Source organism: Chlorocebus sabaeus, chromosome 16 (genome assembly GCF_047675955.1).
Source record: "Chlorocebus sabaeus isolate Y175 chromosome 16, mChlSab1.0.hap1, whole genome shotgun sequence".
Lineage (NCBI taxonomy): Eukaryota > Metazoa > Chordata > Mammalia > Primates > Cercopithecidae > Chlorocebus > Chlorocebus sabaeus.
This window is the reverse complement of record NC_132919.1, coordinates 51,250,363-51,532,129: the sequence shown is the minus strand read 5'-3', so window position 1 is coordinate 51,532,129 and position 281,767 is coordinate 51,250,363. Positions and strand designations below refer to the sequence as shown.

At 50.2% G+C, this 281,767-nt stretch overlaps 5 protein-coding genes and 1 non-coding gene across 29 annotated transcripts; 3 read left to right on the top strand and 3 right to left on the bottom strand.

Annotated features, from left to right (window-relative positions):
* Window positions 1-26,341: 26,341 nt before the first annotated feature.
* GRB2 (growth factor receptor bound protein 2) lies at window positions 26,342-109,538 on the bottom strand. Of its 3 annotated transcripts, XM_073005039.1 has the most exons (7): window positions 109,345-109,507; window positions 105,231-105,358; window positions 96,640-96,854; window positions 39,052-39,149; window positions 34,056-34,178; window positions 29,921-30,089; window positions 26,342-28,811 (listed from the first exon to the last, which is right to left on the bottom strand). In XM_073005039.1, the coding sequence occupies exons 3-7, from the start codon at window positions 96,715-96,717 to the stop codon at window positions 28,626-28,628; spliced, it is 654 nt and encodes a 217-aa protein (XP_072861140.1). In that variant the 5' UTR covers window positions 96,718-96,854; window positions 105,231-105,358; window positions 109,345-109,507; the 3' UTR covers window positions 26,342-28,625. The 3 variants fall into 3 exon arrangements, with proteins under 3 accessions (XP_072861140.1, XP_008009961.1, XP_072861141.1); XM_008011770.3 differs by lacking the exon at window positions 105,231-105,358 and having other exon boundaries at window positions 109,345-109,538; XM_073005040.1 differs by lacking the exons at window positions 105,231-105,358; window positions 109,345-109,507 and adding an exon at window positions 104,825-104,988.
* Window positions 109,539-112,574: 3,036 nt separating this feature from the next.
* On the bottom strand, window positions 112,575-112,676 carry LOC119622274 (U6 spliceosomal RNA). Its single transcript, XR_005238935.1, has one exon. It is a non-coding gene; the product is annotated as a U6 spliceosomal RNA (small nuclear RNA).
* A 39,533-nt stretch (window positions 112,677-152,209) lies between these two features.
* On the top strand, window positions 152,210-198,117 carry TMEM94 (transmembrane protein 94). 10 transcript variants are annotated; one of them, XM_008011751.3, is made up of 32 exons: window positions 152,210-152,335; window positions 169,184-169,313; window positions 182,731-182,850; window positions 183,158-183,285; window positions 183,573-183,709; window positions 185,225-185,427; window positions 186,063-186,214; window positions 186,570-186,672; window positions 186,873-186,959; window positions 187,855-187,971; window positions 188,323-188,379; window positions 188,670-188,774; window positions 188,968-189,120; window positions 189,355-189,564; window positions 190,140-190,455; window positions 190,584-190,757; window positions 191,153-191,255; window positions 191,361-191,578; window positions 192,320-192,501; window positions 192,590-192,728; window positions 192,987-193,102; window positions 193,256-193,355; window positions 193,683-193,791; window positions 193,999-194,188; window positions 194,436-194,513; window positions 194,816-194,901; window positions 195,473-195,554; window positions 195,871-196,019; window positions 196,140-196,234; window positions 196,325-196,418; window positions 196,595-196,765; window positions 196,945-198,117. In XM_008011751.3, exons 2-32 carry the CDS (start codon window positions 169,290-169,292, stop codon window positions 197,015-197,017), a joined length of 4,071 nt encoding a protein of 1,356 aa, XP_008009942.1. In that variant the 5' UTR covers window positions 152,210-152,335; window positions 169,184-169,289; the 3' UTR covers window positions 197,018-198,117. The 10 variants fall into 10 exon arrangements, with proteins under 10 accessions (XP_008009942.1, XP_037849760.1, XP_072861138.1 ...); XM_037993832.2 differs by having other exon boundaries at window positions 188,968-189,132; XM_037993831.2 differs by lacking the exons at window positions 152,210-152,335; window positions 169,184-169,313 and adding an exon at window positions 173,708-173,939 and having other exon boundaries at window positions 192,323-192,501.
* Window positions 197,922-213,928, bottom strand: CASKIN2 (CASK interacting protein 2). 2 transcript variants are annotated; one of them, XM_008011754.3, is made up of 20 exons: window positions 213,802-213,928; window positions 212,144-212,662; window positions 206,352-206,403; window positions 205,478-205,575; window positions 204,880-205,025; window positions 204,695-204,790; window positions 204,479-204,609; window positions 204,201-204,309; window positions 203,717-203,825; window positions 203,451-203,545; window positions 202,711-202,972; window positions 202,470-202,591; window positions 202,321-202,381; window positions 202,116-202,207; window positions 201,841-201,951; window positions 201,648-201,749; window positions 201,378-201,516; window positions 199,768-201,243; window positions 199,459-199,681; window positions 197,922-198,836 (listed from the first exon to the last, which is right to left on the bottom strand). In XM_008011754.3, exons 2-20 carry the CDS (start codon window positions 212,235-212,237, stop codon window positions 198,746-198,748), a joined length of 3,609 nt encoding a protein of 1,202 aa, XP_008009945.3. In that variant the 5' UTR covers window positions 212,238-212,662; window positions 213,802-213,928; the 3' UTR covers window positions 197,922-198,745. The 2 variants fall into 2 exon arrangements, with proteins under 2 accessions (XP_008009945.3, XP_037849761.2); XM_037993833.2 differs by lacking the exon at window positions 213,802-213,928 and adding an exon at window positions 211,754-211,851 and having other exon boundaries at window positions 212,144-212,215.
* A 149-nt stretch (window positions 213,929-214,077) lies between these two features.
* TSEN54 (tRNA splicing endonuclease subunit 54) lies at window positions 214,078-223,782 on the top strand. 4 transcript variants are annotated; one of them, XM_008011756.3, is made up of 11 exons: window positions 214,078-214,539; window positions 215,148-215,312; window positions 215,474-215,537; window positions 215,620-215,703; window positions 216,016-216,114; window positions 217,435-217,487; window positions 220,442-220,543; window positions 220,745-221,561; window positions 222,338-222,398; window positions 222,708-222,824; window positions 223,310-223,782. In XM_008011756.3, the coding sequence occupies exons 1-11, from the start codon at window positions 214,307-214,309 to the stop codon at window positions 223,378-223,380; spliced, it is 1,866 nt and encodes a 621-aa protein (XP_008009947.1). In that variant the 5' UTR covers window positions 214,078-214,306; the 3' UTR covers window positions 223,381-223,782. The 4 variants fall into 4 exon arrangements, with proteins under 4 accessions (XP_008009947.1, XP_008009948.1, XP_008009951.1 ...); XM_008011757.3 differs by having other exon boundaries at window positions 214,097-214,539; window positions 220,745-221,373; XM_008011760.3 differs by lacking the exon at window positions 214,078-214,539 and adding an exon at window positions 214,906-215,031 and having other exon boundaries at window positions 220,745-221,373.
* A 947-nt stretch (window positions 223,783-224,729) lies between these two features.
* On the top strand, window positions 224,730-275,987 carry LLGL2 (LLGL scribble cell polarity complex component 2). 9 transcript variants are annotated; one of them, XM_037993838.2, is made up of 26 exons: window positions 224,731-224,868; window positions 243,341-243,445; window positions 256,524-256,621; window positions 258,613-258,694; window positions 258,974-259,089; window positions 259,516-259,674; window positions 263,250-263,412; window positions 263,567-263,699; window positions 263,991-264,045; window positions 264,897-265,051; window positions 269,345-269,562; window positions 269,646-269,713; window positions 269,853-270,006; window positions 270,096-270,200; window positions 270,849-271,141; window positions 271,233-271,383; window positions 271,722-271,872; window positions 272,434-272,550; window positions 272,663-272,829; window positions 273,808-274,072; window positions 274,275-274,425; window positions 274,739-274,767; window positions 274,990-275,037; window positions 275,232-275,274; window positions 275,388-275,446; window positions 275,652-275,987. In XM_037993838.2, exons 2-26 carry the CDS (start codon window positions 243,371-243,373, stop codon window positions 275,654-275,656), a joined length of 3,060 nt encoding a protein of 1,019 aa, XP_037849766.1. In that variant the 5' UTR covers window positions 224,731-224,868; window positions 243,341-243,370; the 3' UTR covers window positions 275,657-275,987. The 9 variants fall into 9 exon arrangements, with proteins under 9 accessions (XP_072861135.1, XP_037849766.1, XP_008009959.1 ...); XM_008011768.3 differs by having other exon boundaries at window positions 275,649-275,987; XM_073005034.1 differs by lacking the exon at window positions 275,232-275,274 and adding an exon at window positions 240,665-240,807 and having other exon boundaries at window positions 224,730-224,868; window positions 275,388-275,987.
* Window positions 275,988-281,767: the final 5,780 nt, after the last annotated feature.

Below are 281,767 nucleotides of genomic sequence, written 5' to 3'. Positions count from 1 at the left end.
TGGGCTGCAGTTCCTTCATCTGTACAGATGGAGCTGGACTACAGGGTAGGTCAAGCCTTGCTGCTTCTGCACCTCCACAGTTCTAAAATATAAACTGCATTTTTTTTTTTTTTTGAGACGGAGTTTCGCTCTGTTGCCTGGAGTGCAATGGTGCAATCTTGGCTCGCTGCAACCTCCGCCTCCCAGGTTCAAACAATTCTCCTGCCTCAGCCTCCCGAGTAGCTGGGATTACAGGTGCACACCACTATGCCTGGCTAATTTTTGTATTTTTAGTAGACACGGGGTTTCACCATGTTGGTGAAACATGGCTGGTCTGGAACTCCTGACCTCAGGTGATCTGCCCATCTTGGCCTCCCAAAGTGCTAGGATTACAGGTGTGAACCACCGCACCCAGCCATAATCTGCCTTTTTAGTAAACATCCCAAGAGGTTCTCTGTTTCAGCTGATACAAGAATCACTGTATGCTTGTTTTATTTTTTTGTTATTTATTTATTTATTTATTTATTTATTTATTTATTTATTTATTTTTGAGATGGAGTCTCGCTTTATCGCCCAGGCTGGAGTGCAGTGGTGCGATTTCAGCTCACTGCAAGCTCCGCCTCCCGGGTTCACGCCATTCTCCTGCCTCAGCCTCCCGAGTAGCTGGGACTACAGGTGCCCACCACCACGCCCGGCTAGTTTTTTGTATTTTTTAGTAGAGACGGGGTTTCACCGGGTTAGCGAGGATGGTCTCGATTTCCTGACCTTGTGATCCGCCCGTCTCGGCCTCCCAAAGTGCTGGGATTACAGGCTTGAGCCACCGTGCCCGGCCTGTTTTTTATTTTTTGTTTGAGATGGGGTTCCACTCTGTTGCTCAGACTGCAATGCAGTGGCTCGATCTCGGCTCACTGCAAGCTCTACCTCCCAGGCTCAAGCAGTCCTCCCACCTCAGCCTCCTGAGTAGCTGGGACCACAGGTGTGTGCCACAATGCCCAGCTAATTTTCTGTATTTTTGTAGAGATGGAGTTTTGCCATGTCACCCGGGCTGATCTTAAACTCCTGGGCTCAAGCAATCTGTTTGGGTCAGCTTCCCAAAGTGTTGAGATTACAGGAGTGAGCCACTGTGCCTGGCCAAATGTTTATTTTAAAATGTGGATTACCTCCTACCTAGGGACACTTATCCTGATCAAGCAGGTCTGGGGTGGGGCCTGGGAATAAGCATTTTGGTTGGTGGCCCACACTTTCAGGGACCAGACTGAACTGGAGATATCTCAGCTGATGATGCCAGGATGCCCTTGCTTCCTTCTACCTTCTTTTCACTCAGGATGAGATGAAGGGCCTCTTTTTTCTTTTCTTCTTTTTTTTTTAATGGAGATGGAGTCTCACTATGTTGTCCAGGCTGGTCTCGAGCTCCTGGTTTTAAGCAATCACCTCGCTTCAGCCTCCCAAAGTGCTGGGATCAAGGGTTTGAGTCACCATATGACTGGACTTAAAAAAACAACAACAAAAAAAAAAAACAACTCATCAAATATTGAGGGGCTGTTTTGACCAGACACTGGTTTCAGATGCTGGAGATTAAGCAGTGAACCAATCAGAATTCTTGCCCTCTTGGATCTGACTTTCTTTCACTCAGCAATATGCAGCTAAGGTTTTTCCACAATTTCTCCTGGCCTGATAGTGTGTTGCTTTTTGGTGCTGAATAACGTCTCATTGTGTGGATCCAGCACACAGTTTGCTTATCCATTCATCTATTAAAGGATATCTTTTTTTTTTTTTTTTTTTTTTTGAGATGGAGTCTCTCTGTGTCCCCCAGGCTAGAGTGCAGTGGCACGATCTCAGCTCACTGCAACTTCTGCCTCCCGGGTGCAAGCGATTCTCCTGCCTCAGCCTCCCAAGTAGCTGGGACTACAGGCATGTGCCACCATGCCCGGCTAATTTTTCGTATTTTTAGTAGAGACGGGATTTCACCTTGTTAGCCAGGATGGTCTCGATCTCTTGACCTCGTGATCCTCCCGCCTCGGCCTCCCAAAGTGCTGGGATTACAGGTGTGAGCCACCCCGCCTGGCCTTAAAGGATATCTTAGCTGGGCACGGTGGCTCATGCCTGTAATTCTAGCACTTTGGGAGCTGAGGAGGGCAGATCACGAGGTCAGGAGTTCGACACCAGCCTGGCCAACATAGTGAAACCCCTGTCTCTACTAAAAATACAAAACATTAGCTGGGCATGGTGGTGGGCACCTGTAATCCCAACTGCTCAGGAAGCTAAGGCAGGAGAATTGCTTGAACCTGGAGGCAGAAGTTGCAGTGAACCGAGATCGTGCCATTGCACTCCAGCACAGGCGACAGTGCGAGACTCTGTCTTAAAACAAAAAAACAAAAAAAAGAACATCTTAGTTGCTTCTGAGCTTTAGCATTTATGAATAAAGTTGCTGTAAGCCTTCATGTGCAGGTTTTTGTATGAATATAAGTCTCTGTCATTTTATTTTATTTATTTTTAAATGAGATGGGGTGTGCCCAGGCTGGTCTCCAACTCCTCACCTCAAGCAATCCACCCACCTTGGCCTTCCAAAGTGCTGAGATTACAGGCGTGAGCCACCATGCCTGGCCTCCATTTTATTTTTTAAAACTTAAGAGAGTTACAGGGCTGAGGAAATAATGAGAAGGCAACCACTGCTGGAGTATTCTGGAGGAAGTCCTGATAGGCTGCCGGCCCCAAAGATAGGGGCACCTCGGCAACGGTTCCTTTTTTTTTGTTCTTTCAGATTTACTCAGCAAATGACTCAAACACCAGGAAACCAAAATTAAAAAAAAAAAAAAGAAAGAAAGGATTCACTGTCCAGTAACTTTCAACAGCTGATTTCTTATGCATTTCGACTTTCTTCTGTCGCTCTTCTGAGGGGAGTCAAACATCAAGAGGCTACAGGGGCCCGGGTGCAGTGGTTCATGCCTGTAATCCCAGCACTTCAAGAGGCCGAGGTGGGTGGACCATCTGATCTCAGGAGTTTGAGACCAGCCTGGCCAACGTGGTGAAACCCTGTCTCTACTACTAATAAAAAATTAGCTGGGTGCGGTGGCTCACGCCTCTAATCCCAGCACTTTGGGAGGCCGAGGCAGGCGGATCACCTGAGGTCAGGAGTTTGAAACCAGCCTTGCCAACATGGTGAAACCCCGCCTCTACTAAAACTATAAAAATTAGATGGGCTGCCTGTAATCCCAGCTACTCAGGAGACTGGGGCACAAGAATTGCTTAAACCCGGGAGGTGGAGGTTGCAGTGAGCCGAGATCATGCCACTGCACTCCAGCCTGGGTGACACGGTGAGACTCTGTCTCAAAAAAAAAAAAAGGCCAGGCGTGGTGGCTCACGCCTGTAATCCCAGCACTTTGGGAGGCCGAGGCGGGCGAATCACGAAGTCAGGAGATTAACCGAGACCATCTGGCTAACACAGTGAAATCCCGTCTCTACTAAAAATACAAAAAATTAGCCGGGCATGGTGGTGGGTGGGCGCCTGTAGTCCCAGCTACTTGGGAGGCTGAGGCAGGAGAATGGCGTGAACCCGGGAGGTGCATCTTGCAGTGAGCCGAGATTGTGCCACTGCACTCCAGTCTGGGCGACAGAGTGAGACTCTGTCTCAAACAAACAAACAAACAAAAAAAGCCAGGCGCGGTGGCTCACGCCTGTAATCCCAACACTTTGGGAGGCCAAGGCGGGAGGATCACCTGAGGTCCCGAGTTTGAGACCAGCCTGACCAACATGGAGAAACCCCGTCTCTACTAAAAATACAAAATTAGCCGGGCCTGATGGCGCATGCCTGTAAGCCCAGCTACTTTGGTTCTCTGACCAGATCATCAGCTGTTGTGGGTGACCATGCCTCCTCACTCATCACCTATTTCTGAGCTTCTGTGAGAAAATTTTCTGGCCGGGTGCGGTGGCTCATGCACGTAATCATAACACTTTGGGAGGCTGAGGCGGGTGGATCACCTGAGGTCAGGAGTTCAAGACCAGCCTGGCCAACACGTTGAAACCCCGTCTCTACTAAAAACACAACAAAAATTAGCCAGGCGTGGTGGAGGGCACCTGTAATCCCAGCTACTCGGGAGGGTGAGGCAGGAGAATCGCTTGAACCTGGGAGGCGGAGGTTGCAGTGAGCCGAGATCACGCCACTGCACTCCAGCCTGGGCAGCAAAAGCAAAACTCCATCTCAAAAAAAAAAAAAAAAGAACTTTTGCTGTGTCTGTGGGAAGCCCATCTTCACCCTGCCTGCCATCAAATGCACACAGGGAACAGAGTGCAGCCCCGTCACGAAGGTAGAGGTGTCTGTGTGTGGAAGGGTTGGCATGTCCCACATCAACCACAAACCATTTCTTCTTTTATTATTTATTTATTTATTTATTTATTTATTTATTTATTTATTGAAACAGAGTCTCACTCTGTAGCCCAGGCTGGAGTGCAGTGGCAGCGATTTTAGCCCACTGCAACCTCTGTCTCCAACGTTTCAGCAGTTCTCCTGCCTCAGCCTCCTGAGTAGCTGGGATTACAGGCACGTGCCACCACGCCCAGCTAATTTTTTATTACTAGTAGAGATGGGGTGTCACCATGTTGGGCAGGCTGGTCTCGAACTCCTAACCTCAGGTGATCTGGCTTCCTCGGCCTCCCAAAGTGCTGGGATTCCAGGCATGAACCACCGCGCCCAGCCACAGACCATGTCTTCTTCCCCGACAACTTACAATTCCTGACTCAAGGATGACTATCTCTCCCAGCACTTTGGAAGGCCGAAGCAGGAGGTTTACTTGAGCCCAGGAGTTCAAGACCAGCCTGGGCAATGTAGTGAGACTTTGTTTCTACTAAAAAAAAAAAAAAAAAAAAAGCTAGATGTGTAGCACGCGCCTGTAGTCCCAGCTACTCGGGAGGCTGAGGCAGGAGAATAGCGTGAACCCGGGAGGCGGAGCTTGCAGTGAGCCAAGATCGCGCCACTGCACTCCAGCCTGGGTGACAGAGCGAGACTCTGTCTCAAAAAAAAAAAAAAAAAAAGATGATGACTACTTTTGGGAGCTCCAAATCTAAGCAGCAGGCTATGAGAAAATGGGTCTAAAGCCTCCTCAAATCCATAGCAAATCAGGCAGGGTGGCCATGTCAGTACTCCCAAGACAGAAACAGATTTTCTCCTGTCCCAGTATTGATACATTTCCTTCCACTGTGCTTTTGCTGTAAGTGATGTGTTTTTGTTTTTAACACAATTATAATCCTACTGTACATGTAAGATTATGTACTTTTACTTAACATTGTACTATGATGATGTTTTCCATGTTTTTTAAGTTTTTCATAAACTATAATTTTTGTTGGTTGTATCATGATCTTTTTCTTCTTTTATGAGATGGGGTCTTGCTCTGTTGCCCAGTGGCACGGTCATGATTCATCACAGCCTTGACCGCCCAGACTCATGCAATTTTTCTCCCACTTCAGCTTCCTGAGTAACTGGGACCTCAGGTGTGTCCCACCATGCCCGGCTAATTTTTATTTTATTATTTGTAGAGATGAGGTTTTCCTATGTTGTCCAGGCCAGTCTCCAACTCCTGGGATCAAGCAGTCCTCCCGTCTTAGCCTTCCAAACTGCTTGGATTACAGGCGTGAGCCACTGCACCTGGCTCAGAATGATTTTTAAAGTGTATTTATATTAAGATATAATTCACATAACATAAAAAACATCACAAAACGGTATGTTTACAAATATACAGCTCCGTGGGGTCTGTTTAGTGTGTTGTGCAATCCTCACCACTATCCAATTCCAGAACTTTTTTTTTGTTTGTTTGTTTGAGACGGAGTTTTGCTCTTGTCGCCCAGGCTGGAGTGCAGTAACACAATCTTGGCTCACTGCAACCTCTGCCTCCCAGGTTCAAGCGATTCTCCTGCCTCAGCCTCCCGAGGGTGGGGAGGGATTACAGGCTCCCGCTACCATGTGAAGCTAATTTTCGGATTTTTGGTAAAGACAGGGTTTCGCGCCTGTTGGCCAGCTGGTCTCCAATTCCTGACCTCAAGTGATCCACCCACCTCGGCCTCCCCAAGTGCTGGGATTACAGGCGTGAGCCACCGCGCCTGACCAGCACCATCTTATTAATACATTCCCACCAGCAAGGTCTGCGGTTCCAGTTCCTCGCCATCCCCGCTAACACTCGGTGTTTTCTCTTTGGTGGACACTTATGTGCTTCTGCATGAGCGTTTCTCCCTCCTTTCCCCACGCCTCAGCTCTGGAGTCACCGTCTCTCTGAAGTCTCTCCTGACCCCATCCAAGTCTGTGTCCCTTCTGCTCCCCACCCCCTGCTGCCTTGTGGGATGGATTACTGCTCAGTATCTGCCACAGCATCTCCAGCTCCCTGAGGGCTGGTGTTTGGTAACTTTCTTATGCATCTCTGTCTCCAGCATCTGGGCCTGTGTTTGAAGCCTGGGTAGACACTAGAGTGCAGGGATGAGGGAAGTGATTTCCCCCTTCCACATCCTCATCTGCCTCCACCCCATGAAAGTATTTATAAACAGGGAATCATGCAAGTGGAGAACTACATACGTAGCAGGGTTGGGTAAAGGAAGATGGGAGTTGTCCACAGACGTCTTTTCTTTGCTCCCCTGTGTGGTGGGGGTTCTGAAGATGTCACGGACTGTGGGGATTGGCTGCTTGGTAGACAGGCATGAATGATGATCAGGACTAGATTCAGCTGCCCTGAAAGTGACAGAGCCCTATAACAACAGTGGCTTGAATTTATCAAAGTCCAGAGTAAGCTGACCAGGGCTGGTTCAGCCACTGTCTCCATCAACCTCCCAGGAGCACCTCTCCCCCTTCCAGCCCCCCATGCCACAACCCCTAGGGCACAAGTACCTAACCCAGTATGGGTCCATGGCCTGTAAGGAGCTGGGCCCCATAGCAGGAGATGATGGTGGGCGAGCAAGCATTACCGCCTCCTGTCAGATCAGCAGTGGCATTAGATTCTCATAGGAGCATGAATGCTACGTGAACTGCGTATACGAGGGATCTAGGTTGCATGCTCCTTATGAGAATCTAATACCTGATGATCTGAGGTGGAGCAGTTTCATCCCAAAACCATTCTCCCTCCACCACGGGAAATTGTTTTCCATGAAACCGGAAACTAGTGGTGCCAAAAAGGTTGGGGACCGCTGCCCTAGGGTGTGGCCCTCAGTGTCAGCAGCCAGAGCTCCAGACATCACATGGGTAGTGAAGCAACAGGATGGAGACAGGATTGCAAGAGAAAGGGGTTCCAGGAAGGTTATCTGGGGCTGCCATGTGAAAATTCTGCTTGGATCCTATTGGCCAGAGCTGAGTCACATGGCTGCACCTAAATGTCAGCAGCTGGGACAGGTGGCCTTTATTCTGGGTAGTCATAGGCAAGGTAAAAATTGGGTATTCTCTGGCTGGGCACGGTGGCTCACGCCTGTAATCCCAGCACTTTGGGAGGCCGAGGTGGGTGGATCACTTGAGGTCAGGAGTTCGAGACTACCTTGGCCAATACGGTGAAACCCCATCTCTACTAAAAATACAAAAATTGGCCAGGCGTGGCAGTGGGTGCCTGTAATCCCAGCTACCTGGGAGGTTGAGGCAAGAGAATTGCTTGAACCTGGGAGGCAGAGGTTGCAGTGAGCCAACATTGTGCCACTGCACTCCAGCCTGGGTGAAAGAGTAAGACCTTGTCAAAAATAATAATAATAATTGGGCATTTTCCTATTATGGAAGAGGAGAGGGGAAGGTGGCAGATAGCATGTCCGCCCAGATGGATAGATGAAGAGAAACATCTACTGAGGAAGTATACGATTCCACTGGCATTAGGCTGGATATTTTATTTTATTTTATTTTATTTTGTTTTTCGAGATGGAGTTTCGCTCTTGTCGCCCAGGCTGGATTGCAATGATGCGATTCAGGTCACTGCAACCTCCACCTCCTGGATTCAAGTGATTCTCCTGCCTCAGCCTCCTGAGTAGCTGGGATTACAAGCAAGGGACACCAGGCCTGGCTAATTTTTTGTATTTTTAGTAGAGATGGGGTTTCACCATGTTGGTCAGGCTGGTCTCAAACTCCTGACCTCAAGTGATCAACCTGCCTCAGCCTCTCAAAGTCCTGGGATTACAGGCTTGAGCCACCGTGCCCGTCCAGGCTGGGTATTATATACATTAGTCACGTCTCCCAAAAACCCTAGGAGGCCAACATCATATTCCGTCATACTGCTGAGGAGACAAGCTCAGGGGCATCAGGCACCTTGCCCAAGGTCACATAACTAGCAGGATCTGAAGCTGGGACCAAGAACCCGGGTCTGTGGGATTTCGTTATGCACCGCCCCAAATTCATACTTTGAGGCCCTAACCCCACAATGCAATGGTGTTATCAGTTTGCTCTCATACTGCTATGAAATACCTGAGACTTGGTAGTTTATAAGGGAAAGAGGTTTATTTGGCTCATGGTTCTGCAGGCTGTACAGGGAGCGTGGCTGGGGAGGCCTCAGAAAACTTACAATCATGGCGGAAGGTGATGGGGAAAGGACATCTTACATGGCTGGAGCAGGAGAAAGAGAGCAAAGGGAAAGGTGCTATATGCTTTCTTTTTTTTTTTTTTTTTTTTGACAGGGTCTCTGTTGCTCAGGCTGGAGTGTGGTGGCATGATGTTGGATCACTGCAACCTCTGCCTCCCAAGCTCAAGCGATACTCCGACCTCAGCCTCCCCAGTAGCTGGGATTACAGGCGCCTGCCATCACGCCTGGCTAATTTTTGTATTTTTAGCAGAGATGGGGTTTCACCATGTTGGCCAGGCTGGTCTCAAACTCCTGACCTCAAGTAATCTCCCCACCCGGCCTCCCAAGGTGCTGGCCCAGCTGCCCTGTGTTTTCGTTTGAGATCATGCTCCTCATCCATCTGTACTTTGAGTTCTACAGCTGAGGGGGAGAGGTCTTCTCCCGATGGATTACTTTTCTCAGACTGCAAAAGTGTTTGGAAGAGCGTCCTCATGGTCAGAAGGCATTTGAAAAACAGCTTATATTCCTTACTCAGAACGAAATAGTTTTTGTTTGTTTTTTTTGAGACGGAGTCTCACGGTGTCACCCAGGCTGGAGTGCAGTGGTGCGATCTCAGCTCACTGCAACCTTTGACTCCCGGGTTCAAGCAATTCTCCAGTCTCAGCCTCCTGAGTAGCTGGGACTACAGGTGCCTGCCACCACGCCCAGCTAAATTTTCATATTTCTAGTAGAGATGAAGTTTCTACATGTTGGCCAGGCTGGTCTTGAACTCCAGACCTTAAGTGATACACCCACCTCGGCCTCCCAAAGTGCTGGGATTACCGATGTGAGCCACTGCGCCCAGCCCATTTACTCCTTTAATGAACTTTCATCTTCACTAGTGGTCTCAGGACAAGCAGAGCAGGCAGTGGAAGAGCCTTGGAGCTCACCTGGCCATGGGCTTAAATGTGTCATTTAGACATGACTGTGAGGCCAGGCATGGTGGCTTTCACCTGTAGTCCTAGCACTTTGGGAGGCTGAGGCAGGAGAATTGCTTGAGGCCAAGAGTTGAAGACAAACCTGGCCTGTAACATAGCAAGACCCTGTCTCTAAAAAAATTAAAAAAAAAAAAAAAAAGAATTTTGTCTGGGTGAGATCGAATGCCAAACCACTGCACACAGACAGGTAATTCAGTAGGGAAGTGAGCTCAACATTTGTACAGAGAAATCAATACCTTCCCATAGAAAAATGACAGCTAGTTAGAAAACGGGAGGCCGGGCATATTGGCTCCCGCCTATAATCCCAGCACTTTGGGAGGCTGAGGTGGGCAGATCACTTGAGCTCAGGAATTAAAGACCAGCCTGAGCAACATGGCGAAACCCCATCTCTACAAAAAGTACAAAAATTCTGTGGGCATGGTGGTACTTGCCTATAGTCCCAGCTACTCAGGAGGCTGAGGCAGGAGGACTGCTTGAACCCAAAGGGTTGAGGCTGGGATAAGCTGCGTTTACACCACTGTACTCCAGTCTGGGTAACAAAAAGAGACCATGTCTCGATAAATAAATAGACATAAATTTAAAAATAAAAATAAATAAATTAGCTGGGCGCAGTGGCACATATCTGTAGTCCTAGCTACATGGGAGGCTGAGGTGGGAGAATCACTTGAGCCCAGGAGGTCGAGGTTTCAGTGAGCCATGATCGCACCACTGCACCCCAGCCTGGGTGACAGAGCAAGACCTTATTTAAAAAAAAAAAAAGATGGAAGAAGATAAGGGTCTGCTTTAAAATATCTTTAAAATATCAACAAAGATGATAAAATATCTGGGAACAAATGTCACAAGAAACATGCAAAATCTCCATAAGGAAAAAGTTCCCAAAGGACATGAAACTGGAAAGACATGCCAAGTCCTCGGATAGGGAGACTCAACAACATAAAACGCCAGTTCTTCTTAGTTTACAAATTTAACATGATCCAAATAAAAACACCAAGAGCCTTTTTTCTGGAAGGAAACAAGCTGATGCTAAAGTTTACATTGAAAATATAAACAAGGCCGGGTGTGGTGGCTCATGCCTGTAATCCCAGCACTTTGGGAGGCCGAGGTAAGCGGATCACGACGTAGTCAGGAGTTCAAGACCAGCTTGGCCAACATGGTGAAACCCCATCTGTCTCTCTCTCTCTTCTTTTTTTTTTTTTTTTTTTTTTTTTTTGGTGACAGAGTCTTGCTCTGTTGCCCAGGCTGGAGTGCAGTGGCATGATCTCAGCTCACTGCAAGCTCTGCCTCCTGGGTTCACACCATTCTCCTGCCTCAGCCTCCCAAGTAGCTGGGACTACAGGTGCCCGCCACCACGCCTGGCTAATTTTTTGTATTTTTAGTAGAGACGGGGTTTCACTGTGTTAACCAGGATGGCCTCGATCTCCTGACTTTGTGATCCGCGCACTTCAGCCTCCCAAAGTGCTGGGATTATAGGCGTGAGCCAACGCGCCTGGCGTTTTTTTTTTGAGATAGAGTCTTGCTTTGTTGCCCAGGCCGGAGTGCAATGGCGTAATCTCAGCTCACTGCACTCTCTGCCTCCTGGGTTCCAGCGATTCTCCTCCCTCAGCCTCCTGAGTAGCTGGGACTACAGGCGTGTGCCATCACATCCAGCTAATTTTTGTATTTTTAGTAGAGACAGAGTTTCACCATACTGGCCACGCTGGAACTCCTGACCTCAACTGATCTGCCCGACTTGGCCTCCCAAAGTGCTGAGATTATAGGTGTGAGCCACCATGCCGACTGGGGAAACCCCGTCTGTATGAAAATACAAAAAGTAGCCAGGTGTGGTAGCCAGTGCCTGTAATCCCAGCTACTCGGGAGGCTGAGGCAGGAGAATGGCTTGAATTCAGGAGGCAGAGGTTGCAGTGAGCTGAGATCACGCCATTGCACCCTAGCCTGGGCGACAGCGAGATTCCGTCTCCAAAAAATAAAAATAAAAAAGGAAAATAAAAGAAAAGAAAATATAAACAAGAAGAGCCAGGACATTCTGAGAAGAGCCATGGAAAAAGAATGGCCGATCTGACATCAGAATCTTAGTGTGCGGCACTAGCCCACAGACAGACTGCAGAGTAACAGAGGCCCAGAAACAGGAGCCCAGTATACAGAACACACGGACACTCAGTATACAGAACGTACCCTCTCGCAGGGGGCTGCCAACGGACCTGTGAGTAAATACTATCCAGACAAGCATGTAGCCATCTGGAAAAATGGAGAGCTGAATCCATCTCTCACACCGATATCAGGATACCTTTAAACAAGTCAAAGATTTACACAGGCCAGGCGCAGCGGCTCACGCCTGTAATCCCAGCACTTTGGAGGGTCAAGGGGAGATCGTTTGAGCTCAGGAGTTGGAGACCAGTCTGGGCAACATGGTGAAACCTCATTGCTATTAAAAACACAAAAACTTAGCCGGACATGGTGGTGCGCATCTGTGGTCCCAGCTACTTGGGAGGCTGAGGTGGTAGGACTGGTTGAGACCAGGAGGTGGAGGTTGCAGTGAGCCGAGGTCATGCCACTGCACTCCAGCCTGGGTGACAGAGTGAGACTCCATCTCAAAACAAAAAAAGACCAGGCACAGTGGCTCACACCTGTAATCCCAGCACTTTGGGAGGCCTAGGTGGGTGGATCACCAGAGGTCAGGAGTTCAAGACCAGCCTGGCCAACATGAGGAAACCATCTCTACTAAAAAATACAAAAATCAGCCAGGTGTGGTGGCTCATGAGTGTAGTCCCAGCTACTTGGGAGGGTGAGGCAAGAGAATCACTTGAACCCGGGAGGCGGAGGTTGCAGTGAGCCAAGATTGTGCCATTGCCCTTCCAGTCTGAGCAACAAAGCGAGACCCGTCTCAAAAAAAATAAAAAATAAAAAATAAAAGAAAATACAGCTGGGTGCGGTTGTAATCCCAACACTTTGGGAGGCTGAGGTGAGAGATCACTTGGAGCCTAGGAGTTTGAGACCAGCCTGAGTAACATAGTGAGACCTCATCTCTACAAAAATATAAAAATTACCTGGGTGTGGTGGTGTGTTCCTGGAGTCAGCTACTTGGGAGGCTGAGGTGGGAGGATGGCTTGAGCCTGGGAAGTTGAGGTTACAGGAGCTGCAGCTGTGTCACTACACTCCAGCCTGGGTGACAGAGTGAGAGCCTGTCTCAAAAAAACCCGCAAAACCAAAAAACAAAAATGTATGAATTCTTTTGCCCTCAGTAAGAACAGAATAAGAATCATGGATGGGCCCAGGGCTGACCAGAAGCTGCCTAAACTCAAAATGATTTACCAGGTGTGGGCACTAGCATAGATTAACCCACCTTGCGCTAGTTACTTAATACACCTTTTCCTGTGTAATCTTATAACCTACACTCAGCCTAAATTCTTTTTCTTTTTTTTGAGATGGAGTCTTGCTCTGTCATCCACGCTGGAGTGCAGTGGTGCAACCTCAGCTCACTGCAACCTCCGCCTTCTGGGTTCAAGTGATTCTCCTGCCTCAGCCTCCCAGATAGCTGGGATTACTACACGTTACACCACACCCGGCTAATGTGTGTGTGTGTGTTTTAACAGGGAGTTTCTGTCACCCAGACTAGAGTGCAATGGCGCAATCTCGGCTCACTGCAACCTCCACCTCCCAGGTTCAAGCAATTCTCCTGCCTCAGCCTCCCAAATAGCTGGGATTACAGGCACCTGCCACCACGCCTGGCTAATTTTTGTATTTTTAGTAGAGACGGGGTTTCACCATGTTGGCCAGGCTGGTCTTGAACTCCTGATCTCAAGTGATCCGCCTGCCTCGGCCTCCCAAAGTGCTGGGATTACAGGTATGAACCACCGCTCCCGGACAATTTTTGTGTTTTTAGTAGAGTCGGGGTTTTACCATGTTGAACAGGCTGGTCTTGAACTCCTGACCTCAAGTGATCCACCCACCTAGGCCTCCCAAAGTGCTGGGATTACAGAATTGAGCCACTGTGCCCATAGGAAGATGGAGGAAGGGAGGATGGAGAAAGGGGGGGATGGAGAAAGGGGGGATGGAGGAAGGGGGGATGGAGGAAGGGGGAATGGAGGAAGGGGGTATGGAGGAAGAGGGGATGGAGGAAGAGGGGATGGAGGAAGGGAGGATGGAGGAAGGGGACGGAGGAAGAGGGGATGGAGGAAGAGGGGATGGAGGAAGGGAGGATGGAGGAAGAGGGGATGGAGGAAGGGGGGATGGAGGAAGGGGGGATGGAGGAAGGGGGGATGGAGGAAGGGGGGATGGAAGAAGGAGGCAGGCAGTTGGGATTTCGAGACTGCAGGGGAGTAAAAGCCCCCTGGGAGCTGGTCAGGAAGGGGTTCTCAGCAGATGTGGGGTCTGTAGAGCCAGTTCTCATGACGGTCTGGGGATAAGCAGAGAGCAGAGAGGAGGGGCTGAAGGTTAGAAAAGAGAGGACAGTGGCCGGGGCAGAGGTGGCCTGTGAGTAAATACTATCCAGACAATCATGTAGCCATCTGGAGAAAAGGAGAGCTGAATCCATCTCTCACACCGCTATCAGGATACCTTTAAACGAATCAAAGATTTACACAGGCCAGGCACAGTGGCTCACGCCTGTAATCCCAGCACTTTGGAGGGCCAAGGCCGGGGGATCGCTTTAAGGGAGGAGACCACCCCTCATATCACCTTATGCCCAATTTCTGCCTCCAAAGAAAGAAGTAAAAACTAAAAGGGAGAAATGAAATCCACAGGCAGACAGCCCAGCGCCACACCCTGCGCCTGGTAGGTAAAGATCGACCCCTGACCTGATTGGTAATGTTATCAATAGATTACAGACATTGTATAGCAATGCACTGTGAAAATCCCTATCCTGTTTCGTTCCGATCTAATTACCGGTGCATGCATCCCCCAGTCATGTACCCGCTGCTTGCTCAATCAATCACGACCCTCTCACATGCACCCCCTTAGAGTTGTGAGCCCTTAAAAGGGACAGGAATTGCTCACTTGGGGAGCTCAGCTCTTGAGACAGGAGTCTTGCTGATGTCCCCGGCCGAATAAACCCCTTCCTTCTGTAACTCGGTGTCTGAGGAGTTTTATCTGCTGCTCGTCCTGCTACAGCTTGAGTTGAGGAGTTGGAGCCCAGCCTGGGCAACATGGTGAAACCCCAGCGCTACTAAAAGTACAAAAATTTAGCTGGACATGGTGGTGCACATCTGTGGTCCCAGCTACTTGGGAGGCTGGGGTGGTAGGATTGGTTGAGCCCAGGTCTTGCCTGCCATCTGGGAGAAAGGTAGATGCTGAACGAAGGCAAAGACTCAGAAGGGATTTGGTTGGCCAAAGGCTTGAAGAATTGGACCAGGTGCAGACTGTATGAGCTCTTGAATGCCAGGATCCTAATCAGCAACTGTCACGATGCACTTAATCGTTGCAGTTGCAAAACACCTGTGTATATAATCATGTTGGATCCTCAGAGCAACCTAGTGACATTTTCGTTGGTTTGATTTTTAAACAGATGAAGGAAGGGGGTGAGAGGTTAAGGGCCCTGGTCATGGCCAGGCGCCATGGCTCACGCCAGTAATCCCAGCACTTTGGGAGACCGAGGCGGGTGGGTCACTTGAGGCCAAGAGTTCAAGACCAGCCTGGGCAACACAGCAAAACCCCATTTCTATTAAAAATACAAACAACTAGCCAGACACGGTGGAACGTGCCTGTAATCCACTTGGGAAGCCGAGGTAGGAGAATCGCTTGAACCCGGGAGGTGGAGGTTGCAGTGAGCCGGGATTGCATCACTGTACTCCAGCTTGGGCTACAGTCTTGCTCTGTTTCTTTTTTCTCTTTTCTTTTTTTTTTCTTTTTTTTGAGACGGGGTCTTGCTCTGTCCCCCAGGTTGGAGTGCAGTGGCGTGATCTTAGCTCACTGCAAGCTCTGCCTCCTGGGTTCACACCATTCTCTTACCTCAGCCTCCCGAGTAGCTGGGACCACAGGCGCCCGCCACCATGCTCAGCGAATTTTTTGTATTATTAGTAGAGACGGGGATTCACTGTGTTAGCTAGGATGGTCTTGATCTCCTGACTTTGTGATCCGCCCACCTCGGCCTCCCAAAGTGCTGGGATTACAGGAGTGAGCCACTGTGCCCAGGCGAGTCTTGCTCTGTTTCAAAAAGAAAGAAAGAAAAGAAAGAAAAAAGGGGGCCCTAGTCATACAGCGAGGAATAAAGGCCCTGGCCTCAGGCTTGCAATCTCATGCTCTTTGTCTTGCATCGCACTGCTCCTGAGGGGCAGGAGCCTGGACTTTGCCCTCTTTGGACAGGCTGGGGAAAGAGGCAGGGTGGAGAGACAGGAGGAGGTTTTGTGGCAGTGGGGAGAGGGGGACAAGGGGCTGGGACCAGGATGGTACCAGGGAGTGTTTTCCCGCAGCCTGTCCCTGGAGCCCCACCGCGTCCCTGGTCCTGTGGGCTCTTGGCTCACCTCCTGCCGCTCTGCTCTGGCCTCTCTCCTCTGTGCTTCCTGCCTTCCCCTCACCTGGCCCTCAGGGCTGTGCTTCCTAATGGGGACTGGAGTATGTGAGGCCTCACCTGTGGCCATGGTTTCAGGGCCACCTCCACGCTGACAATCCCTGGATCTGGATCCCCTGTCAGATCTGTCTCCTGAGCTCCAGGTGAACACACCCTGCTTTCTAGATGTTTGTCCTCAGGCACCTCAAATCCAACCCTCCAGCCTTTCTCCCCGCCTCACCCCACCCTGCCCATCTTCCCCTAGTTCCCCATCTCAACAAACAAAAGCCACAAATCCCCCCACTGCCCTGCAGCCATCTGGACCTGCCTTTCCCTCCACCCCAGGTCTTCCCAGCTCCTCCTCCTAAATACAGCTCAATGCCACTGGCTTATATGGCCCTCTGCCACTCCCTTCACTGGGACAACCGCAGCAGATTCTTTTCTTTTTTTTTTTTTAGACGGAGTCTCGCTCTGTCTCCCAGGTTGGAGTGCAGTGGTGTGATCTCAGCCCACTGCAACCTCCGCCTCCCGGGTTCAAGCGATTCTCCTGTCTCAGCCTCCCGAGCAACTGGGATTACAGGCACCTGCCACCATGCTTGGCTACTTTTTGTATTTTTAGTAGAGACGGGGTTTCACCATATTGGCCCGGCTGGTCTCGAACTCCTGACTTCCGGTGACCCACCCACTTTGGCCTCCCAAAGTGCTGGGATTACAGGCGTGAGCCACTTCACCTGGCCAACAGCAGCAGTTTCTTACAATCCAACACAATCGTGTGTGCTCCTCTGCTTAAAACCCCTCCAGGATATGGCTGCATAAAGCCTTGTACATCAGCCGGGCGCCGCGGCTCACGCCTGTAATCCCAGCACTTTGGGAGGCGGAGGCGGATGGATCATGAGGTCGAGAGATTGAGACCATCCTGGCTAACACGGTGAAACCTAGTCTCCACCAAAAATACAAAAAAATTAGCTGGGCATGGTGGCGGGCACCTGTAGTCCCAGCTACTTGGGAGGCTGAGGCAGGAGAATGATGTGAACCCGGGAGGCGGGGCTTGCAGTGAGCTGAGATTGTGCCACTGCACTCCAGCCTGAGGGACAGAGCGAGACGCCATCTCAAAAAAAACAAAAAACAACCTTGTACCTCAATGTTCATAGTCACGTTATTCACAACAGCCAAACAGAAACATCCCCAATACCTGTCAATTGGTGAATGGATCAACAAAATGTGGTATATCAGGGTAATGGAAAATTATGATTCCATCATAAGAAGGAGTGAAGTACCAGCTGATCCATGCTGCCATGTGGATGAGCCTTGAAGACATAATACTAAATAAAAGAAGCCACATCCATAAGCCACATATTGGGATTCTGTTGAAATGAAATGTCCCGAATAGGAAAATCCACAGAGACAGAAAGTAAACGGTGGTTGCCGGGATCTGGGAGAGGTTGGGGGATAGATAATAGGGCATGATTGCTAAAGGGTATATGATTTTGCCGGGTGCGGTGGCTCAAGCCTGTAATCCCAGCACTTTGGGAGGCCGAGACGGGTGGATCACGAGGTCAGGAGATCGAGACCATCCTGGCGAACACGGTGAAACCCCGTCTCTACTAAAAAATACAAAAAAACTAGCCGGGCGAGGTGGCGGGCGCCTGTAGTCCCAGCTACTCGGGAGGCTGAGGCAGGAGAATGGCGTAAACCCGGGAGGCAGAGCTTGCAGTGAGCTGAGATCCGGCCAGTGCACTCCAGCCTGGGCAACAGAGCCAGACTCCATCTCAAAAAAAAAAAAAAAAAAAAGGTATATGATTTCTTTCCTTTTTTTTTTTTGAGATAGGGTCTCACTTGTCATCCAAGCTTGAGTGCAGTGGTGCAACTGGGGCTCACTGCAGCCTCCACCTCCCAGGCAAAGGTGATTCTCCCACCTCAGCCTCCCAAAGTGCTGGGATTACACGCCTGGCTAATTTTTGTATTTCTTGTAGGGGTGAGGTTTTGTCATGTTGCCCAGGCTGGGGTATATGGTTTCTTTTGGGGTATGACAGTGTTCTAAAATGGATTGTGGTGGCTGGCACAGTAGATCATGTCTGTAAAACCCAGTAGTTTAGGAGGCCGAGATGGGAGGATCGCTTGAGGACAGGAGTTTGAGACCAGCCTGAGCGACATAGTGAGACCCCGTCTCTACTAAAAAACATAAAATAAAATGGATTGTGGTGATGATTGCATAACTGTGAATACTAAAACACATTGAATAATATACTTCAGATGGGTCACTTACATGTTACATTGATTATGTCTCCACAAACCTTTTTTTTTTTCTTTTTTTTTGAGACAAAGTCTTGCTCTGTCACCCAGGCTGGAGTGCAGTGATGCCATCTCGGCTTGCTGCAACCTCTGCCTCCTGGGTTCAAGTGATTCTCCTGCTTCAGCCCCCTGTGTAGCTGGAATCATAGGCATGGGCCACCATGCCTGGATAATTTTTGTATTTTTAGTAGAGACTGGGTTTTACCAGGTTGGCCAGGCTGGTCGTGAACTCCTGACCTCAAGTGATCTGCCCCCATCGGCCTCCAAAAATGCTGGGATTACAGGCATGAGTCACCATGCCCAGCCTAAAATCTTTAAAATTTTTAAGATTTGCTAGGCGTGGTGATACCACCTATAGTCCCAGCTCCTTGGGAGGCTGAGGTGGGAGGAGGGCTTAAGCCCAGGAGTTTGAGGCTGCAATAAGCTATGATCACACCACTGTACTGCAGGCTGGGCCATGGAGCAAGACTCTGTCTCTTTAAAAAAAAAAAAAAAAGGCTGGGCACGGTGGCTCATGCCTGTAATCCCAGCACTTTGGGAGGCCGAGGTGAGTGGATTACCTGAGGTCGGGAGTTCAAGACCAGCCTGACCAACATGGAGAAACCCCGTCTCTACTAAAAATACAAAATTAGCCGAGTGTGGTGGTGCACGCCTGTAATCCCAGTAACTCAGGAGGCTGAGGCAGAAGAATCACTTGAACCCCAGGAAGCGGAGGTTGCAGCGAGCCGAGATCGCGCCACTGTACTCCAGCCCAGGCAACAAAAGTGAAACTCTATCTTAAAAAAAAAAAAAAAAAAAAAAAAAAGGCTGGGCATGGTAGCTCATGCCTGTAATCCCAACACTTTGGGAGGCCAAGGTGGGCAGATCACTTGAGGTCAGGAGTTCGAGAACAGCCTGGCCAAATTGGTGGAACCCCATCTCTACTAAAAACACAAAAATTAGGCTGGGCACGGTGGCTCACTCCTGTAATCCCAGCACTTTGGGAGGCCGAGGCAGGTGGATCACGAGGTCAAGAGTTTAAGATCAGCCTGCCCAGCATGGTGAAACCCCATCTCTACTAAAAATACAAAAAAAATTAGCTGGGCATGGTGGTGCGCCTGTTGTCCCAGCTACTCGGGAGGTTGAGGCACAGAATTGCTTGAACCCAGCAGGCGGAAGTTACAGTGAGTCGAGATTGTGCCACTGCACTCCAGCTTGGGCGACAGAGGGAGATTCCATCTCAAAAAAAAAAAAAAAAAATTAGTCAGGTCATGGTGGCGGGTGCCTGTAGTCCTGTTTACTCAAGAGGCTGAGGCAGGAGAATTGCTTGAACCCAGGAGGCGGAGGTTGGAGTGAGCAGAGATTGTGCCACTGCACTCTAGAGTGAGACTCTGTCTCAGGAAAAAAAAAAAAAAAAAGGCCAAGCGTGATGGCTCATGCCTTTAATCCCAACACTTTGGGAGGCTGAGGCGGGAGGATCCCTTGAGTGCAGGAATTCAAGACTAGCCTGGGCAATATAGTGAGACCCCATCTCTATGAAATTTTTTTAAAAAATTAGTTGGGCATGGTGGTGTGCACGTGCCAGCTACTCAGCAGGTTGAGGTGGGAGGATCACTTGAGCCCAGGAGTTCAAGGCAGCAGTGAGCTATGATCATGCCACTGCACTCCAGCCTGGGACAAAGCGAGACCTCGTCTCAAAAAAAAAAGAAAAAAAAAAAAGGGCATAAGAGAGAAATTGGCTTATCCTATGCAGCTAGGTCTGGAGAGTGGGGTTCATGCAGAAGAGCCAGCACCGCCTGTGAGGAGATGGTGTGGGTGCTGGTCTTATGAGAGCTGCCACTGCTGCTTCCTTCTATTTTAGATGGCGAGCAATTCTACTTCCTTTTCCAAAACCTCATATTTTTCTTTCTTTCTTTCTCTTTTTTTTTTTTTTTGAGATGGAGTTTCGCTCTTGTTGCCCAGGCTGGAGTGCAATGGCGCAATCTTGGCTCACCGCAACCTCCGCCTCTTGGGTTCAAGCGGTTCTCCTGCCTCAGCCTCCTGAGTAGCTGGGACTACAGGCATTTGCCACCATTCCTAGCTAATTTTTTTTTTTTTTTTTTTTTTTTTTTTTGAGACAGAGTCTCACTCTGTCGCGCAGGCTGGAGTGCAGTGGCGGGATCTCAACTCACTCAAACTCTGCCTCCCGGGTTCATGCCATTCTCCTGCCTCAGCCTCCCGAGTAGCTGGGACTACAGGCAACCGCCACCACACCCAGCTAATTTTTTTTGTATTTTTAGTAGAGACAGGGTTTCATCATGTTAGCCAGGATGGTCTTGATCTCCTGACCTTGTGATCCACCCACCTCGGCCTCCCAAAGTGCTAGGATTACAGGCATGAGCCATCACGCCCAGCCAAAACCTCATATATTTCACTGGGCCTCTCAAGTTTCTCCCCAGGTCCTATCCCCAGTGTCGTCCCTGGATAGGCAGTGTGGCTGCTGTAACAGACACCGCTCCTCCCCCCACTTTGGTGGTGCAACACAGCTGATTTTTGTTTTGTTTTTCTGAGACAAAGTCTTGGTCTCTCTCTGCTGCCCAGGCTGGAGTGCAGTGGCAGAATCACGGCTCACTGTAGCCTCGACCTTCCAGACTCAAGCAATCCTCCTGCCTCAGCCTCCTGAGTAGCTGGGACTACAGGAGCACACCGTGTCGGTCTAATTTTTTGTAGAGACAGGGTCTCACTATATTGCCAGGCTGTTCTCAATCTCCTGGGCTAAAGTGATCCTCCTGCCTCGGCCTCCCAAAGCGCTGGGATTACAGGAGCCACCATGCCCCACCCTAGACATGTTCCAAATCTAACAGGTGCTCTGGGTCTTCTGCCGGCTCTCCTGCATCCACCCATAGGCAAGAGAAACAACAAAGTGGGGAGGCCACAAGGCCCAAACATACCACACACGTCAGGACTGGAGCGCATGGCTGCTTGGAACAGAAATGAGGTTGGGCACATGGTCCAGACAACTGGGAGAGAGCCAGGTGAGGTCACTGGGCAGGCTCCACCACAGAGCCTGACTTCACTCAGCTAACATGACCCCAGCCTCTTCCAGGCTATCCGGATTCTGGTCTCCGCTGCAAGTTAGGTGTTCCTAAAACTCATCTTTCATCATACCGCTCATCTATAAGAGCTACAGAAGCAGCCAGGCGCGTGGCTCACGCCTGTAATCCCAGAACTTTGGGAGGCCGAGGCGGGTGGATCACCTGAGGTCGGAGTTTGAGACCAGCCTGGCCAACATGGTGAAGCCCCATCTCTACTAAAAATACAAAAATTAGCTGGGCGTGGTGGCACACACCTGTAATCCCAGCTACTGGGGAGGCTGAGGAAGGAGAATTGCTTGAGCCCAGGAGGCAGAGGTTTCAGTGAGCTGAGATTGTGTCACAGTAATCCAGTCTGGGTGAGAGTGAGACTGTTTTTTTAAAAAAAAAAAGCTACCGAAGTCTCCTGTGTCAACAGGCAGAATGGGCATCACTCAGCCTGCATTCAAGGCCCCCACAAACCCCACCTGGGCTCTTTCTTCCTCACTGCAGGAGGCCACTCAGGCTCCCTCGAGCCATCTCCAGGCAGGTGCTTGCTCCCACCACCACCACCACCACCACCACCACCACGCCTCTACTAGACCACCTGCCCTGGTGTCTATTAGTCCTATTAGTCACTGTCCAAACTCATTTCACCCAATCCCCAGGGCAAGTCCCATCTGCCTCCAAGTCTCCCTTTGAGCCTGTGCTGTCTACATTTCCTCTTTGAAAGTCTCTCTCACGCAAGGGCTTGCATAATACAAGAATCAGAACTGAAGAGTGCGTCTGTGTCAAGGACAGAAGGCTCCTGTGGGGCAGTTTCCGGTTTCAGGATGACTCAGAGCAGCAATGCCACCATGCAGCAATGGAAAGGGGTGGCTGATGGTGTGGGAAGACACGGGGGCCCTCCTCAGCCTCCAGTTAAAGGGGAGAGAAGTGCCTCCAATTCCACACGCCCCAGGAATGACGTTCACCGACAATCCCCATAGGTGTGGGCAACACATCTGTAACAGAGTAAATGAAAAAGAGTACACCCCTCGCCCCTTGCTTGCCTAGCACAGCACAGGATGAGCGGTGGGGTTACAGCAGGAGGCAAATGTCCACCCTTTCACCCCAGGCTCGGGCCCTTCCACAGGCCTGCAGCACGAGGCGAGCTCTCAGGACCTGGCAGCTGCTATTTTGGAGGCCAACACTGCTGTCACCACAACTCATACCCAAAGAATGGCTGCAAAAGCCGTGCTTTCTCAACCCGAATCCAGGAATGTTAAAAAAGAAGGCTGGGGCAGGGCCCATTGACTCACGCCTGTAATCCCAGCACTTTGGAGGCCGAGGTGGGCAGATCACAAGGTCAGGAGATCAAGACCATCCTGGCCAACATGGTGAAACCCCATCTCTACTAAAGATATAAAAATTAGCTGGGTGTGGTGGCGGGTGCCTGTAGTTCCAGCCACTTGGGAGGCTGAGGCAGCAGAATCACTTGTACCTAGGAGGCGGAAGTTGCAATGAGCTGAGATCACACCACTGCACTCCAGCAACAGAGTCAGACACTAACTGAAAAAAAAAAAAAAAAAAAAAAAGAAGGCTGTCCTTGGAGACCTAAGACCAGTGTTGCTCTCGGATGGGCCAGAGTCAAGACTTAAAATACGTCTCAGTAATTTCTTTTTTGGACGGGGTATAGTATGGCTTTTAAGTGTTAGTTTTAAAAGTAGTGTTTAGAATGCACTGAGCAGTAAGTGGCTTAATCAATATCACTATCATGTAACATTGATCTATCAGTGCTGTTGGCACACAGAATTGTATTCTTGTTTTTTTGAGATGGAGTCTCGCTCTGTCACCCAGGCTGGAGTGCAATGGCACGATCTCAGCTCACTGCAACCTCCGTCTCCCGGGTTCAAGCTATTCTCCTGCCTCAGCCTCCCAAGGAGCTGCGATTACAGATGCCTGCCACCACACCCACCTAATTTTGGTTTTTTTTTTTTTTTTTTTTTTTTTTTTTTTTTTCGAGATTGAGTCTGGCTCTGTCGCCCAGGCAGGAGTGCAGTGGCCGGATCTCGGCTCACTGCAAGCTCCGCCTCCCGGGTTTACGCCATTCTCCTGCCTCAGCCTCCCGAGTCGCTGGGACTACAGGCGCCCGCCACCTCGCCCGGCTAGTTTTTTTGTATTTTTTAGTAGAGACGGGGTTTCACCGTGTTTGCCAGGATGGTCTCCATCTCCTGACCTCGTGATCCGCCCGTCTCGGCCTCCCAAAGTGCTGGGATTACAGGCTTGAGCCACCGCGCCCGGCCAATTTTGGTATTTTTAGTAGAGCCGGGGTTTCACCATGTTGGCCAGGCTGGTCTTGAACTCCTGACCTCAGGTAAGGAGGTAAAGACCAGCCTCAGACTCCCAAAGTGCTGGGATTTCAGGTGTGAGCCACCATGCCTGGTCTGTACTCTTATTTCTTCAGTGGTGGTAAGTACCCCCAAGGAAAGCCATCATTTGGGATTCTGACACCAGCCTTCCTAGGGGTGATTCATCTGCCTTGGCACAGCTGACTGCAGGGAGGAGCCAGGACCCCACCAGACTGGGGCTAAGCTTCAGAAGCTCCCAATGAACACATCTTAGGCCATGTGCATCTTTCTCTTTATTCGTGAGTATAAAATGGGGCTCTGGTCTGGGGAATTTGTATTTATTACACATGTACACACAATATCTCAAGTTAAAAGTATTTCCAGCCAGGCGCAGTGGCTCATGCCTGTAATCCCGGCACTTTGTGAGGCCGAGGCGGGTGGATCACAAGGTCAGGAGATTGAGACCATCCTGGCTAACACGGTGAAATCTTGTCTTTACTGAAAATACAAAAACAAAATTAGCCAGGTGTGGTGGTGGTGGAGGGCACCTGTAGTCCCAGCTACTTGGGAGGCTGAGGCAGGAGAATGGTGTGAACCCAGGAGGTGGAGCTTGCAGTGAGCTGAGATCACGCCTGCACTGGCCAGAGGGCTCCTGGAAGAGGCTGGGAGAATTCCCAAGGCACCCCACCCAGATGCCTTCCCAGGAATCCCGGATCCCTGAGGAGGGAGATAAAACCACTAAGAAATCTGTGACCGAACTGCTGCTGATCACAGAAAAGCAGTGATTTTCCCATTAATTCTGAAACAATCAAGTCAAATGCGAGGGAGGGGACAAATTGAGCAAACAGCCTCAAATGAGGCTAAATGAGTCACCATGCCCAGCCTTTTCAATTAAATAGTTCCATTTTGTAAACTTCTGCTCAGCTTCAAGGAGGCCAGCCCAAGTGGACCACAGGACTAGCAGCCTTGACTCTCGCTGGGTCAAGATCCTTATCACATATAGCTACTGCAGGGGAGGGTCAAAAACGTCCCAGGCCAGGCACAACTCACGCCTGGATTCCCAGCACTTTGAGAAGCCAAGGGTTGGGGGATATCTTGAGCCCAGGAGTCTGAGACCAGCCTGGGAAACACAGACCCCACTGTACAAAAAAATGAAATGAGCCGGGTGCAGTAGCGTATGCCTGTAGTCCCAGCTACCTGGGAGGCTGAGACGATCACTTGAGCCCAGGAGATTGAGTCTGCAGTGAGTTATGATCGCGCCACGGCACTCCAGCCTGGGTGGCAGATAAAGACCCTGTCACAAAACAAAACGACCCACAGACCTCCCCTGCTCAGTGTGGTTAAACCAAGAATTCAAGTTAGGATTTCTTGGGTAGTTTTTTTTTTTTTTGGCGATAGGTCTCTCAGGCTGGGGTGCTGTGGCACGACCTCAGCTCACTGCAACCTCCACCTCAGCCTCCTGAGTAGCTGGGACCACAGGTGTGCATCACCACACTCAGGTCATTTTTGGTAGACACGGGGTTTCACCATGTTGCCTAGGCTGGTCTGGCATTCTTGAGCTCAAGCAATCCACCCGCCTCGGCCTCTCAGTGTTGGGATTACAGGTGTAAGCCACTGAGCCCGGCCCTTATTACCTCTTTTTTTTTTTGAGACGTAATCTTGCTCCGTCACCCAGGCTGGAGTGCAGTGGCATGATCTTGGCTCACTGTAACCTCCACCTTCTGGGTTCAAGCGATTCTCCTGCTTCAGCCTCCCGGGTAGCTGGGATTACAGGTGCCCGCCACCATGCCTCACTAAGTTTTTTATTTTTAGTATAGATGGGGTTTCACTATGTTGGCTAGGCTGGTCTTGAACTCCTGACCACCTGATCCACCCGCCTCAGTCTCTGAAAGTGCTGGGATTACAGGCATGAGCCACCCCGCCTGGCCCTTTTTTATTACTTTTTTGAGACAAGGTCTCACCCTGCTGCCCAGGCTGGAGTGCAGTGGTGCAACCACAGCTCACTGTGGCCTTGACCTCCTGGGCTCCAGTGATCCACCTCAGCCTCCCAAGTAATTATAACTACAGGCGTGTGCCACTGCATCTGGCTAATTTGCTTTTTGTAGAGAGGCAGGGAGTCTCCCTATGCTGCCCAGATTGGTCTCAAACTCCTGGGCTCAAGTGATCCCTCACTTTGACCTCCCAAAGTGCTGGGATTACAGGCATGAGCTACCACGGCTAGCCCTCATTGCTTTTTTGTTAAGTATTCTTTGCCTCTGTAGCCAACGTGTGTGTAAACATGCCTCGTCTCACCCTAAAAGCAGCCTATTGAGCAAACAAGTAGGTTTTAGTTACTTAGCACATCAAAATCATTTCTTCATAGGTGTTTCTGTCCTTCTCCTTGTTTAACACAGAGAACAGGAGAACGAAATAAGCCAAGCTCTTTATCCTCCCAAAGTCCTTGGTCTAGACCAGAGTCCCCAAAGCGTGGTCAGTGGTTTCTCCACATCAGAAACAGTGGGGCATGTCTGTGTCCTCAAAGTTAATGTCCAAGGATGGGGGGCGGTTTGCAATTCTGTACTATGAATAGGCTCCCCAGGAGTTCCTGACAGCTAACTATGGGCATCACTCCCAGGAGGGCCTGTGAGCCCCACATGCTCCCCTAGGGGGATGTAAGCTGGGTGAGTCTGAAATAAGGACCCAAGATTCCTGACTCCCCAAGGCGGTTTTTAAATTTTTAAGGCAGACAAGGGGAAAAAAAGATACCAAGTGAAGAATTCATTGTATGTTTATTATTCACAGTTAATCACTACCTACCAAATGCTATCCGCAGAGTTAAAGGATTAAGTACATAGGTCTTTCTTTAAACACTGATTTTTTTTTAAATATATACACACAAAACTTAGTTCAGCAAGGCTTCATGATATACACCAATTCCAAAATAAAACAATCAAATGGTCCAGGTGCAGAATGCCAGATTCCTTTTATCATCAGCGAGGAAAGGAGAAGCAGAATGAGGGGTGAGGGAAGGCAGGGACAGGCTCTGCCCAGAAGAGCTGCCGCCTCCTGGCACAGCAAACGCTCCAGGCCTAGGCCCTGTTCATATCCGGAGTTGGAGGGAGACTCCCATCAGCCGCTTTGGGACCGAAAGGCCCAAGCCTGTCACCAACTCTCCGGAGAGAGGGAGGCAGTCTTGTTTTTGTCGTGGAAAGGGGAGTGGGTGGAGAAAAAGATTACAGGCACATCACTACAGGGGACCAGAAGTGGAGAGAAGACAGAGATCTCTGCCGAGGCCTTGGTCTTTCCAATCTTGCCTTCCCCAACTCTCCCTGCTTCCTGGGACCATCTGTAGGGGTGGGGAGCAGCAGTCAACACAGCCCACTGGCAAGGGAGGCACAAGCAGCACTCTGGCTTCCCAATGCTGCCCTCACACTCATCTGGTCAGGTCAGGGGACACAGGATGAAAGCCACAGCCCAATCTAAGAGCAAGACAGGTGAGAAGTGAGTACTCTCATTGTGCACTCCAGCATAGGAATAAGGTGAAACCTGCTACAACTGGAGGCTGCGTTCCCATGACTTCCTCCTTCGCTCTCCTTGTCTGGGACTTGCTGGTTCCAGGGGTGCATATAGTGATGGGGTGGGGGCCATAACCCCCGAGACAGTGAGGACAGGCTTCCAACCCCCTGTAAGCCAGATCCAGTGGGATGTGGGAGAGCTGGGTGGCCACCTTCCCTCTTGCTCCGGTGGCCCGTCACACTCACACTGCCACCTGGGCAAGCGGTTCCCTGAACCCCCAAGGGGCTCACAAACCTTAAAGTTGGAGCTTAAAGCCTCCTGGCTTAGTACAAGGAGAATGCCTCACCTTCCACTCCTGCTTGTCTCCCTTGCTCTACCCTGCCCCAAGGGAAAAATATTTACACAGAGTAGGAGACAAATTGGCTGAAAAGCTCTGGACTGTCTTTAACTTACTTTAAAACAAAACAAATTAAAAAAAAAAACCCAAAAACAAAAACCACCACCACTCAGAAGCAACCCTCGAAATAAGGAAAAAGGCACTATGAAAAAACATGCTCGATAATCCCACTGGAAGGGCCAACAAAGTGGAAAGAGACAGGCTTTCGGGTGGGCTTTTTTTTTTTTTTTGAGATGGAGCCTCGCTCTGTCACCCAGGCTGGAGTACAATGGCATGATCTCGGCTCCCTGCAACCTCCACCTCCCAGGTTCAAGTGATTCTCCTGCCTCAGGCTCCCGAGTAGCTGGGATTACAGGCGCACGCCACCACACCCGGCTAATTTTTGTATTTTTAGTACAGACAGGGTTTTGCCATGTTGGCTAGGTTGGTCTCGAACTCCTGACTTCGTGATCCACCCACCTTGGCCTCCCAAAGTGCTGGGATTACAGGCGTGAGCCACCGCGCTGCCCGGCCCAGGCAGGCTTTCTAGGGAAGCCATGGAGGCAGCGACATGCTTTCCTTCTACCCCACTCTACTGCCAACTTGGACAAAATACACTGGGGGTCTGGGCTGGAAGGCAGATTCCTACAAGCCCCCTCCTCTGGAGGAAGTTAAACAGCAAAGGCGTCGAGCTGCCCTGCCCGCTCCTTTTTGTGTGTATATACGAAGAACACAGAAACAGTGGTTCTTCTTTCAGTCATTCCAACTAAAACAGACATTTTGCATAGAGAGAATACCAGCCCACTTGGTTTCTTGTCTTTTATTATTGGCGTCAGCTAGGACTATACGTGGCCTTAAACGTCATGCACTGATGGACAGAAGAGAAAAAAGGATGAAAAAAAGGGCAAAGGAGGGGAAAGAGGAGCAGCAGTGAAAATTTGTAATAAAAACTCTTCTTAATTTATAGGTAAGTTTTGGCATTTTTAAATCCAACACCCCCTCCCACCCCCTAAAGTTCCAACCAAAGTGAGAGGGTCACAGGGTGACCCGGCCAGGTGTTCTGCACTCCCTCACAGGCTGCTGTAAGTGGCAGCTTGTGGGTTTAATTCTTTTGTATGTGTTTTACATTTTTCACTTTCTTTAAATAGTTGCTTCTTGATTCTTAGACGTTCCGGTTCACGGGGGTGACGTAATTGCGGGGGAACATGCCGGTCTGCCCGTGGCAAGCTCCTTTCCACCAGTTGGGGTCTGAGTTATCCATGACATGGATAAAATCTCCCCGGCGGAAGCCCAGCTCTCCATCCTCCTGGGGATCAAAGTCAAAGAGGGCCTGGACGTATGTCGGCTGCTGCAAAACAGGAGCAGGAAAAACCCATATTGCATTCCTGGTCTGTGGCCGGCCACCTCCGAGGCCAGACGGGTTCCAGGGGGAAACGAATGCGTGCCAAATTCTCCATGTTTTCTAAACTCACCTCCCATCTCCCAACCCCCCATTTATTCTTACCTATTCTAAGTTTACAGGCCAAGCGGGTTTAGTGTGATCTTTCCCAGTGCTCAGAAAATGCTAGAGTATGTCTCCCAGAGGAGGGTGGCCAACTGTGCCATATTATCAAGTAGAGGGCAGGCAGTGCTTGGAGGGGAAAGTTCTTCAGAAACAGCCGTCTGTGTTTAGGCTGTGGGCCCAGAATCTGCAAACCCCTTCTACCACACCCTTAAGATATTAGAGCCTAAAATTCTGGAGCTCGAATAACATAAGGGACTCTAACTGTAACTTATGACCAGGGCTCGAGGGACAGGAACGGTGCTGACCCCACTCCCTCACAAGCATAGTTTTCCTCATAATTTGCCTCCAGTGACAGGATCTTTGGGTGGGTGTGTTAAAGACCATCTCCCTAGAGAGACTGGCAAGCTGGCTACACACTGCCTCTGGAAAAGCAAAAACCCTGTATTTAAAACAACAAACCTTTCTTTTTCTTTTCTTTTTTTTTTTTTTTTTTGAGATGGAGTCTCCCTCTGTTACCCAGGTTGGAGCGCAGTGGTACAATCTCAGCTCACTGCGACCTCCACCTCCTGGGTTCAAGCAATTTTTCCATCTCAGCTTCCCAAGCGCAGGTGGGCGCCACCACATCTGGCTAATTTTTGTATTTTTAGTAGAGACAGGGTTTCACCATGTTGGCCAGGCTAGTCTCAAGCTCCTGACCTCAAGTGATCTGCCTGCCTCAGCCTCCCAAAGTGCTGGGATTACTGGCATGAGCTACTACGCTGGGCCAGAAACAAGAAATTTTTAGTGTGAATGGAGGGTAACGTGTTCATTAACGAGCACAGAAGCCCCAGTGGCAATCCCTGAAGGGCGCCTGCATGTTGACTGAGGGTCACCTCCCCTTTCCCACAGCAATGCACACTGAGGAGCTATTCTTAATTTCTAAAATGATCCCATCTCATCCTGATGAGGCTTACCTGTGGCACCTGTTCTATGTCCCGCAGGAATATCTGCTGGTTTCTGGAGACAGATGTAGATCTGTGATAATCCACCAGCTCATTCAAAGAATTGAACTTCACCACCCAGAGGAAGTACTTGCCGGCTCCATCTCGGAGCACCTTGAAGTGCTGCACATCGTTTCCAAACCTGGGAGGGACAGAGAGCACATGGACCGGCTAAAGGCTCTAACCTGGCAAATCGAAGGCTATCTGCCCATATAAGCGATATCTTGAGAGAACCACTGTCCCGGCAGCACTCCTCAGGGACAGTAGAGCAACAAGTGTCCTCACTGCGTGTCCCTGGGACAGACCCCTCCCTATGACTGATGGGCACCAGGACAACATGAAGAAACCAGACAGGGACAGGCCATCAGTCACTCTCATTCTGAAGACGTTTGTAAGATAAAGAGTCCAGGCTGGGCACGGTGGCTCACACCTGTAATCCCAACACTTTGGAGGCCAAGGCGGGCAGATCACTTGAGGTTGGGAGTTCAAGACCAGCCTGATCAACATGGAGAAACCCCATTTCTACTAAAAATACAAAAGTAGCTGGGCGTGGTGGTGTATGCCTGTAATCCCGGCTATTAGGGACACCAAGGCAGAAGAATCACTTGAACCCAGGAGGCGGAGGTTGCAGTGAGCTGAGACTGCGCCATTGCACTCCAGCCTGGGTAACAAGAGTGAAACTCTGTCTCAAAAAAAAAAAAAAAAAAAAAAAACCGGCCATGTGACCTGAATCCTAACAAATAAAACAGCCTTACTTAAGACAAAGAAGTGTGACTTAACTTCCTTTGAATCAAAAAATAATTAAAATGTTATATGCAGGAAGAAGGTGAGGAGGGCTGGAAATACTTTCAACAATTCTCTTGTAACTGGGAATAGTTCAAAGTCATGTTTTCCATTCAGGAATTTTAGATCCACTCACGGGGAAAAGGTCTCTGAAAGAAAGGACACACTGGCACAATAAAAGAGGCCCAGGCTTCGAAACCCAAAAGCGTCTCCATCACCAGATCACACCCTTTTACACTGGCTAGCAAAACTGGCAACAGTGTGGCTGGCTGGTACTAGCTCATAGGGTCTGTCACAGGATATTTGGCTAGAACACCAGCCCAGCGAGGGCGCTTCTGCCTGTCCTGTTCACCTGGCCAGGCACTCAAAAAGGCATTCTCGGCCAGGCACGGTGGCTCATGCCTGTAATCCCAGCACTTTGGGAGGCCAAGGTGGGCGGATCACAAGGTCAGGAGATTGAGACCATCTTGGCTAACACGGTGAAACCCCATCTCTATTAAAAATACTAAAATTTAGCCAGGCGTGGTGGCATGTGCATGTGCCTGTAGTCCCAGCTACTCAGGAGGCTGAGGCAGGAGAATCGCTTGCACCCAGGAGGCAGAGCTTGCAGTGAGCCAAGACTGGGCCACTGTACTCTAGCTTGGGCGACAAACGAGACTCCATCTCCAAAAAAAGGCATTCTCCGAGAGTGCTTGTTCAATGAATGGAGTCCCTCCTCTCCTTCAGTCCTTCAGTCTTTCAGCTGACGGAAACTAAAGGCGTCAGAAAATCAATCCAGCAGGTGGCAGCACTGAGCTTCAAGGAAGCCACTGAGCACAAGATGCCCCGCATTTGGAAAAAATACTGCTTTACATGTAAGACAAAATGTGAAAGGTGAAAGCTTCATTAGCAAGGGTATATCCCATGGCACTTCTGGCCCCACAGAGGCCTACTTCCACCCATGCAATGCAGGTGGTTTCTAAAAGAGCCCAGGGCCCCAATAATGAGCAGCATGTTAACTACTGTGTTTCAAGTCACAGGCTCAAAACATCCTATAACTAAGAAACATCTGAAGACTGTTGATTCTTGAACCTCTTTTGCAAAGGGGTGTGTGTGTTGTTAAAGAGAGTCATGACACCTGTTTTGCTTCTAAAACAATAAATGCATTAAATCCTTAAAAGATTCTACTTGAGAAAATGGAAGTTTGAGAGCTTCTGCTGAGCAAACAGGCAGCCTCCAGCCGAGCACGTGGCTGCCCCCGTGGTTTTGGCCACCACCCAGTGATTTATTGCTTGTTCCCCTCATTTTATATGGTTTCAGTTACATCTGGGTCAGCACAAAACTAAAGAAAGACAGGTGACAGTTTTTCTTTTCTTTTTTAAGATGGAGTCTTGCTCTTTTACCCCGGCTGGAGTGCAGTGGTGTGATCTTGGCTCACTGCAGCCTCGACCTCCGAGGCTCAAGCAATCCTCCCACCTCAGTCCCCAAAATAGCTGAGACTACAGGCAAGGGCCACCACGCCTGGCTAATTTTCGATTTTTGCAGAGATGGGGTTTTGCCATGTTGCTCAGGCTGGTAGCGAACTCCTGAGCTCAGGCAATCCACCCGCCTCCGCCTCCCAAAGTGCTGGAATTACAGGCTTGAGCCACCATGCTGGGCCACAACTATAAATTTAAAATCTACATTTCAAAAAAAAATCTACATTTTAATCACACATTAAGTGATTCTAAAACCAAATAAGATACTCAGTTCATTCATTTATTCTTTTTTTTGAGACACAGTCTTGTTCTGTCACTCAGGCTGGAGTGTAGTGGCGTGATCTTGGCTCATCCTCCTCCTGGTCAAGTGATTCTCCTGTCTCAGCCTCCTGAGTAGCTGGGATTATAGGCACATGCATGCCACCAAGCCCAGGCCATTTTTGTATTTTTTTTTAGTAGAGACAGGGTTTCACCATGTTGGCCAGGCTGGTCTCGAACTCCTGACCTCAGGTGATCCACCTGCCTTGGCCTCCCAAAGTGCTAGATTACAAGTGTGAGCCACTGTCCCCAGCTTTTTAAAATTTTTTTGAGACAGAGTTTTGCTCGTTGCCCAGGCTGAAGTGCAGTGGCGCCATCTCGCCTCACTACAACCTCCACCCTCCTGGATTCGACTGATTCTCTGGCTTTAACCTCCTGAGTTGCTGGGCCTACGGGTGTGTGCCACTATGCCTGCGTTATTTTCTATTTTTAGTAGAGACGGGGTTTCACCATGTTGGCCAGGCTGGTCAGTTCATTTTTTTTTTTTTTTTTTTTTGAGACAGAGTCTGGCTCTGTTGCCCAGGCTGGAGTGCAGTGGCCGGATCTCAGCTCACTGCAAGCTCTGCCTCCCGGGTTTACGCCATTCTCCTGCCTCAGCCTCCCGAGTAGGTGGGACTACAGGCGCCCGCCACCTCGCCCGGCTAGTTTTTTGTATTTTTTAGTAGAGACGGGGTTTCACCGTGTTAGCCAGGATGGTCTCGATCTCCTGACCTCGTGATCCGCCCGTCTTGGCCTCCCAAAGTGCTGGGATTACAGGTTTGCGCCACCGCAGTCTGGCCTCAAAAACAATCTTAATGTAATGTAAATTAAGTAGCGATCTGAATGTTGAACCTAATCACTTCTTTATATATAAGTGATGAAGTGATCTGTCAGACTCCTGGGGAGGGTCTTATGATAATACATTAACTAGAAAAGAACTGAAAGTAAAAAACGTATATAAATAACAATTTAATTCAAAATCCTGACTTCACAGATGAGGTGCGAATTGTTGAGAATCTTCAAGTGCTGATTTCTATTCTCCACAATTCTCCATGGCGACAGAACTTCTTGTCTTCTCCATTCCCTGCTTACCTGCTCCCTTTCACACCTCAACTTTCCACCGGGAAATGCAAGCCCCAAATCCCCTGCAGCAGCCTTCTTAAGTGACTGTGAGGGCCTAGGATGGGGCTGGTGGATTTAAGCCAGGGGATCTGAGCAAGGCAAGTCAAGGCAGCCGACAGGCGCTCCACTATTCCATTTGAGAGAACTGCGGGAATCCCTCAGAAGGCAGAAGCTCAGGAGTGCTGGGCACTAGGGAAAACTGGCAGGCTCCAGCTGGCTGCAGGTGTGCTGCTCACCTCCTGAAGGCTGTGTCCACATGGAAATCTACATCCAGTGCTTCCAGAACTCATTTTGAGAGGAGCCAGAAATTAGGATTTTAATGTGAAATGAAGATACCGTTTAGGCTAAGCCTCCACCATTTTGTGTGTAGCCAGGCACCTGACCGATGGCTTCACAATTTGGATCAGTCAGAGACAGGATTCCAGGCAACTGCAGCAGGAAATACTTACTTGACAGAGAGGGAGAAGTCCCCAGGAGCGCTCTCACTCTCTCGGATAAGAAAGGCCCCATCGTGCCGCTGTTTGCTAAGCATTTCTTCTGCCTTGGCTCTGGGGATTTTGCCAAAAAACCACCTAAGGAAGGAAGGCAAGCTGGTCAACATCTGCTTCCCCACAAAGAAACGGGATATCCAGCCTTCGAAATTTGAGTAACACAACACTCCTTGCCAGAGGAAGGGGCCTCCCTCCTCATCCTCCAGCCTCACAGTGCCCAAGATCGACATTGGGTCAGGTCCCCAGAGATGGACCTTCAAAGGTCTTTACCCCACTCCATTTCCCAGAAAGCGACTCACCCAAGGCACTAATCATGGGTCACTCTTTCTATAGAAGACGACATTTGAAAATGGGTCTTCCAGGTCAAAGCGCCCTGGACTCCCTACTGACTCATGACAAAGGTGTCTGGGGAAAAGCCCAGGCCTTTGGGTTTGGTGTACGGGATGAACTGGCCAAGGAGAGACTGGCCCCTTCCTGCAGCCATGTGATAAGGTCATAGCTTCACCACAGTGGGACTAGGGGAAAGTGGGGAGGAAAGCTGGACGGCCAGGAGCTGGAGGCAGGGTTACTTCTGCTAACAGCCCAAAGGCAAAAGGTTCAGACGGTATGAGGGTGCCTCTACCAGTAACTAAGGTCAGCATTCCTCTCAAGGCCTGCCTCTGTGGTCACTGCTCAGAGTTCAGCTTTCAGAAGCCACTAGGAATATTGTAATTTGCCATATGTGCAGTAGTTAGCTGCAAAATTCAGATTTTTGAGGCAAGTTGCAGACTCTTTTGTTCCCAATTGCTGATTCACCTTGGCCAGAAGAAAAAGTGACTAAATTCATGAAAAACTGTGAAGCAACTGGCTGTGGCTTTCAAGAGGAAGAGGAGAGGAACACTTCTACAAGAGCTTAAAGTCAAGCTGCCCGGCTATTTCAAATGAAAACTATAACTAATTAGGAAGGAGAAACTGTGAAAACCATGTTCTCTTAAAATTGTCTTTAGTTATCAATTTTAAAAGCAAAAGTTATAGCAAGTAAAGACCTATTTATATGGAAACCGGTATTCATTTAATATGCTAATTTGATATCAAAAGTCCTTTTAATGGACCAGCTAGTCCATTAAAGTTGTAAACCTGACTTATGTATCTTTTATTTATTTATTTTTTTTGAGAAGGAATCTCACTCTGTCGCCCAGGCTGGAGAGCAGTGGCGTGATCTCGGCTCACTACAAGCTCTGCCTCCCGGGTTCATGCCATTCTCCTGTCTCAGCCTCCCAAGCAGCTGAGTAGCTGGGACTATAGGGGCCCGCTACCATGCCCAGCTAATATTTTGTATTTTTAGTAAAGATGGGGTTTCACCATGTTAGCCAGGATGGTCTCGATCTCCTAACCTTGTTGATCCGTCTGCCTTGGCCTCCCAAAGTGCTGGGATTACAACAGGTGTGAGCCACCGCGTCCGGCCGGTTTTTTTTTTAGACAGAGTCTCACTCTGTCACCCAGGCTGGAGTGCAGTGGCATGATCTTGGCTCACTGTAACCTTCAACTCCTGGGTTCAAGCAATTCTGCTTCAGCTTCCCCAGTAGCTGGGATTACAGGTGGCTACCACCATGCCCGTCTAATTTTTGTATTTTTAGTAGACGGGGTTTCACCATATTGGCCAGGCTGGTCTTGAATTCCCAACCTCAAGATCTGACTGCCTCAGCCTCCCAACCTGCTGGGATTACGGTCGTGAGCCACCGCGCCCGACTAACTTACATATCTTACTTATAAGCAACCATATTGGAAGATGTCCCTAAAATAATATACTACACTCAAATTCAAACAGAAAGATGTGAACTGCTAGGAAGGATGCACTTAGAAGCTTCCCTTAGTAACTTTGTCCTTGTGTGTGTGTGTCAGCCTCTAGGGACCCTTAGTAACTATGAATAGTCTGACATCTACCTGCTGGAGTCTTTCTCATTTTGCATACTCTACTGCCAGGCTGCTGAGGAGCTGGGATAATAGATCCTCCTGCTTCTGCAAATAACTCAAGGCTAGGGCCTGCAGTGCCTGGAAATCAGGACAAACAAGAGAAATCACATATCACTAGAATAGAATGCTCTCTAAATATAAAAGGACAGGTTGGGTGCCTGTGGCTCACACCTGTAATCCCAACACTTTGGGAGGCTGAGGTGGGGCGAATCACTTGAGGTCAGGAGTTTGAGACCAGCCTGGCCAACATGGTGAAACCCGGTTTCTACCAAAAATAGAAAAATTAGACGGGCACCTGTAATCCCAGCTACTTGGGAGGCTGAGGCAGGAGAATCACTTGAACCTGGGAGGCGGAGGTTGTAGTGAGCCAAGACTGCGCCACCGCACTCCACCCTGGGCAACAGAGCGAGAGTCTGTCTCAATAAATAAATAAATAAATAAATAGGAGGCTGGGTGCGGTGGCTCATGCCTGCAATTCCAGCACTTTGGGAGGCTGAGGTGGGTGGATCACCTGAGGTCAGGAGTTCGAGACCATCCTTACCAACATGGAGAAACCCCATCTCTACTAAAAAATACAAAACTAGTATGGTGGCACATGCCTGTAATTCCAGCTACTCAGAAGGCAGAGGCAGGAGAATCCCTTGAACCAGGGAGTTGGAGGTTGCAGTGAGCCAAAATCGTGTTACAGCACTCTAGCCTGGCGACAGAGCAAGACTCCGTCTCAAAAAAAAAAGATGGGTTTTGGCAGGGTGCGGTGGCTCACACCTGAAATCCCAGCACTTGAGGCCAAGACTTTGAGATCAGCTTGGCCAACACGGTGAAACCCCATTTCTACTAAAAATACAAAAATCTGCTGGGAGTGGAGGCACTCGCCTGTAGTCCCAGCTACTTGGGAGGCTGAGGCATGAGAACCACTTCAACCCACCAGGCGGAGGTTGCGGTGAGCTGAGATGGTGCCACTGCACTCCAGCCTGTGCGTCAGAGCAAGACTCCGTCTCATAAAAAGAACAACAACAACAACAAAAAAAAACAACCAAAAAAAGTGGGCTTACACAACAGAAATAGCAAGGGCGAGAGCTAAGGGGGTGGGGGGAGAAGGCTAATTTTCCAATATAATTCTTTACTACATCCTATAGGCTCCCATCCATATGCATTTAACGTGAAAAGCACATATTTGGATCCACCCCTCAAGCATATACAATTCATGCTGCAGCACTAATGCCAACAATCATTTTGTGGTCTGTGTCTAATTTGTTAACTTGAATGCTGTATTAATTGACATGGTGTTCCATTTTATGCTTCCCTCTTCCTCCATAACCCCTGCCCCCCAACCCCCCCAAAAAACCCAAAAAAACCAGGAGGTGGTAGGATGGGGAGAAGGCCTGGTGCGGACCCTGACCCTATACACACAAGCATCCAATCACAGAGCAGCCCCATACAACAGCAACTGCGTCTGCAAGGCCGCACCCTACACAGGCACAAGCATGCTCTTTGTCAGCAATATGGTAGACCTGAACAAATAAGGGTTTTTCAGTTGCTAGTTGCCTTTTCAGAGCTCAGAGTGGCTAAGCACTGCCCAACCTTTGGCCAGAGTCTGAAAATAACAACACAGCTGAGCCTGTGCTGGACACTTCTCAATCAATTCTTCTAAAGTTCTTCATAGTGGGGGCAAAAGGGCAAGGCAAGGGAGTGACTGTCCCAGTCAGCCTGGCAGTAACTACAACTTTCCAAGGAAGGTAGCCTTTCCTATCTTTCCTCAACAGTCAGATTTAAATGCCTGTGTTGCCCGAAACACTGAAGAAAAATAAGAATTTCGAGCCACAGGCATGTCATATAAGAAGTATAGTATGATGTTCTGTTGAATTCCCTTTCAATCTGAACACATGAAAATAAAAGGGAACTGAAGTCGATGTTGTGTTTGGATCTAATGAAGGAGCCAGCAAACAATGGCCTTTGGCCGAAATCTGCCCATAATCTAAGACTGCTTTTAAAATTTCTACTCGATTGTTAAAAGAAAATTTTTACGAGGAATATTTGACAGGATTGTATGCAGCCCACAAAGCCCAAATTACTTGCTATCTAGCTCTTCACAGAAAAAGTTTAGCCAAACCTTGATCTACAGTTTTCTTTTCAGGACGACTGAAGGTAACAGAAGTTCATAAATTATGTGACTTATATGGGACCTGGGGAGGATGTGCTATGATCCAACGGGCCCCTCTCACTCAAGATGCAACAAGCCACCTGAAAGCCTCCGCCACCAGCTGGTGTAAAAGCAAGCGGACAATGTCCAATGACATTCTAGTCTGAGCGTGGAAAGCCTCGGCTCCCCTGACACACTTGCAAGGCAAGCCAACAACTGCTTCTGTGCTAGCAGCAGGGCCCGTGAATGAGGGGTGGGTGAGGATGGGAGGACAGTGGTCTGCAGGGGCTCCCGGGGTTCCACTATGTTGCGTTATCAATAAAATCGTCACAGGGGTAGCTTCTGAAAAAAATTAAAAATATTGACTGCTCCCAGCAGCCTGGAGGACAGCCTATTTTGTTCTCTCAGAAGTAGGAACACTAGGATAAACAATTATTGAGAACTATTAGATGCCAAGCACTGTGCTCTGGGGATACAAAGATATTAAGAAACTGTCCCACAGGATTAGCACATATAAACACAAAATCATCTAAGTACCTTTTCTAAAACTCAAAAAAATGCAGAATTATGAAACATATCTGGCCCTGAGACATGTTGAACAGAAAAAGAATTACGGACCCACACAACTATTGTTTTATTTTTGAAGATCACCGAAAGCTTTAAATTATCGATCTAAAACATATATTATTGACTATTATGTATTATTATTTACTGTTAACATGTACAATCAATATCCTTTGTTAATTCCCTAGAAACGTGAATAAAAAGTATGACATCCATCCCAGTGATCTGTTTTAAAAAAGAGTGTTTGAAACAAGGAGGTGGGTCCAACCCTTGCAAGACTAATGGAACTCAACTTACGGATGTGGTTTCATTTCTATGTAGTTCTTGGGAATGAAGCCGTCTTTTCCATTAAGCTCTGCCTTGTACCAGTTCTGATCACATTCTTCGTTCAAAACCTGAAAAGAAATAAGACAACAAAAAACCCCAATCATTTCCTTTTCCCTTTAAAAAGGTAGTTACAATTATGCTGTCTTTTAGGTTTGTAAACGGTTTCATTCAAAGTATTATCAGTTATACGGATATAAGACTCCTTGTAACTTCAAACAACCGGCATTATGTTAAACTCTGTCAAAATGAAACAGAAATTATCTCTGAAAATGAAAAGTCAGGCTCCCAAACATCTGGAATGAAACCCTCAGTAAGGAAGGAGAAAGAAGAATGGCAAGAGTTAGTTTTCTTTCTTTTTTCAGACGGAGTCTCACTCTGTTGCCCAGGTGGAAGTGCAGTGGCGCGATCTCGGCTCACTGCAACCTCTACCTCCTGGGTTCAGGTGATTCTCCTGCCACAGCCTCCCGAATAGCTGGGATTACAGGTGCATGCCACATTGCCCAGCTAATTTTTGTACTTTTAGTAGAGATGGGGTTTCACCATGTTGGCCAGGTTGGTCTTGAACTCCTGGCCTCAGATGATCTGACCACCTCGGCCTCTCAAATTGCTGGGATTACAGGTGTGAGTCACTGTGCCCGGCCAGTTTTTTTGTTTTGTTTGTTTTTTCTAAGCGAGAAACCTGGAAAGGAGGTTCTGGAAAATGGCAAACACAAAGGAGAATAACGGAGCCTGACGAAGACAAAGTCTGCTCTCTGGGAGAGACAGGTGACACAGTAGAACTGAGCATCTAGAGAACCTTTTATTAGACTCCTCTAGAGATCTTCCAACCGACCTCCAGAATCTACAGTGATAGAGTCCTGATCCCCTCATGGCTTCTCTTGGTTACTGCAAGTATGGGTCACCACCAAACAGCTCCAGAACACTGCTGCTTCTGAGGACAACCATATGCCCTCGTATGGGACAACTATTTTAAGGAAAAAGCATGGCAAATCCTACATTACCCAAATGCCACACTGTATTAAAGTCAGATAGTGCTGAAAGTATATCAACCAGCACAATTCAGGCAAACGCCTTGGAAATCTTGTAACTGAACCACTGCATTCTACAGATGTAAAAAAACAGACCAGTGGCCACCCCAGGTTATGAGGTAGTGACCCCAGAGAGCTAACATCACGTCCAGACTTTCGTATTCACAATGACCGTTCTCTCCAATGCTGCCTCTTGAATTGCACAGATAGGCCAGGCCATGACACTGTAATGTGTACAGTAATACAGTAGTCCTCCTTATCATGATGGACACGTTTCAAGACCTCCAGTGGGTGCCTGAAACCATGGATAGTACAGGACTCTAGATATGCTATGCTTTTTCCTACACTATACACATACCTATAAGTTTATTATTATTTTTTAGATTTTTAGATTTATTTATTTATTTTGCCCAGTCTATTCTTGAACTCCTATACTCAAGGGATTCTCCTGCCTCAGCCTCCCAAAGTGCTGGAATTACAGGTGTGAGCCACCATGCCAGTCCTACCTATAATTAATCCTGGCAGTCTGGAAGGCTAAGGTGGGAAGACTGCTTTAGCCCGGGAGTTTGGGACCAGCCTGGGCAACATAGTGAAACCCTGTCTTTATATTTAAAAAGTGTAAAAGAAAAGTTGTAACAATATACTGTAATAAAAATTTATGTGAATGTGTTCTCTCTCAAAGTATCTTTTTTTCTGTTTTTGAGTCAGGGTCTTGCTCTGCTGCCCACGCTGGAGTACAGTGGCCCCATCACGGCTCATGGCATCTCAATTTCCTGGGTTCAAGCGATCCTCCCATCTCAGCCTCCTGAGTACCTGGGACTACCGGCACTTGCCATGTTGCCCAGGCTGGTCTTGAACTCCTGGGTTCAAGTATCCTCCTGCTTCAGCTTACCTAAGTGTTGAAATTACAGGTGTGAGCCGCTGCGCTTGGCCAAAATATATTATATATATGTTGGACTGCAACTGGCCACAGGTAAGGGGGGACTAGTATATACAGCGCAGAACAGAATCAGGTACAGTGTGAAAGCCACCCTATGAATTCTAGACTTACAACGAAAGGCAAAGGGCGGAAGGCATAAGGTTGGTAAAAGATAAAACAGAAATGTGAATACAACCCCAAAATGGTGGGCCCAGGAAAATGCTGGCTAGTACAGTGGTAATCTACACTACATAACAAAGTTCTGAGAGGAAACTGGTAAAATTCTTTACAAAACGATTTATTCAAGATGTTGAACAATGCTGTACTCATAGCTAATTAGAAGCTGGATTGCTCTAAAGTGAGTGCTGTCTGTGTACTGCCATTCAAAGTGAGATGCAATAGAAAGGGTAGATAAGAATGACAGATAATCAACAACTGGCCAGGCTGCCTTAATGACTACTCTAGGCTAATTTCTTTCTTAATAGAGGGTATGCCCTGCAGAGCTTTGCAATGCTGGTGCTTATCTGCTATGCTTGCCAAACTCTGGCTGCAGGTGCCAGACACTGGGTTTCAATGCTTAGGATAAGGTGGTAAATCCTGCAAGAGCTAATAAACATGTGTAGCAAACTCTCAAAAAAATTAGCTACTGGTAAATCCCAGCGTATTCAAAGTTTCCAAGAGTCACACACACATTAAGAGTACTGATGAAAACTCTTTTAGTTGTCATTTCATTTCTCTTAAATCACATTAAAGACTGGAATGAGATAAAACAATATATGCAAGATACACTCATAATTTTAAAATCTTCATTTTAAAACCACTGTATTGCGCTGCGGCCAGCAATGGTGCTGCATTGATAGACAATTATAAAGTACACACCAAGGACAAGTTTGAGGAGGGAAAGTGCACTTCAATCCTGCCAGGCCACCACCACCTGCCCCTGTACTGGCAGCACAGAAAACTCTGAATAGCCTTTGAGAAAAGGAGCTACTTTAAAAGTTATTTAAGGCCAGGATTCTGTTATCTACCAAAAATAAGGTCTAGAAGGAAAATGTGGTCTAATAATGATCTTATAAAGCATCATCCTATAGTAATAATAAAAACCCCACAGGCTTATAAACAATATTTATTATTTCATTTCAGAGACAGAGTTTCACTATGTTGCTCAGGCTGGAGTAGCTGGGACTACAGGTGCGTGCAACCATACCAGCTATGAGGAGGTTCTGAAAATGTTTTAACTTCTGAAATGGTGAAGTATGTCTACTTTTACTGTATACACTTGTTCTTGGAAGATAGACGAGAGTCAGACTGACAAAGAGCTGCTTGTAACCTATTTGTGCATCAAAACAGAGCAAAGTAATCATTAGAAAGGGACACTTTCTGTTTGTGACCAATAACTTTGCAGAAAAAGGTAACTATTTACCTGCCAGGAGCTCATAGAGCTACACTGTCTTCTTGTCACCTTCACCAAGACAGAGGCAAATCTCCCTAAAAAGTGTCCCCTCCCCCAATAAACACAACTCCAGGGCAACTCCCAGATTTGACATCAACTTAGAACTATGGCTGTCTACAGAATAAAAATTATTACTTGGTGTTTAGTATGTTTTTCTCCCCCAGAAAGCAGGAAAACATGGAATTAATGTTTTTAAAAATGTAATTTTTTTTTTTTTTTTTGAGAGAGTCTTGCTCTGTTGCTCTGTCACCCAGGCTGGAGTGGAGTGGCATGATCTCAGCTCACTGCAACCTCCACCTCCCGGGTTCAAGCGATTCAAGGGCCTCAGCCTCCCAAGCAGCTGGGATTACAGGTGTGCGCCACCATACCCAGCTAATTTTTGTATTTCTAGTAGAGACAAGGTTTCACCATGTTGGCCAGCCTGGTCTCAAACTCCTGGCCTCAGGTGATCTGCCCACCTTGGCCTCCCAAAGTGCTGGGATTATAGAAAGGAGCCACCGTGCTTGGCCACAAATAATTTTTCAAGGCCTACTCAGACTCCTGAGCATGAGTAAGCTGCTCCCATCACCGTGTCTTCACTTGCTTATTCACTCCCTCTGCACCAATCCATGGGTGAGCTCACAAAAAAAGTTTCCTTCAGCTTTAAAATCTCGAAGGAATGTTTTTAGCTACTACCCCACAGCTGCATTTTCTATTCCAACCCCCATATTCCCTCGAGTTATGACTTTGTAGCCACACAAGACACTTTGGTTTAACGGAAGCAGACTGATCAAGAGATGAGATTATGAAAGGAGGAAGAGACAAGTTTCAGTGAAGAGAGTTTTTTTTTTTTTTTTTTTTTTGCAAAGAGACTGAAAATAATGTTAAGAGCCCAAATCAGGAAGAAATTTAAGAGATGAGGAATGAGGTGAGCTTTCTACAGAGGAATTAAAAATATACAAGTCCTTTCTGTGCTGATAACACTCACGCAAACGGTCAACGTTCCTACAACTCGCTGGACTCTCAGTAAGAAGTGTGGCAAGCACCAACCCCACGAAGTGACACAGTACAAGAGGGGCAAGGATTCTCTGTATGCCCAGGGAAAGCGGCGTTATGACAGGAAGCAGAGTGGCTACGGTGGGCAGACTAAGCTGATTTTCCGGAAAAAGGCTGAAACCACAAAGACTGTGCTAAGGCTTGAGTGCATTGAGCCCGATTGCAGATCTAAGAGAATGCTGGCTATTAAAAGATGCAAGCATTTTGAACTGGGAGAAGATAAGAAGAGAAAGGGCCAAGTGACCCAGTTCTAAGTGTAATCTGTTGTTTTATTATGAAGACAATAAAATCTTGAGTTTATGTTCACTTCAAAAAATATATATATATGTACAAATCAATGGAAGGGGACATGAAGGAACTCCGGAGGTGCTGTTTATCTCACATTTCCTGACCTGGGTGTGTTTTGTTTGTGAAAATTCACTTAACTATAATGATATATAAATTTTTCTTTTCCTTTTTTTTTTTTTTTTTTTGAGATGGAGTTTTGCTCTTGTTACCCAGGCTGGAGTGCAATGGCGCCATCTCAGCTCACTGCCATCTCTGCTTCCTGGGTTCAAGTAATTCTCGTGCCTCAGCCTCCCAAGTAGCTAGGATTACAGGCGCCAGCTACCACACGCGGCTAATGTCTTTGTATTTTTAGTAGAAATGGAGTTTCGCCATATTGGCCAGGGTGGTCTCAAACTCCTGACCTCAAAGGATCCACCCACCTCGGCCTCCCAAAGTGTTGGAATTACAGGCGTCAGCCACAGCGCTCGGTCCTTGCAATTAATTTTCTATACAAATTATAGAAAAAGGTGTCATTTAGAAAAATGGCAAGTATTTTGTTTATAGATTGCTGCATTTTGAAATAAGGGGATATTTTCTAGCCTGAACATATTCAGTCATCTGAAAATGAATAAAAAATAGAAATCATTTTTTTTTAAAGAAATAAGCTGTACATTTATGGTCCCATCAAGCCTTTCAACAAGCGCTCCAGTTGCAACAGCTTGCAGAAAGTTCAACATTTCTTCAGGGAAAAATTATTCAAAGTTTTATCAATCTGTGAAGCAATTTGTGTGAGAGCATTTGTGGATGAATGATGGGAAGAATTACATTTTCAAGCTCTTAACATGTAAAAAACCAAAAACACTATTTATAGCTGGTCCCTGCAGTGCAGAAATTCAACATAAGCCAGTGCAGTGTCCCCAGTTCTTCAAAGAATCCAGGTAAAATTAGTCTAACTCCTGAGTATCACTCAGTCAATCCCAAAGGAGCAATACTGAAATTCTGCTATGACTTGAAGACAAATTTCAAGAATTCTAGTGGTATCTACTACATAATTTCAAGTTCCTAGAAAAGAGAAAACACACATGCACGCATGCTTTTAAAAGACTTTAACCCCTAGGAACAAATTCTAAGGGCCCTGGTGGGGGTAACAGTACTGGGAAGCCACTCAAAGTCAGTTCTCTTCAGGTGCCTGATTACATATCTTATTAGAAGCTATTAGAATGCTCTTCAACTTCCCTTAGTATGGCTAACTGACTCAGTTTCAAGCTATAGTGATTCATTACTAACACTTTAAATAAGTGCTTTACAATCACCACCTCCATCTGTTACAGTTTTTCTGCAACATGAAAAACATCTTGGCAATGCTGCCTGCTATGCTATGTGCCAAATCATGAAAAACACCCACAGTGCAGATAAACTATTAAGAATTTTAGTGATGAGATAACCAGCAAAGGTAGTTCAATAATTAAGGTTCCCAGTCCCACAGAGAGCTTGAATTGCTCACCCAGGAACACAGAGAGAACAGTTCTCACATTTGCCGAGCAGATCAGTCTCCATTTGGAATGACTGCAACTACAGTGAGGCCACGGCTCAATAAAAATCTGAAAAGCATCTTCGCCAACCAGGCCAGGTGATAGGTACTTGACTTTTAACAACCAGAAAGGTGAGAAGAAATGAAATGCATTTATGAAGTTTTAAAACTCTCCTGGTCGGGCGCGGTGCCTCACGCCTGTAATCCCAGCACTTGGGGAGGCTGAGGCGAGTGGATCACCTGAGGTCAGGAGTTTGAGATCAGCCTGGCCAACATGGTGAAACCCCGTCTCTACTAAAAATATAAAAAATCTGCTGGGTGTGGTGGTGGGCGCCTGTAATCCCAGCTACTCAGCAGACTGAGGCAGGAGAATCGCTTGAAGCCAGGAGGCACAGGTTGCGGTGAACTGAGATCATGCCGTTGCACTCCAGCCTGGGTGACAGAGTGACTCCATTAAAAAAAAAAAAAAAAAAAAAAAAAAAATCACAGAAGAAAAACAAAGGGTATTTGTTAGTCAAGTACACCTCCTGACCCCTGGTGATGGAATGATGAGAGGTTCTGACTTAGTACCTTTTAAATGTTTTTAAAGGAAAGGAAGAAAAAAGAGGGGAGGAGGAAGGAAAGACAGGCAAGAGGACAAAGTCCCCAAACTCCAACTTTCCATGGTAAAAATCATTCATTACTTTATACTTCCCTCTGCCTACGAAGGAAGGAGTCATGCCCCATGAATACTGCTTTCTTTCCAACTGCCACCTTTCTGAAAAGTAGCTGCTCAAAGTGGGGATCAGTGTGAAAGGGGAACATCGGTGAGTCAGGAGATGGGAACCCACCAAATGTCCAGGCAACAAGGCTTAAGTGCCCCAAAGTTAACCACTGCCATTTTTCTGTTAAAAAGCCTTAAGTATCCTTCTACAAGTGCAAATATAGCCTGGCATTCCGGTTTTCATAATTTGGCCATCACCAACTATCTGCTCTGATCACCCATTGCTTCTCCAAATGAGCCCTGTCGTGCAGTCAGCTAGTCAACTCACCGACCTCTAAACACACTGTACTCCTCCCCACCGCTTGTCTGTACTTTTCCTTGTCTACTGAAATCTTTCAAAATTCCGTTCAGAACTTACAACCACCCTGGTCACCTTTCTCTCTGCTTCAATCTTACAGTATTTAATGGAGGATTACTGTCAACAATATAATCCCCTTATGGTATCTCGTCTATCACTATTTTGTACCATGTGCTGCTATGACTTGGCCCCCTCCCAAACTAACCTGCAAGCAGTGAAGCTGGCTTCATATCCAGTTCTCATTTGTCTTCCTCACAGCTCTTAGTATGGTATCTAGCATATTTTGGGGAACTGACTTACATGTGGGGGCTTTGTTCTAAATGTTCTAAGTAATAAGTTTAGGGCCCTAGAGCAAGCTGGGTCTACAACAATTTACACATTCTCTCTCTACCTGTTTAATAAAAACTTGAGACGAGGGTCTTGATATGATGCCAGGCTGTTCTCCAATTCCTAGGCTCAAGCGATCCTCCCACCTCAGCCTCCCAAAGTGCTGGGAATACAGGAATGAGCCACCACACCCAGTCAATTTGTACATTCTTGGTGATAAACAAGAACCTCTTAAATAGATCCTAGAAAGACTGATTGTCATGAGTTTGTTGATCCAAGCAAGGAGAGGTAAAGGAGGTAACAGAATTAGACAATCAGTCTTCCTGTAACTTAAGCACCCTGCCTAAAGGCTATGTGGAGTACCTTTCCACAAGGCCACCTACTTCTTTGTCTAAGATAAAAAGATGTAGGCTGGGTGCGGTGGCTCACATCTGTAATTTCAGCACTCCAGGAAGCCAAGGTGGGAGGATGTCTTGAGCCTGGGAGTTTGAGTCCAGCCTAGAGGGTACAGGGAGACCCTGTTTCTACAAAATATTAAACAATTAGCCTGGCATGGTGGTGTGCACCTGTAGTCCCAACTACTCAGGAGGTGGAGGTGGGAGGATTGCTTGAGCCTGGGAGGTCCAGGCCTGCAGTGAGCTGTGATTGCACCACTGTACTCTAGCTGGGGTGACAGGGAGAAACCTTGTCTCAAAAAAAAAAAAAAAAAAAAAGGTATAAGCTTGGGAAGGAGTAGGGGTGGGTGGAGAGAGAAGGGAACTTTCAGTATGACAGGGATAAAGGGGGCTGGACTAGGGAGAGAGGAGGTGTAAGTGTTTCTACACACGTCCTACTAATCCCTCTCAGGATGGGGCGCTTCCTGGCAATGTGATGTCTAATTCTGATTCGGTCTGCCTGTCTGACTTGTCACAGACTTTTGCAGGGTGGTAATTTTAATAGCTACAACTCTTCCAGCAAAATTTGTATGAAACAGTCTGGAAGACCTTGGACTTTTTGATTCACCCACTGACCAGCAACTAGGTTGATGGAGAAAAACGATCACATTAACAGACCAGGACTATTCATGCATTAAAAAAATTTCTTCATAATGTTCACACATGTTAGAAGATGAACAATTAAGACGACTAACCAAATTACAGGATATTTCTTTCTCTGAGAAATATTTTAGTTCAAAAGATAATTAGGTTATACTCATCAACCTCTTCAGCTGACCTCTTATCAAGAGAAATTGCTCATTTTTAACAAAACAGGAAGGTAGTTCACACTTATGTGATATTACTCCACCCAGATAAATCTGGAGGCAGCGAAACCTAAATGCATAGACAATACCCCAAAATAAACTTCTACCGAAGGGGTTCAAAAAGTTTCCATTCAAAATAACTGTCTTGCGTTTTGTCACACGTGCAAGTCCTATTTGGTGGAGCTGAAATGCTTTTGGAATGTCAGAATTTCAACTGCAGGAGTAGGGAGAAGAAAGGAGAGGAAGGGAGGGGGCAGAAAGAGACCGACGTAGACACACAGAGATCCAGAGGTTTCAAGAAAAATCTGTGTATTTGAAAAATTCAACAATCATATGATGACCTGTACTAGACAAAGACCAAGCTCTGAGCTCGGTGAACTGAGGATAAAATGGACACCCCTCCCAAGGAGCTCAGGGACTAGAAAGTTGCCAGGCACATCACAGTGTGACGGATGTCAGGAACGGGGAGTTATGGGTACTATGGCAGGCATCAATTCAACAGAAAAATCTGACTTCCAAACACCAAAGACGATGACTTAACTCCAGTTTAGGTGGTATCAGGAAAACATGCCAGATGAACTGTGAACTTGGTTATTACCTGTCTGCATCTTTAGCTCTGCTTAGTCTGTTTGGATTATGAGTAGAAGGAACACGGCAGACTCTGCAACTTGCAAACAGAGGGATAGATTGTTCTCTTGGCCAGATTTAGCTGCTATTAACTAAAAGACTGGTTAAGCTTCTTTTTTTTTTTTTTTTTTTTTTTTTTTTTGAGACAGAGTCTGGCTCTGTCGCCCAGGCTGGAGTGCAGTGGCCGGATCTCAGCTCACTGCAAGCTCCGCCTCCCGGGTTTACGCCATTCTCCTGCCTCAGCCTCCGGAGTAGCTGGGACTACAGGCGCCCGCCACCTCGCCCGGCTAGTTTTTTGTATTTTTAGTAGAGACGGGGTTTCACCGTGTTCGCCAGGATGGTCTCGATCTCCTGACCTCGTGATCCGCCCGTCTCGGCCTCCCAAAGTGCTGGGATTACAGGCTTGAGCCACCGCGCCCGGCCTGGTTAAGCTTCTTTTAGCTTAAAAGTAAAATCTTTATTAATGGTATCAGAACTTCTAACTGGAAAAAACCCAAATAATCTCAACTGTAGCTGATTTTTTTTTTTTTCCGGACAGTCTTGCTTTCGTTGCCTAGGCTGGAGTGCAATGGCGCGATCTTGGCTCATTGCAACCTCCACCTCCCGGGTTCAAGCGATTTTCCTGCCTCAACCTCCTGAGTAGCTGGGATTACAGATGCCTGCCACCAAGCTGGCTAATTTCTATATTTTCAGTACAGATAGGATTTCACCAAGTTGGCCAGGCTGGTGTCGAACTCCTGAGTTCAAGTGACATGTCTGCCTCGGCCTCCCAAAGTGCTGGGATTTACAGGTGTTGAACCACCGCGCCCGGCCTCAACTGTAGCTAATTCTTTACTTCAATGACACATATTTAGCAAGTGTCCTTTTCATCCTTTCATTAAAACAGAAGAAGGTTTTTAATCTTTCATGAAATCTTACACTCCTCTCTTCAAAAAAATAGAACACAAAGCCCCCGTCCTGGGGGAGCAGCCATTACTCATGTTTTGTGATGCTAACAGACAAACCACTCCTGTGTATCAGTTCCACCCTCTAAGATCTCTACTCACATCCCACTGCCTCAGCATAAAGCAGAAAACAGGAGCTCAGACCTCCACCCTGAAAATTAATGACAACAGAGTTTGTTTAATTCCACGTAAGACTTTACGATTCAAGAGGTCAATGAAAGGACTGATCGATTTACAGTCGTTCTGTGACCCAAGAGCCACCTCAGAGGATGTTACTGAACGAAGAAAAAGCAATGTTGGTCACAGAGCTATTCACCAACATGTGCATAAGGATAGACTGAAAAACTCAAGGCTGGGGTCCTTCCACCAGGACGCCGTTAATTTCCAACTAAAAAAGTTCGTTCCAAATGCATTTTCTACTTCTGAAGCAGTTAACTCTAGTTCCAAATCGGGAAAGGCTTGCTATAATCATGACAGAGGAAGAGGAACTGGGGTAGAGTGGTGAGTCCCCACCCCACCCCCACCCTCAGGGTGGAGGCGAATGCAGAGAGTTCAACAGATTGTAATGACAATACAAACTGCAAATGTGGATTCGAGCTAGTGGACAGGGTCAGGCAGCAGAAAACACAGGGACCTAAACTAGTTTGGGGGTGGGGGCTGTCAGAGAAAGCCTCCCCAAGCCAGTGACATTTGAAGGGAGATCAAAGGCTCTCCTGTGGGTGGTCTGGCAGAAGACTACAGTATGCAAATTAAGAAGCTCAAGCTTATATGTTACAATCATCAGAAGTCACTGAGAGTGACATTCAGGTTTGCATTTTTCAAAAGCTCCTCTGGCTGACTGTGAGATGAACTGCAAGGAGGTACAGGTGGGTGGGGCAGTGAGGTAAAGAGGAGAGAGTCGAGGTATTTCTGGAGGTAGAATCAAAAGGACTTGGTGATGAGATGCTGCTCAGTGGTCTTCCTCTCGGTTACCGATTTTTTTTTTTCTGGAAAGTGTTTTAGAAAAACTGCTATATTGGCTGGGCACAGTGGCTGATTCCTGTAATCCTAGCACTTTGGGAGGCCAAGGCGGGCGGATCAGTTGAGGTCAGGAGTTCAAGACCCGCCTGACCAACATGGTGAAACCCTGTCTCTACTACAAAATACAAAAAATTATCCGGGCATGGTGGCGGGCGCCTGTGGTCCCAGATACTCGGGAGGCTGAGGCAGGAGAATCGCTTGAATCTGGGAGGCAGAAGTTGCAGTGAGCCAAGACTGCGTCACTGCATTCCAGCCTGGGTAGTAGAGTGAGACTCGTCTCCAAAAAACAAAGACAGGTATCAATCTTGTGCTGGTATCCTCCATCTGTCTCTCCAGATCCAGTTGACAACTTGCTTTTCTTCCTTTTTTTTTTTTTTTGAGACAGAGTCGCACTCTTCGCCCAGGCAGGAGTGCAGTGGTGCAATCTTGGCTCACTGCAACCTCCACCTCCTGGGTTCAAGTGATTCCCCTGCCTTAGCCTCCCAAGTAGCTGGGATGACCATACCTGGCTAATTTTTGCATTTTTTAGTAGAGACGGGGTTTCACCATGTTGGCAAGGCTAGTGTCGAACTCCTGACCTCAAGTGACCCACCCACCTTGGCCTCCCAAAGTGCTGGGATTACAGGCGTGAGCCACTGTGCCCAGCCTGCTCTGACTTTTTGGATCTGTAAGGACCACATCAACAGGCTCCCTCACTCTCTGGCTCCCAGTGCTGTGAATCAATGGGGAGGCCTGCAGAAGGTGAGAGGAAGGGAGGGACAGCTCAGGGCATTCATTCTACCAGCTCCCACCCTGGGAGTGTCTGTGTGTGACAGTCTTGGACTCTCAATTGAAAGCAAGTCCTTTCCTTCTCCAGGTTTGGGCAACTCCTGCCCCTTCCTTCTCCCCGTCTTAGGCCTCATGGTGCTAACCTGATTACCAGCTGTGGACGCTGCATCATCCCTGTGGTTTCTAGAGAAACTCTGCCCACACTGATAGCGGCAGGAGGCAGACAAACGCCTCACAGGGGCAGGTCCCCAGTGAAACCCCACCTCTAAGCCAAAGACAATTTAAAGCCTGAAAGCCACACTACAAGTCAAATCCAGGGACCGGACCAAGAACCCATCTTCCATTTGGTAGGCTTTCCTGATTGATCCCCACCCTTCACCTATTTTACATCTACCTACTCTTTCCTAATTGATTTTCTACACTGCCGTGCCCACCTTTGAGTGGTGCCTTTGCTTTAGCCTTTCTTTGCATGCCCACAAACCATTCAGCATGGATGCCCCTATTGTGAGTCCATAAAAGCCCTGACCCAGCTATACTGGGAAAGAAACCACCAGACTTCAGGGGTGGGGAACCACCACCTCCCCTCCTGAAAGCTGTTCACCGCTCAATAAAATTCTTCTCCACCCTCCTCACCCTTAAATTGTCAGTGTATCCTCATTCTTCTCGGACAGGGGACAAGACCTTGGGAACTGCTGAACGTGGGTACAAGCTATAACACAGGTCAGCTGGGGCATACCCGGCCCAGCCAAGAGCTGAGCTGGTGCACAAGCAACACTTAGCCTGGGTGGGCTGAGTGTGGGAGGTCCTCAGCTGGGGTCAACACCTTGCAAATAGTCTCATTATTAAAATCCCCTCAATTTAAGTGTGTCAGGTGTTCTCTACCAGGTCTGACTGAAATTAGCTTAAAATCAGTTGTATACGTCCTTTGGAATGCATTAAGGAGATGCTCCTTTATATAAAGTGACATTCGTTATGGAGCAGAAAGTATCCAAATTCTACCAACTACTTGGGAGAAGAAAACCATAAAAGAGTCAAACAATTCTGTTCTGTTAACTACTTTTTCAAAATTTGAGACAGGATCTTGCTCTGTGGCCCAGGCTGGAGTGCAGAGGCACAATCACAGCTGAATGCAGCCTCAACCTCCCGGACTCAAGTGATCCTCCCGCCTCAATCTTCCCATAAACAGCTGGGACTACAGGTGCGAGTCACTATAATTCGCTACTTTTACAATTTTTTGTGGAGGCAGGGTCTCACCATGTTGCCAAGTCTGGTCTGGAACTCCTGGTCTCAAGGTATCCTCCCATCTCAGCCTCCCAAAGTGCTGGAACTATAGGTATGAGCCACAATGCCCAGCCCTATTCTGTTTACTATTAAAAGCTGAGAAACGGGGTGAAGGTATAAAACCTGAGATCTGTAACCTGACCATTTTACTAGACTGTCATAATGACTTGCAGTAGCTGTCCCCTTTTAATTGCATTTAAGTTAATGTTCAAGTGTCTACTACACTGAAAGCATTGTGTTAGGAATAAAAGGCATGGTCTCTGCCCTCAGAAATGTTTATGAGCTATGGGAGCTATGTGTGTAAATAAAGAAGAAATAAGTAAAAAAATGAGATAAGGGAAATTGCTGATTGTGAGTTGGACACTGAATTCACAGCTACATGTTTCTATTTACTTTTTAGTTTTGGAGACAGGGTCTCACTCTGTCACCCAGGCTGGACAGTGCAGTGGCACGATCTCTGCTCACTGCAGCCTCTGCCTCCCAGGCCAAGTGAACTTCCCACCTCAGCCTCCTGAGTAGCTGGGACTACAGGCGCATGCTGCCATGCCTGGCTATTTTTTGCAGAGACGGGGTTTTGCCATGTTGTCCAGGCTGGTTTTGAACTCCTGAGTTCAAGCAATCCGCCCACCTCAGCCTCCCAAAATGCCGGGGTTTCAGGCATGAGCCACTGTGCCCAACCCAGCAACATGTTTCTAAATTAGCTCCATGGCTCACATGGAAAATTCAACTCATGTATGGAGGTTCTACAAAAAAGGACAACTTCAAATAGTCTAGGAATAGGGCAAGAACCTAAAGGTAGAAGAGCTTATAACAGGTGAGAGGGTATGGTAAACAAAGTAATTTTCCTTCTTGTACTTCCATTTGAGTTTAAATAAAAGAAGCAGCCATTCTTGTTTAATCCCACTCTGTCCTCTGCCAGACTATACATTGCCCTCTGTTGATGCAGCTGTCATATGTTTAAATTATAAATGGTAATTTCTTTTTTTTTTTTTGAGACGGAGTCTTGCTCTGTCGCCCAGGCTGGAGTGCAGTGGCCGGATCTCAGCTCACTGCAAGCTCCGCCTCCGGGGTTCACGCCATTCTCCTGCCTCAGCCTCCTGAATAGCTGGGACTACAGGTGCCCGCCACCTCGCCCGGCTAGTTTTTTTTTGTATTTTTTAGTAGAGACGGGGTTTCACCATGTTAGCCAGGATGGTCTCGATCTCCTGACCTTGTGATCCGCCCGACTCGGCCTCCCAAAGTGTTGGGATTATAGGCTTGAGCCACCGCGCCCGGCGATAAATGCTAATTTCATACATTTGGACAGCTGGATATGGCTCAATCAAGCAGGGTCCTCTCTTACAGGTAACCATGCTGACCATGTTACTAAAACTACTGCCTAACAGATAACCCAAGCGGTCCTCCCTGTTGCCTTCAGCCTGCTAAGGCTGCAAAACCTGAGAGCCCAGAAACCTTCAAGGACACATGTAGGCTTGCTGGGATAACCAGATCAACGGGCTTGTTCAAGCCTTCTGTTTGCATAACTCAGACTTTTTTTCTTTTGTTTTTTTTTTTTTTGAGATGGAGTCTTACTCTGTTGCCCAGGCTGGACTGCAATGGTGCGATCTTGGCCCACCGCAACCTCCGCCTCCCAGGTTCAAGAGATTCTCCTGCCTTAGCCTCCTGAGTAGCTAGGATTGCAGGCGCCTGCCACCACGCCCGGCTAATTTTTGTATTTTAAGTTGAGACAAGGTCTCACCATTTTTGCCAGGCTGGTCTCGAACTGCTGACCTCAGGTGACCCACCCACCTCGGCCTCCCAAAGTGCTGGGATTACAGGTGTGAGCCATCGCGCCCAGCTGACTCAGACATTTGATAGCCACACACTGCCTCACTTTGGATGGTCATACTGGCAAAGACTAAAATAATTTAATACTCAGTGATAGGGATATTATTGGTGGGAGTATAAAAAGGTATATGGCTTTATGAAAAGCAATTCGACTGCATGTATTAAAGATCTAATGTTCATACCTATTAACCCAGTAATGCCATTCTTAGGACTCTATCCTAATAAAACAACCAAATAAACAACCTAATAAAACATAGTCAAGACGGGCACAGTGGCATGTGCCTGTAGTCCCAGCTACCTGGGAGGATCCCTTAAGCCCAGCGGTTTGAGGCTGTAGTACGCTATGACTGCACCTGTGAAAAGCCACGGCACTCTGGCCTGGGCAATACAGCAAGATCTCATCACTGAGGGGGGGGGAGGAAAAAAAAAAAAAGACTGAGTAAACAAGTGAGAGTGAGTGCCTACTTTGAGTTAGGAACTATGCTAGGTCCTGGGATACAATTTTAAAAATGAGCCTTACTTTCAAAGAGCTGACAGTAGGGGAAGCAAGTTCATTACAACTTCAGGTTTAAGTTCTATGAGTCCAGGGTGCTCTGTATGACAGCACATCTTAGAGATCGAATCTAATCAATGCACAGATGGGAGTCAAGGAAAGCTCACTTGGGCGGTAATATTTATTTATTTTTATTTTTTTTTTAGATGGAGTCTCACTCTGTCGCCCAGGCTGGAGTGCAGTGGCACGATCTCGGCTCACTGCAAGCTCCGCCTCCTAGGTTCATGCCATTCTCCTGCCTCAGCCTCCCCAGTAGCTAGGACTACAGGTGCCCGCCACCACAACCAGCTAAATTTTTTTTTGTATTTTTAGTAGAGACAGGGTTTCACCATGTTAGCCAGGATGGTCTCGATCTCCTGACCTCGTGATCGATCCACCCACCTCGGCCTCCCAAAGGGCTGGGATTACAGGCATAGGCCACTGCGCCTGGCCACTTGGGCGGTAATATTTAAATGGAAACCCTGAGTGTACGTAGGCTGTAGTGAGGCTTGGGGGTGGGCACGGAGGACACAAATGAGAGCAAGAAACATTCCAGGCACAGGCAGGGGCAGGTGCAAAAGTTCTCAGGCAGGAAGGGATGTGGCATAGTCTAGGGGAGATCAGGGACAGAGAACTGAGCCTGACTGTGCAGGGTAGAGTAAGGACTCGAGGAATTTGCTCATTAGGATGGTGGTTCGGGCTTGTGTGTTCACACAGCTCTGAGGGGACAAAGAGCAGCAGCAGGAAGATCAGGTGGAGAAGGGGCTACTGCAGGGAGCCAGGAGGGAGCAGCAAACAGGAACTGAGATTAGGGTAGGGAGGGCTTCTGACTGTCTTGAAGAGAATCTAAAATGAACACTAAAAAACCCACACGCATTATTTTAGGAATCTAAGTTTATCCCACCCTCCCAAAAGATTCCCTCTGTACTTTTGTAGGAACAGGGTGCACAGGACCATACAGGATGAGACATCAAATTCCATGTTGTATCATAGGCTTCTCAAGGTGACAAAATTAAAAATTAGAGGAAGATGGTCAAGTGCTGGTGGCTGACACCTGTAATCCCAGCACTTTCAGAGGCTGAGGCAGAAGAATAACTTGAACCCAGGAGATCAAGACCAGGCTGAGGGATATAGCCAATACCTGTCTCTACAAAAATTTAAAAAAAAAAAAAAAAAAAAAAATTAGCTGGGTGTAGTGGTGTGCGGCTGTAGTCCCAGCTACTCTGAGGCTACAGTGGGAGGATCAGTTGAGCCTGGAAGGTGGAGGCTGCAGTAAGTTATGATCATGCCACTGCACCCCAATCTGGGTGACAGAGCAAGATCTATCTCAGAGAGAGAGAGAAAAAAAAAGGAAGTTTAATTATTCTCCACCATAAACAAAGAAAAAGAGTAAGAAAATATATAAAAGGGATACTCCCTCACCTAGAAGGAATGATTCCATTCTTCGATAATATAGGTGATATCTTAATTGTGGTACAATTAAAAACAGCTACACAAAACTGCTCATAACCAATTACCAATTCAAATAAATATACAGAAAATCTTTGTAATCTATGAAAATTCTAACTAGTACACTCTGACACATTTTATTCACTTATCACGTATAGTTACTTCACTTCAAAGACTGACATTAGGGGGCTTTCAAGACCCCAAGTACAGGCCCTTGCATTAAGAAAATGGACATCAGGGTTCAGGGTGTAACAACCTTTTCCTAAGCATCTCTAATGGAATCAGAGACAAATACAACTGTTGTTAACAGGCAGGCTAAATTAACTACCTCCTTTTGCTGCTGGACCGGAGGCTTCTCTAGTAAGTAATTAGCCCGGTCCTGGCCTCCTTCAGGCAGCTGCACGGCTCAGGAAGAGCAGGTTCAGGTTCGCTGTGAGGGCTGGGGGGCAGGGCAGCCGCAGCACAGCCCCTGCTCTTGGCAGGCACCATCACCAAGAGACAAGCCCAGCCTTGCTCCGCCTCTAGTTCTCTCTAAGCACCTACACGCTGCTCCATGTGAAAAATCAGCACTTTCGTCCCACAGAACTGTCACAACCTGCAGAGAAGAGAGGGACTAAGAGGGCTAAATGATAGGATGTATTAACACAAACAACAGGCTTGTCAGACCCGCAACTCCGTGTTACAAGAACAACTTCCTGATTTCATGTTACACTTAAAGGAGAAACGTGTGTACCATCCCATGGTTCTGGGTCAGCTCCCAGTACCAACAGAACATCCATGCTCCCTGGAAATGGAAGGGTGACCAGGCATAAACAGTTCACTCTCCTGCCCACAATAACAAGCAGTTTTCCAAAGGAGAAAAGCGATCAGACATATTACATGACAACTAAGATATGCCTACTGTTTGCAGCTACAGCCTGGTATTCAGCCTTTATGATCTCCTCTATGCAGTAGAAGTGTTTTAATGTCATGAATGTCTATGTATAAATCTATAATGATTAAGGTTATCAACTCTGAACTGACTAGAACCAAAATTTCCAGTTTTCTCCAGTTGAATTTTCATCATCAAGCTCACAAGACCACCCTCTGGGAGAAAAAGTTAGCTTGGTTTTTTGTTTTGTTTTGAGATGGAGTCTTGTTCTGTTGCCCAGGCTGGAGTGCAGTGGCACAATCTCAGCTCACTGCAAGCTCCGCCTCCCGGGTTCACACCATTCTCCTCTCTCAGCCTCCTGAATAGCTGGGACTACAGGCGCCCGGCCACCACACCCGGCTAATTTTTTTGTATTTTTCTTAGTAGAGATGGGGTTTCACCATGTTAGCCAGGATAGTCTCGATGTGCTGACCATGTGATCCGCCTGCCTCAGCCTCCCAAAGTGCTGGGATTACAGGAGTGAGCCACCACGCCCGGCCTAACTTGGATTTTTTAAAAAAGACACAGCTGTACCTTGCATTCGTGGGGGACTGGTTCCAGGACCCCCGCATATACAAAAGTCTGTGCATACTCAAGTCGTACAGTTGGCCTTCTGTGTAAGTGGGCTGTGCATCCTATGAACATTGTCTTTTTGACGCACATGTAGATTGAAAAAATCCATTGTATAAGTGGAACCACGCAGCTCAAACCTCTGTTGCTCAAGGGTCAACTGTACTTCCTTTACTGGATGGCCTTCTGCATTTCCTCAAGTTTCCATGACTTAAAAAAAAAAAAAAATTTTTTTTTGCTGGGCACGGTGGCTCACACCTGTAATTCCAGCACTTTGGGAGGCCGAGGCAGGCAGGTCATGAGGTCAGGGGTTTAAGACCAGCCTGACAAACATGGTGAAATCCCATCTCTACTAAAAATGCAAAAATTAGCCAGGCGTGGTGGCACATGCCTGTAATCCCAGCTACTGAGGAGGCTGAGGCAGGAGAACTGCTCGAACCTGGGAGGCAGAGGTTGCAGTGAGCTGAGATTGCACCATTGCATTCCAGCCTGGGCAACAAGAGCGAAACTCCATCTCAAAAAAAAAAAAAAAAAAATTCTGGCCAGGTACAGTGGCTCATGTCTATAATCCCAGCACTTTGGGAGGCTGAGGCAGGTGGATCACCTGAGATCGGGAGTTCAAGACTATCCTGGCCAACATGGAGAAACTCCGTCTCTACTAAAAATACAAAAAATTAGCCGGGCGTGGTGGTGCGTGCCTGTAATCCCAGCTACTTGGGAGGCTGAGGCAGAAGAATCGCTTGGACCCGGGAGGTGGAGGTTGCAGTGAGTCGGGATCACATGCCATTGCACTCCAGAATGCGTGACACAGAAAGTGTGCTTGAGGGGCAAATGTTTTGAGTCCTTGCATGTCTGGAAATGTCTTGATTCTATGTTTATACTTGAAGGCTAGCTCAGTTGGGTATAGATTTCAACAGAATCCTGGGATGAACAGCATTTTCCCTCAGAACTTGGAAGAGACACTGTTTTCTGGTATTCAGAGTTGTACAAGCAAAGTTTATTCACAGTCTTTTTTTTTTTTTATTGGGAGATGGAGTTTCACTCTTGTCGCCCAGGCTGCAGTGCAGTGGCATGATCTCTGCTCACCGCAACAACCTCCACCTCCCAGGTTCAAGCGATTCTCCTGCCTCAGCCTCCCAAGTAGCTGGGACTACAGGCGCACGCCGCCACGCCTGGCTAACTTTTTTTTGTATTTCAGTAGATAGAGTCAGGGTGTCACCGTGTTGCCCAGGCTGGTGTTGAACTCCTGAGCTCAGGTAATCCACCTGCCTTGGCCTCCCAAAGTGCTAAGATTACAGATGTGAGCCACTGCACCTGGACCTATCCATCTTAATTTTTAATGCGTTTCAAAGTTACAGATATGAGTACATTTTCCCCTAAATACTTCAGTATACATATTATTACCTTTGGCTAAATATTTGGGCCGGGTACAGCAGTTCATGCCTGTAATTCCAATGCTTTGGGAAGCCGAGGCAAGACGTTCACTGGAGCCCAGGACCTCAAGACCAGCCTAGGCAACATGGTGAAACCCTGCTCTCTACAAAAAACTTAAAAATTAATTAGGTGTGGTGGTGTGTGCCTGTGGTCCCAGCTACTTGGGAGGCTGAGGCAGGAGGATCACTTGAGCCCAGGAGGTCGAGGCTGCAGTGAGTCATGATCGCATCACTGTATTTCAGCCTAGGTGACAGAGTAAGACCCTATCATTCGTTCACTCATAAATATTAGTTTGCATGTATAATTTACATATCCTCTACCTTTCAGAGAAAGAACACATCTATCACCACAGCAAGTTTCCTCGTGCAGCTTTCCTTATGCATACCCATCCTCTCTGAACCAGCTCCAAGCACGATTCCGCTCCTACCACTCTACTGAAACTGCTCAAGGTCACCAATCAGCTCCTACTGCGAAATGCAAAAGTCAATTCCCTGCCCTTATCTGACTTGGCCTATAAGCAGGGCAAAACAGAAGGGATCATTTCCTTCACCTTGAAACACTTTCTTGGCTTCCAAGATGCATCATTTCCCAGCTTTTCTTCCTACCTAACTGGCCACTTCCTGTTGAGTCTCCTTTGCTAGTTTTTTATCTCACTAACTTTTAAACATTCAAGTGCCCCAAGGGTTCCATCCCTGGAACTCTTTTCTTCTCCTCTATACTCATTCCTGTAGTTTCCCCATCCAGGCTCATGGCTTTTATAACATCCCCAAATGGAACACTTTTCACTTTTACCATTATCACTCTGATCCAACCTATCATTCTTTGCCTTGGATTACTGCAGTGGCTTCCTAACCTGTCTCACTGCTTTCACTTTGCCACCAACAGAATCTTCTGAATCCTGCAATCAGAATTAGCATCATTAAAATGTAAGCCAGAAATCGTTGAAGTTTTTTTCTTTTTAATTTTTATTTTCTTACTCTACACTGAAGTTGTTAAGTCTGAAATGTCACAGCCAAGAGAAGTCTAGAGAGACATGATGACTAGGTATAACGTGGTGTCCTGGATGGGACCCTAGAACAAAAAAGGACACTGGGAAAAACTAAGGAAATACTGAATAAAGCATGAACTTTAGTTAATGATAACATATCAATATTGGCTCAATCAAAGTAAATACACCATAATAATGTTAGTTACAGGTGAAAGTGAATGTGGGCCATATGAGAACTCTTTGTAAAACTTCTCTATCAATCTAAAATTGTTCTTTGAAAAAATAAAGTTGTGTTCTTTTAAAGTTGGACTGTCAGGTCATTTGACTTAAAATCTTTCAATGGGGCTGGGCGCGGTGGCTCACGCCTGTAATCCCAGCACTTTGGGAGGCCAAGGCGGGCGGATCACGAGGTCAGGAGATCGAGACCATCCTGGCTAACACGGTGAAACCCTGTCTCTACTAAAAATACAAAAAATTAGCCGGGCGTGGTTGCAGGTGCCTGTAGTCCCAGCTACTCGGGAGGCTGAGGCAGGAGAATGGCGTGAACCCAGGAGGCAGAGCTTGCAGTGAGCTGAGATCGCGCCACTGCACTCCAGCCTGGGTGACAGAGCGAGACTCCATCTCAAAAAAAAAAAAAAAAAGAAAAAAGAAAATCCTTCAATGGCCCAAATATTCCATTCCTCAAATGTCTGGTGCTCGTTGATGGTCTGTTGGTCTGTTCATGCTTAAAACTGAGGCAGGCCAGGTGCAGTGGTGCACGCCTATAATCCTAGCAATTTGGGAGGCCAAGGTGGATAAATTACCTGAGGTGACGGGTTTGAGACCAGCCTGGCCAACATGGTGAAACCTTGTCTCTACTAAAAATATAAAAATTAGCTGGGTGTGGTGGCGGGCGCCTGTAATCCCAGCTACTCGAGAGGCTGAGGCAGGAGAATCACTTGAATCTGGGCGGCAGAGGTTGTAGTGAGCCGAGATCGCACCACTGCACTCCAGCCTAGTCGACACAGTGAGACTCTGTCTCAAAAAAACAAAAACCAAAAATTAGCTGGGCATGGTGGCGCACGCCTGTAGTCCCAGCTACTCAGGAGGCTGAGGCAAGAGACTCGCTTGAACCCGGGAGGTGGAGGTTGCAGACAACATGCATGAGCTGCCATGTCTAGCCTGAAATTACTATTGATTTAATCTAAATGATGGTATTTGCTATGTTAGTCAAAGGTGAGCTCTCTGGAATTGATTTTTTAAATTCTTTCACCTTATTAGGTTCACTGCCCACATAAGAGGAAGAAAATAGCTAAGTAAACAAATATTTAAACCAAAAAGGTGGCCACAAGGCCTGTTAAAATTATTCCAAATTGCATTTCACCTAAATTGTTAGAAAAAAATTCAAATATTTAACATTCTGACTAGAGTTTTAAAACTCCAATTCATTTACTAAATATCTCCTACACTATGAGTGGACTGTGTTTTTGTGTTTTAAATTCCAATTTAAGTTGCATTCTAGCCTCTCTCCATTGTTTATCTGTGGCATGCTCATTTCCCATTACCTTTGAGTGTTTGCTGAGCGGTTAGTTCTGTATATTCATGGCATTATCCTAAAAGGGAGAAACATGTTAACACTGACAGAGGTGTCATTAAGTTCATTAAGAGTAATAGACAGGGCTGCTTGTCGTGGCTCACGCCTGTAATCCCAGCACTTTTGGGAGGCTGAGGCGGGCAGATCACGGGGTCAGGAGATCAAGACCGTCCTGGCCAACATGGTGAAATCCTGTCTCTACTTAAAAAAAAAAAAAAAATAGCTGGGTGTGGTGGCACATTCCTGTAATCCCAGCTGCTCGGGAGGCTGATGCATGAGAATCACCTGAACCCAGGAGGCGGAGGTTGCAGTGAGATGAGACTGCGCCACTGCACTCCAGCATGGTGACAGGGCAAGACTCTGTCTCAAAAGACGGAGTTTCAGAGTTCGAGGTTTCAGTGAGCTATGATCATGCCACTGCACTCCAGCCTGGGTGACAGAGTGAGGCCCTGTCTCAAATTAAAATAAAAAAAGTGATTTGAGATTGGCGTGAGTAGTACAGCACTGAAGACAAAGCTCTCCACGGCCCACACCTTGCCTAACTCCCCAGTCTTCATCTGCCAGTCCCTGTCATCTCCTGCATTCCTGCCTTGAACTCCAAGTTTCAACAACATGAAAGCTACCTGTGGTTTCCCAACTGCCAGAATGTTTTATGATTTTCACACTTGTATATGTTGTTCTCTCTGCCTAAAATGGCAAACTCAAGACCTAATTTAAGAATCACTTTCTTTCCACCACTGAACCTTGTTTCCTGTCTCAATATACTCTTTTCTCTACTAAATCCAACTACTCGCGGGTAGTATCCTCAGCTATTAATCTTGAATATATATTCAAGGGCATTCAATAAGTTTTTGACTTAACCTGGAAAGATAAGTGTTGTTGGAAAAAATGGTATGTTCTTTCTGTCTTTAAAAAAAAAAAAAAAAAAAAAAAGACAGACTGGGCATGGTGGCTCATGCTTGTAATCTCAGAAATTTAGGAGGCTGGGGTGACAGGAATGCTTGAGGCCAGGGGTTAGAGACCTGCCAGGGCAACATGGTAAGACCCTGTCTCTAATATACTTAAACATTAAAATTAAAAAGAAATGATAAACAATCCCCCAAACATAAAGGAGGAAATGTGATTATAATGATTTTTGTTTTCTTTTAATTCACAATAAGCAAATGCTTCAATAACTTAAATCTCAAAAACATGTTTTCAACAGATTACAAGTTTAGTCCCCCCATTACTATCTTAGAAACATAATTCTGGACAACAGGAACTAGTTTTCTGGTCTGGAACAATTCCTGGTAATTGTAAGCCCTTGACACACAAAAATCAAAGGACCAGATGGCATTTTAGAGGATTTTCCCATCCATATTCCTATCATAAAGCCTCGTAACTGAAGTCACAAATACAGGCAAAGTAATTCTCTGATTTTAGAAGGCTTCCACAAAACTCACAGAAATGTGATCCCCTGATTCAACTGAGGTCAAAGCCAACACTAGTTCACACAGGACAGCACACCACCACCATTACCACGTGTATCTGTACAGTAAGGAGTGACCTAATACAAACACAAGGTTTGTGGGGCAAAAAGGACACACAGGGACCTTGTGGCATGGGCCCAACTGCTCCTGCTCACCTTGCTCTCTGGTCACTTGGCTTCTCTGGGCCTCAGATAAATCCCCTTGTAAAATTACGAGTCCTATAATGCTATGTTCTTTTTTACTTTAAACCTTTTTCAATTTTTTCTGAGACAGGGCTCTTGCTCTTTCACCCAGACTGGAGTGCAGTGGCGTGAACACAGCTCACTACAGCCTTGAACTCCCACCTCAGCTTCTGGAGCAGTTAGGACTACAGGCGTGTGCTGCCACGCCCAGCTAATTTTAATTTTTTTTTGTAGACATGGGGTCTTGCTCTATTGACCAGGCTGGTGTCAAACTCCTGGCCTTAAGCGATCCTCCCACCTTAGCCTTCCAATGTGCTGGGATTTCAGGTATCAGCCACTATGCCCAACCTAAAGTCAAACTTTTAAAAGGTACACTATATTGTGTACCTGTTACACTTCCTTAACAGAGAGAGTACTTTTATTTTACAGATGAGCAAACCAGAGCTCAAACAGGTCAGGTGTCTTGGACACAAACACATCTAATAAAAAGAAAAATTGCAATTCAATTCAAATTCAGGTCTGTGTTGTTCTCAAAAACATTTTGCTAACCTGTCTCAAACGGGGAAAAGGGAAGAAACTAAACTACAGAGTGGCAAAGATCCAAATGCACGTCTTTCCTTCAGGCAGTATAAGGACAGAAAAATAGGTCAAGATAGTCTCCTATGCTGTGGGAAGGATAGGGAAATCCTCAGAAAAATGGGTCCAAACACTTGACTCTTTAAAAGTCATCATAAATCTTATCGTCTCCTTACCAACTAACAGCGTAATTTATCAGGAAACACTATTCCCCTCAGATATCTAGGCTTATCATATTACAAAGGTACCAAGTTATCTACTTGCAAAATACCAAACATGGTATGAGGGAAATAGTCATACACAGAGTCTGAGGAGCCATCCTTAAAAATCACGGGGTGGGGAGAGGGTGATGCATGCAGGGCAATAAACTCTCCACCAAACTAGGGGGGGAAAGCTTCCCAATTTACTAAGTTTTAATATCCCTGAAAACATTACGATTTCATGAGCAAAATATATTACGCTCATTACACAGCCATTACTAACTAAGCAACTCTATTAAAATGAGAGATGGGAGGATTGCTTGAGGCCAGGAGTTCGAGACCAGCCTGGGCAACGTAGTGAGACTATGTCTCTATTTAAAAAAAAAAAAAAAGAGCTGGGCACGGTGGCTCAAGCCTGTAATCCCAGCACTTTGGGAGGTTGAGACGGGCGGATCACGAGGTCAGGAGATCGGGACCATCCTGGCTAACCCGGTGAAACCCCGTCTTTACTAAAAAATACAAAAAAGTAGCCGGGCGAGGTGGTGGGCACCTGTAGTCCCAGCTACTCGGTAGGCTGAGCTTGTAGTGAGCTGAGATCCTGCACTCCAGGCTGGGTGACAGAGCGAGACTCCGTCTCAAAAAAAAAAAAAAAGGATTATTAAAATAATATTCATTTCTTCTCACCCTTCGTATTTTTTCAGATTTTTTCCCCTCATGTTTAATGCAACCGCTAGGCTCTCCAATATAAAGGATGTATATAAAGCACTGCTTGTATTCCTGGTAAGTGTCAGAATCACTTATATTGTGCCATAATAATCCTAAAAGTACCCACTGGCATTCCTGAAGCACTTCAGGTAGTGACACCATTCATCACCCTCAGGCCAGTTTGAGAGAGGAGAAAAATAAAGACGGGGCACTAGCCTCTCCAAGACATAGATACTTAGGTCCTACAGGTCCTCAAAGGGGAGAGCCCCACCTGTATCAGTCTTCTTATTAATCGTCATCGCCTCCGCCACACCTTTGTAGACATTTTTTCCTTAATTACCACTTCTCATGAAATTTTGATACCACAGATAAAATACATATATATTCATGTACTGTACTGTTTATCTGTGCTTTATGCATAAGGAGTTGAGCTTTGCTTTTTCAACCTTCAAGAATCAAATTTCAATCCTTTGAGGGAAAAGTCAAGATCTAGCTCATTCACTCCACCAAATCACTCAGAACACACATTAAGTCAGAAACTATTAACAATTTGGGAGTCAACAGATATTTTTTGATGTGTTGGTTTTACCAATAAGCAATAGACACAAAGACTTAATAGTTTTCACTTTATCCCTGTTCTTAGTATTTTTAATTACTAGGTGTTAAACAGAAACAAAAGTTCTATCTGTTGTAAATACAGTTTATTCCACTGGCCTCATTAGGTACATGGCTTTTGTCTTATTTTAAAAATTCTAAAACTAGGGCCGGTCGCGGTGGCTCACGCCTGTAATCCCAGCACTTTGGGAGGCTGAGGCGGGCGGATCATGAGGTCAGGAGATCAAGACCATCCTGGTTAACACGGTGAAACCCCGTCTCTACTAAATATACAGAAAAAAATTAGCCAGGCGTGTTGGCGGGCACCTGTTGTCCCAGCTACTCGGCAGGTTGAGTCAGGAGAATGGTGTGAACCTGGGAGGCGGAGCTTGCAGTGAGCCGAGATCATGCCACTGCACTCCAGCCTGGGCAACAGAGCAAGACTCCATCGCAAAAAAAAAAAAAAAAAAAAAAAAAAATTCTAAAACTATATATGCTCCCACCCACAATATCATGCTTTTGTGTTCAAAATCTAGCCAGCTTGCTCTGCTCCTGTGTGGGTACCTAAGTACAATGGTGTGTGGGCCAATCTTAAAAAGGGCAGAACAGCCCCCCACCTCCAGCCAAGCTCACCCAATTACTAATGTGACAAATACTGACAGCAAATAAAGTACTACAGTTAAATGCTAAAGGCTTTTGGGGTAGAGGAAGGAAGAAGGGTAAGTTTAGGGAATGGAAAGGAAAAAAATTATGGCTGTTTGAGGTGGGTAATAAAAGGAGACAGAATGGAGAGTAAGTGCTCTAGGTGCCCAGCAGAAAGTATAAAACCCTTTTAAAAGCCCAGCAGACAGTTTGTTCTGGACACCATATTTCACGACCTATTCCTGTCACAAAGGATGTGTATCTGTTTGATTTGGGGGAAAGGGAAGGCTATTTTCCATCCTATATATCTCCTGGTTTCTAATTTTAAGAGCCAAGAGTCCCCTTCTCATAGATAGGGCAGCATCTCACCTAAATTATCTTCTTTGGTCAATGTGTGCCCTGTACCCACCCATAGATAAGGAACTGCCAGGTCACAGGTCACCTCCAAAATCAGTTACAGAGGATAGGCTACTTTTACTTCCACTCATTCTCATTTCATTTTCTGCTTCTAAACTTTCTCCATGGAGTATCTTTTCCACTCTGGAAAGCTATGTGGGTTGTGGGGAGGACAGTGATAGGCATATTGTCTATTATTTCAGGAACCCAAAAGCACAACAAATTAATGTTATACTCTATTTGAAAAATGCTTTACTAAGTCTCACGCTTATTAAATCACAACTCTGAATTTTTGCTGAGCTTAACAGCAAACTAGCTAAAGAACAAAGATACAGCCAGTGTGTGTGCACCAAAAAGTCAGTGGATATTCCTGGTAAAGTTTTACAAAGGCCTCTTCTGGCTTCAGAAGCGGCAGGACTACTTCCACGGTGTGGCTCACTGCAGGCTCCTCTTTAAAAGTTGCGCATTCCAGACCGGGCTCGGTGGCTCAAGCCTGTAATCCCAGCACTTTGGGAGGCCGAGACGGGCGGATCACGAGGTCAAGAGATCGAGACCATCCTGGATAATATGGTGAAACCCCGTCTCTACTAAAAAATACAAAAAAAACCTAGCCGGGCAAGGTGGCGGGCGCCTGTAGTCCCAGCTACTTGGGAGGCTGAGGCTGGAGAATGGCGTAAGCCCGGGAGGCAGAGCTTGCAGTGAGCTGAGATCCGGCCACTGCACTCCAGCCTGGGCTACAGAGCGAGACTCTGTCTCAAAAAAAAAAAAAAAAGTTGTGCATTCCAAAAAATATTATATCTCCCATATTATCTTGCCCAATTAATAGTACCCACAGCCACCAAGCTGCCTTATACATTGCCTCTACTAGTGAACTCAAACCAACTGGGCTTAAATCGCCAGCCCATATCCTTCACAGTAGTGGCTGTGGTTTTACCACATACCTATATAGACACTCAACATGTTTGAGAAATGAGTTAGTCTCTCCTTTAATAAACCGTAGCTTACATTTAGTAAAGATTTATTATGTACCAGAATTCATGACAAATTAGGCCATTTCATCCTCACAACTCCGTAAGGTGTATAGGTATTATAACCATTTTACAGATGAAGAATCTAAGGTTCACCCAGAAAGACCAGATACCTTGCCCAAGGAGACAAAGCTTACAAGTGGAAGAGGCAGGATTGGAACCCGGGACTGACCAATTCCAGAGTCCATGTTTGTAACCACTATGTAAACGTCCCTCCCTGTGTTGTTTTATATCGTCTTTAGTGGACACCCAAAGACCCTTGTCCATACTATTTCTGACCAGTACCTCCTGTAATCAGTCATCTAACAGGTTTCTATTAGGGTGGTCTATTTTCTGCAGCTGTAGGGGATGAAGGTATTTCAGATTTAAGACTGTTATGAACAATGAACTCAGAAGAACAAGATTACTCTGAACTACTTCACAGACAAGTATCTAGTACCCAATCTAATCTCTCCATTCTATACAAACATAAAAACGCAGCCAAACAGAAAAAGGCAATGTTTTGAGATCCACTTAGGAAAAAAATCTACTTATTACTTATTTACTTAGGTTAATTCTCAAAGGGAAAAAAGGTCTCTCATTTTTCAGAAGACAGAGCAATCTGAAAACATCAAAATTGTTTTTATTTGGTAGTTTTGAGCCTAATACCCAAACTTCTCATGGCAGACCATGAAAAGTAAAATCAAACGAATCTTGTACTGGCCATCTTTATTTTTAGGACATTCTCTGGCAGTTCTAGTATCAAATGATTGCTATAATGAGAATATGTGAGTGCCACAAGCTGGCAGGTGTCCGACACCAATCCCACTGCAGCTCTATCTGCTGCCCACCCAGAGGCTTATGTTTACAGTAGGAAAAGTCCATCAAGGAGGCAGAAAGGAACGGCTCATCTTACACTAGATCTCCTACGGTTAACTTTCTCAAAACAAAACAAACAAAAAACAAAACCCCTGAAATCTCTAAATTAGAATCATTTAAATCTTCCTGGACAGAACCTTATATCCAAGAATTTCTAAATCCTACTTTAATGAATTCTACTTTGCTATAAATAATGGTACAGAGAAGTAAGCTATTCTTTTACTCAGAATAAATCAGTTTTGCATTTTTAATAAAAGTGAAACACAGAAGACTGGATGGGGACAGGTTATTCTAGTAAGAAGATGACTTAAAAGGTTCACTTTATGTAACTGTGGTAGTAATGGATTGCTTGGTTTAACCTGATAAAGGAACATCTGTTACAATCTATACCAAAGCGAAAAAGTTCAAATTAAAGTACAACAAAGAAAAAAGAAAGCACAATGGAACTATGGGGGATAGAAAGAAAATGAGTGAAAGAGAAAAAAAAATCACCGTCAGTACAATTAGTCATTAAAAGATAAAACAGAAGTGATTAGAAGCAATTAATAACCAGTGGGTGCCCACAGTTGCTCAGGAGCACCAAAAAGATGAACAGAACGGCTAGAGGAATGGACTCACACTCAGCATGCCCCTCCCAATCCATCAGTTGCCCCTGTCTCCCTTCTATTGAAATTGTCCATTTCTATCTGTAGAAATATCACTTTTCATACTATTTCTCCTTTTTCCTCTCTTTCATAGTTGTACCTAATCACATATCAAGTTTTATTCTTCCTTTAAAACACATGTAAACATAACAAGGATGTTTACCTAAGCATTATTTTAATAGTGGGAGGCAGAAAGGAAACTCCTACAATGTCCAGTAGAACAGTTAAATAAATTACAGTGCATTCATAGAATGAAATACCCTGCACCCATTAAAAATTTCAGGGCAGAACTTGAAAAAAAAATCATGGAGATGCTGAGCTTGAGCCCTGATCAAACTTTATCTGATCTCTATGCTACCTTTCAACTTTTTGATCATGTGAGCCAATACACACATAATTCGATTGTGTAGGCCAGTATAACACATTCTGTTATAGACAAATAACAGTGGCTTAACACAATGGGAAAATGTTTATTTTTCAAAAAGGCAAGTTATACACAGTATGATCTCTACTTTTAAAATGCCCAGGACAGGCATGGTGGTTCACACCTGAAAACTCAGCACTTCGGGAGTCTGGCACAGGGGAGTTTGAGATCAGCTTCCAAAAATACAATCAATCAATCAATCAATCAATAAAAATAAAAAGGCCAGGTGCAATGGCTCACACTGTAATCCCAGCACTTTGGGAGGCTGAGGCAGGCGGATCACTTGAGCCCAGGAGTTCAAAACCAGCCTGGGCAACATGGCAAAAACCCCATCTCTACAAAAAAACGAACAAAAATTAGCTGGGTGTGGTAGTGCATGCCTGTAGCTACTTGGGAGGCTGAGGTGGGAGGATCACCTCTGAGCCCAGGAGGTGGAGGCTGCAGTGAGCCATGATAGCATTACTGCACTTTAGTCTGGGTGTCAGAGTAAGACCCTGGCTCAAAAAAACAAGAAAGTAATCCAACAAATATTTTTTTTCCCCTGAAATAAGCCAATGAAAATGAAAAATACTTCTTAAATCTCAAATAACTAGTTCACCAATAAGCTTAAGGTTCCCAGGTAAAATTTCCTGTGATACATACTAATAAAAACTCAAAAAAGAAAAAAAAGGAAAAAAAAATATGTAAGGCTTCAGTACATGAGGGTCTTACCATTTAGATGTGGGAATTCTCACTCGAATCTATCATTTATAGGGCCACACTATTCTTATGAGGCACAAATAAAATTAAGGCTTACTATAACCAATTCAGAAAGTCTATGGTAATGGGATCTAGTGTTTGTCACAAAGATCATAATCAGACCCATCGCTCCTTTTTTTACCCCTGTTCAGGACAGGGTCTTACTCTGTCACCCAGGCTGAAGTGCTGTAGCATGATTATGGCTCACTGCAGCTCCGACCTCCCAGACTCAAGCGATCCTCCCACCTCAGCCTCTGGGGTAGTTGGGACTACAGGTGTGCACCACCACACCCAGCTAATTTTTAAAAAAACTTTTTGTAGAGGTAAGAGTTTTACTGTGTTGCTCAGGCTGGTCTTGAACTCCTGGGCTCAAGTGATCCTCCCATCTCAGTCTCCCAAAGTGGTGGGAGTAGAGGCATGAGCCACTGAGCTGGGTCTCCCAAAGTGGTGGGATTAGAGGCATAAGCCACTGAGCTGGGCCGTTACCCTCTTTTTAAGGGAGATCATGAGGTAGAAACTGCCTAGAGCAGTAAAGTCTCAGAAGTGGCTCATGTTTCTCAAGGTTAAGGCTGCTTCTTGCTGGGAAATATGCATAAAGAAGTTACCTTGTGAAAGATGAGTTCAGCCCTTTATTGTTTACTTGATACAGTAGTGGGCAAAGACTCTAAACTATCCACAGTTTTTTTTTTTTTTTTTTTTTGAGATGGAGACTCGCTCTGTCGCCCAGGCTGGAGTGCAGTAGCACAATCTCGGCTCACTGCAAATTCCTCCTCCTGGGTTCACACCATTCTCCTGTCTCAGCCTCCTGAGTAGCTGGGACTACAGGCGTCCGCTACCACGCCCGGCTAATTTTTTGTATTTTTAGTAGAAACAAGGTTTCACCGTGTTAGCCAGGATGGTCTCAATCGCCTATCCACAGTATTTTTAGTCAAACTTTTTCCTATGGTTTTAGCATTCAGTCTCTTACTTTCCCCCAATTAGATAATGCCTAACTTACTCATTTCTGTTAATGACACCAATATTTCCTTGGCCTCAAAGCCCTGGAATCCTCTGGCTAAACAGAATGTCTCATCTAATCATTAAATCCTGTTATTTCTTCTCTTAAAATACCCTTTAGATTTTTTGTTTTGTTGTTTTGTTGCTTTGAGATGGAGTCTCGCTCTGTAACTCAGGCTGGAGTGCAGTGGCGTGATGTCAGCTCACTGCAACCCCTGCCTCCCAAGTTCAAGCGATTCTCATGCCTCAGTCTCCCAGGTTCAAGAGATTCTCGTGCCTCAGTCTCTGGAGCAGCTGGGATTACAGGCACCCACCACACGCTTGGCTAATTTTTGTACTTTTTGTAGAGATGGAGTTTTGCCATGTTGGCCAGGCTGGTCTCAAACCCCTGACCTCAAGTGATCTGCTCGCCTTGGCCTCCCAAAGTGCTGGGATTAAAGACATGAGCTACTGTGCTCAGCAGCCTTTTTTTGCCTTTTTTTTTTTTTTTTTTGAAACAGAGTCTCTTGCTCTGTCACCCAGGCTAGAGTGCAGTGATGCAATCTCAGCTCACTGCAACCTCCGCCTCCAGGGTTCAAGTGATTCTCCTGCCTCAGCCACCCAAGTAGGTGGGATTACAGGTGCCCGCCACCTTTTTTTTTTTAACTCTTAGCAGAGATGGGGTTTCACCACCTTGGCCAGGCTGGTCTCGAACTCTTGACCTCGTGATCTACCCACCTCAGCCTCCCAAAGTGCTGGGATTATATGCGTGAGCCACTGCGCTCAGCCTTTTTTTGTTTTTAAAGATAGGATCTTGCTCTGTCACTCAGGCTTGAGTGCAGTGGTGAGATCATAGCTCACTGCAGTCTCAACCTCCTGGGCTCAAATGATCCTCCCAGATCCTCCCACCTAAGCCTCCTGAGTAGCTGGGACTACAGGCGCATGCCACCATACTCAGCTCATTTTTTATTTTTATTTTTTTGTAGAAATGGAGTCTCACTGTGTTGTCCAGGCTGGTCTTGAACTTGGCTCAAATGATTCTCCTGCCTCGGTCTCCCAAAGTGCTGGGATTATAGGTGTGAGCCATTGCACCCAGATAATATGACTCTTCCATTTCCACTAACATACTCCATTAGCTTGCCTGAAACAAAACTGCTTCTTATATACTTGCTATTTCAAGTGCTTCCATATTTCAGTTAGTTTAATCTTCATAATATCTAATGAGTCAAGGACCCATTTTTCCAATGAGGAAATTTTGACACAAAGAAGTTTAAAAAAAAGAACAAAACTTGCCCAACATCATGATCATGGCAAATGGCACAGCCAAAGTTTGAACCCAGATAATCTGGCTCCAGCCTGGGTCCTCTGTATCTGGCCTCTTCCCTACTTCAATTCACACTACTCAAAGGCATCTTTCTAAAACACAGCTGTGGTATATAAATATAACATCTTTTTTTTTTTTTGAGATGGAGTCTCGCTCTGTCGCCCAGGCTGGAGTGCAGTGGCGCAATCTCGGCTCACTGCAAGCTCCGCCTCCCGGGTTCACGCCATTCTCCTGCCTCAGCCTCCCGAGTAGCTGGGACTACAGGCGCCCACCACTGCGCCCGGCTAATTTTTTTTTTTTTTTTTTTTTTTTTTTTTGAGACGGAGTCTGGCTCTGTCGCCCAGGCTGGAGTGCAGTGGCCGGATCTCAGCTCACTGCAAGCTCCGCCTCCCGGGTTTACGCCATTCTCCTGCCTCAGCCTCCCGAGTAGCTGGGACCACAGGCGCCGCCACCACGCCCGGCTAGTTTTTTGTATTTTTTAGTAGAGACGGGGTTTCACCGTGTTAGCCAGGATGGTCTCGATCTCCTGACCTCGTGATCCGCCCGTCTCGGCCTCCCAAAGTGCTGGGATTACAGGCTTGAGCCACCGCGCCCGGCCATTTTTTTCTATTTTTTAGTAGAGATGGGGTTTCACCATGGTCTCGATCTCCTGACCTTGTGATCCACCCGCCTCGGCCTCCTAAAGTGCTGGGATTACAGGCATGAGCCACCGCGCCCGGCCAAATATAACATCTTAGAAATTTAAAAATTAATGATCGTCCTCATTTTACATCAACTTACCACTAGATATTCCTAACCTAGGAGTTCACAATGGGATATATCAAAAGTAATGTATTTAAATGATTTTAAGCTGGAACAGGAGTAGCAGCACACTATTCCAGGAAAACTGAAGGGTTTCTTTACACCACAGTCCATGAGTCTAAGATATGAAAATTTATGAAGGCAAAATATAAGACGACAAAGTCAACCTTATATTGAGAAAAACTCCAATTTATTCCTTTGCTGCTCTGAGCTCAGCTGTTAAATCAGAATGTGAGACTGAGACAAGGACTTTGGATGGATGGGTATGAGTTGCACGGTTAAAAACTATTTCTGGGCCGGGTGCAGCAGCTCACGCCTGTAATCCCAGCACTTTGGAAGGCCAAGGCGGGCTGATCACTTGAGGGCAAGAGTTTAAGACCAGTCTGGGCAACATGGTGAAACCCCATCTCTACCCAAAAAAAAAAAAAAAAAAAAAAAAAAGCCAGGTGTGGGGGTGCATGCCTGTAGTCCCCAGCTACTCAGGAGGCCGAGGCAGGAGAATCGCTTGAACCAGGGAGGCAGAGGTTGCAGTGAGCCGAGATCGTCCCACCACACTCCAGTCTGGGCAACGGAGACTCCATCTCAGAAAACAACAACAACAACTGTTTTTGACTCTGACTGATGGTATTTAAGAACTTACTGACTCTGATGCAAACGTACCTACCACTACTAGAAAAACAACTCAAAGCATATATGTTACTTTCCTTGAAGGATGGCATTACTAACTCAAAACATGAACCATCACAGTACTAATGAAGAAGTAGGGACACTCAATGAACGAATGCTTAAAAGTGATGCTCAGACTGACTCTGGAGGCAATGGCTAAAGCCAGGTCCCATGAGAAATGCAAATTCATTATTTTGTGGATATCATATGGTTAGCATGTTAACAGAGGTCACTGATGCAACATTCAAGCTCCAAGTTTGCCACTAATATTCATACATTACAAGAGCTGGCTACTATGGGCAAATTTAAAAAGAGATATTGGTGCCTTGTTGACTGAAACCCACTATTCCGGGCCTGGAAGAACTGAAATGTCAGTGGATGAAAAAAATTTTCAGAAGTGTGTCAAATCTGTCCGCATGAATTTCAATACGAAGGCTTTCCAAACTCTGACTAAGAGAGAATTTGTACCACTTGTTCCTTCTGACTTCAATATCTTGTTCGGTTTGGACACCTTCCAGGCTGGCTACAGCTATGTTTGGCACCACAAAGCATGCCAGGCAGCCCTAGCTGTGTTGCTAATAAGAGGTCAGAACGCATCCCTGGAAATACAGAGACACAATTAAGACTTCAAACAGCTGTTTGTTAAGCCAAGTGTTCTGGCAAAGCTTGAAAAAAAGAAAACCTTCCCCTCAATCCAGCTCACTTTTGTAGCAGCAAAGTGAACTCCAGAGAGCCATCTGATACGAAGGGATTCTTCTTCCCAGGAGGACTTCAGTCCTCTGCAAAGCTGTTCTTTGGCACTTTCCCTAGGGCTATGGGTTGTGTAAACTATGTAAATTAGAACGAATCATCACAGTTCCTTCAAACTCTCCCTGTGAGTTTTATTCTTGTTTTTTATACCTCCAAAGAATAAAGAACAAATTCAGGTGGGAAAGCCAATGTGTTCGACGCCTCCTTTCATAGCTGATCTTTCTTACCCATGTTTGGACAATCTACTAAAGTATAATGCCACCACGATGTTGGATGGAACAAATGTCCAAAAACAAAAGCCAGTGGAAACTTGGAATGTTTATTGGGCAGTGGCTTTAAGAAATAAAAGTGAGGCCAAGTGTGGTGGCTCATGCCCTTAATCCCAGCACTTTGGGAGGCCATGGTGGGAGGACTGCTTGAGTCCAGGTGCCCGAGACCAGTCTGGGCAACATGGAGAAACCTCATCGATACAAAAATAAAACATAAAAATAAAAAATAACACTGATTAAGTATTCTTTAGATTACAGTAAAGTGTAATTATACTTTACAATGACTCAAAAAAAAGTAGTTAAGAAACCTAACCAAGGTTCTGGCAAGAAAAATAAAGGAATAAAAAAAAAAAATTCAAGGGTTCCTATTTCTGGTCTGTTGTCTAAATAAAGGCAAAAGAGCTGCGGCAACATAAGAACCAAGCCTGAACTCCGGCAGGACAACACTGAGTGACACAAAGAGGATATCAACTATAGACTCGGTTCACACTGAGTAGGATGAACATGGTGTGAATCTCCTCCCTTCTTGCCTCCAACACATTAAACTATGTTGCTAGGCAACTGTGCAAGATGCTGACAGAGGAACCTACTGTGAACCGGAAAAACAAAAGCACACTGGTGGCAAGAGGTACACAAGGGTGCTCAGGGGCAGTGGAGGGTAACCTGACGGAAGAGAAGAACACCCAGAAAACCTTCTGGAGATTGGGTCTGTTCTAAGCAACGAGGGGTGGCCAAGGCATGTAAATTCTAAAGGTTACACCAGACAAAAGGAACAACATGACTGAAGACTAGAAATATGAGATAGCCCAGTGGTCAGGGAAAACAAGCAACTAACCGAAAATTGACAAAATTTTGTTTAAATATAGAAACTAAGATCACCCAACCCATTATTTCTGACATTACTGGCAAAAATGTTGACCAACAGAACACTGTAGAGTTTTCTGGATGAGGATGGTAAATTATGCAAAATTGTGGTGCAAGTTAACACAAAGAATTAAAATGAGTATCTACAATAAGAGTAAGACTGTGCCGAAGATTATTTGCGTAAAACAGAGTTCTGAAAAGAAAACACAGTAATTATGGTTATGCTGAATTCAAAGAAATGCTGCCTCTGCTCTCTGGATATGTCTCAGATGCTGCTGTCTGCACATTTAGCCTAAGACCACATTACACATCCAATGACACAAGGCACCCAAATTAGAAGAGAAAGCACTAGACTCAAGAACATCTTACAGGCCACCCCCGAGCAGTGAGCCTAAGAGAAGAACTCTTTTATTTCCACTAGTGAAGATGCAGAACTAGGTGCAACAGGTTCCCAGTATCTATCTGACTCTGCACAGGCTGGAGGTGGAAAAGGTGAAGAAGGGGTTTGGGAAATAAAAGGTTCACGAGGAAAGGGAACAGTGCAGACAGGCAAGTGACTCATGAGAACGGGAACACCTCACCCCAATTCTACTTCAAGTCCACAGCAAAGCAGTTTACTTTCCACTCCCATCCCAATTCTGCCCAAGGGCCTCACCTCCAAAGACCACAATAACCACCAGGAGTTTACAATGAGAAGGGAAGACATGATTTCTAGCATTTGAAAGTGGAACACAAAATACTTCAAGCCACGAAAAGTGATTCCAGAAACACTGGTGACGTTCCACAGCAGGGTTCTCCAGTAACACTTTCTGCTATGTCCTATATCTGCACTGTCCAATACCGTAGAGTCTCTAGCCACTCACAGCCACCGATAACTTGAAATACGGCTGCACTGGTGAATTTTTAGCCTAATATAAATGACAGCCATATAAGCTAGGGACCACAGTACTCCACAGTGCAGCTTAGAGTACTATGTAAATATCAAGCACATGGAAGACAAATACTTTGTGGTGTCACCTTAAAACACTATTAATATGCATTCAATGAGAAATATCTTCCACAGAAACACCAATTTGTAAGCTTTTAGAAAATAATTTGTCACTACATAGGAACTAATAAAGAGCTAAAAGAACAGATATTTAGCTGGGCACAGTAACTCATGCCTGTAATCCCAGCACTCTGGGAGGCTGAGATGGGCGGATCATTTGAGGTCAGGAGTTTGAGACCAGCCTGGCCAACATGGTGCAACCAAATCCCCGTCTCTACTATAAGAACAAAAATTAGCCAGGCGTGGTGGTGGGCACCTGTAAACCCAGCTACTCGGGAGGCCGAGGAAGGAGAATCGGTTGAACCCGGGAGGCAGAGGCTGCAGTAAACTAAGATCATGCCACTGCACTCCAGCCTGGGGGACAGAGAGACTCTGTCTCAAAAAAAAAAAAAAGAAGAGAAAAGAAAAAATCTACTTTCATAGAGTATTTCCTTAAGCAAGAGTGAGGCTGGAGGCATGAAGTTTGGAGGTACTTATCTACAGCCTTTCACAGAATGTCAAAGAAGTGTCATAAGTATTCTGAAGCTCTTCATATGCTGTGCCGCTATCAATATGGCTCATGTCTAGTTTTATAACTCTGCCAAACACACTGAATGGCAATTTAACTTCCAAGTTTAAGTGTTCTAGGACAACTCCAACATCTCTTCAGAGTTGACAGTAATCTTGGCAAATGTTAGAAACAAAAGTCCTCAGTAAGTCAGCCATATCTGCATGGACAAAGCAGTTCTGAGTGCTGCTAAATTAGCTGAGAAAACTTTTCAACACTCATGTCTTACTAAGTCTGTTTCATTCAGAACATTACATACACATCTTTAGCAAAGCTCTTAAAACAGTGTATTTATTAAATTTCCCATCTGTAATTCTGCTCTTAGTATCAACCTTAGCACTAAACACAGTACCCTTTGCTTAGGAGATACTCAATAATTTGTTGCTATAATTAATCAAGGTACTGGTATTCTTAAGAATTCATTAAGGCCGGGTGCAGTGGCTCACGTTTGTAACCCCAGCACTTTGGGAGGCCAAGGCAGGCAGATCACCTGAGGTCAGGAGTTTGAGACCAGCCCAGCCATTATGGTGAAACCCCATCTCTTCTAAAAATACACAAATTAGCCAGACATAGTGCTAGGCATCTGTAATTCCAGCTACTCAGGAGGCTGAGGCAGAAGAATCGCTGGAATCCGGGAGGCGGAGGTTGCAGTAAGCCGAGATCACGCCACTGCATGCACCACTGCATGCACCCCAGCCTGGGAGACAGAGTAAGACTCCATCTCAAAAAAAAAAAAAAAAAAAAAAAGTTCCGCAAAATGCTACATTTGGCTGGGCACAGTAGCTGACACCTGTAATCCCAGCATTTTGGGAGGCCAAGGTGGGTGGACCACTTGAGCTCAGGAGTTTGAGATTAACCTGGCAACATGGAAAAATCCTATTGCTACCAAAAAAAAAAAAAAAAAAAAAAAAAAAAAGCCAAGTGTGGTGGCGCATACCTGTAGTCCCAGCTACTCGGGAGGCTGATGTAGGAAGACTGCTGGAGCCCAGCAGATTGAGGCTGCAGTGAGCCACGATCACGCCACTGCACTCCCAACCTGGGCGACAGAGCAAGACTCTGTCTCAAGAAAAGAAGAAAAAAAAAAGCTACTACTATCATGACATTCTCAAATTAACTCTACATGGCATATGCTCTCTGCACAGCATTTGGATTCATGCATTTAAATAATTCTGTTTCTTTTTGTTTTTTGAGATAAGGGGCCTCATTCAGTCGCTCAGGCTACAGTACAGTGGCGAGATCACGGTTCACTGCAGCCTCAAACTCCTGAACTCAAGTCATCCTCCTGCCTCAGCCTCCTGAGTAGCTGGGACTGCAAATGTATGCCACCACGATTGACTAATTTAAACTATTTGCTTTTTTTTTTTTTTTTGGAAGACATGGGGGTCTCACTTTGTTGCCCAGGCTGGTCTCAAACTCCTGGCTTTAAGGGGTATTCCTGCCTCAGCCTCCCAAAGTGCTAGGAATACAGATGTAAGCCAGCTAGCCTGACCTACATAATTCTATCACTATACTTCTCATGCCAATCATCACATCACATTCTACGTCTGATCTTTCATGTTCTCAATTGGATACAAGTCCACAAAAGCTCACGTTATTCTTTCCTATAATTGCTGATTATGAATTATGATGAATTTCATTGTAGTTAAATCCATTTGAACACAACTTTCAGAAAAAAAAAAAAAAGAAAGTAATTAACCAAGAGATCTAACAACATCTATAGAAGACTCTACCCAACAACAGCAGAATAAAAATCTATCTCAAGCGCGCAGGAGAACATTCTCCAGGAAAAACCAGATGGTAGGCCATAAAACGAGCCCCAATAAATCTGAAAGGATTAAAATCATACAAAAGTATGTTCTACAACTACAATGAAAATAGAAATCAGCCGGTACAGTGGCTCACACCTGTAATACCAACACTTTGGGAGGCTGAGGCAGGCAGATTACCTGAGGTCAGGAGTTTAAGACCATCTTGGCAAATATGGTGAAACCTTGTCTCTACAAAAAATACAAAAATTACCTGGGCCTGGATGGGTGCAATGGCTCAGGCCTGTAATCCCAGCACTTTGGGAGGCCAAGGCAGGCAGATTGGCTGAGCTCAGGAGTTCGAGACCAGCCTGGACAACATGGTTAAACTCCATCTCTACTAAAATACAAGAAATTAGCCAGGCGTGGCGGCATGTGCCCATAGTCCCAGCTACTTGGGAGGCTGAGGCAGGAGAATTGCTTGAACCTGGGAAGCGGAGGTTGCAGTGAGCCGAGATCGTGCCACTGCACTCCAGTCTGGGTGACAGAAAGAGACTCCATCTCAAAAATAATAATAATAATAATAAAACAAAATAAAAAAATTACCCGGGCCTGGTGGCATGCCCCTGTAACCCCAGCTACTCGGGAGGTTGAGGCAAGAAAATCTCTTGAATGCGGGAGGCGGAGGCTGCAGTGAGCTGAGACTGCACTGCTGCATTTCAGCCTGAGAAACAGAGAAAGCGAGACTCTGTCTCAAAAAAAATAAATAAATAAAGATTAGCCGAAGCATGAACTTCTACTGATTGTCTTGCACATAGACATTTTTAGCCTGTATGACATAATCTGTAACCAACGATTATAACTTACATATTTACTATCCAATGGAAACAACTCTGGTTTCAGAAGTATCCTCCCTTCTTTTAAACTTTCCTAAAAACCTTTCACAGGCCAGGCAAGGTGGCTCACACCTGTAATCTGCAATCCCAGCACTCTGGGAGGCCAAAGTGAGAGGACGGCTTGAGTCCAGAAGTTTGAGACAAGCCTGGGCAACATAATGAGACTCCATCCCTACAAAAAAAAAAAAAAAAAAGAGTTGGGCATGGGGGTGGACACCTGTAGTTCCAGAGACTAGGGTGGGAAGATCAACTAGCCTGGAATGTTGGGGCTGTACTGAGCCATGACTGCACCACTGCACTCCAGCCTGGGTAACAGAGCCAGATCCTGTCTCAAAAACATAAAACAGACCTTCACAGCTGGGCCCAGTGACTCACATCTATAATCTCAGCTACTTGGGAGGCTGAGGTGGGAGGATCACTCAAGACCAGCCTGGGAAACATAGTGACCCCCTCTCTACCAAAAAAAAAAAAAATATATATATATATATAAAGTTACAGTTTTCAAATACAGGGTGCGGTGGTGCACATCTGTAGTCCCAGCTACTCAGGAGGCTGAAGTGAGACGATCACCTGAGCCCAGGAGTTCGAGGCTACAATGAGCTATGGTGGGGCCACTGCACTTCAGTCTGGGGTGACAGAATGAGGCCCCATTTCTATTACAAACAAAAAGTGGCCAGGCGCAGTGGTTCATGCCTGCAATCCCAACACTTCGTGAGGTCAAGGCAGGAGGACTGCTTGAGGCCATGAGCTCGAGACCAGCCTGGGCAACATGGCGGGATCTTGTTTCTACAAAATACAAAAAGTCAGCTGGGCACGATGGTGCTCACCTGTTGTCCCAGCTACTCAGGAGGCTGAAGTAGGTGAATTGCTTGAGCCTAGGAAGTTGAGGCTGCACTCCAGCCCAGGCAATAGAGCGAGACCCTGTCTCAAAAAAAAAAAAAAAAAGGCCGGATGTGGTGGCTCACAGCTGTAATCCCAGTACTTTGGGGGGCTGAGGCAGGTGGATCACTTGAGGTCTGGAGTTACAGACCAGCCCGGCCAACATGGCAAAACTCCGTCTCTACTAAAAGTACAAAAATTAGCTGGGTGTGATGGCACCCGCCTGTAGTCCTAGCTACTAGGGAGGCTGAGGTGGGAGAACTGCTTGAACCTGGGAGGCAGAGGTTGCAGTGAGCCAAGATCACGCCACTACACTCTAGCCTGGACAAGAGACCAAAACTCTAAAAAAGGAAACAACCTATGAAGAAACAAACAGCAAAACAAAAAAAAAAATCTTTCACCTTGGGACAGGCTTCAGAACAACCCCCAAGTCTGCTGGTGTGTCTTCCCACGTCGATTCTCATTTGCCAGGCCTTCCAATAAACCTTTATGAAATCATTTCTGCCTCAACAGCCTTAGTTTCAGTTGACAATATAAAACCCAAACCTGGGCCAGGTGCAGTGGCTCACGCCTGTAATTCCAGCACTTTGGGAGGCGGAGGTGGGGGGGGGATCACCTGCAGTCAGGAGTTCAAGCCAGCCTGGCCAACATGATGAAACACCATCTCTACTAAAAATACAAAAATTAGTTGAGCGTGGTGGTGGGCACCTGTAATCCCAGCTACTTGGGAGGCTGAGGCAGGAGAATCCAAGGAGGGCGGAGGTTGTAGTGAGCCGAGATTTAGCCACTGCATTCTAGCCTGGGTAACAGAGTGAGACTGTCTCAAACAAACAAACACACACACACCCAAACCCAAAAGCAAGTTATACAAGAATAATTTTTCATGAGGTCACCTGAGGATATGCAGGTGAGAGGCATGTCCTTTTTGCCAGGCCTTTAATATCTAACAGGGAAGGGATGAAGTGAGAGAAAAATATAGAAATTTCACACGTGAACATACAACACTAAAAAATTCATAGCTAAACATGAAAATTACTACTAAGAACTTTAAGGATAACAACTGTTCAGGTGGGTGTAATTCTATTACAAGCTTAAAGAAGGCAGATGACAGGCCTCTGAGCAGATACAGTGTGACTTTCTCCAAGTTTACGAACAACTGAAGTATTAGTTCTTCTGTACTGGTAACCTAAGTATAGAAGGAGACCAATTAATTAAGGGAAGGCTTGTAGAGTCTACCAATTCTCACTTCTAGCATTAAATGAGGCCATTAGTTACAAATTCACTGGGATATATGACGTGGACTACTTCAGCACAATGTTTTGGAAAATTCACACAAATTTCGGTTCACAATCTATTCTGACTTAGCTTTAATACGATTTTTTCTTTTTTTTTTTTTTTTGAGGCAGAGTCTCGCTGTCTCCCAGGCTGGAGTGCAGTGGCGCGATCTCAGCTCACTGCAAGTTCCGCCTCCCAGGTTCACGCCATTCTCCTGCCTCAGCCTCCCGAATCGCTGGGACTACAGGTGCCCACCACCGCGCCTGACTAATTTTTTTTTTGTATTTTTAGTAGAGACGGGGTTTCATCGTGTTAGCCAGAATGGTCTTGATCTCCTGACCTTGTGATCCGCCTGCCTCGGCCTCCCAGAGTGCTGCGATTGCAGGCGTGAGCCACCGCGCCTGGCTAAGAAAAGTCTTAATCATTGTATCTTCTCTAAGAGCCTGGTACAGAAATCCTCTGAGCTACTGCCATTTTCTAAAGAGGTACACTTCAACAGAAATGCCATTCTTCTCTCCAAAGATGAAGTATCTGCTTACTTTCATTATAAAATTCTGAATATGGTTTCACTGTTATGTTTTATTGTACCAACGAACTGCAATAAAAGTAACTATGGCTATATGCATTAAATGTTTTTTCTGAAAGGTTACAGAAAACCTGAATAGTGATTTTCTTTGGGAAGAAGGTTTGTCATATAAATTTTCTAATGATGAGTGAGACATGTATTTGCTTATTTAATTTCAAAATTGTTATCTGGGCATCAGGAGGGAATTATGACCTAATTTCTTTTATGCTTTTTCTATTAAATGAGTCTAATAAAAAATTTAAAAGAATTAAATAAAGAAGACATTTGATTTCCATTAAAAAAAAAAAGACAGGGTCACACACTGTCACCCAGGCTGGAGTACAGTGGGGCAATACAGTGGGGCAAACATAGCTCACTGTAGTCTCTGCCTCCTGGGCTCAAGCAGTCTTCCCACCTTAGCCTCCCAAGTAGCTGGGACTACAGGCATGCACCACCACACCTGGCTAATTGTTTTGATTTTTAGTACAGACAAGGTCTTGCATGTTGCCCAGGCTGGTCTCGAACTCCTGAGCTCAAGCTGTCCTCCCATTTCAGCCTCCCAAAGTGCTAGGATTACAGGCCACCTTACCTGGTCACTTGATTTCTTAATGAATGATAGATAGCAAAAACCCACTATTAATTTCATATCTTTGTCTTTTAATTATACTTTTCAAAGTCAAGCATTTTATAAAAGTTGATACATAATAAATAGAATTTTGACTGGGGCTAAAAATGCAGGAAAGCCAAGGAAGGAGAAATGGAAACATGAACCTCTGGAAAACTGCAATTTGTTTCATTAGTAATTTTAATGCAGTGTGGAGACTGACCTAAATCAAAAGTACGTACACAAGAAAGCATATAACATTACTTTCACATCCCATGTGGGGAAAAGATAATTGAGATATAACTAGAAATCTAGATAGCAAGACCAGTTTTAGGGCCAATCTGTTTATTCGTAGAGAAAACAGCTGAACATGCCATCTTTCTAGTTTATCATATTAGATGCTACAAAATTTCTATGTAATAACCTCATATAGTGTGGAAGATGAGGTACTGTCTACACCAAGAAGAGTTTTAGTAGGAAACGAATTTGCTCCATGAAGCTGTGCACAGTGATTTTTTCTTTCCTTGTTAGACAGCAAAATGGCCCTAAAATATTTGTTGACCTGCAAACTGACATCTGGAAAACTACTGAAACTACTGTAGTGTTTTTGTTTTTTACTGCTTTTTCTGATTACAAAACTAATAGCTTGTAGTTTAAAAAAAAAAAAAAAAAAACTATTATAGAAATGCACAATACAGAAAGTTAAAGTTCTCCATAATCCCTACATCCAGAGAACTGTTACCCAACATCACACTCTTCTTTTTTCTTTATATTGCAGTATATGTGAGTGAGGATGTTGCATTAAGTTACAATACTTTCTTCTCAAAAGTTCTCAGCAGAGCCTCCTGGCTTAAAGCTAAACATTTGCAACACAAACTAAACAAAGACTGGTTTGTCTGTCTTCCCATCTTGTTCCAAGCATGAGTTAGGATGGATGGTCTCCCTCTAGAAAATATTCATTTAGTTCAAAGACAAATTAAACTATGAATACATGCCAGATTTCTCTGCTATCATAATCACTTATGAATTTAACCTGACAAAGCTACAGAAAAAGGAAATTAACCACCTAAAAAAATAAAATATGGGGCCAAAAAACTGTGTCAAGCATCTTACATGCTGAGGGAAAGATGTTTAATCATCTCACAAATCTGGTTAACATAGTCCTATAAAACACTGTCAAACTTTGAAATAATGTTCTATTGTTAAAGGAGACTAGAGAATGAAGCAAACATTAGCTGTGCTATTATTATGTATTCTGGCTAGGGATTATGGGCCATTCTCATTTAAGGTCATCTTAAGTAGGTAATCATTTGTTCAGCCATTCAGACAATAGGACAATACATATATCAAAACCTCCCTTGAGATTATGAACTAAATTATTAACAGAAACAAGTGAAATGTATAGCAATAGGGAAATAGTTAAGTCAATTACAGAACATTAACCTGATATATTATACAGCCACTGAAAATAATTAGTAAAACTAATATGGAAAATGGTAACATTTTAAATTCACTACAATTACAGGATTATAAAAATGTATACATAATGATAAAGCTTAAGAGAAATCTGAAATAGTAAAAATACTGGAATAGAGGGACTTATGCAGAATTTTGAGTTTCCTATCTATTAATGTATGCTAAAGTAACTTTAAATGTTACAGTGAAGTGGAAATATTGCTAATAAAATAATCTAAATATATTCTTTTTCCTCAGCATTCCTTTTCAAACTCCTCTTCATAGTTATCTATGAGAACAAAGATATGCCAGGTGTAGTGGCTCATCCCAGCACTTTGGGAGGCAGAGGTGGGCAGATCACAAGGTCAGAAGTTCAAGACCAGCTTGGCCAACACAGTGAAACCTTCGTCTCTACTAAAAATACAAAAAAATTAGCCAGGCATGGTGGCGGGCACCCGAAATCCCAGCTACTCGGGAGGCTGAGGCAGAAGAATTGCTTGAACCCGGGAGGCGGAGGTTGCAATGAGCCAAGATCACGCCATTGCATTCTAGCCCTGGTGACAGTGATGAGACATGAAATGATCAACATTTCCCAAAACACACACCCCTTTCTTGTTCTCAGTGAATCTTACAGTTTTAGGTCCAAAATACATTTTTTTCACTGCATAACTAAAACTGATGCTCTTGTATTTTTCAAATTTACCAAGGGCTTTTGCCATTTTGTTAAACCTAGATTTTAAAAGTCCTGGGTTCCTGTAATCCCAGCACTTTGGGAGGCTGAGGCGGGTGGATTACAGTGTCAAGAGATCGAGACCATCCTGGCCAACATGGTGAAACCCTGTCTCTACTAAAAATACAAAAATTAGTTGGGCGTGGAGGCGCCTGCCTGTAGTCCCAGCTACTCAGGAGGCTGAGGCAGGAAAATCGCTTGAACCCGGGAGGCAGAGGTTGCGGTAAGCCGAGATCGCGTCACTGCACCAGCCTGGCGACAGAGCGAGATGCCGTCTCCCAAAAAAAAAAAAAAAAGCCTTCAAAAAAAAGGAATAAAAACTCCACTGTTAAAGAATAAATTAGTTGAAAATAAAAGCCACTGTTAAAATGAGGAAAAAAACTTTCAATATTTTATTGCTAATAATTAATACAGGTTGTATATCCCTTATCTGAAATACGGGACCAGAGGCATTTCAGAGTTTTCTGGATTTTGGAATATTTGCATTTATATGGGTTCCGCATCCCTAAATCTGAAAATCTAAAATCCTCCAATAAGTACTTCCTTTGAGTGCCATGTTGGCGCTCAAAAAAGTTTCAGATTTCAGATCTTTGGATTAGGGACACTCAATATGTAGTTCTTTTGATAAAAATATTAGGACAAAAAGTATAAGAACTACTGCTAGAAACTGGAGCAAGGTGGGCCAAACCTTCTAATAAAAAAGGAAATATTAAGCATTATCTATAGCATCCTTAAGATTTTTTTAAAGTTGTTTGGGAAAAATACATCTATTCTCACTATTGAGACTACAGAGAATGTCTACCCATGGCTTCTCATTGAGGGCAGTTAGAGATAACGAAATCGTCCTTAATATCCTTATAGTAAATAGTATGAGTTTTCTCCAAGGCTGTTTTTTCAAACATTCCTTACTGTTAGCCAACTGCACAATCCCAAAGCTTCGGTAAACTAAAGAAACTTATAAAAGAGGCCCCCAATAAGATACAGCATAGGTATCCATCTATTTGTTATAGATGTGTAAGAATAGAGAAAACCCCTCCAACAATACAGTGCTTTCAGCTAAGCTCTGGGACAGGGTTGGAACAGTTCTGAGTCTGAGGTAATAGCAGACAACCTTTGGCCAGTTTTATGGGTAGAGTCATGTGACTCAATAGTTTCCTGAACTCGGGGTCTGGACTAATCACCTCTTATCAATGTTGTATACCTGAATAGCATTAATAAAACTAAAAGCTAGCAATTACTGTTGACTTTATGCTAGTTACTGCTTTAAAAACACGAACATAGGCTGGGCACGTGGCTCACGCCTGTAATCCCAACACTTTGGGAGGCTGAGGCAGGCGGATCACGACGTCAGGAGTTCGAGACCAGCCTGGCCAATATGGTGAAACCTCATCTACTAAAAATACAAAAATTAGCTGGGTGTGGTGGCGTACTCCTGTAGTCCCGGCTACTCAGGAGGCTGAAGCAGAAGACTGCTTGAACCCAGGAGGCAGAGGTTGCAGTGAGCCAGGATAGCGCCACTGCACTACAGCCTGGGTGACAGAGCCGAGACTCCTTCCCAAAAAGAAAACAACAAAAAACACCAACATATTGGCTCTTTTAATATTCACTATGACCCCAGGAAGGTAGGTGACTACTGTTCCCATTTTGCAGATGTCAGAACCAAAACACAAAGCCATCCCGTAAATTGCCCAAGTAAATTGCCCAACATCACAATGCCAGATCTGCCTGTGACAGAGCTGGGATTCCAAGCAGGCAGGTCTCGCCTAGAGCCAGTATTCTTTACAATACTTCAGATGTCTCTCATTCCACATCCAGAAGGAGGTAAAATTAAGGGAGTAATTTGCCAAAAGGACAAAGATTTTCCTCAAAAAGTCATTTTGGGTCACTTTTTCAAATGTCTCAAAGTTTTATGACACTGAGTACAGTCACAGTGATCTGCGGCCTAAAAGATTTAAAATCAGGTTAAACCTCAACCCTTAGAAAACAAAACCTCAGCAGAGCACTTCACCTTCCTAGAATATCCTTCAAGGTAAACTAGATGCAGAATGTAAACTGCTTACTATCTGAATGTAACTTTTTTGTTTTAATAAAACTGATAGCTGGGCAGTGTGGCTCACACCTGTAATCCCAGCACTTTGGGAGGCCGAGGCGGGTGGATTACCTGAGGTTGGGAGTTTGAGACCAGCCTGGCCAACATGGTAAAATCCCATCTCTACTAAAAATAAAAAAATTAGCCAGGTGTGGTGGCGTGTGCCTGTAATCCCAGCTACTCAAGAGGCTGAGGAAGGAGAATCGCTTGAACCCAGGAGGTGGAGGCTGCAGTGAGCTGAGATCGCGCCACTGTACTCCAGCCTGGGCAACAGAGACTCTTGTATCAAAATAACATAAAATAAAATAAATAATAAAACTAATACATATGTTAAGTAATTCAAAAGAGAATAAAGAGTAAAAATCACCTGAAAATCAGTTACTTCTTGGGAGAGCATTCAGAAAGAGATCTACGTACATAATAAACAAAGAGGAAAAGACAGCATTTTTTCCTAAATAGCCTCTCTCTCTAGTTTGACCTCATTTGTGTACAGAAAGGCTTTATTTACAGAAGCTGGATGCAGTAGCTCATATCAGTAATCCCAGCACTTTGGGAGGCAGGCGGATCGCTTGAGCCCAGGAGTTCAAGACCAGCCTCGGCAACACAGTGAGACCTCCTGGCTCTACAAAAAAAAAAAAAAAAAAAAAAAGGCAAACAAACAAACAAAAAATTTAAATTATCCAGGTGTGGTAGTGCACACCTGTACACCTGTAGTCCCACCTATTCAGGAGGCTGAGGTAGGAGGATTCCTTGAGCCTGAGAGGCTCAGGTTGCAGTGAGTCAAGATCATGCCACTGCATCCCAGCCTGGGTGACAGAGCAAGACTCTGTTTCAAAAATGAAAATAAGGCCAGCCGTGATGGCTCACATCTGTAATCCCAGCACTTTGGGAGGCTAAGGCAGGCAGATCACCTGAGGTCAGGAGTTTGAAACCAGCCTGGCCAACATGGTGAAACCTTGTCTCTACTAAAAATACAAAAATTAGCTGGGCATGGTGGCAGATGCTTGTAATCCCAACTACTCAGGAGGCTGAGGCAGGAGAATCACTTGAACCACAGAGGCGGAGGTTGCAGTGAGCTGAGATCGTGCCATTGCACTCCAGCCCGAGCAACAAGAGTGAAACTCTGTGTCAAAAATAAAAAAAAATAAAAAAATAAAAAAGAAAGAAAAAAAGAACATAAAATTAGGACTAAAACAGACTAGACCTGATTCCTAACTTGTGAATTTGGGCAAACTATTCAATCTAAGCCTCAGATTTTTTTTGTCCGTAAAATGAAGATAACAGCATCTGCCTTTACAGGATTTGTGTGAGATTAAAAGAGAAGGGAAGTTGAATACTTAGCTTAGTGCAACGGCATGCTAAGTATTTAATATGTTAGTTATATTATTACTTATTAAAACAGGATCCATTTAAACATTTCTCTGTGCAAGTGTAGGCATTATTCTGTGTTGATATAGATCAACGTTAACACCTTCATGGTATTCCACTTAATAGGTGCCATTATCTACTTCTGTAAACCCCACTAATTGGTTTTGTTTTTTGTCTAGTATGGCAATTTCATCAACTGGAAGATGCATGCCACTTTTATGTGTCTTAACATCTCTAAAATGCATCTTACAATTGATAGTATTGGCAGAAAAAATTTTTTCTAGGTGGCACATAGATAATTGAAATAAACATCCTTATGTCTTCATCTTTAAAAAACTTGTTTAAGAGGTTCTTAGAATAAATTCTTTTTTTTTTTTTTGGAGACTCTGTAGCCCAGGCTGGAGTCAAGTGGCATGATCTTGGCTCACTGTAACCTCTGCCTCCCGAGTTCAAGCGATTCTCATGCCTCAGCCTCCTGAGTACTTGGGACTAGAGGCAAACATCACCATGACCGGCTAATTTTTGTATTTTTAGTAGAGACGGGATTTCACCATGTTGACTGGCCTGGTCTCAAACTCTGACCTCAAGTGATCTGCCCACTTTGGCCTCCCAAAGTGCTGGGATTATAGGCATGAGCCACTGTGCTCAGCCTCAGAACAAATTCTTAAAATTATAATTGCTGGACCATTTTATGTTCTGATACCTATTACCAAGCCACCAGTGAGAAAGACAATATTGGTAAAAATCTCCAGAGACATGGGATGGTGGTACCCATTTCTTCACACTGCAGTCAACAGAGGATGGGGTAAATCTTTGTCATATCTGGTAATCTGACATACAAAATGACAAACTTAGTCTAGACAGGAAGTCCAATAAATCACTCATGGAAGCAATGCTGGGCAGTTGAACAAAGCAAGACTACTGATACCCTAACCTTTCTGGTTTGCTAATACCTGGACAGTTAAGAGGGGTATCCATGTATTGTGATGGGTACACCACAGCAAGTTCTAAGATCAGACTCCATCTCTGTCACTTGCTAGATGTGTGAATCTGAGCAAGTTTCTTAAGCTTTGAGCCTGTTTCTGCATCCATAAAATGGGGTTAAGAATGCCAATCTCACCCAGCATGGTGACTCAAGCCTGTAATCCTAGCCAAGGCAGGTGAATCTTTTGAGGCTAGGAGTTCGAGACCAACCTGGCCAACCTGGTGAAACCCATCTCTACTAAAAGTACAAAAATTAGCAGGGTGTGGTAGCACACGCTTGTAGTCCCAGCTATAGGCTGAGGTGGGAGGATCGCTTGAGCCTGGGAGACAGAGGTTGCAGTAAGCTATGACGGTACCACTGCATTCTAGCCTTGGTGACAGAGGGAGACTGTCTTTAAAAAAAAAAAAAAACAAACAAAAAACACCAATCTTTCAGCACTCAAGATTAGGAATAACCTATAATTTAGTAGGCCGGGCCTGGTGGCTCACACCTGTAATCCCAGCACTTTGGGAGGCCAAGGCGGGTGGATCACTTGAGGTCAGGAGTTTAAGACCAGCCTGGCCAACATTGTGAAACCACATCTCTACTAAAAATACAAAACATTAGCCAGGTGTGGTAGCAGGCGCCTATAATCCCACCTACTCGGGAGGCTGAGACAGGACAATCGCTTGAACCCAGGAGGTAATGGCTGTAGCGAGCCGAGATCGCACGATTGCACTCCAGCCTGGGCAACAGAGCAAGACTTCGCCCAAAAAAAAAAAAAAAAAAAAAAAAAAACCCCAACAACTTACTAGCTATTCAACCATATGGTTTAGAGGTGAAACTGAAAGATTCTGAAGGAATACTACATTTCCTTACTCATTTCCTTCTCCAACCAGGGGGAAGAATCCTCTTCAGCCAGTCTCCCAAAGAGTCTTATTTATATAGGAACTGAAAGTTCATTCTCAGCACCTATGTGGAAATAGACGATTCAGCTGACAAAATGAATATAATAAAAAGCAAGCAGATTATTTGCTTTAAGAACACTCAAACAACAAACTGCCCCCTTCCTTTTTTTGCTTGTTTGTTTTTTTGAGATGGAGTCTCTCTCAGTTGCCCAGGCTGGAGCGCAGTGGCACAATCTCAGCTCACTGCAACCTCCACATCCCAGGTTCAAGTGATTCTCCCACCTCACCCTCCTAAGTAGCTGGGATTACAGGTATGCACCCACAGCACCGGGCCCGGCTGTTTTTTGTATTTTTAGTAGAGACAGGGTTTCACCATGTTGGCCAGGCTGGTCTCGAACTCCTGACCTTAAATGATCCATGCACCTCGGCCTCCCCAAAGTGTTGGGATTCAAGCATGAGCCACCGCGCCTGGCCACAAACTAACCTCCTTCTTAAAGATTAAATGCAATATTCTGGTTCAGTCAACAAGATTGATAAGAATTCTTACCAAAAGGCAAAGGCTGGGTACAATGGCTCACACCTGTAATTTCAGCACTTTAGGAGAAAAAATTAATGCTTCTACAGAGTATACTGATACTAGGACTTTAAAATAGTGGGTGAGGGGAACCTCCTTTTTCTTTTCTTTTTTTTTTTTTTAATTTGGAGATGGGGTCTCGCTTTGTTGCCCAGGTTGGGCTCCAACTCCTGGGCTCAAGCCATCTTCCTCTCTCAGTTTCATGAGCAGGTGGGGCCTTCAGGCTTGTAGTAGTGTACCTGGTTTTTTATTTAGATTAGGTAATTTGAACCCCTGAAATGGGACTTGTGTACTGAAACTCAGGACTTACAACTTGTGAAAACTCTAACCAAGCAAACTAGGGTTTGGCTCTTCACTGATCTTCTCCATTGAGGATCATAATCAAAGGGCATTTCTTTCTCAGGAGACTTACTCAAATGCCTCTATCTGACAGGCAGAAATCCTGTGATTCTTCCTTTCAGTATCTTTCAAACCACTCCCCTCCTTCATTTCCAGTATCCCAGGTTGATAGAGATTACTTGACACCATCCAGGCTTGGGATCCCAGACTTGCCCCCTTGCAATTCTTTACACACACACAATGCTCTTCATTGCTAAAAACCTTCCGAAGCTTCTTAAGGACCAGATCAAACTCTTAACTAGGCTTTTCTCACCTCGCTCCAACTCTACCTTATTTTCCACTTTGTCAGTCTAGGTTCTTATTCCAGCCTTCCTATCTCAAACACAACAAGCACAACTTCTGTCTCCCTTGAAATGTGCCCCTTCTCTTAACCTACACGTCTTGTTCTCCTTACAAGGTTCAGTTCAAGTCACAACTCTGCACACACCTGACTGATGTCAGTGCTTGCCAGTCTCATCTTTCCTGAATGACTCTAGCAGTTACAGTCTGCATACCATCAAATACTCCTAAGAATCACTACTACAAATCACTACTAAGAATGACAGTTGTGTGATCTTGGATAGATCATTTAGCTCTATGGGCCACCATTTCCTCATCTGTAAAATAGTAAATCTAACTTAAGAAATTTTAAAAGATCGTTCCCTTTTCTAAAAAAATTTTTATATACCATCTTGTACAGTTTCACATATTAATCTCAGTTCTCTTGAGACTTTGGAGCTTCTGAAGGGACTAAGAACATCTTATATTTCTCTCCCAACTCTCAAAGCAACTTATCCCAGTATCTGGCTCAAGAGATGCTTAGTGAGTGTGACACTGAAATAGGCCAGGCAGTGCTACCAAGACAGAGGATGGTTTGAAGATCTCAATGTGAACTCAAGACCTGTTTTTAAAGTAGTTTAAGAAACTAGTAAAGGTAGTTAGTGCCAGAGAAGGTAGAATACAACTAGATGACCCACGGCTGGCTCTCCACTAGAGTTGAAGAAAGCAAGAAGCTGGCTCTAGAACGGAATGAGCACAGATTTGAGAGCTCAAAATGGTCTCTTAATTCCTATGCAGCACAATTTGAAGTAAGTATACATAAGTCCCTAAATGGCAGCTGCAGCTCCTAGGTAAGCTCATCCAGTTTTATGTGCTCTAGTGTAGACTATTTAGGGGTCTTGTCAGTGGAGAACCTCCGGGACTGTCTCAAGTCTGCCCTACAATGGTGGGAGGAATTCTGATTTATTCCAACCACACCAGGCCTGAAACCTACAGATGAAGGGCAATTCCTTCTATTTTACATCTCAGTGTCCTCTCCCTCCCCCAGCCAAGAAAAACACAAGCTTTTGTAAGAGAGAGAAACAAAGGCAGACATATTGAACCATTCAACTCTATTTTAGGAAAATGCTTTTATTTTTTCCTCTTTTTCTCAGGACAGTAACAGGTCAATGTGTAGACAGAAAGTAGGGAAGGGGTGTGCTGGACGAAAGGAGTCACCATTTTTAACTAAAAGTTAACCAGGAACTCCAAGACACGAGAAGATGTGATCCTTCTGAACTACAGCCAGAGGGTGAAGGCTAAGTGCCTTTCTATTTCATTATCTTGAAATGAAACTTATTCAATATCCATATGCACATTTCCTTTATCAAGAGAGACATGCATATATATGCCTATTTCAATGAAAGTTAAATTGGTCAATGCTATTCCAGCAACTTTTAAAACATGTTTTGGCTTACAATTAATACCCTCAAGACTTACCAAATCAAAGCTATCCAGACCGGGCGCGGTGGCTCAAGCCTGTAATCCCAGCACTTTGGGAGGCCGAGACGGGTGGATCACGAGGTCGGGAGATCGAGACCATCCTGGCTAACACGGTGAAACCTTGTCTCTACTAAAAAAAATACAATAAAATAGCCAGGCGAGGTGGCGGGCGCCTGTAGTCCCAGCTACTCGGGAGGCTGAGGCAGGAGAATGGCGTAAACCCGGGAGGCGGAGCTTGCAGTGAGCTGAGATCGGGCCACTGCACTCCAGCCTGGGCGACAGAGCGAGACTCCGTCTCAAAAAAAAAACAAAAAAAAAACAAAAAAAAAAAGCTATCCAAAGGAAGAATCAAATGAGAAAAACTCTGTTTTTTTAACTAATAGCTTTTTAAAAAGCATGTTCCTCCTCTTCACCCAGCCATTTCACACAGTTATGAGACAAAGGGCAACTACTGTATCGTCACTCTTTTTTTTTTTCTTTTGGAGTAAAGCCACAACATTACCAACAAACAGCTAACGGCCACAGTTCAAAAGCAATAATGGCATTATGACTTCATATCTCAGTTACCTACCAAATTGAAAAGAACCACATATATGTATTTTTCTGTCTCCTCAAAGAAAATCTGAAAGTGAACGTGAATATTCTGATTTACTTTCTCCTCCATAATAAAAATTTCTGAGGGATCGTTAAACAGTATCTTCTTCCCTAATACAAGGATGGGAGAGAAGGTTTTTACACTTGTTCCTGAGTTTACTAATTTAAGTTAAAGAATTTATAAAATGTTCATGGTCTAGGTCTAGGACAAACTTCAAAGACAGAAATCAGGGAAAGTTCTTGTTTAAAAATTCTTAAAAAGAGGCCGGGTGCAGTGGTTCACGCCTGTAATCCCAGCACTCTGGGAGGCCGAGGAGGGCAGATCACGAGGTCAGGAGATCGAGACCATCCTGGCTAACACAGAGAAACCCCCGTCTCCACTAAAAATACAAAAAATTAACTGGGCGTGGCGGCAGGCGCCCGTAGTCCCAGCTACTCGGGAGGCTGAGGCAGGAGAATGGTGTGAACCTGGGAGGTGAAGCCTGCAGTGAGCCCAGATCTTACCACCACACTCCAGCCTGGGTAACAGAGCGAGAGTCCGTCTCAAACAAAAAAAAAAAAGAAAAAAAATTCTTAAAAAGAGACCGCATGTCCCTAGCTTTGTTTTAATTTGTTGCTTCAGTGCTTAACGTGCAATGGAGCAGATTTGGAGAAAAATATGAACTACCAGCCTTCTAGGTTCAAGTTTCTAAGATAAACTTATGAAATCTAAGTTTATATCACAAACAAAAAATACTGGCCCAAAAGGGTTTTTGTACAGGTTATAAATGGCGGCATTTGAGTAGCCTGTCTTATACCATCACAAGTAGCTTATCTGCAGAAAACAGTAATCACCCACAGAAACATCAAATTTCCTCTCCCATACACCAATGAAAACTGAGCAATTTTGTAGTCTAAGTTAACTTTGCCCTGAACTCTAGCTGGGCATATTTTCTCTAGTCCAAGAAAATAGAAACCTAGAGCTGGTTCCTTCTGCTTCCTGACAATTGAGTGCCGACTTTGAGAATACCCCCGAAAAGCCACAAACACAGCTTTGAAATGAACACACAGACACAGCGCTTTCTTCTCTTTAACCGGCTCTGCAGCATCACCTTCTATGAGGCTCAACCTATGTTTCTAACATTAAGAAATTCCTGGGCAGTTAACTTCAGAGTAGAACTCCACACTTTGGGCAATGAGGGCAAAACAGAGACTATCAATAAGTCCACATAACTTAAAAGTAAAAAAACTGCACGTCCTTTTATAAAGAACCGTATTTCTACATCTCCACTTGCTTTCTCTTTATAAAATTCTAAGAATTTCATTCAGGAGTAGTAAACAAATGAGGTAGCAAATTCCAACAATCAGTCTAAGGCTCTGAAGGAAAAATGTCAAAACTTGAGACACAGGAAACACTCAAACATTAAGCTTCAGACTTTCCTCCTTTAAAATTAACATACTTTTTGATAACACTCATCCTCGTTAAAATAAATTACACATCCAAAAGGGCAAACTGCTCCCGTCAATTGGGTAAACAACATAATTAACATGTGCTGGGGGAGAGCGAATCCTCACATAAATAGTGGGGCTCAAAATAAGCTGCACACGGTATAGAAGCTGATTTTTAAGCTGTCAGCAGGTTTCTTTTCGTGCAATTAGAGTTTAATATGGGGTAACTGCTCCTCAAGTTTCTTTTAAGAAAGTGGAAATCTGACTTGTACAATAGCAGGTTGCACCTTATTATTTCAAACTCCATTTGTTTTTTCACAAAGAATAAAAATACACTGAGGTTCTTTAATGAGTTTTGGTATGCACTTCTAACAACCTCTCTAAATTGGGAAAATTAATTTCTAACCTACCAAAATCATATTCTAGAAAGCAAAATCTTTTGGCTATATAAGACTAACTGAATGCTTTTACATAAATACTTCAAGTCTAGGTCTTTTTAAAAAAATGCTGTTTTTAAAATAAAACTCTACAGGGCAAATCAATCTACAAATCAATGTAGATTGATAGTTTCTACAATCACACTATTTTGACTTTACTTGAAATATTACCACTATCAACAGACAAACAAATACTTGAAGCATTTACACAAAGGCAGTTAAAGACCACACATCACACCAACTCACTTAAGTCATATTTAATATTCTACTCAGCATCTATCTCAAGCTCTCCAGATCAAATATGATGGTAAATGTTGAAAGTCTACAATGAAAAACACAGCTTCTTTGTGTGTAATCAGGGCGAAAGAAGGTGAGTGAGCACAAGGAGAGCGATCTCAGCATTGTGCTCGGCATCAGCACTTACCTTGAGGATGTCCCCCCTTTTGAAGCTCAGCTCGTCGTCTGCAGTAGCTTTGAAGTCATATTTGGCGATGGCTTCCATTCTGAGCGCTGCTCAGTGCTCAGCAGCCTGAAGCAGGGGGAAGGGAGTCTTCCCTGCTGAAGCAACCCAGCGCTCTGGGCTTAGCCTCGCCTCTCTTCTGGGACTCGCTCCGGCACTCTGGGACACACAATGCCACCCTGAAGCAGGAGAGGGACGATTAAGAGAAGTGGCCAGGATTGAAGGCAACCCCGCCCTGCCAATCGGCCTGCTGTCCCAGCCCCCACGCCCCCTGGCTCGGCCTGGCTCAGCCCTTCTCCCTCCCTTCCAGGCAACGGCCCCCCCCCACTTCTTCCTCTTTTCAGCCTCAGCCCCCAGGCGACTGACAGGCCTGTCGGCCAATGGCACAGCTGCCTGAGCTATTCCTGAACACACTTCCTCTTCCTTCCCGCTGGGTGTGCACTGCGTGCAGGAACCGGCTGGAGTCCCGCTCAGTCTCCGCCTTTCCTCCTTCACTCCTCACAGGCTATTCTCCAGCACCAAATACGGTCCACTGAAAGGAAGGCCTCACCCTGGGGATGGCACCTGTCTCTTCTCGGTTAAACAGACCTGTCTCCCTCCCCCACCTTCCCTTCTGGTCTTCTGAGAATGCTGGCTTCCCTACTCCACAGTCAAGAGCAGGCAAAGCAAGACTCTTTGGTCTCGAGCTGGTGCACTGTTCTCGAAACTAAACCATGGTCTGCTCCCAGGAGAGCAGGAGTAAGTAAACGTAGGAACTGCTTTTTCAATCCATTTACTGCTACAAGCACTGGTGGCTTTCCCCCAGCACTCCCACGTTGTGATCGGCAAGTTCAGGTAACCAGAGAAAGATCACAGCTCCGAGCCGCGTACGGTGGAAATAGTGGGGATGACGCTCTTGCATAAGGCTGTCTTTCCCCTGCAGATCCCCAAGACTCTGGGGTCCCCACCAGGAATGAAATAAATGACCAAGGCTCAGCATTCCAGAAATAGCTCCACATTATTTCTAACTAACCAACTATCTTGTTTGGGAAAGAAAGTGCAGGGAGATGGTGCCCAAAGAAAGTTAAAGTGAAGTCTCTCTCTGTCACCTTGCACACAGCTTCTTAGAACAAGCAGAGTATAAAACTGATGCAAACTGCATGTTGCAGGTAAAAGATTCTGTGAGAACCCTGAGATACTGTATCAGGTGATGATGAACTGGCAGTAGTACAATCACTGGTGTAGTGAAGCGTCTCCAGCCATGAATATAGGACACAACCTAGATCTGTGGATAACTAAAGAAAAATAAAGCCTTGTTCTGGTTAGCTCGGTCACTGTTTTCATACTTGCTAAAAAGCAGAAAACAACAGAACTGGGACAGATTATTTATAGTGACACCTTTCTTGGATAATTACGACCTAGCAGCTCATTTGAGGGGCACAAGTGATTATTATTCCTTTGTTCTAAAGTTGACAATTGGGGCACTAATCAAGCATAGCTGCAAATGGACCAAGTAGTGAGCCAGTGGGGAATATTAAGATTAGACCAAGATAAGTATTATCAAAAAGAAAATAAATCGTCTGATAATGAGTCCTTCAGTCAAATTCTGAAAGCCAAACATTCTGCTGCAGGTAACTAATAAACCAAATCAATGTTTATTCCTTCAGGCCATACCTAAGATATTCCATGTGGTGCCGCTGGCTGTAACAGGGGAAGTAAAGAAAGAGTCCCAGCAAATATTAAAAAATGCAGAGGTTGATCTGAGAGTATTTATTTTTGTGTATCCTTAAATGCCCTTCACTTACACTCTCTGTAGTTATTTTGATCAAACTAACCCATGTACATAATTTTAAAAGTCAGAGTTTTAAAAGGCTTATGAAAAAGAGCAGCTCCCTACCAACACCCACAGGCAATCACTCTCAATTTTGTTTTTTGCTTTCTCTTTGTATTTTTCTGTTTCTTAATCTTGTGGTCAATGCACAAAATGGATACAGTATTTCTAAAGAATGTGCTTTCACTACTTTCTTAGTTTATTCCAGCCATTATCTATTGTCTGCAAGGTGAAGATTTAGTTTCCCCCTGCCCTATACCAATAATATCATATATTCTGGTTTAATCAGTAGTATATCATGATATACTACTCACTGATAATTTAAATAATGCACTAAAACCAATCATACTTTTTTTTTTTTTTTTTTTTTTTTTTTTGAGATAGAGTCTAAGATTGCCCAGGCTGGAGTGCAGTGGCATGATCTCGGCTCATTGCAACCTCCACCTCCCAGGTTCAAGCGATCCTCCTACCTTGGCCTGTAGCTGGGACTACAGGCACATGCCAACAAGTCTGGCTACTTTTGATATTTTTAGTAGAGACGGGGTTTCGCCATGTTGGCTAGGCTGGTCTTGAACTCCTGGCGACTCAAGTGATCCGCCCACCTTGGCCTCCCCAGGTGCTGGGATTACAGGCATCAGTGGCTGTGCCTGACCCAATGATACTTTTTTGTACAATCCTTCAATTTTCCCCAGCATTAGTAACTGCTTAGTGTTCTATTTTTTACTTGGCTAGTTCCCTGTGTATCTACTTTTACTTTTTCTTTTCTTTTTTTTTTTTGAGACAGGGTCTTGCTCTGTTGTCCAGGCACAAGTGCAGTGGCATGTCATGGCTTACTGCAGCCTTGACCTCCTTGGCTCAAGCAATCCTCACGCCTCTGCTTCCCAAGTAGCTGGACCTACAGGTGTGGGCCACTATGCCCGGCTACTTTTTCTACTTTTTGTAGAGACAGGGTCTCACTATGTGAGACCAGTCCAGTTTAGTTTAGTGTTGAATTTGCATGGTCTCTAGAGGCAGGCCCCTCACACTAACAGCTACAAGTTTGGGCAAACTTTTGAAACAAGCTCCGGTTTTCTCATATGTAAAACGAGAATAATATCTACCTTTTAAGACCCAGGCTGGTCTCAAACTCCTGGCCTCAAGCAATCTGCCTGCCTCGGCCTCCCAAAGTGCTGGGGTTACAAGGGAGAGTGAGCCACCATGCCCAGCCCTATGTTTACTTTTAACAAATGCTCCAAAATCTCTCCTACATGCTATCAACATTTTCCTCAGCCTGTTTATTTTAACTGGTCTCTATTGCTGAGACTACATATTACTGATAGGAAGCTGAAGAATACTTAAAATGATAGGAAAAAAATAAGGAGTTTTATTTTTGAAAAACAGAAATCAGATAGAAATGAAAAGCCCTGTCACTATCAAGCTATGTAGTAAGACCAGCCATAAGCTTCTGTGTCACTCAGGATTTAAGACAGCTGCAATGTTATTCAATAGCAGTACCAAAAAACCAAGACAGTTCTCCATACCTGCTTTCCTACTGCTACTCAACTCATCTGCTGAAAGCTTAAAAAGAATAACCTTCTTGAAAATCGTGTTTTGAGTAACCATTGCTTTGTGAGATGCAGAGCTTGACAGAAAATTAAACCCCTACTTCCAAGGCTGTGCTGAGTTAAAAAACTGAAAACTCGAAGAGGAAAGCTTATTAGGTTATCCACCCAAAAGAGTGTATTCGCTAAAGGAATTCCAAAGGGTGTGTTTCAGTAAAGACAGAAAAAAATTCTAACACATACACAACACTAATTACTAAAAGGAAGAAATCTGAAAGCAGACATAATGTATAATGATTTTAACAGAGCAGATGTTGCTGTTCATTTCCCAAGAAAATGGGGTGTAGTGTACTATACACTGAAGCCTAATGAGAGTAACCTCAAAACTATTACCAGCCCATCCCAAGCAGTGAATTTTAAGAAGGGTAAGTAGAGCTTTAATCATTCATTTCAAACAATATCAACTGTATCCAAAAAACTACTATCCTAAAAGTATTTGTAAGTTTTTTTTATTTCTTCCATTTAACTCTCTTCTTCCCCAAATTCACAGAAAATAAAATACATGACCCCAGTCCAGTATAGCTTAGTGTTGCATCTTCATGGTGTCTAGAGGCAGGCCCCTCACACTTACAGCTACAGTTTTGGGCAAAGTTGTGAAACAAGTTCTAGTTTTCTCATCTGTAGAATGAGAGAATATCTACCATATAAGAGCCACTGAGGATTAAATTAGACAACATAGATAATATACGTTAAATGCTTTGGATAGAGCCTGACATGTAATAATGACTCAAAATAAATTTATTTATTTTTATTTATTTATTTTTTTGAGACAGCATCTAGCTGTCGCCCAGGCTGGACTGCAGTGTCACGATCTCAGCTCACTGCAACCTCTGCCTCCCAGGCTCAAGCAATTCTCCTGCCTCAGCCGTCCAAGTAGCTGGGACTACAGGTGTGCACCACCATGCCTGGCTAATTTTTGTATTTTTAGTAGAGATTGGGTTTCGCCATGTTGGCCAGGCTGGTCTCAAACTCCCACCTCAGCCTCCCAAAGTGCTGAGATTATAGGCATGAGCCACTGCGCCCAGCCTTCAAAAGAAATTTAAAATGTTACTCTATTTAAAACATATGAAAAGAAAAGCAAATTAAAACAGAGTTCTTTCATATACTCATATACTAATTGGCAAATTTTTAAAAGATTTATAATATCCAATCTGCAATACTTTGAGTAAACAGACTTTTATTTATTTTTTCAGACAGGGTATCACTCTGCAGCAAAGGCTGGAGTGCAGTGGTGTGATCTTGGCTCACTGCAACCTCCACCTCCTGGGCTCAAGGGATCCTCCCACCTCAGCCTCCTTAGTGGGGACTACAGACACCAGCCACCACACCCTGCTCATTCTTTTTGTAGAGACAGGGTCTCCCTATGCTGCCCAGGCTGGTCTCAAATGCCTAAGTTCAACAGATCTGCCTGCCTTGGCCTCCCAAAGTGCCGGGATTACAGGTATGAGTCACCGCACCAGGCATAGACTTTTTACCCTACCAGGTGTCCATTCATCCAACATTTTGAGAAGTTACTGACAATGTGGCCTGGTGTTACATTATAACAATAAAATCACCACAGAACCCACACTACAGCAAGGAATTAATGAGCTCAGCTCAATCTTTTTGGTGAGTTATTTGGTAATCTATTGACAATTTTTATTTATTTTTATTTCTTTCTTTTTCAGAGACATAGTCTTGCTCTATCCCCCAGGCTGGAGTTCAGTGGTGTGATCTCTGCTCACTGCAACCTCCACATCCTGGGTTCAAGCAATTCTCCTGCCTCAGCCTCCCAAGTAGCTGGGATTACAAGTGCCTGCAACCATGACCAGCTAATTTTTGTATTTTTAGTAGAGACAGGGTTTCGCCATGTTGCCCAGGCTGGTCTTGAACTCCTGACCTCAGGTGATCCGCCCATCTCACCCTCCCAAAGTGCTGAGATTACAGGCATGAGCCACTGTGCCCGGCCTGTTTACTTATATTATTTGAGACAGAGTCTCGCTCTATTGCCCAGGCTGAAGTGCAGTGGTGCAATCATGGTTCATTTCAGCCTCAAACTTCTTGGCTCAAGCCATTCTCCTGCCTTAGCCTCCCAAGTAGCTGGGACTACACGTGCACACCACCATGCCTGGCTCATTTTTTTTTTTTTGTAGTGACCAGGTCTCACCATGTTACCCAAGCTGATCTCAAACTCCTGGCCTCAAGTGATCCTCCCCATCTCAGCCTCCCCAAGTGCTGGGATCTGGGATTCCAGGTGTGAGCCACCACACCTGGCTTTGACAATTTTTTCTTTTTTTTTTTTTGAGACAGTGTCTCGCTTTGTCACCCAGGCTGGAATGCAGTGGCGCGATCTTGGCTCACCGCAACCTCCATCTCCCAGGTTCAAGCCATTCTCCTGCCTCAGCCTCCTGAGTAGCTGGGATTACAGGTCCCCACAACCACAATCGGCTAACTTTTGTATTTTTAGTAAGAGACGTGGTTTCACCGTGTTAGCCAGGATGGTCTTGATCTCCTGACCTTGTGATCCGCCCTCCTTGGCCTCCCAAAGTGCTGGGATTACAGGCATGAGCCACCGTGCCCGGCCCTGACCAACAATTTCGAAATATTCATACATACCCTTTTTTTTGAGACAGGGTCTTGCTTTGTCACCCAGTCTGGAGTGTGGTGGGTGCCATCTTGGCTCACTGCAGCCTTGACCTCCCAGGCTCATGCCATCCTCCCACCTCAGCTTCCCCAGGAGCTGCGACTACAGGTGTGTGCCACCACACCTGGCTAATTTTTATAAATACATACTCCTTTTTTTTAGATGGAATCTCGCTCTGTCACCCAGGCTGCAGTGCCATGGCACAATCTCAGCTCACTGCAATCTCTGCCTCCTGAGTTCCAGCAATTCCCCTGCCTCAGCCTCCCAAGTAGTTGGGACTGTAGGCGTATACCACCATGCCTGACTAATTTTTGTACTGTTAGTAGAGACGGGCTTTCGCTATGTTGGCTAGGCTGATCTCGAACTCCTGATTTCAGGTGATCCACTGGCCTTGGCCTCTCAAAGTGCTGGGATTACATGTATACCACCATACTCGGCCTCATGCTCCCTTTTTTCTTTTGAGACAGCGTCTTGCTCTGTTGCCCAGGCTGGAATGCAGTGGCGTGATCTCGTCTCACTGCAACCTCCGCCTCCTGGGTTCAAGCGATTCTCCTGCCTCAGCCTCCCAAGTAGATGGGATTCCAGGTGTGTCACCACCACATAATTTTTGTATTTTCTTTTTTTGTGTGTGTATGTGTTTTTAATGTTTGTATTTTCAAATAGAGATGGGGTTTCACCATGTTGGCCAGCCTGGTCTCCAACCCGAAGTGATCCGCCCACCTCAGCCTCCCAAAGTTCTGGGGTGACAGGCATGAGCCACTGTGCCCAACCAATACATATTCTTGACCAAGCAGTTCCACTTCCCAGATTTCTCTCACTGAAACAAGGAGACAAAACACAATGTGCAACATACACATATACACACACACCCTTAATCAATATCCATGAGCTTGTGTATGGAGTATCTACATAAACACCACGACATGTTATCGATTTTGGTTTTGTTTTTTTTTTGAGACTGGAGTCTTGCTCTGTCACCCAGGCCAGAGTGCAGTGGTGCGATCTCTGCTGAAAGCAACCTCCACCTCCTGGGTTCAAGCCATTCTCCTCAAATTTTTAAAGCTGCAGAAAAATTATAGTTTATCCTATTTCTGTAAGGCAAAATAATATATCAGTATGTGCTTAAAAAAAAAAAAGGCTAACAATGCTTCTCCCTGCTAGCCAGATCACAGAACACTTTTACTTTCTGCATGATACACCTCAATTGTATTTTCATTATTCTTACAATATGCATATGTTACTTTTGTAGTTAGAACACAAACCAAAAAGTTTACTGACGCTCTGGAGTTAAGACTTGGATTCAAATGTAACTTTTCCACTTACTAATGAGGGGACACTGGAGAAATAACTCACATTCTGTAATCCCTAGTATCCCTCAACTGGAAAACGGGAATAATAGCAGCAACTATATTATAAAGTCATTTTGATAATTAAAAGAGATAATGGTTGTAAACTGCTTGGCAGAAGTCTCTGGCTCTCTCCAAAAGACTGAGCTAATTATCCACTATAGTGTGGGCTGTGATGATTTTATTATAATAATCTCGTATAAGCCAGAGACCTTAACTAGTATTTTCAGTCTAGTTTATATTATTTTCAGTACTAGTTAATACTAGTATTAACTAGTATTTTCAAATACTAGCCTACATGTTCTAAAGTAAATCTGGAGCTTCCATCTGCATAGGCAGATATCCTGATGAAGCCATCATAAATTGAAAATATCGCCAGGCGCGGTGGCTCAAGCCTGTAATCCCAGCACTGTGGGAGGCCGAGACGGGCGGATCACGAGATCAGGAGATCGAGACCATCCTGGCTAACACGGTGAAATCCCGTCTCTACTAAAAAACACAAAAAACTAGCCAGGCAAGATGGCGGGCGCCCGTAGTCCCAGCTACTCGAGAGGCTGAGGCAGGAGAATGGCGTGAACCCGGGAGGCGGAGCTTGCAGTGAGCTGAGATCCGGCCACTGCACTCCAGCCTGGGCGACAGAGCAAGACTCTGTCTCAAAAAAAAAAAAAAGAAAGAAAGAAAGAAAGAAAAGAAAATATCGTTAACACTGAAAATGCATTTTAATACACCTAACCTACCAAACACCATAGCTTAGCCTAGCCTACCTTACCTTAAATATGCTCCAAGGCCGGGCGCGGTGGCTCAAGCCTGTAATCCCAGCACTTTGGGAGGCCGAGACGGGCGGATCAGGAGGTCAGGAGATCGAGACTATCCTGGCTAACACGGTGAAACCCCGTCTCTACTAAAAAATACAAAAAACTAGCCGGGCAAGATGGCGGGCGCCCGTAGTCCCAGCTACTCGAGAGGCTGAGGCAGGAGAATGGCGTAAACCCGGAAGGTGGAGCTTGCAGTGAGCTGAGATCCGGCCACTGCACTCCAGCCTGGGCGACAGAGCGAGACTCTGTCTCAAAAAAAAAAAAGAAAGAAAGAAAGAAAAGAAAATATCGTTAACACTGAAAATGCATTTTAATACACCTAACCTACCAAACACCATAGCTTAGCCTAGCCTACCTTACCTTAAATGTGCTCCAAGGCCGGGCGCGGTGGCTCAAGTGTGTAATCCCAGCACTTTGGGAGGCTGAGACGGGCGGATCAGGAGGTCAGGAGATCGAGACCATCTGGCTAACACGGTGAAACCCCGTCTCTAGGAAAAAATACAAAAAAACTAGCCGGGCGAGGTGGCGGGCGCCTGTGGTCCCAGCTACTCGAGAGGCTGAGGCAGGAGAATGGCGTAAATCCGGGAGGCGGAGCTTGCAGTGAGCCTAGATCCGGCCACTGCACTCCAGCCTGAGCGACAGAGTAAGACTCTGTCTCAAAAAAAAAAAAAAAAAAAAAAAAAAAAAAAAAAAAAAAAAGTGCTCCAAACACATCAGCCTACAGTTGAGCAAAATCATCTAACACAAAGCCCATTCTATAACAAAGTGATGAATATCTCCTGTACTTTACTGACTACTGTACTGAGAGTGAAAAACAAAAGTTATATGGATACTAGAAGTACAGTTTTTACTGAGTGCTATTGCTTTCACACCACTGTAAAGTTGGAAAATCTGTAGTCTGAGTCTACAGACTCAGAAGAATTCTCTGGTAGGCAAATTAATGACCCTATTAAGTATAAATTTCAAGTTAAATCACTCTACATCACAGTACTAAGAATGCTAAAAAATTTACACATGTAAAAATGAATCATGCTTATTATAGTCACTCATTCCATTAGGCTATTCTAAATACTCACTTTGTGTACACACAGAAAAATGTAATTTTAACTTGAATAACTTAAAACCACACAGCGGTCTTATTATTTATGGCTACATTCGGTAACAACAGTTTTGATCCTTAGACCATCTGTATCAAAATCTGCCCATTCAGAGACTGATTCACTGTGGGGTACATCCTGGAGTTCTACCAGAACCTAATTTTAAAAAGATCCCTCAGTGATTTTTATGGATACTAAATTTTACATCATTGCTATACCATGGGATGCCTTAACCAGATTTTAAAATTTGCATTCCAGATAATGCACTACAATGTCCTTGCATGAAATGAAAATAATGCATACTGGCAGGGTGCGGTGGCTCACACCTGTAATCCCAGCACTTTGGGAGGCTGAGGTGAATGGATCACCTGAGGTCGGGAGTTCGAGATCGGCCTGACCAACATGGAGAAATCCTGTCTCTACTAAAAATACACAATTAGCCAGGCGTGGTGGCGCATGTCTGTAATCCCAGCTACTTGGGAGGCTGAGGCAGGAGAATCGCTTGAACCCAGGAGGCGGAAGTTGCGGTGACCCAAGATCGTGCCATTGCACTCCAGCCTGGGCAACAAGAGCGAGAATCTGTCTCAAAAAAAAAAAAAAAAGAAAGAAAGAAAGAAAATAATGCACTGGCGCAGTGGCTCACGCCTGTAATCCTAGCACTTTGGGAGGCCGAGGCGGGCGGATTACGAGGTCAGGAGATCGAGACCATCCTGGCTAACCCAGTGAAACCCCATCTCTACTAAAAATACAAAAAACTAGCCAGGTGAGGTGGCGGGCGCCTGTAGTCCCAGCTACTCGGGAGGCTGAGGCAGGAGAATGGCGTAAACCCGGGAGGCGGAGCTTGCAGTAAGCCAAGATGGCGCCACTGCAGTCCAGCCTGGGCGACTGAGCAAGACTCCGTCTCAAAAAAAAAAAAAAGAAAATAATGCATATTCACTTGGTACCACTAGGAAAAAGGCAACTTTGACCAAAAAAAAAAAAAAAAAAGACTCTCAAAAGCCGTTCAGTAATGGTGGACAGTTCCTCTGAATTAAGCAAATAAGTATTAATTTCTCTCCGGAGGGCATGGTGACTCTCTATTCTGTACCACTTCATTTCTCCAAAATCCATTCCTCTTCTGTTGTATGTGTAACAATTAGAACTCTGATGCACACCATGCGACGTGATAACAGCAATTGCTGAGAAGAATCTCTAAGTACCATCAACCAGTAGTATTTAAAACCCAGCAAGCCTCTCAAATCTGAGTAACTTGCTGACGGAGTAAAGTGCCTCAAACATTTAAATGTTTGAGTTTATGCCGGGAACAGCGGCTCACGTCTGTAATCCCAAGGCTGAGGTAGGTAGATCACTTGAGGTCAGGAGTTTGAGACCAGCCCGGCCAACAAAAATACAAAAATACAAAACTACAAAAATACAAAAACTAGCCGGGCTTGGTGGCGAGCACCTGTAATCCCAGCTACTCGGGAGGGTGACGCAGGATAATCGCTTGAACCCAGGAGGTGGAGGCTGCAGTGAGCCGAGATAGCACCACTGCACTCCAGCCTGGGCGACAGAGCAAGACTCCGTCTCAAAAAAATAAAATAAAATAAAATAAAATAAATAAATAAATAAATAAATAAATAAATAAATAAATAAATGCTTGTGTTTAGTAGGAGAAAGCTGATTATAAGAATTAACTCTGGCCAGGCGCAGTGACCCACGCCTGTAATCCCAACACTTTGGGAGGCCAAGGCAGGTGGATCACCGGAAGTCGGGAGTTCAGGACCAGCCTGGACAACATAGTGAAACCCCATCTCTACTAAAAATACAAAATTAGCTGGGTGTGGTGGTGAGCGCCTATGATCCCAGCTACTCAGGGGGCTGAGGCAGGACAATCACTTTAACCCAGGAGGTGGAGGTTGCAGTGAGCCGAGATCACACCATTGCACTCCAGGCTAGACAGAGCGAAACTCTGCCTTTAAAAAAAAAAAAAAAAAAAAAAGTCACGTAAGCCCTGAGACCCAATCTTCCTTACTATTATAAAGACATACTAGAAGAAGGCATAAGCAGGCACAAAAGCATAATCTTAAAAGAAAAAGACTAAAAGACAAAAATAACACAAGCAAACCACACTTGTGACCTAGTGGCAGGATTGATTTCTTAGGGATTAATTCAATCTTTTGAGCCTCCCTGTTCTCAGAGAGGGGACTTCAGCCTCCCACAGCTCTCTAGCAACCCTTCTGGCTGACTGCAGGGAACGCAGGGGACGCGCACAAGTAAAGGAACGAAAGCAGGAAAGAGAGTCTCTTCCCGAGAAAAAAGACGTAATATTGAAATGAGAGAAAACGAACAGCACGAAAGGGAAGAAACCTCGAAAAATTACGCCAGAGTGGGGACTACAAGGAGGAAGGGGAAGTAGATAAGAGAAAAAAAAAAAGGGGTGATGGGGGGAGGAAGGGACAAATGACCTGCATTACACAAGCATTTCGTGTCCCTAGTGGAATGGACAGAAGTAGAGAAGGAAGGACATAACTGGAGAATTACTAAGTGAAAGAGAGGTAAGAAAGCCAAAAGAGACTAATGCTAATTTCTCTGTGTCTGACATTTCTGAAAGTCAACATCATCAAGAGGAGATAGACCTCAAGTGCACTTCAGTCCCCTGCAAACTGCACTTTCATAGCCTTTGAAGCCAGCCTTGAAAAACTTTCTAAACAAACCATAACTCACATGTCGCTTACAATCACAGAGACGGCGCGCTGCAAATGAAAATTACCAGCGCCCGCTCTCGCCGCAATCCTTCCTCGGTGCAGTCCAACCTGCTGCTATTGAATTTTTCTTGACAAACATTTTTCAAATAGTTTTTTTTTTTTTTAAGTGTCAGAATAAAGGTATCTCCCCCGGCTCCAGCAGCAAACGTTCTACCCCAAGGTGGATTCCCGCACAAAATTAAGCCCAAAGACGCCAAGAGATGGTGACGTGGTTGCCGTGCAGGTCGAAAGCACATCAATCACCACAGCTGCAACCCACACCAAGTCCCCCGCCACCGGGCTCGGGCGGACTGACTCAGCCGGCGTTCTGCCCGCCTGGGCTTCCCGGGCATCTTCCGTGCAAACCCTCCCGATGAAGGCAGGGGACTTCGCCAGGGAGCCCGGATCTCTTCCCCTGGACTCCCGGACTGCCCAGAGCCGAGAGCCGGAGGAGGACGGTCCCCAAGAAGGAAGCGCCCCAAAAGGGGAAACGTAGAGTCCGGAGCCCCGGGGATTCCGCTCCACGTCCCGAGCCTCGCCGCCCCGACCCGAACCCCGGGGCCGGTCCCGGTTCCCCCGGGGCCCACTCCCGCTGCAGACCGGAGAGGAAGAGGCACCAGAGCGGCGCCGAGAGCAGCCTCCCGCACTCACCGTGGCGCAGCTGCTCCGCTCAGCGTCCGGCCCGCCCCTCCACAACGCTGCGAGCGGCCTGCGACCCAGAGGCTGCTCCGCGAGGGCAGCGCTTGCTCCCGCCGCCGTCACCGCCACAGACACAGGCACAGCCACAGCCTCTGACACCGACGCCGCCGCCGCCCGGTCGCCGGAGCACTAGTGCCTCCTCGCTTCCGCTCCCCGTCGGTGTCCCGCGAGAACTTCTCCAGGAGGCCCCGCCCCGCTCCGCCCCCGCGAGACTTCCCCCAGCGGAAAAGGCCCAGAGCGCAGGCGCCCCGTCTCCGCCGGGCCCCCGCAGGTGGGGACCAGCCAGCTGCCAGGGCGCATGCGTCAGACCGCCCCGCAGCAGGTGGGCTTGGCACGGCTCCGCCCCCGGGTCGCCGTAACCCTCTCGGTGCCGGAACAGGTAAATGACAACTTGGCCCTGAAGGACTCTTCCCCCGTCTAATCACTTTCTTTTCCTCTTCTACCAAACCGAGGCAGTTGGATGGATAAGGGCTGAGGGGAGGAAGAGATCTTCCAGCATGAAGCGCTCCACATAGAGGACCAGGTCTTGAAGTGTTTGAGAATCCGGTCCGTACAAACTCTGCAGTGTGGAATGATTGGTGAGTTTGTTTGCTCATTGATTGAATCGTGTGCCTAATACAGACTGAACACTGTGCTGGGTATAGAACAGAAATCTTGGCCCTTAAGGAATTCACGGTCTAGGGAAGTCGAAGAAAAATTAACAAATAATGCCATAAGTACTGTTATAATTATTTGGAGTTGCTGAGGAAGCTAAAAGGATGGAGGAGGGACTGCTACACTGCCCATTGCAGAAGAGCCTTCACAGACGTGATGCGGCGATGTCTGAGCTGAGTCTTGGAGGATGAGTAGGAATTTGCCAGGCAGAGAAGCCAGAGTAAGGGCATTTCAGGGAAAGGGAATGGCACGTAAGTACAGAGGCTAAGTACAGAGGAACGGAGGCGTGAAAGAGAAAGTCGTGTTCTGTGCAGTGCTAAGTAGTTCAATTCCTGTTTGAGGCCGGTGAGTACGGGGGAGTGGCAGAAGATGAGGCTTGGAGAAATAATTCTTGTTTTTCAGTTCCCAAAGCTCTTCCAATTAAAGGATAGAACAGAACACACCTAGTGTTAATGTGCCTTCTGGAAGCCAACAAAATAGCGCTGAGATGAGAATAACCAAGCTTCTGATTCTATAGAGAAAACAAGCCCATTGAAACACAGAAAATGAATTGTTCTTTCACCAAGTATTTATTGAGCATCACTTGTGTGCAAGGGGCTCTGGAGGGTAAAAGGCCAACCAGATAAAGCCCCTGCTTTCAGTGCTTTGTAATCTAGAGTTGCCTAATCTGTAAGACAGGTAGTTTGGCCCCAAGTGCCACTGAACTACACATAGAGATGGCTTAGGAGGGAGCCAGTACTTGGTGATGAACTAATCAAGAAGGATTTGGTTTGAACGGCAAAGTGAAAGCGGGGAGGAAAGAGGAAAGAGTAATGGAATCAGTCACTTTTTTTTTTTGAGACGGAGTTTCGCTCTTGTTGTCCAGGCTGGAGTGCAATGGCACGCGATCTTGGCTCACTGCAAGCTCCACCTTCTCCCACCTCAGCCTCTCAAGTAACTGAGATTACAGCAGCCCACCACCACACCCGGCTAATTTTTGTATTTTTAGTAGAGACAGGGTTTCGCCATGTTGGCCAGGCTGGTCTACGACTCCTGACCTCAGGTGATCCACCAGCCTCGGCCTCCCAAACTGCTAGGATTACAGGTGTGAGCCACCACTCCTGGCCATCAACCAATGTTTTTGATTAGTCCGAGCCCAGGAACTGGGGGGAAGAGTAATGAGAGAGAGGGCCAAAATGCAAAATCTATAGCTCAGGTGTCATAGTCAAGTGATGGGCAACCTCTGAAGGTTTGTGAGCAGGAGATGTCTGATATGAGGTGAAAATAACAAAAGGACCCTCTATTTACCACTTGATGCATACTTAAATCATAGCACCTCCACAGGGTGGGCAATATGCCCATTTTATAGACTTGGAAACTGAGCCTTAGCGAGGTTAGTAATTTACCCAAGGAAACCAAAATATAGTAGACCTAAGATTTGGACTAAGGCCTGTCTTGTTCTAAAATCCATGTTTTTTCCCCCCACTATGCCACTTTGTTCTAAAATAGCAGCCAGAAAAAAATAGAAATGGAAGGGAGGGACTTGGCTGCTAAGCAGAGAGGAAGACGTGAGGGAAGAGTTGCAGTTTTTTGTTTTGAGTGGGCCTGGGTAATGGGCAGAACACAGAAATTTGCCAGTCAAGAGGCATAGCTGACTGGAGGGGGCGGGCACAGAGAACAGGGAAGGGCAGGTGAGGAGATGATTGTAGGGGTGAAGGGAATTTTTCCCTTCCCCTCTTACAGTTTGAGTCTGCTGAAATAAACTGGAAATAGATTCACAGGAAAAGGCACATACAAATTTATTGACATGCAGTGTGCATGGTTGCCATACAGAATATGAGACTCAGAGAAGAGCCAGGTGACTGAAGCTTAAAGAGCACCATCTTTATAGAGGAGAGGGAGATGAGGGAAGGTTGGCAATACTGAGAGGTAGTTAGTGATTTTTAGGTAAAAGGAATGAGCCCAGACAATGGCCTAGGACAAAGTTCCTCTGAGCTCTGGGAGCTGGAGGTTGTGACAAATTTCAGGAAGGTGAGGTGCACCTTCCTGAAATAAAGGTTGCCTTACTATGCAGATAAAGTCTCCTAGATAATCTCAGCTGTCCTCAGGAGAATAGACGAAAAGTCTGTTTGCATGTGGTGACAACTTTTAGTATTGTCTCTTCTCTGGTAGTTAATATTTCCTGGTTATTTGATGAGAGTCCTAGGGAGGAAATTTTAAGACAGTTGCATCTATTTTTTTTTTTTTTTTGAGATGGAGTTTCGCTCTTGTTGCCCAGGCTGGAGTGCAATGGCGCGATCTTGGCTCACCGCAACCTCCGCCTCCCAGGTTCAAGTGATGCTGCTGCCTCAGCCTCCTGAGTAGCTGGGATTACAGGCATGTGCCACCACGCCTGGCTAATTTTGTATTTTTAGTAAAGATGGGGCTTCTCCTGTTGGTCAGGCTGGTCTCGAACTCCCGACCTCAGGTGATCCGCCCACCTTGGCCTCCCAAACTGCTGGGATTACAGGTGTGAGCCACCGTACCCGCTCTTTTTTTTTTTTTTTTTTTTTTAAATGGATTCCCTCACAAATTTGCATGTCTTCTTGCTCAGGGGCTATGCTAATCTCTGTATCATTCCAATTTTAGTATATGTGCTCCCAAAGAAGTACACAATTGAATCTCTTTAGGTTTCTTGGTCAGTTAAGGGAACTTTCAGCCCCTGCATGCACGTGGGGTGGTGAAACGAGAGTTTAAAAAGTCCTTGGTTCTGAGGCAGCTTGTAAGTCCTTCCAATTTTCTTTCATTCAAAAGTGCTCAGAATGCCAGAGGAGCATACTTTGGGGTATCATTCTCTGAGCCCCAACATGATGATGACTCATTTTTGGAAATGCAGAATTCAGCATTCCAGGAGACATGCAGGTGGAAATATCCAGTATGCTGTTGACAAGCTTGATAAGCCAGGTGCAGTGGTTCTCGCCTGTAATCCCAGCATTTTGGGAGGCCAAGGCAGGTGGATCACTTGAAGTCAGGAGTTCGAGACCAGCCTGGCCAACATGGTGAAACCTCATCTCTACTAAAAACACAAAAATTAGCTGGGCGTGGTGGCACGTGCCTGTAATCCCAGCTACTCAGGAGGCTGAGGCAGAAGAATCGCTTGAACCCAGAAGGCAGAGGTTGCAGTGAGCCAAGATCATGCCACTGTACTCCAACCTGGGTGACAGAGCTAGACTCTGTCTCAAAAAAAGAAAAGAAAAGAAAAGAAAAGAAAAGAAAAGAAAAGAAAAGCTTGATGGATTCATTCCTTTTCTTCACCAATATTAACTAAGCTTCTACTGTCTTTGTTTGTTTTATTGTTTTTGAGACAGGGTCTCGCTCTTGTCACCCAGGCTGGAGTGAGTGACCTCAGCTCACTGCAGCCTTGACTTCCCAGGCTCAAGTAATACTCCCACCTGAGCCTCCCGAGTAGCCAGGACTACAGGCATGTGCTGCCATACCCAGCTAATTTTTTGTGTTATGTATGTATATATGTATATATGTATATATGTATTTGTTTATTTATTGAGACAGGGTCTCACTCTGTTGCCCAGGCTGGAGTGCAGTGGCACAATCAGGGCTCACTGCAACCTCAACCTCCTAGCCTCAAGAGATCCTCCTGCCTCAGCCCCCCAGTACCTGGGACAACAGGCACATACCACCACGCCTGGCTCAATTTTTGTGTTTTTAGTAGAGACAGGTATCACCATGTTGCTTAGGTTGGTGATACTCCTGGGCTCAGGCAATCTGCCCACCTTGGCCTCCCAAAGTGCTAGGATTACAAGTGTGAGCCACCACGCCCAGCCTAAAGCATCTACTCTCTAGAGAGGAGGACAACCTTTCACAGAGTCTGCAGCCTGAAGGGGAAGACATGTCTCTGAGAATTTGACCAGGATAGTGCTGGTGACTTTGGGAGCATACAGCAGGGGACCTGACCTCATCCACTATGAGGAAAGGCAGAGGAAGTGGACTTTAAGCTGAGACCCTGGTTAGCCTAAGAGGAAGAAAGGAACAGCAAGTGTAAAGGCCAGACAGTAAGCAAGGACAAAAGGAAGCCAATAGCTGGGACAAGGAAGGATGTGGCATATGGGTGAAGCAGCTGAAGAGGCTCATGAAGGGCCTTTGCTTTTCTTTCTTTTTTTTTTTTTTTTGAGATAGGATCTTGCTGTGTTGCCCAGGCTGAAGTACAGTGGTGTGATCACAACTCACTACAGCCAGCCTCAACCTCCTGAACTCAAACAATCCTCGGCTGGGTGTGGTGGCTCACGCCTGTAATCCCAGCACTTTGGGAGGCCAAGGAGGGTGGATCACAAGGTCAGGAGATTGAGACCATCGTGGCTAACACAGTGAAACCCTGTCTCTACTAAAAATACAAAAAATTAGCCAGGTGTGGTGGCGGGCGCCTGTAGTCCCAGCTACTGGGGAGGCTGAGGCAGGAGAATGGCGTGAACCCAAGAGGCAGAGCTTGCAGTGAGCCAAGATCGTGCCACCGCACTCTAGCCTGGGCGACAGAGCAAGACTCCATCTCAAAAAAAAAAAAAAAAAAAAAAACCTCCTCCCATGTAGCTGGGACCATAGGCATGCACCATCACCATGCCCGACTAATTTTTGTTGTTGTTGTTGTTTGAGACAGAGTCTTGCTGTCACCCAGGCTGGAATGGAGTGGCACCATCTTGGCTCACTGCAACCTCCGCCTCCCAGGTTGAAGCAATTCTCCTGCCTCAATCTCCCCAGTAGCTGGGACTACAGGCGCCTGCTACCACGCCCGGATAATTTTCATATTTTTAGTAGAGATGGTGTATCACCATGTTGCCCAGGCTGGTCTTGAACTCCTGACCTCAGGTGATCCACACACATTGGCCTCCCAAAGTGCTGGGATTACAGGCATGAGCCACCGTGCCCAGACTAATTTTTTTATTTTTTGTAGAAAAGAGGAGTCTCACTTTGTTGCTAGCCTGGTCTTGAACTCTTGATCCTCCCACCTCAGCATCCTAAAGTGCTGGGGTTACAGGCATGAGCCACTGCGCCTACCTTTTCCTTATTGCTAAAGACTTGAGACTTGACTCTATGGAATACTGAAGCAGGAGCCGGCCATGGTCAAATATTTATCTTCCACATATTTCGTCACTCTGGCTGCAGAGTAGAAAACCAATTGGAACTAAGACATTTACCACCTACTGTCTCAAGTCCCTTACAAGGCCCTTAAAGATCTGGCCCTTCCAGCCAGTGCCACCTTCTCAGTCTCCAGCAACACACACTCCACCAATACTAACCCACTTGTGGTTTCCAGAAGGTACCATGATCCTTTGAGTGTCCATATCTTTACACATGCAATTTCCTCTGTTCAGTCGGCCTTCTCCCCTTCCTCTAGGTCCCTAAGTTAGTTTTCTTTTTCAAAATTTCCACAGTAGGTTGGGCACGGTGGCTCACATCTCACTTTAGGAGGTGGAGGTGGGTGGATCAGTTGAGCGCAGGAGTTCAAGACCAACCTGGGCAACATGGTAAAACCCCACCTCTACTAAAAATACAAAAATTAGCTGGGCAGGGTGGCGAACACCTGTAACTGGGAGCTACTCAGGAGGCTGAGGTAGGAGGATCATCTGAGCCTGGGAGGTGGCGGCTACAGTGAGGCATGATTGTGTCACTGCATTCAGCCTGGGTGACAGAACAAGACCCTGTGTCAAAAAAAAAAAAAAAAAAAAAAAATTCCCACCATACCTCCAATTTCATTGCATCATGAATCATTCCCCCATTCTCCCCCAGCACTTCTCCCCACAGTGGTCTACAAGCTCCCAGACAGACAGGGCCACTTTTTCACGTTTGTATTCCCGGTACCCAGCACAGTGCATGCAGTGAATAAATGGATGGACAGATGAATGAATAATACAGGCTGACCAGAGACTGAAATGTAGCTGCTTTTCCGTGCCATGGTGATATTTAAAGCTAAGGAAGTGGGTGAGATCTCAGAAAAGAGTAGATGCCTAAGAGAACAGGAAAAAAAAAAAAAAAAAGTTATGTATTTCCTTTTAAAATACAGCATTGATAAAAACAGACATTGAGTATGTCCGTGTAAAAGCATATGCATGGGAACCAGATTTGGAAGGGAACATTTAAATGTAAAAATAATATGTGTTGGCCGGGCGCGGTGGCTCAAGCCTGTAATCCCAGCACTTTGGGAGGCCGAGACGGGCGGATCACGAGGTCAGGAGATCGAGACCATCCTGGCTAACACGGTGAAACCCCGTCTCTACTAAAAAATACAAAAAAACTAGCCGGGCGAGGTGGCGGGCGCCTGTAGTCCCAGCTACTCGGGAGGCTGAGGCAGGAGAATGGCGTAAACCCGGGAGGCGGAGCTTGCAGTGAGCTGAGATCCGGCCACTGCACTCCAGCCTGGGCGACAGAGCAAGACTCCGTCTCAAAAAAAAAAAAAATAATAATATGTGTTAAAATGGTAGGCTCGTGGGTGACTTTTTTTTTTGTAAGTCAACATTTGTTATATTGTCTTTTTGATAAATTTTTTTTCTCACAGACACAGACTCAGAAACTTGAGACAACATTGCCCAAGATCATTCTACACCGAGAAAAAAACATATTAGAGGCAGCAGTGTTTTGAATATGTGTATGGCTAGTGTTAAATAATGGAAAGAAATTGGAACAAGAGGCAAGTTGTAAAGTGAAAGTCACACCCTGGTATGAAAACCTGTTGTCACTGTAGCGAAACTTGCTAATTACAAACCAACTGCATCAGTAGCTTCATAATGCACAAAATTACCAAAAAAGTCTCTGTTTTCCTTGGGGGTTTTTAGTCGTCGGAAAGGGTTTCAGGCTTTGTTTTCTGTGAGTTACGGGGCTGCCACCTGCAGGTAAAATCTGGACGTTGCCCTGAAATTTACCTAACCTTGGATACAAACCTGGCCTGACAGTAAGCCTCCCTCTCTTAAAACCTGGCTCAAGACCCTCTCAGGGTCATCCTGAGCCCATATTTCCAAGCTTCTCTTTAGTGGGAAAGCACTAGGTACCCAGTAACAGCCAGTGACAGCCTAAAATTGGGCATTTGAAATTCTATGCTCCCTTGCCCAATTGATCTTGGAGGTTCTCATCTAGAATTTCCTTCACTTAAGTTGTGAGCCAAGGCTGTGTACTCTTCTCAGGCTTCCAGTGTTCCCTCTGATGCTGAGCTTACCAATGAGACCAAGTGCTGTGACCCCTCTTCAACATCCTGGCCACCTTTTCCTTCCCTCCTTCCTTCCTCCCTCCCTCCCTCCCTCCCTCCCTCCCTCCCTCCCTTCCTTCCTTCCCTCCCTCCCTCTTTCTTTCTTTTTCTTTCTTTCTCTCTCTCTTCCTCTCTTCTCCTTTCTTCCTTTCTTTCCCTTCTTTCCTTCCTCCCTCTCTCTTTTATCTTTCTCTCTCTCTCTCTCTCTCTCTCTCTCAGACAGAGTCCTGCTCTGTTGTCCAGGCTGGAGTACAATGGCACAATCTCAGCTCACTGCAACTTCTGCCTCCTGGGTTCAAGTGATTCTCCTGCCTCAGCCTCCCAAGTAGCTGGGATTGCAGGTGCCCGCCATCACACCCAGCTAATTTGTGTATTATTATTTTTTTCTTTTTGGGACGCAGTTTCGCTCTTGTTGCCCAGGCTGGAGTACAATGGCATGACCCCGCTTCACCACAATCTCTGCCTCCTGGATTCAAGTGATTCTCCTGCTTCAGCCTCCTGAGTAGCTGGGATTACAGGCATGCGCCACCATGCCTGGCTAATTTTTTATTTTTAGTAGAAACGGGGTTCCTCCATTTTGGTCAGGCTGATTCCGAACTCCCGATCTCAGGTGATTCATTTGCCTTGGCCTCCCAAAGTGCTGGGATTGCAGGCATGAGCCACCGCACCCGGACCCTAATTTGTGTATTTTTTGGTAGAGACGAAGTTTCACTGTGTTGGCCAGGCTGGTCTCGAACTCCTGACCTCAGGTGATCCACCTGCCTCGGCCGCCCAAAGTGCTGGGGATTACAGGCGTGAGCCACTGCACCTGGCCTTCTTTCTTCCTCTTTTTTTCTTTTCTTTTCTCTTCTTTCTTTTTCTTTCTTTCTTTTCCTTCCTTCCTTCCCCCACTCCCTCCTTCCCTCCCTCCCTCCTTCCCTCCCTTTTCTTTCTCTTTCTTTTCCTTCCTTCCTTCCCTTCCTCCCTTCCCCTTCTTCCTTCTTTTTTCTTTCTCCTTCCTTCCTTCCTCCCTCCTTCCCTCCCTCCCTTTTTTTCTTTCTTTCTTTTTTTTCTTCTTTCTTTTCTCATAGCCTCATGCTGTTTCCCAGGCAGGATTGCAGTGGTACAATCTTGCCTCACTGCATCCTCAACCTTCCCTGGGCTCAGGTGATCCTCCCACCTAAGCCCCCGAGAATAGCTGGGACTACAAGTGTGCAGCACCACATGTGGCTAATTTTTGTATTTTTTGTAGAGATGGGGTTTCGCCATGTTGCCCAGGCTGGTCTTGAATTCCTGGCCACAAACAGTGCTCCCACTTCAGTCTCCCAAAGTGCTGGGATTACAGGAGCCACTGCGCCCGGCCTCCTGGCCCCATTTCCGTCACCTGACCTAACCCATGCCACCATCCTTCTTGGGTGGCTGCTCTAACCTGCTAACTAATCATCCTGGTCCCCTCCAATCATCCTGGTCCCCTCTACATTGGAACCAGAGCGGACTTCCTAAAACACAAATAGAATGGGGATGGAGGTCACAGATAAGGTCCAAAGTCCTCAGCATGCCCCATATGTCCCTCCATGGCTGGCCCCTGATGAAAACTCCAGCCTCAACCCCTTTTTCTAAAAGTTGTAAATATCTTCTACAAGTGACCTCAACTCTTAGCCTAACCTCCTTTTGAATTCTTTGTCCCCGCTCTTTTGAACTATTTACAGTTTCTCGAATAGCTCTATAACTCGTTTACTGTGTGTAGACTACTCCTTTGGGCTCAAATGCCTCCTCTCCTTGCCTTCCCCATCTTTAGCTGGCTCCTCTCTGTCCTTCACCACTCAACTCAGGAGCCACCTCCTACAGGTCTCAAACTCCTGGGCTCAAGTGATCTGCCCACCTCAGCCTCCTAAAGTGCTGAAATTACAGGCATGTCTCCACTAAAAATACAAAAAATTAGCCAGGCGTGGTGGCACATGCCTATAATCCCAGCTACTCAGGAGGCTGAGGCAGGAGAATCTCCTGAACCCAGGTGGCAGAGTTTGCAGCGAGTGGAGATCGTGTCACTGCACTCAGCCTGGGCGACACAGCAAGGCTCTGTCTCAAATAAAATCCCAAAAATATTAAAATTTAAAAAAATTTGGTTTTGATGGCCAGGTGCAGTTGCTCACGCCTATAATCCCAGCCCTTTTAGAGGCCGAGGCAGGTGGATCACCTGAGGTTAGGAGTTTAAGACCAGCTTAGCCAACATGATGAAACCCTGTCTCTACTAAAAATACAAAAAATTAGTTGGGCATGGTGGTAGGTGATGTAATCCCAGCTACTTGGGAGGCTGAGGCAGGAGAATCGCTTGAATGAAGGAGGTGGAGGTTGCAGTGAGCCGAGATAACATCACTGTACTCCAGCCTGGGCAACAAGGGCAAAACTCTGTCTCAAAAAAAAACCCCAAAAAACCCAAAAAACCTAAAAATTGTTTTTGAGACAGGGCCTCATTCTACTGCGTGTGCTGGAGTTTAGTGCTGCAATCATGGCTCACTGCAGCCTTGAACTCCTAGGCTCAGGTGATCCTCCCATTTTAACCTCCTAAGTAGCTGGGTAGCTAAGTAGCCTCCTACAGGCTCATGCCATCGTGCCCCACTCATCATTTCGTAATTTTTGTAGAAATGAGGTTTTGCCATATTTCCCAGGCTAGTCTTGAACTCCTGAGCTCAAGTGATCCACCTGCCTTGGCCTCCCAAAGTGCTGAGATTCCAGGTGTGAGGCACCACGACCAGCCAATATTAAATTTAAAAAAATATTGATATCTGGCCCCATCTCAGATAAATCAGAATCTCTGGGGTTGGAGCCTAAACATCAGCATTTTATTTTTTATTTTTGGAGACAATGTCTTGCTCTGTAGCCAAGCTGGAGTGCAGTGGCGTAATCATAGCTCACTGAAGCCTCTAACTCCTGGGCTCAAATGATCCTCCCATCTTAACCTCCCAAGTAGCTAGGACTACAAGAGTGCACCATCACACTCAATGAATTCATTTTATTTTTATTTTTAGAAACACGGTCTCACTATGTTGCTCAAGCTGGTCTTGCAATCCTCCCATCTCAGCTTCCTGTGTAGCTGAAATTATAGGCATGAGCTATCACACCCTCAACATCAGTATTTTAATAGACTATGGAATTGCTGAATTAGTACATTTTCTCTCACTCATTCATTCAACAAACATATACTGAATGTGCATTATGAGCCAGGCACACCACCAGGCACTAGGGATGCATGAGTGAATTAAAAAGGACAGAGCTGGGCCAGGGCGCAGTGACTCCGCCTGTAATCTCAGCACTTTGGGAGGCCGAGGCAGGTGGATCCCTTGAGCTCAAGAGTTTGAGACCAGCCTGGGCAACATGGTGAAACCCCATCTCTACTAAAAACACAAAAATTAGCCAAGTATGGTGGTGCGTACCTGTAGTTGCAGCTACTCAGGAGGCCAAGGTAGGAGGACTGCTTGAGCCCTGGAGGTCAAGGTTGCAGTGAGCCAAAATTGCACCATTGCACTCCAGCCTGGGCAACAGAGTGAGACCCTATCTAATAAATAAAAAATAAAGAAAAGGACAGGGTTCCTGCCCTCTCGGAGCTTACAATCATATGAGGAAAGGTGAACAACAAGCAACAAGCTAGTAAACAAATATGATTTAATGACTTTTTTTTTTTTTTTTGAGATGGAGTCTCGCTCTGTGGCCCAGGCTAGAGTGCAATGGCACAATCTCAGCTCACTGCAACCTCTGCCTCCTGGGTTCAAGTGATTCTCCTGCCTCAGCCTCCTGAGTAGCTGGGACTACAGGCACCCACCACCATGCCCAGCTAATTTTTGTATTTTTAGTAGAGACAGGGTTTCACCAGGTTGGCCAGTCTGGTCTCGAGCTCCTGACTTCAGGTGATCCACCCACCTCGGCCTCCCAAAGTGCTAGGATTACAGAAGTGAGTCACGACACTCGGCCTAATTACAAATTTAGAAGCCTGTTTTAACCATCTAAGTGGACTTGAACCAAGAAGGTGGATTAGAGATCCACCTTGATCTCCGTCGGAGGCATTGGAGATGCCATGGAATGGGTGGACCTGAGATATTACTGGAGGGAGAAAACACAGGTGGCAGGGTTGGAAGTGAGAGGTGAGTGGGAGCGAGTGAGAAGCAGGACAACATCCAGATTTACAGCTTGAGCACTGGAGGACCGACCGGAGAGACACAGTGAAATAAGAACAGGATTTAATGTAGGAGAGATGCTTCCAGTGCCAGCCAGCTGGTTCCCAGTGCTGACTAAGGAATTTGTGACATGTCTTGTCACTTGTTTGTGACTTAATTTCTTCATCTAGAAAAGTGTCAATAATAGTATATCTCAAAACAGTCCGGGCACAGTGGCTCATGCCTGTAATCCCAGCACTTTGGGAGGCTAAGGAGGGTGGATCACTTGAGGTCAGGGGTTTGACACCAGCCTGGCCAACGTGGTGCCAACATGGTGAAACCCTGTCTCTACTACAAATACAAAAAAATTAGCTGGGCGTGGTGGTGGGCACCTGTAATTTCAGCTACTTGGGAGGTTGAGGCAGGAGAATCCTTTGAACCTAGGAGATGGAGATTGCAGTGGGCCAAGATCATGCCAATGCAGTCCAGCCTAGGCAACAGAGTGAGACTTCATCTCAAAATAATAACAATAATAATAATAATAATAAATCTCAAAACAGAGTTGACATGAAAATGAAACAAAATAAGACAATGCCTATTGGCTGGGCGTGGTGACTCACACCTGTAATCCCTGCACTTTGGGAGGTCAAAGCAGGAGGATCTCTTGAGCCCAGAAATTTGAGACCAGTCTGGGCAACGCAGTGAGATCCCATTTCTCAAAAAAAAAAAAAAAAAAAAGATTATGCATATCAAAAGTGTAAAATGTTTCTTAATTGACCAGGTGTGGTAACTCACACCTGTAATCCCAGCACTTTAGGAGGCTGAGGCGGGCAGATCATCTGAGTTCGGGAGTTCGAGACCAGCTTGACCAACATGGAGAAACCCCATCTCGACTAAAAATACAAAATTAGCCAGGTGTGGTGGCACATGCCTGTAATCCCAGCTACTTGGGAGACTGGGGCAGGAGAGTAAGTTGAACCCGGGAGGCGGAGGTTGCGGTGAGCTGAGATCGCGCCATTGCACCCCAGCCTGGGCAACAAGAGCGAAACTCCATCTCAGAAAAATTTTTTTCTTAATTATTACCTTTTAGACATTCTCCTCTCAATTTTCCCTGTCTTCGTCTTAACGATTCCACTTGGATCCACCATTCTTATAGTTATTAAAAGCTTCTCAGACAGTATCTTTTAGCTGTTCTCTCCTGAGCGTAACTGTGTTCCCAGTCACCCAATGATCTCAAAACACTTCGTAGATTATGGCCATTATTTATTTTATTCTTCTTCTTATATTTTTTTTGAGACAGGGTCTCCCTCTGTCACCTGCCTTACCCTCCTTAGTAGCTGGGACAACAGGTGCTCATGACCACGCCCTGCTAATTTTTGTATTTTTATTAAAGACGGGGTTTCTCCATGTTGCCCAGGCTGGTCTCGAACTCCTAGGCTCAAGGGATCTGCCCACCTTGGCTTCCCAAAATGTTGGGATTACAATGTTGGGATTAAGGCACTGTGACCAGTGCCTTAAAGCTTTATGGAAAAAATAGTGGCAGGCCAGGCGCAGTGGCTCACACCTGTAATCCCAGCACTTTGGGAGACCAAGGCAGGTGGATTACCTGAGGTCAGGAGTTCGAGACCAGCCTGGCCAACATGGAGAAACCCTGTCTCTACTAAAAATACAGCTGGGCGTGGTGGCACATGCCTGTAATCCCAGCTACTTGGAAGGCTGAGGCAGGAGAATCACTTGAACCCAGGAGGCGGAGGTTGCGGTGAGCCGAGATGGCGCCACTGCACTCCAGCCTGGGCAACAAGAGTGAAACTCTGTCCCCCAAAAAAAGAAAAGAAAAAGTAATGGTCCAGAGCGGTGGTTCTTGCCTGTAATCCCAGCACTTTGGGAGGCTGAAGTGGGTGGATCACAAGGTCAGGAGTTCGAGACCAGCCTGGCCAATATGGTAAGACCCCATCTCTACTAAAAATACAAAAATTAGCCGGATGTTGTGGCGGGTACCTGTAATCCCAGCTACTGGGGAGGCTGAGGCAGGAGAATCACTTGAACCTGGGAGGCAGAGGTTGCAGTGAGCTGATATCGCACCATTGCACTCCACTCTGGGTGACAGAGGGGGACTCTCTCTCAAAAAAAAAAAAAAGAAAAAGAAAAAAAATGTTTTAAGGCCCCTTTAGAGAGAAAACATTCCACTCCAGCCTGTAGCTAAGCAGGTGTACCCCTGGTGGACAAGTGACTTACCCAGGACGATCACTGCTGAGGCTGGGATTTGGGAGCTTTCAAATGTAAGTCGGTGGTTTCGCATTTTACATGAAAGCATACTTCACAGTTCTAATTAGCAAGTGGAATAACTTCTACTTGCTCATGTTGTCAGCCCTACGTGTCGTCATCAACCACAGGGTAATTAGTGATTGAGGGAAAGGATCAAGAGGCTTCTGTTGTGACAAGGAGTGTGGCATTTCTAGGGTGATCCTTACATAGGATGGAAAAGCGGGCACTTCCCTTGGTTACCATTAGATGTCACTCAAGACAGGCAAGCGCTTCTTCAGAGGCGGTTGTAAAACTAACTGTAAAGGAATGCAGTACTTTGGCTCCAAAAATGGATTCGACCTCGCTGCCCGGACTCGCCGCACTAGGAGTGCCAGGAAACGTTGTTTGATGGAGCGTGGAGGAAATATCCTGTTGCACCAATGCAATGGAAACCCTATTTCCCTGGAACCAAAACAGAATTCAGGACCCAACAAGACTGCTCTCTCCCTCCCCCGCCAACCCCTAAATCTCTGTTAACCACAAGTTTCTTTTTTTTTTTTTTAGATGGAGTCTTGCTCTGTCGCCCAGGCTGGAGTGCAGTGGCGCGATCTCGGCTCACTCGGAGCTCCGCCTCCCGGTTTCAAGCCATTCTCCTGCCTCAGCCTCCAGAGTAGCTGGGACTACAGGTGCCTGCCACCACACCCGGCTAATTTTTTGTATTTTTACTAGAGACGAGGTTTCACCATGTTAGCCAGGATGATCTCGATCTCCTGACTTGGTGATCCGCCCACCTCGGCCTCCCAAAGTGCTGGGATTACAGGTGCGAGCCACTGCGCCCGGTCAACCACAAGTTTCAATTCTTTGTGGTTACAAAAGAACAGAAATAATGTTTTCCCATTTATTTAATAAACTCAGAAGCTGCATTTTCTCTGCCTTCTATGAAACATATCTTCCCTTTCTGCTAGACTGTTTTTTGGTTTTATGGCTCAAGGGCAGAAAGTTGTGGAATTTATTCTCTTTTCACTTCTAAAACATTTTCAGACGTAGATTGCTCAGTGGCAAAGTCTGATGTCTTCCTCTCTGGTTAGGATCCTGAACGTATGGACATTTTGTCTTAAGAGCAAAAAGGAAATAATGCACACAGTGTGTTTAGCTCAGAGTCTAACCCTCAGCGAGTTCTTAAATGTTAGCTACAGTGGGGCGCAGTGGCTCATGCCTGTAATCCCAGCACTTTGGGAGGCCAAGGCGGGCGGATCACTTGAGGTCAGGAGTTCGAGACCAGCCTGGCTAACATGATGAAACCCCGTCTTGTAATCCCAGCACTTTGGGAGGCCGAGGTGGGCAGATCACAAGGTCAGGAGATCGAGACCACGGTGAAACCCCGTCTCTACTAAAAATACAAAAAATTAGCCGGACGCGGTTGTGGGCGCCTGTAGTCCCAGCTACTTGGGGAGGCTGAGCCAGGAGAATGGTGGGAACCCGGGAGGCGGAGCTTGCAGTGAGCCGAGGTCGCACCACCGCACTCCAGCCTGGGCGACAGAGCGAGACTCCGTCTCAAAAAAAAAAAAGAAACCCCGTCTCTATGAAAAATACAAAAATTAGCCATGCGTGGTGGCAGGCACCTGTAATCCCAGCTACTTGGGAGGTTAAGGCAGGAGAATTGCTTGAACCTGGAAGGTGGAGATTGCAGTGAGCCTAGATTGCAGCGTTGCACTCCAGCCTGGGCAATTTGACTCAGTCTCAAATTTAAAAAAAAGGTTAGTTACTACTACTACTGCTATTATTATTGTATGTCTGGATCATGACACTAATTGCCAGTTAGAACCTAGAGGAACAAGATTGGTTGCAAGGATACAAGCCTACCCCAAGCCCCCAACCCCAAGGCATCTGGGCACCCTGAACCAGGCTGTCACCGGGAACAACCCCCTCCCTGAGCAGTCTGACCACAGGAGAAGGTGAAGTAGCGTGGCATAATGAAAACCAATAGTTTTGGTAGTAACAGACACTGTTTACTGGCTGTTTTATGTGACAGTATAGCTAAGGGTTTTAATTGGCAACTAGAATGTCCACTCCATTAAACCTGTCTTTAACCCTTCTTATTACAAGCAATTAAATTAGGAGGAGAACTAACTCGTACAGAATACTGACTATGTTTTCGGGCCCTGTGCTGGACACTTGGCATCATTTCTCAACTAACTTCCGCAAACCTCAGAGTCCTCATCTATAATAATGTAAGGTGTGTGAGAAGTAATTGAGAATGTCCATTTTCCTGCTTTCTAGAGGCTTGTTTCATTTGCAAACAAGATAGGAGTGCTTGCAAATCAATTCCAATGCTTTCTGCTTTTCCAATCCCTTCTCTTTTTTGGCCTAGCTGAGTGTTTTATGAGACTTCACTCAGTCACAAAGCCCCCGGAAGTTTACCAATACTGCCTCTGTTCTGTTCTGTTCTGAGCTCCAAAGAAATCAAGCAACTTGCTTCAAAGTTCTGCTGGCAGCTTCTCTGGGGCTAACAATCAACCCGTTCCTGAATCTTTGGCCCAGCTCAAGAAATCGAATCTCCATCCTCTCCCAAATTAGCATGAGCGTTTGGTCTTTAGGAAAATTAAATCTCTATAAGTATCCTGAGCTAAGATCATTATAAATACCAGAACTGCCTAGCAACCAGAATGGATGTCATTACTCATTCTGTCTGATATTTAGCTGTGTCAGATGGGGAAAACCTTTTGCTTTATATAGCTGTGCTTACATACACCCAGGCTGAAGATGAATCAGGGAAGCCGCTCCAAATGCCTGTAGAATGCAAGGGAAGTGAAAATAGAGTGAAAGACAGGAGGGATCCTTCATGATATTCTGTGCAGAGAAAATTCTTCACCAGATTCTGTCCTGGTTTGGAGGCCATGAAAGGAGGGGCCTGAACCACAGGCCTCCGTGTAACTGAGGACTTAGAAATTGAACACAAATGGAGGCCGGGCACGGTGGCTCATGCCTGTAATCCCAGCACTTTGGGAGGCTGAGGTGGGCAGATCACTTGAGGCCAGGAGTTTGAGATCAGCCTGGCCAACATGGCGAAACCCCGTATCTACTAAAAATACGAAAATTAGCCAGGTGTGGTGGCGCGCACGTGTAATCTCAAGCTACTTGGGAGGCTGAGGTATGATAATTGCTTGGACCCGGGAGGCAGAGGTTGCAGTGAGCCGAGACCATGACACTGCACTCCAACCTGCGTAACAGAGCGAGATTCTGTCTCAAAAAAAAAAAAAATTAAACACAAATAGAAGATGAAAGAACTTAAATGCGCTTTCATTTAGTATTAAAGGGACAAAGGCTTAGTGAACATCTTGAAGTACAAACTGTGATGAAAGACAACGACTGTTGCTTTCCCTATTTATTGGAAACCAGACAAATTCTAGCTTAGCAAATTCAGGTTAGATCAAGTGGGACCTTTTTGACGTAAGAATTAAACACTGGAATGTGTTGCTGAGGTTGCAGAATGTCTTTCAGTTGAGGTGATTAGGTACCTGTTTTTTTGGCATGAGGTCGGAGGCAAGGCAGTGAATTCTCTAAGCTCTCTAAATATATTTAATGTATTATATCTAAGCTCTGTAAATCTATAATAATACATAGTGGCCAGATGTGGTAGCTCATGCCTGTAATCCCAGCACTTTGGGAGGCCGAGGCGGGAGGATCGCTTGAGCCCAGGAGTTTGAGACCAGCCTGGGCAACATGGCGAAATCCTGTCTCTACAAAAAGGAGAAAAATTAGCCAGGCATGGTGGTGCCTGTGGTCCTAGCTACTTGGGAGGCTAAAGTAGGAGGATCATTTGAGCCTGGGAGGCAGAGGTTTCAGTGAGCCGAGATCATGTCACTAGACTCCAGCCTGGGTGACAAAGTGAGACCCTGTCTCAAAAAATAAATAAATAAACATAGTTACCCTATTAACAGTGTGGCACAAATAGCCCTGTTTATCCAATAAACAGGTGTGCCTAGGACTTCAACAAGTTTAAATTTGTCAAGTCGATCGTAGATAAATATAAGATCCGTACATTTTGCAGAACAGAAGCTAGACTCCAGCAGCCAGGGGGAGAATGCAGGAAGGAATCCTGGATCTTTTCACATAATCTCTGATCATCGTCTCTTCCACCCTGTCCTTGCGACCCTCTAGCAGCTGAAGGCAAAGCTATGTGACCCCAAGTATGTCTGTCCAGGAGGGAAGAAAAGAATGTAAACCCTAGGGGAATGTCGGCAATGTGGGCTCGGCAAATGGGGAATGCCGGGAATGAGACCACAGTCCACGGTTCAGATAGCCCAGCGTGGCTCGCCCTGCCCTGATATCCTTCATGAAAGATGAAGCGAAGCGGCTCCTGGAGAGGGGCTCTCTGCTTTGGGAGCTGTAAATTCTGCTTGTGAATCATGTTGCTTTTCTGAGCCCACGTATCTTAATATAGCTAGAAAGACTTCATCCAGTCTGGCTCAGGCTGCAAAGAACTAAATATGTTGTCTAAATACTCCCTAAACTCGGGGTCCAACAAGACCACACAGGCAGCTGTCTTTATTATCACACTGTTCTGCTTAATACTTAGCAAAATATTTGGGAGAATGCTCCCATCGCGGTGCTCTTCAGCATGAATTTCCCTTGGAGGTAGTTTTTAAGTTAAAGAGAATTTCTGGGAGGATACTCATATATTAGTTGCCTCAGAGTAGGAAACCTAAGAGATAGGAGACTGGTGGGAGAGAGACGTATTTTTCACTGTATACTTCTTTATGTCTTTTGATGTCTTTTTTTTTTTTTTTTTTTTTTTTTGAGGCAGTCTTGCCCTGTCGCCCAGGCTGGAGTGCAATGGCGCTATCTTAGCTCAATGCAACCTCCGCCTCCTGGGTTCAAGTGATTCTCCTGCCTCAGCCTCCCCAATAGGTGGGATTATAGGTGTGCACCACCAAGCCTGGCTAATTTTTGTATTTTTGTAGGGACGGGGTTTTACCATGTTGGCCAGGCTGGTCTTGAAAACCTGACCTCGTGATCCACCCATCTTAGCCTCCCAAAGTGCTGGGATTACAGGCGTGAGCCACAACACCTGGCCTTCCAAAATAAATTTTAAACATGGGCCAGGCGCGGTGGCTCAAGCCTGTAATCCCAGCACTTTGAGAGGTCAAGGTGGGTGGATCACGAGGTCAGGAGTTCGAGACCAGCCTGGCCAACGTGGTGAAACCCCATCTCTACCAAAAATACAAATATTAGCTGAGCACGGAAGCACACACCTCTAATCCCAGCTACTCAGGAGGCTGAGGCAGGAGAATCGCTTGAACCCGGGAGGTGGAGGTTGCAGTGAGCCAAGATCGCGCCACTGTACTCTAGCCTGGGTAACAGGGCAAGACTCCATCTCAAAAAAAAAAAAAAAAAAAAGGAAAAAAAATTTAAACCTAAGGCTTGTAAAATACTGTGTGGAATTTAACTTAGCTCCTTCTCTTGCAAAGTGGAATTTAACTTAGCTCCTTCTCTTGCAATTCAGGAGTTTATTTCTCTCTCTTTCTTTAGCTCTGAATTTAACTAATCATCACAACAACCTCATCTACCTTTTGCTGACCACTTCCTCCACATCTTCTGTTCATGATCTCATTTAACAAGCCAACGAGAAAGTTCCATCATTCTTCAAATTCTAGAGACGAGGAAACTGAGGCTTAGAAAGAAGTTCCTTTGTCAGTGAAGTATCAGATCTAGAATTCAAACTTGGGTCTGTCTGACTAGGCACAGTTTGTAACCCCCACACCTACTGCCTCAGTAGCTGTAAGAACACTGAAGTATTAAACTGCATCAAACACATTAGAAATTTTCTCACATGTTCCTTAGTCAACCAATTTCCTGGCTTGTCCCAGTGCAGTGGTGTTTACGGCTAGTTGATAACAACCAGTTACAGATTTTTATGTTCCTTCTCCAATCCCACTGCTTCACTTGAGTAACCTTTAAAAATAAATAAATAGGCTGGGTGTGGTGGCTCATGCCTGTAATCCCAGCACTTTGGGAGGCTGAGGCGGACAGATCACCTAAGGTCAGGAGTTTGAGACCAGCATGGCCAACGTGGCAAAACCCCACCTCTACTAAAAATACAAAAATTAGCCAGGCGTCGTGGCATGTGCCTATAATCCCAGCTACTCAGGAGGCTGTGGCAGGAGAAGCTTGAACCTGGGAGGCCAAGGTTGCAGTGAGCCGAGATCACACCACTGCGCTCCAGCCTGGGCAACAAGAGAGAGACTCCGTCTCAACAACAAAATAAAATAAAATAAAATATCAAGCTCTAAAAGACACTAAAGTAATGAAACACATTTAATGCATGCTCTTTGACAACAAAGCTGGGTTTTCAGTACACGTCTTTTCATATTGGAGACATAAACTATTTCTCCAGGATTACTGGCTAGCCAGTTTACCAAAGTATGAGGTCTCTCTCTGGTCCCCTACAACCAAATCCTGAGCAAGGTCCCTCTTAGTGGGACACATCGTAAACAGCATTCAAATGGAAAGGGAAACCTTGGCCATGCGCAGTGGCTCATGCCTTTAATCCCAGCACTTTGGGAGGCCGAGGCAGGCAGATCAGAATCAAGACCAGCCTGACCAACATGGTGAAACCCCATCTCTACTAAAAATACAAAATTAGCCGGGCATGGTGGAGGGTGCCTGTAATCCCAGCTACTTGGGGGCTGAGGCAGGAGAATTGCCTGATCCTGGGAGGCGGAGGTTGCAGTGAGCTGAGACCGCACCACTGCACTCCAGCCTGGGCAACAAGAGCGAAACTCTATCTCAAAACAAAAAGAAAGGGAAACATTTTGGTTTGAGTTAGAAGACATCACCAACAGACACACCAGCCCTATTTCTTGGTTTAAGGGGAAATGCTCTTGGGTTCAGAGCAAAGCTGTGAGAATCTTAGAGGCCCCATTAAAGGACAAACCCCTGCATTACTAGTAGTTTCTATGGACACAAGAAGAAAGGACAGGATTGCAATGAAAACTAACCAAGCAACCCGCAATTCAAGAGGAGGCTGCAGAAGGCCAGGTGGAATAACAGCTGATAATATATCACACACACACTCACACAAAGCCTCTGTCATCCAAAGATAGAAAAGGAGTTTGACAAACAGCCATCAATTACTCCAGCTTTTTGTGGTGAAAAATCAAGGCAGGGATCTGGTAATCATCCTTAAATAAAGCTGCCTTCCTTATGGAGCTTATGCCCACTGATAGAGGGAGGCTTTATAAGCATATTCTTGATAGGCTTTGCAGTTCAAAAGTATCTCCATGCCGGGCGCAGTGGCTCACGCCTGTAATCCCAGCACTTTGGGAGGCCGATGTCAGGAGATCGAGACCATCCTGGCTAACACGGTGAAACCCCATCTCTACTAAAAATACAAAAAAATTAGCCAGGCGTGGTGGCAGGCACCTGTAGTCCCAGCTACTCGGGAGGCTGAGACAGGAGAATGGCGTGAACCCAGGAGGCGGAGCTTGCAGTGAGCCGAGATGGCGCGCCACTGAGCTCCAGCCTGGGCAACAGAGCAAGACTCAGTCTCAAAAAAAAAAAAAAAAAAAAAAGTGTCTCCATGTGCATGATTTCATCTGAGTGAGCAAGGATCCTGTCTTCATCCAGTGCTGGTATCCAATACCCTCTCTCTCTACATGCCCCAACAAATAACCAAGTGAGGTGGGCTGCCTTGGAATAGCAGCCCCTGGAAGGCAGCAGCAAGGGTTCTAAGTCTGTAGGCTCTGACCAGGGTAGAACATCTGAGGACATAGACTTGATTTCAAACAATGAGGGTCATGGCGATTCAGTGTTGGCACTAGAACAAAATGTAGGAGAGATTTCTCCCACCTTCAAAGTTTGCATCCATAATGCCCTTTATTTTTTGAGATGGAGTTTCACTCTGCTGTCTGGGCTAGAGTATAGTGGCACAATCTTAGCTCACTGCAACCTCCACCTCCAGGGTTCAAGCAATTCTCGTGACTCAGCCTCCGGAATAGCTGGGATTACAGGCATGTATCACCAAACCCAGCTAATTTTTGTATTTTTAGTAGAGACGGGATTTCACCATGTTGGCCAGGCTGGTCTCAAACTCCTGACCTCAAGTGATCGCCCCCCTCGGTCTCCCTAAGTGTTGGGATTACAGGTGTGAGCCACTGTGCCCGGCCTATTTATTTATTTATTTATTTTTGAGGCAGAGTCTCACTCTGTTGCCAGGCTGGAGTGCAGTGGCATGATCTCGACTCACTGCAACCTCCGCTTCCTGGGTTCAAGCAATTATCCTGCCACAGCCTCCCAAGTAGCTGGGACTACAGGTGCACACCACCACGCCCAACTAATTTTTGTATTTTTAATAGAGACAGGGTTTCACTGTGTTGGCCAGGATGGTCTCAATCTGTTGACCTCGTGATCCGCTCACCTCGGCCTCCCAAAGTGCTGGGATTGCAGGCGTGAGCCACCGCACCCAGCTTTATTTTTAAAACAAATAGAGACATTCAACTCCTGGGTTCAAGTGATCCTCCCACCTCAGCCTCTCAAAATGCTGGGATTATAGGCGTGAGCCACTGCACCCGGCCAAATGTTTATTTTTTAGGAATGTAATGTTTTTCCTAGGTGCAGCTGGTATTACAATGCTAAGAAGGAAGAAAAGTCTGTTGTGTAAGTTTTTATATTTTAAAAATTTGGGTTTTTTTTCAAATTAGATAAATTTGCTCTTTATCATCTGCTGGATGCTCATGTTTGTGCCTGGCTCATTTCAAGAGCATGATGAGGCCGGGCGCGGTGGCTCAAGCCTGTAATCCCAGCACTTTGGGAGGCCGAGACGGGCGGATCACGAGGTCAGGAGATCGAGACCATCCTGGCTAACACAGTGAAACCCCGTCTCTACTAAAAAGTACAAAAAAAATAGCCGGGCGAGGTGGCGGGCGCCTGTAGTTCCAGCTACTCGGGAGGCTGAGGCAGGAGAATGGCGAAAACCCGGGAGGCGGAGCTTGCAGTGAGCTGAGATCCGGCCACTGCACTCCAGCCTGGGCGACAGAGCTGACATTTTGCTTCAGTGCCGACACTGAGTCACCATTAACCTCACTTGTGGACCACAGATTTTAAAACATCTTTGACCAAGTTGTTCCTCTGCAACCCTTGAATAGTCTGGTTGTTATTTATTTATTTATTTATTTATGACCGTGTCTGGCTCTGTCACCCAGGCTGGAGTGCAGTGGCGCAATTTCAGCTCACTGCAAACTCTGCCTCCCGGGTTCAAGCAATTCTCTGCCTCAGCCTCCAGAGTAGCTGGGATTACAGGTGCCCACCACCATGCCCGGCTAATTTTTGTATTTTTAGTAGAGATGAGATTTCACCATCTTGGCCAGGCTGGTCTTGAACTCCTGACCTCATGATCCACCCGCCTCAGCCTCCCAAAGGCGTGAGCCACCACGCCTGGCTAACCAGGTTGTCTATTAAGGACAAAGAAAGCAAGGTTGCGTACTGTACCTTCAAGTTAAGCTCGGATTTTCCCTTTTGGTCTAGAAGCTGGAATGACATGTTGAAATTCGCTGGGGTCACCAGGGATGTGTGAAGCAAGCATCTGCTCCCTAAATAATGTGCCCTATCCTCTTGCAAACTCAGACAGCAATGGAAAGTCAGCCTAATGTCTCCCACTGTGGAAGGGGTGTGATGAATGACAAGCTTAGGTTTATTTTCAGTGTCCACCCACAGTCCATTTATTGTGTGATCCTGAGTAAAACCACTTATCCTGGTTGTCCCACATTTCTGCCTTCCAGAACATGGATATGGTGTTGATACATCTGCAGGGATGTCTTAAGAGGAAGAGAGGTCAGTGGTAGAAAGCCCTGCGAGTACTCAAAAAAAATGTGTGGGAATTCAAGGGTTTATTACTAGAAAGGCAAATAGATCTGAACTTCTGTCTAATAAAGACATCCAAGGGGCCAGGCACGGTGGCTCACGCCTGTAATCCCAGCACTTTGGGAGGCCGAGGCGGGCGGATCACAAGGTCAGGAGATCGAGACCATGGTGAAACCCCGTCTCTACTAAAAATACAAAAAATTAGCCGGGCGTGGTGGCGGGCGCCTGTAGTCCCAGCTACTCAGGAGGCTGAGGCAGGAGAATGGCGTGAACCCGGGAGGCGGAGCTTGCAGTGAGCTGAGATGGCACCACTGCACTCCAGCCTGGGCGACAGCGCGAGACTCCGTCTCAAAAAAAAAAAAAAAAAAAAAAAGACATCCAAGGAGTTCTATTTTTTTCTTTTTCTTTTTTTTTCTTTGAAATGGACTCTCACTCCGTCGCCCAGGCTGGAGTGTAGTGGCGTGATCTCAGCTCACTGCAACCTCTGCCTCCCGAGTTCAAGCGATTCTCCTGCCTCAGCCTCCCGAGTAGCTGGGATTACAGGCACGCACCACCATGCCTGGCTAATTTTTTGTATTTTTAATAGAGACGGGGTTTCACCATGTTGGTCAGTCTGGTCTCAAATTCCTGACCTTGTGATCTGCCCGCCTCAGCCTCCCAAAGTGCTGGGATTACAGGCGTGAGCCACTGAGCCTGGCTTTTTTTTTTTTTTTTTTTTGAGACGGAGTATCGCACTGTCACCCAAGCTGGAGTGCAGTGGTGCCATCTCAGCTCCCTGCAACTTCCACTTCCCGGGTTCAAGAGATTATCCTGCCTCCGTCTCCTGAGTAGCCAGGATTACAGGTGCACGCCACCAAGCCTGGATGATGTTCGTATTTTTTTTAGTAGAGACGGGTTTTCACCATGTTTACCAGGCTGACCTCAGATGATCCACCCACCTTGGCATCCCAAAGTATTGGGATTACAGGCATGAGCCACTGTGCCTGGCCCCAAGGAGTTATAAAGTTCATTCGCTTCTAAACCACATGCTAACCGCACCCCATGATAAAATCAAAACAAAACCAAGGCAACAACTTGTGTCCCTTGGCCTTCTCTTCCAAGACAAACTGCCCAGCCACAGGGTTGTCTCTTCCTGAGAACAAGAGGACTGCTTTCCCAGAGAGAGCATCTGCATTTATTAGCTGACATCGCTCACAGTCATTGCTGTGCCAGCTGGCCCCTGACCCCATCCCCTCACCCGGAGAAAGTGATAAAAAAGGAATAGTGACAACTTGGACATCTGACACCACCAACCTGGCAAGGGACTGTCAAAAGCTAAGCAGTGGCCGGGTGTGGTGGCTCCCACCTGTAATCCCAGCACTTTGTGAGGCTAAGGTGGGCAGATCACCTGAGATCAGGAGTTGGAGACCAGCCTGGCCAAAATGGTGAAACCCCGTCTCTACTAAAAATACAAAATTAGCCAGGCATGGTGGTGGGCGCCTGTAGTCCCAGCTACTCGGGAGGCTGAGGCAGGAGAATCTCTTGAACCCAGGAGGTGGAGGTTGCAGTGAGCCGAGATAGCACCACTGCATTCCAGCCTGGACAACAGAGCAAGACTCTGTCTCAAAAAACAAACAAAAGCTACTAAACCTCTATATTTAAAAAACTATATATTATTATTATTTTTGAGACAGGTTCACTCTTTTTGCCCAGGCTGGAGTACAATAGCACGATCTCGGCTGACTGCAATATCCGCCTCTCGGGTTCAAGTGATTCTGCTGCCTCAGCCTTCCAAAGTGCATGAGCCACCGCACCCGGCCTAAAAAAATGTTTTAGTAGAGACAGGGTTTCACCATGTTGGCCAGGCTGGTCTTGAACTCCTGACCTCAGGTGATCCACAGGTGTGAGCCACCGCACCTGGCCTGACCAATTGTTTTAAATAGGAATATTATATTCCCAGGTATTGACAGCACCTCCAGATACCAACCAGCCACACCGCAAATTCCTGCCCTTGATCAGAAAGGATCCTGGGCAAAAAGTTGCAGGTGAATTGATACAAACATATCACTCCCCTTACACAAGGAGGAGCAACCATATGGGGAAATGACCTTCCATAAGGAAGTGCAAAGGCAACAGTTATTCCTCTGGGGGCATCTTCCTTCTCAGGGGCAACTCATCACCTCTCAGATTTGCGTGTACTCAGAAGTGATCAGGCCACTGGGTCAGGCAGGTGCTAACTGTGTTAACCAGGAATCTTAAGACTGATGCACGAGGCTGGGCACAAGGGCTCATGCCTGTAATCCCAGCACTTCGGGAGGCTAAGGAGGGTGTATTGCTTGAGGCCAGGAGTTTGAGACCAGTCTGAGCAATGTGGTGAAACCCCATCTCTTACAAAAACTAAAAGAAGAGTTAGTTGAGTGTGGCGGCTTGCACCTGTAATCCCAACTACTTGGGAGGCTGAGGTAGGAGGATCACCTGAGCCTGGAAGGTTAAGGCTGCAGTGAGCCATAATTGTGCCACTGCACTCTAGCCTGGGCAACAGAGCAAGACCTTGTCTCAAAATAAATAAATAATAAAACATTAAAAAATTAGCCGGGCATGGTGGCACCTCCCTGTTACTAGTCCCAGTTACTGGGGAGGCTGAGGTGGGAGGATTGCTTGAGCCCAGGAGCTGGAGGCTGCTGTGGAGCCGCAATTGTGCCACTACACTCCAGCCTGAGTGACACAGCCAAAACCCTGTCTCAAAAACAAAACAAAACTATGTCAGACATGGTGGTTCATGCCTGTAATCCCAGCACTTTGGGAGGCCGAGGCAGGCAAATCACCTGAGGTCAGGAGTTCAAGACCAGCCTGGCCAACATAGTGAAACCCTGTCTCTACTAAAAATACAAAAATTAGCTGGGCATGATGGCGGGCACCTGTAATCCCAGCTACTCAGGAGGCTGAGACTGGCAAATCGCCTGAGGTTAGGAGTTGGAGACCAGGATGGCCAACATGGCGAAACCCCGTCTCCACCTTAAAAATACAAACATTAGCCAGGCATTGTGGCACATGCCTGTAATCCCAGCTTTTCGGGAGGCTGAGGCAGGAGAATCTCTTGAACCTGGGAGGCGGAGGTTGCAGTGAGCAGAGATTGCGCCGTTGCACTCCAGCCTGGGCAACAGAATGAGACTGCCTCTCAATAAAATAAATACATACATACATACATACATACATACATACATACTGATGTATGAACTAAATGGATGATGAATTCCCTCACTACAGGAGGAGGTATAGCAAAGCAGTGAAGAACCCACCTCTGTACCCACATGACCCATCAGTGGCACTCCTAGGCATCTATCCAAGAGAATGGAAAATACATGTCCACACAAAAGCTCTTACATGAATGTTCATAGCAGCATTACTCATAATAGCCAAAAAGAAAAAACAAAAGGAAACAATCTAAATGTTCATCAGCTAACTGACGAATGGGAAAACAAGTGTGGTATATCCATATACTAGAATAGTGTTCAGCCCTAAAGAGGAATGGAATACTGATACATGTTACAACATGGATGAACCTTGAAAACATCATGCTAAGTGACAGAAGCCAGGTGCAAAAGTCCACATAGTATATGATTCAATTTACATGAAATGTCCTAAATAGAAAAATCTATGGCTGGGCATGGTATCTCATGCCTGTAATCCCAGCGCTTTGGGAGGCCGAGGTAGGCGAATCACCTGAGGTCAGGAGTTCGAGACCAGCCTCGCCAACATGGCGAAACCTTGTCTCTACTAAATACAAAAAATTAGCCAGGCTTGGTGGCAGGTGCCTGTAATCCCAGCTACTTGGGAGGCTGAGGCAGGAGGATTGCTTGAACCTGGGAGGCAGAGGTTGCAGTGAGCTGAGATCGCGCCGTTGCACTCCAGCATGGACAAGAAGAGCGAAACTCCATCTCGAAAAGTAAATAAATAAATAGAAACATCCACAAAGACAGAAAGTAGACTAGTGATGGCCTGGGCTAGGGGAGGCAGTGACAGGAAATAGAAATGACTGCTTAGGGGCGCAGGGTTTCTTTTATGAGGTGATACAAACATTCTAAAATCGGTTGTGGTGATGGTTACCCAACTTTGTAAATATACTAAGTCTCATTGACTGGTATACTTTATTTTATTTTATTTGAGACAAGGAGTGCAGTGGCGCAACCTTGGCTCACTGCAACCTCTGCCTCCCGGGCTCAAGTGATCCTCCCACCTCAGCCTCCTGATAGCTGGGACTTCAGGCGTGTACCACCATGACTGGCTAGTTTTTTTGCATTTTTGGTAGAGACGGGGTTTTGCCATGTTGCTCGGGCTGGTCTCGAACCCGTGAGTTCATGCAATATACCCACTTTGGCCTACTGAAGCGCTAGGATTACAAGTGTGAGCCACTGCACCTGGCCAGACGGGCACACTTTAAATGAGTGAGTTGTATGGTATGTGGATTGTATTTCAACAAAGCTGTTTAACCCTTTTCCCGTTTGCCTAGAGAATACTTGGTGATGTTTGTGGCTGTAGTGTTTACCCTGAGACAATGTTACAATGAAATATCTCACTTTTATTATTATTTTCATATCACTCTAGTATATTGACATTAGAAACAAAAGCCATCGTTCTATTTACAGCATTCTGGTTTTAGTAATGGTATTTCCTTTACAAAATATAGTAATACTCGATCGCTGAAAATGTCAAATCCTAGAAAACAGCATTCCTACAAGTGATGTTAACATGTTCTCAAACAGTTGTTGGCCGAAGATTCATTTGATGGATTTGATTTTTCTGAAATAGATGATTCGGATGATTCAGACAGTTCTGATGCTAGTTCTGTTTAGAAATAAATCCAAGAACAGATTTCATATTTTATTTTCACATTGAAAATCAATCAGATGGCTGGGCACGGTGGCTCACGCTTGTAATCCCAGCACTTTGGGAGGCCGAGGCAGGCGGATCGCAAGTTCAGGAGTTTGAGACCAGCCTGACCAACATAGTGAAACTCCGTCTCTACTAAAAATACAAAAATCAGCTGGGCGTGGTGGTGCCTGTAATCCCAGCTACTTGGGAGGCTGAGGCAGGAGAATCACTTGAACCTGGGAGGTGGAGGTTGTAGTGAGCCGAGATTGCGCCACTGCACTCCAGCCTGGGCGACAGAGCTAGACTCCATCTCAAAAAAAAAAAAAAAAAAAAAAAAAAAAAAATTCAGATTTCCTTCAACCTCAAAGATCATGTTTATGTAAAATTAAATGAGGGCTGGCAGTAAGCTGCACTTTCTTCTACTAAACGGGAAAAGGGTTAAAAAAAAAGATTCTGGGCCGTGCGCGGTGGCTGAAGCCTGTAATCCCAGCACTTTGGGAGGCCGAGACGGGCGGATCACGAGGTCGGGAGATCGAGACCATCCTGGCTAACCCAGTGAAACCCCATCTCTACTAAAAATACAAAAAACTAGCCAGGTGAGGTGGCGGGCGCCTGTAGTCCCAGCTACTCGGGAGGCTGAGGCAGGAGAATGGCGTAAACCCGGGAGGCAGAGCTTGCAGTGAGCTGAGATCCGGCCACTGCACTCCAGCCTGGGCGACAGAGCAAGACTCTGTCTCAAAAAAAAAAAAAAAAAGATTCTGGGCTGGGCGCGGTGGCTCAAGCCTGTAATCCCAGCACTTTGGGAGGCCAAGACGGGTGGATCACGAGGTCAGGAGATCAAGACCATCCTGGCTAACCCGGTGAAACCCTGTCTCTACTAAAAAATACAAAAAAAAAAAACTAGCCGGGCGAGGTGGCGGGAGCCTGGAGTCCCAGCTACTTGGGAGGCTGAGGCAGGAGACTGGCATAAACCCAGGAGGCGGAGCTTGCAGTGGGCTGAGAGCCAGCCACTGCACTTCAGCCTGGGCGACAGACCGAGACTCCGTCTCAAAAAAGAAAAGAAAAAGATTCTGGCCTCAGTTTTTTAATCTCTGAAATGGAGATGATAATTGTTAGGTAAAGCACTCAGAACAGTGTGTAGTACACAGTAAGCCCTACATAAGGGTTAAGTATTACTGATATTATTTTTACTGATATGTGTCTCCTAGGACACCCCTTAGCTGGTTTTAAGGCACTCAAGAAGCTGAGTCAAAAGAATGCTTAGAAAGCATGAAGTCAGAAGTACGTGGATGTCCTTGTGGGATACTGCATTAGACCTTGGAAAGCCCTTCATTTGCTTATCCTTCAGTTATATGAATATGTGCCAGGCACTGCTCTCAGTGCTAGGAAAACAACAATGACTAAAATAGACACAATTTCCTGCTCGTATGAAGCTTTTATCTTAGTAGAGGAAGACTGGAAATGAACAAATAAACAAACAAAAAATTGGAGCAGGCAGGGATCAGTATTCTGAAAAAATAAAAAGTTAGTATGATGGAAACTGGGGAGCACATTAGGTTGAGAGTCGAGGGAGTCCCCTCAGAGAAGGGGACATTCTGGTCCTGAAAACCTCTTGGGGAAGGGCATTCTGGCTGTGGGAATAGCTGCTGCAAAGGTCCTGAAGCAGGAACACACCAGGTATGTGGCAGGAAAAGAGAGAAGGTCAGTGTGGCTGGAATGTGTTGAGCTTGGAGGCAAGGAGTGGTGGGAAGTAAGGATGAAAACATAGGAAGGGCCTGCAGGTCATATGTGACAGCTGATTCCACGAGGGCCTCTGGTGATCCCTGCCTTATTTTAATTATTTGTTTATTTGTTTTTTGAAGACAGAATCTCACTTTGTCACCGAGGCTGGAGTGCAGTGGAGCGATCTTGGCTCACTGCAACTTCTGCCTCCCGGGTTCAAGCGATTCTCTTGCCTCAGCTTCCCAAGTAGCTGGGAATACAGGTGCGCGCCACTACCACCCAGCTAATTTTTGTATTTTTAGTAGAGATGGTGTTTCACTATGTCGGCCAGGCTGGTCTCGATCTCCTGATCTCAAATGATCCACCCGTCTCGGCCTCCCAAAGTGCTGGGATTACAGGCATGAGCCACCATACCCAGCCAATCCCTGCCTCTTGGTGTTAACTCCCTGCGTGGTCCCTCCACATTGAACAGGGCTGTCCTGTGTCCAATAGGATATTAGAGAAATGATGGGGTGTGGCCAGGTGCAGTGGCTTACGCCTGTAATCCCAGCACTTTGGGAGGCGGAGGCGGGCGGATCACGAGGTCAGGAGATCAAGACCATCCTGGCCAACACGGTGAAACCCCATCTCTACTAAAAATACAAAAAAATTAGCTGGGTGTGTTGGTGGGCACCTGTAGTCCCAGCTACTTGGGAGGCTGAGGCAGAAGAATGGCATGAACCCAGGAGGCGGAGCTTGCAGCTGTAGTCCCAGCTATTCAGGAGGCTGAGGCAGGAGAATGGTGTGAACCCAGGAGGCGCAGCTTGCAGTGAGCCAAGACTGCGTCACTGCACTTCAGTCTGGGCGACAAAGCAAGACTCCGTTTCAAAAAAAAAAAAAAGATGATGGGGTGTGACTTCCAGGGATAGATCCTAGGAGACATTGAGGCCTCCTCTTTGTTCTTGCTTGGATCATTTGCTCTGGAGGAAGCCGGAAGCCATGTCCTGAGGACAAACAGCCCAGTGGAGAGTCCACGTGTTGGGGAACTGAGGCCTCCTGTCAACGCCCAGCATTAACTTTTCATGTGAATGAGGCACCTTGGGTGTCCTAGCCCCAGCTAAGCCTTCTGATGACTGAGCTGAGATCTTGACTTTAACCTCATGACCCCAGAGCCAGGCCATCGGAGCTGCTCCCAGATTCCTGACCTACAGAAATGGTCTGAAATAATAGATGTATAATTTTTTTTTAAACTCTCTTTAAATTTTTTTTTCCCTTTGCTTTTCCTGTAAGTCAGGAAACAAAGATACGTGTTGTTTTTTGTTTTTGTTTTTGTTTTAGACAGGATCTCACTCTGTTACTCAGGTTGGAATGCAGTGGCGCAATGTAGGTTCACTGTAACTTCCACCTCCTGGGCCCAAACAATCCTCCAACTTCAACCTCCCAAGTAGCTGGGACTACAGGCATGTGCCACCACGCCCAGCTAATTTTTGTATTTTTTGTAGAGATGAGGTTTCATCATGTTTGCCAGGGTGGTCTGGAACTCCTGACCTCAGATAATCCACCCGCCTCAGCCTCCCAAAGTGCTGGGATTACAGGCATGAACCATCGTGCCTGGCCCAGATTTGTATTGTTTAGAGCACCAAATTCCCGGTCAGTTTATTATGCAGTAATAGACTACCAGTATACCACAGTGACGTGGGATTTTAGTCGAAGTATGATGGAATGCCATTTAAGGAGTTCATGCAGGGGAAGGTCATGACCTGACTTCTGGTGTGGAAAGACCTTCTGGCTACTAGGTGGAATCTGGATAATAGGGAGCTAGAGAAGAAGCAGGGGTCTAGTTAGGAGCTATTTTTTTTTTTTAGATGGAGTCTTGGTCTGTCGCCCAGGCTGGAGTGCAATGGCACGATCTTGGCTCACTGCAACCTCCACCTCCTGGGTTCAAGTGATTCTCCTGCCTCAGCCTCCCAAGTAGCTAGGATTACAGGCGCCTACCACCATGCCTGGCTAATTTTTGGATTTTTGGTAGAGATGGGGTTTCACCATCTCAGCCAGGCTGGTCTTGAACTCCTGACTTCATGATCCACCTGCCTTGGCCTACCAAAGTGCTGGGATTATAGGCATGAGCCACTGTGCCCAGCCTTTGTGGTTGTTTTTGTTTCAGTTTGTTTGTTTGTTTTGAGACAGAGTCTCGCTCTGTTGCCAGGCTGAAGTGCAGTGGCATGATCTCGACTCACTGCAACCTCCGCCTCCTGGGTTCAAGCAATTCTCCTGCCTCAACCTCCCGAGTAGCTGGGACTACAATCACGTGCAACAATGCCCAGCTAATTTTTGTATTTTTACTAGAGATGGGGTTTCACCATGTTGGCCAGGATGGTCTCGATCTCTTGACCTTGTGATCCCCCTGCTTCGGCTTTCCAAAATGCTGGGATTACAGGTGTGAGCCACCACACCTGGCGTTAGGAGCGATTAAACTAGTACAGCAGGTGTTGTTGATGGCCTGGACCCAGGTCGTAGAGTTGGAAATGACAGAAGTGGATATATTAGAGTTGTAATTGGAGTTAGAACCCATAGAACTTGCTGACAGATGAATATGGTAAGGGAGGCAAGGGAAGAAATCAAACATGCCAGGTTTTGACTGAAGCAACTAGGTATTCAGCAGTGCCATTTCCTGCCAAGGGGAGGCAGCTGGGATTACAGGTGCCCTCCACCACACCCAGCTGTTTTTTATTTTAAAGACAGGGTCTTACTCTGTGGTCCAGGCTGGAGTGTATTGAAGTTGTCATAGCTCACTGAGGCCTCCAACTCCTGCCCTCAAGCAATCTTCCTGCCTCAGCCTCTCAGAAGAAAGTATTTCTAAGACAGAGAAGGGTGGGCCAAAAATAGCTGTAACTGTTTCAGGAAGCATGTCTTGTTACCCTACAAGGCCCTGACCATTCAGTGACAAAGAGTGCTTCTCTGCACAATGTTTGACTGCCTTTTGAATACTCTCCATCCTGTTTCAAACAATGTGTCTCCCTCTGTAGATAACCCAGTGTTCTATTGGGCTGGGAGGAACCCAGCTACCTCCTCCCATTAGCATACCTCCCAGATTGAACCAACTCAGTTTTAGAGAACCCCAGAGGCAGCTATGTAAATATGGTTTAGATACAGCAGGGGGCTTCTTTGGCCCTTATAGATCTAGACACTGTTACTTAAACCCTGTTTGAAAGACTTCTTTGAGGCTGGGTGCAGTAGTGCACACTTGTAAGCCCAGCACTTTCGCAGGACAAGGTGGGTGGATCACTTGAGGTCAGGACTTTGAGACCAGCCTGACCAACATGGTGAAACCCCACCTTTACTAAAAATACAAAAATTAGCCAGGCATGGTGGCAGGTGCCTGTAATCCCCACTATTCAAGAGGCTGAGGCAGCAGAATTGCTTGAACCTGGGAAACGGAGGTTGCAGTGAGCCGAGACTGCACCATTGCACTCCAGCCTGGGCAACAGAGCGAGCCTGTCTCAGAAAAAAAGAGAAGAAGACGACTTCTTTGCAGGATCATATGTTCTCACGGTTGCTTCTGGTTCCCATGAACTGGTTTACTTCAGGGACTCTCCCACCATCCCACGGGTGTAGTTCCTTATCCAAGAGCACAGACTGAGATGTGAAACATATCCTTGCCACTTGTCACCAAACCAACCACTCACACAAGGTTTCTATATATGTAGAGATCTCTGTAGAACAGTTGGGAAGATGCAGGGATTTACATCGTAGAAATATGAGCAGCTTTCAATTCAGTGTCAGTGTTTTTTCTCCAAAAGTCCTCTGCCATTTCCACAGTTCAGGATCCAGCTTCCTTACACTCAGCCTTCCTCTCTGCTCTCTCCTCTTTTTCTCTTCCAATTCTAAATTTTTGGTTCATTTTTAAAATGCATGCTGGGTATGGTGGCTCACGCCTGTAATCCCAGCACTTTGGGAGGTTGAGGCGGGTGGATCACTTGAGGTCAGGAGTTTTAGACCAGCCTGGCTAACACAGCAAAACCCTGTCTCAACTAAAAATACAAAAATTAGCCAGGCGTGGTGGTGCGCACCTGTGATCCCAGCTACTTGGGAGACTGAGGTGGGAGGATTGCTTGAACCAGGAAGGAAGAGGTTCCAGTGAGCCTAGATTGCACCACTACATTCCAGCCTGAGCAACAGAGTGAGACTCCATTTCAAAAAAAAAAAAAAAAAAAAAAAAAAAAAGGCAGCTGGCTCTCACACCTGTAATCCCAGCACTTTGGGAGGCTGAGGTGGGTGGATCACCTGAGGTCAGGAGATCGAGACCAGCCTGGGCAACATAGTGAAACCCCATCTCTACTAAAAATACAAAAAATTAGCTGGGATTGCTGGTGGACGCCTGTAATCCCAGCTACTAGGGAGCCTGAGGCAGGAGAATCGCTTGAACCCGGGAGGCAGAGGTTGCAGGGAGCTGAAATTGTGCCATTGCACTCCAGCCTGGGCAACAAGAGCGAAACTCCGTCTCAAAAAAAGCAAAACAAAACAAAAACAAAAAACAAAAGCACTCCTCATTCTTCTCCCCACACCCCAGCCCCTGGCAACCATTTATGGCCGGGCACAGAGGCTCTTGCCTTTAATGCCAGCACTTTGGGAGGCCGAGGTGGGCAGATCACCTGAGGTCAGGAGTTTGAGACCAGCCTGTCCAACATGGTGAAACCCTGTCTCTACTAAAAGTACAAAAATTAGCCACGTGTGGTAGCACGTGCCTGTAATCCCAGCTACCCGGTGGACTGAGGCAAGAGAAACGCTGGAACCCAGGAGGCAGAGGCTGCAGTGAGCCAAGATCATGCCACCGTACTCCAGCCTGGGTGACAAAGTGAGACTCTGTCTCAAAAAATAAATAAACAAAAATAAACAGGCCAGTTGTGGTAGCTCACGCCTGTAATCCTAGCACTTTGGGAGGCTGAAGGGGGGGGGTGGATCATTTGAGGTCAGGAGTTCGAGACCAGCCTGGCCAACATAGTGAAACCCTGTCTCTACTAAAAATACAAAAATTAACTGGGCATGGTGGCAGGCACCTGTAGTTCCAGCTACTCGGGAGGTTGAGGCAGGAGAATCACTTGAACCAGGAAGGCAGAGGTTGCCGTGAGTTGGGATCACACCACTGCACTCCAACCTAGATGACAAAGCGAGACTCCATCTCAGAAATAAAATAGGCCGGGCGCGGTGGCTCAAGCCTCTAATCCCGGCACTTTGGGAGAACGAGACGGGCGGATCACGAGGTCAGGAGATCGAGACCATCCTGGCTAACATGGTGAAACCCCGTCTCTACTAAAAATACAAAAAAAATTAGCTGGGCGCAGTGGCGGGCGCCTGTCATCCCAGCTTCACGGGAGGCTGAGGCAGGAGAATGGCATGAACCCAGGAAGCAGAGCTTGCAGTGAGTGGAGATTGCACCACTGCACTCCAGCCTGGGAGACAGAGCAAGACTCCGTCTCAGAAAATAAATAAATAAATAAATAAATAAATAAATAAATAAAATAACATAAAATAAAATAAATAAATTTTAAAAATGCAGAGCATTTGGGCTCATTCTCTTACTGCTTTGATGCAGGCTGACCTGGGCTCTGGGTCGAATCTTTTCTTAAAACATTTACCAGTGATTTTCCTAAACAAAGACAGTTTCCTCCCCAGGAGGAATTTTGGTGTCACCATTAGGATACAAAAGTACCTGTCAACAATCCCTCTGATAATCTGAGAGAAACTAAAAAGTAGTAAGACACTATCCATGCTCTCAAAGAGCTTAAAATTTAGTGAATGTAGTGATATTTACACCTCAAATGCTAAGAAACCGTGCAAAAATAGTCCAGAATGCCAGGCAGAGATGACTGGGACTGGTATGTGGGAAATAAAGTGCCAGATAAGGTTCCTGGGGTGGGAGTAGGGCTGGGTATCTCGTCAGCTAGTGCCTGGACCACCACGGCTGGCTCCCTGTCCCCACTGGCTCTTGTCTCTCTCTCTCTCTTTTTTCTTTTTTGAGACAGAGTCTTGCTCTCTTGACCAGGCTAGAGTGCAGTGGTGTACTCTCAACTCACTACAACCTCTGCTTCCCAGGTAAAAGCAATTCTCCTGCTTCAGCCTCCTGAATAGCTGGGATTACAGACATGTGCCACCACGTCTGGCTAATTTGTATGTGTAGTAGAGATGGGGTTTTACCATGTTGGCCAGGCTGGCCTTGACCTCCTGACCTCAGGTGATCTGCCCACCTCGGCTTCCCAAAGTGCTGGGATTACAGGCATCAGCCACTGTGCCCGGCCCTTATTTTTCTTTTCTTTTCTTTCTTTTGAGACAATGTTCCTGTGTCACCCAGGCTGGAGTACAGTGACATGAACACAGCTGACTCTAGCCTTGACTTTCTGGGCTCAATGGATCCTCCCATGTACTATAGCTGGGGCCACAGGCATGTGTCGCCATGCCTGGCTAATTTAAAAAATTTTTTTTTTTGTAGAGACAAGGTCTCACTTTGTTGCCCAGGATGGTCTCCAACTCCTGGCCTCAAGCAATCCTCCTGCCTTGGCCTCCCAAAGTGCTGGTATTAAACAGACGTAAGCTACCACACCTGGCCCAAAAATGCTATTTCTAGTTTATCTTCTACAAACTCATCTTCCTCTTAAGCTTGACTGTCTCATTTCTCTACTTAAAAATGTTGGAGGAGGAAATGTTCTCCTCCAGCATTTATCTTCTGGTGATTCATAACTTCTCTGGCTCCTTAGAAAATAGTTGCAATCTCTTCTAGCTTTATCTTCTGCTGCAGTCCCTCTGACCATACCCCAAACTATCCACGCACAACAGGTAATGAAGATTAGTCTCAGTTTCCACTAATGTGCAGTGAAATACAGCTTCTGCTCTGGAAGTTAAGATGGCTGCTTTGCAGCACACGGAAGACCTTGGTGTCTGTGAGCATAGACTAAGGCTACTGATTTCATTATTCCTGGAAAGCAAACAAAAAGAGGCTTCCAGTACAGGGAATATCAAAGATCAGTAAGATGATACATGCATGATGCTAAACTTATGGCTGGGCAACCTCTGCTCTATTGCCTTTTTTTTGAGACAGAGTCTCACTTACTCTGTCGCCCAGGCTGGAGTGCAATGGCATGATCTTGGCTCACTGCAACCTCCACCTCTGGGTTCAAGTGATTCTCCTGCCTCAGCCTCCCAAGTAGCTAGGATTTCAGGTGCACACCACCACGCTTGGCTAATTTTTGTATTTTTTTGTGGAGATGGGGTTTCATCATGTTGGCCAGGCTGGTCTCGAACTCCTGACACCAAGTGATCTGCTCACCACAGCTTCCCAAAGTGCTGGGATTGCAGGTGTGAGCCACTGCTCCACTGACATTTTGAACCCGATGATTCTTTGTTGTGGGTGGTACTGTAAGTTGCAGGATATTTAGCAACATTCCTGGCCTCTACACATTAGATGCCAGTAGCAGCCCTCTCCCAACCCCGTAGTGACAACCAAAAATGTCTCCAGACATTGCCAAATGTTCCTAGGAGGCAAAACCATCCCCCGACTGACAGTCTGTGTAGGCTCACACCTAGAATCCTAGCACTATATATATATATATTTTTTTTTTTTTTTTGAGACAGAGTCTTGCTCTGTCGCCAGGCTGGAGTGCAGTGGCATGATCTCAGCTCGCTGCAGTCTCTGCCTCCTGGGTTCAAGCGATTCCTCTGCCTCAGCCTCCCGAGTAGCTGGGATTACAGGCGCCCAAGACCATGCCTGGCTAGCTTTCGGTATTTTAGTAGAGACGGGGTTTCACCATGTTGGTCAGGCTGGTCAATCTCCTGACCTCATGATCCACCTGCCTCAGCCTCCCAAAGTGCTGGGATTACAGGCGTGAGCCACCACACCTGGCTGAATCCTAGCACTCTGGGAGCCGGAGGCAAGAGGACTGCTTGAGTCCAGGAGTTTGAGACCATCCTGGGCAACACAGTGAGACCCTATCTCTAAAAAAAAATAAATTAAAAAGAGAGTCTATGTATGTGTGCATGTGTATACATATACTTTTTTTTTTTTTTTTTTTTTTTTTTTGAGATAGCATCTCGCTTTATCGCCCAGGCCGGAGTGCAGTGGTGCGATCCAGGCTCACTGCAACCTCTGCCTCCTGGGTTCAAGCGATTCTCCTGCCTCAGCCTCCCAAGTAGCTGGGATTACGGGTACCTACCTGCATGCCTGGCTAATTTGGTATTTTAGTAGAGACGAGGTTTTGCCAGGCTGGTCTTGACCTCCTGATCTCATGTGACCTGCCTGCCTTGGCCTTCCAAAGTGCTGGGATTACAGGCATGGGCAACCTCACCCAGCCACATACATTTTAAAAATCGAGATATATCTTAAATACACTAAAACCTACAGATTTTAAGTATATAGTTGAATAAGTTTTGATAAATGTATAAACCTACATAACTCTCACCCTAATCAAGATATGGGGCATTTCCTTCATCTCCCAAAAGTTCCCTTCTGCCCTTTTGCAGTCCGTCCTTGCCTATCCTCCAGATTCCCATCTTAGGAGTTGCTATGAATGGAATTGCAGGGTACATAACCTGTTGTATCTGGCTTCTTCCCTTCCTCATGCCATTTGTGTGATTCTTTCAGATTGGGATGTGTATCAGTGACCTCATTAATGTATGCAAATATGTATGTATGTATGTATGTATTTTGAGAGATGGATTCTTGCTCTGTCACCCAGGCTGGAGTGCAGTGGCACGATCTTGGCTCTCTGCCTCTGGGTTCAAGCAATTCTCCTGCCTCAGCCTCCTGAGTAGCTGGGATTACAGGCACACGCCACCACGTCCAGCTAACTTTTGTATTTTTTGTAGAGACAAGGTTTCACCATGTTGGCCAGGCTGGTCTTGAACTCCTGACCTCGTGATCCGCCCACCTCGGCCTCCCAAAGTGCTGAGATTAGAGGAGTAAGCCACCGCATCCGGCCTCATTCACTTATGTATGTGGCTAAGTAGTATTCCCTTGTTCAGATCCACCACTATTTGTGTGCCTGTTCACCAGCTGATGGATATTCAGTTTGTTTCCCATTTGGGGTGCTTATGAACAATGTCTTTGGGTGGCCATTTCTTGTTACCCAGAGATCTAACTTTTGCAGACTGTGAATGCAGTGTGGGAATGGGACCGTGGTGTGGCCAGTGCTGATGTTGTGTCGTAAAGTTGTGCCATCTATTTCTGGACCACTCTTGTTTTTTTGTTTTGTTTTGGTTTTGGTTTTTTTTTTTTTTTGAGACAGAGTCTTGCTCTGTTGCCCAGGCTGGAGTGCAGTGGCATGATCTCGGTTCACTGCAAGCTCCACCTCCTGGGTTTACGCCATTCTCCTGCCTCAGCCTCCCGAGTAGCTGGGACTACAAGTGCCCACCACCACACCCAGCCAATTTTGTTTTTGTATTTTTAGTAGAGACAGGGTTTCACCATGTTAGCCAGGATAGTCTTGATCTCCTGACCTCATGATCCACCCACCTTGGCCTCCCAAAGTGCTGGGATTACAGGCGTGAGCCACTGTGCTCGGCCTTTTTTGTTTTTTTGAGGCAGGTCTCACTCTGTTGCCCAGGCTGGAGTGCAGTGGCGCAGTCACAGCTCACTGCAGGCTCAACTTCCTGGGCTCAAATGATCCTTCCACGTCAGTCTCCTGGGTAGCTGGCACCACAGGTGTGCACCATGCCTGGCTAATTATTTTTATTTTTAAATTTTTTGTAGAAATGGAGGCTCCCTGTGTTGACCTGGCTGGTCTCAAACTCCTGGGCTCAAGTGACTCTCCCACCTTGGCCTCCCAAAGTGTTGGTATTACAAGCTTGGCCCAGACCACTCTTCAGGGGGACAAAGACGTGTCAGAATGGTCTTACTGGCAGTGTTTACGACAATGTTCTTCAGCGGGACCTCGTGGTTGAATCAGAGGGCCCAAGAGGAGCCCCTTGTCAGTGAGACATCACTACTACACGATGCAAGTATAAAAGGAGCAGCTTCTCCTAAAAATATCATTCACAACTTAGAGGCAAGAGGCTCTTGCCGATGGAGCAAGCCAGTCGTGGGAACTGTCTGCTCAAGAATCGACAGCTCAGATAATTTCACCAGGCCTCACATCGCAAGTATCCTCAGTCCCGACCTCGAATGCCAGCCTCTGTCTTCCTCCACTGCTATCTCCCTCCAAACCTTTCCCCTGTGTTATGCGAAGCCCATTATTTCTTTTTTATTACTTTTTTCTCTTTTGAACATTTTTTTAATAGAGAAGGCATCTCGCTACGTTCTCCAGGCAGGTCTTCTAGGCTCAAGCCATCTGCCCACCTCTGCCTCCCGAAGTGCTGGAATTACAGACATGCAGGCATGAGCCACCGCACCCAGCTCCCTTCTTTTCTTTTTTTTGAGATGGAGTCTCACTTTGTCACCCAGACTGGAGTGCAGTGGAGCTGTCTTGGCTCACTGCAACCTCTGCATCCCAGGTTCGAGCGATTTTCCCACCTCAGCCTCCTGAGTAGCTGGGATTACAGGTGCCTGCCACCATGCCCAGCTAATTTTTGTAGTTTTGTAGAGACAGGGTTTCACCATGTTGGCCAGGCTAGTCTTGAACCCCTGACCTCAGGTGATGTAACCGCCTCAGCCTCCCAAAGGGCTGGGCTTACAGATGTGAGCCACTGCGCCCAGCCTCCTCCTGTTACTTTTAAACAAATGACTAGGTTGAAAAGGTGGCTGCCAGGCAGGATGGCCCATATCTGTAATCTCAGCATTTCGGGAGGCCGAGGTGGGTGGATCACGAGGTCAGGAGATCGAGACCAGCCTGACCAACATGGTGAAATCCCATCTCTACTAAAAATACAAAAATTAGCCAGGCATGGTGGCACACGCCTGTAATCCCAGCTACTCGGGAGGCTGAGGTGAGAGAATCGCTTGAACCCTGGAGGTGAAGGTTGCAGTGCGCCAAGATTGATCCATTGCACTCCAGCCTAGGTGACAAGAGCGAAACTCTGTCTCAAAAAAAAAAAAAAAAAAAAGAAAAAGAAAAAAAGAAAGAACTTTCAAAGCAAAGCATAGGGAACCATGTGACGAAGGAGCAGAGGTGGAAAGTTCTCTGACATGTTTAAATAATGCTGGTGAATCTATGTGGCTGCAGGAATAGTTTAGCCTGCGGGGAGTTCGATCTGGAAATGTATGTCTGAGTCAATTTATGAAGGGCTTTGAACATCAGGGAAAAAGATTTGGACCTATTTGCAAAGGTGAACTATAGGTTTTTGTGTGTAGGGTAGCGACACGATTCCAACGGTGTTTTAGGCAACAGCTAAACTGGGTCATATAAGATTAGGTACTAAAATGCCATTTTCTTGTCCAGCTGAGGAAGGAATTTTAATTACGTAATTAAATTCATGAATGTGGGAAGGGGTTCTTACTTCACAGGGCCAACCTCAGCTCCTTCCCAATTTTATAAATAAGTTTTGTTTGTGTTTTTGTTTTTTTAAACAAGCCTTCCAGACTTAGATCTCTGGGAAAAGAGAAGTAAATACTGACACAGGCTTGTTTTGTTTTCCCAAGAGGGGTCTACCAGGCGATTTCTCTAATTATCTAGAAAAAAAAAATTAACTTCTTTTTCCCTTAGATTTCAGCCGAGCTGGAAGGGGGAGGGAGAATTGCAGTATTGCCTTAGATTTTCTAGCTTCGGTTTGGACGCAATATTCGTCCTGAGGGAGTCCCTCCAAGGCCTCTCGGAGCAGGGAGCCTCCAGGCATTTGTTCCCAGCAACAAGGAGGGAGCTTAGAAGAATTTAAGAGAGGCGGGGAGCTCTGTAAAGGGCTTATTTTAAAAAGAAAGGGAAAAAGGCGGTGGGGGGGGGCGTGCCGCCTATCTTTTTAGAATAATTCCGTAGGAAAACGAATCGAAGCTAAAGCCGTGCCCTCTGGTCAGGGCTTCTGGACTAGAAAGTGCCTGAGCATTACGCCCCGGAAAGGACAGTTGCTTTTCACTCTCCCGGTCGCATCACTCGGCACCTAATTCCGCCAGGCTCTCAGAGGGGCGGTTGCAGCTACAGCCTGGCACGCCGTGTAGCCAATAAGAAGCCACAATTCACCCCCATTCTCAAATTCTGACCAATCGGTGGCCTGAACTTTAGCTCTCTGCCAGGCGTCTCTGTTGTCCGGAACGGAGGCAAGCCCCCTTAGAGTTGCCAGTAACGGACATGGCTGCGGCCCCCGGAGGAGGGGACGTGAAGTGAGGAGGGGGCTGGGAGGGGAGAGGACGCGGGCGAGCAAGACCGGCCCCGTGGCCCCGGTAAGTACGAGAAGGCCCGTGGCCCGAAAGTGGGGAACAAGGGGGCGTGGGGCTCGGCCTTGCGCGTCCTTTGGATTCTTGGTCAAGGAAAGGGGAGTCTGGGGTCTGCACCCAGAGAACGGCCTCAGGGGATGCCTCCTGAGGGGGAGTCCAGGGACTGACTCTGGTCTCCAGCTCTTGACCATTGCCTTCCCCCGAGTCTTCAGACTCTTGCTCTCGGCCCTGGATTGGTCCATTGTGGGGTCTCTCGCCAGAAATAAAGCCTCTCGCCAACAAAGAATCCCTGCCCCAGGTCTGTCGTGCCTGGGTCCTGGCCCAGAGGGCTCCCAGCGCCGACGCCCTGAGTATTTATTTGGAGGCCCCTGGAAGTCCTCATACCCCGACCCAAATAAAGACCGTTGTGCCGCCTGCGCGCGCTCTCCGCAGCCGCCCGGGGTCCTCGCGCGGCCATCCCCAGCTGGATGGAGCCGGCCGAGGGGCTCCTGGCAGCCCTCCCTGATCTTGCAGTTTGGAGCGTGCTTTCTTTTCCTTCCGCCTTTCCAGAAGCGTTTTCAGGCTCCTCAGAAGCAACCATAGGCTACCATCCATGGCATCGGATAAAGTGATTCCTGTGCAATGCCCTGGTTCCTGTGCCGCACACCCCTGGAGCCCAGGTCTCCCGGTTCCTAGCATGCCACGATGCGGCCCCTGCCCGCTGCCCAGCGCCAGATGCAAGCAAAGCCCCGCTCTTTCATTGGTGTGTCACCGCGGGCTGCACTTTGGCATTGCCTTGGTCACATGCTGCTACATCCCACCCTCTCTCCTGAGTTTTTCGGTGGCTCTTGAGGGAAAAAAGGAGGGAGCTCGTTATGGAATCTGTTTTCCTTCTGGTGTGTGGGTGTGTGCATTGGAGAGAAGGATCGTTTTCTCATGATTTATCCAAGATGCTAAGCTTTAGTGACATAGTTGTTATTCCACAGGTAACCTTGGAAGATGGAAGCAGGGAGGGGGCAGTTTTAACATTTTCATTTTGCAGATGTGGAGATTGTTCAGAGAGGCAAGGCCAGGGTCACCTAGAGCCAAACTAGAATCCGAAAGTCCAGGGGTGTTGAGTTCTTTATCCGCCAGAGCCAGTTGTTTCCTAGGTGTGACCTGAGGAAATCAAGTTCCCTGACTCCCCTGAGCCTCTTGCAGGGTGGCTCTGGGCATTAAAAGTGAGGGGCATTAAAAGTCGGATCCTCCTATGCTTCCTGGCAATTACTAGGGTCTTCATGCCTGGTTTGCATTCATTAATTTGAAGAGGCCAGCAGATAGTTCTCTGGCGGACTACTCATATTAATATTTATTGTTGGCCGGGCGCGGTGGCTCAAGCCTGTAATCCCAGCACTTTGGGAGGCCGAGACGGGCGGATCACGAGGTCAGGAGATCGAGACCATCCTGGCTAATACAGTGAAACCCCGTCTCTACTAAAAAATACAAAAAAATAGCCGGGTGAGGTGGCGGGCGCCTGTAGTCCCAGCTATAGGGAGGCTGAGGCAGGAGAATGGTGTGAACCCGGGAGACGGAGCTTGCAGTGAGCTGCGATCCGGCCACTGCACTCCAGCCTGGGCGACAGCGCGAGACTCCCTCTCAAAAAAAAAAAAAAAAAAAAATATATATATATATATATTTATTGTTGTCTCTGTCTATATTGTGGGCATAAATTATTTCAGTGATTCTCAGGGCAGCGAGAGGCAGAGTAGGAGGAAGGTGTGCCTCTTCCTTGTTTTTTGGGAACCATTATAGTGTCATTAGAGATGTTATTCACAGGAACGCGTTGCATACAGGAACAGCGTGGAGGCAGAAAAAGATTGAGAGCCATTGAGGAGAGAGGAAATGGCACTGTGGTATCTCTTTATAGTACTTTTGGCAAAAGAAGAGCTGATCTTGGTATTCTAAAGACGTGGTTAAAAAAAAATGTTAGATCCTGAGGCAGAACTAAAATAATACAAATAAATAAAAAAATTTAAAGCAATGGCATTAGTAAGGTTCAAAAGAGTCAAAATAATGCCTGTAATCCCAGAACTTTGGGAGGCTGATGTGGGAGGATTCTTGAGCCCAGGAGTTTGAGATCAACCTGGGCAACACAGTGACAAGAAAACCAAAAAATCAGCTGGGCATGGTGGCACATACCTGTGTTCCCAGCTCCTTGGGAGGTGGAGGCCAGAGGATCGCTTGAGTCCAGGTCGAGGCTGCAGTGAGCCATGATCATGCCACTGCACTCACTCCAGCCTGGGCAACAGAGCAAGACTCTGTCTCCAAAAAAAAAAAAAAAAAAAAAAGAGTCATGGAATCAGAAAGTTTGCAAATCACTGTAAAGATCAGAGCACATTAAAATGTAGACTATGGTAACCCTAGAACAGGAGACAGCACGTTCAGATAAAATCCTCAAAACATTGCAAGTCTTAGCTGCTATGTGAGCTCTAACTTCCTTGCTCACTGGTTCTCTTTGTCAAAACTGCAAACAGGAAAACTGTTGGATACTGTGGAGTAGTACATTGACCAGGGAGGTGAAGTACAAACCATCCTCTTCATCATCAGCCCCCAAATAATTGAGAGTTAACTGCCCTTGAACCCCCAGACCACCACGCCCCTTGTTTGTGGTGACTTGACATCAGATGAGACTGGGAGAGCTAGGCCTGGACAGTGAAATGGAAGAGAACAGAAACCCCTTGACATTTCTATTTTGAGAAGTTGCTAGGGAGTGCCAGCTGCTAGTGCTGAGAACCAGCCTTTTGGAAACCTTAACTCCTGTGGAAACTAATGAGAAATGAAGGTTGTGATCATCCAGTTCATCCCTGCTGCTCTCTCCCTAAGTTGGGCTTGAGAAACAGTTTCTACAGGAGAGGGAGGAGTCCTAATGTAAATACTACCTACACCCAAGGCTTTATGTATTTAGCTTAATCTGATGAATCAAGTTGAACTCTTACTATAGCAGTCCGAGCCTGAACGCCACAAAGCCTTTAAGTCCATTCCTGGTGTTCAAGTGAGAAGCTTCTGGGTCAGGCTTGGCACCAGTTGGTAAATATGTGTCAATATTTCTTATCTTACTATTGTGTTAGTGTTGTTTTTATGATGGTGCCTTTCTTTACCAAAATGATAGGATTTAAAAATATAGTTTAAAGGCCATTTCCAGGCAGGCCTGGATTTGTTTATAGCAGCACAGGTAGAACTAGAGGGTAGGCCATGGCTGAAACAGGAATGCTTTTCTTCCGAGCAGACCCGCCAGCCAGAATGTGTGGTTTGGTGATCAGGGGTTTGTGTAATAATAAGCTTTGCCTGTGGCTGCTGAGATGGTAGTAAGCAGGATGCGTCACATGGCATGACAAGTAGTTTAAGGGCCAGATTTAGACACTGATGGCCTGCGTAAGGAAGAGCAAACCACACACTGCTTGCTTTGGGTTTCTCTAGCTCCGAAGGCCAGAAGTGATGGGAGAGAGGTGAGGGGTGTCAGAGAGAAGAACCTTGAAAGGCTTAGAGTGGTATTTGAGGAACCAGAAATTTTAGTGTACTATGATTAAATGAACCCAATTTTCATAACTTCAAGGGCTTCTTGAAAAAGAGGTTCATGGTACCAGTCTTACTTGGTAGGGAGGTGAACAGAAAAATACTGGGAAACACTTTAAAAAGATGTATGCTGGAGAAAGACTCAAAGGTGTATTCAAAGAGTGTAAACCTTCATTACGTTGGCATGAAAGCCAAGTGGGGCATATTGCTTAGCTATAAGGCAGAGCCTATTGCAAAATCAGAATCAGGAGTTGCTGATTTTTCTTTTTTTTTTTTTTTTTTTGAGACAGAACTTGCTCTGTAGCCCATGTTGGAGAGCAGTGGTGTGATTATGGCTTACTGCAGCCTTGATCTCCAGACCTCAGGTGATCCTTCCACCTTAGTCCCCTGAGTAGCTGGGACCACAGGCATATTCTACCACACCTGGCTAATTTTTGTATTTTTTTTTTTTTTTTTTTTTTTGAGACGGAGTCTTGTTCTGTCGCCCAGGCTGGAGTGCAGTGGCGCGATCTTGGCTCACTGCAAGCTCTGCTGTCTCTCGGGTTCACACCATTCTCCTGCCTCAGCCTCCCGAGAAGCTGGGACTACAGGCGCCCACCACCACGCCCAGCTAATTTTTTTGTATTTTTAGTAGAGATGGGGTTTCACCGTGTTCTCCAGGATGGTCTTGATCTCCTGACCTCGTGATGCACCCGCCTCGGCCTCCCAAAGTGCTGGGATTACAGGTGTGAGCCACCGCGCCCAGCCAATTTTTGTATTTTTTATAGAGACGGGTTCTTGCCCTGTTGCCCAGGCTGGTCTCAAACTCCTGTGCTCAAGGGATCTGCCTGCCTCGGCCTCCCAAAGTGCTGGAGTTACAGGCATGAGCCACCGTGTCCTGCCAGAAGTTGCTGAATTTTTAAAATTATGGAAAAAAATGCACAGTATAATATTTTCCATTATAACCAGTTCTGCGGCACTAAGTACATTTGCATTGTTGTGCAACCCTCATCACCATCCCTTTCCAGAACGTTCTTATTTTCCCAAACTGAAACTCTGTCCCCGTTAAACATTTAACTCCCCATTTCCCCCTGCTCCCACCCCCTAGCAACCGTCTTTCTACTTTCTGTCTCTGTGATTTTGACTATTTTAGAAACCTCATATAAGAGGAATCATACAACATTTGTCCTTTTGTGATTGGCTTTTGTTTTGTTTTGTTTTGAGACAGAGTTTTGCTCTATCCAAGACTGGAGTGCAGTGGTGTGATCTCAACTTACTGCAATCTCTGCCTCCCAGGTTCAAGCAATTCTCCTGTCTCAGCCTCCCGAGTAGCTGGGATTACAGGCGCACACCACCGCGTCTGGCTAATTTTTGTATTTTTAGTAGAGCCGGGGTTTCACCATGTTGGCCAGGCTGATCTTGAACTCCTGACCCCAGGTGATCCACCTGCGTCAGCCTCCCAAAGTGCTGGGATTACGGGCATGAGCCACTGCGTCCAGCCTGAAGTTGCTGATCTTTTAAAGATATATTGGATACATTCACATGATTTGAAAATCAAAAGGCACAAAAGTATATGTATGCAAGGGCAGGAAAAAGTATAAAAAATAATTTTTTTTTTTTTTTTTTGAGATGGAGTCTTGCTCTGTCGCCCAGGCTGGAGTGCAGTGGCCGGATCTCAGCTCACTGCAAGCTCCCCCTCCCGGGTTTACGCCATTCTGCCTCAGCCTCCCGAGTAGCTGGGACTACAGGCGCCCGCTACCTCGCCTGGCTAGTTTTTTGTATTTTTTACTAGAGACGGGGTTTCACCGTGTTAGCCAAGGTGGTCTCGATCTCCTGACCTCGTGATCTGCCCATCTCAGCCTCCCAAAGTGCTGGGATTACAGGCTTGAGCCACCGCGCCCGGCCAGAATTTTTTTTAAAAAGTGTCTATAGTAAAAATTCTCCTTCCTGCTCCCAACCATTCCTTAGCCACTCAGTTCCAATTTATTAATTTTTCCTTTTGTGGGTTATGCTTTTGGTACTGAATCTAAGAAATGTGACTCACAGTAGGCCGGACGTGGTGGCTCGCGCCTGTAATGCCAGCACTTTGGGAGGCTGAGGTGGGTGGATCACGAGGTCAGGAGATAGAGACCATTCTGGCTAACACGGTGAAACCCCCTCTCTACTAAATATTAGCCGGGCGTGGTGGCAGGCGCCTGCAGTCCCAGCTACTTGGGAGGCTGAGGCAGGAGAATGGCCTGAACCCAGGAGGTGGAGCTTGCAGTGAGGCGAGATCATGCCACTGTACTCCAGCCTGGCGACAGAGCAAGACTCCATCTCAAAAAAGAAAAAAAAAAAAAAAGAAAGAAAGAAATGTAACCCACAGTCACAAAGACTTTTTCCTATCTCCTATATAAGTTTTACCATCTTACATTTAGGTCTATGATCCATTTTGAGTTAATTTTTGTATATGGTACAAGCAATATTTCCAAGTTATTTATTTTTTTTTTTTTGCATGTGAATATTTAATTGTTCAGCACCATTTGTTGAAAAGACTATCCTGTCTCCACTGAATTGCCTTTCATCTTTCTCAAAAGTCAATTAAACATATATTCCTGGATCTATTTCTGTCTGGTACTGTCTAATGCCAGGCTATAATACGACATTGCTTTATCATTGTTGTTGTTGTTTTTTTTTTTTTTTTTTTTTTTTTTTTTTTTGAGATGGAGTTTCGGTCTGCCGCCCAGGCTGGAGTACAGTGGCCGGATCTCAGCTCACTGCAAGCTCCGCCTCCCGGGTTCCCGCCATTCTCTTGTCTCAGCCTCCCGAGTAGCTGGGACTACAGGCGCCCGCCGCCTCGCCTGGCTAGTTTTTTGTATTTTTAGTAGAGACGGGGTTTCACCGTGTTAGCCAGGATGGCCTCGATCTCCTGACCTCGTGATCCGCCCGTCTCGGCCTCCCAAAGTGCTGGGATTACAGGCTTGAGCCACCGCGCCCGGCCACTGTTGTTGTTGTTTTGAGACAGAGTCTCGCTCTGTTGCCTAGGCTGGAGTGCAGTGGTACAATCTCAGCTCACTGCAGCCTTTACCTCCTGGGTTCAAGGGATCCTCTTGCCTTGCCTCCGAGTAGCTGGAATTACAGGTGCACACTACCATGCCCAGCTAATTTTTTGTATTTGCAGTAGAGACAGGGTTTCACCAGGTTGGCCAGGCTGGTCTTGAACTCCTGACCTCAAGTGATCTGCCTGCCTCGGCGTCCCAAAGTGCTGGGATTACAGGTGTGAGCTACCATGCCTGGCTCCACATTGCTTTAATTACTGTAGCTTTATAAGACTTGAAGTTAGGTGGTGAAAGTCTTCCAATTTTGTTATCTTGGCGTAGTCTGATTTGAATGTTTTATTTATTTATTTATTTATTTATTTTTTTGAGATGGAATCTTGCTCCATCGCCTGGCTGGAGTGTAGTGGCGTGATCTCGGCTCACTGCAACCTCTGCCTCCTGGGCTCAAGCAATTCTCCTGCCTAAGTCTCCCAAGTAGCTGGGACTACAGGCACGCGCCACCAGGCCCTCTGATTTTTGTTTTTTTGTGTGTTTTTTGTTTGTTTGTTTTGAGATGGAATCTCGCTCTGTTGCCTAGGCTGGAGTGCAGTGGCACAATCTGGGCTCACTGCAAGCTCCACCTCCTGGGTTCACGCCATTCTTCTGCCTCAGCCTCCTGAGTAGCTGGGACTACAGGCACCCGCCACCATGTCCGGCTAGTTTTTTGTATTTTTAGTAGAGACGGGGTTTCACCATGTTAGCCAGGATGGTCTCGATCTCCTGACCTCATGATCCGCCCATCTTGGCCTCCCAAAGTGCTGGGATTACAGGCGTAAGCCACCGTGCCTGGCCACTTTTTTTATTTTTAGTAGAGATGGGATTTCATCATATTGGCCGGGATGGTCTTGATCTCTTGGCCTCGTGATCCGCCCGCCTCGGCCTCCCAAAGTGCTGGGATTGCAGGCATGAGCCACCACACCTGGCCTGAATGTCTCTTATATGCAGAGTTGAGCATCTTTGCATATGGAGAAACTATTGGATTTCTTGGTTTCACATTCTCTCAGGGTTGGAACTGTCTTCCTAACCTCTACCTCATGTATTAATTATCTCCATAATTTCTCAGGCTCTGCTTGGTTCCCTCTAGTGGTGGGGAGCTCATTGCTTCACAGGGCAGCCTGTTCCATTTTTAAAAATACACAGTTCTGGCCAGGCGCGGTGGCTCACGCTTGTAATCCCAGCACTTTGGGAGGCCGAGGCGGGCGGATCACAAGGTCAGGAGATCGAGACCATCCTGGCTAACACGGTGAAACCCCGTCTCTACTAAAAATACAAAAAAATTAGCCGGGCGCGGTGGCGGGCGCCTGTAGTCCCAGCTACTCGGGAGGCTGAGGCAGGAGAATGGCATGATCCCGGGAGGCGGAGCTTGCAGTGAGCCGAGATAGTGCCACTGCACTCCAGCCAGGGGGACAGAGCAAGACTCTGTCTAAAAAAAAAAAAAAAAAAAAAAACACAGTTCTAAGGCTGGCCATGGTGGCTCACACCTGTAATCCCAGCACTCTGGGAGGCTGAGATGGGAAAATCGCTTCAAGACAAGCCTGGTTAACATAGTGAGACCCCATCTCTCTCTCTATATATATTTTTTTTAAAAAAAGAAAAATGTAAGTTCTAGGCTTGACTCAGTGGCTCACATCTGTAATTTTAGCACTTTGGGAGGCTGAGGTGGGAGGATTTGCTTGAGCCCCAGAGTTCTAGACCAGTCTGGGCAACATAGCAAGACCTTGTTTCTACAAAAAAAAAAAAAAAAAGCAACTGGTCATGGTGGCATGTGTCTGTGGTCCCAGCTGCTCGGGAGGCTGAAGTGGAAAGATTGTTTGAGCCCAGGAGTTTGAGACTGCAGTTCCAGTGAGCCATGATCGTGCCACTGCACTCCAGCCTGGGCAGCAGAATGAGAATCTGTCTCCAAAAGAAAAAAAAGGAAAAAATATATATATACAGTTTAAACTATATAGAAATAGAAAGATACTGTACATTTGAAGTCAGTCTAGCTGTTATAGCATCCTAGTTCCTGTTTTGGGGCCTCCCAGAGTAAGCCTGACCCTTCTCACTGCTTATAACCATGATACCTTTCTAGCCCTGCTTGCACCCAAAATGTGTTTTTGGTGTACTAGCTAAGCATCTTCAGTTCTTTCTGCCATTTCTCATGTCTTGGTTTCTCCAGCCTGGTTGCTGGTCTCTGAAAGCCTTCCAGTTTTGTTAGTGTCCTTCTTAAAGTGTGTGATGTACAACTGAACAAAATATTCCAGGTGTTCTCTGATATGTACAGAAATCAGACTTCCTCATTTCTTGTTAGGGACATGGGATATCTATTAATGCAGCCTAAATGTGAATGAACTTTGAGTGAGCACACACTCATATTGAAATTGCATCTAATTAAGCCATTTGTGGTAGTTTTATACAGTAGTTTTTGAACCTAAGTGCAGGACTTAATATTTTTTCCAGTTAAACTGAACCCATTTGATTTGGCCCATCACTTCAGCCTGTTGAGAGCTTCTTGGATTTTGACTTTGATCTCCTTTCCAGGTTTATGCTATCCAAGAATTTGATTAGCATACCATCTGTTTCCTCACCCAAGTCATTGATAAAAATATTGACTATAATGCCACCAAGGATAGAATCCTACAGCTTGCTATTAAAAATTTCCCTCCAGCTTAACACAGATCTATCAATTAGTACCCTGTGGGCACCACCATTAAACTGAATACAAATCCACCAAACTGTATTTTTGGTGTGTTGGGCATGGCTAGCGTACAAGCACAGCTAATGAAGTTTGTCCTTGAAGGGATTAGAAGGACAGCCAACTCCTCATCTTGCCCTCAATCTGAGCCTTGGGCTCCCACTTAGTTCTTTTTTTTTTTTGGAGACAGAGTCTTGCTCTCTTGCCCAGGCTGGAGTTCAGTGGCAAGATCTCGGCTCACTGCAAGCTCCGCCTCCCGGGTTCACGCCATTCTCCTGCCTCAGCCTCCCGAGTAGCTGGTACTACAGGTGCCCGCCACCACGCCTGGCTAATTTTTTGTATTTTTAGTAGAGATGTGGTTTCACCATGTTAGCCAGGATAGTCTCGATCTCCTGACCTCATGATCTGCCCACCTTGGCCTCCCAAAGTGCTGGAATTACAGGCGTGAGCCACCGTGCCCAGCCCTTAGTTCTTTTTGACCTTATTTCTGAGCTTGGCATCAGGAAGCATCCACCCCTTTGTTTTCATGGCTACTATTGCCACCTTTGTCTAGATACTTGGCATGGCAAACCAAGATTATCGTCATTTTCTTCTAACCCTTCTGCCTAAAATTTCTTTCCTTTTCCCTGTGATCCATGTTCTACCCTCTTAAAATACTGCTAACAGCCTGGGTGACATAGACCCTGTCTCCAGAAAAAAAATTGTCAGGCATAGTGGCACATACCTGTGATCCTAGCTACTCGGGAGGCTGAGGTGGGAGGATCGCTTGAGCCTGGGAAGTTGAGGTGCAATGAGCTGTGATCGCACCACCGTACTCTAGCCTGGGCAATAGGGTGAGACCCTGTCTCAAAAAAACAAACAAACCTGTGGACTACTCAGAAACCCAGACTCTTCAGTGACTCCTCAGAGCCTCTCCATTTTGGCCCCTTATCCCTGTGTATTTTTTCATTTATTCCCTCCCCTCCCCTCCCCTCCCCTCCCCTCCACGGAGTTTGGCTCTTGTTGCCCAGGCTGGAGTGCAATGGCGTGATCTTGGCTCACTGCAACTTCCACCTCTTGGGTTCAAGCGATTCTCCTGCCTCAGCCTCCCAAGTAGCTGGGACTACAGGCGTGCGCCACCACGCCTAGCTGAGTTTTGTATTTTTAGTGGAGACGGGGTTTCTCCATGTTGGTCAGTCTGGTCTCAAACTCCCAACCTCAGGGGATCCACCCACCTTGGCTTCCCAAAGTGCTGGGATTACAGGGATGAGCCACTGCACCCGGCTCTTTTTGTTGTTGTTGTTAGAGACAAGGTCTCATTCCATTTCCCAGGCTGGAGTGCAGTGGCATGATCATAGCTCCCTGCAGCCTTAAACTCCTGGTCTCAAGATCCTCCTGCCTCAGCTATATTCTCAGTCTTTTTCATTTTAGTCATTCTGATGGGTGTATATTGGTCTTTCATTGTGGTTTTAAATTTTTTTGTAAGACAGGGTCTTGCTATGTTGCCCAGGCTAATCTCCAACTCTTGGCCTCAAGTCATCCCCACCTGTCAGCCTCCCAAAGTGCTGAAATTACAGGCTTGAGCCACCATGCCCGGCCTTCTCACTGTGGCTTTAATTTTTGTTTCCCTAATGATTAATGTTGTTGACCATCTTTTCATATTCATATTGGCTGTTTGTATATCTTGTGAAAAGTCTGTTCAAATCTCTGCCTGTTTTATTTATTTATTTATTTATTAAGACAAGATCTCACTTTGTTGCCCAGGCTGGAGTGCAGTGGCGAGATCATGGCTCACTGCAACCTCCAACTCTTGAGCTCAAGTGATCCTCCTGCCTCAGCCTCCCAAGTATCTAGGACTGCAGATGTGTGCCACCATGCCTGGCTGAAATCTTTGCTCATTTTAAAATTGGGTTGTTGGTCTTGTTACTGAGCCGTAAGAATTACATATATATATATATAAAATAATCTTTTTTTTTTTTTTAATCCCAAAGACTTCAAAACTACTTTTGCTTTTTGAGACGTGATTTTGCTATGTTGCTCAGGCTAGCCTCAAACTCTTGGCCTCAAGTGATCTGTCTGCCTCAGCCTCCCAAAGTGCTAGGATTATAGGCATGAGCTACCATGCCCAGCCTCAATTTCTTTACGGCACGTTTTGAAGAGTGGAAATTTTTTTTATTTTTATGGAACAATTTATCAGTTGTTTCCTTTTATTTATTTGTTTTTTAGAGGCAGGGTCTCACTCTGTTGCCTAGACTGTAGTGAAGTGGCACAATCATAGTTCACTGTAACTTTCAACTCCTGGGCTCAAGTGATTCCCCTACCTCAGCCTCCCAAGTAGTTAGGACTACAGGCGTGCTCCACCAGACCTGGCTAAAGTTGCTTTCTTTTATGGTTTATGTTTTTCGTGTTTTAAGAAATCTTTGCTTATCCCAAGTTACAAAGATTCTTGCCCCCACCCCTCCTGCATATTTTCTTCTAGAAGTGTTATAGATGTAACCTTTATGTTTAGATGTGTGATCCGTTTTAAGTTAATTTTTGTATATGGTATGAAGTAAGGGTCAATATGTGTGAATCTGGTGCTAGACTCTGTTCTGTCCCACTGATTTGTATGCCTCTCCTTGTATCAGTACCACATGTTTTGATTACTGTAGCTGTATGTGAAATCTTCAAATCAGGTAGTGTGAGTCCTCAGAATTTGTTTCTCTTTTCAAAATTGTTTTGCCTATTCTAGGTTCTTTATCTTTCCATACAAATTTTAGAATCAGTTTGCCAATTTCTATGGAAGTCCCAGCTGGGGCTTTGATTAAGATTGTATTGAGAGGCTGGGCACGGTGGCTTACAACTGTAATCCCAGCACTTTGGGAGGCTGAGGCAGATGGATCACCTGGGGTCAGGAGTTCAAGACCAGCCTGGCCAACATGGTGAAACCCCATCTCTACTAAAAATACAAAAAATTAGCCAGGCATGGTGGTGGGCACCTATAATCCCAGCTACTCGGGAGGCTGAGGCAGGAGAATCACTTGAACCCAGGAGGCAGAGGTTGCAGTGAGCTGAGATTATGCCATTGCACTTTAGCCTGGGCAACGAGAAGGGGAATAAAAAAAAGATTGTATTAAATCTATAAATCAGGGGATAATTGTCATCTTAATACTGAGCCTTCCAATCCATGAACATTGTATATTTCCCCATTTATTTAAGTCTTCTTTAATTTTTCTCAGCAGTGTACAGGTCTTACATATATTTTTATTAGAATAATTTATAGGTTTTTTTTTTTTTTGAGACTGAGTTTTGTTCTTGTCACCCAGGCTGGAGTGCAATGGCGTGATCTCGGCTCACTGCCTCCGGGGTTCACGTGATTCTTCTGCCTCAGCCTCCCAAGTATCTGGGATTACAGGCACCCACAACCACGCCTGGCTAATTTTTGTATTTTTAGTAGAGATGGGGTTTCACCATGTTGGCCAGGCTGGTGTGGAACTCCTGTCCTCAGGTGATCCACCCACCTCAGCCTCCCAAAGTGCTGGGATTACAGGTGTGAGCCACCGCGCCCGGCCATGCTGTTTTTATACTGTTATAAATGATATTAAAATTTTTATTTTCTGATATTTGATTATAGTATATAGAAATACATTTATATTTTGTATTTTGACCTTATATCCTACAACTTTGCACCCTTATTTGTTTTAGTATCTTATTTGTAGATTCCTTAGTATTTTCTCCATATACAGTTGATCTTGTCTTCTGCAAATAAAGACAGTTTCACTTATTTCTTTCCCATCATTATGCCATCCATTTCTTTTTCTTCCACCTTGCTTTTGAGTCCTTATTCTTCACCTAAGTGGCACTTGGTTCATATTTTTTGCTTGCTGCTGATAGTAATGGCAGTTGTTTATTGAGTACCTACTATATGTCAAATATTATACTAGATCCCCGGCATATACTATTTTTCATAATTCTGTAGCTCCTCTGTGAAATAGGTATTGTCATTTCCATTCATGAACAAAGAGGCTCAGAGGGACAAATAATTTTTCAAGGCCACTGGCGTTCAAGACAAACTGGAGCTAGGATTTGAACCCAGGGATATTTGGCTTTGAATCCTGTGCTTGTTTTCACAGTGGACTAGGAGCAGAACTGGCCCTTTAAGGACTCGGCTACTGGTTTCAGATCAGACAGTTAAGAATGGCTGTCTCCCAGAATCCCATGTATGGAATGATGGGAAAACAGAGACTCTTAGAAAAATGTCCTGTTCCTGGCTGCCCTCTCTGTACTGCTGTGGTTCCAGCTGGCCACAGAGTGATTTTGCTTTTCTAGCGTTGGCAGAAGGAGTTAACAGGCACAGTCCCCATCTGGCTCCTGGTGCTTTTCCCTGTGTGGCAACGATCTCATCCAGCCCCTGCTGGGATGGGGTGCCATGGGGACCTCGAGCTGCAGTCGTAAACAGGACTGGGGCAGCCTGAGTCAGACAGTGGCCTTGGGGAGGAGTGGCTTTGGTCCCTTAGGATCCCATTTCAGTTGGCTGCCAAAGACTGTCACTGCATTGCAAGGCCACTTCCAGCGTCCCTGTCTGTATCTGAGCCTTAGAGGCCGGCTCAGTTTTCAAAGGCAGGGGTGGGACAGACTTAGTTGCTCAGCCTGGGGCACCAGCATGGGTGCCACCTTGAGAGGAATTGGACGGAGTTTTGGAGTGGAGTTGGCGGTAGAACTGGGGACTTCTGGTTGGGTCCTCCGGACACAGCTTTTATTGTTTCTTGACAGCTTTTTTCTGGGTCAGTTCTCCTGGGTTTCTGCCTGGCACCCCTTGACAAGGCTTGCTGCTGGCCCCCAAAAAACTGTCCTAGTCGTTAGGTTAGTGCTTTCTCCAAGAGGAGTCACTTGGCATCAAACCAGAATACTCGGTGTCACTCTTTACTCAAACACACCCTGGTCTGAGATCATTAGAGTTGTGATGGCTGCCAGGACGGGAGGGTGAGGGCTGGTGAGGGTAGGTGGGGAGGTAGAGCTAACCTCATTTTCCAGGTAAGCAGCCCGCTTTTGTCAGACCTGTTGTCAAATTGGGCTGCCACTGCGTTCTGGGGACGCAGTGGACGTCCACCCTGCTGCTGTCCCAGCTGCCCGTTGATTATCCAACTTGCATATCTAGATTTCACTTGATGTTAAGACTAACCTTAACCCTAAGTTTTGTTTTGTTTTGTTTTGTTTTTGAGACCAAGTCTCACTCTGTCGCCCGATTGGAGTGCAGTGGCACAATCTCAACTCACTGCAACTTCTGCCTCCTAGGTTCAAGTGATTCTCCTGCCTTAGCCTCCTGAGTAACTGGGACTATAGGTGCCCACCACCACGCCTGGCTAATTTTTGTATTTTTAGTAGAGATGGGGTTTCACCATGTTGGCCAGGCTGCTCTGGAACTCCTGACCTCAAGTGATCTGCCTGCTTTGGCCTCCCAAAGTGCTGAGATTACAGGCCTGAGCCACTGTGCTCACCCTTAACCCTAAATTTTAAAAATGCTGGCTGGGTGCAGTGGCTCATGCCTGAAATCCCAGCACTTTGGGAGGCCAAGGCAGGCAGATCACTTGAGGTCAGGAGTTCATGACCAGCCTGGGCAACATAGCAAGACCCCATCTCTACCAAAAAAGTAGTAATAATAAAAATGCCAATAAACCCTTTGGGAGGCTGAGGTGGGTGGATCACCTGAGGTTGGGAGTTTGAGACCAGCCTGACCAACATGGTGAAACCCCATCTCTGCTAAAAATACAAAAATTAGCTGGGCGTGGTGGCATATGCTTGTAATCCTAGCTACTCAGGAGTCTGAGGCAGGAGAATCGCTTGAACCCGGGAGGCAGAGGTTGCAGTGAGCTGATATCATGCCATTGTGCTCCATCCTGGGCAATAAGAGTGAAACTCCGTCTCAAACAAACAAAAAAAAAGCCAATAAACCAAGGCTTTTCCTGCATGCTGTAATTCAGTGATAAACAGAGTACATATGGAACAAAACACAGTGTGCCTTTGAAAATGAAGGTTGAGGCTGGGCACAGTGATTCACGCCTGTAGCCTGTAGTCGCAGAACTTTAAGAGGCTGAGGTGGGGAGCATTGCTTGAGTCTAGGAGGTTAAGACCAACCTGGGCAACATAGCAAGACCCCTTCTCCACACAGAATTTAAAAAGATAATAATAGCCTGGGCATGGTAGCTCATGCCTGTAATCCCAGCACTTTGAGAGGCTGAGGCAAGTGGATCACTTGAGGTCAGGAGTTCAAGACCAGCCTGACCAACATGGTGAAACCCTGTCTCAACTAAAAATACAAAAATTAGCCGGGGATGCTAGTGCATGCCTGTAATCCCAGCTACTTGAGAGGCTGAGACAGGAGAGTCACTTGAGCCCAGGAGGTGGAGGTTGCAGTAAGCAAAGGTCATGCCACTGCACTCCAGCCTGGGCAAGAGAGCGAGACTCCATCTCAAAATAATAATACTAATAATAGAGAAAATGGCTGGGCACGGTGGTTCACGCCTGTAATCCCAGCACTTTGGGAGGCCGAGGCGGGCGGATCATGAGGTCAGGAGATCGAGACCATCCTGGCTAACACGGTGAAACCTCGTCTCTACTAAAAATACAAAAAATTAGCATGGCGTGGTGGCGGGCACTTGTAGTCTTAGCTACTTGGGAGGCTGAGGCAGGAGAGGCGTGAACCTGGGAGGCGGAGCTTGCAGTGAGCTGAGATTGTGCCACTGCACTCCAGCCTGGGTGACAGAGCAAGACTCCATCTCAAAAAAAAAAAAAAAAAAGAAAGAAAGAAAGAAAATGAAGGCCAGGCACAGTGGCTCATGCCTGTAATTCCAGCACTTTGGGAGTCTGAGGTGGGTGGATCACGAGGTCAGGAGTTCAAGACCAGACTGACCAAAATGGTGAAACCCCATCTTTACTAAAAATACAAAAATTAGCCAGGCGTGGTGGCAGGTGCCTGTAATCCCAGCTACTCAGGAGGCTGAGGCAGGGAATTGCTTGAACCCAGGAGGCGGAGGTTGCAGTGAGCCAAGATTGGGCCACAGCACTCCAGCCTGGGTGACAGAGCGAGACTCCATCTCCAAAAAAAAAAAAAAAAGAGAAAATGAAGGGTAAAAGAGAGAGAGTTTGTACCCCTCCAGAATCCTCTCTGTGGCCCTCTCCCTCCAGGGCTCAGAGAGTGGAATTCATCCAGAGCTGAGTGCTGCTCAACAGGGCTGACCCCGTCTGTTGGTCAGTGAGTCCCGCTCTTTTCCACATATACCATGCTGTGGTTTAGATGATACTGTTATGTTGGGAGGCTGAGGCGGGAAGATCACTTGATGTCAGGAGTTTGAGACCAGCCTGGCTAACATGGCAAAACCCTGTCTCTACTGAAAAATATAATATTAGCTGGGCGTGGTGACACACACCTATAATCCCAGCTACTTGGAAGCTGAAGCAAGAGAATCACTTGAACCCAAGAGACAGAGTTTGTAGTGAGCCACGATCTTGCCACTGCACTCCAGACTGGGCAACAGAGCGAGACTCCGTCTCAAAAAAAAAACCCAGATACTGTTGTGTTTCACAGTAGCTGCCTGTTCCAGCAACCTGGGTGATTTCTTTCTTCTTTTTCCCCAGATGTTGGGACCGTGACACACTCACCGGGGTTTGTACATGCTGGGGAGGAGACTTCCTTTTGGGGGTGACCACATTCATCTGGGCATGCCTGCAGTACTCTTGGCCCATGGACCTGAAGGAGAAGCACCTGGTAGGCCATATCCTATTACCTTATAGGTATTGTCTGTGTGTCTCTGTTGAACTCTCTCTACTTGTTTTTGCCTGGGAGGTCCTTAACCCTGGGGGCTTTAAGCAAAATTTGAGGGAGGAAGCATGGCTCTGAGTCTTGGGGGATGCAACTGTGACCTCTCGGCTGGAAAGCACAGACTCACGGAGCTATGAATAAAGGATGAAGGTGGACCTATTAACCGAATGGGACCAGGGTTTCTGATTTAGGTTGGCTCCAAGCCAGTCTTCCACTTCTTGCCCAGGGGTGTGTAATTTAGTTTGTTTGCCCTTTGCTAGGGCAATGTCCTAACCTGCTGAGCCGTGCTGAGGGCTGTTGGGCACCCTCTCTGTGGTTAGGGAAGAGCTCCCCAATGAGACTCCAAACACAGCTGCCTAATCAGCTGGTGGTGAGCAGCCAGGTGGCCCAGGCCATCCATAAAATCGGTCTTCTCCTCCCAGCCTGGCTTGGCCCAGCTTCCATGTACACCATCTTTGGATGGAGGTAGAGTTGTCAATCAGAAAACTCTTCTCCCTTGACAAAGGCTGCCCCAGAGGAAGTCCTTTTGTCTCTTGCCAACTTCTGCCACACCTTCCTAATAGATCTTTCTGTCTCTGCTCATCAGCCTCCACATGGCTGCCACAAAACTGGTCAGTGGTTCCACACAACCTACTTAACCTGTAGTGTGTGCAGAGCCCTCCAGAATCCTGCTCCTGCCCGTGGATTTGGTGGTCCTAGCCTCCCTGCTTTGACTTTAGCACTAGTAATTACCTCTAAAATGCTTCCCACCCCTTTTCCTGGAAACTTCTGTTCTTCCTTCAAGACCCAGTTTTGGCATCATCTTCTCCACTTAAGTCCTCCTTCCTTCCAGAGGTCCTTCCTTTCAGCATTCATAGCACCTCTACCATTGTACTCACTATTCTATGGAAATAACTCATCTCTTCCACTTCATCAATATCCCTAGCCCGCAGCACTGAGCCTGGCATGTAGCAAGGGCTTAGTACGTGTTTATTGACCTGAACTTCTGAATAGTGATCTTCCTTCCAGGGAGATCTTGGGAAGGTCTGGAGAGGGGGCTGTAGGCTCACTCCCTGGGCCTCTGCTGGCACCAGGCTGGCTGACTGCTTCCTGTTCAGCTCCAGGCCTCCTGTGTCTCTGGACCAGCTGTGCAATAGGCTTCTGGAATTGAACTTGAAGCAGGTGTGCTTGGCTTCCTGTTCACAGCCACCTCTGGGTGCTCAGCAGATATCTACCCTAGCAGTGATTGGCACAGAGGGAAAGCTACGCTTGCCTCTCTCCTAGCTGGGAATAAGATCAGAAGGTGTCTTGGAGGAGTGGCTTTGGAGGGGCTGGCATAGTGGTCACTGATGGTAAGAGGGTCGTCCCCTGCAAACAGCCACAAGGGCTCTGCGCTGCTCAGTTCCAAGGAGCACATCCCCAGAGGCTCTGCTGTTATGTAATGCGGTGGCCTGCCTGGGTGAGGCCGACTGCCCCCACAACAGAGGATGGTATTGTCTTCTGGTTCCAGCCAGAACCACTGAACACTAGTGCCTAGTGTATGGGAGAAATAAAGTTCTGTATCGAGGGGCTGGCTTCTCTCTCCAGCCTGAGGGAGAAGACTTGAGGACCCAGCTGGATAGCTCTCAGGGGCCATTTTTCCTGGAGGATTTCTCTTTGTCCTCCTCCTCTTTCTGGATAGGTGACCCCTGACCTGGAAAGCATTTTCAGTCATCACTGGCAGTCACCATACTATGGAATGGCAGCTTTGGGTTGGCAGAGCTTTAGGCACCAGGGAGGTGGCCCCTGGCTTAGAGAGGCTTATTGTCTAGTAGAGGAAGTGATAGTACAAGCAGGCTGGGCACAGTGGCTCACGTCTGTAATCTCAGCACTTTGGGAGGCCAAGGTAGGCAGATCATTTGAGACCAGGGGTTCGAGACCCGCCTGGCCAACATGGTAAAACCCGTCTCTACTAAAAATACAAAAATTAGCTGGGCGTGGTGGCACGTGCCACTAATCCCAGCTACTTGGGAGGCTGAGGCAGGAGAATCGCTTGAACCCAGGAGGCAAAGGTTGCAGTGAGCAGAGATTGAACTACTGCACTCCAGCCTGGGCGACAGAACAAGACTCTGTCTCAAAACAACAACAAACAAAATGGATAGTACAAGCAGTAAAGTAATAGGACCTAGTAGGGCCTCTAGCTGAGGTAACTTGTGAGTTGTATAAATGGACTTATAAAGATAATCTCAGCCGGGTACGGTGTCTTATGCCTGTAATCCCAGCACTTTGGGAGGCCGAGGCAGGTGGATCACCTGAGGTCAGGAGTTTGAGACCAGCCTGGCCAACATGGTGAAACCCTGTCTCTACTAAAAGTACAAAAATTAGTTGGGCATGGTAGTGTCTGCCTGTAATCCCAGCTATTTGGGAGGCTGGGGCAGGAGAATCTCTTGAACCCGGGAGGCGGAGGTTGCAGTGAGCCAAGATTGGGATCACACCACTGCACTCCAGCCTGGGGGACAGAGCAGAATCTCTAAAAACAAAACAAAACAAAACAAAAAACAGAGGGTGTCTTGGAGGAGTAGGCTTTGGAGAGGCTGGCATAGTGGTTATTGATGGTAAGAGGGTCATCCCCTGGCTTAGCCCAGGAGCGGTTTGGCTCAGAGATGATTCTCTGCTTCTGATCCATCAGTTCTGTCTCCTTCAAAGCCCTCACCCCTGTCCCCAGTCCTGCAGCCCACAGTGGCCCTGCTGTAGCAGTGATGGCCTGGGTTCCTGCTGCTTGGGTGCAGGGCTCCCTTCTCCATTTGCTGAGGTAGGCAGTGTAGGAAGGGAGGCAGGGCCCAGAGAGGGCTGCACTGGGGCCTGCACAGCAGGTAGGCTAGTCCCTGTGTGCTATTCTTGCTGGGGCCTGTCACATAGAAGGGACAGTGTTTGCGGACTTGTAGCTCCCACCCGAGCAGCGCCTCAGGAACAGGAGAGAGGGGACAGGAGTCTTTCTCTTTGGCTACAGTCAGATTGCAGAGCAGCAGCATCCTCACAGTGGCTGGCATGGAAGCTGACCCCCACTGCCAACCTTTCCTGCTCTCCATGGAGTCTTCCTGTTCTTAACCTCTGGACTGCCTGGGCCCTCCCTTCTGTTCTTACTCAGCACTCTGTTTGGGGACCCCACAGGGAGCTGCGCTCATGAAAGGGAATGGGGAGGCTGGCTTGGGCTGCTGAGGCTCCTTCTTCCCTGCAGCTTGAGATGGTGTCGTCTAGGAAACGGAGGGCCCTGGAGAAACATGCTCAGGCTCCAGCTCACACTCTCCAGCTCTGGAACCTGTGAGACTGTTTCTTCTCCCCTAGGGTGTGTAACCCCATTATAAGGATGGCTTTAGGCAGAGAAGTGTCCCATCCACTCCTCATGCCTTGGCCCCTCCTTCACTCAGGGTGTCTGTGCTGTGAGCATCCCGTATGTCAAACTCGCGGTCCCTGAATGATGCCCCTGGAGCCACGACTGACTTAGGCTCTGCCTGATGCTCTGGCACGTGCTGAGGCAGGAGCTCCAGGTATCTGGCCTCCTCTCTGCCTCAGGGATGCAGGGCCTGGGCATTCCTGGGCAGCCTCATGGGCCCAGCAGCACTTGGGCAGGTATGTCTGAATGTATTGGGGCATCACCGGCTGCTGGCCCAGCTCTTCCCTGCATGGCTGTTAGGGTGTCCATGCTACCTGGCAGGAAGGTGTTGGAGTCTTCAGAGGCCCTTTGGGCTGGCTCTTCCCCCGCTACTGGATCCTTCCTTCTACCAGCTGCCTGGCCTTGGGCTTTGCCTTCCTAGAAGTCACTGCTTGAGTCTTCTAAGAGGCCAGTCCATCCCGTCCCCCTCCACACAGGATGTGCTGCTATTAATAACCCACAAGTCCCCTCTCCCCTCCTTCCTGCAGCTGTAACGATGGAAAGGGCTGTTGGCTTGGCTCCGTGCTGGGGAGTAGTCATGTGATTTGGGGGGTTCTTGTGGATGATGGGCTCAGCCAGTGACTTGGGGACAAAGGACAGGTAGTTTGGGAAGAGAACTGGGATTTGTGTGTCCCAGGGTTCCCCTTGATACTGGCAGTTGTCTTCAGGTTTCTGGGACAGGGGCAGTTTCTCCTCCATCTGTCCCTCTGTCTGTCCATATCCTAGCTGCATGGTGCCCCTCAGCTCACCCCGCAGTGGCCTCCTCTGAAGAGCAGGCCAAGCTCCTGGACATCTGGCAGCGCATCAGACAAACTTTCTCTTCTCAATGCTCCTGTTTCCTCCCTCCTTCTCTTTCCTCTCCTCCCCTCCCTCCCGCCCTTCCAGGCCTGCTGCCTCCTCCTCCCTCCCTGAATCTGCAGCGTGACTAGAAATAGGCTGAATTAATCAGCAGATTGAAGCTCTGCTCTGCTGCGCCGATTCTCCGCAGCACCCGGCTCCTTGCTCACACACTCTCAGCTGTCTCCATCTCTTCTCTCGTCTTCTCGCTCTCTCTCTTCACCCTCCCCGCTTTGAGGGAGGTGTTGGAAGTTCTTGCAGCTGACTGCTTGTGGCTCAGGCTCTGGCCCATGCTCTTCAAGCAGGCAGAGCTATGGATGCCCCATCAGGGCAAAGGCAACAAAGTGAGTATGCTGGCGGGGCTTTTATGCTTCTCTTTAAAATGCTGTGTTCTCTGCTTTGTGTGGGAGTCTTTGGGTTAGCGGTTGCTGTGAGCATCCTGAAGACAATGCAAAATGGGAGGCTGCTTGAATGAGCATGGGTAGCCGGTACCTGGGAAGGGGACTGGGAATGAGAGCCAGAAGGCCAATGTGCCTGGGGAGCTGCCAGCCAGGTGCCTGAGTCACCCAGAGCAGGACTGGACCCAAGCCTCCCAGGGGATACCCTGCCAAGGCATGTGAGGACCTGGGTTTCCATGCACAGGTGACAGTAGCTCAGGGCCAGGATGTCATCCCTCCTCAGGGCCAATGAAGGCATTCTGAAGGCACAATGAAGAACCACGTGGGGAACTAAGACAAAAGCCAACAGGGTGGGGAGGATTTTTTCGTAGGTCCTGATGGCTACAGGAGGTGGGGAAGAATGTGGGTGAAAGTGTTAAGGTCAGCATGAGCCAGGAAGAGGAGGAAGCAGCTCCGCTCGAGGCTCCGATTTGCCTGGCTGCAGACAGAGTCCATCTGTGTCTGGCTCAACTCAGAAGAGTGTGTAGTGGCTGAATCTCTGCTTCCATGATTCAGGCATTGTGTGGAGTCCAGCTTTGTGTCCCTTCCATACCTGCACTGATGACAATAGTGGGGACCCAGAGAGGGGGCCAGGCTTGAGATGGAGTTTCACTATGTTGCCCAGGCTGGTCTCGAACTCCTGGGCTCAAGCGATCCACCCGCCTCAGCCTCCCAAAGTGTTGGGGTTACAGGCTTGAGCCACCATGCCCAGCCAGCCAGTTCTAATTAGTAGTTATCTGTTGTTGTCAAGGCTGAAGGTCAAGGTCTAAATTCATAACCTGTCTACCTGAGCCTAGGGGACCTTGATTCTGTTGCTCCTGAGACAGCTGGAGTAGAAAGGAGAGCAGCTGCTGTGCCCAGAATGCCATGCAGGAGCTCTGAAAGGGGACAGGGCAGCCGGGCGCAGTGGCTTATACCTGAATTTCCAGCACTTTGGGAGGCCAAGGTGAGCGGATCACGAGGTCAGGAGTTCGAGACCAGCCTGGCCAACATAGTGAAACCCTGTCTTTACTAAAAATACAAAACTTAGCTGCACATGGTGGTGCATGCCTTTAGTCCCAGCTACTGTGGAGGCTGAGGCAGGAGAATCGCTTGAACCCAGGAGGTGGAGGTTGTGGTGAGCCATTGCGCCACTGCACTCCAGCCTGGGCAACAGAGCGAGACTCCATCTTTTTTTTTTCCTTTTTCTTTTTTCTTTTTTTTTTGAGATGGAGTCTCGCTCTGTCGCCCAGGCTGGAGTACAGTGGTGTGATCTTGGCTCACTGCAAGCTCCGCCTTCCGGGTTTATGCCATTCTCCTGCCTCAGCCTCCCAAGTAGCTGGGAATACAGGCGCCTGCCACAATGCCTGGCTAATTTTTTGTATTTTTAGTAGAGACGGGGTTTCACCATGTTAGCCAGGATGGTCTCGATCTCCTGACCTCGTGATCTGCCTGTCTCAGCCTCCCAAAGTGCTAGGATTACAGGCGTGAGCCACCGCACCTGGCCAACTCCATCTTAAAAAAAAGAAAAACAAAAAGAAAAAAAGGAAAGGGGAGAGGGCCTGGGGCTTGGGGGTTTCGGGCTCTGGGTCACCTGATAAACCTGATGGAAGCGGCACAGGAGAGCTCAGGTATGTCAGCTATCCAAAGTGCCTTAGTCTATCCAGGTGCTCAGCTTCAGACCTCCAGAGCTGGGCCTGTTCAGTGGCAGACTCCTTGTGGTTCTGATTTGATGGATAGAATTCTTTCACCACCCTGCTGTTCCTCCAAATCCCCACGCCCTACCAGCGTCCCCCTTTGATGATAGAACACAGAGAGCTGGCCGGGCGTGGTGGCTCACGCCTGTAGTCCCAGCACTTTGGGAGGCTGAGGCGGGCGGATCACGAGGTCAGGAGATCGAGACCATCCTGGCTAACACGGTGAAACCCCATCTCTACTAAAAATGCAAAAAATTAGCCGGGCATGGCGGCGGGCGCCTGTAGTCCCAGCTACTTGGGAGGCTGAGGCAGGAGAATGGCGTGAACCCAGGAGGCGGAGCTCGCAGTGAGCCGAGATCGCACCACTGCACTCCAGCCTGGGCGACAGAGCGAGACTCCGTCTCAGAAAAAAAAAAGAAAAAGAACACAGAGAGCAAGCCCTGTGATGGGCGTTTGCTGCCTGCCTCTCCTGAGTCAGGACTTCCTTAGAGCCGTGTTATTTTCTCCTCTTGCTCCCGTTAAGCCTGAGCAGTGAAAACAGTGGAATGGGGTTAGTGCTGTCTGAAAAGCATCTGTGTAATTTGAGAAGCAGGGCCTCCCTTCTCCTTGGCGTGGTGGGAGTTTTTAGTATGTGGGAAGCTCTGAGAATCTCATGTCACCTTTGGGTACTTAAAGCCAGGTTAGATTTTTTCTTAGCCATCTTGGCCCCAGGAGTCAAGAAAAGGCGACCTCAGCTTGTGTGTGTCAACCTGGATTTCTGTTTCTCAGACAATAAGAACTGTGCCTGTTCCTTTGCTATGCCCTGCCATTGGTGCCCAGGCACATTGAGTACCCAGCCTAACTCCATGCTTTGGGAAAGGCTGGCAGAGCCCAATCACCCACCAACCCATTCTGAACTTCCTTCCACAAGTATGAAGGTCTTCTGCTCTTATGTCACATGTCAAAGCTGAGGTACAATGAGTAAGAAAGCAGGCCAGGCATGGTGGTTCACGCCTGTAATCCCAGCACTATGGGAGGCTGGAGGATTGCTTGAACCCAGGAGCTCAAGACTAGCCTGGGCAACATGGCAAAACACCATCTCTACTAAAAATACAAAAAATTAGCTGGGTGTCTTGGCATCACCTATAGTCCCAGCTACTTGGAAGGCTGAGGTGGGAGAATTACCTGAGCCTGGGAAGTCAAGGCTGCAGTGAGCTCTGATGGCACTACTACATTCCAACCTGGGTGACAGGAGTGAGACCGTCTCAAAAAAACACTAAAAAAACCGCTAGCTGGGCATGGTGGTACACATCTGTGGTCTCAGCTGCTTGGAAACTGAGGTGGGAGAATTGCTTGAGCCCAGGAGGTGGGGGCTGCAGGGAGCCAAGATTGTGCCATTGTACTCCATCCATCCTGGGCAACAGAGCAAGACCCTGTCTCAAAGGAAAAAAAAAAAAAAACGAGCAAGAGAGAGCAATGACTTGACCCTTAACTCAGACCCCCTGCTGGAGAGGGAGGTGAACGTCTGGGCAGTTGGATAAGCTCAGTTGAAGGCCGCAAAGAGCAGACTGGCCTAGAACGCTGGGTCCCCACTGCAAGGCTGGCCTGTGCGGGCAAGCGCTTCCTTTGGGCGGCATGTAATTACAGAATGGCTTATTTTTCCTCTACTGTGCTGTCTTTAATCACCAGTCTGGAGCTGGTGTCCCTGGCCAGACATAACATGCGGGGGCAGATGCACACAGACAGCTCTGCAGGCGCCCTGCCCGGGAGCATCTGTCACCCTCTGGCCCATACCTCCCACACCTGGAGGGGAGCAGAGCACAGCTTCAAGGTACCTGGGGTAGAGACAGCAAGAGAGCAGATGATGGCCAGGCTGGGTGAGGAGGTCCTGGCTGCTTGGAATGAGGCAGTGGGTGTCAGGACAGCTACCATGTGGCCCAGGGAATCGATGAATGTCCAAGATCTTCAGGCCTGACCAGAGGAGGGACACCTCCCTGGCTCTCTGACTACTCCTCTTAGCCTTTTCTCTGCCTTGCTGGAAATTGTCACCCTCCTGAGTGTGGTCCTCATTCCAGGCCGAGCATCTTCCCAGCCGTGTACAGTTGCCTGGTCCTTCCTCTCTTTCTCCCTCCCAGTCTCCGTGTCTTGGGTGGACAGCCTTCCCCCTCTGCAGGCCAGCTCTTCCTGCCTCCAGTATGTTTCTCACTTGATCATGTCTGAAGGCCAGGCCCAGGCATGGGTCATTCCGTCCTGGGAACACTCACATCCATCTCTGTGGTGAGGAAGCTCAGAAGGCTGAGCCTGAGGGGAAGGCACTGGAGGCCTGGGGTCTCTGTGTACAGCGTCTGTCTCCTAGATCCTCATCTTCCCTGGGGTGGAAGGAACAGACATCCATGCCCACAGACAGGAGAAGGCCTATGGTCTCCTCTTCCTGTTTCTCTTCCTCCTTTACAACCCTCCCTTAAGCTTTCCTTCCCTCCATGTCAGGAGCTCTGGGAGGCAGTAGGACAGGTACAGGCATTCATTTGCCCTGGCCCATGGCCTCTCTGGGGGGCCTCAGGATCCTTGCCAAAGGCGGGTGGGTGCGTTGGAGCACAGTATTTACCCATGTGGGGGTGTGAGGCCCCCGCCCGGAAGGCCATTTCTTTCTGAGCTGAAATAACCAGTTTATCCCCTCTGGGAAGAGGCAGCTCTTATCTTTCTAATCCCCCAAAGCCACTGTGGAGAGCAGGATTAGGGGAGATTTAGGCAAGGGAGCTGGGGAATCCTGGGGCCAGGCTCACTTTAGAAGCCAGGCCCTGTCCCTCAGGCCAGCACTGGGGGCTCCACTTGGTTGCATCCTATGGCAGGGGGACAGCACCCCTGCGCCCAGCAGCCACTCTTAGTTATGGGATGTGCGCCCTGCCAGGGCTGAGGCTAAGTTGCTGAGCAGGGGGTGTGTGTGGAGACAGGCAGGAAGGAGTAAGTCCAGAAGGCTAGAGGGCACAGCCAGGGCAGGACTCTGGGAGACAGAACTGTGGGCCGCAGCATAGGGGGCAGGGAGGGCAGTGAGATGAGGCAGCCAGGGGTCCCCAGCCCCACAGCCTGTGGCTGAGCCTCCTCCATGGCTGCCCAAAATCCCTTTCCTGGTGCCTGAGGTCTAGGGATTCGCTCTGCTTGCTCAGGAGGTTTTCCGGATGGAAGCTCACATGGATGCTTCTCAGGTGGCCCTGGAAAGACTCACTTCTCCTTCAGGTGCTGCCTTCCATGGGGCTCTTCTTTGTCCCAAGGCCTCAGAGCTGGGGTGTGGTGGCTCACGCCTATAATCAGAGCACTTTAGCAGGCTGAGGAGGGAGGATTGCTTGAGGTCAGCAGTTCAAGACCAGCCTGGGCAACATATCGAGGCCTCATCTCTACAAAAAAAAAATGCAAAGGTCCAGGCGCAGTGGCTCACACCTGTAATCCTAGCAGTTTGGGAGGCTGAGGTGGGCAGATTGCCTGAGCTCAGGAGTTTGAGACCAGCCCGGGCAACATGGTGAAACTCCGTTTCTACTAAAATACAAAAAAAAATTAGCTGGGCGTGGTGGCGTGTGCCTGTAGTCCCAGCTACTCGGGAGGCTAAGGCAGGAGAATTTCTTGAACCCAGGAGGCAGAGGTTGCAGTGAGCCGAGATTATGCCATTGCACTCCAGCCTGGGTGACAGAGTGAGACTCCGTCTCAAAAAAGAAAAAAAAAAAAAAAAAAAAACAAAGAAAATTAACTGGGTGTAGTCCCAGCCACTCCGTAGGCTGAGGCAGGAAGATTGCTGGAGCCTGAGAGGATGGATGCATGTCCATGCCACTACATCCAGCCTGGGCAGCAGAGCAAGACCCTGTCTCAATTAAAAAAAAATATATATATATATATATATGTGTATATGTGTGTGTGTGTATATGTGTGTGTGTATACGTGTGTGTGTGTGTGTGTGTATATACATATAACGGGATTCTCTTTATCCCCAGAAATTTTGGTTCGGTAGGTCCGGAGTGGGGCCTAGACATCCACATTTTTAAAAGCTGTGGTGTCTCAGCTACAGATTTTGGGCTGACAGTCCCAATTAAGGTGAAGCCTTGACTAAGCTGCGAAATGCCTCGGGTTGTTCCTGTTGCTGTTTCATTGGGATCATTGCATTCATTCATTCATTCAGCAAGTATTCATTGAGCTTGTGTGTGCCATACACTGTCTTAGCAGTTGGATGGTGAGGGTGTGTGGAAATGGAAGAATTCAGAGCCTGTTTTTAAGGAATTTGCAGTCTGGCGGGAGAGCAAGGCGTGTCAATCTGTGATTACAGTTCTGTAAGGTGCAGGCTGCAGGCCAGGTTGCCCGGGACACCATTGACATGTAAACCTCCCCTGAAGTGCAGCCCTGGGTTTTGGGAAAATGTCCCAGAGGAGGTGATGTTTGAGCTGAGTCTAGAAGGAGAAGCAAGAGTTGTTTGGGGTGGGGCACGTGTTTCTGGCTGAGAAACACATCAAGTATATGAACATGAGCCGGAGGGGCTCGGCTTGTGCCAGGAGGAGCAGGAAAGGAGGCCAGAGAGGCTGGCACATCTGAAGGGCCTCCAGGAGCACACGCAAGAATCGGACTTGATTTTAAGGGTAAATAGGTCATTTGACCAACCAGGCATGCCCTGCACTGGCCAAGGTGTTCCAGTGGGTTTGGAAAAGTTAGAGACAGTGTGGGGTAGAGTTTGGGCAAGCATAAGGCCAGGGTTTGGAATGTTCTAGACGTGATTGGGTGAGACGGTCACTATGGGAGGAAAGGTGACTCTGGCAGTAGAGCCAGGAGGCAAGTTCCAGTTTTTTGTTTTTTTTTTTTGAGATGGAGTTTTACTCTTGTTGCCTAGGTTGGAGTGCAATGGTGCGACCTCGGCTCACTGCAACCGCCACCTCCTGGGTTTAAGTGATTCTCCTGCCTCAGCCTCCCGAGTAGCTGGAATAACAGGCATGCATCACCACACCCAGCTAATTTTTTGTATTTTTAGTAGAGATGGGGTTTTTCCATGTTGGTCAGGCTGGTCTCGAACTCCCGACCTCAGGTGATCCGCCCGCCTCGGCCTCCCAAAATGCTAGGATTATAGGCGTGAGCCACCACACCCGGCTTCTTTTTTTTTTTTTTTTTTTTTTTGAGACAGAGTCTGGGCCTGTCACCCAGGCTGGAGTGCAGTGGCGTGATCTTGGCTCACTGCAACCTCTGCCTCCGAGGTTCAAGTGATTCTCATGCCTCAGCTACCCAAGCAGCTGGGATTACAGGCATGCGCCACCATGCCTAGCTAATTTTTGTGTTTTTAGTAGAGACAGGGTTTCACCATGTTGGACTGGCCAGGCTGGTCTCAAATGCCTGACCTCAAGTGATCCACCTGTCTCAGCCTCCCAAAGTGCTGGGATTACAGGCGTGAGCCACCATGATCGGCCCGAGTTCGGGTTTTTGGACATATTGACTCCTAGGTCCCTGTGAAGCAGCTATAGGCCCATTCAGCAGACGGATCCACATTCAGGGTAGTGGTCAGACTTGAAGTAAAACAGGAGTTGTAGGCTTGTTGGTGGCAGGTGATCCATGACTGTGGATGAGGTTGCCCTGGAAACCTACAGAGGTTGGTAACGTGTCCTAGGTGGCCTGTCGGGTGGACGGATGGGGAAGAACAGTCAAAGGAGAAAACAGGTGAGAAGCCAGGAATGGGGGAGTCCTGACAGGGAGAGGCTGGGCCACAAGGTCGCCTAAGATGATGTGGTTGGTCCCTGCATCGTCGGGGTCTACCCTATCCACACCATGTCCCACTCATCCTTGGTGAGATGGGAGTGTGCCTCTGCAGTCCTGCCCTGGGAATAGCTGCCTTTTTTTCTAATATTTTAGTGTTACAATATCCTCTCTTTCATGAAATGGTAGTTACAGAAGATGGTGGGTTTGTTTCCTCCCCTGCCCCCTTCTTCCCTCCCTCCGTCCCTCACAGAGTTTGAAGGTTTTTTTCCTTCATGTCTTTCCTAGGAACAATGAAATGCTAGCATCTCTTTTTTTTGTTGTTGTTTGAGACAGGGTCTCATTTTGTCATTTAGGCTGAAGTGCAGTGGCGCAATCACAGCTCACTACAACCTTGACCTCCTGGGTCCAAGTGATCCTCCTGCCTCAGCCTCCTGAGTAGCTGGGTGCACGCCACTATACCCAGCTAATTTTTTCTTTCTGATTTTTTGTACAGATGGGGTTCCACTATGTTGCCCAGGCTGGTCTTTAACTCTTAGGCTCAAGTGATCCACCTGCCTCCACCTCTCAAAGTGCTGGGATTACTGGCATGAGCCACCATGCTGGGCCAAAAGATAGCATCTCTATGTTAGTTTCTCTCTTTCCATTTAAAAACAGATATATTTTAGGCCAGGCGTGATGGCTTACGCCAGTAATCCCAGCACTTTGGGAGGCCAAGGCGGGCAGATCACTTGAGGTCAGGAGTTCAAGGCCAACATGACGAAACCTCGTCTCTGCTAAAAATACAGAAAATTAGCCAGGCATGGTGGTGTGCGCCTGTAATCCCAGCTACTCGGGAGGCTGAGGTGGGAGAATCACTGGAACCCAGGAGGCAGAGGTTGTAGTGAGCCAAGATCACGCCACTGCACTCCAGCCTAGGAGACTAAGCAAGACTCCATCTAAAAAAAAATAAAATTGTCCATACAATCAAAGGCTGGCCCCCTTGCAATAAATTGGGAGATCAGTGGTGAGCACAGGCTGGATGGGCAGGGAGCTCGCTGGTGGCAGTGGGGAAAGTGAGTTGGGGAACATGCAATAAAAGAAAAAGTTATTTTGTTTTTTAACTTAGCTGTGAAGAGTAGGGTAGGAGGCTGTGCACTTGAACAGTTTGTAATTTAGTGGAGATGGACATGGTCACACCTTGAGGGGCCAGAGCTGGTAGGGGAAGAGATGTGAGGATCCCAGAGGAGGGGAAGGATGAAGGGTCAGGGAAGGGGAGGGTTGGGGCCCGCGTGCCTTGCACAGCTTCAGCCTGGCAGTGACGCCCAACGCCTCCTGCTTGCCTGTAGGGCGAGCCTCCCTCGGCCCTGGGCCTGTCCACGCGGAAGGCCCTCAGCGTCCTGAAGGAGCAGCTGGAGGCAGTGCTGGAAGGACATCTCAGGGAGCGGAAGAAGTGTCTGACCTGGAAGGTGAAGCTTTTTCTCGGGACCACCAGAGCCTGGCTGAGATGGCAGGGAAGTGGGAGGCCCCTTCTCAGGACTCTGATGCACCGTCACCCTGGATGGTGTGACCCAACTGAGGCCTCATGAAATGTCAGAAAGAAGCTGGGGTTCTCCTCAGAGTGGCTCCTGAGCCTGCTTGCTGCAGGAGCCCAACAGGATGGAGGCCAGCCAAGGTCAAAGGGAGGGGACCAAGGTGGCCATGGGGGCTGGGGAGGGTGCTGGGGGAGGCAGCCAGATTGGAATGGGACATTGTCCCCTCCCTGTCCCTTCCCAGGAGGTGTGGAGAAGCAGCTTCCTCCACCACAGTAACCGCTGCTCCTGCTTCCACTGGCCGGGGGCCTCACTCATGCTACTGGCTGTGCTGCTGCTGCTGGGCTGCTGTGGGGGCCAGCCGGCCGGGAGGTATGCACCCAGAGGCTGCTCCCCAACCTTTCCAGCTGTCCTGTCCGTCCTGCTGCAACACCTGGGACGGCCAGGGCTCCGAGGGGGGCTGTCACCCCCAAGCTGCTCCTGGTATGTAAGGGAACCTCCTCAGTCCCTTGACTGGGGTCAGAGGCCTAGCTGGTGTCAGGGCACCAGAACGGGACACTTTCCACAAGGGACTGGGGTGGGAGGGAGCTGTGGCCCAGGGGCTGCTGGGTGGGCAAGCCCTCACTCCCTGTGGGTGCCCCTCTCTTTCCTCCCGCCAGCCGTGGGGTGGGGCTGGTGAACGCCTCGGCCTTGTTCCTGTTGCTGCTTCTCAACCTTGTGCTCATCGGGCGGCAAGACCGGCTGAAGCGTCGGGAAGTAGAGCGGAGGCTGCGAGGGATCATTGACCAAATCCAAGGTGAGGTCAAGGGCAGGAATATTGGTGGGAAAAGATGACCAAACATATCAAAGCCCTGAGGGCTCCCCTCATGCACCCCAGCACAGATGGGTCACTTGTGGCCTTGCAGGTCCTGTTGTCATCTGGGGAGTTAGAAGGATGCCCACCCTCTTTTGAGCAGGGCAGTGAGAGCTGTGGGATGGTGGTGGGTGCCCAGGCAGAGGCTGGGCAGGCAGGAAGGCCAACGGTGGCAGGTGGGCCTGCGGGCTGGCTCATGTTGGGAAACTAACAGGGAAGACCTCTCACGTGGCAGGAGGATGGTTGAAGTTTTCTCGTTCAAGTCCATCTTGTCTGGTGTACCGTGCTGGGAGACATGGGGAGGTGGGCAGAGATACCTGCAGGAATTGTGGTGGGGTAGGGGGCTGGGAGCCTGAGATGGAGCAGCCCAGTTCCAAAAGGGAAGGGAGTTGCTCGGATTTCTGCTTGGCCTTTCATTCAGGCGGTGTTTATGCAGCTTGGCTGCGGATTGAGGGTTGTTGAGGCTCTTTTGAGGGACGGTGGCTCCTGCTCTCCAGGGGCATGTCCAGGGCAGGTGCTGTGGGAGAAGCAGCACCCGCTCATGAGACTTTCTCCAACAGAACTGGGTAGTGGACATTTAGATGCCAAGTGAGAGTTTGTCCTTTCATTCTGAGATGGTTAATTGCAACCATGTGCCAGGCACTGGGAGTGCAATGCTGATGGCAAAAGACGGGCCCTGCTTTTCAGAGCCTAGTCTCCTGCCCAGGAGCATCAGTGGCTCCCTCTTGCTTATGGAAGCCATCCCAGAGGCACACGTGGCCTCCCAGAGCTTCCAACACAGGCCCACCTTCCTCTCCAGCCTCTTCTCATCCTCCTCATTCTTACATTAAAACTACTCACCAGTCCTAGGCCCGCTGTGTATCAGCCTCTGCCTCTATGCCTCTCTCCACTGTTCTCTGCTGGGGAGCTTCTCCCTCATTCATCTCCAGCTGACAAAATCTCACCCATTCTTCCAGGCCCATCCCCAGTAATTCCTCTTCCAGGAAGCCATCTCTGATCGCCCCAGCAAATCGGTTTGCTCCCTCTTCTGGACTCCTGCAGCACAGGGATCTTTGTTAATGCTTAGCCGTGTTTGCCTTGTTTGGAGTTTCCTGTCCATATGTCTCATCTGCCCCACTGGGTTGAGGCTCCTTGAGGAGGCATGTTGTTGTCTCCACCTTGCACCCCTCACAGACCCTCCGCAATGTTTGTGAAGTGTATCTGAATGGGAGGGGGGTACAAAGAATGACAGCTCCAGGTGTTGAGAGGAGATAGAGGCTCTGGGGCTGGAGTGGCCAGGTAGGGCTTCACAAGGGAGGCGTCCTTGAAAGCAGGGAAGTGTTGGAACGAGTGGCGGGGTTTGCCATGGACCTCCTGGGAGAGGAAGTGGACAGACAGTGCTCCGGAGGTGCTGCTGTATCTGACCGGGGTGCAGGGCCATGGCCGAGAAGGTGGTTTCCCTCTTTCCATTCCCCTCAGATGCCCTCAGGGATGGCAGGGAGATCCAGTGGCCCAATGCCATGTATCCAGACCTGCACATGCCCTTTGCACCATCCTGGTCCCTGCACTGGGCCTACAGAGATGGACACCTGGTCAACCTGCCAGTCAGCCTGCTGGTTGAAGGAGACATCATAGCTTTGAGGCCTGGCCAGGAATCGTTTGCTTCTCTGAGGGGGATCAAGGTAACTTGAGGCTTTCCTTCTCCCCTGGAAATGCGGTGGGAGCATCCACAAGCAATAATGGGAGGGTCCTCAGACTTCATCCTGAAGCTTCCTGGCCAGCTCACTGGCTTTTTGGCAGAGGCTCTGGAACATCTTCCTCCACCCTGCCGGTTTTTTTTTTTTTTTTTTTTTGAGATAGGGTCTCACCCTGTCGCCCAGGCTGGAGTACAGTGGCACGATCTTAGCTCACTGAAGCCTCTGCCTCCTGGGTTCAAGTGATTCTCCCACCTCAGCCTCCCTAGTAGCTGGGATAACAGGCATGTGCCACCACACCTCACCTGGCTAATTTTTGTATTTTTTGGTAGAGACAGGTTTTCGTCATGTTGGCCAGGCTGGTCTCGAACTCCTGACCTCAAGTGATCCACCTGCCTCAGCCTCCCAAAGTGCTGGGATTACAGGTGTGAGTCACCACATCCGGCCCCCTATGCTGTTCTTTATTCTCGCTAAGAGTCTAGTCCCACAGGCCCTGCCCCAGTGGGCTCTGGGCTGATGGCGCCTAACCCCAGGGAATGTCTGTACTTAGCTGAATTGTCCAGGAAGAGTGGCCTCTGATGGGACCCTCTCGTTGCCCCCACTCTCCCACTTGCTGCCTGCAGGATGATGAGCACATTGTCCTGGAGCCGGGAGACCTCTTCCCCCCCTTCTCCCCTCCACCCTCGCCCCGGGGAGAAGTGGAGAGAGGGCCGCAGAGTCCCCAGCAGCACCGGCTTTTCCGTGTCCTTGAGACCCCTGTGATTGACAACGTCAGGTAGGGGTGCCGCCCCGCCTCCTGCTGTCCCTGGTGCCTTCCGTGAAGAGGGGGATGAGACTGACAAGGAAGGGGTCCCATTCATCGCGAGGTTCTTTTGAGGGCAGGCGTCTCCTTAGGCTCCTGTCTTTAGCATCTTGTGAGAATTCTTAGACTGGGTGGCGCCCTCTCCCAATCTCTGCGCTGAGGGAACTGCTCTGGAGGTGAACGTGGGCTAGGGCCAGGGCAGAGCTTGGAACTGCGGGACTCACGGTGCCTGAAGAAGCGGTATCTGGCAGAGAAGCCCAGAATCCTCCCAAGTTGTAGGTTTCTGGCCTCTTTGCCAAGTGAGATTGACAATCACTTCTTTCTGCAGGTGGTGCCTGGACATGGCCCTGTCCCGACCAGTCACCGCCCTGGACAATGAGCGGTTCACAGTGCAGTCGGTGATGCTACACTATGCTGTGCCTGTGGTCCTGGTGCGTGCAGCAGGGGCTGCACGGGGCAGAGGAGAGGGCTGGACTTCGGGGGGGAGTCTCAGGGCCACTCATGTGAGCGGGAGTGAATGCAGAGGGTCGCTGAGCGAGCCAGCCTGTGGAGTAGAAAGGAAGGAAAATGGCAGTGCCTATGACGCTCTAGAGGGGCGGGGTCAAGGCTGTGCCTCTGCTGTTCCCAACAGGCCGGCTTCCTCATCACCAATGCCCTGCGCTTCATCTTCAGTGCCCCAGGGGTCACTTCCTGGCAGTACACCCTCCTGCAGCTCCAGGCAAGGACCGCCCTGTCCTCTCTGTCATGCTTCCCTCCGACCCGCAGGGCTGGCTCTTCTCCTAGTATCCTGGCTGTCCCCTCCCTCTCTGCAGTCCAGAGGTCCCCTTAAGCTTCAGCTTAAGAACACCTCTTTCTTGGCCGGGCGTGGTGGCTCAAGCCTATAATCCCAGCACTTTGGGAGGCCGAGACGGGCGGATCACAAGGTCAGGAGATCGAGACCATCCTGGCTAACACGGTGAAACCTCGTCTCTACTAAAAAATACAAAAGAACTAGCTGGGTGCGGTGGCGGGCTCCTGTAGTCCCAGCTACTCGGGAGGCTGAGGCAGGAGAATGGCGTAAACGCGGGAGGCGGAGCTTGCAGTGAGCTGAGATCCAGCCACTGCACTCCAGCCTGGGTGACAGAGTGAAACTCCATCTCAAAAAAAAAAAAAAAAAAGAACACCTCTTTCCAGCCGAGCACGGGGACTCTCGCCTGTGATCCCAGCACTTTGGGAGGCCGAGGCAGGCAGATCATGAGGTCAAGAGATTGAGACCATCCTGGCCAACATGGTGAAACCCCGTCTCTACTAAAAATATAAAAATTAGCTGGGCATGGTAGTGCGCGCCTGTAGTCCCAGCCACTTGGGTGGCTGAGGTAGGAGAATCACTTGAACCCGAGAAGCGGAGGTTGCAGTGAGCCGAGATCACGCCACTGCACTCCAGCCTGGCGACAGAGCGAGACTCCATCTCAAAAAAAAAAAAAGAACACCTCTTTCCCTTCTTTCCATTCCTGCCCGCGAGAGAGCTGGCCCTTCCTGCCCAGGGAATGGCCGTGGGGCCAGGGCAGCCCTTCCCTTCCCTCTTCCCCAGGCCCGGAGCTCAGGAGCCGTCTGTGTGGTCCACTCCTTCCCAGGTGAATGGTGTCCTGCCCATCCTCCCCCTGCTCTTTCCAGTCCTCTGGGTTCTGGCAACCGCTTGTGGAGAGGCCCGTGTCCTGGCCCAGATGAGCAAGGCCTCACCCAGCTCCCTGGTAGGTTTTTCCAAGGCGTCTGGGGGAAGTGACAGGAACAAAAAGAGGGAGTTGGCTGTGCCAGAGGACAGGGGCAGAAGTCCAGCCCCACTTTGGGCTCGGTGTGTTGGTCAGCCTGGGCAGCTCTCCAGGCCTCGGGCCCTCTCCATTCCAGAAGGGCCCCTAGGCCACGCCCTGGGTGTGGGTGAGAGTCTACCCTGGCTTCCACCAGGTGGGGAGTCAGGACGGCCCGGGCCCTTTACCAAAGGAGTTGGGAGCCCCACTGGTGTGGGCCCCACCTCTGCCAGCTTGGAGAGACCTGTGTGAAGGTGGCTTTTTCCTCACTGAGGACCTCACCCTCTCTCCATGCAGCTGGCTAAGTTCTCAGAGGACACTCTCAGCAGCTATACGGAGGCTGTCTCCTCTCAGGTACAACACTGACCCGGGATGGCTTCTCTTGCAGGTCCCTACAGCCACAACCCTGGGACTCCCCTGTTTTTGGCCTTAAAGCCTCCAACCGGGCTCTTGGAGCCCCATGTCCACCCGTTACATGTGGACATAACCTGGGCCTGTTCCCATAATGTGTGCACGCCCTGCCCTAGAGAAGTGCCTCTCCACCCCAACTTCGTGGTGCTCCCCTGGATTTCCCCCTAGAGGCCATCTCCAGGGAAATGAGGCCGAGCCCTAAATGGCCTTGCAGACTTCCTCTCTCTCACCAGGAATTGCTGCGCTGCATTTGGGGCCACTTCCTGAGGGTGCTCCGGGGGACGTCGCCAACGCTGAGCCACAGTTCCAGCCTGCTGCACAGCCTGGGCTCCGTCACGGTGAGGGTGGGACTTGCGGGGAAGAGGTGCCTGTTGTGCCCGCCCTGCTCTCTGGCTGGGCCTGGGCTGCCCACCTGCCGCTTGAGTGGTCCCTGGGCAGGGTGGGCCAATGCCAGGCTCCTTTCCTGGAGCCTGGGCCAATGCCAAACGCTTTGGCAAAGCGTTGGGCCAATGCCAAATGCTTTCCATGCAGGTCCTATGCTGTGTGGACAAACAGGGGATCCTGTCATGGCCAAATCCCAGCCCAGAGACTGTACTGTTCTTCAGCGGGAAGGTGGAGCCCCCTCACAGCAGCCATGAGGACCTCACCGATGGCCTATCCACCCGCTCCTTCTGCCATCCTGAGGTAGAGGAGGAGGTACGGCCGGCTCCCATGGGCCCGACTCTGGGCCAGGCTATTTAGCCTTGGAGCCTGGCCAGGGAGGGTGAGGTTTAGGAGGGCAAAGGAGGGTTCAGCACCATTAGGATCTGCTTCTGGGCAGGTGAGGTGAAGACAAGGCAGCCAGGGGACCTAGAAGCATCCTGCCTACCCGGGCCATGGGAGCCACTGGTCCTAGCCTGTGCTCCTCATTCTCTTCAGCCCCATGAGCGAGACGCCCTCCTGGCTGGCTCCCTGAACAACGCTCTGCACCTTTCCAGCGAGCAGGAGCGTGGCGACTGGCCTGGCGAGGCTCCCAAGCCCCCCGAGCCCTATTCACACCACAAAGCGCACGGCCGCAGCAAACACCCATCTGGCTCCAACGTGAGCTTCAGCAGGGACACCGAGGGTGGCGAAGAAGAGCCCAGCAAGGTGAGGGGAGGAGGTGGCGCGGGGTAGCCACGCCCTCAGCCACAGGCCGTCCTGGCCTCCCTGGCCAGCCTGGCACCACAGGGTCTGAAAGAGCAGGTGTCTCTGCCCTCCATCGCAGCACCTCCAGCCTAGGCCAGTGGCCCCTGAGGCCCTCCCCAAGTCTCTGCCGAGAAGTAGGCGGAGCCTCCCCCACCCTTCCATTCTTGTGGTCGCAATCACTGGTGTCCCTATTGGAACCTTCCAAACACACACAGCCCGGGGCTCCCTCTCAGAGATGTTTCCTGGCCACAAAATATCCCTCAACTGTGTCCTCTTTGGTCTAGCCACCCCTCTTTTTGGCTCCTGCCAGTATCATGATATATATTAATAGTTCCTAGAAGCAGACAGGAGCCCAAGAAGGACAGGAAGCGGATTTCAGGAGGGAGAGGAGTGGAAGAGAGTGAGCAGGAGCTCTCTCTCGGGAAGGGCGCATTTCAGGGGCAGGAGCCCTCCCCAGCCTTGGGAGGTGGGCGGAGCCAGTGCTGGCTTCCCCGCACCCTCTCCCAGGCTGAGGCTCCTGTCCATGTTTCCCCCAGACCCAGCCCGGGATGGAGAGCGACCCCTACGAAGCAGAGGACTTTGTGTGTGACTACCACCTGGAGATGCTGAGCCTGTCCCAGGACCAGCAGAACCCCTCCTGCATCCAGTTTGATGACTCCAACTGGCAGCTGCACCTCACCTCCCTCAAACCCCTGGGCCTCAATGTGCTGCTGAATCTGTGTAATGCCAGCGTCACCGAGCGCCTGTGCCGATTCTCTGACCACCTGTGCAACATCGCCCTGCAAGAGAGCCACAGTGCCGTGCTGCCCGTGCATGTGCCCTGGGGCCTCTGCGAGCTTGCCCGCCTCATTGGTATGGGCCCCTGTGGCAGGGGATGGCTGGCTGGACCTGCCTCCTAGAAGAGGTCCAGTACCGACTCCTCATGGGACTTAATGGACCTGGCATGGCATGGCCCTAAGTTCCTGTTCCCTGCCCTGCAGGCTTTACTCCTGGGGCCAAGGAGCTCTTCAAGCAGGAGAACCACCTGGCGCTGTACCGCCTCCCCAGTGCCGAGACAATGAAGGAGACATCACTGGGGCGGCTCTCCTGTGTCACCAAGCGGCGGCCTCCCCTCAGCCACATGATCAGCCTCTTCATTAAAGACACCACCACCAGTGAGCCCTGGCTACCTCGGCCAGCATCAGGCCAGACCTTCCAGAGCTTGGCAGGGGGCTCTACCCAACTCCACCCATTGCTAGGGAGGCCTGGGCAGATGAAAAGTAGACTGATTCCAAGTGCTCCACTGTGGCAGGGGCTGGACTTGGGGACCAGGGCTGGGATGGTGTTGACTCCAGAGGCCGGGATTGTCCAAAGGATGGGAATATGGTGTCTGCATTCCAAGCGCGGTGGCATTGCAGACCCTTGTTGATCGTGAGTCCCAGGGAGTCTCCTCCTCTGGCAGGGGCTCCTCAGCGCCCTTCTCCAGGAGGACAGTGTGTTGCCTGTCAGGTCAGAGTGAGGGCTGGGGGCTAGTTAGCGACACTCAGGGTTTGAACTCTGTCCCCCCCAGGCACAGAGCAGATGCTGTCCCATGGCACCGCTGATGTGGTCTTAGAAGCCTGCACAGACTTCTGGGACGGAGCTGACATCTACCCTCTCTCGGGATCTGACAGGTGGGTGAGGAAGCATGTGCCAGCAGCAAGAGCAGTCACTCTGCCGGGGCACCTGCCCTTCACAGGCGGGACTGCTCACCTCACCTCCACCTGCTTCCCTGGCAGAAAGAAAGTGCTGGACTTCTACCAGCGAGCCTGCCTGTCTGGGTATTGCTCTGCCTTCGCCTACAAGCCCATGAACTGCGCCCTGTCCTCTCAGCTCAATGGCAAGTGCATCGAGCTGGTACAGGTGCCTGGCCAAAGCAGCATCTTCACCATGTGCGAGCTGCCCAGCACCATCCCCATCAAGCAGAACGCCCGCCGCAGCAGCTGGAGCTCTGACGGTACCTCGTGCGTCTGTCCAGCGGGGCTGGTGCTGGGGCTCCCTTGGGCTGCGGAAGCCCAGGAGCAGGGAGGGCTTCTGTAGGGCGCTGGCACCCCCCACAGCAAAGGGTGCAGTGGCTGCAGCCCCAGGCTGGGGTGCCAGTGCAGCACTCTATCGAGTGACATGGGGAGCCCCTTAGTTTCCTCCCTCATCAGCGGGTGCTCACTTGGCCTGCCTCACTGGTTGGTTGTGATGCTCAAGTGGGTAACATGTATCAGAGTGCTTTCCTGGGAAGTTACCAAGCAGCATTCATAGAGCATTAGGCTTGGCAGAATCAGACAGGAGACCAGGTCTCTCACCCTGCCGGTGCAGAGGGGCCCAGAAGCTCCACCACACCACCCTATTCCCACCAGACACACACACTTGCCGGGTTTTTTCAACCCAAGAGACCGTGAATTGAAGCCATTGCTGAGGGTGGGGCCGGTCCCCCAGCCCTGCAGCAGGGCTGGGCAGAAGCTGAAGCCATGCCCTGTCATGGCTCCCAGCTCGGATTCAGCCACCTGACTGATGCATACCTTTCACTGTCTTTTCTCCTGTGTCTGTCGGCTCCTTCGTGTGTCTTGGCTGTGTGCATCCGTGGCTGTGTGTGGTCCCCTGGGGCCTGTGTGCTCCTTGATTTGGGTGTGGCATCTGTGTGTGTGGCCCTGGGCTGGTTCCTGGGTGTCCTGATCGGGCTGTGTCCTGTGTGCCCTGCCTGAAGAAGGGATCGGGGAGGTGCTGGAGAAGGAAGACTGCATGCAGGCCCTGAGCGGCCAGATCTTCATGGGCATGGTGTCCTCCCAGTACCAGGCCCGGCTGGACATCGTACGCCTCATCGACGGGCTCGTCAACGCCTGCATCCGCTTTGTCTACTTCTCTTTGGAGGATGAGCTCAAAAGCAAGGTGGGGAGAGCCATCCCCTCTGCCACCGCTAACTCTGTCTCCCATGGGCTTTTGGACCCATATGTTCACGGCTGTCTGCCTTTCACAGGTGTTTGCAGAAAAAATGGGCCTGGAGACAGGCTGGAACTGCCACATCTCCCTCACGCCCAATGGTGACATGCCTGGCTCCGAGATCCCCCCCTCCAGCCCCAGCCACGCAGGCTCCCTACACGATGACCTGAATCAGGGTAAGGGCAAAGGCGTGGGGTGGGGACGGGGTGATGGTGGGAGGATTCCCCTCCTCAGAGCCACAGCCAGGAAGAGCCTCCCAAGAGCCCTCCAGATAAATACATTCCCTTGGGAAATGGCTGTGATGTCCCTGTGGGAAACAGTAGTCAGCAGGAAGGAGTGGACACAGAGGCAGGAAATTCTCTGCCATCTGCAGGGCAAGGACAGGGCCCCGGAAGGCTGGCCCCAAGGTGAGGGAAAGGCTTTTGTCCCCACAGTGTCCCGAGACGATGCAGAAGGGCTCCTCCTCATGGAGGAGGAGGGCCACTCCGACCTCATCAGCTTCCAGCCTACGGACAGCGACATCCCCAGCTTCCTGGAGGACTCCAACCGGGTACGATGGCAGGATCTGTCTCACGTGTTCCTGTAGTGGTCCCATAGCTGGTCCAGGGGAGAGGTAGAGAGGTAGTGGGCAGGCACATGAAGGGGAGGGATGGAGGGATGCTGATCCCCATCCTGAAGCCACTGGCATCTCTGCTTTCTCCAGGCTAAGCTGCCCCGGGGTATCCACCAAGTGCGGCCCCACCTGCAGAACATTGACAACGTGCCCCTGCTAGTGCCCCTCTTCACCGACTGCACCCCGGAGAGTGAGTGCTGTGGCCACGGGTACTTGGGCAGCCTCGTCCCTGTGGCTGAGCTCTGCCTGGGCCCAGGCACCCTGTGGGCTCTGGAGGGATGTAGGTTTTCCATGCAGGGAGTGAAGAAACCTGGGCTGGGATCAGATCAGCTGGGGAATCTTGTGGGTTGGAGTCAGAAGTGCCAATGTTCACATGATCCCACTGCTGGGGGTGGGGTTGTTTCAAAGAGGGGCCTACCTCCCATTGCCTCCTGCTGTCCTGTCCCATGGGTCTCTGCCCAGCGCCTACATGGCACTCTGCGTGCCTGACTCTTGTGCCCTCATATGCTGTCCTCAGCCATGTGTGAGATGATAAAGATCATGCAAGAGTACGGGGAGGTGACCTGCTGCCTGGGCAGCTCTGCCAACCTGCGGAACAGCTGCCTCTTCCTCCAGAGTGACATCAGGTCAGGGCGGGACCCTGGAGCCTGTGGGCCAGCCTCTACCTCCCACACCAGAGGGTCAGATGGGCCTGCATGGGGCTGGGGGTGTGTACCATGGCCGACCTCGCCCTGGCTGGGACCAATGCACTTGGGCATGGTGGGAGAAGAGGGTGAGGTGCCCAGTCCTGTGGGAGATGCAGCTGAAGGGTGTGTGTCTCCCACCCTGAGCAGCATTGCCCTGGATCCCCTGTACCCATCCCGTTGCTCCTGGGAGACCTTTGGCTACGCCACCAGCACCAGCATGGCCCAGGCCTCGGATGGCCTTTCTCCCCTGCAGCTGTCAGGGCAGCTCAACAGCCTGCCCTGCTCCCTGACCTTTCGCCAGGAGGAGACCATCAGCATCATCCGGCTTATCGAACAGGTGGGTGCTTTGGCAGGCAAAGGAGGAGAGACGCAGGACCCGCCTGGGGTGGGAGTAGCAGCACAGGACCTATTTGGGGGACCTCATGCCCCAGCCCTCCGAGTGGGCTCTCCCAGGCAGTAACATTCGCCTCTGCTCCCCTCATAGAAGCATGCTGGGAGTCTGGCTCTTGGCTGAAGTGTGTCACCTGTTGGGCCTGGGAGAGGACAGGCAGACCCAGCCATAATCTGTCCCTCTTGGTCTCTAGGCTCGGCACGCCACCTATGGCATCCGTAAGTGCTTCCTCTTCCTGCTGCAGTGCCAGCTGACTCTCGTGGTCATCCAGGTGAGGTGGGGCCCGCACAGGCATCACCCCCGTGCCACTCACCCCTTCACTCAGGGGCCAGCTGAACATCTGAGGAGGGAGGCTGGGGGTAGCAGTACAGTCAAGGGGCCCCCAGAGCCCTGTGAAGCCCCTGGGCTTTTGGAGATGACACTCACTGGCAGAACAGTATTCCCTCCAGCCCCACTTCCCTCTGGCAGGATGTGAGGATCTATCTGGGCCTGGGGCAAGGGAGCTCGGGGGCTCCTATGCCCTTATTATTTGCCTGAATCGAACTGTGGCTCTTGGCTTCTTTCCTGGTTTAGTTCCTTTCTTGCCTGGTCCAGCTGCCGCCACTCCTGAGTACCACTGACATCCTGTGGCTGTCCTGCTTTTGCTACCCTCTGCTCAGGTGAGATGCCGTGCAGCTTCCCCGCCCCCCAAGCCCAAGCTGGAGGGGTCTGGATGTCACTGTGCAGCCCTAGGAGCCCAAGGTTCTGGAACTGCTCAGGGCTCACCTCCTCTGGTACAGGAGGCATGGAGGGAACCCCCTTTGTCTTTTTTTTCTTTTTTTGAGATGGAATCTCACTCTGTCACCCAGGCTGGAGTGCAATGGTGCAATCTCTGCTCATTGCAATCTCTGCCTCCCAGGCTCAAGTGATTCTCCTGCCTCAGCCTCCTGAGTAGCTGGGATTATAGGCGCCCACTACCATCCCCGGTTAATTTTTGTATTTTTAGTAGAGTTGGGGTTTTGCCATGTTGGCCAGGCTGGTTTTGAACTCCTGACCTCAAATGATCTGCCCGTCTCGGCCTCCCAAAGTGCTGGGATTACAGGTGTGAGCCACTGCCACCCAGCCTTTGTTTTACTCCATCCCCTCGCCAGACTCGACCTCACACGCAAGACTCCCTAGAGGCTCCCTCTGTGAGAATTGAGGGACAGAGGGTCATTGTCACCATCCCTCTACGTGATCTCTGCTTTTCAGCATCTCTCTGCTGGGGAAGCCCCCCCATAGCTCCATCATGTCTATGGCAACAGGGAAGAACCTCCAGTCCATTCCCAAGAAGGTAGGCGAAGCGGACCCTGTGAGCCTCGCAAGTGAGCATGGCAGGGACTGAGGGGTGGGGGAGGAGAGAGGGGCTAATCTGGAAGGCTCTGGATGGGAGACTTCAGCAGAACTGGGAAGCTGGCACTTGGTTCCTAGTCTTCCCCCAGATCAAAGAGGAGGTGGCGGCACAGAGCTGGGAAAGATCCTTGCTGGGGCGTGAGCTCCCTATACCCCAGGCCTGACCATTTACTAAGAGCCTGTTGAGTACGTGGAAGACCTAGGAGCCGGCAGAGGGGCTGTGCGCCCCAGGAGTGACTGGCCTTGTTCCCTGGCAGACCCAGCACTACTTCCTGCTCTGCTTCCTGCTCAAGTTCAGCCTCACCATCAGCTCGTGCCTCATCTGCTTTGGCTTCACACTGCAGAGCTTCTGTGATAGCTCCCGGGCCCGCAACCTCACCAACTGCTCCTCCATCATGCTGCCCAGGTGGGTCCCAGCCCCAGAGATCCACCCATCGCCTGCCTCGCCTCAAGGCTTCCTCCCTCCCCACCCCAGCCTACCTCCCTGTGGCCCCAGAGGGGCTGAGCCCATGCCTCACTTTGGCAGCAACGACGACAGGGCTCCAGCCTGGTTTGAGGACTTTGCCAACGGACTGCTGTCGGCTCAGAAGCTCACGGCCGCCCTGATTGTTCTGCACACTGGTGAGAGGGCTCCCTGGGAGGGCACAGATGATGGTGGGAGAGGAGCCCCACTGTGGAAGTCTGACCCTCACATCGCCCCACTTTCCCTAGTCTTCATTTCCATCACCCATGTGCATCGCACCAAGCCCCTGTGGAGAAAAAGCCCCTTGACCAACCTCTGGTGGGCCGTGACAGTGCCTGTGGTGTGAGTATTGCTAGGATGGAGGGCAGAATGCGGGCTAGGGAGGAGAGGGGCTTCTGCAGGGCTAGGATTGGAGGGCGGGACCGGGGCCAGAGGTTTAACTGTGCCCTGCCTGAGCTAACTGCTGTACCAGGAAGCAGGCAGTGTCAGGGCTCACACGGGGCCGCTGCCTCCCACAGGCTGCTGGGTCAGGTGGTCCAGACGGCTGTGGACCTGCAGCTCTGGACGCACAGGGACAGCCATGTCCACTTTGGCCTGGAGGACGTGCCCTTGCTGACATGGCTCCTGGGCTGCCTGTCCCTGGTCCTTGTGGTGGTGACCAATGAGATCGTGAAGCTACATGAGATTCGGTGAGCTGTCAGCAGGGCGCCTCCCTCTGGGCTCAGGCATGTTCCCTAAACCAGTCACTCCCTTGGCGACACTCCCTCACCTTTCCGCTGCCCATCCCTCCCTTCTCCTCTGTTGTCCTGCCCTGGCCCCTGGTCTAAGGATCGTTGCCAACCTGTACTTTAATCTCCTGCCCCACCAGGGTCCGAGTCCGCTACCAGAAGCGACAGAAGCTGCAGTTTGAAACTAAGCTGGGCATGAACTCTCCCTTCTGAGCCACTGGCTGTGGCGGCCGTAGTTGCCCCCATCCCTGGGGCTAAAGCCAGACCCACTTCTGAACAGGGGAGTTGGTATCATGAATGTTTCCGGGTTTGCTCCTGTACCCGTGGCACTGGAAGCCCAGCTCCCCGTGTCAGACCCCGCTGTCTTCCTGGGCCCTGGGGCTCACTGTGGAGGAGCTGACGGCCTGGGCCCTTGGCCAGTCCTGGCTCTTCTCTGGGCCTCACCAGGGACACTCTTGAATGTATGGCCTCAGGCGCTCCCTAGAGGGGCCCTCAACCCCCTCACCTGTGGGCTGCCCCCTTGGGGATCCCTTGCCCCCCAGTGCCTCTGCTCGTGGGTCCCTGGACATGGCCTTGAAGCGAACCTTCTTTGGAGAAGCAACAGCAGCAGCCTTGGCCAACGCGTCCAACTCCCAAGGCTGCCGTGGAGGGCAGGGTGGTGGTGCTTGCCTGGATGTGGCCCCGAGTGCCTCCCCTCCCTCCCTCTGCGGGGGAGTCTCCCGCCTGAACCTGAAGATGGAGCAGGGCCCCGCTTTGCCCTGGAGCCTCTTCCTGTGCCTGGCTCAAGCTGGCTGCCTGTCAGTCTCGGGGAATCTGGCCCAGGTCTCCTCAGCCTCTGCCCCAGTTCTGGGAGAAGTTTCTACTGGTGTATATTTTTTACTGGAAATGAGCCTTTTAGGGATGAATGTAGACTGGTTTGTATTAAAATGTGTCAATTGCTAAGAAACACCTGTGGCTGGTCTGTAAGGCCACTGCAGGGTCTGCCCACCCACGGTGGTGGCTGGCAAAGGGAGGCCTCAGCCTTCCTCCATCTACGCTGGTGGGTCCCTCAGATCTGGCTCAGGCGAGACCCCTGGGGTCGGGGTCCCCATGTCACAGAGGCAAACACACAGCCCAGTCACGTGGAATGGTGTTTTCATTGGTGTTAGTTGGGGGAAGAGGTTAATGGTTACAGAGCCAGGGCCTGGGCCAACGGGGTCAGGCTCTCCCTGCCCTCAGGTGGGCAGCTGGGGCTCCTGCTATGGTCCGAAGCCCCTCCCCCATTGTGTCCTCTCAGGCAGTTAATAGATAGAATAAATTCCATTTAAAATATATGCATTTCTCTCTGCTTAAAAAATAACATTTACAATTGAAAAGTTAGGACTTGTGGGATCTGTTAACCCAACTGCCTCCCACCCCTGCTAGCTCTGCCTCAGTGAGGGAAGGCGGGGGCAGGAGCTGCCTGGGCACCACCGCTGTGTATTTACATGTCCTCTGTACACCTACGGAGAGGGGGCCCGGCCAGACACATGCCTCCTCCAGCCTCTCAGGGCCTGGGCAGGATGGTGGGTGGCAAGAGGCATTCCCTTGGCACAACAACTTGGGACACAGGCTGGAGGGTGCAGAGAAAGCACCCCCAGAGCCCCACCCCCGCTTCCTCCCTGAGGAGAGAGCTCTTACCAGGGTCCCTGTCCAGGAGCAGGGCTGTCGGTCAGATCACCCTGGGAGGGGCTTGGCTGAGATGCAGCGGAGGCCCCTCGCTAGTCAGGTTCTGAGAAGCTGGGCTGCCCCATGAGAGCTGCGGTGCCCACAGCCACTGGCTTGGAGTGGGAAGGGGCCCTGCTAGGAGGGGCGCTTCAGCCTGACCAGCCTTTGGCCCATCCCTAGGGTGGCAGGGGCCTCTTTTGTGCTGGGGCAAAGGCAGTGGACTTCGGCAGGTCACAGTGGGCACTGCTGGAGGGCTCAGTCCAGCATGGCGTCCAGCTGGTCAGCCAGGGCATCGAACATGGTGCTGATGTCATCCAGAATGTGCTTGGTGGAGGCACTGGGGGCGCTGCAGCAAGGGGAAGGATGCGGTCAGATTAGCCACTGGCCTGTACCCCACTGGCCCTGGGGCAGGGAGCTGTCATAGCTCCCAGAGGCTCAGAGAGGCAAGTGACCGGCCAGGCTCATGTGCCTCTTAAATGGCAGCCACGGCCGGGCGCGGTGGCTCAAGCCTGTAATCCCAGCACTTTGGGAGGCCGAGATGGGCGGATCACGAGGTCAGGAGATCGAGACCATCCTGGCTAACACGGTGAAACCCCGTCTCTACTAAAAACACACACAAAAAAACTAGCCGGGCGAAGTGGCGGGCGCCAGTAGTCCCAGCTACTCGGGAGGCTGAGGCAGGAGAATGGCGTAAACTCGGGAGGCGGAGCTTGCAGTGAGCTGAGATCCGGCCACTGCACTCCAGCCCGGGCGACAGAGCAAGACTCCGTCTCCAAAAAAAAAAAAAAAAAAAAAAAAAAATTGGCAGCCACCAAGATTCCCTTATCTGGGTGAGTCCAGCACCTGGCCTCTTATCCCATTAGTGCCTGCAATGTCCCCCTCCAACATCCCCATGGTCCCTGGGCAGAGGATGCAGGGAGCACCATTTCTCCGCAGCCTTCTCTCCCTCCCCATCCGGCCCCCCTCACCCCTCTTGCTCCTCCGTGCCAATGCTCTTCTCTGCGGCTCTCAGTGCAGCTGCCAGGGACGAGCTGGTCTGCTCTAGTCTCTGCTGGGCCTGGCCTGGGCCCACAGTCCCAGTGCTCTCAGGCCGTGGAGGAGGCACCGGGCGGGGGCCGAGCCGGGACGCTAGCTTAGGGCCAGAAAATGCCAGCTGGGTGCAGGCCACTGACACAGGCTTGGGGGCTGTTCCTGCAGAGACAAAATGGTTGGCCTGGGACTTGGCTGAGCCAGACATAACCCTGCTAGCAGTGCCTCTCCCACAGGCCTCCCCTTACCTGCTCCGGGCACCTTGAGGAGGGTGGCAGGGGCGGCTGGGGGTTCTGTCTCCCCATTCCACCGACTAGCAGCTGAGCTTTCCAGACCTGGCCCTGGGCAGGGTGGCACCGGAGGCTGCGTGGCAGGGCTGGGAGCAAGGGGGGTTGGAACTCCTTGGGCTGGAAGGCTGCTGGGCTCGGGCTGGGGAGGGCTAGAAGCTAAAGGAGACTCGCCAGGAGTTGGGGAAGACAGGGGGGCAGCGGGGTCAGGCATGGCACTGGCCACCCCGAAGGCCAGCAGTGCGGTCTGCAGCGGCTCTCTCTCGCGGCACTTGGGCCTCCGCTTCACAGTGTCTGATTCCGTGAGGTTGAAATCAAGGCCAGGGGGCACGGGTGTCTCTCGGGGCGGGGGACCAGCGGGCTTCGGGCGTTGTTTGATGGTCAGGTTCCCTTCCTCTGCAAACGGCAGCCCTTCCCCAGAGCTGCCCCGAGATGGGGGCATCCCCTCGGGGCCTGGCTCCTCCTCCTCTGTGTCTGATGCAGGCCCAGCTGGGGCAGGTGGGCCAGTGGGCTCTGAGGGGCCAGCGGGTTCACTCAGTGTTCGCCTTCGGGGCCCTGTGGCCCCTTCCTTGGGCCCTGGGCTCCCATCTAGTGGAGGTGGCTCCGGGCTAGGGCCAGAGACGGAGCTGAGGCGCTTGGGGGGTGGGGGCGGGGGGCCTTTGCGCCGGGCCCGCAGGGCGAAGGACTGGCTGCGAGGAGTTCCCCGAGCTGGAGTTGGGGTCACGCTAGGACTGGTCCGGACAAGGGCGCTGCGTCCTGGCCGCCGGGTAAGGGTAGCATAACTGCCCAGGGCGCTGCCCACCGGCCCTTCGGCCTCCCCTTCAGCATCCCCCTCTGTGGGGCCAGGGCGGCTTAGGCTGTGGGACCGGCGTTTAGGTCGAGGCGGGTCTGGGGGAGTGGCAGGGGGCCCAGCCAAATAGGAGAAGGCCCAGGGTGCGCCAGGAGGTGGCCCTGGGGCTGGGCTGGAGGGTGAGCCCTGGGGGTACATAAAAACATAGGGTGGGGGTCCTTGGCCAGGAAGTGAGGAACAAAGCTTAGGGGGCCGCTCTGTGCCCTCTGGAAGGTTCCTCTCCTGGGGGTTGCCGGGATCTCCACCGCTGGGCTGTGGGGCAGGCGGTTCCTGTGAGTGGCCAGACCCCCGTGAGCGTGCCCCGATGCTCTCCTGGCTGGGAGAGCGGGCAGGTGGAAGGGGGAGTGGTTCAGGGCCACCCCCTGCCATGGCCGCTTGTAGCTCTGGGCTTAGTTCGCTGCCCTGGAAGGTGAGGAGCCGTGGGCCAGTCGTAGCTGGGCCTTCCCCGTTCTCCAGCCCCTCGATGGCCATCAGCTCCGGACCCTTGGCCAGCCGGCGCCCACCTTCGCTGAGGGCCTCCCCCTGCAGCAGACCCCGCCGAAGCTCTGCCAGTCGCTTCACCCCCAGCATGAGCTTCTTCTGATGCCCTGACATGGGGGACGGAAGTGGCAAGGTTAGCTGGGGCTGGAGTTGTCCTGGTCACCGCTGGGTCCCATTCTCTCTCCTCTTGGAGACCCCGGAGGCAGGTGGGGGCCCAACCGGGCCTCAGGGCAGTCCTTACCGAGCTTGTTGACCCCAATCTCCTGCAGCTCCTCCCAGGTGAGGTCGGCCACCAGCCCCATGGAGTCGTAGCCACTGCTCACCAGCTGCTTGTGGTACTGCGGCAGCCCCAGTGCACACAGCCACTCCAGCAGGTCCGTCTGGAAGAGCACCGTCCTCAGAACAGCTCCCAGCCAGCCTCCGCCCCCAGCCAGAGGGGAAAAGGCACTGCAAAGCCACAGCTGAGGGTGACAGCACATGCCCCACTCCCCAGTCACCCTTGATGGCTCACTGGGATGTAGCTGGGCAGCCACTCGGCGATGCTGAGCTGAGCGATCTCGGAGGCGATCTTCTTCCTGTGCCCAGGCTTGGTCACCCCGATGGCCGTTAGGTCCTGCCACACAGAGTCTGGCCATCAGGCCCCTCCCTTGCCTGCTGGGCCCTCCCCTGCCCACTGGGCACTGCTTCCCAGCTGCAGCACCCACCTCAGGCGTCATGCGGCTGATGGTAGGCACATCATAGCCGGCCTGCAGAAAGTGGGCAGTGTAGCCCTCCAGCTGGAACTCGCTTAGCCAGTTATGAATGGCCTGCGCGTCCTGCAGGTGGGGGAAGGCGGCAGAATTAGCAGAAGCTGGACCAAGGCCCCAGCCCCCACCAGGGGCTCAGGGCCTGCCTGAGTGGGGCTTCAGTCCAGAGGCCCTTGCATCTCCCCTGCCCTACCCACCCCAAGGCCCACAGTGCACCCCAATGGAGGTCACACCTTCCCCTCCAGCAGCTGTTCCGGCCGCACGTCCTGGGTGAAGATCTGCTCCCCAGAGCGGCAGTTGGTCAGAGGGTGGTGGCTCAGGTTGTCTTCAAGGAGGGAGAAAAATGGAATGGAGAGGTGGCAGGAGGAAGTGGTGCCTACCCTCGGCCTCCTTACCTGCACCTCTCCTAGCCAACCCAGGTCCCCTGACCCTTCCTACCTGCCAGGGACGGTGGGTGGAGTCCTGGCAGCACCTGGTCCTCTCCGGCTGAGGGCAGTGGCTGGAGACAGGGCAGGAGCCAACTCAGCATGAGGGGAACTGGCAGTGGGGGGTGAGCCCTGCCCTGGTCCGTGACCCCACCATCCTACCTGGGCGTTCTCAATCAGGAGGCCAGGGCCGTGGCCGTTAGTGCCCTCAGAGCTCTGCCCGCTGCCGGCACTGCGGATGCTGCCCACGCTGCCCTCGCTGCCCACGCTATTCCTGTCACCTGCTGTGGGGGACAGAAGCCAAAGGGTCAGAGCCCCAAGGGATGCTGCCGACAGCTGACTGGCAGCTTGCCCAGGCCACACGCCCACACAGTGCCCAGCACTGCCCCCTGGGAGCAGGTACCTGGGCTGTCTGGGCTGAGGCCCACCCGAGGGAGCTGGCTGTAGGTAAGAGGGTGCGGGGGTTCTTCGGCAGGAGGCTGTGGTGTTCGGGAGAAGCCTGGGCGCAGGGGGGTGGGTGCGGAGGGGAGGCGGGCTGCAGGGATGCCCACCCGCTTGCTGACCACCTCGACAATGCCCGGGGGGAAGTAGCCTATGCGGTCTGTGCCCCTCTGGCTCTCGTGGATGTGGCCCTTCCAGCGGCCGTCGGGATGCTGTTCCAGCACCTGTGGCCAGGGGTGGGGAGTGGGGACGGTCACTCCCAGCACCAGGCAAGTGGCAAACAGTTGTCTCTACAGCTGCGGTCCGGCAACCCTGGTCCAGCTCTTCCCCTACCCCTGAGGTGTTGGCCTCTGATGCCCACACTGGCCCAAGTTCCACCCCTGCTGCCAGTAGCCAGCTCAATCTCCCCCGTGCCTCCAGGGCAAGCCCCAGTGGCAGCCTGTGGTCAAATCCCAGCTCTACTACTTGCTAGCTGTGTGACCTTGGGCAAGTCACTTTAATTTCTCTTGATTTTATTTTGTTTAATTCTGAATTTTGTCATCTCTAAAGAAGAAATGCTAATAGCACTGCCTTCCCTGGCTTTGGGAAGAATTAAATGAGAGTACATATAGAGACCTCAGATCAGAACCTGGTAACATAGCGGGTACCCAAATAAGTAACAGCAATCATCTGTATTTGCAATGCCTGCTTGGGGTCCCTCACCGTGATGACATCCCCTGCCCGGACATTGAGAGCAGTGGGATCGTGGAGATTCCAGAAATCCTTAAGTGCTCGGACCTTCAGGATCCCTGAGGCCTCTAAGAGAATGGGGCGGGGGACAGGTGTCATCTAAGGGTCCTTAGGGCATCTTTCCACCCCTCATCCCCTTGACAACCCTCCCCCAGGGACATCCACTCCCCCTCCACATCCTGGTACCCACTTGAGCAGCTCCAGGCCCCCCTGGGCAGGGTATCCTCCCCCACACTCACCCCGAAGTAGTTGCTTGATTTCCCGGCTGGCCTGGGAGGTGGTGAACTGATTCACTATGTCCAGCGCCGTCTGGTTATATGTGTTCCGGATGTTCACGTCCACACCTCCCTGGGTGCACAGCGTCGCATGAGCACACACTGGGCACTTTGACACCACTCACCCGATTCTCTTAGCTACCCGGGACATAGGTACTATTATCATTTTCAGATTTTACAGATGAAGAAATAGAAGCTCAGGGACTCAGTCAAGGACAAGCTCAAGTTCATTCAGCTAGTAAGAGGCACATCTGGGGTGCCAATCAGGTTGGTCTGTCCCCGATCCATCTGCACTGCCTCGGCACCATTCAGAAGGAAGTCAGGCCTCTTCCCTGATGCCAATGCAAAAACCATGCTGGAGTCCTCCGTCCCGTACCTCCCCAGCCCAGTTGGGGCACAGGGCAGAGGCTCCATGGACACCTGCGAGGGAGCAGGGGCCCACACCCACCTCCAGGAGCAGCCGCACCACCTCGGTCTTGCCATACAGCGCGGCCTCGTGGAGCGCCGTACCCGTCTTGGTCTGGCGGTTGATCTCGATCCCAGCTCTCAGGAGCTGCCTGCAGTGGACAAGGGGAGTCACAGGGGAAGTGGGGCAGGAGGGGGTGCTGACTGCTGGGGGCCTGGGAGATAGAGAGCCCGGGGGATGAGGGCAGCAGGGGAGGGCACTGAGGGGCACCAATTGTCCCGCAGGCAGGCAAAGAGGAAGCGGGGGGACCCCAAGAGTACCTGATGACTTCTCTGTGGCCATTCTTGGCAGCCAAGTGCAGGGGCGTGGTATAGTTGGGGTCACAAGGGTCCTTGGCCTCGCCCTCCAGCAGCGCCACACATAAGTGGCTGTTCAGTAGCAGCTGGGCCACCTGCAGCACCCAGCGCCCAGTTAGAGCCTCCTCCTGAGACCCTGTAGACGTCCAGGACCCAGCACCCCAAGGCTGCAGGCCTCACCTTGAGTCGGCCAAATTCACAGGCCAGGTCCAGGGGTGTCTTCTTGGCCTTGTTGACCAGGCATGGGTTGGACTGATGTTGGAGGAGCATTTCTGACTGGGGTGGGAGGAGCCAAGTGAGGGGGCCTGGCCTGTCCGGCACCCCACCCTGCCCTGCGCCATGCCCCTGTGGGCAGCCTCACGTACCACCTCATAGTGTCCATACTGCGCGGCCAGGTGAAGGGGGATCTGTCCGTCCAGCGAGGCGGCATTGACGGCCGCAGAGGCGCGCAGCAGCAGCTTCACAGGCTCCAGCCGGCCCTGCCAGGCTGCGTAGTGCAGCGGGCGCATGCCTGGCAGGAGGAAAGCGATTCTGAGGGAGGTCCTGGGATGGCCTTGGGGGTGGAGAGGAACTGAGCAGAGGATGGAGCCAGCCCAGCTGGGAGGGCAGAACCCAAGGGGATGCAATGCTGGCTCCATCCAGGTGTGGTTAGGAAGAGGTCCAGCTTGACAGGGCTGAAGCCAGAGTCCTGCTGTGCCCACCACGGATCATGATGATCCCAGGACAGCAGCAAAACCTCGCTGAGCCTCAACCTACTCATCTGAATAATGGGATGTTAGTACCACTCCCCTGCGCAAGAAAGCTGTGAAGATTAAACAGGGAAAAGCCACTTGCAAGCCCAGAGATGCTGTGCTAACAACTATTAGCATTGCTACGTTGTCATGGGAGCAAGTTCTGGTCCCAGGGTCTGGGTAGGGCCCCTACCTGCCTGGACTGGGAGTCGGGGGCACATGGGGGTCTCACCATTGCTGTCCTTGATGTCAACAGTGGCCTGAGCCTCTAGCAGCAAGGCTATGAGCTCCAAGCTGCCCCCCAAAGCAGCGTGGTGGAGGGCAGAGAATCTGGTGTGGGAGGACACAAAGTTGGGGTGTTGGTGGGCAGCCCCCACCCTCAAATCCTGGTCTTCCATACCCAAACCTATCCTGGGGCTGGCAGGGATGGGTTACTGACACCCCCACAACCCCGCCAGCCCTGCCATGGGAGCGCAGTGGCTGGCCCCCCGATACCTCACCAGCCCTGCCGTGGGAGCGCAGTGGCTGAGCCCCCCATACCCCACCAGCCCTGCCGTGGGAGCACAGTGGCTGATCCCCCCCACACCCCACCACCCCTGCCGTGGGAGCGCAGTGGCTGAGCCCCCCACACCCCGCCAGCCCTGCCGTGGGAGCGCAGTGGCTGAGCCCCCCACACCCCGCCAGCCCTGCCGTGGGAGCGCAGTGGCTGAGCCACAGAATGAAAGAGCTCAGTGTCTGTGCTGAGAGGCCTGTTTGTCTCGCCCCCCCCCGACCAGCTGGCCCAGGGGAGGGGGCCGTGGGAGCAGAAGCCTGAGGGCTCCTACCCTCCAGGGAGAAAAGGGGGCCCCAAAGGAATCTGACCCCAGGAGGCCCCGCAGAGAGGCACCAAGGCCCCTCCCCTCACTCAGCGCTAACTCCACGGGTGGGCGGGTGCCCCCTCCCTCCAGCCCAGGGACAGGACCCACAGCTCGCAGCAAATACACTTCCAGGGCCAAGTTTGAGAGGGAAAGGGGCTCTGGGCCTCAGGGTCTTTCCCTCCAGCCCTGCCCCCGGGGCTCTGCTGGCCCCACCCGGCAGCTCTGCAGAGGGACGGGGCTCCCACTCACCCGTCAGCGTCCTGGTAGTTCACGTTGAGCCTCTTTGTGGAGCCCAGGAGCTCTGGGGGTCAGGGCAGGAGGTGTCAGGGCCATCAGATGACTGCCCTCACCCAGCATCCCTCCCCCCGCCTGTCACAGCCCGGCTGACCTCTTGGCATGCAGGAAAGCACCTGCCCCATGGCCTTTCGCCCGTCCCGTCCCCGTGGCTTCCCACCCTGGCCCACCGGCCCAGCAGCCTGAGGGCAGTGAGGGCAGGATGCTGCTGCGGCAGTGGGCTGGCTTCCCCTCGCCCCAGCCCCGCGTGTTTATAGAGCCAAAGGGGGCGGGGGGTGGGACTGGCACCATGTGCCCTCAGTGGACAGGCCCACGGTGTGCATGGTTAGCATTCCTGCCTGAATGGGCCAGGCAGCTGGTCACGTTGTCCTACTGGACCAAGGGGCCAGGGGAGAGAAGGAAAGAGGCACTAGGTATTCAAGGGCAGGCCACGATGCCCAGTCCTGGGGCATCCCCGGGGAAGGTGACATTAGAAAGACCTCTACCCAACACTGGCTCTGCCAGGCGCCAGCTGTGTGACTGTGACAAGTCATTTAACCTCCCAGGCTCAGTGTCCTCAACTGTGAAATGAGCTGATCAGAACCTGCTCACGGGGCTGTGAGTACAGTGCCTGACCTTGTCACATGCAAAGACAGGAGCTCTCACCATCTAGCCCTCCTGACGTGTTGGCCAATACCATCCCGATGTTAGGGTGATGGTCCTCCAACAAGAGCTGGCACAGGGCCCGCACTGTCCCCATTGGGATCCCCATGGGTGCTCAGACTGCCCAGAGAGTCACTGCTACTGCTGACTCCACACCTACAGGGTCTTAGCTGAGGTGTCCATGCCCTGGACAAGGACTCTGCAGGTTGATGGCAAGAGGAGCTGGGGCCACCCCCCCTCGGGGCAGGGTTCAGGCAGGTGTGCTCCCTGTGAGAGCCAGGGAACTGGTGGGAGTGGTTCTTGAAGCGCTGGGGAGGGAAGGAAGGCCTGTCGTCATGGGCGGCCTCTGCCTCCTGCTAGAACCCACCCTGCAGGGAAGGAGTGGGCCTGGCTCAGCCAGGCCGGGCGGAGTGCCAAGCGTGCTGGCTCAGGCCTGCCCCCCAGGCTCCGGTGGGCCCCCGAATACCCCAGTAGCCTGGGCAGGACAGGGCTTCATTCCAACAGGGAGGGGAGGGACCAACCTGGCAGTGGGGAGCATGGCACGGGGAGGGAGGGGACAGCTACACTGAGGGCCAAGCTGAAGGACACTGTGCCACCAAGGTAAGGACAGAGCCCGGGAGGGACAAAACGCTAAAGGGGCTGTGGCCACTGGGAAGAAACACAGACCTCCATTTTCCTCCAGTCCCCTTGGAAAGTCCTTGTCATACAGAACCATTTGAGGCAGTAGAAAGAAGAGAGGCTCTAGAAGCAGAAGCGCTCAGTTCAAATGCTCACTCTGGCTGTGTGACCCTGGCCTGCCACGGTACCTCTCTGAGCCCCAGTGGAGACAATGCGGTCAGCAGGGAAGAGACACAGAGCGCCCTTCAAGCTGCCCACGCTTCCCTTAGCCCTCCTCCTCCAATAGCCTGGACAATTTGGGATGAGGCAGCTGGGTGGCGGGATGCAGTCCCTCCAGGGAGGGGCAGGACAACGTGACAGGCAGGACAGGAACAGGGCAAGGGCCAGGCTGGGTGGCTCCGTTCTTTACAGAACAATGGCCGGAAAGGCGGTGGGGAAGAGGCTCAGAGTGACCGGGCTGGGGACCCTGGCGGGAGGGCAGAGGGTCTCGGTTCCTGGCAGTGACTCCAGGCACTTCCCCTGCGGTACAACCTTCTTCCCCGGCCTGGTGCTGGGGGTGGAAGGGTGGCTCCTGATTTAGGCTCCCGGGCAGAGGATGTGAGCTCAGCCGGCCGCCCCAGCATACCCCATTTCCTCTGGCCAAAGAAGGAGATTGTTCAGAAAAGGGAGTGGTGCGGCGAGGGGTGGGGAGCAGGGCCAGGGCAACTGTACCCCTCTTCTCTCAGCCACCTGTTCCCTGAATTAGGGAATTGCCCTGATATCAAATGGAGGAGGCTGAGGGAGCACCTCCCGCCTCCCTGTTCTCTCTCTGGATAGCTATAAAGCTTCAGCTAACCCCCAGAAGGAAAAAGGGGAGCCCTGACAACTCCCTTTTAGCAGTTTCCTTTGCCTTCCTGTGATATGGAGCAACAGTCCTCAGCCTCACTTCTGACAACTGCATCAGAATCACTGGGAGAACTTTCTGATTCACAGAGTCCCAGGCCCTCTCTGACAGTCCGATTTTGAGGAGAGTTCAAGGAGTCTACACTTTTTTTTTTGTTGTTGTTGAGACGAGTCTTGCTTTGTCGCCCAGGCTGGACTGCAGGGGCCGGATCTCAGCTCACTACAAGCTCCGCCTCCCGGGTTCACGCCATTCTCCTGCCTCAGCCTCCCAAGTAACTGGGACTACAGGCGCCCGCCACCTCGCCCGGCTAGTTTTTTTGTATTTTTTTAGTATAGACGGGGTTTCACTGTGTTCGCCAGGATGGTCTTGATCTCCTGACCTCGTGATCCACCCGTCTCGGCCTCCCAAAGTGCTGGGATTACAGGCTTGAGCCACCGCGCCCGGCCGAGTCTACACTTTTATTTTTATTTATGTATTACTTTCTGAGATAGGGTCTTGCTCTGTTGTCCAGGTTGGAGTGTAGTGGCACGATCTCGGCTCACTAAAGCCTTGACCTCCCCAACTCAAGCGATCCTCCCACCTCAGCCTCCTGAATAGGCGGGACTACAGGCGTGTGCCACCATGCCCAGATCATTTCTTAATTTTTTTGTAGAGATGGCATCGTACTATGTTGCCCAGGCCAGTCTCAAACTCCTAGGCTAACTAGGAGTCCTGGGGGATTCCTTCCTGTGCACAGGGCCAATAGGACTATAGGTGTGTGCATCACGGCCGGCCCAGTCCGCACTTTTGAAACAATCCCTAGGCCAGCATGGTGGCACTGCCTGTAGTACTAGCCACTCAGGAGGCTGAGGTGGGAGGATGAGGCAGGAGGATCACTAGAGCCCAGGAGTTCAAGGCTGGGCAACATAGTGAGACTCCATCTCTTTCCCTATCTTTTTTTTTTTTTTTTGAGACAGACTCTTGCTCTGTTGCCCAGGCTGGAGTGCAGTGGTACAATCTCAGCTTACTGCAACCTCTGTCTCCCAGGTTAAAGCGATCCTCCTGCTTCATCCTCCAGAGTAGCTGGGACTACAGGCATTCGCCACCACACTGAGCTAATTTTTGTATTTTTAGTAGAGACGGGGCTTCACCATGTTGCCCAGGCTGGTCTCGAACTGCTGACATCAAGTGATCTGCCCACCTCAGCCTCCCAAAGTGAGACCCCATCTCTTTAAAAAGAAAAGAACAGAACAATCCCTAGGTAATTCTGATGGGCAGCTGAGTGTGGAGCATAGGGGACAGGGTGCAGCTTTGCCTCTGCTCTGCCATGCTATGGCTGTGTGACTTTAGGCAAGTCACTAACCCTCTCTGAGCATCACTTTCCTTATCTACAGAACGGATATTGAAATACTTATCTCACAGATAAGTGAGGAAATTATAATATTTCATAGATTATAAGGTTTGCAAATGTCACCTTGTGATCTCACTTTTGTCACCAGCCTCTCTAGCTTCTTAGAGGACTGGGAGGGGAGGCACAGTGCGAGGGCCTCACAAGGAATCCCAGGCCCCAGTCACGCTGTGCCTGCGCCTACAGCCTGTGCAGGGTGAATTCTCCCCTTTGGGACTGAGGGAAGGGACCTCCTTCCCCACAGATGTTTCCCACTGGGCACAAGGGACCTTCTCAGAGCCTAAGAGTCTGGCTCTGCAGTTCCCGCCACCAGCCTTCAAACCCCTCCCTCCTGCCCTCCCTAGGGCCTCACTTTGAGGCCCCAGAGCGGTGAGGCTAGCAGCAGCTTGACCAAGGCCCCACTGGGCAGGTTGCCAAAAACAACACAGAGGTGAGAGAGGAGACAGAGGAGGGGAGTGGCTGCACTGCTGGACCTTAGGGCCCTCCCCTGGGACCTCCTTAGCACCTCCCCAGTGGCACCCACCCTGTGTCCACTTCCCTAGGCACAAAGACCATCCCATGGCTCCACCTCTCCAGGCCCTGCGTCTCCTGCTCCGGTGTGCCAGTGGACGCATGAGGTTAAGGCCCTTCCTCTGGCACCCATACCCCAGGTGTTCAGGGAGCCTGGGGTACTCCTTCCTGTGCACAGGGCCAAGGTGTACCTTGGGGCTAGAGCCCCTGAACTCCAGAGGAGACCCTCCCATCCAGGGAACTCCTCCTGCCTCAATCTGGTGGCAGGAACCACCTCCTGCTCATGCTGATCTGGGATCTCAAGGTGACAAGTCCAGTGGCCTCTTGGGACAGCCCAGAGAGCTCTCCCTGAAGCCCAGATGTCTGTTCTCCCTGTGGGGGGTCACACCACAGAGGGACCCACGACATGGAGCTTAGGTGTGGCCACTTGTGCCTGGAGCCCCCACGGCCCAGTCAGGTCCCAAGGTGAGGTGAAAACTTCCAGTAAATGAGCTCTGGCCACACCCCACCCCAGGGCAAACATGTCAGGGGAAGAGAAACTTTAGCAAGTTGTTAGAGAGTGTTGAACTTTCTTTAAGCAGTACAACTCCCTTTTTAAAAGCTATCTTGTGGGCCTGGTGCGGTGGTTCACGCCTGTAATCCTAGCACTTTGGGAGGCTGAAGCGGGTGGATCACCTGAGGTCAGGAGTTTGAGACCAGCCTGATGAAGATAGTGAAACCCCGTCTCTAGTAAAAATACAAAAATTAGCCAGGCGTGGTGTCAGGCGCCTGTAATCCCAGCTACTCAGGAGGCTGAGGCAGAAGAATCGCTTGAACCCGGGAGGCAGAGGCTGCAGTGAGCTGAGATCATGTCACTGCACTCCAGCCTGGGTGAGAAAGCAAGACTCTGTCTCAAAAAAAAAAAAAAAAAAAAAAGCTATCTTATAGATATCCTCTTAAGACACAAACACAGAGATGCTCTGGTTGGAATGTATGCATTTGAGGTTGGGGGTAGGGATGAAGTTCTATCTATTCAGTCTTCTCTAAGCCATTGTCAGAAACCTCATGTCTCCAAAGAACACATCAGAAAGGCCACCTGCTAGAAGGCAACTCCACCAAGACAGGAATTTAGGTCTGTTTTGTTCACCACCATGGTCAGTGCTCAGAACAGAGCCTGTGCCAGCCATGGTGACTCATGCCTGTAATCCTAGCACTTTGGGAGGCCTAGGTGGGCAGATCACTTGAGGTCTGGAGTTCGAGACCAATCTGGTCAACATGGTGAAACACCATCTCTACCAAAAATATTTTTAAAAATTAGCTGGGTGTGGTTGCACACACCTGTAATCCCAGCTACTGGGGAGGCCGAGGCAGGAGAATGGCTTGAACCCAGAAGGCGGAGGTTCCAGTGAGTCGAGATCCTGCCACTGTACTCCAGCCTGGGTGACAAGCAATAGGCACTCAATAACAATGTGAATGAACGTACTTCAACCCTCTCATTTTGCAGACAAGGAAACTGCAGCCCAGAGAGGTTAAGTGACTTGCCTAAGGACACACAGCAAGGGGGACCCAACTTTCTCTCTGGCTCTCTCACACAGAGGCACTTCTTATTGAGAACAAGACAGTCCACCCTCCTCAAATATGCAGATCACAGTGACCCCTCCCCCCCAGCCTCTGTGAACTGAGCACTCAGAGGGCCTCAGCGGGATGCTCGTCCCACCCAGTACTCACTTGTCTTTGTGGCCTTGACCTTTGCCACCAGTTTCTGCACACCGGTCACATCTCCATTCTTGACAGCAAGGATCAGGTCCTGTTCACGACCCATCCTGGCTCCTGGGCTGAGCTCTGCGCTCAGGAGACCAGGGCAAAGGCAGGCAACGGATCCAAGATGGGGCGTCAGGACGCCATGCCGCAGCCCCTCAGAGGGCTCCCGGTTTCGGGGGAGCAAGTCTGGTATCCCAGGCAGCGGCTCCTCGTCAGGTGCTGAGGGATATTCCCAAAGATGCTCCGTGAACTGCCACCACACGAAGGAAAGCCAGCCTCTGAGGGGTGGAGGCTCTGGAAATCTGGATGGATATCAGCTCCGGGATGGGCCAGGACCGGGCACACCAATCTTCCAGGCTTGGCTGGGGAACACTAGTGCCCACCCAGAGAGCAGCCAGCATTCCCTTGGGCCTCAGGCAGCAGCGGTGCACTGGTCTCAGGGGTCAGGAAAAGGCACAGGGCCTCTGTCCAATGCTGGGCCACAGCCTGCAAGGGTCCCAGAAGTGGAGTGCAGAGGATGAGCAGAACAAGACCTCCAGGGAGCCCCCAAGCCACCCTGGCTCCCCTCGGAGTCGATGGTGATGCTGAGCCACTTGAAGTGCGGAAGAAGCTGCTGTGCATGAGAGGAGTATTGGTGGCGGGGAGGTGGCATTCTGGGAGGGGGAGGCTGAGTCACTGGCGCCCCAGGGCACCTGGCAGTACCTCAACCTTGGGCAGGAGGGGCCCTGGCAGCATGACATACTGGGGCAGGCCGGGCCACCAGCCTGTTCTCCACAGCCCGAGGCTCCGACACCCACAGACAACTGGCGGGCCAGGAGGTGGGGCCGAGAGGGTCAGGCACAGGCAGGCGGGCAAGGGTCACTCCCTGTCAAAGGCACCAGCCCCCAGATTCCTCTCTACGGAGGCTTCAAGGCTTCACTTTCATGGCTGGATGCCCTAGCCCTAGGGCTCTTTGTGAACGGAGGGCATGAAGTGCTTCTGGCCCCCCATTTCTGGGGGCTCTGCCTGCCAGAGAGGGAAGCTGCACAGCACCTGTTGCTGACCCGTCCTCACCCCTTGTGTGGGGTGGAGGAGCAGCTGGGCAGAGAACAGACACAGACACTGCTGACAAACGGGGCTCCCAAGCCCCCCAAGCCTGAACCTGATGCCCAGACCCTGGACTCCACTGCAGAGAAGCTTACGTCAGTTTCTCGGTGGCCGCGAATTTACTGCCAGAGTCTTGTGGCATGAGATCCGCGCAGGCCTGGGGCCCTGGCCGGGAACCCCTCACTCCCCAAACGTCCCAAGCCCAACCCAGGGGCACTCCCACGCGGAGCCCCCGGCAGACACGGGCGGAGGACGCCCTTGGCAGTGCCTGGGGTCGGGCTGGCTCCCCCGCCCCCCGGAATGTCCTTCCAGCGCCGCGCAACCCCCAGTCCAGCCCAGCCCAGGCCCACCGGGAAACAAAGCGGCGGGAGAAGCCGGGCGGGCCAAGTGCCCGAGGTGTAAACGCGGAGGATGGAAAAAGGGGCGCGAGAAGGACGGAAGGAGCGAGGAGATGGAGGCGCCCGCCGATCCCGCAAGAAAAGTTAGTTTGCGCCCGCCCCCATGGGCGCTGACCTCCAGCGCGGGCCCCGCAGCCTCACCTCTCCCGGCCGCCCGCCGGGGTCCGGCTGGCCCTGCTCGGTCCCTGGCACTCAGGACGGTGGCTCCCACTCCCCCCCTGCCCCCCTTTCTCCTTCTCCTTTTCCAAGGCCGGCTCGGCGCCTCCCGCAGGAAATCCCGCCCCTCCCCCCTCCCTCCAGCCGGATCGGGAACGGAGGGATCGTCCCGGCCGCGCAGTCAGACTGTCAGTCAGCGCCGGCGGCTCCGCCCCCATCCGCGCCAGATCCCGCCCCAACTCGCGCCCGCCCGGACCCGGGGCGCTGACCGAATTAGCGCATGCGCCCAGGTGAAACGGAGGGGCGGGGGGCGCGGGGGGCAGAGGTGATCTGGGGCCCTGGACTTAGACCCAAGGGCGAGACACCCTGGGCCTGACTGGTGGGAGAGAAGACGTAAGGTGAAGGGGGTTGGCAACCAAGACGCGGGACCCCACTTGCAGTACCCCCCGCCCGCGGCCGGCGTCGCCCACCCGTAGCCGCTGGCCGGTCAATGGCACCACCTAGCGGCACGGCACCAGAGCGGCCTGCAGGGGCGGCGCGGGGACCCCAGCCTCGAGGAGGCGCTCGTGCCGGGCGGAGGTGGCGCTTCAGCACCGTCGTGGGCCGGACAGCGCCTCTCGCCCCCGGCCCTCGAAACCCAGCTTCGGAGCCCCGCCGTAGGGACCGGACGGAAGAGACCGAAGGAACGGCGAACCTCCCCGGACCACTCCTGACAGTTCTCGGGTAGCTTTCGGCCTGCAAAGTCGGAATCTGCACACCCTCCGCTCGCCCTTCTTCCCTCCTTGCCCAGCCCGGGCAGTGGGAACTAAGCAGCGCGGGGCGGCGGAGGGGCGGTCACACGTATGACCATTCGCACTGCACTCCAGCCGCCGGCTGCTCAGGCTTTACTGGAGAGAAGCCCCGAGGAGACCTGGGGGCAAAAGAGGGGGCTCCTGCATCTCCAGCAACCTGCGAGCTGAGCTCCCAGACCCGGCGTCGGGGCGAGAGCCTCCGGGAGGGCGCTAGGACCCGGGACAGTCAGGAGGGCGCAGAGCGGACTGGGGCGGTGCAGGGGGCGGGGCTGCCGCGGCAGGCAGTCGGCGGGCGCTAGGACAGCGCGGAGCTCCGGCGGCGGGCGGGGCGGGGCGTGGCGCCGCGCGTAAAGACAGGCGGCGGCGGGATGGAGTCCGAGCCCGAGCCCGCGGCCGTGGAGGTTCCCGCCGGGCGCGTGCTCAGGTGCGGCGCGGCCTGGCCGGAGGGGGTGTGGGAGGCGCGGGGCCAGCGCGGGTAGGGAAACCGGGCCCGGCGGCCCCCGATGCGCGGCGCTGACCCCGCGTCCCCTTCTCCCCCAGCGCCCGGGAGCTCTTCGCCGCCCGCTCGCGGTCGCAGAAGCTGCCCCAGCGCTCGCATGGCCCCAAGGACTTTCTGCCTGACGGCTCGGCGGCTCAGGCCCAGCGGCTGCGCCGGTGCCGGGAAGAGCTCTGGCAGCTGCTGGCCGAGCAGCGCGTGGAGCGCCTGTGAGAGGGGCGGGCCCGGGGGTGAGGGAACCGGGGGCAAGGCGGGCCCGGGGGTGAGGAAACCGGGGCAAGGCGGGCCCGGGGGTGAGGGAACCGGGGGCGAGGCGGGCCGCGGAGCCTCGCGAGTGGACTGACGCAGACCCCTTCCCACTCCTCGCCAGGGGCAGCTTGGTGGCTGCCGAGTGGAGGCCGGAAGAGGGCTTCGTGGAGCTGAAGTCTCCTGCGGTGAGCGGCGGGCTCCGGGACAGGGGACCGCCCTCCCTGCCCTCCTCCCTCCCTTGTGACGCTTGCTCTGGGCCCCACACAGGGCAAGTTCTGGCAGACCATGGGCTTTTCAGAGCAGGGCCGGCAGCGGCTTCACCCGGAAGAGGCCTTGTATCTGCTGGAGTGTGTGAGTGGGACCCGGGAGGTGGGGAAGGAGTTGGGACCAAAGAATGGGGAGGACACGTTTTATCGGAGAAAAAGCACACACAACCCGGTCTTTCGAGAACTGATAACCGAACTTCTAGAGCAGGAGGTAGTACGTTACAGGGAGCAGGGATTCCAGTCCAAATTAGTGATGCTGCCCCACTTTCCTGGTTGGTCACATTCTTGATGCGCTGCTGAGAGGGGGAGGGGGAAGTATCAGAGCTGGGAAGTAGGCCCATCTCTCTGAGGCACTGCGGTGAGGGCTCATAAGCTGAGCTGTTGGCCCCACTTCCAGGGCTCCATCCACCTCTTCCACCAAGACCTGCCACTGTCTATCCAGGAAGCTTACCAGCTGCTGCTGACGGACGACACTGTGACCTTCCTGCAGTACCAGGTATCTGCCACCACCCTGCCCCCGGAAGCCACCTATCCACTGAATCAATGAGTATTGACAAGCACCCATAAGATGCCAGGCACAGTGTCACATGCTGGGGCTGCAGGGCAGACGAGGGCTGTGCTGTCATGAGGCTTACATTGTGGAGGCCTGTTGGCTTCGCATAGAACCCAGGGCTGGAGAAGATAAGGTGCGGGAGGAGAATTCAAAGAGACTGGGCTGTTCATTCAGGTGAGAGAAGCTAGGGGCATGTCCCAGGTTGGGGGTGGGTAGGGTTGCAGTGAGTGAAAAATAGATGAATCTCAGAAATATTTTGAAGAAAGAATGGGTAGGACTTTGCCAATGGATTGGATGTCAGGATTAAGGAGAGAGAAGAACCCAGGATTACCGCCCATGATTTGGGTATGCACCAGTGGATGAAGGGTGGGAAGAATGAAGAGGAGCAGATTTGGGAGGAAGAAACCAGTCAAAAGAACTCTTTCCCATAAGTTAATTTTGGGGAGCTTCTTGGACATGCAAGTGAGTGTCAAGCAGACAGACAATTGGACTCTCAAGTCTGGAGTGTGGGGAGAGGTCAAGACTAGATGTAAATATGAGTACCATGAGCACATGGATGGTATTTAAACTGCTGGGCTCTGTGGGAGTGTCATCAGAGTAGAGGGCTGGGTCTGAGCCCTCGGGCTCTCTGAGTAGAGGGGGCAGATAAGAAGCAGAAACAGACTGAGGAGTGTCTGGTGATGTAGGAGAAAAACCAAAGTCGCATCACAGAAGCCAAAAGAAGAGTCTTTCGAGGAGGAAGTGGTTAGCTGTGCTGAAGCCTGCTAAGAGAAGCAGGATGGGGGACTTCTTGTCTATGTCCCTCTGATATGAACGCAGGGACACAAGGTTGAACATGTGGCTCCTTACCGGAAACTTCCCACCTGCATCGGTGGAGGTATGAGGCTGGAGAGATGCCCACCACCTTCTGCCATCGTTTTATTCACATGGTGGTTGGCAGCTTCACTCTCGTGAGCTTTGTGTCAAAATACTCAAGAATTTCAGAGCATGGTGGTTTTCTGGTTTCATGGCTATCAGTTTTTTGGGATTTGGCTAAATGTCATTTGTGCTGAGTAAGGTAAGCGGGAGGACAGGAATTCAGAGCCTGAGATCTTTGGGGACGGTGTTCATAATGGAGCATGGTCCAACCTTAGTCACAGGGTTTAGAATCTGGGGGTGTACAGGAGGGGCAGAGAGGGCTGTGGGGATGGCCTGTGTCTGGAGAAACCATTTGGTGTTTTCAAGAGTGGCCATCTGAGCTTTCCTTTTTTTTTTTCTTTTGAGGTCTTCAGCCACCTGAAGAGGTTGGGTTATGTGGTTCGACGATTCCAACCAAGGTAAATCCCCTTGCTGTTTCCACATATTCTATTCCTGGGACCTGGCTGACTAGTCCTGGGTAGAAAATGGCCTCTCCTTACCTGGAACCCTTGGCTAGAGTGCAGCTTCTGGGGCACAGACTGGGGGCCTCTGCTGGAAGTGTTCTGAGAGAGGCAGGTTGGGAGGAATCCAGGTCATTTCATTTTATTCTGGGTTATGAAATCGAGCCCCCTCTTCAGATGACTTGCGCCTGCAGCTGAGTGTGTGTGAGTACTGAGAGGCAGGATTGGAACAGTGCCTGGCACTTAGTAGGTGCGCAGGCAGATATGTAGAGTGTATGCTTAAATGAAGGACTGGGTGAGGAATTCACCATTAGTAGGGTTTCACATTTTTTATGCCAGGTTAAATGTTTTTTCCTTCAACACCTTAATAATCCAGCATTGGTAAGAGGCAGAGATCTTCAGACTTGGAATGGAAACAGGTATAGCTTTTGCAGTTACAGTATGTCATAAAAGCTCTAAAGCAGGCACATCTTTTTTTTTTTTTTGAGACAGAGTCTCACGCCCAGGCTGTAGTGCAGTGGTGTGATCTCGGCTCACTGCAGCCTCTGCCTCCTGGGTTCAAGCAATTTTCCTGCCGAGTAGCTGGGATTACAGGCGTGCGCCACCATGCCTGGCTAAATTTTTTTAAAAATTTTTAGTTCAGGCCGGGCGCGGTGGCTCAAGCCTGTAATCCCAGCACTTTGGGAGGCCGAGACGGGCGGATCACGAGGTCAGGAGATCGAGACCATCCTGGTTAACATGGTGAAACCCCGTCTCTACTAAAAAATACAAAAAACTAGCCGGGCGAGGTGGCGGGCGCCTGTAGTCCCAGCTATTCGGGAGGCGGAGGCAGGAGAATGGCGTGAACCCGGGAGGCGGAGCTTGCAGTGAGCTGAGATCCGGCCACTGCACTCCAGCCTGGGCGGCAGAGCGAGACTCCGTCTCAAAAAAAAAAAAAAAAAAAAAAAAAAAAAAAAAATTTTTAGTTCAGATGGGGTTTCACCATGTTGCCCAGGCTGGTCTCAAACTCCTTACCTCAAGTGATCCTCCTGCCTCAGCCTCCCAAAGTGCTGGGATTACAGGCATGAGCCACCATGCCCAGCTCTACATCTTCTCTTTTCTGAAAGTGGAACCTATCCTAAGGAAAGAATCGTGGATGTGTATAGTGGTTCACCTGTGAGAATAATCAACAATACTTATTATTTGCTGGGGGCCAGGGTCTGTACACATCGCTGAGAACAGAAGAGCAAAATCACTGCCCTCACAGAGCTTGGATTTAGTGAGGAGTCACACAGAACACCCTCACTGTGCAAAATCAGTGTACTTGCAAAGAAAAGTTGAACAGGAGACAGGCTCACACAAATGACAGGTTATCCCTTTAGAGCAGCTCTGTCCGATAGAACTTTCTGTAGTGATGGAAATGTTCTGTGTTGGCTGGGCACGGTGGCTCACGCCTGTAATCCCAGCACTTTGGGAGGCCGAGGCGGGTGGATCACGAGGTCAGGAGTTCAAGACTCGCCTGGCCAAGATAGTGAAAACCCATCTCGACTAAAAAAACAAAAATTAGCTGAGCGTGGTGGGGGGTACCTGTAATCCTAGCTACTCCGGAGGCAGAGAACTGCTTGAACCCAGGAGGCGGAGGTTGCAGTGAGCCGAGATTGCGCCACTGCACTCCAGTCTGGGTGACAGAGCGAGACTGTCTCAAAAAAAACACAAAATGTTCTGTGTCTGTGATGTCTAATACATGGGGCTAGAGCAACTGTGGGACTGAATGTTTAATTTCATTTAATTTAAATGTATTTAAATCTAACTTAAATAGGCTGGGTGTGGTGGCTCACACCTGTAATCCCAGCATTTTGGGAGGCTGAAGTGGGCAGATCACCTGAGCTCAGGAGTTCGACACCAGCCTGGACAGCATGCTGAAACCCTGTCTCTACTAACATACAAAAAAAAAAAAAAGAAAAAAATCAGCCGGGTATGGTGGCAGGCGCTTATAGTCCCAGCTATTCAGGAGGCCAAGACACAATAATTGCTTGAACCCCGGCAGCAGAGGTTGCAGTGAGCTCAGATCTTGCCAGTGCACTCCAGCCTGGGCGAAAAAGCAAAATTCTATCTCAAAAAAAAAAAAAAAAACAAACTTAAATAGCCACCTGTCGCTAGTGGCTCCTGTATTGAACAGCATAGCCTTAGAGCCTTACTTAATTCATAGCAGGGAGGCCAGGTGCAGTGGCTCACACCTGTAATCCCAGCACTTTAGGAGGCCCGGGTGGGCAGATCACGAGGTCAAGAGATCAAGACCATCCTGGCCAACATGGTGAAACCTCGTCTCTACTAAAAATACAAAAATTAGCTGGGCATGGTGGCACGCACCTGTAGTCCCAGCTACTTGGGAGGCTGAGGCAGAAGAATCACTTGAACCCGGGAGGTGGAGGTTGCAGTGAGCCAAGATCGCGCTGCTGCACTCCAGCCTAGCGACGAAATGAGACTCTGTCTCAAAAAAAAAAAAAAAAGAAAAAAATTCACAGCAGGGAAGAATGCTGCAGTGTCAGGGGGCTGTGTCAACAATATATTATTGAGTGAAAAAAAATCACAAAGCAGTATGCTAGTATAATGCCATTTTGGTTAGGAAAAAATATACAGAGAGAGATTATTCAGTGTGTACATAAAAGAAAGAAAAATGTTAACAACAGTTATCCAAAGTTTTTATTTTTCTGTATTTTCCAAGTTTGCTAGTTCCTCTGGGCCATTGCCTAGACAGAGGCACATGGCTGGGCCTGTACTCCTCATGCAGGTCTACTTAGGGCCTTAGCCCTTGAGTGTGGCTCCGATCCTGGCCCACTGACTGTCCCCTTGGCCCATTTCCTTACACATCCCACCAGATCCCCAGGCTGAGGAGGTGGGTCAGTGGCCCACCCACTGTTCTCACCCTGCAGCTCTGTCCTGTCCCCGTATGAGAGGCAGCTTAACCTGGATGCCAGCGTGCAGCACTTGGAGGATGGAGATGGCAAGAGAAAGAGGAGCAGCTCCAGCCCTCGGTAACGCCCACATCAGGGTTGCCCCCCAGGGAGTGCTAATGTCTGGGACCTTGGAAAATGCACAGGCTGTCTAAGAACTAGGCTTGGGCAGCTCCCACGCAGGCTCAGGGAGACACTAGGGGACCTGCTTTCAGCTCCCATGGGACGTGTGCACCTTAGCAACCAGGGGCAGATGTGCTGCTTTTCCCCCACGTCCCTCAGGTCCATTAATAAGAAGGCCAAGGCCCTGGACAACTCCCTGCAACCCAAGAGTCTGGCAGCCTCCAGCCCACCTCCCTGCAGCCAGCCCAGCCAATGCCCAGAGGAGAAACCCCAGGAGTCAAGCCCCATAAAGGGCCCAGGGGGCCCCTTTAAGCTTCTGGGGTCCCTGGGGCCCAGCCCTGGCCCGGCCAGGGAGGGGGTGGGGTGCAGCTGGGAGAGTGGCAGAGCCAAGAACGGAGTCACGGGGGCCGGTAAGCGGCGCTGGAACTTCGAGCAGATCTCCTTCCCCAACATGGCTTCAGACAGCCGCCACACCCTCCTGCGCGCCCCAGCCCCAGAACTGCTCCCGGCCAACGTGGCTGGGCGGGAGACAGATGCTGAGTCCTGGTGCCAGAAGCTGAACCAGCGCAAGGAGAAGCTCTCGAGGCGGGAACGGGAGCACCACGTGGAGGCCGCGCGGTTCCGGGAAGATGTCAACGCTGATCCCGAGGTGCAGAGCTGTTCCAGCTGGCGGGAGTACAAGGAGCTGCTGCAGCGGCGGCACCTGCAGAGGAGCCAGAGCCGGGCCCCTCACCTCTGGGGCCAGTCCGTCACCCCCCTGCTGAGTCCCGGCCAGGCCAGCTCCCCAGGTACCCCCTCAGCCTGCCACATCCTCGAGGGCCACTGGCAGCTGAGGAATCGCAGGACTTTGGAAAGGGCATGGATGAACCGGGATGGATTGAGGCTTAAGAAAGATGTGGGAGGAGGGAGTGGACCCACAAGGACGGTCAGTTCTCCCGCGGCTGCAGCAGGGCCTGTGTGGGAATGCTTAGAGATGGTGAGTCAGGAGAGGTAAGGAGGGGTGAAAACTATAACCATATCCTTAAAATCATAAACAACATGCATGTGGATGGCTTTGCCACCAACTAGCTGTGATTGCAACCTGTTAGATGGAAAAAGGAGGTGCCTTCTTGGCCAAGTGAAAGAAAGGCTTGCTGTCTGCTCTAAGCACAGGGAACCAATCGGGAAAGAATAAGCTCAGTGTGTTAACGGATCCCAAATTACTTAAAGCCTTCATGGGAATGCGGTAGATTGTAGGTAACTAGATAGGGTTGCCAGATCAGTTCAAGTTGACTTTCAGTATAAATCTAATTTTTCAGTATCAGTATGTTCCAAAAATTGCATGGGATATGCTTATACTAAAAAACACACACACAAAAAAAAATGTTGCTAGGCTGGACACGGCTCATGCCTGTAATCCCAGCACTTTGGGAGGCCAAGGTGGGCAGATCACCTGAGGTCAGGAGTTCGAGACCAACCTGGCCAACATGGTGAAACCCTGTCTCTACTAAAAATATAAAAATTAGCCAGGTGTGGTGGTGCAAACGTGTAATCCCAGCTACTCAGGAGGCTGAGGCAGGAGAATTGCTTGAACCTGGGAGGCGGAGGTCACAGTGAGCCAAGATCATGCCACTATACTCCAGCCTGGGTGACAGAGTGAGATTCTTGTTTTAAAAAAAAAGGAAAAAAAAAGTTGCTAAATCTGGCCATCTGAGATGGCAGACTGAGAAATGTGACTCCCCTCCCAGTACCTTGTTTTCTCTGTCCTTGTAGCCGTGGTCCTTCAGCATATTTCTGTGCTGCAGACAACACACCTTGCTGATGGAGGTGCCCAGTAAGTTTCCAAGCAGTGCCATCTCTGCAGGACCTTGGCCGCCAGGAGTTGGTGGTTAGGATTTGGCTCCTGAAAACTGTTCCAGGGATCCCTACCCCTACACCTAGCTCTGAGCAATACCTACTGTTCATGTGGGTCTGGGGAAGAGGGAGAACAACCAGTGGGTTAGCCCAAGGGTTCAGAGTCCCCAACCCTCAAGTGGCACCTCTGTGAGGCTGCTTCCTGGCACTGATGGAGGGAAAGGGTGAGATGGAAAAGAAAGGTTGGGGAGAAAAGTTCATGTCATAACATTTCTCATTGTATTGTCAGGCTGCTGGAGAAGTCTGGGGGCTTGGAAATCAGCTTTGATGTTTACCAGGCTGACGCTGTGGCCACATTCCGAAAGAATAACCCTGGCAAACCCTATGCCCGGATGTGTATTAGTGGGTACGCAGTGAGCCAGCATTGCCCCTCCCCCAGCTGCTGCCAGTTCTCCTGTGAACCAAGTGGGACTCCTCTGTACTCCCCTGGCCAGTGTGCCAATCTCTGAGAGGAGCCTGAGGTCCAGAGAGGCTAAGTGACCTATAAAAGGTCACACAGCCAGTTTGTGCTGCCCTACTCTGAGCTCCTTGTTGCTAGCGTTTTAGGGTAGTCTCTCTCCAATGCCATTTTAGTCTAAGACTCACCCAGCAGAAGGGATGTAGATTGTGGGAATTTACAGGCTAAGAGTGGTGAGCACCTTGCTCTTCTTAGCACCTCATCAACCAGGGCTCTGGGGCCCTCTTCATTAGAGCCCTGTGTTTTTCAGACAGATGAGCTCATGGGCCAGAATTCTTGCACCCCAACTCCTTCCGTAGAATCTCTTTATCTGGGAGCCGTAGAGCTTAGGATGGGCTATGGCCGGGTCTCACCCTAACCTTTTGTCCCTGCAGATTTGATGAGCCTGTCCCAGACCTCTGCAGCCTCAAGCGGTTGTCTTACCAGAGTGGGGATGTCCCTCTGATCTTTGCTCTGGTGGATCATGGTGACATCTCCTTCTACAGCTTCAGGGACTTCACGTTGCCCCAGGATGTAGAGCACTGACCTCACAGCTCTGCAGGGGATAGAGCTCGCTCCAGGGGACCGGGACTGTCTGTTCTCAGGGACCATCTCGGCTGCCTCCTGTACCGACTCTAACCTGTAGCTTCAGGGGCCAGTATGGGCCTTGGCCCTGAGTGTCTGATACTCACAGAGTAAAACTGTGACCCTCTCCCCTTCCCTGCTGCCTTGCAGTGACCCCTCTGGAACTCAGGACTCGATTTTAAGGACCCAGGAGGTGGGGCAGAAGAGAGGACTCTGTGCCTTTAACGAGAGGGTGCCTGCTTCGTGCCATAAAGCCAAAGCCATTAAAAATAGATTTCTTTTCTGCTGTTTCTGTATGTACTGGGTAAACCCCTCTCGCCCCCGTCCTGTTGTCAGTGGAACTGCCCCCAGCCCCTCACCCCTGCTTTGCCCACTCAAGGACATCCGCTTCTTCTGGTGCGGGATCTAAGAGTGAGAGAAACCCGCGGGAGGGCAGGAACGCGACCTCGAACCTTTTGAGCCTTTCCCGGGCCTGCGTCGGAGGGGATGGGGCGTTGCAGGGTTTCCTGAAGAGAGGAGGGAGGATGGCGCGCCGTCGGCCCTCCCTGGGCGCAGCGGGGTGCGGGTGGCGAGAGGCGCCACCTGCAGCTGGGCGGTGGAGCGCGCTGCAGTCCCGGTCTCCGCGCCCTTTCCGCTCCCGCTTCTCGTCGCTCCAACCTCCTCCCTCGCTTTTGCTAAAAATTCCACCCGTTGTTGCAGACCCTCCGGCCGACACGGAGGAGGTGGGCTTCCCCTCCGCCCCGCCCGGAGGAAAGGCGTCTAGCTGCGACGCCCCGGTCCCCACACCACCCCTCTTGTGGGGCTAGAAACCCGGCCCTGCGTCCCCCGGTCGCCCTGTCTGGGCTGGGCTCTGGCAGAGGAGCTGGCCCGGATCCGCCCCTCCCTCGGCAGCTCCGGGGAGTTGGAGGGACGACTCCCCTGGAGTCTGGGAGGTGGCCCGGTACCGCGGGCATTCCGGGAACTATTTCCGCTTGCGGGAGGCGGCGGGACACTGGGCGCGGCGCGCCGTTCTGCGTCCAGGTGCTCGCAGGTGAGGCCGGGGCGGGCCCGCGGAGCCCCGAGCCAGTTCTCGAGGCCCCGCCCCGCGCTCCCCGGGGCCGCGGATTGGCCGGAACGCAGCCCCCACCGCCGAGAGTGCCCCCGCCCCAGCGGCGCCGAGCTGGGGGGCGGGCCGGGGGCGGGGCGCTGGGCCCAGGCAGGCTCGCCCTTTATGTAAATAGCGCGGCTCCGCCCCAGGCTCGCCGCGCCGGAGGTGAGCAGGAAGGAGACGGCCGCCCAGCAGCCCGTGGGCAGGCGCGGCGGAGCGAGCGGGGCCGGCGGCAGGCGCGGGACGCCGAGGCCTCGGGCAGGGGCCGGCCCGGGGTTCCAGGTGAGGTGCGCGCCGGATTGGCCCCGCGGGGTCCGCCCCTTCGGGACTCCCGCCCGGGGCGGAGAGGCCCAAGACCCCAGACCCCTGGGCTGTCGGGCCAGGGCGGGAGGGCTGCGCCCAGGTCCGTGCGCCTCGCCCCTGTCCGCGTCGCTGTCGTGGCCTGGGAGAGAGACACCTGTAGAAAGTTCCGCGGGGAACTTCTCTGCCTAATCCGCGCGATGACTGAAACTTGGGCTTGGGTTTGCCCAATAATATTGGCTTAGCAGGAGAACAGGTGCCCGGGCCGGCTGGGTGCGGGAGGCACCGCGGGCAAAGACGGAGTCCCCGGACCCACGTGTAGGCGCCAGGCCAGCGGGGTCGGCGACGCGCGTTTGCGGTGACCCCCTCCCCACGGGCGGCGGCCGGAGCGCGGTGCCCCGGCGGCTTAGCCCCTGCCATCTGGGCTGTGTCCCTGCCGGCCCTTTGTGCCTCCTAATCCCCGGACGCAGGAAGCCCGCGGGAGGGACTTCGGTCTCCGGCCTTTCTCCAGCCGGGGCGGCTTTGGACACCTTCACATGACGGTGCGGAGACCCAGTCTGCCCTCCATGCTGACGGGTGGGGTTAGCGCTGTGGGATTTGGCGAGAAGTGGAAAATTCTATCTTGCCAAAGAAAGTGTACCTGAGTTTGCTCCAGCTGGACGATTGGTGGACACACTGGGCCTTGGCTTGGGGAGAACTAACCGTAACCAGGGGAGCTGTAAAGTGGCGCTTTGAGGCTCTCACCTGTACAGGTGAGCTTTGAGTGAGTAGGGCGCCCCTTCCCCTGGGTATCCGTATGCGACTGCAGACTGCCGGCAGCCCTAACCTGGGCTCCGGGGACCCCCTGCAGGAGTTTGTAGTTCAAGAGAACCTTGAGTTCTCTTGAAGGGGCTACAGAGAGGATTCTGAGCAGGGAGCGGTCAGGGAGGGAATGGGTGTGTCAAGGTGACAAGGAAACCCTGGTAGGAAGAGCAGAGCTGCCACAGAAGAGCTGTGGCCCAGCCCGGGGGAAGCTAAGGTCAGAAGTGGCATGTGGGGCTGGGAGCATTGGCTCACCGCTGTAATCCCAGCACTTTGGGAAGCCAAGGCGGGAGGATTGCCTGAGCCCAAGAGTTTGAGACCAGTGTGGGCAGCATAGTGAGACCTCGTCTCTACAAATAATAACAAAAATTAGCCAGGCATGGTGGCGTGCACCTGTGCTCCCAGCTACTCAGGAGCCTGAGGTGGGAGGATTGCGTGAGCCTAGGAGGTAGAGGTTGCAGTGAGTCATTATAGCGCCACCACACCCCAGCCTAGGGACAGAGTGAGACCCTGTCTCAAAAAAAAAATAAAGTGGCATTTGAGGAAAACTGTCTGGGTCTGTGTGAGCAGAGGCGCAAGGAGAATTGTGGGAGAGATGGCTCAACTTTATTGGGGTTAGTGTTCTTAGGCGATCTTCCCACAGTGCTAGCTGTGGCAGACAGTCTCAAACTCAGCTCTTGGGCTTCTAATCGGAGTTCACTCCTTTTCTCTGAAGTTAGACTGGGCCCATCTTTGTGGGGACCCCTGGACAGGGTTTCTGGGGTCCAGGGTCATTTGGCTTCCCCATTGTTCCTTGAGGCAATGGCATTTCCTCTTTGGTGTCAGATTAATATGCTTTTAATTACATTAAAATGACACTACATTCGTAAAAATAAAAGAGAAAAAAAGTAACTTTTTTTCTCTTTTTTTTTCTTTTTTTAAACTAAGTTGACCAAATTCTTTTTTTCTTTAATAATGTATTTTTTAATTTGTAGAGATGGGATCTCACCATATGTTACCCAGGCTGGTCTCAAACTCCTGGACTCAAGTGACCCTCCCACCAAAGCGTTGGGATTACAGCTGAGCCACTGTGCCCAGCTGTTAGTAACTTTTTTTTTTTCTTTTTTTGAGACGGGGTCTTGCTCTGTCACCCAAGCTAGAGTGCAGTGGTGCAATCACTGGGAGATGGAGGCTCACTGCAGCCTCGACCTCCCAGGCTCAAGTGATTCTCCCACCTCAGCCTTCTGAGTAGCTGGGACTACAAGCATACAGCACCATGCACAACTAATTTTGTATTTTTTTTAGAAAGGGGGTTTTGCCATGTTGCCCAGGTTTGTCTCAAACCCCTGGGCTCAAGTGATCCTCCTGCCTCCCAAAGTGTTGGGATTACAGGTGTGAACCACCACGCCAGACTTGTTAGTATAAATAACTTTTTAATATACCACAACATTAAAAGAAAAAAAGGCCAGGCGTGGTGGCTCACACCTGTAATCCCAGCACTTTGGAAGGCCGAGGCAGGCCGATCGCCTGAAGTCAGGAGTTTGAGACCAGCCTGACCAACATGGAGAAACCCCATCTCTATTAAATATACAAAATTAGCTGGCCGTGGTGGCACATGCCTGTAATCCCAGCTACTTGGAAAGCTGAGGCAGGAGAATTGCTTGAACCTGGAAGGTGGAGATTGTGGTGAGCCAAGATCGCGCCATTGCACTCCAGCCTGAGCAATAAGAGCGAAACTCCGTCTCAAAACAAACAAACAAACAATGTCCCATAATCCCAGGTGATCGCTGTTCATTTAAAAAATAGAAAAGGCAATAGGAGCCCATAGTGGGAAAAAGGAAATGCAGAAATTGTAAAATTAGAGAGCAAAAAATTAGGCCGGGCATCATGGCCTAACATGTAATCCCAACACTTAACACTTTGGGAGGCCAAGGCGGGTGGATCATGAGGTCAGGAGTTCGAGACTAGCCTTGCCCACATGGTGAAACTCATCTCTACTTAAAAATGCAAAATTAGCTGGGCATAGTGGTATGCGCCTCTAATCCCAGCTACTCAGGAGGCTGAGGCAGTGATTACTTGAACCCAGGAGGCAGAGGTTGCAGTGAGCTGAGATTGCACCATTACACTTCAGCCTGGGCAATAGAGTGAGACTTCGTTTCAAAAAAAAAAAAAAAAAAAAAAAAAAGAGGCTAGGCGTGGTGGCTCAAGCCTGTAATCCCAGCACTTTGGGAGGCTGAGGCAGGTGGATCACCTGAGGTCGAGTTCGAGACCAGCCCGGCCAACATGGTAAAACCTCGTCTCTACTGAACAACATACAAAAAATTAGCTGGGCATTGTGGCAGGTGCCTGTAATCCCAGCTACCCGGGAGGCTGAGGCAGGAGAATCATTTGAACCTGCGAGGCGGAGGTTGCAGTGAGCCAAGATTGTGTCATTGCACTTCAGCCTGGGCAACAAGAGTGAAATTCCATCTCAAAAAAAAAAAAAAAAAAGGCAAAAAATTATCCCTCCTGCCTGACAGTCTTTTTCTTTTTTGAGACGAAGTCTCCTCTGTCGCCCAGGCTGGAGTGCAGTGGCATGATCTCAGCTCACGGCAACCTCAGCCTCCCAGGTTCAAGCAGTTCTCCTGCCTCAGCCTCCCGATTAGCTGGGATTGCAGGCAGGCGCCACCACGCCTGGCTAATTTTTGTATTTTTGTATTTTTTGTAGAGACAGAGTTTTACCATGTTGGCCACGCTGGTCTTGAACTCCTAACTTCAGGTGATATGCCTGCCTCGGCCTCCCAAAGTGCTGGGATTACAGCATGAACCACTGTACCCGGCCCCTGACAGTCCTTTATCTTCATCCTTCATCCTTCTATCCTTCATGTCTTTAAAAACAAAAAATAAAAAAATAATTAGGCTGGGCGCAGATGCTCATGCCTGTAATCCCAGCACTTTGGGAGGCCAAGGCGGACGGATCATGAGGTCAGGAGATCGAGACCATCCTGGCCAACATGGCGAAACCCTGTCTCTACTAAAAATACAAAAATTAGCTGAGCGTGGTGGTGTGTGCCTGTAATCCTAGCTACTCGGGAGGCTGAGGCAGGAGGATTGCTGGAACCCAGGTGGTGGAAGTTGCAGTGAGCCAAGATCTCACCTCTGCACTCCAGCCTGGTGACAGAGCAAGACTCCATCTCAAAAAAAAAAAAATAATAATAATAATAATTTTTTTTTTTTTTTTTTTTTTTTGAGATGGAGTCTCGCTCTGAGGCCCAGGCTGGAGTGCAGTGGCCAGATCTCAGCTCACTGCAAGCTCTGCCAACCGGGTTCACGCCATTCTCCTGCCTCAGCCTCCCAAGTAGCTGGGACTACAGGCGCCCGCCACCTCGCCCGGCTAGTTTTTTTTTTTTTTTGTATTTTTTAGTAGAGACGGGGTTTCACCGTGTCAGCCAGGATGGTCTCGATCTCCTGACCTCGTGATCCACCCGTCTCGGCCTCCCAAAGTGCTGGGATTACAGGCTTGAGCCACCGCGCCCGGCCAATAATAATTTAAAGAAAAGATTTTTAGTGTCTTTCTAGGTATCAAGTGTAGTTTTGACTCGTTCCTTGCCGAGTTCTTGCTGTGTGACCTTAGTGTGGTCACTGACCCATGCTGAGCTTTGTTTTCACACATGAGAAGATGAGAAAGGTCGCCAGCGCACGTGGCCTGCTACACAGCAGGCACCTAATGAGGGTGGACTCAGCTTCCATAAAGCATAAGAGGTGTCGGTCACTCCCAGGCCTTGGGGTGGGCACTTGGACCTTTTGGAAGTGCCTGATGGGTTTAGGGAATTTGTCTTCTCTGGAAGTCAGCTGACGGCTCATGAATTTCTGATATTTTAAAGTCTCTGGCTGGACATTTTGGCTCATGCCTGTAATCCCAGTGCTTTGGGAGGTGGAGGAGGGAGGATCGCTTGAGCCCAGGAGTTCAAGACCAGCCTGGGCAACAGTGAGATCGCATGTCTACAAAAATTTTTTTAAAAAATTAGCTGGGCATCGGCTGGGCGTGGTGTCTCACGCCTTTAATCCCAGCACTTTGGGAGGCCGAGACAGGCGGATCACAGGTTCAGGAGATCAAGATCATCCTGGCTAGCACAGTGAAACTCTGTCTCTACTAAAAATACAAAAAATTAGCCGGGCATGGTGGTGGGTGCCTGTAGTCCCAGCTGCTTGGGAGGCTGAAGCAGGAGAATGGTGTGAACCCGGGAGGCGGAGCTTGCAGTGAGCCGAGATAGCGGCACTGCACTCCAGCCTGGGCGACAGAGCGAGACTCCGTCTCAAAAAAAAAAAAAAGAAATAGCTGGGCATCGTGGTGTGGCACCTGTTGTCTCAGTTACATGGCATCTCAGGAGGATCGCTTGAGCCCAAGAGTTTGAGGCTGCAGCGAACTGTGATGGCACCACTGCACTCCAGCCTGGGTGACAGAGTGAGACCCTCACTCAAAAAAAGAAAAACAGTCTCTGGGGGTCAGAAGTTTTTCAGCGAGGACTTTTTTCAGGAGTTGAGGGCCGCAGTGGAGGGTGTGGCCTCTCCTAAACTGACCTTGCATTCCAGTGGCCCTTGATGCTTCCCTTGCTCCTTGGGAGGGCCGGGAGTGAGAGCCGGTTGCCTGGGAGTCTTTCCTGGGGTGGGGGTGTTGGGGAGTGCAGGATTAAACTTGCTCTGTGTTGTGCTCCAGCTGGGGGGTGCTTGCTGGGTACACCCTCCTCACCCTGTTGGGCAGCAGGGCAGAGAGCACAGGCCTGTGCTGCTCTGTTGGCATTAAGGAGACTTTCTAGGAATGCCATCGTGCCCCCTTTCAACCTTGCTTGGGGAAGGATGTCCTCTCCTGCCAGGACTTCCCGGCCCTAGGACCCTCCCTTCGGAAGACGAAGTGCTGCCTGAGGCCGGGTGGCCCGTGAGCCCCTGCCCACACTGTGGGAGATCTGCGCATCTCTGGCAAGAGCTTGCAGGAGCCATCTAAGGAGTTTAGTTTCCCCGGGGAGCTATTCGGCCTTTCTGGTCTTTCCAGATGAGTCAAAAGCAGCTGTTGAGATGCCTGAGTTGGGGGCCAGGATGGAGGCCCAAGAGACCGATGTTCTCTCTCCTGGGCTGACTGCTTTGAGCAGTGCTGGCAGCCTGGACTCATTTGTCCTCAGTCCTCAGCTCTGAGAGGCCCTCTTAGCTCTCTTAGGTGATACCGCTCTCAGGGTTCCTCCTGGGGCAAGGCATGCCAGGTCTGCTTGGCAACACTGTTTTCCTCTGTCAGGAGCAATTTGCAGGGAGAAAACTGTGGACAGGGCAGGAGACGGGCATCCCCCAGTGGGGCCACCAGCAGTGCTTGCCCTCCCCAGCCCTGGCTCCCTAGGAATTCCAAGGAGACCTTCACTCGCTGTGCCCATGGCCATGGCTTTGCCTAGGTCCCTTTGGGGTGGCTTTCCCCCCAGCCCTGCCTCTCAGAGGACAGTGGCTTTGAATACTCACCCCACTTTTCTTCCCAGGAACCACAGTGAATTCTTGAGCTAGGAGAGGCTGCTCTGGGCGTGGGGACAAGGAGGCTGCAAGGCACCTGACTCTACCCTTCAGGAATTCGGCAGAGACTGGAGCCTTCTCTTCAGACACCTGACTCAGTGTTCCCAGAGTTTGACGAGCGGGACATCTGATATATGTGTGTGTGTGTGTGTGTGTGCGCGTGCGCGTGTGTGTGTGTGTGTGTGTATATATATATATATATTTTTTTTTTTTTTTTGAGACAGAGTCTCGCTCTGTGGCCCAGGCTGGAGTGCAATGGCGTGATCTCGGCTCACTGCAACCTCCCTGGGTTCAAGTAATTCTCCTGCCTCAACCTCCCCAGTAGCTGGGATTACAGGCACCAGCTACCATGCCCGGCTAATTTTTTGTTTGTTTGTTTGTTTTGAGATGGAGACTCACTCTATCGCCCAGGCTGGAGTACAGTGGCGTGATCTCGGCTCACTGCAAGCTCTGCCTCCTGGGTTCACGCCATTCTCCTGCCTCAGCCTCCTGAGTAGCTGGGATTACAGGCGCCTGCCACCATGCCCGGCTAATTTTTTTGTTTTGAGACTGAGTCTCGCTCTGTCACCCAGGCTGCAGTGCAGTGGTGCAATCTCAGCTCACTGCAACCTCTGCCTCCCGGGTTCAAGCAATTCTCCTACCTCAGCCTCCGGAGTAGCTGGGATTACAGGCATGCACCACCACGCTTGGCTAATATTTGTATTTTTAGTAGAGAAGGGGTTTCACCATGCTGGTCAGGCCGGTCTCGAACTCCTGACCTCATGTGATCCACCTGCCTCGGCCTCCCAGAGTGCTGGGACTACAGGCGTGAGCCACTGGCCCTCTAGTAAATAATATTTAATATAATTCTGGAATTCTCTGGGGGTCATGGAGCTTTGGTCAAAGGCAGAGTCCACAAGGGTGTTCCGAACAGGATGTCAGTCTTGACGTCCAAGGGCCCTGGCCTTGGCTGGAGACTTGAGGACAGGGGAGGGAAGTTCCTGAGTTCCTAACTCAGTGTTTCGTGGGGTCAGTGTTTGGCAGATACCTTTCCTGGTTAATCCCTAGTCAGTCCTAACTCTTTGTTAATTCATTCAAGTATTTTCTTTTTCTTTTCTTTTTTTTTTTTGAGACGGAGTCTCGCTCTGTCGCCCAGACTGGAGTGCAGTGGCGCGATCTTGGCTCACTGCAAGCTCCGCCTCCTGGGTTCACACCATTCTTCTGCCTCAGCCTCCCGAGTAACTGTGACTACAGGCGCCCGCCACCACACCTGGCTAATTTCTTGTATTTTTAGTAGAGGTGGGGTTTCCCTGTGTTAGCCAGGATGGTCTCAATCTCCTGACCTTGTGATCCACCTGCCTGGGCCTCCCAAAGTGCTGGGATTACAGGCGTGAGCCACCGCGCCCGGCCTGTTCAAGTATTTTCTGATGCCTCTTTTGTGGTTCTAGATGTTGGATGTGATCCTCAAACAAAGCAAAGATGTCGGCCATCATGGAAAGTTCTTTCTAAAGGGTGAGAAGCCTGAGTGACAGAAAGTAAAAGTAACTAATAAATTAGGTGTTAAAAGACAATACAGGCTATAGGGTAAAAAGAACTAGAGCAACAATTGCGAACCCGCATGGTAGGGGGCAGGTTACAACTTTAACAGGTGGTTAGAGTGGGCCTCTGCCAGAAGGTGACATTTGAGCAAAGCCTTGAAGGAAGTGAGGGAGCTGTTCAAATAAAATTTCAGTCCCTCCCACGAGGCATTGGGGATGCAGCCATGGATGAGGCCAGCACGATCCCTACCTCCTGGAGCTGACATCTGGAAGCTTCTGGGGACAGCTGTTCCAGTTTTAGGGCAGGTAGGAGGCCCTAGAAAGGGGTCTGATTGGATGGGCTGGGTGGCCTGCCCACGCCAGCCCCAGGCAGGTGGTCCGTCTTCTCCCCAGAATGGTTTTGCATTTCCTGGGACTTGACTTTCTGCCAGTCACTTCCCTGGAGAGAAAGTCTGGTGTTGGATTGTGAAAGGGTGCTAAGGCCCCCAGAATGGGGGTGCATGCCCACCTTCCACCCCATCTTACAGGCCCAGGAGGGGCAACAGAAAGGAAACTTCAGGAGGAGTCTAGGCACGGCAGGAGGATCCTCTTGGGGCTGTGTGGTGGTTGTGGTTCCATTGGATAGACAGTGGGGGGGATGGAGGCTGACCCCAAATGGGGCCCATCCAGCCTGTGAACAGGCAGCCCCTTTGTCCTGGGGGAGAGGCCTGACTTGAGCAGAGGATTCTGGAGTCAGATTGGAATGCAAATTGGATTTGGATTTTTTTTTTTTTTTTTGGACTTGGATTTTGTTTTTTTTTTTTTCTTAGAAAGGGTGTTGCTCTGTCACCCAGGCTGGAGCACAGTAGTGCTCTCATAGCTCACTGCAGCCTCAACCTCCTGGGCTCAAGTGATCTTCCCACCTCAGCCTCCTGAGTAGCTGGGACTACAAGTGTGAGCCACCATGGCTAATTTTTAAGTTTTTGCTGAGACAAGGTCTCCCTAAGTTGCCCAGGCTGGTCTCAAACTCCTAGGTCCTAGATCCTCCTGCCTCAACCTCCCAAAGTGCTGTGATTACAGGCATAAGCCACTGAAGCCACTGAGCTTGGCAAAGGACTTGGACTCTTATTAACTGTTTGAGCTTGCGGCCACTCCTAATCGATCACTTCATAAGTAATTGTAAGAATTAAATGAGATGGATGTAAAGTGTTAAAGTCACATCCAACCATAGCTAGCTCTCAATACCTTTTACTACTTAACAGCAGTGGGGATGACTGGCCATGCCCCTATTCCCTCTGGTTTGTGTTCCCCTAGATCCCACTCCATGGAACTGCCCTTCAGCCAAGGTTTGGTTGCTAAGCTGCTGGCCAGGGACCTGCCTGGTACTTCTGGGAGATTGGGCTTCCCAGGACTACATGGGCACTTGCAAAGCGGCTACAGACATCTGAGTTGGCACAGATGCCACAGGGGTCAGCAGCTGCCTCTGTGGTTTAGATCCCTACCCACCACTACCATCAGAGTAGGAGGTGCAGGGGCGGATTCACATCCGTCAAACAGGAGGCCACAGCCACACTCAGGCCTCACACAGGATGTTGCAGAGGGGAAGGCAGCTTCTTAATCAGCAGCGGGCTGTGGGGAGCACGAGTGAAGAGGAGACGAGAGCATGGGACATCAGGCGGCACGCCCTGAGAGCAGGCAGCTGGCACTGGGTGCGGCCCGTGGCCGTCTCTGGTTTGGGCTGGGTCTGGAGTCCTGCCGCTGGGTGTGGACTCTCCCAGCAGATCAATGAGATCAATGGAACTTCCTGAGCTATGGAGGGAGCTTCTTGAAGGCTGGCCCCTCCCACATCTCCAGGCCAGAGGGCTGGCTCGGCTTGGCCAAGCCTTGGTCTCACAGGGACAAATTAGCCCAGGTGCCCCAAACAGTGACAGGGCGGGAGAAGCAGTCTGACCTGGGAATCCCCTCTCCTCTCTGGGGCACAATCACATCTGCCGCTTAGAGCAAGGGGGGCCCCAGGCAAGACCAGCCCTGTGCAGTTATTCTCTCTCTGCCTCCACTGGTCTCTTTCCCGAGCTCTTGAATGGAAGGCGGGCCAGGGTGTGGATTTTCTGGCCTGTCACCAAGTGGAGAGCGCTCCTGTTCTTTCCAGGTGGGTGTCCGGGTGTGTGGACACCTGTCCTAGACCCAGAAAAGTTTTGCTGGCCAGCTGCAGAGGTGGGTGAGTGGAACAGTGAGGAGGGAGGGAAACTGGTCAATCAGCTGCCCACAGGGAGCTCTCAGGCTGGTTCCACATACAAGGCACAGGCTTGGGTAGAAAGTGGATGGGAACCAGCCACAAGGCAGCAAACCTCATGCGGCCCGGCTCTAAACCCTGGCGCCCGCCACAAGGGAACAGAGCAGGGCAGAACAGGGAGGGTGGCTCAGAGGCTGGTCTGGTGACAGGCCGGAGTGGAGACTGAGGTTGGATGGCCTTTAGAAGTTAATGGGGTGGAGAAGGTTTTCCTAAGAAGTCTCATCTCAGAGGTGGCACTCTGGCTAGGTGGCCACTCCAGTGACTGCCCTAGACCGTTTCTGGTGTTAGACTTGAGAACTTGTGGCTCCTGAACTTGTCTCTTCTCCACGTTCCTCCCAGGTGTGTCACTTAAGTGCACAGCACCTTCGAGTTTGCCAAGCCCACTCTCTGGCCCTGCTTTAAAGCCTCGGGACGATGGAATAGAAAAGTCCTTTCTACTCAGGACCCTGAAGCCCACGATCGCACAGCGAGTCCCACCGGCCTGTCTCCTGGGCCTTCCGGGCCTGTCTTAACTATTGGGTGTCTCTAGGGGGTACCTCTCCCTACTCAGGTTGCGGTGGCTGGAGAGGAGCCCACGCCTGGTGAGCACAGGAACATTCCACCAGCAGGACGGGCTGGACCCACCCTCCCGCCTGACCATGCCTGGGGCCTCATCCCTTCTCTCGTTTGATCCTCTTATCCACCCTGCCTAGGAGGCAGATAAACAAAAAGGAGAAAAAAGAATCACCACTAATCCCATAACCCTTCCAAGTACATTGTTAAACATAGGTATTTTTATTTTTTATTTTTTATTTTTTATTTTTTATTTTTTGAGACGGAGTCTCACTGTCACCCAGGCTGGAGTGCAGTGGCCCGATCTCAGCTCACTGCAAGCTCCGCCTCCCGGGTTCACGCCATTCTCCCGCCTCAGCCTCCGAGTAGCTGGGACTACAGGCGCCCGCCACCATGCCCGGCTAGTTTTTTGTATTTTTAGTAGAGACGGGGTTTCACCATGTTAGCCAGGATGGTCTCGATCTCCTGACCTCGTGATCCACCCGCCTCAGCCTCCCAAAGTGCTGGGATTACAGGCTTGAGCCACCGCGCCCGGCTCTAAACATAGGTATTTTTAATAGATTCTGCCTGATTCTTGGATTCTTTGTACATACAGTCCCATGCCATGAAATGGTCTTTTGTCTATTTATTTATTTATTGAGATGGAGTCTCGCTCTGTTACCCAGGCTGGAGTGCAGTGGCACGATCTGGGCTCACTGCACCCTCCACCTCCCGAGTTCAAGCAATTCTCCTGCCTCAGCCCTCCAAGTAGCTGGGGTTACAGGCACCTACCACCATGCCCGGCTAATTTTTTTAGTAGAGATGGGGTTTTGCCATGTTGGCCAGGCTGCTGTCAAACTCCTGACCTCAAGTGATCCACCCACCTTGGTCTCCCAGAGCGCTGGGATTACAGACATGAGCCACAGCACCTGGCCCTTTTGTTCCTTTTAATGACTGCAAGCCTTTTGTCATAGGCCTGAGCACACTTCACCTGTCCCCTGTTGTGGGCCATTTAGGTTGCTTCTGATTTTTTCTGACAGTTTCATAAACAGCACATCAAGGCCAGGAGACATGCATGACGCTGGGAGGCTGTGCCTGTCCACCATGGTTTTTTTTTTTTTTTTTTTTTTTGAGACAGAGTCTTGCTCTGTCGCCCAGGCTGGAGTGCAGTGGCCAGATCTCAGCTCACTGCAAGCTCCACCTCCTGGTTTACACCATTCTCCTGCCTCAGCCTCCCGAGTAGCTGGGACTACAGGCGCCACCTCGCCCGGCTAGTTTTTTGTATTTTTTAGTAGAGACGGGATTTCACCGTGTTAGCCAGGATGGTCTCGATCTCCTGACCTCGTGATCCGCCCGTCTCGGCCTCCCAAAGTGCTGGGATTACAGGCTTGAGCCACCGCGCCCGGCCTGTCCACCATGGTTTTAACGAGCATTTTATCCTAAGGTGTGGTTCTTCCCCATCTGAACCCATCTTGACCCTTCTCAGGATTCAGATAAAATGGTCCCTTTACCCATTAAGATAAAATGACCCCAGGCTGGGTGCGGTGGCTCATGCCTATAATCCCAGCACTTTGGGGGCCAAGGCGGGCGGATCACTTGAGGTCAGGAGTTTGAGACCAGCCTGGCCAACGTGGTAAAACCCTGGCTCTACTAAAAATACAAAAAAATTACCCGGGCATGGTGGTGGACACCTGTAATCCCATAATCCCAGCTACGCGGGAGGCTGAGGCAGGAGAATTGCTTGAACCTGGGAGACATAGTTGTGGTGAGCCAAGATCACACCACTGCACTCCAGCCTGGGGGACAGAGTGAGACTCCGTCTCCAAAAAAAAAAAAAGACAAAAAATCCCTTAAAACCATGGTGGACAGGGATAGCCTCCCAGGACTCTGAGAATGGTCAGGATGGGTTCAGATGGGAAGGTTTTTTCAAAGGTGACTTCTTTTTTTTTTTTTTTTTTGAGACAGTCTCTCTCTGTTGCCCGGGCTGTAGTGCAGTGGTACAATCTTTGTTCACTACAGCCTCCGCCTCCTGGGTTCAAGCGATTCTCCTGCCTCAGCCTCCTGAGTAACTGGGACCACATGGCGCCCGTCACCACGCCTGGCTAATTTTGTGTCTTTTTAGTAGAGACGAGGTTTCGCTGTGTTGGCCAAGCTGATCTCGAACTCCTGGCCTCAAGTAATTCGCCCGCCTTGGCCTCCCAAAGTGCTGGGATTATAGGCATGAGCCACCATGCCCAGCCTGGAAGGGGGCCAGGCTGTTTGAGCAGGCAAGAAGGTATTTCAGACAGAGAATGGCAGGGACCATAGTGAATGGAGCCAGGGCAGGGCTGAGTAGATGGAGCAGCCGGCGCAGGGCCAAGGAGAGAGGGCCAGGGACATGGAGGAGGGAACGGGGTCGGAGGGCAGGCCCCATCAGGTCCCTGCCTAGGACAGCTCAGGAGGCCCACTTTGTCATCTCTCTTGTGTCATCTACACAGATCTCTGCATTGGGCCCCCCACTTGTCTTCATCCTGAAACATACAAGCCTGTCTCATCTTGAAGCTTTGCAGCTGTTGTTCCTTCTGCCTAATGCACTGTGCCCCAAGTTGTCTGTGGCTGGCCCCTTCCCACCAGTCAGTCTTGGTGGAGACCTCGCCTCCTTCGTCTGTTCATTCATTCATTCAACAGATAACGAGTGAGCCCTCGCTGTGTGCACTCGGATACAGCAGTGAATAAAAGGACAAAAGGCCTTGAATAGGAAAAAGAAAGCTACTGCTTGTGTAGAATTACACAGGTAATCAACAAGATTAATAAGTAAACTATTCAGTGTTTCCAGGCGTGGCCAGGTCCAAGCAGGGAAGGAGAGAGAATGTCCCAGGAGATTGCAGCTTTAGGTAGGGTAGGGCATGAAGGTATCTGGAGGAAAGTGACCCAGGCAGTGGGAACAGGGAACGCACAGGCTCTGACAAAGGAATGGTCACCAAGACCTTTTGGCCGCCAAAGCCTAGTTGCTGGATCTTGCCATCCCTTTTTTTTCTTTCTTTCAGTTCTTTTTCTTTTTTTTTTTTTTTTTAGAAACAGAGTCTCGCTCTGTGGCCCAGGCTGGAGTGCAGTGGTCCAGTCATAGCTCACTGCAGCCTCGAACTCCTGGGCTCCACTGATCTTCCTGCCTCAGCCTCCCAAGTAGCTGGGACCACAGGTGCTTGCCGCTGTGCCTGGCTAATGCTTTTTGTTTGTTTGTTTTGAGACAGAGTTTCACTCTGTCATCTAGGCTGGAGTGCAGTGGCACGATCATAGGTCGCTGCAGCCTCAACCTTCCATGCTCAGGCAGTCCTTCCACCTCAGCGTCCTGAGTAGCTGGGACCACAGGTGCATGCCACCATGCCCAGCTAATTTCGTTTTTATTATTTGTAGAGATAAGGTCTCCCTATGTTGCCCTGGCTGGTTTTGAACTCCTGAGCTCAAGAGATCCTCCCACCACAGCCTCCCAAAGTGTTTGGATTATAGGCATGAACCACTGTGCCCAGCCCTCCTTTCTTTTCAAAATTTTTATTGTTCCGTGTAAATTTGAAAAAAAATCTCCTTTCCTTTTTTTTTAGAGACAGGGTCTCACTATGTTGCCCAGGCTGGTCTCCAACTCCTAGGTTCTAGTGATCCTCCCACCTTGGCCTCCCAAAGTGCTGAGATTATAGGAGTGAGCCACTGTGCCCAGTCCATCTTTTTTTTTTTTTTAAATCAGAGATAGGTCTGTCAGAAATCATCCCATTTTCTGGTTACTTTTTTTTTCATACAGAGTCTCACTCCGTCACCCAGCCTGGAGTGCAGTGGTGCGATCTCAGCTCACTGTAACCCACCTCCCAGGTTCAAGCAATTCTCCTGCCTCAGTCTCCTGCATAGCTGGAACTACAGGTGCGCCCCACCATGCTCAGCTAATTTTTGTATTTTTAGTAGAGGCAGGGTTTCACTATGTTGGTCAGGCTGGTCTCGAACTCCTGACCTCAAGTGATCCGCCCACCTCGGCCTCCCAGAGTGCTGGGATTACAGGTGTGAGTTGCCGCGGCTGTCTGGAAATCATCCCATTTTCTGATTTGTGTCCCGTGAAGTGTCTGTTGCTCCCCTGTCACTGCTATATCCCTGTCCTAGGACAGTGTCTGCTCCATGCCAAGCTCCTGCTCCTTCTATGCGATCCTTGTGGGAGGGAGTGCCATCCACCTTTACAGAGGAGCTGTCTCTGGAGGCCATGCGGCTTGGGGGAGCTGTGCTGTGCTGTGACGGCGAGCCCTGGCCTGTTGGCCCCTAGCCCAGGGCTCTTTCCCTCACAACCATACAACCCCTGGCTCCCTCTAGGAGTGGGCTGAGTAGGTAGGATCTGTTCTTACCAGGCAGCTCTAGGCCTGGCTTCCTGAAGTTTCTCTGCAGAGAACTTGCTTGTCTGGGGTGGGGAGCTGAGGAGCCATCTTTAGGTGAGACCCACCAGGCCTAGACCAGCCCCCTCTTCAAGGAAGCGTGGTGCTTTTCCATGCTTTGACCTGGGCAGTAGGTTGATTGGAGTGAGGGGATGCCATGCCACCCTGCCTTGGTCCTCCTGGCTCCATCACCCCACGCCCATGAGGTCCCAGCCCCGTGTGGGAAGAGCAGCAGGTCCATACAAAGCCACCAGCTCTGCCCAGCCAGACCTCGCCAGCACCCTGTCAGCAGTGGCCAGTCACCAGGCCCCAGACTGCTGGTTGGGCTCTGAGCGGCCAGCATCTGGGAGCGTGTCTGCACGTGTCCCTGCCTTTTAACTTCAGGGGTGTCGTTGGGCATCCTTTGTTCTGTATTATCCATCCTTCACTGCTACCCAGAGCCCTTCTGACTTGGGGTCCAGCCCGAGTTCTGCCGCTTCTTACTTGGTGACGTTGGACAGGGTGTTTTGCTGCCGTGGTCTGTTTCCTTGCCTGTCTAGTGGGGACGTTCCGCTTACCTTTCAGACGACTTCCCAGATCAGGGTGGTGTGAGGGGCTCCACGCTCACAAACTCACTCAGTGCCAAGGAAAGGAGGTGGCCAGGACATTCAGCGGCCCATGACTATGGCTCTCTGGGTGCTGGGGTTTAGGGAGGATTTTCTCCTCTGTATTTGCTTTTTCTACAATGGTCACAGATTACTTGAGCAAAATGTGTTTTTTTTTAGACGGAAGTCTCGCTCTTTTGCCCAGGCTGGAGTGCAGTGGTGTGAGCTCGGCTCACTGCAAGCTCCGCTTCCCAGGTTCACGCCATTCTCCTGCCTCAGCCTCCTGAGTAGCTGGGACTGCAGGCGCCCACCACTGCGCCCGGGTAATTTTTTATATTTTTAGTAGAGACGGGGTTTCACCGTGTTGGCCAGGATGGTCTCTATCTCCTGACCTTGTGATCCTCCCGCCTCGGCCTCCCAAAGCACTGGGATTAGAGCAAAATGTTTTAAACGGAATAGGATGCAGAGGGTCTGGTACACTGCATGGCAGGTGCTCCAGGGAGCATTTGGGTGGGTGGGTGGTGCTCGGTGTCTGCGCCCTCCTGACCCGGTGGGGTCCTCCTGATGCCATTGGTACACCCTGTCTTTCTCCTTCCTACCGGTACCTTCTCCCAGCCCCCAGTTCTGCCTTGTCACCTTTAAACCTGTGTGGAGTCTTTGGCACGAATGACCCTGGGCCCTCTTGTCCCCTCCCTGGAGTCTGCAGGCTGTGGTCGCTCTCCAGGGAGCCCCCACCAAGCTTCCTCTGACTTCTGACCCAGTGACCTTGGCCTGGGCCCCGGGTAGGGGTGTGAGCCCTCCAGGAGTCCAGCTGGTTTATGAGCGTGAGCTGCCCTCCCCCAGGCTGGAACGCTGGGCCGGCAGATCCGGTGTCCCCTCACTTCCATTCCAGAAGCCCTCAGGGCTTTCCGGTGCCTGTTCTCTGAACTGCCTTGGGACCTTGGATCAAGTGGGCCCTGGAAGTTTCCCGGCCACCTGCTCTGCCCCAGCAAAGTGGTCTGACCACCTCTGGTCCCCACCTCTGGTCTGACTCCTCCAAAATGTGAAGGCAGGAACGTCCTGGACTGACCCTCTTTTTCAGTTTCCACAGAAGGTGACAGCGCTCCAGGAGCTGGTTCCTGGTGTTCGTTTTTGAGGTAACTGACCCTGCAGATCCTTTCACTCAAGGGGGATATGGCTCTGCTGCTTTTTTTTTTTTTGAGACGTTGTTTTTGCTCTGTTGCCCAGGCTGGAGTGCAATGGCCTGATCTTGGCTCACTGCAACCTCCGCCTCTTGGGTTCTAGCAATTCTCCTGCCTTAGCCTCCCAAATAGCTGGGATTACAGGCGTCCATCACCACATGCGGCTAACTTTTGTATTTTTAGTAGAGACAAGGTTTCACCATGCTGGCCAGGCTGATCTCAAACTTTTGACCTCATGTGATCCACGTGCCTCGGCCTCCCAAAGTGCTGGGATTACAAGACTGCCTCTTTTTCAGTGTGATTTTGCAAAATCAGGTCACCCTCCCAGCATAGCAAGCTTGCCCTTGGTTCCTCTGCCCGAAGACACCCCCAACTCTGCCACCCACGTTACCTACCTTCTCCCACCCTGCCCAGATCACATGGGATCCTATCATATGCAAAGTCCTGATCTGATGGTTAATTTTTGCCACCTCCCAAGAACCAGAATTCCTTCAAACCTCAGCTTAGATGCCTTCTTCTCGAATATGACCTGCCCTCCCCACTTTGGGCCAGGTGTTCCCTCTCCCTCCTGCAGTCCGAGCACTCAACACTAGGCTGCCCTGTCTCTACCTGCCCCTGACTGGAGTATGCGCCTCCAGGGTGGGGCCTGAATCTGCTTCCTTCCCCCATCCTGCTGGGAGTGGAAGGAGCTGTGCCCAGGTTGGGCCTTGTCTGTGTTTCCCAAGGACGGGCCTTGCTGTCCTATGGTCAGCAGGAGGCTAAGCTACTGGAAGCCAGAAGCTGGAGCACAGAGACTCCTTCCCCTTCCCCCAAGGATAATCCAGAAATAGTTTCCCCTTGGGCTGGGAATGGATTCTATGGTGGGCGGAGAGTTTGGGGGCCTTGAGCTGGTTTCTTTATTGGGAGCAGATTTCTCCTGATTGTTCTCCACTTGGGCCCATGGGAAAGAGAACCTTTCTGAGCACACCCCATGAGAGCACAGGGAAGCTGGACTGGGGCTAGCCAGAGAGAGGGGACAGGACTGGCCGAGACCCCGGGCATGGTGACAGGGGCCAGCACCCCCTGACTGAGTGCCCTGTGCCACCCGTGCCTACTCGAGTTCCTCGTAGCTGTGGCTGGTTGGAGGGGCTGAGGCCGAGGGTCCCTGGACAGCCTTCCCCAAGGTCAGAAGGAGGAAGCGTTTGCCTGTGCCCTGGCCTGGAGTCACTACAGGCCTCACCCCTGCCCGACTCGGGCTCTGATCTGGGAAGGATAGGCTTGGTGTTTCTAGCTTCCAAAAGACTTTAGAGGAAGAGGCTTGTGAAGTTTCCCTTTCTGCTTAGCTGGAGTTTCATGGTTTCTCGGAAAACAGGTTAACAATTAAGCTAATTAACCTCAGGGCCCGCCGGCCCTCCTTGTGCTTATAAAGCCAGGCTAAATGGCTTCCTCCCCCAGCTTTTCCTGCCCCCATTAGAAGGCCACAGGTGGTGAAAGCCTTCAGCCCTGAGGTGGGCCGGCCTCTGGGTCTGAGCGTGGGGAAGCCAGGGTGCATGGGCGGTCACTGTGAAGCTGGCCTGGCCCCACGGTGGCTGCCTACTGGACTCGGAGAGAGAGGCCCCGCTCCACTTGTTTGAGCCCGGCCTAATCGATACCTGAGTGCCAGGACAGGCCCCTGCAACTCCTTCTGTTTCTCCAGGTCTCCAGTGGGGGCTGCAGACTAAGCAAAATGAGGCGGTTCCTGAGGCCAGGGCACGACCCTGTGCGGGAGAGGCTCAAGCGGGACCTGTTCCAGTTTAACAAGGTAAGTTAGGGAGAGCAGAGAAGATGACCCCCAGGTTTTGGGCCAGGTGGCTTAGGCTGGGGCTGAGGCATCTCTTACCTGGATTAAGGTACAGCTCTTATGTGGCTGCCTGCAGTGCCTCTTGGGACTCAGACTTTGGAAATGGGGCCTGGTTAAAGGGCTTTTATGGGAAAGAGGAATAGGTTGCCCTCACGAGTTGGGACTTCTCATCCCAAAGCTTTCACTGGCTGTGTGACCTCTGCGAGTCACCCCACCTCATCGAGCCTCAGTTTCCCTACCTGTATATCATGGGAATAAAACGATCTGCCCTGCCTACCTCGGCACAGGGTTGCCATGGAGGCTTAGGGACGTGTGAGATGAAAGGATGCAGTCTGCAGGGGTGATAATGTTCCAGTTCCCTTGGGGCCCTGGAGTCACAGGCCATGGCTGTTTCTCCCTTCTCAAATTGCCCTGAAGGAAAATGCAGCTCCCCTGCAGGCTGAACACGTGATTCCTACTGGCTCTGGCCAGGGTGAGTGGGGAGAGGTGCCCAGGAGAATGAGCCAGAGTTGACCTCGGACTACCCCAATCCCAAACCTGCACCCAGGATACCAGAAGCCCTGTGGAGCTTTCCTTCAGGAGCCTGAGGCCTGAGAAGGTCAGGACCGGCCTGTACCTAGGAGGCGTGCAGTGTGGCTCTTAAACTCCTGGGCCACCAAGCTGTGTGGGGCCTTGGGGGATAAATACCTTCTCACTTGTGCTTTGGCCCCTCTGCTGGGAAGGTGGGCTACAGGAACCGGGACACTGTGACGCTCTTCCCCCGGGATCCAGGACCCTCCCAGCATGCTGAGTGCTGGACATGTGGCTTTCGTTGGGGGCTTCCATTTGGGCTCCCCTGCCCCCGAAAGGAAGCAGTGGATATGAGACCAGATAGTCTGGAAAAGGGATGTCTCCCTGTGGAGAAGGAGGAATTCTCTTTGGTTGTATTTTTGTTTTTGATTTGAGAAGTGTAGAAGTCAGCCTCCCAAGGTGCAAACCCAACTTTACCACGTAGAAGCTGGATGGCCGTATGCCTGTTGCCCACACCTTAGGCTTGTTAAGGGCGTACGTGGGATGAGGTAACTTAAGTGCTAGGCACAGTGGCCCAGGAATGCTGGCTGCTGCTGTGGGCTGGATGGGACCTCCCTGACCTCCCTGTTGGGAGAGGTAGGTTGTGGGTTGGAGGGACCTCCCTGAGAGAGGTGGGTCAGCACTGCCAAGGTGCCCTGCCATTTCCCTCTGGGTTTCTTAGCCTGTGGGAGGAGTTGGTGTCCCTGATGGAGCTTTGCCACAAAGACATTCGCCTCTGGAATTAGGGCTTTCCTACGCCAACGTGCTTCCCACCAGCTCGCTTTTGGGCCTTGGGATATGGGGGTGCAGGTGTTGGGAATGGGAGATCTCAGGACACCTACAGCCTCCTACCCTTGCTCTGGAGGGAGTAGCCTATGGGTGCTGGGTCTCAAAGCTTCAGTGTCCACAGGGGATGGAAGGGAGCTGTGTGACCCCCATCTGCCTCCAGTCTCTCACTCTGAAGAGGTGGCAGAAATCTGACAGACAGACTCAGCAAACAGGGCTGAACACCCCCCACCTCTGCCCCCTCGCCCCCTTGCCCCAAATTCTGTCTGTGAAGCTGCGTGAGGCTGAGGTGGAGTTGGGGCGAGGAGTTGTCCCTCCCTCTTTCTCCTATCCCCCAGGGGTGTCCCCAAACTTGATTGTTCCACTCCCAGGCCTGGGGGTGGCAGAGGGAGGCTCCTGGGTCTCCTGCTCTACCTTCCTCTTTCCATTCACATGCAAGAAGCATGCATTGAGCACTTCCTGGATCCGCGGCCCAAGGCTCAGCGCTGTGGGAATCTCATTGGCCCTCTGCCCTCCACTTTCACAGTCTGCCGGAGGGAGGAGGCTGATGGCTTGACATTTCGGGCCCTGGGAGTGGAGAGGAGGAAGGGGAGAGCCTGGGAATTCGGGAGCAGGGTAGACTCATCCAGGCTTGGGGAGTGTGGTGGGGCCAGCAGGGTGGGATTGGAGGATGAGGCCAGATCCCGGAGGATTTGGGATCCCGTCTGCTCTGCCCCTCCCCAGCCCTGGCTGTGAGGCAGGGAGGCTGCCGGCATCTGGGCCTGATCTGACCCTGCCGCCCCAGGGGGTTGTGAGCAAGGGAGCGAATAGTGGTCGCATTTACAATATAGGAAAGATAAACCTGGAGATGTGTTTACCCTTTGGGCAAAGCAGGTAAGCTCAGAGTGGTTAGGAGTCATTGTGATGACTAGATAGGTGACAGCCCAGAAGGAAGGGGCTGGAAGCCCAGCCGGTGGGGACGGGGACAAGGCATGATTGAGCAGGGTTTCTCCACTTCAGCACTCGCGGGTATTTGAGGCTGGCTGTGCTGTGCATTGCAGATTATGTAGCAGTGTCCCTGGTCCTACCCACCAGATGTCAGTGGCACATACATACACACACACCTGTCAAGATGTGACAACCAAGAATGTTTCCTGAGGGGTAAAATCGCTCCTGGTTTCAGACCCATGGAATAGAGAACGGTTCAGGGCATCCGATTGCCGAGATCTGCTGATGGGGCAGTAAAGAGAGGGGGCGGGGAGGGGAGGTGGGTGTCCAGGATGACCGTGGAGGTTCTGACCTGGGTGGGTGGTGGTGCCAGGTCTTGGGAGGGGGAGCCCAGGCCAGGAGTAGTGAAGAGCAGATTTGAGGAAAAGTAATATATTTTGATTGTTTTGATTTGGACACAATTGCAACAGTGCTCTCCATTTACGGAGAGGTAGCTTGCCCCGAGGTGAGTGGTGCCGACTGCCTGGCTCACCAGCTGTGTGACCTTGAGTAGGTCACGTGCCTCTGAGATAATGATAATCAGAGCCACTCCATCCATATAGTTGGTGTGAGGACTACAAGAGTTCCTGCGTGAATCGAAGGCCATGCCTGGCTGGCGGCCGCAGTGTGCAGCAGCACCGTGCTATGATGGGTGTCATGTGGCTTGAAGTTGAGCTGGGGGAGCCTTGGGACAGGTCCAGCAGACAGTGGGATACCCAGGGCTGGAGCCTGGAGCGGCAGGTGGGCTGTTGGTGTAGGTGAGGGTCAGGCCCCAGACAGCGTTCATGCCTGGCAACTCAGGTCATCTCTTCCAATGGTCCTGGAAGGCCAGTCTGCTGGGTGCTATGACAGCTGGGACAGTGGCGCCGTCACAGCTCGATCCCAGGTGGCTTGTAGACACTGGCTTCTGAACCAGTTCTGGCCTTTTCCTCCAACACCTTCTGGCTCAATTCCTTTACACCCACACCAAGCCCAATACCTCAAAGAGAGCAAGGACATCACCCGGGGGGCTCTGAGAGGGAGACATCCTGTTTCTTTGGCTTCAGTACCTGCAGAGGATCTGTGATTGCAAACAGTCTCTGAACTGTGCCAGGGGCTGGCTGTCAGAGTGGTAACTCCAGTTCACCGAAGGCTATGTGCCAGGCATCCAAGGCGCCAGGTAGTGGTCAGGGGCAGAGACTTTGCCGCCACATGGCCTGGGTCTAGGTGCTGGGTCTGTTGCTTCCTCACTGTGTAAGACACAGTGGACACAGTGGACGCGTTACTTAACCTGTCTGTTCTTTAGTTTCCTCATCTGTAAAATGGGCATTGTAGGGGAGCAAAAACTGGCTTCCCTCCAGCCTTCTAGGTTCTTTGGTTGGGCTATGAATTAAATTGACAGGAGGCCAGGCGCAGTGGCTCACGCCTGTAATCCCAGAACTTTCGGAGGCTGAAGTGGGTGGATCACGTGAGGTTGGGAGTTAGAGACCAGACTGGCCAACATAGCGAAACCTCGTCTCTACTAAAAATATAAAAATCAGCTGGATGTGGTGGCCCACGCCTGTAGTTCCAGCTACTAGGGAAGCTGGGGCAGGAGACTCAGTTGAACCCCGGAGGTGGAGGTTGCAGTGAGCCAAGATCACCCCACTGCACTCTAGCCTGGGTGACAGAGTGAGACCCTGTGTCAAAAAAAATAATAAATGACTGGGGTGGGGTGTGACCAGGTTATAGGAAGGTGAGGGGAGGAAGTGTATGGTGACTGAAGGTTGTCTTGTTATGCAGAGAAGGTCTCTTGATAATAAAAGTTGCCTTGGAGAAGCCTTCTTCCTGATACAGATATGGGCTGAGCCCACATGATCGGAAAATCTGAAATCCGAAATGCTCCAAAATCTGAGTTTTTGAAGTGCCAACATGACACTGAAAGGGAGTGCTCATTGGAGCATTGCAGATTTTGAAATTTTGGATTTGGGATGCTTGACTGATAAATATAATGTAAATATTCCAAAATCCAAAAGATTCTGAAATCTAAAACACTGTAGCCCCAATCATGTTAGATGAGGGATATTCAGCCTGTACTTGACTAATGTAGGTTTCCTTTGTGGATGTAAATTTCTTTTACAAAATAGCAGCTTTTCTTTTCATTTCCTTTTTTTTTTTTTTTTTTTTTTTTTTTTTTTTAATTTGAGACAGAGCTTTGCTCTTGTTGCCCAGGCTGAAGTGCGATGGTGCGATGTCAGCTCACTACAACCTCTGCCTCCTGGGTTCAAGTGATTCTCCAGCCTCAGCCTCCCGTGTAGCTGGGATTACAGACATGCACCACCACACCCGGCTGAAGGACAGCTTTTCAGAGCTACTCCCATGTCTACACTTTCTGAGAATAACCAGCTCAAAGTATGCCAAAGAAATGGCCAGGCGCCGTGTGTCATGCCTGTAATCTCAGCACTTTGGGAGGCTGAGGCAGGTGGATCACCTGAGGTCAGGAGTTCGAAATCAGCCTGGCTAACATGATGAAACCCTGTCTCTACTAAAACTACAAAAATTAGCTGGGCATGGTGGTGTACACCTGTAATCCCAGCTACTTGAGAGGGTGAGGCAGGAGAATCACTTGAACCCAGGAGGCGGAAGTTGCAGTGAGCTGAGATCGTGCCACTGCACTCCAGCCTGGGTGACAGAGCAAGATTCTGTCTCAAAAAAAAGAAAAAGCCAAAGAAGTTTATTTTGGGGTAGCACATTCTGGTCTCCTATAGTGGTGTTTTGGATTGGTATGTCCTGAGCTCCAACAGCATCATAATGATCCTAAGGGAGTGTAATTGCTTCAAACGGTGCCTGACACAGGTGCCTTACCAGGACTTGCCTTGTCGTGGTGTCACACTCACAACAACTCAGGATGGGTGTTGCTCACATTCTGCAGGGGAGGAGACTGAGGTCTGCAGGGCTTGCACAGCTGGAGCATATCTTGGGGGGGCACTGGCTGGGGTAAGGACATCCTGGTTCCACCTGCCGTTTGGCTGTGTGGCCTCAGAGCGGTGGCTTCACCTCTCTTCACACCACAGTTACTTTGCCAGTGAAGTAACTGTTTGCTATATATGGTGGGCCCTCAAGCCCATTGGAGGGATGGACAGACAGACAAGTCAGCTGCAGCACCAGGACAGGGCCACTGAGGACCAAGGGAAGGAACCATGGGACCTCAGGAGGGAGGAAGTGCTGCTGGAGAAGTCAAGGTAAAACCTGTTCCTAGACAACTGCTCACAGCCAGCTCCTCCCCTTGGCCAAACCCAGGCACACCCCAAGCAGCCACACCCATCAGGGCAAACAGGCTGCTGTGCTTGCCGGGCTGCCACAGAAGCACCTGCCTGGGCCTTCCCTGCCCGTGCCCACCCTCCCCTGTCCCCTTAGGCCCAGAACAAACAGTGCGTTCCTGAGCCAGCAGCCCCTGCGGAGGGCCAGGTTGTTCTGTATTGGCTTTTGCATGGCTGGGCCCCTGGTGTCAGGTGACAGCAGCCACACAGGGAGGGCCAGGCTGCTGCCACTGCCAGGAATCTGAGCTGGCCACACCCAGCCAGTATCGGGCAGAGTGGCCCAGCCAGGTGGGCGTGCTCCCCCACGGCCCTGGGCAGCCTCTGAGGGTCTGGTCCCCGCCACTCCCTCCTTCCAACCCCCTGAGGAGTGCCAGGGACTCCTCGGGTCCTAGCCCTTGGGCAGGGTCCTCTCTGGCTGCAGGCAGGATGAAGGCCCCGCTGTCTCTGACAACCAGACTTTGCCCACTCCCTCCCCTTCCGGGACCTGGAAAGGAGTCCCAGAGCCCGGGAGAGACCTGGGAGGGGCCTTCTCTCCCACTCCAGGCTAATGTTGCAGTCTGGCGGCTTCTGCAAGTCTTTGCTCTCCTTTCCCAGCCCCCCTGTCAAAAGAGTTCATTGTTCTCTCCTCCCTTGGCAGAGGTCACCTGAGCCAGGTATCAGATGTGGGCGGGGCCAGGCAGGCTGGCTGCTATGCTCAGGAGGCCCCAGTGGCTGCCAGGCTTTGGTCAGCCTCCTAGTTTGAATCTGAAGAGGGATAGCTAGGGTCCTAGAATAGCTGGGGAGACTGGTCTTGGAATTCCCTGACCATATAGGGGCTGTTCCCCGTCCTGCCCTCTGTCCTGAGTGCAGCCATGATTCAGGGTTGCTGTGTGTATCTTTGCAGGAAGGCAGCCCTGGGGCTGGGTCCAACCTCCTGTGCTCAGGTGTGTACCTTCTTTCAGGGAGGCCATATGCACTCCCTGTAACAGGGACCTGGAGCTGTTCTGAACCCTAAACAAGGGGGGAGTCGCCACCTAAGTGATGTAGACCTTGTTCACCAGCAGGGAAGCTGAGCCTTACAAGGCTGGTAGGAGTTGGAGGTGGGATATCCAGGGGGTGGGAAGGGCACCAAAGTAAGGGGCAGGCCAGGCACGGTGACTTACACCTATAATCCCAGCATTTTGGGAGGCTGAGGCAGTTGGATCACTTGACTCCAGGAGTTCAAAACCAGCCTGGGCAACATAGTGAATCCTCATCTCTACAAAAAATACAAAACATTAGCCAGGTGTGGTGGTCCATGCCTATAGTTCCAGCTACTCGGGAGATAGGTGGATCACTTGAGCCCGGGGGGCGGAGGTTACAGTGAGCTGAGATCGCACCACTGCACTCCAGCCTGGGCAACAGAGTGAGTCTCAAAAAAAAAACAAAAAAACACAAAGTAGGGGGCAACTGGGGCACAGCCAGAGGTGCCCATGGAGCCTTCATCCTTTCCCTGACTGGTTTCCTCAGGACGCTAGGCCCTGGGTTTCTAGCTCCTCCCTGTCCCTTCTATTAACTGCCCTTAGTCCTGTTGCCAAATCCCAATCCCTTCCCTGTTCCCAACAAGATCCCTTGGGCTTCCCATAAATAACCTAGGGCTCCCCTGCCTCTCTGCCCAGCCCGAGCCCCTGTCCTCGTAGGACTGCTCAGACCCCTGTCAAGGACCTCTGTCCTCCATTGGTAGAGGTCACCTGAGCCAGGTATCATCCGTGGGCAGAGCCAGGTAGGCTGGATCCTCCCCTCCCCGACCTGGGGAATTCCCTGGGAGACATGTCATTTACATGTGAACCCACTCTCTTGGCCCTGTCCAGGTAGAGTCGCTGTGAAGGTCACTGCCCTTATTTTGGTTTTGGGGGAGCCCTGGTCCCTCCAGAGTTGCCAACTTGGAGAAGTACCCAAGGTGATACTATGGAACGATGGGAGCCTTGGAAGGAAGCAGAGGCCTTTGTGTGCTGCGAGGTGGCCTCAGGTCCGTCATCTCCAATCCGAGGACAGCTCTGCCCAGTGCAGTCACCAGTACCATCCCGTTTATTCGATGAGAAATGAAGTTCAGGGAGGCCCAGCAGCTCACCCACGACCAGATGCCTTGTATGTGGCAGGAAGGGATACAAAGCTTCGTGGGTCTGACTCACTGACCCTGTTCTAAATCAGCCTTTGGAAAAGAAGGTGGGGATGGGAGGGAGGGGTAGCCACAGTATCTCTAAGGCTTGAAGAGAATGAGGAATTAATGTGAGTAGTTGAAGGATGGGCCCAACCCTTTGTCTTCCTCTGAGTTAGAGGAAAGATGCAGAGCCAAAGCCGGAGTAGTGACTCCGGTGAAATGTTAAGAGAACTGTCCGCTTTTGACATGTGGCCTGAGAGTCCAGCAAAAACTTACAGGCTGTTTTCTCTGGCCTGACCTTCTGCTGATGTGCGGAATTATCGAGGCCAGTAGGAATATAATATGAGCCACGTATGTGATTTAAAATTTCCTAGAAGCTGCATTGTAAGATTATTTAAATACGTGAAGTTAATTTTAATTATATATTCTGGCTTGGTGTGGTGGCTTACACCTGTAATCCCAGAACTTTGGGAGGTCAAAGTGAGTAGATCACTTAAAGTCAGGAGTTCGAGACCAGCCTGGCCAACATGGTGAAACCCCATCTCTACTAAAAATGCAAAAATTAGCCAGGTGTGGTGGTGCATGCCTGTAGTCTCAGCTACTTGGGAGGCTTAGGAGAATCGCTTGAACCTGGGAGGAGGAGGTTGCAGTGAGCTGAGATCTCACCACTGCACTCCAATTGGGTGACAGAGGGAGACTCTGTCTTAAAAACAAAAAAAATCTAGAAGCTGCATTATAAAATTATTTAAACAAATGAAATTAATTTTAATCCTATATTCCAGCTGGTCACGGTGGCTCACGCCTGTAATCCTCGCACTCTGGCACTCTGGAAGGCTGAGGCTGGTGGATCATTTGAGGCCAGGAGTTTGAGACCAGCCTGGCCAACATGGTAAAACCCCGTCTCTATTAAAAATACAAAAATTAGCCGGGCACGGTGGCTCAAGCCTGTAATCCCAGCACTTTGGGAGGCCGAGACGGGCGGATCACGAGGTCAGGAGATCGAGACCATCCTGGCTAACCCGGTGAAACCCCGTCTCTACTAAAAAGTACAAAAAACTAGCCGGGCTAGGTGGCGGGCGCCTGTAGTCCCAGCTACTCCGGAGGCTGAGGCAGGAGAATGGCGTAAACCCGGGAGGCAGAGCTTGCAGTGAGCTGAGATCCAGCCACTGCACTCCAGCCTGGGTGACAGAGCCAGACTCCATCTCAAAAAAAAAAAAAAAAAAAAAAAAACAAAAATTAGGCCGGGTGCAGTGGCTCAAGCCTGTAATCCCAGCACTTTGGGAGGCCGAGATAGGCGGATCACGAGGTCAGGAGATCGAGACCATCCTGGCTAACACAGTGAAACCCTGTCTCTACTAAAAACACAAAAAATGAGCCGGGCGTGGTGGCAGGCGCCTGTAGTCCCAGCTACTAGGGAGGCTGAGGCAGGAGAATGGCGTGAACCCGGGAGGCGGAGCTTGCAGTGAGCTGAGATCCGGCCACTGCACTCTAGCCTGGGCGACAGAGCGAGACTCCGTCTCAAAAAAAAAAAAATACAAAAATTAGCTGGGCATGGTGGTGTGTGCCTGTAGTCCCAGCTCCGCGGGAGGCTGAGGCAGGAGGGTCACTTGAACCCGGGAGGTGTATGTTGCAGTGAGCTGTGATCATGCCACTGTATTCCAGTCTGGGTGACAGGCGCGACCCTGTCTCAAAAAAAAAAAAAAAGTATATATTCCTTTTAATCCAACAATACAAAATATTTTGACATGTGATTAACTTACTAATGAGATTTTTTCAATTTGTTTTTTTGAATGCTAAATCTGTGAAATCTAGGTGTATTTTACACTTACGGCACATCTCAATTCAGACATTAAATCTTTTTTGGAAGTACTAGATCCGTATTTAGAATTTGGACGATTTACAGTGGGAAAAGGGAATTTGAAGCGTGGCCTGCCTTTGTCTAGCCCCTGTTCTTCTAGAACCTGAGTTGTTCCAGACATACTTGAAGGGTTTCCAAGAACTGACTTAACCCTCGTTGGTGACATGAGCCATACTGCAAGTGCTTGGTGGCCCCATGGGGCTCCTGGCTACCGTTCTGGGTTCTGGGCTACTCGGGGCGTGAGGCCTGCTCCTGGCCAGTCCAGCGGGCTCCTGTGGGGCGTTTCCACCAGAGTCCTCCAAATTCCAGAGGCTGTTCCCTGAGCTGCCTCTGCTGCTGGGAAAGTGCTTCTGTCCCGGGGAGGCAGCTCCGGCTGCTGACTTCCTGAGGCCCCAGCAACCTGGGGCTTGCTGAAATCTGGCGGGGCCCCTGGGGGAGCTTCTCCTGAACATCCTATCCTGCTGTCTACTCCCCTTTTCCTGGGAAATGTTTACATTCCAGACAGTTATCTCTATCCAGGGCTTCTCCAGGCTCTGCATTTTTCACATAGCTGAGCAGGGAGCTGGGCTGGCCTGGGGGCCGCTGCTGGGCCCTATCTGGCCCCCTGGCTATCCCATTCAGGTATGACCCTTTACAGGGCAGGCCATGTTCCTGGCAAAGAGCCAGGCCTGAGGCACCCCGGCCCATCCTCTGACCTTTTTGTACCCAGGCATCCCCCAAAATAGGCACTTGTTGGAGCTCTCCTCCCTGCCTGACCCCAGTATGGGATTCCTTGTGAGAGCCATTGGACTAGACTGACTGATGGGGGAGGCAAGTAGCAATTGGGTTTGCTAAGCTATCATTGCTAGATCTCAACAGGGACTTTCTGCTGCTTTGAGGCCTGGTAGGGCTGCAAAGTAGGAGAGCCCAGGGCCTAAGGAGGCTGCCTCATTCTTGGGACCTTTTTCTGCAGGGCAGAGTCTCTGTGGTTGTTTTTTGTTTCAAGTCTTTAAAGCAACCAGTTGACATAGCATTGCTGTGTGCTGTTGTCACCTAGCTCTGCAGGGCCACTATCCCCTGGGGTGGGAGGTGGGGGTCAGATTGGGGTAACTGATTAAAAAACTGAACTGAAAACCTTCTTGAAGATGGTTTATCACTCGAAATTTGTAGCATTTATGTTCATACCTTTCTTAACCCACAATTCTATCCCTGGGACATCTGCCCCAGGAAATTCTCAAGTGTTGCAGACAAAGATAGGAGTCCAAGAATGCCATCAACATGGTTGTGATTGCAAACCCTCTAGCAACAAAGTAAATACTCAACAATAAACCCCTGGTGAGTTAGGGCATCTCCAGGTAAAGAATATTCTTTAGCTGTTTTAAAAGTCATTTTAGGCCGGGTATGATGGCTCACACCTGTAATCCCAACACTTTGGGAGGCCGAGGCGGGCAGATCACTTGAGGTCAAGACCAGCCTGGCCAACATGATGAAACCCTATCTCTACTAAAAATACAAAAATTAGCCAGGCATAGTGGCACATGCCTGTAATCCTATCTCCTGAGGAGGCTGAGACAGGAGAGTCGCTTGAACCTGGGAGGCAGAGTTTGCAGCGAGCCGAGATCGCGCCATTGCACTCTAGGCTGGGTGATGAGCAAAACTCTGTCTCAAACCAAAAAAAAAAGTCATTTTAGGCAGGTTGCAGTGACTCACGCTTATAATCCTAGCACTTTGGGAGGCCAAGGCAGGATGATCTCTTGAGTCTAGGAAGTCAAGACCAGGCTGGGCAACATGACGAGTACCTGTCTCTACCAAAAATTAAAAAGTAGCCAGGCGTGGCGGGCATGGTGGTGCATGCCTGTAGCCTCAGCTACTTGGGAGGCTGGGGTGGGAGGATCGCCTGAGCCTGTGAGGCCAAGGCTACAGTGAGCTGAAATCACGCCACAGCACCCAGCCTGGGAAACAGAGAAAGACCCTCAAAAAAAAAATTTTTTTTACGCCAGGTGCAGTGGCTCACACCTGTAATCCCAGCACTATGGGAGGCCGAGGTGGGCGGATCGTGAGGTCAGGAGATGAAGACTATCCTGGCTAACGTGGTGAAACCCCATCTCTACTAAAAATACAAAAAAATTAGCCAGGCATGCTGGCAGGCACCTGTAGTCCCAGCTACTCGGGAGACTGAGGCAGGAGAATGGTGTGAACCTGGGAGGCAAAGCTTACAGTGAGCCGAGATCGCGCTACTGCACTCCAGCCTGGGTGACAGAGCGAGACTGCTTCTCAAAAAAAAATAAATAAAATGTTTTTTAAAGTCATTTTCAAGCTTTTAACAACCTTGGCTGGCTGTAAGTAGGAAAACAGGCTACAAAGCTATACCTGTACATTAACTTGTATATGTATATCCATATGGCATGATCCCAATTATATTTTTCTAAATATAGACATGAGGCCGGGCGCGGTGGCTCATGCCTGTAATCCCGGCACTTTGGGAGGCTGAGACAGGTGGATCACGAGGTCAGGAGATGAAGACCATCCTGGCTAACACGGTGAAACCCCGTCTCTACTGAAAATACAAAAAAATTAGCCCGGCGCTGTGGCGGGCGCCTGTAGTCCCAGCTACTCCGGAGGCTGAGGCAGGAGAATGGCGTGAACTCAGGAGGCGGAGCTTGCAGTGAGCCGAGATCCGGCCACTGCACTCCAGTCTGGGTGACAGAGCGAGACTCCGTCTCAAAAAAAAAAAAAAAAAAAAAAAAAATTGTGCAAACGTTCACAAGTGCAGAAGACTCAAAGGACTTACACTGAGGTGTTAGCAAGGGTTACTTCTGGTTGTGGGAGTCTGGGTAATTTTTGTTCTTAGACGTCTTTATACCTCCCAAGTTTTTCACAGTGTGTGTGTATTACTTCTGTAATAAATGAAAAAACACGTCTCTGCAACGACATTCCAGGAATTCCCTTTCTGGAAAGCTGGTTGAAACTCAGTGACAGTAAGAGCCTGTGAGATCCAGCTGACTGGGGCCTGGAGGGACCTGGAAGAGCCCAGAGCAGGGCAGGGCCTCCGCGGTACTCTAGGCCCCTGGGTGAGCCCGGAGCTGCGGTGCAACCAAGCTTTTCTCCCGAGAGACCAGTGTCTCCATTGCTCCAAACTCCCCCTACTTTCCCCACCCCACATCCATAAGGCCCCCATGCCACTGAGGAGGGCTGGGTCCGTCACCCAGGGCGCACGTGGTGGAGACACCAAGTCAGTTCCTGGAAAGCATCGAGAGGCTGGCGTGACATCCAGGAGGATGAGCTCGAAGGAGTGGCAATGAGGCCAAGGGCAGAGCCACAAAGGGACTGGGGGTGGGGCCTGGTAAGTTTGGGTTAGGCTCCAACACTCAGGTGTCTGGGAGGAACCTGAAAGGTACGGAATCCCTGCTTCCTGCTGGCGTCCTCCAGTGCTGCAGCTCCGGCAGCCGTGGTGGCATGAAGGGGAGAGGTCTGCAGGCCCACCCCGCGTGCTTCTCGTTGCAGACGGTGGAGCATGGCTTCCCGCACCAGCCAAGCGCCCTCGGCTACAGCCCGTCCCTGCGCATCCTGGCCATCGGCACCCGTTCTGGAGCCATCAAGCTGTATCCTCCGTCCCCTCACTCCCACCCGGGCAGGGCCTTGGGGTGGGTGAGATTTGGGGAAGGACATCTTTTTTTCCTTCCTTGCCCATGGGCTGTTGGGATAAAATGAGAGACTTTCCTGATTTCCAGCTTTGGACATGATTTTATTCCAAAATGAGGTGGGTATGGTTGATGGCGGAGCGGGCACCTGGGCATGGTGGGATGTGACCCTGTCCTTTGCAGGAGGACAGTGAGGTTTGAAACAGACTGAGGAGATACAGGCCTATTTTGTCCCCTGTGTCCTTTCAAGACCATTCATGTGGTCTGTTCCCTTTACTCAGTTTCCCCCTCTCACTTATTCCTGGAGATTTCAGGAATCCCCCAGTCCTGGGCAGGGGCTGAGGATGCTGGGGGGCTCAGAAACCTGTTTTGCAGGGGTTGTGTTGGTGGATCCAGGGGGAAGGACCTGATTCCCGTGTCTCAGCCAATGCTCAGTCAGTCAGTGGCTGGCTGGTGTGTCAGTAGCAAGGCCTGGGCCCTTCTGTGCCCCTGCCTCCCTCAGTTCCCCACCTCACCACCAGAAAAGCAAGTTACAGGGACCCCTCTTGTCGCTAGGGATGTTTTTAATTTAAAAAAATTTTTTTCAGCACTTTGGGAGGCTGAGGCGGGCGGATCACTTGAGTTCAAGACCAGCCTGGTCAACATGGTAAAACCCTGTCTCCACTAAAAATATTTAAAAAGTTAGCAGGGTGTGGTAGCACATGCCTGTAATCCCAGCTACTTGGTAGGCTGAGCTGGGAAAATCATTTGAACCTGGGAGGCAGAGGTTGCAGTGAGCCGAGACTGCGCCACTGCGCTCCAGTCTGGGCAACAGAGCAAAACTCTCTCTCAAAAACTTTTTTTTTTTTTTTTTTTTTTTTTTTTTTTTTTTTGTGGAGACAGGGTCTTGTGATCTTGCCCAGCCTGGTCTTGAACTCCTGGACTCAAGCAACTCTCTCGCCTTGGCCTCTCAAAACGCTAGGGTTACAGGCATGAGTCACTGCACTCCCAGCCTGCAGTTTTGATTTTTAACCTATCACAATAAGAATCAGAGGTGGACTGGCCCCAGGTCCCTGTCCACAAGCAGAGGTGGGGTGGCCTTGGGCCAGGAGAGCTGGGCTTAGGCAGCCATCTTCCAAATTCCACCCCCACCCCCACAGGCGGCAGAGAGTGGAGAGGGCTCTGCCTGGCAGGGAGAGTCCTTCCCCGGCCTGAGGCTGGACGTTGTCCAGTTGGGTCATCTTTTATCCAAAGCACTGGTTCTGGCCGACTGGGGGCTCCCGGTGTTTTCAGAGATGAAAAACCGGATCAGGTTGGGCACCCCGCCAGTCTGATCGGTGCTCCCAGGGCAGGACCCAAGGGAGTTGAGAGATGAGGGACCACCTCCGACAGCTTGACTGCCACCTCCAGCGGAGCCTGACCTCCCTCTTCCCCTCTGCCCGGTGTGGGGGAGGGGTGTGGAGCGCTCGAGTTCCAGGCTGGGCTGGTGTACACAGAGGGCCAGGGCCTTGCTGCCGGCTCAGCCTTCCCTCGCTGGTTAATCATTGCCAGGCCACAGCCAGACTTTGGTTTCCAATCCCTGGTGCCGAGGCTGTTGGGGGTAGGCCGTGTGTTTTTTCACAGGTGCTACCAAGCGACAGCCAACACGTCTGTTGCAGCTCAGGATCAGGGTGGCAGCCTGACAGTTGCCAGGGTAGGGCTTCACCTTTCTATGGAGTTGCTCCCACCGGCCTGACTGGGAAAAATCTCCCAGGGGTCAGGTCACTGGCCTGGTGCCCCAGGGCCAGGGCTGCTGTGTCTCCTCCCCATCCCAGGCTCCAAGTATGAGACCTGCTGCCTGCGGGGAGGGCAGCCCCTCTCTGTGTTTGCACTCATTGCACATGGGCCCCGAGGGCCTGGCACTCAAGGTGGGCAGGGGATGGTGTCAGGGGATGATGTCCGGCCTTCCAGAGCTTTCCTGAGCCTGCTCGTAGCTATGGAGCCCCAGGCGTGGAGTTCATGGGGCTGCACCGGGAGAACAACGCAGTGACGCAGATCCACCTCCTGCCCAGCCAGGTGAGGGACCTGGGGTGGGACAGGAAGCCACCTCCACACCCTCCTTGCCCTCACTGCTTCCAGCAGGGCTGGTGTGGAGAGGCCGGCATTCATTGGCCCTGGGTTTGCTGCTGATGGAAAAGCCTGGGACCCCCTCCCTTTCCACAGCTGGGGCTCATGGGCCACGCTGGGAGTGGCCAGGGGGTCTTTGAAACAACCAGCCCAGGCTGGGCGGCCCCAGTGTGTAAAGGCCTTGCTGGGTAGCAAGACCACACGCTCCCATCCCTGTGCCCTCGCCAGTGCCAGCTGGTCACCCTGCTAGATGACAACAGCCTGCACCTTTGGAGCCTGAAGGTCAAGGGCGGAGCATCGGAGCTGCAGGAGGATGAGAGCTTCACACTGCGTGGTCCCCCAGGGTAAGGGTTCAGTCCCCAACCCCTTCCACTCCCAGCCCAGCCTGACCCTTGCCCTTAGCTCTGGAGTGGACTCACCCTTCGTGGGGCCTATTGCGCCCCTGGCAGTGCCTGGCATGCGTTTGACCCGATGCATCCCCATACTCAGGTGCTCCGAGTGGAGTGGGTGGGGTCGCAGCCCGCCTCCTTTATCCGCCCACACCCCGTGTTATGCTGGAGGGCCCCTGGCATCTTTCCTACCTCCTAGCCCAGCCTCTCTGCCATCTGTCTCCTGTCTTAGCAGAAAGTGACCAGTGTTTGTCCTGGGCTGAAAAGTTATGAACCCCATGAATTTTTATGGGCTTGTTTTCCCAGGAGTCAGGGGACCCTGTCCATGGGGTCTCCCCTGCTGGGCAGCGGTCAGCTCACGGGCAGCTGTTCTTGTCACAGGGCTGCCCCCAGTGCCACACAGATCACCGTGGTCCTGCCCCATTCCTCATGCGAACTGCTCTACCTGGGCACCGAGAGCGGCAACGTGTTTGTGGTGCAGCTGCCAGCTTTTCGTGCGCTGGAGGACCGGACTATCGGCTCGGACGCGGTGCTGCAGCGGTGAGCCCAGAGCCCGGCTGCTGTTAACCCCATCCCCTCAAGTTAGGCATGGCTTCTCCCCTTGGTCCCAGGACTCTCTCAGGAGCTGTTATTTCTATGCTGGGAATTCCATGGGGCTAGCAGGGGAGGCTCTTGGCTTCCTACCTGTCCCCTATTGAGAACCTATTGGCCTATCATAGGTTAGCATCATAGCACTAAAAAGGGGACTTTGGGGGGTCCCTCGTCTAAAGGCCCCAAATGATTGTGTAATGTCACTGACTCTCAGTCCAGTGTCCTTTGCACTTGCCATGGGTTTCAAAACCCCAGGGGCTCCATAGCGGGGAAGTTGAGCCCAGACCTCCCTGCATCACTGGAGCAGCTCCTGGTGCCACCCTGTGCTGTGGGCACTTTGCTGAGGTTCCATTTGCTCGCAGGCTCCATGGCTAAAAAGCCTTGACTGCCACAGGCATGTGGGTCTGTTGAGATCATTTCAGAAGCTTTGCTCCTTGTCGATGGAACTATGATAGAGAGGGAGTCGGATCAGGTCCGGTTGTGGAGAATGGGATGGGACCCAAAAAAAGAGGGGATAGCGTCTGACAGGATCATGTGGGGGCCAGGTTACTTGTGGAATGATCTGTGGTTCCAAGGGGCAGGAGGAAGCCAGGGTGCTGGCCCCTGGCCCTGCAAGGCTTTGGACTGGGCCCAGGACACACTCCTGCAGCTGGCCAGCCCATCTCTCCCCCGCTGGGTGGTAATGAAGCAGGGACCATCTGCCCAGGGCAGGGCATTGCTGGGCTGGGAGGATCCCACTTGGGGCTATATCCCTCTGAGTGCAGACCTCTGCCTTTCCGGTTCAGCAGGGTAGGGCTGTGTGCCCAAGGTCAGAGCAGAACACTTTGCAGGATGACAAGTACCACAATGGGACACAGCCTGTGGGCAGGACGGCATGGGATGTGCACCCCAGCAGGTGGCCACACCAGTGCCTAGCCTCACCCTGTAGTTAGTTGGTTAGAGTCTAGTTGGCAGGGGGGCCCTTGTGCCCTGAGAGCCCCTCCTGCCAGTTTATTTTATTTTGTATTATGTTTTATTTTATTTTTGAGATGGAGTTTCTCTCTTGTTGCCCAGGCTGGGGTGCAGTGGCACGATCTTAGCACACTGCAGCCTCTGCTTCCTGTGTTCAAGCGATTCTCCTGCCTCAGCCTCCCAAGTAGCTGGGATTACAGGCATGTGCCACCACGCTGGCTAATTTTGTATTTTTTGTAGAGACGAGGTTTCACCATGTTGGTCAGACTAGTCTCAAACTCCTGACCTCAGGTGATCTGCCTGCCTCAGCCTCCCAAAGTGCTGGGATTACAGGCATGAGCCACAGCGCCTGGCCCAGTTCGTTTATTTATTTTAAAAAAAAAAACATTTTTTTTTGACAGAGAGTCTTACTCTCTCCCAGGCCGGAGTACAGTGGCACGATCTCAGCTCATCGCAACCTCTGCTTCCCGGATTCAAATGATTCTCCTGCCTCAGCCTCCCGAGTAGCTGGGATTACAGGCTTGAGCTACCGCACCCGGCCTGTTTTTGTATTTTTAGTAAAGACGGGATTTCACCATGTTGGCCAGGCTGCTCTTGAACTCCTGACCTCAGATGATCCACCCACTTCCGCTTCCCAAAGTGTTGGGGTTACAGGTGTGAGCCACTGCGCCCGGCCCCTTTTGGCAGTTTACATTCTCGTCCACTTGATGACGCTTATCTAAGTTTTGAAAACGTCTAGCCCTTTAGTGTTGCAGCTCTGTCTCTGAGAAGTCTCTGTGTAAAGATACAGGATAACAATGATCATTGTAGGGCTGTTTTTAATGGCAAAAAGTTGGAAGCCCTCTAATTGTCTAATAATTTTCATTTGTATAAGGGCATTATTTGCATTTATTAAGAATATCTAGATGGGCACAGTTGCTCACACTTGTAATCTCGGCCCTTTTGGAGACTGAGATGGGAGGGTTGCTTGAGGCCAGGAATTTGAGACCAGCCTGGGCAACATAGCAAGACCCTGTCTCTCCCCACAAAAAAATAAAAATTAATTGGGCAAGGTGGCACACGCCTGTGGTCTTAGCTACTTGGGAGGTGAGAGGATCACTTGAACCCAGGAGTTGGAGGCTGCAGTGAGCCATGATCAGGTCACTACCCTCCAGCCTGAGTGACAGAATGAGATCCTGTCTCTAAAAAAATTAAAAATTAGGCCAGGTGCAGTGGCTCACACCTATAATCCCAGCACTTTGGGAGACGGAGATGGGTGGATCGCCTGAGGTCAGGAGTTCGAGACCAGCCTGGCCAACATCGCGAAATCCCGTCTCTACTAAAAATACAAAAAATTAGCCTGGCATGGTCGTGGGTGCCTGTAATCTCAGATACTCGGGAGGCTGAACCAGGAGAATCACTTGAACCCAGGAGGTGGAGGTTGTAGTGAGCCGAGGTTGCACCACTGCACTCCAGCCTGGGCAACAGAGCGAGACTCCATCTCAAAAAAAAAAAATTAAAAATTAAATATTAAAGTCCCCTTCAACTCTCACTCTCGATTCAGATTCTAATGTCAGTGAGGTCAGTGCTAGCAGTAGATGAGCCAGGTATAGATAATGTGGAGAGCTTGGGTTTAGTGTGGCTTGGGTCCAGGCTGGGTCCACTTCCCACATCCTCGCTGTTGGCTGTTGGTCCTGTGCCTGCTGCCTTGTGGTTTTTTTGTTGGCTGCAACACCTCCAGCCCTCAGGTCAGCATTCCAGGGCTGGAGACGGGGGAGGGGTCAAGGCTCCAGGGCCAGGCCAACTCACAGAGTTTTGTTTTATGGGGCTAAAAAACTTCTTTATTATTAAATACTCCCTTTTGCAAAAATGCACTGAATATGAATGTACAGTTTAACAGATTCTTGTAGAGCATCCTTACAGCCATCCCCGCAGACATAGAAAGAGAACTTTGATGCCCTCCGGGGGCCTCACGCACCCTTCCTAGTCAAGGCTCCCTCTTGCCCCCACATTGACTTTTCCAGAAGTCACTGCCTTGCCTTGCCTTATAGTTGTACCGCCTGTGTTTACATCACTGGAGGTTGTCTCCACGTCCCTGTCTTGTTCTACATGCTGCCCCCTATCCCCTTGGTGACATGTCCTAGCCATCTTTCCTTTTTTTTTTTGAAATGGAGTCTCACTCTGTCACCCAGGCTGGAGTGCAGTGGCGTGATCTCGGCTCACTGTGATCTCTGCCTCCTGGGTTCAAGCAATTCTCCTGCCTCCACCTCCGGCGTAGCTGGGATTACAGGCATGTGCCACCACGCCTGGCTAATTTTTTGTATTTTTAGTAGAGACAGGGTTTTGCCATGTTGGCCAGGCTAGTCTCGAACTCCTGACCTCAAGTGACGTGCCCACCTTGGGCTCCCAAAGTGCTGGGATTACAGGCATAAGCCACCACACTCAGCCATCCACCGCACCCAGCCCCTAGCCATATTTCCATGCTGGCACATGGAGCAGCCACCTCTGCATAGGGAGCCCTATGGCTGTGCCATGCTGGGGGCCATTCACCCTGGCGGATGGCATCGGAGGCTCACGGCACTCCCCTCGCCCAGGTTGCCAGAGGAGGCCCGCCACCGGCGGGTGTTTGAGATGGTGGAGGCGCTGCAGGAGCACCCTCGAGACCCCAGCCAGATCCTGATCGGCTACAGCCGAGGTCTTGTTGTCATCTGGGACCTGCAGGGCAGCCGTGTGCTCTACCACTTCCTCAGCAGCCAGGTAGGCAGTGCCCAGGACATGGCGGGCGCCGTGTTGCTCTCCCAGGGCCCCATGTGGCGCATACGCACTCTGTGCAGAGGCATGGGGTGCATTCGATGGGAATGCTGCCTCGGTCCAGCGTGCTGCCCTCTGTCTCTCTCCTCCTCCTCCATAGCAACTGGAGAACATCTGGTGGCAGCGGGACGGCCGCCTACTCGTCAGCTGTCACTCCGATGGCAGCTACTGCCAGTGGCCCGTGTCCAGCGACGCCCAGCAACCAGAGCCCCTCCGCAGCCTCGTGCCTTACGGTCAGTGTTTCACCCGCCGGGCAGGGCCCACCCCCGGTGCCTCCTGGATTCAGGTGCAGGATGCTCAACTCTGAAGCAAACTCCAGGGCAAGAGAGGGTAAAGGCTTTGTCCAAAGCCACACAGCAGGGTTCCCCTCACCCAGTTTCTTGGGGGAACTTCTCAGAGCAAGAGTCCCAAGCACAGGTCTACCATGTGGATGTGGGCATGAGCTTTGAGGCGTCTGTGCCTGTGGGGACTGACACTTGTCTGAGAGTTGGAGGATCCGTTCAAGCCGATTCCTTTCCTTTCAGGTCCCTTTCCTTGCAAAGCGATTACCAAAATCCTCTGGCTGACCACTAGGCAGGGGTAGGTATCCGTGCTGGTCTTCTTTCCTTTCCAGAGCCTTCCTAGAGGGCTGGAAAGGTCACTTAGGCCTCTGCCTGGGAAGATGGTGCCAGTGAACACTCTCAGGTCCCATGTTGGGGTCTTGGACAACAGGGAGAGGAGAGAGGGTAGATGCTATTCACGTCTTTCAGCGGCCCAATTCCTGCCAAGTTCATTCCTGCTCCTTCCTTCCACCCTCCCAGAGAGACGGTGCTGAGCGGCAGGTCTCAAACTTCTTTAGTGGCAGCCCTGTTTCTTCTGACAAAATCACTCTGGATGATGTTCAAACAGAAATGGGGGGAGGGCCGGGCGCGGTGGCTCAAGCCTGTAATCCCAGCACTTTGGGAGGCCGAGATGGGCGGATCACGAGGTCAGGAGATCGAGACCATCCTGGCTAACACGGTGAAACCCCGTCTCTACTAAAAATACAAAAAACTAGCCGGGCAAGGTGGCGGGCGCCTGTAGTTCCAGCTACTCGGGAGGCTGAGGCAGGAGAATGGCGTGAACCTGGGAGGTGGAGCTTGCAGTAAGCTGAGATCCGGCCACTGCACTCCAGCCTGGGCGACAGAGCGAGACTCCGTCTCAAAAAAAAAATAATAATTGGGGGGAGCACCCAGCTTGAGGCAGGAGTGGCTGCCGAGACTCAGAGCCACCATCCTGGATGCCTCACCTTACCCCCAAGTACTCCTGGGCTGTAGCAGTTGGAAGGAGATGGGGTCCAGTCCCCCCTGCTCCTGGGGACCTTGACTGAGTGGTCACTTTGATCGCTGGTCTATGGCTGTTGAGGCCGTGCCAGGAGCCCCAGCCCACTGCTGCTTCTCTGTGCCTGCCAGGTTGCCCTTCACCATCTTCCAGGGCGGCATGCCACGGGCCAGCTACGGGGACCGCCACTGCATCTCAGTGATCCACGATGGCCAGCAGACGGCCTTCGACTTCACCTCCCGTGTCATCGACTTTACTGTCCTCACAGAGGCGGACCCTGCAGCCGGTAGGAGAGCTTCAGAAGTGGGTACCCAGGGTTAGGTGTGGGAGGTGTGGGGCAGGGCCATCAGTAAAGACAGGGCCAGGTGCAGTGGCTCCTGCCTGTAACCCCAGCACTTTGGGAGGCCAAGGTGGGAGGATCGCTTGAGCCCAGCAGTTCAAGTCCAGCCTGGACAACACAGGGAGACCCTTGTCTCTACAAAAAATAAAAAAATTAGCTGGGTGTCGTGGCACATACCTGTAGTGCCAGCTACTCAGGAGGCTGAGGTGGGAGGATCACTTGAGCCCGGGAGGTGGAGGTTGCAGCAAGCCAGGAGCATCAGGAGCATGCCACTGCACTCAGCCTGAGTGACATAGCCAGACCGTGTCTCCAAGAAAAAAAAAAGGGGCTCTGCACAGGTGTTCCTAAGCCTACCACTGTCCTGAGTCCGTTAGCCTTACTGCACCCCAAGGTGAAGTGTCATCAAGGCCTACAGCTCCTTTCTCTGCCTCCCTGCCACCCTCCCCAGCTAGAGACCCAGCCCAGCCACACCTCCTGCCTGCCCCGGGCTCTCTGCCCTTTCCAGACTGTAATGGCACTTAGCCCACAGGGAGCTGATCCGTACTGTTGGATTTAACACCCACCCCGCTGAGGCAAAAGGGTCCTAGCTTAGAGATGGCAAAGCCCGCCTTCTGGGCAGGGCAGAAGGTGGCTGTGCAGCCTCCTGAAGCTCCAGCAGGACTGGCAGAGCCCTGAGTCAGCCTCGTAAATAGTGTGACAGGCAAGACCAGAAAGGGCTGCTGTTGAAACCTGGAGAGGAGGCCTGCAGGAGCTCTCCAGGAGGGAGGGCCCTCTCCTAATGACGCTGGCCTGAAAGGGCCTGAGGCCGAAAGGTGAGGGGGCGGGGCTGTTCAGGACACCTGGTCTGTGTACTCACGGCCTCTACCCTGTTCAGGGGAACCCCAAACCTGCTTTTCTTTCTTTCTCAGCCTCTCTTCCCTCCTCACACCCTGGATGCTGAGAGCAAGGCCCAGCTCTGCTCTTTCCACAACATTTGGGCCATGTTGGCACAGAGCAGGGGCCTCTTGGGCTATGGTGGCCACACTCCCTGGGCTGAGTTACCTGATTCCCAGCGGAAAGGTCAGGAAGGGAGGGGAGAAACTTGCTGAGCTACAAATTTGAGACTGCTGGGGCTTTCTAGGACAGGCCACCTTCCTGCAGTTGTCCCTCTGTGTCCCCAACTCCCCGCAGTCCGGCAGGCCAGGAGATGGGTGCCTGATGAGTGGTGCTTCCCTCAGATGATACATGGGCACCCTGAGGCTCTCCCATGATGGTTCTGCCGTGCCGGGTTGTGACCCAGCTGGCCTTGGTAGGCTTTCCTGTTTAATGAGCAACTGCTACATGCCAGGCCCTGTTCTAGAAACAGAGGGGGCCCCTGTTCCCATGGAACATAGATCTGAGTATGTGGACAGAGTGAGCAGGTTGCCAAATAACGTCAGAGGTAAGAAAAAAGCCAGGCAGAGGACAGCAGTGCTGGTTTAGACAAGGGTTAGCAAGGCGTCCCTGATAAGAGGACATATTTGCGCAGACACAGGAACAGTCTGAGAGAGGGCTTGCCCCGTAGGGACCTGGGGTGCAGACTGAGCTGGGAGGGCTCTTGGCTTGCTCCAGTGAGGTAGGGGCGAAGAGAGGGCAGAATGGCCCCTGTACGGGTCCAGATGTGGCCAGCGCCAGATCGTATAGAGCCGTGGAGGCACGGTAAGGACTTAGGATTTTAGGGAGATGAGGGCCCTGAGCAGGGGTGCCACGATCTAGCCTCTGCTCCAAAAGGATCTGTCTGGCTGCCATGTGGGGAACAGAGTGGAGCAAAGACGGGAGCCCCGTGAGAGTCGAGGGAGAGGTGACCTCGGCTTGGGCTGCGGTGCCGGCCGTGGGGCTGACAGAAGGTGGCTGGGGTTACATTGTCTTTTCTAACATTCAACATTGGCCGAGGGGCCGGGCCAGGGCTCCCAGACTGTTGCTGTAAAGTGCTGGGTGGCTTTCTCCACCGCAGCTACTCAGCCTAATGCCATTGCAGAGCACGTGCAGCCACAGACAACACAAGGGGTGTATCTGTGTTCCAGGACAGCCCTATTGACAGGAAGAGGCAGGAGGCCAGATTTGGCCCTCGGGCTGTAATTTGTTGGCTCTTTGTCTAGGGAGCGGTGAGTGAGGGGAGGAGAGATCAGTCAAGGATGACATGAGGGTTCACTGGGAGCACCAGGAATCCTGGAGAAGGTAGTGGCAAGAGGGTGTGGCAAGCTCAGCTGGGCGGGAATCAAATCTGAGGACTTAGTCTCTCCTCTGATCTCCAGACCCATAAGGGAGATGCCGAGTACACAGCTGGGGCTTATGGGTCTGGAGTTCAGAGGAGAGATCGGGAAGGTGTCCATTTGGAGTCATCCATGCAGAGACGTGTGAAGGCTGCTCAATGATTTTGAAGTTTAAAGAAGAAAAAAGAGGCCAGGCGCGGTGGCTCACACCTATAATCCCAGCACTTTGGGAGGCCGAGACAGGCGGATCACGAGGTCAGGAGATCAAGACCATCCTGGCTAACACAGTGAAATCCCGTGTCTACTAAAAATACAAAAAAAAAAAATAGCCAGGTGAGGTGGCAGGCACCTGTAGTCCCAGCTACTTGGGAGGCTGAGGCAGGAGAATGGCGTGAACCCGGGAGGCGGAGCTTGCAGTGAGCTGAGCTCATGCCACTGCACTCCAGCCTGGGTGACAGAGCAAGACTCCGTCTCAACAAAAAAAAAAAGAAAAGAAAAAGAGAGAGATGTGAAACCAGGGGTCCTGATGAGGCTGCCCAGGTGGTGAGGAAGACAGAAGAGAAGGCATGGGAAAGCTGAGCCCGGGCACCCTCAAGCCTTGGAGGCATGGAGTTTGGTGGGGATCTGGCCAAGAACACCTGGGAGCAGCCAGCGGGCAGCAGACCCCAGAGGAGCAGGGAGGACAAGCGCTTCAAAGAGGCAGCGTCAGCCAGGGGCAGTGGCTCAGCTGTAATCCTAGCACTTTGGGAGGCCGAGGAGGGCAGATCACCTGAGGTTAGAGGGTCGAGACCAGCCTGGCCAACATGGTGAAACCCTGTCTCTACTAAAAATACAAAATTAGTCAGGCGTTGGTGGCACGTGTCTGTAATCCCAGCTACTCGAGAGGCTGAGGCAGGAGAATCACTTGAACCTGGGAGGCAGAGGTTGTGGTGAGCCAAGATCATGCCATTGCACTCCAGCCTGGGCAACAAGAGCGAAACTCCATCTCAGAAAAAATAAAAAAAACACAAAACTTAGCCAGGCGTGGTGGTGGGCGCCTGTAATCCCAGCTACTCAGGAGGCTGAGGCAGGAGAATCGCTTGAACCCTGGAAGCAGAGGTTGCAGTGAGCCGAGATCGCACCACTGCACTCCAGCCTGGGTGACAGAGCAAGACTCCATCTCAAAAAAAAAAGAGAAAAAAAAGCCTGGGCATGGTGGCTCATGCCTGTAATCCCAGCATTTTGGGAGGCCGAGGTGGGCAGATCACTTGAGCCCAGGAGTTCAACACCAGCCTGAGCGACATGGCGAAACCCAGTCGCTACCAAAAACACAAAAGTTAGCTGGGTATCATGGCTCACACCTGTAATCCCAGCTACTTGGGAGCCTGAGGCTAGAAGATCGCTTGAACCGGGAGGTGGAGGTTGCAATGAGCCAAGATCACACCACTATGCTCTAGCCTGGGCAACAGAGTGTAAGACCCTGTCTCAAGAAAAGAAAAGAAAAAAAATAAATAAAAACACAAATGGTTTCATCGTCCAGTGCACATTTATTGAACACTAGCTGGGGCCAGGCCTGAGTGAGGTGAGGTGATTGTGTGCAGTAAAGTAAATGCCACCCCTAGCAACTGGTGTGCCGAAGACCACGCTTGCCACTGCCTGTGGGGAGAGGCTTGGCAGGCGCATCTGAGCAGGGAGAGCAGGTGCCATGGAGGAGGAACCAGGGAAGAGGGTTGGCAGGCACAGCTCCTTGCCTCTGGGGTGCCTATCCTGGTTGGGACCCTGCCTTCCAGCCAGGTGTATCCCCTCCAGGAGCCCTGTGCCAGGTAGCTCTCAGCAGCTTTGCACACAGAGCCAGAGCTGCTGCCCACACCTGCTGCCCTCCTGGAAGTGGAAAGGCTTTGCTCAAGCAGCCAAGAACAGGGCTTTCTGGATCTGCAGATGTCCTGGCTCCAACCCTGGAGCTTCTGATTCCGCAGGGCTGGGCTGCTTCCTCCTGGCCCCAGCCCCTGATCCTTGGCCTGTACCCCAGCCTTTGACGACCCCTATGCCCTGGTGGTGCTGGCTGAGGAGGAGCTGGTGGTGATTGACCTGCAGACAGCAGGCTGGCCACCGGTCCAGCTGCCCTACCTGGCTTCCCTGCACTGTTCCGCCATCACCTGCTCCCACCACGTCTCCAACATCCCCCTGAAGCTGTGGGAGCGGATCATTGCCGCCGGCAGCCAGCAGAACGCACACTTCTCCACCATGGTAGGTCCGGCCCTGGCCCAGCCCCACGCCAAGCCCCACCCCAAGACAAACTCTCCCACAGACTTCTTGGTCTCTTTCTCTAGGAGTGGCCAATTGACGGTGGCACCAGCCTGACCCCAGCCCCACCCCAGAGGGATCTGCTGCTTACAGGGTAGGGGACTTCGACACCACCCTTCCTCTCCCCAGGAGGATGTGTGGGGGTGGGTGCAGAGCCCTGAAGTGGACGAGCCAGCCCCTGGGTGCCTGGGCCGGCGTCCCTCTCATGCCCGGCAGATGGGCTCTGCCCACAGGCACGAGGATGGCACAGTGCGGTTCTGGGATGCCTCAGGTGTCTGCTTGCGGCTGCTGTACAAACTCAGCACAGTGCGCGTGTTCCTCACTGACACGGACCCCAACGAGAACCTCAGTGCCCAGGGCGAGGACGAGTGGCCCCCACTCCGCAAGGTGAGGCCAGGAGCCTGGGACCCGGGAAGGGCAGAGGCCAGCTGGGTCCAGCCCCCATGGCCGCTCAGAGGGCCCCTCCCCTTCTCCAGGTGGGCTCCTTTGACCCCTACAGTGATGACCCCCGGCTGGGCATCCAGAAGATCTTCCTCTGCAAGTACAGTGGCTACCTGGCTGTGGCAGGCACGGCAGGGCAGGTAGCAGGCTGGGCCGGGGAGGGGAGCTGGGGAGGAGTGGTGGATGACGGGGACCAGCAGGGACAGGAGCCAGCCACCTGCCTGACGCACATTCTGTGTCCTGTGCTCTTCCAGTGGACGGAGGTGGTTTGATCCCCTTGGCAGGAGGTCCCTGGGACGGTTGTTTCTTCTCCAGAAATCAGAATTAAGGGTGGGCCGGGCATGGTGGCTCACGCCTATAATCCCAGCACTTTGGGAGACCAAGGCAGGCGGATCACCTGAGGTCAGGAGTTCGAGACCAGCCTGGACAACATGGTGAAACCTCGTCTCTACTAAAAATACAAAACTTAGCCAGGCGTGGTGGTGTGTGCCTGTAGTCCCAGCTACTGGAAGGTTGAGGCAGGAGAATCACTTGAACCCAGGAGGCAGAGGTTGCAGTGAGCCAAGGTCGTGCCACCGCACTCCAGCCTAGGCAACAGAGCAAGACTCGTCTCAAAAAAATAAATAAATAAAAAATAATTAAGAGCTGAGGTTGGACGGAGGCCTCTCCCTGCTTGAGCCTTGGGCCTTGGCCTGGGTTCAGCTCCTTTGCTGTCCCCACTAGTAGCGTCCTGCGGCCCTGCCGTCCCTTTGCTGAGGGCTTGCTGAGCCGCCTGCCACCCCGCCCAGGTGCTGGTACTGGAACTGAATGATGAGGCAGCGGAGCAGGCCGTGGAGCAGGTGGAGGCCGACCTGCTGCAAGACCAAGAGGGCTACCGCTGGAAGGGGCACGAGCGCCTGGCAGCCCGCTCAGGGCCTGTGCGCTTTGAGCCTGGCTTTCAGCCCTTCGTGTTGGTGCAGTGCCAGCCCCCGGCTGTGGTCACCTCCTTGGCCCTGCACTCTGAGTGGCGGCTCGTGGCCTTCGGCACCAGCCATGGCTTTGGCCTCTTTGACCACCAGCAGCGGCGGCAGGTCTTTGTTAAGTGAGCAGGGCAGCTGGGGCCGGGGGCTGGGAGTGGGGCTCGCGAGGACCCCCAGGACCTAGCAGCATTGACAGCCTGCCATCCCCCCAAGGTGCACGCTGCACCCCAGTGACCAGCTGGCCTTGGAGGGCCCATTGTCCCGCGTCAAGTCCCTCAAGAAGTCCTTGCGTCAGTCATTCCGCCGGATGCGTCGGAGCCGGGTGTCCAGCCGGAAGCGGCGCCCGGCTGGCCCCCCAGGAGAGGTAAGGCCCAAGGGGAGGTTGCGGCTGGCCACCCACCCAGGTTCGGCTCAGAGCAGCCAGCAGGGGTCACACGGCCCCTGCTCCCCAGGCTTGACGGGCTACAAACAAGACTCAGGGTCCAGGTCTCATGGGTTTGCTGCCATGTGCGACCTCAGACAGGTCACGCTGCTTCTCTCTGCCTCAGCTTCCTGAGCAGAAAGGCAGTAACTGTAATGCTTACCCTAGAACTAATCCCCAGGAAATGTCAGCCTTCTGATGCAAGGGTTGGCATTGAGCAAAGCACTGTCCCTGGGGAGGGGAGGCCAGAGCTGACCCTCAGGCTGGCCCACCCCTTGCAGGTGCAGGAGGGGAGCGCCAAGACTGAGCGGCTGGGCCTCCAGAACATGGAGCTGGCACCTGTGCAGCGCAAGATCGAGGCTCGCTCGGCAGAGGACTCCTTCACAGGCTTCGTCCGGACCCTGTACTTTGCTGACACCTACCTGAGGGACAGTGAGTGACCAGCCCGGGATTGAGGGGTCGGGGGCAGTAGATACCCCCTGACCCGGGGGCATGCCGGGGGCTGCTGCCTGCCTGGCTGGTAGGACCTAAGAGGGTTTCCCCTTGTGAGCAGGGGCAGACTGCAGCCCCTGCCTGCTTCCTCCTCTCCCCTGCCTGGGCCTCCAAGTCAGCTTGCCTTGGCTTTATATCCAGGCTGTAGCACCCTTTAGAAGCATGGCCTCCGACCCGTCACTTGGCCTTTCAGGGCCTCAGCTTGCCCCTCTGTAAAATGAGGGAGCGATAGCTTCCTCCTAGAGCAGCTGTGACGATCGGGGATGGCAGAGCCTACTGGCCTCTGGAGAACGTGCCTCTCCCTGGCTGCTTCTCCCCTGCTGTATTGCAGCAAGGGCTGAGCTGACCTGGGATTGGGGTGTTCTGTGTTGCGGCCTGTGTGGTTGTCAGAGAGCCTTCCAGCCTCTCCCAGGAGGGAAAACCTGGGAGTCAGCCCTGGTTGCCCAGCTCCACCCGACTCCCACGCCAAGGGTCAGACACCCAAACATGGCTTCTCGGCAGGCTCCCGCCACTGCCCCTCGCTGTGGGCTGGCACCAACGGGGGCACCATCTATGCCTTCTCCCTGCGTGTGCCCCCCGCTGAGCGGAGAATGGATGAGCCTGTGCGGGCAGAGCAGGGTGAGTGCTGGGCAGGGAAAGCAGAGGGTGCTCGGGCTGCCTGGGCTAGGTCCAGGGAGTGGCTCCAGCCCCACCACCCCCCACAGTCCCACTACCCACCTCCTCCCCGTAGCCAAGGAGATCCAGCTGATGCACCGGGCGCCGGTGGTGGGCATCCTGGTGCTCGACGGACACAGCGTACCCCTTCCCGAGCCCCTCGAAGTGGCCCATGATCTGTCGAAGAGCCCTGACATGCAGGGAAGCCACCAGCTGCTCGTTGTGTCGGAGGAGCAGTTCAAGGTGCCACACGGGCAGCGGCGGGTCTCCCTGGGACTCCCCGGGACATCCAGGAGGCTCGGACCTTGGGCACAAACGATGGCTGGGACTCACCTTGTTTGCATTGGTATCTGAGGGGCTGCAGAAGCACAGGAAATAAGGGAGGGGGGAGTCTCATGTGAGGACACTGAGGCAGGACCTATGTCTGTGGAAGGGATAAAATCCAGATGGGGGGCCAGGCTCATGCCTATAATCCCAGCACTTTGGGAGGCCAAGGCACATTGGGAGGCCAGATCACAAGGTCAGGAGTTCAAGACCAGCCTGACCAACATGATGAAACCCCAACTCTACTAAAAATACAAAAAATAGTAGCCCGGTGTGGTGGCGGCCGCCTGTAATCCCAGCTCTACTCGGGAGACTGAGGCAGGAGAATTACTTGAGGCGGAGGCTGCAGTAAGCCGAGATCATGCTGCTGTACTTCAGCCTGGGCAACAGAGCAAGACTCTATCTCAGAAAAAAAAAAAAAGGCTGGGCACGGTGGCTTCCACCTGTAATCCCAGCACTTTGGGAGGCCGAGGCAGGCAGATCACGAGGTCAGGAGATCAAGACCATCCTGGCTAACGCGGTGAAACCCCATCCCTACTAAAAATACAAAAATTTAGCCGGGCGTGGTAGCGGGCGCCTGTAATCCCAGCTACTTGGGAAGCTGAGGCAGGAGAATGATGTGAACCTGGGAGGCGGAGCTTGCAGTGAGCCGAGATCACACCACTGCACTCCATCCAGCCTGGGTGACAAAGCAACTCTGTCTCAAAAAAAAAAAAAAAATTCCAGACAGGGAAGTCAGTGACCTCGGCATCCCCCCAGGCTGTGTCTGTGCATCTGAGAGCCAAGGGTTTGCCAGGACACCGGGAGGCATGCGGGGAGGGGAGGGCCCAGCACCTACAGCACTGCGCAGGAGAACTGGTTTGGCCATGGGCGTGAACGACCACCCCGCACCCCCAGGTGTTCACGCTGCCCAAGGTGAGTGCCAAGCTGAAGCTGAAGCTGACGGCCCTGGAGGGCTCAAGGGTGAGGCGGGTCAGCGTGGCCCACTTCGGCAGTCGTCGAGCTGAGGACTATGGGGAGCACCACCTGGCAGTCCTCACCAATCTGGGTGACATCCAGGTGGTGTCGCTGCCACTGCTCAAGCCCCAGGTGCGCTACAGCTGCATCCGCCGGGAGGACGTCAGTGGCATCGCCTCCTGCGTCTTCACCAAATATGGCCAAGGTGTTCGAGCTGGGCTGGGCGGGTGTGGGGGCCCCAGGCACTGCAGGGACGGGAAGGGTGGCCAGGGGTGTTGTGGCCATGGCCAGACTGGATGGGCCTTAAGCGGAGAACTGCGAGGGAACGCTAGCCCCTACTCCCCCAGGTGGGGAAGCAGTGTTGGCAGCCACCAGGCCAGGCCACCAGCATTGCCCCTACTCCCCAGGCTTCTACCTGATCTCACCCTCGGAGTTCGAGCGCTTCTCTCTCTCCACCAAGTGGCTGGTGGAGCCCCGGTGTCTGGTGGATTCAGCAGAAACCAAGAACCACCGCCCTGGTAATGGGGCAGGCCCCAAGAAGGCACCGAGCCGAGCCAGGTGAGTGAAAGGGCCAGAGGCCCCTCCTGCCCCTCCCTGCCCTCTCTGAGATACCCTGAGGCTCCCACTGCTGCCTGGCCAGAGACACCTCCCAACAAGCTCAGCCCACCCTCCTAGGCTCTGGTCTCTGTACCTCTTCGCGTGCCCCTTGCCCCTGTGCAAGCTGGCAGTCCAGGGCAGGGCTCAGTTTACCTCCCAGGCTCTCCTGCTCAGGGCAGGCTGCACCATTGACTTTGTTCTTCATGGGACCAGGGCTCTCAGAGCTGGGCAGGGAGCCCAGAGGCCCTGGTCCTTACTGTCTCTCTCCCCACAGGAACTCAGGGACTCAGAGTGATGGCGAGGGTAAGACAGGCCTCCTGGGCCCATGCACACCTGGGCCACACCCAGCCGAGACCTGGGGCTGGACGGGAGGGACGGGGTCCTGAGTGAGCAGGTAGTGTTTGGGCTGGGAGCAGAGACGGCATTCCTTCCAGCCCTGGGCTTCCACATCCCGACCTCAGTAAGGAGAGAGCCAGGACCAGGAGGGCCCAGGCGGGGCTCCCTGACCCGGCCTCTACCTTCCAGAGAAGCAGCCCGGCTTGGTGATGGAGCGCGCTCTGCTCAGTGATGAGAGTGAGTTGGGTGGGAGAGGGTGGGGCTGGCAGGAGGGGTGGGGAAGGGGGGATCAGGGTCAAGGGAGGCTGGGCAGGCCGTTACCCTGAGGCAGGGGACAGATCCATCCAGCACCCATGGTGAAAGGGGGTGGAAAGGCTGTGGCTGGCCGCCCCAAGGGCCTCAGTGGGCCTCTGTTCCCACCCGGCCTGCAGGAGTCCTGAAGGAAATCCAGAGCACACTGGAGGGAGACCGTGGGTGAGGCACCGCCCAGGCTGGCTGGGGTGGGCCCAAGGCTCTGCCATGGGGCTCGGGAGCGCTGGGAGTGGAGGCCCCCTGAGGTTATGACTCCCCTGTCTTTGCCCATGCAGGAGCCTCAACTGGCATTCACATCGAGCGGCCATGGGGCGCAGCCTCAGCAATGGCGGAGGTGGGGGCTCTGGGCTTGAGTGCAGTTGCCGGATGTGTGGGAAGGGATGGGAGGAAGAGCCCTGGCCCCACTCCCCTGGATTCCACAGGGCCGTACACGTGCCCTGATGACCTGGAAAGCACCATGTCTGGGCTCAGTGTGGGTGGCTGGGGCACCCCGTCCTGCCCAGGGCAATCCTGAGCTGTCCCTGTGTGTCCTTCAGCAGAGTGAGTGGCTGAGCGGCCAGGCTGCACGATGAGCACACACTACTACTGATGGCCTTTTGGAGGTCCCTGCCCCAGCCAGAGAGGCCGGTGCACAGGGCCACACCAGGGGATAGGGGCGCCCCAGCTTCCACAATGCAGCTGCTCCAGGCCTTGGGAGAGGAGAGGTCCCGGCCCCTAGGGCTGCCCTTCCCGGGCCTCGTCTGTCTGGGTCCTTTGGTCAATGTTGCACAGTTTTTATTGCCCCCATCCCTTTTTGTAGTGGGCTGGGGTTTAAGTTATACATGGTAACTGCCTCTGGGTGAAAAAGTTTTTAATAAACACCTATTACCTCTTCACTGGACTGGTCCACCTACTTTAATATTGCAATTGTGTAGAAATTTTCCATGTGAATACAAAGTGGGAGCCGGTACCCTGCCTGTCCCCCGAGGCTCTAGCCCTGGCCTGGGCTGGCGTCAGGAGAATCCACTTTGGGAGTCGTGTGAATCAAACTGCTTAGTTGTGTCTGAGCCCGGCTGTGCCTTCCCTCTCTGGGAACACATAGCAAGCACGAACCACCTTGAGTCTGCCTTACTTGTTTCCCTGGGTCCTGGCCACCCCTGGCTGGCCTTACCCTACTGTCAGGAGGAGAAGGGTACCCCAGTATCTCAGACCTGTTGACTTCCTCCAGACACCAGGGAGGACTGTGGGGTGCTGCTGAAGGGGAGGTGGTCCCCAAGGAGAAAGGCCTCCCCCAGGGGAGAGGCTGGGTTATTTAGATTGGACATGGGTTGGATCTTTATTGGCTCGTCTTCGTTGAGCACCTACTGTATGGCCAGTGCGTGGGATTCTCTAGTGTCTGAGACAACTGTGGTTCCTGCCACAGTTGGGGCTCATGGTCCTCAGTGGACACTGGTGAGAAACGCACCGGGGGGGTGACCTGAGAGAACCAGGAATTGCCAGAGAGCAGGCAGACTCTTCCAGACAGAGGACAAGAGGGCTCAGCAGCACTCCAGGAACTCACTCACCGTGGGAGGCAGTGGAGAGCTGAAGGTGGCTGGCAGGCAGGGCCGAAAGTGAGGCCAGACTAGGGAGGCCCAGTGAGGGCCAGGTGTGACAGGCGCCTGCTCTGCCTGAGTGAGGAAAGGCCTGTCCGGAGGAGTTGGGCACCAGGTGTTCCATCTGGCCATGTCCATCTCGAGATGGCCACTTGACCATCCCTTGTTAGACTTTTGAGATGAGCAACTCGGGAACTATGAGGAATATGGGGGAGCAGTTCCCCAAAGGGAGAGGAACACCATGCTGGAAGAAGCAGGGAAGGGACAGTGCCTGGCAGACAGACCAGCCAAAGAGATGGGGGACACCTCATGAGACACCTGTATTAGTCCCTTTCCATACTGTTATAAAGAACGAGAGGCGGCTGGGCACAGTGGCTCACATCTGTAATCCCAGCATTTTGGAAGGCTGAGGTGGGCAGATCACTTGAAGTCAGGAGTTCAAGACCAGCCTGGTCAACATGGTTAAACCCTGTCTCTACTAAAAATGCAAAAATTAGCCAGGCATGGTGGCTCACGCCTGTGATCCCAGCACTTTGGGAGGCCAAGGCAGGCGGATCACTGGAGGTCAGGAGTTCAAGACCAGCCTGGCCAACATGGTAAAATCCCGTTTCTTCTAAAAATACAAAAATTAGCCGGGCTTGGTGGCGGGCACCTGTAACCCCAGCTACTCAGGAGGCTGAGGTGGGAGAATCACAAACCTGGGAGGCGGAGGTTGCAGTGAGCCAAGATCACACCACTGCACTCCAGACTGGGTAACAGAACAAGACTCCATCTCAAAAAAAAAGATAATGGTGATAATGCAAGTACCAGTGAATCAGAAGAAAACGGCAGAACCTGCACTTCTGTGGCACAGAGGAGCCTGGTGGCCACAGCACAGGTCTTGCTGATGAAATTGAACAAGAAGTCGAAAACACACAGCCCTGAAAATATCAGGAAGACTCTGAACATGGACTTCCTTCCATGCTCACTAGTGCTGAGCTTTGAGCTTCGCTGTAAGTACGCTGCGCTTGGAAGTATTAGCTAATGTTGGTTTGCATATTTCAGTTTAAGAAAATATTCTCATTGGAAGTGTGAGATGAACAATTTGTATTGATGGGTGTGCAAGATGGAAGGACGTTGCATCCTCCTCTCTAGAAAGTGAACTGGAGGGGCCGGAGGTGGTGGCTCACGCCTGTAATCCCAGCACTTTGGGAGGCCGAGACAGGTGGATCACGAGGTCAGGAGATCGAGACCAGCCTGGCCAACATGGTGAAACCCCATCTCTACTAAAAACACAAAAATTAGCTAGATGTGGTGGCACGCACCTGTAATTCCAGCCACTCGGGAGGCTGAGGCAGGAGAATCTCTTGAACCCCGGAGGCGGAGGTTGCAGTGAACTGAGATCATGCCACTCTACTCCACTCCAGCCTGGGGACAGAACGAGACTCTGTCTCAAAGAAAAAAAAAAAAAAGTTAACTGGAGGAAGCTGGGCTGGCACAGGGAGAGAAGGAGCCGGGGTCCCCACAGCCATCCAGGGGCAAGGTGACAGTGGTGGTGAAATAGAGGCATTGAGGGGTTGGGTTGACAAGGACAGCTGCCAGATGGGAGGAGGTGAGTGAGTGTGAGGGCTACCTGTTGCCTCTAAGGACCAGGGAGGTATACAGCAAGCAACTGGATTCGTGGTCTGGAGATTTATTTATTTTATTTTATTTTTATTTGTTTTTTAGAGACAGGGTGTCACTCTGTCACCTAGGCTGGAGTACAGTGGCATGAGATCATGGCTCACTGCAACCTTGACCTCCAAGGCTCAAGTAATCCTCCTGCCTCAGTCGTCCAAAGGGCTAGGATTACAGTCATAAGCTACTGAGCCTGGCCATGGAGACTGATTTATTTTAGAAACAGAGTCTTGCTCTGTTGCCCAGGCTGGAGTGCAGTGGTGTGATCATAGCTCACTGTAGCCTGGAACTCTTGGGTTGCAGCAAACTTGTAGCTGGGTACACAAGTGCGCACCACCACGCCCAGCTAATTATTATTATTATTATTATTTTTTCAAGACAGAGCCTCACTCTGTTGCCCAGGCCAGAGTGCAGTGGCGCGATCTTGGCACACTGCAATCTCTGCCTCCTAGGTTCAAGTAATTCTCCTGCCTCAGCCTCCCGAGTAGTTGGGATTACAGGCGCCCCCACCACCACACCTGGCTCATTTTTGTATTTTTAGTAGAGACAGGGTTTCACCGTGTTGGCCAAGCTGGTCTCAAACTCGTGACCTTGTGATCTGCCTGCCTCGGCCTCCCAAAGTGCTGGGATTACAGGCATGAGCCACCACACCTGTCCTAATTTTTTATTTTTATTTTTATTTTTTATTTATTTTATTCTTTTCAGATGGAGTCTCGCTCTGTCGCCCAGGCTGGAGTGCAGTGGTGCGATCTCGGCTCACTGCAAGCTCCGCCTCCCAGTTCATGCCATTTTCCTGCCTCAGCCTCCTGAGTAGCTGGGACTGCAGGCGCCCGCCACCTCACCCAGCTAATTTTTTGTATTTTTAGTAGAGACGGGATTTCACCGTGTTAGCCAGAATGGTCTCGATGTCCTGACCTTGTGATCTGCCCGCCTCAGCCTCCCAAAGTGTTGGGATTACAGGCGTGAGCCACCGCACCAGGCCTAATTTTTTATTTTTAAATTTTTTGTAGAGACAAGGACTCCCTACATTGCCCAGGCTGGTCTCAAACCCTGGGTCTCAATGGATACTCCTGCCTCAGCCTCCCAAAGTGCTGGGATCATAGGCATGAGCTGCCACACTGCCAGTCTGCAGATTTAGATGTGAAGGTCTTGGGCATTCAAAGTGGTGGAGATCTGGTGTTCGTTTAGCCTTTGAGGCCAGGCGGATCCAGCTCTTTTAAACTGGCTTTCACGTGACTGGCTGCGTGACCTTGGGTGCATGACCTCACTCCGGAACCTTAGTTTACTTATCTGTAAAGTGAGGGATAATAATAGGACCTACCTCAGAGGGTTGTAAAGGATTAAATGAGAGGCTGTAAAATCACACAGCACCTGACTCCTAGTAAACACCCAACCCTAGGAGGTGAAAGTTACTGTGGATGGTGGGTGAGGCCAGGAGAGAAGGAGATGGCTCCAGAGGAGTGTGGCAGGAAGTCCAGAGTCGACACATGCCCCAGGGAGGAGCTCACTGTACACTGGTCAAGAAAGCAGGCAACGGAAGTCAATGGGAAAGTGCGAAGCGGAGGGGAGAGCCAGGCTCCGGGGTGCGGCCCATCTCCCCACATGTTGAGATTAGCCAAGCTGTTCCCTGAAGGTTGTTCAAGGTCAGAGACAGGAGGGTGGAGCAGTGCAGCTAGGATGGAGGACCAAGGCTGTCCGGTTCCAAAGCTGATTCCAGCAGAGGCGCTGTGGAGCTCCACAGTGTGGGTTCAGCAGAGAAGTGGGTATTAAAGGCCACAGGGCCTGGGCTTGGTCCTCAAGTCCATATTTACTGGTTATGCGTCCTTAAGCTACTGGGGTTTTTTTTTTTTGAGACAGTCTCACTCTGTCGCCCAGGCTGGAGTGTAGTGGCAGCGATCTTGGCTCCCTGCAACCTACGTCTCCCAGGTTCAAGTGATTCTCCTGCCTCAGCCCTCTGAGTAGCTGGGACAACAGGCACATGCCACCATGCCCAGCTAATTTTTGTGTTTTTAGTAGAGATGGGGTTTTACCGTGTTGGCCAGGCTGGTCTCGAACTCCCGACCTCATGATCTGCCTGCCTCAGCCTCCCAAAGTGCTGGGATTACAGGCCTGAGCCACCGTGCCTGGCACTTAAACTACTTTTTAATTTTGTTTTTATTTTTATTTTTAGAGACGGGGTCTCGGAGTACAGTGGCACAATCATGGGTCACTGCAGCCTTAAACTTCTGGCCTCTCACGATCTTCCCGTATTGGCCTCCTAAAGCGCTAGGATTACAGGCACACACCTGGCTCCTTAAACTACTTAACCTCTCCGAGTCATTTTATCATCTGTAAAATGTGATCCTATTTCATTCCTACGGTTAGAGGAGGTTTAAATAAAATGGTACTTGGGAAGGAAACTGAAGCTCAAAGGGTAAGAAGCCTGCCACACCCACTGAGCTGAGTGAGATACAAGTACCAGCCTGGGTCAGCAGAAAGAAGAAGAGGCACCCAGGCCAGGCACAGTGGCTCACACCTGTAATCCCAGCACTTTGGGAGGCCCAGGCAGGTGAATTACTTGAGGTCAGGAGTTCAAGACCAGTCTGGCCATCATGGCAAAACTTTGACTTTACAACAAATACAAAAATTAGCTAGGTGTGATGGCACCCACCTATAATCCCAGCTACTTGGGAGGCTGAGGCAGGAGAATTGCTTGACCCGGGAGGGAGAGGTTGCAGTGAGCCGAGATCACGCCACTGCACTCCAGCCTGGGTGACAGAGCGAGACTCCATCTCAAAAACAAAACAAAGCAATAATTAGCCAGGCATGGTGGTGCACGCCTGAAGTCCCAGCTACTTGGGAGGCTGAGGCAGGAGAATCGCTTGAACCCGGGAGGCAGATGTTGCAGTGAGCCAAGATTGTGCCACTGCACTCCAGCTTGGGCAACAGAGCGAGACAAAAAAAAAAAAAAAAAAAAAAAAAACAAAGGAAGAGGAGGGCACCCAAAGGGACAGGAGATTGGGCAGGGACACAGAGCTGAAGAGCTGGTCCCGAGAGCTTGCAGAATGCATGATAGTGGGCCACCAAGGAACTCGAGCTCTGTTTGGAGTGATATTAGCTCCTTTTTTTTTTTTTTTGAGACAGAGTCTCGCTCTGTCTTCTAGGCTGGAACACGGTGGCGCAATCTCAGCTCACTGCAACCTCCACCTCCCGGGTTCAAGCGATTCTCCTGCCTCAGCCTCCAGAGTAGCTAGAATTACAGGCACCCACCACCACACGTGGCTAATTTTTGTATTTTTAGTAGAGACAGGGTTTCACCATGTTGGCCAGACTGGTCTTGAACTCATGACTTAAGGTGATCTGCCTGCCTCGGCCTCCCTAAGTGCTAGGATTACAGGTGTGAGCCACCGCGCCCAGCCCAGCTCCTTTGTTTGTTTGTTTGTTTG

Coding starts and splice junctions, on each gene's coding strand:
- GRB2 (XM_008011770.3), bottom strand. CDS start 96,717: ATGGAAGCCATCGCCAAATATGACTTCAAAGCTACTGCAGACGACGAG. Junction 30,090..34,055: donor GACTTCTCCCTCTCTGTCAA/GTAAGTATTTCC, acceptor TGTCCCTCCCAG/GTTTGGAAACGATGTGCAGC. Junction 28,812..29,920: donor ACATAGAACAGGTGCCACAG/GTAAGCCTCATC, acceptor CCTGTTTTGCAG/CAGCCGACATACGTCCAGGC.
- TMEM94 (XM_008011747.3), top strand. CDS start 173,886: ATGCTCTTCAAGCAGGCAGAGCTATGGATGCCCCATCAGGGCAAAGGC. Junction 182,851..183,157: donor AGAAGTGTCTGACCTGGAAG/GTGAAGCTTTTT, acceptor GTCCCTTCCCAG/GAGGTGTGGAGAAGCAGCTT. Junction 195,555..195,870: donor TCCAGTCCATTCCCAAGAAG/GTAGGCGAAGCG, acceptor GTTCCCTGGCAG/ACCCAGCACTACTTCCTGCT.
- CASKIN2 (XM_008011754.3), bottom strand. CDS start 212,237: ATGGGTCGTGAACAGGACCTGATCCTTGCTGTCAAGAATGGAGATGTG. Junction 201,517..201,647: donor GGCTGCCCAGCTACATCCCA/GTGAGCCATCAA, acceptor GTGCTCTTCCAG/ACGGACCTGCTGGAGTGGCT. Junction 201,244..201,377: donor GATTGGGGTCAACAAGCTCG/GTAAGGACTGCC, acceptor CCCCCATGTCAG/GGCATCAGAAGAAGCTCATG.
- TSEN54 (XM_008011756.3), top strand. CDS start 214,307: ATGGCACCACCTAGCGGCACGGCACCAGAGCGGCCTGCAGGGGCGGCG. Junction 216,115..217,434: donor TGACCTTCCTGCAGTACCAG/GTATCTGCCACC, acceptor TTTTCTTTTGAG/GTCTTCAGCCACCTGAAGAG. Junction 220,544..220,744: donor AGGAGCAGCTCCAGCCCTCG/GTAACGCCCACA, acceptor CACGTCCCTCAG/GTCCATTAATAAGAAGGCCA.
- LLGL2 (XM_073005034.1), top strand. CDS start 243,371: ATGAGGCGGTTCCTGAGGCCAGGGCACGACCCTGTGCGGGAGAGGCTC. Junction 258,695..258,973: donor TCCACCTCCTGCCCAGCCAG/GTGAGGGACCTG, acceptor TGCCCTCGCCAG/TGCCAGCTGGTCACCCTGCT. Junction 259,090..259,515: donor ACACTGCGTGGTCCCCCAGG/GTAAGGGTTCAG, acceptor TTCTTGTCACAG/GGCTGCCCCCAGTGCCACAC.